At 35.9% G+C, this 278,149-nt stretch overlaps 9 protein-coding genes, 1 long non-coding RNA gene and 3 pseudogenes across 15 annotated transcripts; 4 read left to right on the top strand and 9 right to left on the bottom strand.

Moving 5' to 3' along the window:
* Positions 1 to 54,344: 54,344 nt before the first annotated feature.
* LOC124632108 lies at positions 54,345 to 56,851 on the bottom strand (annotated as a pseudogene).
* Positions 56,852 to 57,555: 704 nt separating this feature from the next.
* LOC124632150 lies at positions 57,556 to 62,282 on the top strand. Its single transcript, XM_047166837.1, has 2 exons — positions 57,556 to 58,232; positions 61,009 to 62,282. Exons 1-2 carry the CDS (start codon positions 58,173 to 58,175, stop codon positions 61,984 to 61,986), a joined length of 1,038 nt encoding a protein of 345 aa, XP_047022793.1. The 5' UTR covers positions 57,556 to 58,172; the 3' UTR covers positions 61,987 to 62,282.
* LOC124632149 (protein ALP1-like) lies at positions 60,077 to 64,472 on the bottom strand. Its single transcript, XM_047166836.1, has 3 exons — positions 64,319 to 64,472; positions 62,135 to 62,447; positions 60,077 to 60,952 (listed from the first exon to the last, which is right to left on the bottom strand). The coding sequence occupies exons 1-3, from the start codon at positions 64,465 to 64,467 to the stop codon at positions 60,158 to 60,160; spliced, it is 1,257 nt and encodes a 418-aa protein (XP_047022792.1). The 5' UTR covers positions 64,468 to 64,472; the 3' UTR covers positions 60,077 to 60,157.
* A 650-nt stretch (positions 64,473 to 65,122) lies between these two features.
* Positions 65,123 to 65,868, bottom strand: LOC124632180. The gene is made up of 4 exons (XM_047166895.1): positions 65,791 to 65,868; positions 65,622 to 65,711; positions 65,354 to 65,509; positions 65,123 to 65,170 (listed from the first exon to the last, which is right to left on the bottom strand). The coding sequence occupies exons 1-4, from the start codon at positions 65,866 to 65,868 to the stop codon at positions 65,123 to 65,125; spliced, it is 372 nt and encodes a 123-aa protein (XP_047022851.1).
* A 3,200-nt stretch (positions 65,869 to 69,068) lies between these two features.
* Positions 69,069 to 69,981, bottom strand: LOC124632043 (annotated as a pseudogene).
* Positions 69,982 to 78,732: 8,751 nt separating this feature from the next.
* Positions 78,733 to 83,709, top strand: LOC124632042. The gene is made up of 4 exons (XM_047166696.1): positions 78,733 to 78,918; positions 79,782 to 80,575; positions 80,647 to 80,823; positions 82,620 to 83,709. The coding sequence occupies exons 1-4, from the start codon at positions 78,783 to 78,785 to the stop codon at positions 83,634 to 83,636; spliced, it is 2,124 nt and encodes a 707-aa protein (XP_047022652.1). The 5' UTR covers positions 78,733 to 78,782; the 3' UTR covers positions 83,637 to 83,709.
* A 32,733-nt stretch (positions 83,710 to 116,442) lies between these two features.
* LOC124631943 lies at positions 116,443 to 117,637 on the bottom strand (annotated as a pseudogene).
* Positions 117,638 to 129,094: 11,457 nt separating this feature from the next.
* Positions 129,095 to 141,802, bottom strand: LOC124631774 (oxamate amidohydrolase proenzyme-like). Of its 2 annotated transcripts, none has more exons than XM_047166373.1 (3): positions 141,686 to 141,802; positions 130,587 to 132,247; positions 129,095 to 130,382 (listed from the first exon to the last, which is right to left on the bottom strand). In XM_047166373.1, the coding sequence occupies exon 2, from the start codon at positions 132,223 to 132,225 to the stop codon at positions 130,642 to 130,644; it is 1,584 nt and encodes a 527-aa protein (XP_047022329.1). In that variant the 5' UTR covers positions 132,226 to 132,247; positions 141,686 to 141,802; the 3' UTR covers positions 129,095 to 130,382; positions 130,587 to 130,641. The 2 variants fall into 2 exon arrangements, with proteins under 2 accessions (XP_047022329.1, XP_047022328.1); XM_047166372.1 differs by lacking the exon at positions 141,686 to 141,802 and adding an exon at positions 141,144 to 141,377.
* Positions 140,424 to 172,167, top strand: LOC124631773 (calcium-binding mitochondrial carrier protein Aralar1). 3 transcript variants are annotated; one of them, XM_047166370.1, is made up of 14 exons: positions 140,424 to 140,716; positions 141,294 to 141,363; positions 149,610 to 149,748; positions 151,746 to 151,922; positions 154,760 to 155,046; positions 155,498 to 155,736; positions 162,934 to 163,024; positions 165,377 to 165,452; positions 165,989 to 166,197; positions 166,451 to 166,531; positions 166,861 to 167,073; positions 167,491 to 167,613; positions 168,099 to 168,292; positions 168,861 to 172,167. In XM_047166370.1, exons 2-14 carry the CDS (start codon positions 141,349 to 141,351, stop codon positions 169,036 to 169,038), a joined length of 2,022 nt encoding a protein of 673 aa, XP_047022326.1. In that variant the 5' UTR covers positions 140,424 to 140,716; positions 141,294 to 141,348; the 3' UTR covers positions 169,039 to 172,167. The 3 variants fall into 3 exon arrangements, with proteins under 3 accessions (XP_047022326.1, XP_047022325.1, XP_047022327.1); XM_047166369.1 differs by lacking the exon at positions 141,294 to 141,363 and having other exon boundaries at positions 140,426 to 140,716; XM_047166371.1 differs by lacking the exon at positions 141,294 to 141,363 and having other exon boundaries at positions 140,426 to 140,720.
* LOC124631775 lies at positions 143,904 to 146,341 on the bottom strand. Its single transcript, XM_047166374.1, has 6 exons — positions 146,187 to 146,341; positions 145,998 to 146,037; positions 145,608 to 145,732; positions 145,349 to 145,438; positions 145,024 to 145,127; positions 143,904 to 144,661 (listed from the first exon to the last, which is right to left on the bottom strand). The coding sequence occupies exons 1-6, from the start codon at positions 146,211 to 146,213 to the stop codon at positions 144,463 to 144,465; spliced, it is 585 nt and encodes a 194-aa protein (XP_047022330.1). The 5' UTR covers positions 146,214 to 146,341; the 3' UTR covers positions 143,904 to 144,462.
* Positions 172,168 to 173,227: 1,060 nt separating the features above from the next.
* Positions 173,228 to 177,985, bottom strand: LOC124631867 (ubiquitin thioesterase OTU1). The gene is made up of 4 exons (XM_047166496.1): positions 177,443 to 177,985; positions 176,785 to 176,957; positions 175,438 to 175,596; positions 173,228 to 175,123 (listed from the first exon to the last, which is right to left on the bottom strand). The coding sequence occupies exons 1-4, from the start codon at positions 177,831 to 177,833 to the stop codon at positions 174,914 to 174,916; spliced, it is 933 nt and encodes a 310-aa protein (XP_047022452.1). The 5' UTR covers positions 177,834 to 177,985; the 3' UTR covers positions 173,228 to 174,913.
* A 504-nt stretch (positions 177,986 to 178,489) lies between these two features.
* On the bottom strand, positions 178,490 to 262,918 carry LOC124632055 (tolloid-like protein 1). Of its 3 annotated transcripts, XM_047166710.1 has the most exons (21): positions 262,837 to 262,912; positions 250,462 to 250,714; positions 216,694 to 216,941; positions 215,912 to 216,465; positions 213,741 to 214,047; positions 212,223 to 212,446; positions 205,057 to 205,235; positions 197,180 to 197,410; positions 196,579 to 196,719; positions 185,036 to 185,239; positions 184,746 to 184,858; positions 184,458 to 184,606; positions 184,009 to 184,214; positions 183,518 to 183,690; positions 182,962 to 183,090; positions 182,316 to 182,542; positions 181,565 to 181,679; positions 181,054 to 181,234; positions 180,483 to 180,733; positions 179,233 to 180,205; positions 178,490 to 179,002 (listed from the first exon to the last, which is right to left on the bottom strand). In XM_047166710.1, the coding sequence occupies exons 2-20, from the start codon at positions 250,664 to 250,666 to the stop codon at positions 179,966 to 179,968; spliced, it is 4,077 nt and encodes a 1,358-aa protein (XP_047022666.1). In that variant the 5' UTR covers positions 250,667 to 250,714; positions 262,837 to 262,912; the 3' UTR covers positions 178,490 to 179,002; positions 179,233 to 179,965. The 3 variants fall into 3 exon arrangements, with proteins under 3 accessions (XP_047022666.1, XP_047022664.1, XP_047022665.1); XM_047166708.1 differs by lacking the exon at positions 178,490 to 179,002 and having other exon boundaries at positions 179,235 to 180,205; positions 183,485 to 183,690; positions 262,837 to 262,918; XM_047166709.1 differs by lacking the exon at positions 178,490 to 179,002 and having other exon boundaries at positions 179,235 to 180,205; positions 183,485 to 183,690; positions 262,833 to 262,912.
* Positions 262,919 to 275,241: 12,323 nt separating this feature from the next.
* On the top strand, positions 275,242 to 275,717 carry LOC124632087. The gene is made up of 2 exons (XR_006984576.1): positions 275,242 to 275,273; positions 275,615 to 275,717. It is a non-coding gene; the product is annotated as an uncharacterized LOC124632087 (long non-coding RNA).
* The last annotated feature ends 2,432 nt before the right edge of the window (positions 275,718 to 278,149 follow it).

The following is a 278,149-nucleotide window of genomic DNA, read 5'->3' as shown; positions in this document are numbered from 1 at the left end:
TACCAAAAATCCTCGCCCTCGGTCTATTGTCGTCCAGCTTGCGTCGCCAAGAACGCGTGATTCTCTCCTAGCCGCTGTTATCGAGTACTATAAGAAACATTCGCTGAATAAACTGAACACTGCTAATTTTGGACTCGCAGGCAACAAAACACCGGTATACGTCGTCGAACATTTATCGCCTTCGAATAAAGCGCTCCACGCTGCCACCAGGCTTAAAGCGAAGGAGAAGGGGTACAAGTATGTTTGGGTGCGAGGTGGAAGGATCTTCGTCAAAAAAACGGATGATGCGGACCATGTACTTATAAAAAACCAGGACACTTTAAATAAGTTATTGTAGTTTTGTTTTTTCTCTTTTTTTTACTAATTATAGTGTTATCGTAGATTATATAATTTGGGATGTTATTCTCATTATTATTAATATAAAATTCAAAAGTTTACAAATATATTACCAAAACAGTCGCGGTCTTAGAACAAAAACTCACACAGTTTATCGTAATATTTCTTGTAACAATTATGATGTCATTATCTTAACCGAGACATGGCTTAATGATTCGGTACTGAGCGGCGAATTGTTCGATGATAGATATGTAGTTTATAGGAGGGATAGAAATACATCTACTTCACAAGCTAAAGATGGTGGCGGAGTTTTAATTGCGGTAAAGAATAGTATTAAATCTAAACGCATCAAAGAATGGGAAAGCGGTTGCGAAGACCTATGGGTAGCTTTAGACATATCAGGAATGCACACAGCGCGTCAATTGATTTTCTGCGCGGTATACCTACCTCCGCCTGTTCGCCGTCCCTCTTTAGAACTATATATCGATCATTGCAATGCAGTCTTTGAAAAAATCACAGACACTGAAGTTTGTATTATAGGTGACTTCAATTTAAGTAATATTGATTGGAAATTAATAAAAAATGTAACATGTCACAAAAAAACGTCATGCTCTGCTATATGTGATACTCTGCTAGATTTTACGTATGCAAATGGACTCGATCAGTTCAACTTTGTACCAAACTCTGCTGACCGAATATTGGATCTTGTATTTTCCACTCTGTCAACGTGCAGTGTTAATGAATGTTTAAACCCCATAAGCAATGTAGATCAACATCACCCACCCTTAGATATTGTTATCACTATTCCAAAAACAACCAATTTACCTTATAATATTGCAAATGTAAGACCAAATTTTCACAAAGGAGATTATGTATCAATTTGTAAATTCTTAAAAGAACAGGACTGGGACCAATTGTTTGAGGGACTTAGTGGTGTGAACGAAATGTTAGAGGTCTTCTATGAGGTTGTTAATTCTGCTATAAAAAAATTCATTCCATATCGCGTACCAAAAGGTAATAAATACCCTCCGTGGTTTAATAGCAGACTAATTAAAAAATTAAATGAAAAAAATAAGTTCAGAAAGCGTTTTAAAAAATATAATAACCCCTTAGACGCCATAGAATTAAAATATATAGGTAAAGATTGTGATCGTCTTGCCACTGAGTGTTACAATAGATATATTAACCTTCTGGAAGAGGAACTTGGCAAAAATCCTAAACTATTTTGGACGTATGTGAAAGCTAAAAGAGGAAGTTCAAGCACATACCCTAGGTCAATGACGAATGGGACAACTACTTCAACTGACGGTACAGAAATATCTGAGTTGTTCGCCAGTCAGTTTGTCTCCGCTTATAGCCTAAATCAAAATTTTGATAATAATTTTAACTCAGAATACTTACAATCTCTAGAAAGAAATAGCTTAAGCCTAAATAGTCCAATCATAGATCAAAATGTAGTATTAAAAAAATTAAAGAGTATAGACACCAGAAAGGGAGCCGGACCAGACGGAATACCACCCATCTTTATTTCGGCTTGTTCTTCTGGGTTGGCACGCCCTATTACGATCATTTACAATAAGTCTCTGTCTACTGGTGTATTTCCCACGCGATGGAAAGTGGCAAAAGTCGTTCCAATTCACAAATCAAATAACAACGAAAATGTTTCTAATTATAGGCCTATCTCGATATTGTCATCACTTGCCAAAATTTTCGAAGCAATAATCTGTCCTTACATTCAAAACCACCTGAGACTTTATTTAAGTGACCACCAGCATGGATTTGTTGGACTTAGATCTACAAGTACAAATCTAGTTCCCTTTACTGAATTATTGATAAAAACAATAGACTCAGGTCATCAAGCTGACGTCATATACACGGACTTCAGTAAAGCCTTTGACAAAGTGCCCCACAACATCTTAATTGCCAAATTACGAGCTTATGGTATTACTGGTTCTTTCCTCAACTGGTTGTCGTCGTACTTAAAAGATAGAAACTTTTTTGTTGTCTTAAATGGGTATCAGTCGTCTTTGTTTCATATTTATTCCGGCGTACCGCAAGGCTCACATCTAGGCCCCATCTTATTCAATTTCTTTATAAATGACATCCAGGACTGTTTTCAGTTCTCGGTAGTCTTTATATATGCAGATGATTTAAAATTCGTAAGAAAAATAGAATCAAAAAGTGATGCTATACTTCTACAGGAAGATCTTAACAGGCTTATCCTTTGGTGCAAAAACAATAAAATGTGTCTAAACTGTAATAAATGTTATTATATAAAATTTACGCGCAAATTTAATTGTATTAACTCTAATTACTATATAGAGAAAAACAAAATTAATGAAGTTGATACTATTAGGGACCTAGGAGTCTTATTTGATAAAAAATTGACGTTTGAACCTCATTTGGACAGCATAAGTAAAAAAGCCTCTAAAATGTTAGGCTTTGTTTTAAGAAATTGTAAAACTTTTCGTCACACCAAAACCAAAATTTTACTTTTCAATAGTTTAATTCGCAGCATATTAGAATATTGTAGCGTGGTATGGCGGCCGCATTATGCAGTTCACTCACTGCGCCTTGAGCGAATACAAAAACGATTCCTGTGGCATCTCGCATTTTCTAAAGGAATATCACACACTATTCGCTCCTACGAAGGTAGATTAAAACATTTTGGCATAAAATCACTGGCAAATCGTAGATGTTTGAATGATGCGATGTTTGCATATAAAATTCTAGAACATAAGATTGACTGTCCTCGGTTGCTCTCCCTTTTTAGGTTTCGCGTTCCTGCGAGACTTCCTCGTAGCTCAGTCACACCACTTTATCCACCTCTAAGAAGGACAGTACTGGGTGCCAATTCTCCCTATGCACGAATGAGTAAGGTAGTAAATAGCTTCAGTGATTTAATTGATTTACATTTTGATACAATCCCCAAAAAAAAGGCCCTATTAATCAGTTTACCGAATCTTGAGATGCACTGATAGGATAGTTGACTGATTTTCTATTTGTTTATTCAAAATTTTACAAAAAAATATAACCATCATTGAAAAATTTAAAAATATCAAGCAACCTTCAAGGTAATAATATTTACATATACATTTTTAATAGCAGTCAGCTACCCTATTCCATACGTAAATAGAACGTGTTTAATTTAATAAATAAAAGTGTTTAGTTAAGGTCGTAGTTAAACCCTGTTACTTAACATAAGCGGTGTTTACCTTTAAGTAATTGCTACATTGTTATTACTAATTATTTTCAGCATGTATTAATTATAAGTATTGATGTAAGCAATTGTAGGTGAACCTAAATATATAAAATAAAATAAAATAAATAATTCACGGAGTTTTGAGGAGGATATTTAAGTTGCTATAATTGTGTTTTCGTTTAAAAATTATGAAGTGAAGATGGTCTGGTAATGACATAATGCTATATTAACTAATTCTAGACGAGATAAGTAGTACTGCTAAAAAAAGTAAAAAAAGGATGCGATTAAAAAACGCAAAAAAACAGCTACGTACACTTAAAAACATGAAAGTCAGACACCTATTCCAGTCGGATTCACTTAAACACTAGGTACACTTGCGTTCAAAAAAATGTAGCAAGTTCTGAATACGATGACTCTCAAAGCCAAACGGCCGTAATTGGGGTCAACGGTGTTTTGAGAAATGAAAAATAATCGGGTGCACCGCAGCACCGGATTGCGCTAATTTAACTTTTTGGACCTTCATAACGCTTATAACGCCATAAATCTTCGATATAGCGCAGTTTATACAGTATGTTAAGCGGAATTAAAATTGTAAGGCATAGAAATGGAATTGGTTTCGTTTGAAATTGAAATAATATTTTATTAATATTCGAAACTGGTTTTAACAATGCAAAAATTGCTGTAAATATGTGAAACTGAATGTTCTTTTAATAAATGTTTTTTTTTTCACTCATGATTAGTTTTTTTTTTCATTAATCAGTTTTAACGACCCAATTTTTTTTCTGGTTGAAATGTAGTTTCTCTTTATCGCTAACGTTTAAGCCACTATGCAGTGTCAAAAATAAAATCTGGTACAAACCGAGATTTAGGTCCGGCCCTTATCACATGAGTCCTGAAACTGTCAGAAAACTATCCGATATACCCTTTTAGCAGTCATCTGGATGTGCAGAGATCGAAATCAGACAATCCTATCAAACATACATAATGATATACTTATCTATTATAAAACAAAAGAGTTCGAATTTTTGTGCGTCAGTATAAATCTCAAAAATCAAATCATCTTTATTATTATCAGGCATCAAAGGCCCATAGATAAATACCTTAAAACTAGCATACATATGTTATACAAAAATTGTTAGTAAATAAAAACTTAAAACTATGTTAGTAGCACTTCACTTAATGCACTATCTACTATCTGTGCGGTCCTGTGGCACATGTCCGCGGAAGCGACGGAACACCACGTCCTGTGGCCAGAAGTTCTCGTCCAACACGAGGTGCAGGAAGCACGTCGGCACTCGCACCACGAACGCCTTGAAATTGACGTTATGGCGCGACTCCAGCAGCTGCACTCTCGGGGCGTACTTCAGCTTCTGGCGCACGTACTCCACGATGTCCTCCATCTCATCAAAAACTACTAGTCCTGTTTACAAAATATTTCAGGGTTAGAAAGCCTTATCAAGGTAGACGTAATTTAGTCTGAAATGAACGAACTTCACATTTTGTAATCTTTGTCAAAGCTGAATACTAAACGAGTTAGGTATTTCCTTCTTTTTTGTTGTAATCCGATTAAATCCCAACATATCGGTTGCACTCAAAAATAATTTCAAAATGAATAACTGATCTTATTTCCTCAAATTACCCACGCCACATGAAGTACCTACCCACGTATCAGTATAAGCTATGTATCATACAATTCGATCCCGCCTACATAAGAGCTTTTGGAGTCTGCAGACTAATGTGTTGGCTGACAGTTGGTCCCATAACTTACTATAGGCTGACAGTTTATTTTAAAGATAATTGGAATCAAATAAAACGTTTAAGTCCGAATACCCATACAATTGAGCCATGGAACTGGCTGGCTGGAGAACAAAGTCTTAGTTCAGACGGTCTAATACCGAATACCCATATAATATGAGCCCGATATATGTAGAACGTAATGTAAACAGGTAACTGATCATTTTGATTATTCCTACCGTATATGTTTGACCGAGAAGAAGGCGCCTGACCTATGTGCCATATGGCATCTCCACTTAATTTTCCTCACTCTGTGGCTCGATCAAAGTATCGGCCGACTAAAAGTTTGCAGTGTGCACAGGCTACAAGGGGTATCATTACACTTGCATGCTTTGCTTGGCGTTAGCACATAGATATTTGATCAGGCATCCATTATGCAAGCTTGTTGCTCTATGTGGAACATATTACCTAAGTATTCTGTTCTGTTATTCTTGAGATGGGTATCTATTGATGACAGTTTTGGTAAGACATGGCAAGTTTTAAGTCTGGTCTTGCTTTTTAGAATAATCAGCAATACGAACTTCTTTGTTCGAGGTAGTTTTAGCATATTCTCAAAAACTTTGAAAATATCAGATGCTAGACGCATCTAGCTACAGATAGTCCAGAGTTGAGAACTATGCAAAAAAAATCCTTATGGTACATTTCTATATACCCACTGTTTACAAAAGTTGAAATCTCAATAAGATAAAGTAATAAGAAGGTAACAATTCCAATTACTTCTCCAACCGTTTTCACTGTAAAAACTTGACTGTGACCAGCTATAAATCGCGGTTGCGATTATAACGGGCGTCGATTTGTTACATTACGCAGCTCCAGTAATACTGTTATTATAACCGTTATTGTTACGTTATTTCTGCTAAATTAATCACCGAATGTGTGTGACAATAAAATATTGGTACGTTCTGTTTAAGAACGGTTACTGATTGTAATTTAACGGTTGCGTGGAAAGGAATGTCACGGCGATTGGATGGAGATGAAATGTGTAGTGAATTTATTTACTTGTTGCTGTGTTTTTATTAATTGTATTTAAGTGTTTCACGACAATTTTTTCAATATTGTAAATGTTTTTATAAGTGAAATAACTTCATATCATCAGATCATAACAAAACAATATTCTTCTTTTGCTGAAGACATTAAAAGGTTTCATTGGATATAAAAACTTCATCTTTCCATTTTTCAGATAAAATTAAATTAGGAATCACCATCATCTCAGTCGTAGAACGTCTACTGCTAAACTTAGGCGCCCTTTTTTTTTTTTTTTTTTTTTAGCGACGTAAAATCATCAAATGACCCCTCCCGCTGTGGGTTAGCAGCGGTGAGGGAGTGTCAGACTTTTACTGACTAAAATCGTCGTGTTCCGTCATAGGCCTTTTATGTACCAGGGCCGCGGTATCTCTTTCGAACAACCCGCAGCCCCGGCAGGCCTTGGCCCTGCTGGGCCCCGCTGGGGTTGCTGACATCTCTTTGAGGAGCGCGTGGAACAACGCGCGCCGTCGACACGGGTCTGTCTAGAAAGACAGAGGGACGATGAGCCACCCGAACTCACCGCCCACAGACCCACGCCTACGGTGGCCGGGAGTCATCTCGCGACACCCGGCGCCCATGGTGTCTACCTGGTCCAGCGCGGCGGCCGGGATGAGAGGTGCGAACTCTCTGGCGTTCCGCCTCCTCCTTCTCGAGCATGACCGCTTCGCAGAAGGAGGCGACGGCATCCCATTCCCTCTCGCCCCGGACCATGGCCTGAACCAGGGCCGGATGCGAGAGGTCGCCGCCGCCCAAAGCCTCGACGAGGACCCGGCGGTGCCCTTCCCATGCGGGGCACACCTGGACTGTGTGGTCCACCGTGTCCTCGGGGCTGTCCGCACAATGGTGACACCCGGGCGCCTCCTCACGACCGATGCGGTGCAGGTACCTCCCGAAACAACCGTGTCCGGTGAGGACCTGCGTCATGCGGTACGTGAGGGCGCCGTGACTCCTCCCGAGCCACTCCTCAAAGAGGGGACTTACCGCCACGATGGTGGCGTGCCCTGCACTGGGTTGCGACAGTCGCTCCCTCCAGGCCACCATGAGATCGCGCCGGAGCTCCGCCCGCTGCGCGACAACTTGCCGCGGCAACGGGGTTTCCCCCCGGCGCTGAGCCTCCTCGCGCCAGTCGTACAGGCGCAAGAAGACCCTCGCCTCCAGATCCCACGGTGGCAGTCCAGCAAGTAGGCCAGCTGCTTCGCGGGAGATCGTGCGGTACCCCCGGATTAGCCTAATGGCTATCACCCTTTGGGGCACGTTCAGGTAGTGTACAGCCCGCGGCCGTACCGAACGTGCCCATACCGGGGCCCCGTAAAGGGCCATGGACCGCATGACCCCCGCGTAGAGTTTACGGCAGGGGGCGTTTGGGCCTCCCAGGTTGGGCAGGAGCCGCTTGAATGCAGCACCTGCCTTCTCCAGTTTGGGGCCCAAACGTCGGAAATGCTCGACGAAGTTCCACCGGCCGTCGAGGACGAGTCCCAGGTATTTCATCGCCCTCTCGACGCCGATGCTAACCCCCCCCACCGTGACTTGGGAGCCTGAAGGTGGCGCGTTCCGAAGCCCATGAAAGCACATGGCCTCGGATTTGTGCAAGGCCACCTCCAGGCCCAGCAGCTGGATCCTCTCGATGACTGTCGCAACCCCGCGCGTCATTATGTCGGCCGCCTCCTGGTGCGACCTCCCTTGTAACTTAGGCGCCCTGCATTGAGCCTAAATGCGACCTCTGTGGTCGGTAGCTGTCCTAAGCCACATTTTCCACTTCATGATATGCACTCGAAAAATTTTCGTCCCCATCAGCCAAGTAAACCAAACCTCTGCTACACAAAATATCGAAGTTTTCTCAAATTAACAGAACTTTTAAATCCCGTTAACTATACTTAACATAATAAAAACACAAGGAAAATAGTTGGTCTAACCCCACAACAACTTAGCTGAACGTAGCGTTAATTAAGCGGTAACAATGTAATTTAAGTTTGTTCTACGTGTGCTCGTATAAGTTCCTTCAGTTTAAATAGCTGGGCGAATAAAAAATACAGAGTAAACATATCAAAATTACCAAGCTCTATGGTTTATTTTACTAAATATTGAATAGATAAGAAATTAGAAGCTTTGTGAGTATCATAGAATTTAACGCAAGAATGACAAAACTATCTAAAATTGAGTCGGAAATCTGAAAGGTTCACTAGATAGGTACAGGTGAATGACCCGATGGGCATTTACATCAGGAAGTCAACGATTATCAGCTCCACCCACATTCCGAGTAACTTGTATACTCGTATGTTATGGAAAGATGTACATAGTTCATCATCCTCCGAGCCTTTTTCCCAAACTATGTTGGGGTCGGCTTCCAGTCTAACCGGATTCAGCTGAGTACCAGTGCTTTACAAGAAGCGACTGCCTATCTGACGTCCTCAACCCAGTTACCCGGGCAACCCGATACCCCTTGGTTAGACTGGTGTCAGACTTACTGGCTTCTGACTACCCGTAACGACTGCCAAGGATGTTCAATGACAGCCGGGACCTACAGTTTAACGTGCCATCCGAAACACAGTCATTGGTGTCTAAGATATACTTAGAAAGTACATACAAACTTAGAAAAGTTGCATTGGTACTTGCCTGACCTGGAATCGAACCCGCGCCCTCATACTCGAGAGGTTGGTTCTTTGCCCACTAGGCCACCACACACACGAAAGATGTACATAGTTGCTTTCTCATTTATAACATTAGTAAAGATTGAGCTTTCCTGGCCTTAGAATATATAAACTGTGAATTGATAAATGCCACACACTTGGCTGCTACGGATAATCAAAAAACTTTAAGCTATAGTTGAGTAATCCTTTTGTGGTTTTAAAAGTCATTCGCTGTAAATTATTAGTATTAAGCCATATTTCATTAGACTCCAAGCCAATTCTCAATAATTGAGCATGTGCAAGGGGAAACGCAGATTTTGATTTCATCACTTACATTCAGAGAACTGAAAAAGGCTGAAAACGAGTTTTTGAAAAATCCTGCAGTTAGCAGAATAGTTTTGGCGCCGAAAATTTTATTAGTTTGGGAATTTCGTTCTCGCTACGTGTACGAATTGGAAATGATTGCTTGAGTTCAGACGGCCATTTTTGTGAAGTAAACCATTCAGTTTGACTAAAAAACACTAAACCAGCACTTGGGTTAGCTTCAGGTGGTTGATTTACAAAATATTCAGTCACTATATGCCCGAAATCGATGGACAAAAAATGCTGTTTGAAAAATATAAATAAATATGCATGTATAATTTGCAATCTAATTTATAATTCTTTAAGCAGGTTGCCTCCAACAGGTATCTGTGGAGATCTAAGGGGGAGGCCTATGTTCAGCAGTGGACGTCCTATGGCTGAGATGATAACTTTAAGATGTGTAGATATATGAGGTACGCCGAAAGTGTTATAAGAACATTGATCTTTCAATACCTTCATATACCAACCAACCAATTAGTCACATTTAATATAGACAAGGCATAATATTACTATACCAAAACAACCTCACGTATTTCACATCCATTGTTACGAAACAAGAGCTATATTTACCACTAAACATACACAAAACACAATCACAACAATATGTACAGTATACATTGTTACAGTAACTAAACAAAAGCCTATCACTCAATTATTAATAGCACCATTTATCACAAGTTAAAACTTTACGAACATAATACTACTAAATTAAAATGCCTCTAGCTATAAGCTCTAAATAATACTTGACTGTGACAACAGAACAGGGATGGTGAACCAATGGGGTGCGTGCCCGTAGTGGTGTGCTGCAAAATAACTTGCTCTGGCAATGAGTCGTTGGTTGCACAATATTTAATTTAGATAAATGGCTTTATGTAGATTTTATAAATACCTATAATTTTTGTCAATCTTTACGAGTCTGACATAACGCGTTCTAGCATCTTCCAGCAAAAAACTTGGCCACGCCATTATTTTGCATGTGAATTAATGCAATTGAAATTATTAAGATAGTAAGTTAGTATATCATATGTATTATAATGATCTATATTAATGAACTAATATTCTGAAAATAATAAAAAAAAAACTCTGTTATTCAAAAACCGGTGTAGTCTAATAGTTGAAAAAATAATGTTTTTAGCTGATGACTATTTCTTTGAAAGCACACACTATTTTTTTTTTTGCATATACATGAGTCAATAAACGTTTGCCATCCCTGCAATAGAACATAGGCTACTTTATTATTAGTCCGGATTATAATGTGCGGAGCAGTGTAATAGCATTTAGGGATGCGTGATGATATGAATAGTTGAGTGGTGGTTTAGGTTAATATTGCTAATGAAACGGTGACAAATATAGTTATAGTCATGTAGGGAGTTAGAAGACAATAGTGAGGAAGTGTTTATATTATGTAAATAGGTAAATTCTGGATTAAGTGACATTGGACAATAATAAGTACCTATTCATTACAAATTAAACCTATTTAGGTCGTTAAGAACCACTGTCATATACTACGAAGTACTCAAACGTTACTTGACTTTAAGTCGTACTTAGATAAAAAAAAGTTGTATTTAGTGTTGCAATTTACTTTAGTATGACAGAGTAGAATTATGTTCGAGGAGCCTTTAAAATGTTGTCATATTTGACTGTTTTTATTCTATAGTCAAGACAGTAATGTATTTTAGTTAAGAGCTTTTATAACTAAAAATAGCAACAGAAATGGACAGCTAAACATTTTCCCCCCCAAAACCACTGAACCACTTCCCAAAATAGCAACCAAAAACAATAAATAAATAATCAAAACATTGCTGAACATGACTTCGAGACAAAACTTGTCCAAGTCTCGCTCAGTACGGGAAGATTGACAGTTTAATACGCCAGAGAGCCTGAATTCCCTCTGGTAAATAATTAATTACGTTTCTACGTGTAATACCGCCGAGTAAATGTCGGGAAAGGTTTCGCGAAGAAATTATTTGTCAAATGTGGCAATGGTAAATGATTTACTGGGTTTTTGCGAAGTCTTGGAGTCGCGTTTTGGTTTAAAAGGCTTTTTTGAGGTGAGAATGATATATTAGATTTCCTTTTTATGTAATACTAGCTGTTATTCGCAGTAACCCTTGTTTCTAAGAAAATATGTGCCGCAACCAGATTAAAAGTATCCTATATATTATTTTGATGAACAAGCTATGACTCTGACAAGTTTCCGTAAGAACCATCGAATAGTTTTTGTGTAAGAGTTGCAAATGTCCAAACATACAGCTTTTATCTTTTACCTATATTTTACATACATGTTTATTTTGTATACCGTATAACATTCAAATAAATGAAATTGAAGACTCTTTTTTACGGTTTGTGATATTAAATATGTATTTTTTAAACGGTTTACTTCCTGGACTTATTTACACATACAAACTGCTTTTTCATTTTTATAAGACTCAACATAGCGACAAACAGCACACACTAATCCAGTTATGTCTCAGTGCCAATTCATAATCGCAAGCGCCTCCAATTACCTAAGTAATATTCAACGAGCCTACGGTCAACATCAAAACTGATTCTGAGAAATACCACGTAAATCCGATAGTAATTTACTGGGCTTCGAAATTCCTGAATTGGGCTCCTATCTATTCGGTGGTGAGAATAAGCTTCACATTGCTTTATATTGACAAAGTTTATCAATATGGAATTACATGCCTGGTAGGTTATAGAAATTTACAATTTCGAAGTGGCTCAATATATTCTGAAACAGTAACGCTTTTTAAGGTAGAACAAACAGCTTAATAAAAAACTACGATTTCAAAAACATAGTTATATTATAGATGTGTTTGACACTGTAAGAAAGAGTGGTATTGTATTTACGTATCGGCGTTTTTAAATGTCAATAACATTATAACCTTTGAAGCAATTTAGATTCGATTTAGTAATAGATCCCCTTTCCTTACCTTGACAACTAACGTACATAGTTGCATTGAAAAAAGAGGTAAAATCGCGGGAAATAAGTACTAAAGTCACATTTTAAGACAACCGAACGTGGCATGATTTTCAAACATTACGTAATAAAATTCAGTTGTAAATTATTCAGACGCTTCCGTGAAATCAAGCAGAGTTTCTGTTTTCATGGAATTCAAACTTCAGAACTGTCGCGTTCTAGATTCAAATTATATTTCGTTCCACAAGAGTCTATGGCTAGTGTCACAGTTTCCACAGAGATCTTATTTCTTGAGTGAAAACTTTTTGTATCAAATAGTCTTTGTATTTAGAGTCACCTGATCAAAAGTGACCTTCTCCATTTAATAGCTGATTTGGCAACCTCTTTTTATTATTCTGATGTTCAACTAATTGGATGTTAAAGTTAAGGAAATGTTTAATTGGACTGTATAGAGAAACTTTTGTGCAGTTGACAGCTGTCACTAATACTATTGCTTGTAATGACTGACACCAGCGGTCAACTGCGCTAAAAAAAAGCGGTCGGGGTAAAAGGTGCATATTTGATCAAATTCAATTATTAGGGCTAAAAAAGGCTTATGTTATGAAGTAACAAAATTATGCGGAATCCTGAAGGATCAGCATGAAAATCTTTGAAAAAGGTATTAGTATATAAAATCTTGAAGCGATGCTAATATTGTTGAGTAGGTTTCACCCTTAGGGCGTTAGGCGCACCCATAACTGCACCATAAGAATGTATGGTTATGATGGTGTTTGTAAGAGTAGCTATATTAATATTATAAACAGGTGAGCTGCAAGTACCTATACATATTTATTATGATACAGGTAATTTCTAGAACCACTTACTAAGTATTTCTAATAACTAATATTATAACTGTGAAAATTTATTAGGTATGTGTATTTATTCGTCACTCTATCACACTAAAACGACTGCATTAATTTGAAAGAAACTTACCAGTACATGTCAGAAAGATACAGACTTATCAATGTGCGGTAAATAGGGAGTATTTAGGGTTATTAAATACTTGCATGAATGAATCTTTATCTAGTTCACCGTAATAAAAAAACAGTAGGTAAAGTTTTTGTTCAGATTTTCTAGGAAACGTACCTATAAAGGTTTTACTTTTAATTATTAAAGTTTCAAACCAAATTATCTATTTCTTGGAAAGGGAAATGAAAATGTGTTTTCACATATATATTTCTAGTTACTAGGGTAAGGGCGGTGGACAATTGTCATCAGCGAAGCAGAACTTTTTATAAGGTTTCAATGTGTGAATACTCCTCAATTCCTTCACTCTCACAGGCCGATGGGAAGGCAATCCGACACGACCGGAGAGAGATCAGGCGCAGTACCAACATTTACGTGTTCTTCTATGCACGAGTTTATCAATCACCAACTCTACGGTTGTAAAACCTACAAAGCTATTTCGACCCAACTCGGGCATCGAAGACAAGTCCTCGTGACTACTAGACCAATGAGGCAGTCGTCATGTTCATCATCCTCCGAGCCTTTTTTCCCAACTATGTTGTCTAAGTCTAACCGGATGTAGCTGAGTACCAGTCCTTTACAAGGAGCGACTGCCCTATCTGACCCCCTCAACCCAGTTAACCGGGCAACCCAATACCCTTGGTTAGACTGGAAGTAGTAGTCATGTAATATTCAATTAAATAACGTAGTACTACAAAAAGTCATCAGTCTTTTGCCTAACACTGCTTACACCAAAACATTTAAACAACCCCACAGCGTAACAAAATATAGTACTACCACAACGATTATCCAACTGAACATTGAATGTATGAAGATATCATTTTTCAGTTCCCAGTGGGAGCTTTTCATCGGTTTTACAAGCCATGAATCCGATACGGTATCTCATTGGCAAATTTAGCGTAAACCATCAAACGATTTTGTTGGGTAGTCGGGTTAATGATTGTTTGTTTGATACTGTTTAGTTATTTTTTATGTGAAAGATTTTAAGAAATTGGCGCTCTAAAATTGTAATTTTTATGGAATTCAAATATTTAATTTATTGTAGATATTGTAATAGGTAACACAATAAAAGAAAAAAAACTGATAGATAAAGGCGGAGTTTAGCTATAATATAATGATTTAAAATTGTACGCCTCAATGCTTTGTCAGAATGTTCTGAAATGATTTTATGCAAAATTAATGAATTATGTATATGTTATACTGAATTTTAGTATCTAATGGGTCCCAGACGACCTATAATAATTTTAAGTATTATCAATAGCTTCGTATTATTTGAAGCAGCTTTAGTTGAGGTACTCATATTAATTTTCATTATTTATTTACAAAGTTGTAAAATTAAATAGTGATTCTGAAACATTGTGAATGTTTGGATATAAAGTTAACGTGTGTTATTTTATTATGAAAAATATAATGTAAACTTTGTTAATAATCACTGTTTGTATTTCAAAACAAACATTTGCAACATACAGTATTTAATTTATTCAGATCACGTTCTATTCATTTATATTGTGTGATATTTTTATATTATAAATTAATTTACAAACTTCTGCTTTCTCAGGTATGTAATACCGTATGTTGCTCTCACTATCATCGACTTTTTGCACTGGCTCAAAAAATATCTACATATAAATATTCCTTCTTTAGCTCAGAACTATAAATACCTACCTACAGTATCGAAACTCGCTGCCGTACCCAGAGTAACCCAAGCTTCCCCTAACGACGGGCTCCTAATGGCGAGATACCGAATAATCCGCCCCGATCATCGCTACATCTCATAAATTATTCGTTCTACAATTAATAACAGATCAGTACCAACCACAGCCGACAGGTGTGTCAAATAGATTGCATCACTGACAAAATTTAATGAATAAACTTTCTTAAGAACGCCTTTAAATGGACGTCTTTGTACGACACCGAATAGTCTCTGGATTTTTTGTGTGTAATCTTTGACTTTTATAGAAGCTGAATATTTGAACGTTCCTACATCTTACCTATATCGTATCCGAGACATAGCAAAAAGACTTGTCGATGCTCCACGAGACCAGAAGGCTGGCTTATTCTTCGGTCAAAGAATTAGTTTTGCCATACAACGTGGCAATGCACGACGAACACTGGCGTCTTCTGTTTCCGGAGGACAGTGATGCGGAGGAATATTTTGACGCCTAATTGTAGTTATTTTATGTACGTTTTTAAGTTTGTATTTGTTCCTTGTATATATAGTATTACACAGCTATTGAACTAAGTTTGTATAGAGCTCAAATGCTTGCGTCTTAAGGTATTACAAGCTGTTCATCGTTATCTCCAACTGAGTAACCAATCACAAAGACTGGCAGACTATCCCTCAAACATCGATCTAACCAGAACTAAGCTATAAGCCATGAATAAACACATTGAGAGTAGCATACTGCAGACTAAACAGTCGGCCGACAGTTGAACAACAGACATAATGCGACAGTTTTCAAAAAAAATCTTGATTCCAAACTTTTCAGCCGGTCTAATGCAGCTAAATCCTAATCTTTGTAATGTGTATACTACCAGAGGCCATCAAAATGACACTAGGGTTTGTTAGGTGATTAAACCTGCAGCGCACTCGATAAGAAGACTGCAATTCATCTTCATACTGATTTACGAGCGCAAACTATAGGCCGAACAAAAGTTTGCAGTGTGCTCATCCAAAACGGCACAAATCCTGTCATGCAAAACACATTACAAGCTAACAGTGATGCAACACCAAATGCTAGACGGTAACTTGGTGCAAATCACGGAGCCGCACGAACAATACGTGTAGGTACGTTGGTACACATAACTACAGATTTGAACTGCTAGGTCAACATGCTTCGTGTTCCGATACTGCGTAAATCTTCGATGTGGGGCTAGGAGGCGCGCGGGAATGTCAAGGGTTCAATTTGCTTTTAAAGGAAGAATTTAGGATTTGGTAAGTAAAATTAAAAGTATGATACAATTAATAAAACAGGCAAGAATTGAAATCTTGATAGGTAGGTGATCATGATATCGACGAGCTATTTGCAAGATGTCTGTATCCTTCGAAGCAAAATAGTCATATCTGCATAACAATATCGTCATCTGACTGACGTCGGCCTGTCGGCTTCCAGTCTACCCGAATGCAGCGAAGTTCAGGTATTTTCAAGGTGCGACTTGGACATGGTGTTTTATAAGAGAAGCTTGAGTAGTACTTTTTTATTGTATACACGATGGTAAGTAGGTAACGATTTGGATATTTGACTTGTAGTAACTTACACTCACTTCCAACCTTTTCAGTATTGAGTGAGACTTCACCTTACAAGAGACCCTTAATTACCAATTCCATCCCGCTGGTTTCCGTACCCCAATCGTTCGTCGCCAACAATAAATATGAACACAAACCGATCTGCGGCATCGCGTGCCGAGGCAACTTAATGGACTATTAGAGACGCCGCATGTATACAATATGTAAGCCTTGTATAGCACGGGTATGCAATGCGTGTTTGGCCGAAGAAAATTGTATGTTTGATTGAGAGTGGGCAAATTATTTTATCGTTTGGGTAGGTGCTTTTCTATGTTGCTTCAGTTGGTGTTAAATCGAATAATGATTATTTTCTAAAGTTTTGGTACTGGAAGGTAATAAAATAAGTTGGTCTGTATCTTAGACTTGGAATTCAAACAACCTAAAAGCAACTATGACAAACATTTCATTTAAACGTGTACCCAAGTATGTACAATTGAGGATATTGTCAGCTTCAATACGCAGATCCCTAAAACTTCAATCTCATTTGTTTATTATTTTGAAACTAGATTATTAACTATCTATAAATCACATTTATGTAGGTACATGGAATTGATAAAACAGCAATCAAACTACTCTTTCCAAATCACCTAAAAACACACACGGAATTTCATAATTAAATTAATTAAAAAACCTCACAAACCATGTAATGTTTAAACAACTTACACTCGTACCTCTCTCTGCGCACACGAGTGAGAGCCGGCATGTGAACAGATATCTCTAGCACTTTATCTGGCCTCATTAATCTGAACTCGCGGGCTTATAGCGCAGAAGAAATCTACATTATTTTACTATTAACATTGTGAAGTGTGGTTATTTGAGTGATTATGAGTTATTGGTTTTTATTTATTAAGGAGCCGAATTTGTCTATAAAGTCCCAATTTATATATAAAAAAAAAAACAAATTGATTGGGTACTTTAATTTCGATTGGATTTCATTTGATAGATTATTGCAAAAAAATAATAATGTAAAATACGCTGTAACTTGAAATACCACATGCAATTGATAATAGCAGAATTACAAAAACAGTATGTTTATTCTCACTTTTCTACTGAAAAACACAGGGAATTTCCTAATGAAATTAATAAAAAACCTCATAGAACATGTAAGGTTCAGCACCACCCTACCACAAGTCCGTACATTAACACTGCTTTCCAGGCAACATAGGTACTGTATCTGAGATAAGGTATGCATTAAATATTATCTCAACCACAATTTTCTCGAGCTCACTAAAATGAAAGTAAAACTCGCAACAAAACGACAGACATCAATTGTATCCAAAGAAACCTCGAAAAAATTAAATTTCTCGAACATAAATCCGCGTCGGCAGGTAATTGCTGTTTTCACAATATAAAACAAGAAATATTAACATAAAACTTTTCAACACAAAATAAAGTTTCGCAGTCTAAATCCCAGCTTGAGTGCGCCGGCGGCTTCTCTCATTAAATAAATTAGTACCATCTTGGAGCCAAGCGGAAACTAACTTTACTACCTATATTTTTCTAGGAAAGAAATTTTTAACATCAGCTCGTTCGCGAATTTTTTTTTATTCTCTCGATCTATTTCTGGGTATAATATCATTTTCGTGCTTCCTACTCAGTTTTTCATGGTGTAAAAAAGATCGAGGTGGGTGCTATTATTAGATTTCCTATACGTGGAAAATACCTTCATAAAACTTTTTATAATTTTTATTATATGCTTTTTTTGATTGTATGAGTTTACAATTAATAATTAACATCAACAATTTATCGCATTATCAGGACTGAAAAAAAAAAAAGGACAAACTCAAATACAAAATCACACTGCATTTTAAAGACTCCCACTGGTCCCATCATCCATTCTAATTCCAACTTTTAACAACCATCATTCAAGCTAACAATCAAGTTGATTAAGCATGGGACTCCATACCACCACCTCGTATGAAAAATCGTTGCTCACATACCGTCATTAATTATCCCCCCTACGTCATAATGTATGACAAATATATGACGGGAACTGTCAAACAATGGGGCAAACATTTGGTCCAACAAATCGGTGAACAAATCAAGGGACAGTGGCGCAGAAGCGCCCGTTCCTTCGCAGGGAACAATTAAAACTTGCGTCATTTATAACCAGAGATTTAGCTCGCCTCGGAGACACAGCTTGTTACATTATGTAGGTAGGTATGTGTATTATACGTCGTATTTAATATTAAGTATATAATATGTATGTGAAAGTTTGTGGATTCGGATGTTTGTTTCGGAAACACGCTTTAACAGTTAAAAGGATTAACCAGTGATAGGTTATACGTCATCAGAAATTCATATAGCCTTGCTTTTATCCTGATGCAAGAAATAATTATCTCGACATGCAGGTGAAACCGCGAGTAAAGACTAGTAGATTATAATACGTTTGAGTATAATAAAGGTGTGTTTGAGTATGTGGAGATGAATTGTGTACTTAATGAACTGCATTTTAAGCAAGATTTGCTAGTTTTCTCCTTACAAGTCTTGCGTTATTTCGCACGTGACTACGTAAAGGCGTTGAAGGAATAAAATTTCAGCGTTCTTTTGTTTTTAAGAAAGTATTTTATTTCTGTACAGATGTAACCAGAATAAAAAAGACATTGAACCGAAAGTCGTCTAACTAAAGCTAATTTGTTTATTAGGCTACTTTTTCCCACGAGGACGAATTTTGCCAACCAGGTGAAACCACGCAACAGTGATTAGGACAAACAAAGTATAAATTTTGTGTCTATCTGAATTCCATGTTATTGTAGGTATTATTCATACTAAAGTTGTGTTAAAATCTCGTCCAGTGCTGCTCAATCTGTTACTTTTTATTCGTCAAAAACGTATTGTACAAGTCAAAGTTTTAAATACTGTTTGTTAACTTTAATATAGGGGTTAGTTAGAAAAACTGTAGAGTGAAATAATAATTTATAGAAAAAAAAAACAAAGAAAATAATCCACAGATTGAGAAACAGTGATCCGTTAAAAACGACTCCTAAGTGCTTGTTCAGTGAAGTAAGGCACGCGAACAAAAACGCGCGGACTACGAGTAAATTGCTCTCTATAAACTAGCTCTAGTAAAAAGATAACCGACTGGCTATTTGTTTCAACAGATTAGCGCCTTTACATCATTTTAAGCGGGAGATTATGTGCTGGGAGTAATTACTAGATATTTCCCCAAGTTTTACTCGCGTGCCGAGTCTTTTCCCATGATCTAATACACAGCTAGTTAGGTAGAATTAGTTCAGTAATTTTGACGCAACAATCAGAGTTACTGTCACATTTCTGATATTAACAAAGATAACATAACTCTTATATAAACAACAATCACTTGCTTCATTCTAAATGTATATAAGTATTTTTGTTAAATGTATTTTTATTTCGATCAGTATTTTTTTGTAACTGTACCGCAGTTTAAATCTATTATTTCAGTTCATCTATCTAGAAACCAAATTTTATCATAAACTGTTGGTTATTTACTGTAACAGCTATTTAAACAAAATCAAATATCCGTCTCAAGGGTAGGTCAAAGCAGCCTTTTATTTTAATGACTTATATTATTTGTAAAATTATCATTATTCTTTCTCATTTTACTAACCTCTTAGTACTCACATTCAACATTATCATATTGCATATGGTCTCAGTTCAACTCCCAGCATTTTGATGATGCGTGATATAAATGAGAGTAATATATCGCGAGGGTAAATGAAAAGATGGGGCCGAGGAAGAATATCTATCAGGCTCAAATATGAACAAAGAAATATGCTTCGAAATTGGAGTCAGATTGAGAAAATAACAAGCAGAAAATTGGAAAATAACAAGCAGGAGAGAAATAAGCCTTCTTCGTGAATGAATAATACATTGCTTTGTAGATAAAGTAAAGGGGTAGTTAATCTTTATATAGGTACTTACATAAACAAGAACTTTTTAATAATATAAAAAAGGTTCTAAAATTAATTTGAACCCATAACTTCGAATATATTTCTATATTCTTCTTTCAATCTCCGTCTACAGTTTCTATATTCTTCTTTCAATCTACGGTACAGGCACTTAAAAATCTGCAAAAAAACCCCGAACCATTTACCACTAAAAATCCGATAAGTCAAAAATGGGCAAACCATTTTCTCGCGAACTCCACTTCCACCTAATCACCTACCCATTCTTTTCCATTTTTAAAAAACTTCAATAAAAATAAAACCATATGGGCCAGTTTGTTGGTGCATAAAACTACTGCAATTTTTACGAGCTGAAAGTTTCACGGCAAAGTTGAAAAGTATAACTAGAGTCGAAACGGGCATTGATTTGGAAAGTCAGAATTAACGGCTGAACGCAACTTAGTTCTAAATTAAATCGTTCTTTTTTATGGCACCTATAAACTGTTGCTTTGGGTTTGAGCAGGTTATTATGGGCCCTTTTATATTTTGGTAAAAATAGGTTTATAAGTATCTATAATTTTACGCGAAATTGAATCAGCTTGTAAGATATTTTGGACAAACGATGATGTAGAAGTAAATTAAATCAGACATGCATTACCAAATTACTTCTTGGAAGGTACTTAACGATACCATGCTAACCTGAACTAACTACTGGTTGGAAATAAGTAATATTTTCCAATTAATTAATACATATGTAAACGATATATTACATAGTCCTAACTCCTTAATAGGTATAACTTGTTTAATTGAAGTTCCAATTTTGCCCATATGCAATAGTAAAAACAAACTACCAAGAAAACTTAAGTGACCAACCGCTGGGAATTGTTCGTACCTATTAAATGGGGCTAAAATTCCCTCAAAGACATCGACAGTACGATTTAAAGGAACTAGGCGTGGAGACAAAAACTGTGCGAATCACAAACACATAATTTAGTGTAAGGAGGCTATCATTTCTATGGGATCACGACGGTATAACGCGCTGTTACGCACATTATACAGAAAATGGGACATAGGGAAGTAAAGTTTATGAAACGTTACATTTAATTGGTTTTTTTTTAATATAATATATAACGAAGACGTGAAATGAATATTCCGATTGAAAAAAAAAATGGTAACTTTTGATTCTTTTCACAGTTTTGCCAAACTTTCAAATTCTCATCAAATGAACAGTTCACACTTACTCAGCATATTACGGGTATCTACAGGTTTGTGCACGATTAAATCTATATAAATAAAAATGAATTGTTGTTCGTTAGTCTGATTAAAACTCGAGAACGGCTGGGCCGATTGAGCTGATTTTGGTTTTAAAATGTTTGTCGTAGTCCAGGGTAGGTCTAAACGGTGAGCAAATAAGGAAAAGGCGGTACGAAGTTCGCCGGGTCAGCTAGTTATTGAATAAAATTTGCTGAGTTTCTTGAATTTGATTTTAATGGTTGTTTACATTATGGTATTTTGCTGCTATATCACACATGACGACATCACGTGCATCAATTAGTCTACCATAGCTTTAGAAATTCAATTGCAGTAAATAATTAAGGAGAGTAACTTCAAGTTTAAAACTTGCATTTTCTTGTTTAAAAACAAGGTAAATACCGACGCTATTTATTTGTTGTTCAACCTTCTCAGCAGTATATCACGGCCATCGTCAGAACGTCTCACTGGCGGATGTTAATGTGAGCTATTCGAAGTCAGACGTTGACAAATACTGCGCTCGCTGGGAACCGGTTAGCGCCAGTTATCTGCCAGTTAGTTTCTGACTTGATGAGCATTGCGGATTGGAAATATGCTAAATGGTTCGAAGAATTAGATTAGGAATTAATGTTTAAGGTATTGTTAGACTTAAGATTCTTTTGTCTTATTTGGTCAGAAAAAAAGAAGTATAGGTAACAAAATGTATGTCGGTGAGTGTAACGGTGAGTTGTACCTACTATTTAACGATAGGCAAACCATTTTCAGTTGACGAAACGTTTGGCTATCGTTATAAAATAAATAAATAATGTCAGGACTCCTTTTTCACACACGGTCGTTTAACCCCATGCTAAGTTATTAATTAACTTGTGTTATGGGTGCTAACACAACTGATAAACTACATATGGCTACATATATACATATTTATAAATACATATTGTAACACCCAGGCCACGGCCAACAAGCATGCTCATCACACAAATGTCGACCGAACCGGGAATCGAACCCGGGACCTCAGGTTCGGCAGTCCGGCATGGTGACCATTGCGCCATCGAGGTCATCAAATATAGTTAAATAGTGCAACCAAAGGTACAACACGGTACAAAGTATAACGTAATTTATACTACAAGGTGCAAGTCAACCTTGGGTGAATTTTGACAACTGAAAACAATTCTGTTATAGTTAAATGGTTAATGACAACCTGGATTTGGATGAATAACAAAATATCAAAAACAATTTTTTAACTAATAAAATCATAACTAGCTATAGAATTCTCAGTACAAACACCACAAATTCTTGTACTACAGGTAACTCAGTAACTTTGCGCTGAAACTTCAGCGTCTGTTAAAATTTCACAGCTTGAAGATCAAAGAAAACTAATCATAAACCATCAAAGAAACCGTCGAGATTTGTTATTAGATTATTAACATTTGAACTATGAAATAAACAATTATTATCAAGGTAATATTGATAAAATGAATTGGAAATTACGGATCCCTACTAGCGTCGACCGAATTCAATTTCAATTTTTATGAAACATTCCTACATAGGTTTTTTATTATTTTTTTGTATGACAATATATGTAATTAATGTACGTATATTCGGAGCTCTATTCTCTTCTACACCGAATTCAATTTCAATTTTTCATTAAACATTCCTACATAGGTTATTATTTTTTGTATGAAAATAATTAATATATGTATCTTTTTTTTGTTTTTAATACAACGTTGATATCAAAATTTCAATAAATATTTATATGGATTGATTTACTTGTATCGGATTAGATATATTTTTTTTTATTAGGTGCGAGACAATAAATTGTTTTATAAAAACATAATTACAATCCATAATGCAATTGCTTTGCATAACACTATGTTATATTATAAATCAAAATACCTTGTCAAGAAGATAAAAAGTTGTACTAGAGTTAAAGTATCAGGTTTGTATTTATCAAGAATAATTCAAGTAAGTAAAAGGAAAAGTCAAGATATAATTGGGAAAAATAAGATTGGGAAAAAGGCTCGGAGGATGATGTTCTTAGTCAAGATATAAAATATTCTCTAAGACGAAGAAGCGTCTCATTTTACATTATGAAAATTCTAGACGAGAAGGTTCGTTTTATCCTCCTAGTAATCATTAAATGTAGCCTGTGCAATGGGTGGATTTATCCCTACTAATATTATAAATGCAAAAGTAGCTCTGTCGGTCTATTACGCTTTCACGTCTAAACCACTGAACTGATTTTAATAAAATTTGGTACAGAGATAGAGTTGACCTTGAGAAAGAACATAGGATAGATTTTATCCCGGACTTTTGAAGAGTTCTCTTGGAAATGGGATATAACCGAACACGACGCGGACGAAGCCACGGGCGGAAGCTAGTATTATTTTTTTTTCTAATTCTCTCATTTTCCGCACCACTGTTACTTCATAATATACTAGAACACGGTGTACGTAATACATAGGTAATGATGTTCTAGCCGATTGTCGGCCACAGTTGCTGTTCTCGTGCACAGAAGTCGCGTTTTGCTACAACTAAAGTAATAAGACAGTACTTACCCACTGTTTGAGACGAGCGGTATCCCATGTAAAAATCGGATAAAAATAAAAAATAAAACAAATTAAGTATCTTTTTGAGTCAACTGTATATATAGTATTGAAAATTAAAAAAAAACCCTGTATGAAATAAATGTGCACTGAATTTGTAGGTCACAAAAAATAAACTTTTTCGTGGAACTGGTTAATTTAAATCCGTATTTATTTGCTGTCGTTTTTCATGGAAACGTATTGGAAAAAAGGCGTAATGAATCATTTTCCATCTTCATTTTCCATTAATTCATCTGTTATGCGATCAAAGATTATTTTTTTCATTAAAAATATGATTCCTTTTTTGTGTAATATTAAAACTACTTCAATATATCTGGTTAAAAGTATACAATTATACACCTTTTCTGTAGAATTCATCCTACCATATCAGTTTCTTTCATCAAAATTCTAATACCTAGTTATCCAACTATACTTAATTTATTATATGTATCAAAAACTAAAATATTCCTAAAACTTTTCCCCTTCATTAACCCTTCCACGTTCGCTAGAAATTATATGAAAACTGTTTCCATTTAATGAAATCATTAAACACACTGCGCTCTGCAGATCAGATCTCACACAGTCTAGTCTAGCGAAGCTAATGAAGGTAAAGTCTTTAATATTCTACCGGGAACTATTGTGGAGTATTCTTTGTGGTATTACAAGGAAGGTTCACGTTTTTTAGCGAAATATATTTCACTTACCTGAATAAAAAGTAGCTCTACTTGTCTGTAGATTTTAAGCTATCTCTATTTTTATTTACACGTGAATTAATTCCGCCATTTTTCTTGAGACTGTAACAAAAAAAGGCCTGCGTATTAGTTTTTTTTTTTTTATTCTAAACATCATTGATAAGTACCATTATTAAAGTTATTTCGAAACAAACAGCTAACAAAGTAACCTTATTTATTTCGTATTTCAGAGTGACATATCGTCAATTACTTATCCGCACTGTGGTTAAACCGCCGCAAAACCCGTACAAAATTAATAGCATTATGTCATTGCACCGATAATTATATTTCAATAAAGCATTTCATCTTCATAAATAATTGAATCCTCATATTACAGTGAACGTGTTTTTTTAAATAATACCTCATTGCAAATTAATGCATTGGATTCATTAATTGAGATTGCGTTACAGACTGTTTTTACTAGTTAATTATTTCTGTAATTTTAAGTTATATTTCATTTACAAGGATTCTACTCGGTTGCTTGTGAATCTCATTATTTACCTACCTAAAGTAAAAATTCAGTCTCTTTCGTAAGAAGTCTAAAGAATAGTCGTACTGCTCAAAGCAAAATAGTTTCAACTAAAATTGAATTACATTTTATTATATCTTTATTTACTTACTTAATGCGAATAAATGTGTATGGTTATCAGTAGTACAATCTCTGCTTACTTTGGGGCTAGATGGGGTCACGTGACATGAAGAATATTATAATACCACCTTCTCTCTTCACCAAAATTCCCATGGTCACGTGGAAGCTATCCTCCTACTAAGATGTAACAAGGAACAGAGCGTAAGCCTGCCACAAATCGTCACAACTAATGTTTCCCTGCGGTTTGCATGCAGGCTACTTGGGACCGCATCACCACGTAGAATATAGCAGCACTCTTTAGTGAAACGTGCTTGCTAAACGTGCTCACATTTGGAGTACGTTTAATGGTGGATTTTGTAATGAGGATAGTATGGTCTAATTGGTTGGTCAAAGTAAATAAGATCGCCTGTTTAAAAAGTATTTTAAAAGTGTATACTTAGGTATAACTAATTCAAATCCCGCGTCAAGTCTTCCACGTAAAAAAATCTTTAAAGATCCCTAAAAAACAAGCAAATCCAGCTGTGTTAATATGTCTTACGCTTTATAGGGAGAAGTGCACTGAAGAACGCAACGTATACTTATATCGATGCGATTCCTGTAAGGGTTATTCCATAACACTCTAAGAGATTATCATATCAGAAACATACACCAAATAAATACCTCTATACTTCATGTACCTAGAAAATCTCATAAACAGCAACTTAGCCATATTATTCAGACTAGCCACGCTATGAAGTAACAAGTAAACATAATTTAGAACAATAACTATCCACATTACAGGTGTTGTAAAGCCTTTAGAAGTTGCCAAGTTGGGTTGTTGAGTTACCTAAGTGCGGTGCGCGCCAACTAAATCTTAAATACTTGGAATTGATGAGACCAACTTGCTAAGCTTGAAGAGATTTCAAATGACAACGTTCTGATGAAATACTTGGGAATATTTATTATTGAGGGCTAGTTTGATGTTTATTTGAATTGTTTTGTCATAGAAAAGTGGTTTATCTTAGTAGGTATACATTGTTCCCTAGCAACTTTAGAACAGTGATTTATCTAGATGTATTCCTCACTGACTCTTGTCCCACTCGGCAGGACATATTTTGATGTCACGTTGTTTTTGGTGTCATGAATTTTCAAAATGGCCAATACATTTTTGGACTCCAGTTTTCCTAACACTGACCTAATAATAGAAACTTTGATAAAATATTCTAAATATATTTTCATGATTACGTGCTAAACTGTTCCTCAATTTGCATCACCTTGTTCACGATTACGAACCCAAACCCTTGTATCCCTACTCACCTACAAGTCCTGAAGCTACTGTACTATAAACATCACGACCCACTAAGCCATTGTCGACAGCAGACAACGAATAATTTACCTACACGCAGGACTCGCGGACGGCGGTAAATAACACTTGATATTTTAATATCAAGTCGTTACATATTCATTTTGCAGGGTTGTCGCGAACGTGTTTGGGACATGAATAATTTGGTACAAAAATTAGCTCGGTTGGTACAATCGGATTATGTAATTACGAATCGGTTTGTGGGTTTTTTTTGGATTCTGGTCACGGGGTTGTTGAGTTTTGTAGGGTAGGCTATGCTTGTGGGGTGCGAAAAGCCTTTTATGTTTTTTTAAATACACTCTCAAAACTCTCAAAACGATAGATTTTGAGTATTACATAATATCCAAAACCTATACCTATAAAAAAATCGTAGAAAATTTCTAATCTCCAAAAAGATTGGATCTCTAATTAATCTGCCTTCATTTTATACATAATTTCTTGACACTCTAAAGATTGGCCACAGTATGCAGCAATGAGTACTTAGTATTGTATCAATTAATATAGCTTAAAAGAGAAGCAAAAATCACCCACACTACACAAAAACACACCTTATTAACCTCTCACATCGATGAAAAAAAAAAAACAACAAAGTTGAAAAAAACACAGAACAAAAAAGTGTAACGTAACGCTTCGCCAACCCTACAGAGACATGCAAATTAAGACCCCCAGTGTTTGCGTTTTAATACGGTCCCGTGATCAATAACCTTCAGTGTACTGAAAAAGTTGAAATTAAAAGCTTCCCTTAAAAAATCCACGTTTTCATTGTCCCAATGTAAATGATACAGAATCGCTCCGTATATTTATTTATTGAAAACGCTTGATTTAAAACTGTTTTATCGGAATGTTAATGAAGTCCTTTTTCGGAGTTTATTTTTGAGAATTATTTTGAGTATATATCTGTAAAGACTATTCAAAATTTTTAGCCGCTTTTAAATATAGTACTTATCTTTCTAGTTATAATAAACTTATAGCCTAATTAAGCCACCGGAAAATAGTGTACAGTAGAGAAAACTTCAAAACAGTCTAGTAAGGTCATAGGAAAATTGAATTAAAATTAAATTATACGTACTCAAAAAAAAATCCACATTATGATGCTTGCGTAGGTGGGTATCGAAAAAGTTCCTAACCACACAATTTAATACAGAAAACCCAATATGCAATTCCAATATGTTGAAAGTTCTAAAACTGCAGAATATAGTGAAGTTAGTTCTAGGTACAGTCAACAAGCAAACAACTACATACATTTAATACACCAATATTCGTATAGCACCAAACTTTTGGTTTGATCAACAAAATAAACTAGAAATTTTAATTAAAGTAAAACTTTCTGTATCTGTACAACATAGTATGAAAAATATTAAAAATAAAATTTCATACATAGTCACTTATAAATAGGTAAAGTTTAGTCAAGTTAATTGAGCAAGCGTGGTGATTAACGCTCAATCCTTCTCCGTGTGAGAGGAGGCCGCAGCCCAGCAGTGGGACGATAAAAAGGCTGTAACAGTAACAGTCAAGTTAAGTTTAGCTTTAAAGGCACTTTGACACCAGCGGATTTTCCGTTCACTATTTTTACGTTAAAAAAAATATGTCACGTCGTGGTTTCACGAGTCATCGTTTGCACTCACGAGTTCAAGTCTGTCCACTGCTGAAAGCAGGCCTGCCCCAATAAGCACCAACCATCCCGGTCTTGGGCAGTCCGCATCCATCCACTGCCCGTACAACATAATCTTTCGGGCCTTATCCCAATTTTATCTGGGGTCGGCGCAACAGATATTCGTCTTCCTTATACATTATAACAGTATGCACTAAATACCTACTAGAAACTTCCAGCTACGATGTGCTATGTAAGTACATACCTAAATAACAATCATAGATTTGATAATATTAGGATTATAAACCGAATACATTGCATTGCACTATAAACTCAGTCCGATTTAAATCTAAAACAATAAATACCATACGAATGTCAGATAAACAAATCAAAATAGCGACCGTACACCGCACGTTCCGCCTACCATTAGCACTACCCATAATCAGGGTTCGTTGGGCGTAAATAGAGAACCGCACAAAACCGTACAGAACGTACGGAACCCAATGCAAATGACGCGGTCGCCGGCCGCATGCCCGCAAATTTGAATTCGTTACTCATTTTCTGCTCATTGTAATATGCAGTAGTGGTGTTTCATAATTTAACGATTAATTTTGACATTAATATATTTGTAAGTGGTGGCCTTGAAATTGTTGATATTTATTAATTGTTTTTTGGTAAGTGAAGAGGAGTAATTTAAAAGAAACAGATGATCATAATGTGATCGTCTATTATTATGAAGTAATACAATACTTCATTAACAAGATAACAGAGTGAATTGAGCTAAAACTTGTTTTGTGACGTTACAGTGAAATTACAGTTTTTGTACACAGTTTATTTATATCATATGTGGAAAAATCTGATTAAAAACTGAAAAAAAAAAGATTTAACTTAAAAAAATGACCAATCAATACAACAAAAGTGACCACACTAGCAGCAAAAAACAAGTACCTCACATAGCGTGCAACAAAAGTGTTTTTCTTTAATAAGAAATTACTTACCTCAGCTTTTAGGGGTAGGCCCACAGGGATGGCCCTAGTTAAGTTCTCGTTAACCCCTAATGAGTCCAATAGATCTTGATTAGCCTGGCCTCTAGTCATTTTGGTTTTGCTCAGTAATGCTCGACTGTTTACTTAGTTGATATAATTTAGTTGGGGACTCGCTAAAATATGTATATTTTGGGATGCTTTTAAATTGTTTTAAGTGATGCCGAATCGTTCTAGATTGGCGGATCTAAAAGTTTGTTTGGTTTCGCTTTTCGTAGTATTTTGGTAACTGAGTATTTTGGCTCAATATAAGTTATAGGTGATTTGATTTATTAATACACAATACAAGGATTTTGATATTAAAACTTCACTCAATGTCGAAAAATCCAAATGGAAACTAAGAAAACATGCTATGATAGGTTACTTAATTTTTCCTACATACATAGTTGCGCAAACTTAAGGTCTTATTAATGACTAAAACTAGAAATACACCACATGAGCACTATGTTTAACATAAATCCATTTCACAATATTTTCATACATTCACAATAGTCTCTTTACAAAGTTGAAATAAATTATCTAATTTGCTAGAAGTTCCCGTTGTCTGTCAAATGAGGAAGGTCCCTGGGGCGTCGTGCGCAAATTTTTGATAACTCAATAAGGTTGGTAAATATGACGATTATACTTTACGACTTTTTAAAACAATTTTGTGTATTAGGTTATTCTTTGTGTCCGGAGATAGCAGAGGGGTCATTTTAATTCTGTTTTATTTCATGAAGCTGATTCGTTTCAAGTTTTTTTTTTTTGGTCGCAATAAATTGGGGTCTTGTCTTTTCAAGTAGATTTTTCAGTCATTACGAGTAGAAGCCAGAAAGTCTGACAACCAGTCTTACTCAAGGGGTATTATGTTGCCCTGTTGTGGCGGTCAGATAGACAGTGACTCCTTGTAAAACACTAGTACTCTGCTTTAGTCTAAACTGGAAATCGACACCAAAATAGTTGGGAAAAGGCTAGAGGCAGTTGATGATGATAATAAAAAATACCAAAGCATAAAACAAAATATTCTTATACCATCAAAAAAAACCCTTTCCGTGCTAGCCCTAGCTGTCAAGCAAAAGAGTGAATAATGTAAATGACAGGACATTATCTGTGTAGTGACGTCACTACATTAGATTACGGATGACTATGAGATGTAACATTCGTACGGTTGTCACGGAGCCGAGATAGCTTTGAGAACTTTCTTTGTTTTCGTAGAAGGGTTGGGATTTGCTATGGAACGTACAATGTTGTATTTTAATGTATTTTATTTTGTTTTATTTTTTTTTTCTGTACTTTAACTTGTATGCTAGTTTTTAGTTCTTCTTTATGAGTACTGTGCACAGTACACTAAAGTTTACCTATGTCTTTAGATTTTCAAACCATTTTTGGGTAGCATAGTATGGATGGAGTATGGATGGTAGGATATCGTCAGCTGAGCTTCCTATGAGATTCAGTGAAATTGTTCAGTTTTAATCTAGACACACGGCAGTGTGTCCGCCAAGTTCGAGCAAAAAAGCGACACACCGGCCGTGGGTTATATTACACGAACCATTTCGGGCCAAATTCGACCCCCCTGTAACTCAAAATCTATTTTATTTACGCATATCAAATTTCTAGTATCTGTTGAGACCCCCTCACTTATCTAAAATACAAAATTTCATTAATATACCTATTGTAGGTCTTGAGATATTGACGTCAGAAAATCGCTATTTTTACTATACACTTATTCACTTATTCACTGACTCACTCATCAAAAACCTAGACCACTTCCAATGGTCGTATTGACTTGAAATTTGGCATGGAGGTAGGTCTTTATGTCAAGTTAAAGGGAAAAATCTGAAAATGGCCAAGTGTGAGTCGGTTTCAAAATAATGAAGGTGTTTTATACCCGGTGTAAATTTATTCCCCTAAGGAACTAAAACGAACTAAATTTATCTATATTTATATAATATATCTTCGAATGGTACAAAGGTTTGTATTTAGTCAAAGTAAAGTAAAAATCTGAAAACGGCCAAGTGTGAATTACTTTCGAAAATAACGAATGTGTAACTTTGATCCACGAACATAATATATGATAACATGTCATGTCAGTCAGTTGGTAAATCTAGTCCATTTAGTTAATCTAGTTCATTTCTTTGTAAGAAACATAGTGCATATTAAAAAATCTAAAAAATAGTATAAATGAGACATTTCTTTAACTAACTTCATCATAAGAAAAAAATAAAATAAACAACCTTATAAAAATAAATGAAATCCCACCCAAAACAAAAATGTGAAAGACTGCCAAGTTCGATAATATGGGAATGCTTCGCCTATAAAAGAAGTGAGATCTGAATAAGTACCAAGTTCCATACACATACCTCAGTTAAAAATAGTTACTTTTTAATGATGATTACTTGGCAAGTTTTAATAGAAAATTAAATACTTGATTCATTGCGTTTAGTAGGTTTATAACAAGGTGTATGAAAACTTGCCAAGTAACATCATTAAAAAAGTAACTATTTTTAACTGAGGTATGTGTATGGAACTTGGTACTTATTCAGATCTCACTTCTTTTATAGGCGAAGCATTCCCATATTATCGAACTTGGCAGTCTTTCACATTTTTGTTTTGGGTGGGTTAGATTTTCTCTGGAATAATCAAAATATAGTAACAAGTTGGCTAAGTTCTGAAAGATTTTGTATTACAGTATGACCATTAGAAACTTAACAAAGACTTAAAGCAGCTAGCCACACGAAGCGTCACAACCACAAACATAACTTTCAAGTCAAATCCAATACAAAAAGTGATAAATATTCGAAATTTCTAGTTTCCCATTAGCAGTGTAAACACATAGGGGTACGTTAGTTCCCGGCCGCGCTTTGTTGGTATACTTTCACAATGACCCTACTGAACATAGTGTCGTTTTATCACAAGTGCACATAGCTCGTGGTGTAAATTACAAGAAATAGCGGGATAAATATGGTAGTTATGGTAGCTAGCCACTAAAGATAAAATAATAATAATAAAAACTACACGCCTAATAGACAGATCTAGAGCATGAAAAAGAAAAAGTTTTATACAGTCATCGACAGATTTTTTATTTTCCTACAGCATATTATAGCCATAGGCCATAGGCCTCCTCTCATACGAAGAAGGAATTGGCGATAATCACCACAATTGCTCAATATGGAAACATAGACAACGATTCGAGGAATTCATTGATTGATAATTAGAGCATTATACAATCTGCACTAGTGTTAATACCTTGTTATAGTTTATGCTGGATTATAGAATTCCAGTGATCGTTGCGTCTTGTTCAAAAATATACCTACATATAATTATTATGGTTATTTGTCGGCAATCAATAGAACTGGCATGATTCGGCTTAATCCGTCGAGTGGAATTATTTGCAGCCAAATTACCACCAATGGCTGATAAAAAGGTGAAGGAAAACATCTTGAGGAAACCTGGACTATAAAGTCTAAAATCACCAACCCGCATTGAGCAAGCGTGGTGATTAATGCTCAATCCTTCTCCGTGTGAGAGGAGGCCTGTGCCCAGCAGTGGGACGATAAAAAGGTTGTAACAGTAACAGTACCTACTGTCTCCTCCCACCTACCAAGCACTGCGTTGAGGTGGTCAGATAGGCAGTTGCCCCATATAAAAACACTGACTGCAACTGGTTACCTATAATGGAAGCCGACCTAAATATAGTAAACAAATGGCTAGGCAAATGATACAATAGTGTTGTATTTTATTGTATTTTTGGTTTGTCAATCGCAGTTATGATATTTCTGCCAATAAAATCTACTTGAACAAAATCGTCGCCTCCTAAGAACTTGTACCACACACAAAACACAGGCACTAACACGATATTGCTTTTTCCCATATAGGATCGTTCCTTTTTCATGTAAAACATGTCGGTGTCCCACCTAGAGTGGGCGTATGGAGATCGGACCCTATTTCAGCGTGATGTAGTCAATGTTAGAAGCCTTAGATGTCGAGTTATTGAGGATTCTGGAGGACGATGGCATTAAAGGGTTAAAGAGCAAAGAAATTTGGGGATAGATGCGTGAATTATGGCGGTTCATAGTAATGTTATTCAATAAAGAGTTTGTTTCGTTTATTTATTTGCTAAGACGTACTATTGTCAGGAGCTGGTCAGATAAGATAAATATTTCAGTGTTAAATAGCCTAATTACCGAGCAAGGTTATAGGCAAGGAAAGGGTTTTAAAAAAATGTTTTCGTATAAACAACAGAAAGTGCGGTCAAGAAACATTCTCTCTCATGTAATTTTCTTTAGGATGTGACAGAAGCTCAAGACTAGCTAAGAAATAAGCTCTTAAATAAATAATAAAAACAAACTTCTTCATAACATAGAAAAGACGATACTACGAGCATTAAAGCTGTCCATTATTGCAAGGAATATGAGACAAAAAAACAACGCTGTACATAATACTCAGCATAATCGAAAGAAGGAGAAAATTCCTTTTGTGCCGAAGTGTTTTGTAATAACGTTTTTTGTTACGCTCCCCTTCGCTGTAATAAAGTTATTTTAGCAAAAGTCAGTTTTAATTAAACTAAATTAATAAGGAACCCATCGTCTACGACATTGTTTTGATATTTTCGTTCTAAAAAGCAAAAATGGAAGGGGACGCCATTTCTCTTTATACTTGCGTATTCTTCAAGGACTCAAACCACGAGACATGAAATTGTAATCAGCAACTTCTGAGAAAGCAAAGTTACCTTACTTTATTTATAGCCCAGGATTTGCTTGCAGATCAATCCAATTCATTTCAATTTTTGTGGGAACTATATTCAGTTAAAGCAAAATGTGATATGGGCATTTCTGGCTGCATCAAAAGTTTTTTTTGCCAGCCAAAATATTCGAGCGAAATTTCAAAATACCTCACACGGGCCGCCCACACGCAAAAAAATGTGTTGTAATCAGCTGACTCGCCAAATATTTCCTTTACCGTATATTAAGTCGAGCCGACATCCAAACGAGACGAATATTACACTCGCGTTCAGAAAACTCATGTCACGCTGCCAATTTAAATACACCGAACCGTCACACGATCCCAATAACTTGTCACGCGTCATATAAAGAAAATGAAATTCCCCACGACAGACAGGCACAAATTAAATAAAGAAAAGCGATACTCGATATATTACGTAAGTCGGTACACGTAGAAAATGATAAATTCTTTCATTTGTACCGTTTTCATTTAATTTATACAAATTTCCTCCCAAGTGGTGCGCTTGTTAGGGCGTGGTCATACCGGGTGTTAATAACAATTGTGTTTCGTATTTAAGGATACAATTTATGACCACCTATTTTTAGAAAATTTGGTTTTATTTGAATAACTTGAAAACATTCCAAAATTCCAGGTCTCGTTCTCAAAACCAATATGTTGTAAAAATAGCTCTATATTATATAGAATTCATGTTTGTTTATAATATCTAAAGGATATTGGATATTATTTATCAGTGTCCCTCGGGATGCAGGTGGAACCACGACGAACAACTAGTTCAATATATTTAGGTCCTAAAATGTATTCCAAAACGTTTATCCCACCTGCTCAAATATAACAGGCTCTTTACAAACATCAAATAACAAATTTGAACGTGTCTTTGTCCCTATTGAGGAATATAATTCGGGAAGGCATAGGATAATAGCCCCCGATGGTGAGATAATGCGCCAGAAAATAGAATGCTGTTTTGTGATGGCCCGAATTTTGTGTTAGTGAGTTTAAAGGTGTTGATGTTAGGTGGGGTATCGATTTCTTTTGTTTTAGAAAAGGCTTTAGGTGTTTAAGCTTCTTTAGTGTAATTTATAATTTGGGTTAGTGTAGTTATAAGATCCTTAGATTCCTTAAGTAATTTCTAAAAAACCTTTACCTCATACCTTTCCAGTACATTGCGGACGACTGTGTTGGTAACAATGATGACAGGTATCACATTTCCGGGCGTTGACATGGAGGCTTTAATAGTTGCCGAGCCTCTAAGTAGAGACTGATACCGGAGCTCCATTACCCATGCTAACACAACACAACTATTCCTACGATACTTCGTAACAAATACCCGAAAAAGCAGAATAAAAACACCCAAATACCGAGCAGAGCGCCAAAACGTTCGCCACGTCAAAGACCACAAAATATTCATACATCATCATAATATCGCGGCAATACTTTTCGATTCCCTCGCCGCCATATTTCTAGAAGCTTCCATTATGCGCGCGCCCGAACACAAACAATAATAAAGAGAAGCTGTTAATCTTGCTTCGACTGTGACCACTTTATTAGACACAGACACCCGTGTATAGAGAAATATACGCCTTCGGGGAAAAGTTACGGCGGAGATCTGAGGTCACTAGATGTGGCAGTGAGCTTTATGGAATGGATTGAAGGTTACAATTGCGTTGTTTGTGTTTGAGGAATTCTTGTTGGAAAATGGATTGAAAAATGTGGAATATGAAGTTGACCGAAAGATAATTTATATTATGTTCTATTCAGAAATAATAATATGCGCTACCAAATAAGCAGGAAGCTTAAAAATTAAATGAATGCGAAATTTATGATAGCAGGAAAGTTTTTTCAACTGTGAATTTAAAAGTAAATGCTAGATAATATTCTGATATATCTTATTCATTTTATTTTGTTCTTATTTTCGCTCAGATTGGAACAGCATTTCTGCTTTCCTATTTGTTTTCACAAACATCATCAATCACCCCCTCTTTCTTATTTTATTTCACATATTCCATTATCTATTTTTAGTCTGTGTCTATTTCTTCACGTCACACGTTATTCAATATTTCATTCCATATTCTCTCATCGGAGCTTATACGTCCAACACAGTATAGTAAGTTCAACTCAGTCTTGCGCGCGGCCTTATGTGTGGGTAACCCTTGTACATATACAGTGACTTTGTGTGCGTGACAAAAGGTACAGTCGGGTACAAATACAGTTATTTAGGGGTTACGGCTGTTTAAAGAAAAACAGTTATTACGTAATTTAATGTTTATTTATTTATAATGATTCTGAATCGCTACTTGAAAAATCAAATGATGAATATCTAATCTAATACCCCGAGCTAGAAAATATGTAAGGAGTATTTAATTCATCTTATATATTTCACCTCATTTATTTCTTAGATACTGTCAATGTCAATTTGAAAAAAACGTAGAAAATAATGAAAAACTGTAAAATGTAATAATAAAAAGCTTTGAATGTTGTTTCATTTTTTGAAACGCTACCTGACTCCTTAAACATTTTCTCCGTGAAGAACTAGACATTTTTGTAAACGACTGTACCCATAACAAAAAGCGACACTGCCACACGAACGAAAGTTGTAACAAGAGTAGCCGTGGACACCCCCCCCCCCCCCGCCCTTTGAAGACGTTACCCGTGGGCGGGGCTATGTCACAGCAGTGTGGGGCGAATTATTGATTGCGGGGGTCTACTTTGCCCCCAGTCTCTCTCTCGCCGACCTCGAGGTGATTATGTTAGAGTTGGGCACGATTGTGAGCCGTAGCCATCCTCGCCCCGCTCTCGTTTTTGGGGACTTCAATGCAAAGTCTACCGCATGGGGCTCCCCGACTACTAATGTGCGGGGCGAGTTAGTGGAGGAGTGGGCGGTCGAACAAGGCCTACTACTCCTGAACCGGGGCTGCGTGCAGACGTGCGTGCGACAGTTAGGTGGGTCAATAGTGGACCTTACTTTCGCAAGTCCTGTGCTCGCATGCCGTGTCCAGGGCTGGCACGTATTGGAGGGGGTGGAGACGCTGTCGGACCATAGGTACATTCGTTTCAGTATGTCCACTCATACCTCGAACGGGCTGGTTCAAGCGGACCCGGTAGGCGTTGGAGAGGGCCCGCGCTGGGCGCTTAAACGTATGGACCGAGACGCTCTCGTGGAAGCCGCTATCGTACAGGCCTGGCTGGATCACCCGGACAGGCCTGCTAACATCGAAGAGGAAGCGGAGTGGCTTAAGGAGAGTATGTCGCAAATTTGCGATAGTGCCATGCCCCGAGTTCAGCCGATACCACCCAGACGCCAGGTGTACTGGTGGTCACAGGAGATCGCACAGCTGCGCATCACGTGCGTGGAAGTGAGACGCCAGTATGCCAGGTACCGAAGAAGACGCCGTCGCCCCTTTACAGCGACGGCCGAAGAGGCGGAACTCTACGAGGCCTACAGGGAGGCAAAGAGCGCTCTCCAGCTGGCCATCGGGAAGGCCAAAACAGAGGCCCAAAGGGAACTGCTGGCGACACTAGACCGCGACCCGTGGGGTCGCCCCTACCGTATGGTAAGGGGTAAGTTGCGCCAGTGGGCTCCCCCTCTGTCCCAGACTCTACAGCCACAACTTTTGGAGGAGGTGGTTGGCGCTCTTTTCCCCCTAAGGCCAGAGCACAACCCACCGGCTATGGTTCCGCCTTGGATTATGCGCAACGCAGAGATCGACGACGACAACGTCCCTGAGGTTACCCGGGTAGAGATGAGAGTGGCGGTCGCTCGCATCAAAAACACCGCCCCAGGGCCCGACGGCATTCCAGGCCGAGTATGGGCTCTGGCCATAAAGACTCTTGGGCCCCGACTTGCAGGACTCTTGAGCGCATGTCTGGAGCAGGGTCAATTTCCCCGCCTGTGGAAGATCGGAAAGCTGATCCTGCTCAAGAAGGAGGGACGCCCCGCAGACTCACCATCTGCCTACAGGCCCATTGTGTTGCTGAATGAGGTGGGCAAAATCTTTGAGCGAATCATCGCCGACCGCCTTATTCAGCACATGACCGGAGAGGGGCCGGATCTGGCGGAGAACCAGTATGGTTTCCGAAAGGGGCGTTCAACGGTTGACGCTATCATGCGCGTGAGGGTCCTGGCGGAGGAAGCAGTCGCCCGGGGCGAGGTGGTCTTGGCCGTGTCGCTCGACATCGCCAACGCGTTTAACACCCTGCCCTGGAATACCATCATAGAGGCGCTCCGGTATCATGGAGTGCCAGGGTACCTCCTTCGCATCATCGGGGCCTATTTATCGGATAGAGCTGTCATATACCCAGGTCGAGAAGGTTGGGGGCGGCGAGAGATGACGTGCGGTGTTCCTCAGGGGTCGGTTCTTGGCCCTCTCCTGTGGAACATTGGTTACGATTGGGTCCTGCGCGGTGCGCTTCTCCACGGCGTCAGCGTGACATGCTACGCTGACGACACGCTAGTTACAGCACGTGGGAAGACGTACCGACATCAGGCGGCCATTCGGGCCACAGCCAGTGTCGCGCAGGTCGTGGGTAGGATCCGGCGTCTTGGCCTCGAGGTGGCCTTGCACAAGTCTGAGGCCCTCTGCTTCCATGGGCCGAGGAAGAAGCCACCTCCGGGGTCCAACATCGTGGTAGGAGGGTTCACCATCACTGTAGAGTCGACGATGAAATACCTCGGACTCGTTCTCGACAGTCGATGGGACTTCGGGGCGCACTTCCAGCGGCTAGCTCCTCGGTTGTTGGCCGCGGCTTCGGCGCTCTCACGCTTGCTGCCCAACCTAAGGGGGCCCAACTCCTCCTGCCGGAGGCTCTATATGGGGGTCGTGCGGGCGATGGCGCTGTACGCCGCGCCAGTGTGGGCGAACACCCTGACGGCCCGCAACCTTGCAGTGCTAAGAAGACCTCAGCGAGCGATGGCCATCAGAGCCATAAGGGGATACCGCACGATCTCCTTTGAAGCGGCTTGCCTCCTAGCCGGATCCCCACCATGGGACCTGGACGGGAAAGCCCTCGCGTCACTCTATACATGGCGCGAGGAAGCGGTGGGGCGGGGTGAGCGCCTCGCGCCTCGGCAAGTTGAGGCGCGCAGGGCAGAGCTCCGGCAAGAGGTAATTGCGGAATGGGAGCAGCGACTTGCGCAACCCACGGCAGGGCACGCCACTATCGCAGCGGTAAGGCCCATCCTAAAGGAGTGGCTGGAGAGACGCCACGGCGCCCTCAGCTTCCGGCTGACGCAGGTTCTTACCGGACACGGGTGTTTCGGAAAGTTCCTGTGTCGCATAGGCCGGGAGCCTACGCCCGAATGCCACCACTGTGGCATCTGCAGCGAGGACTCCTCGCTGCACACGTTGGTGGAGTGCCCAGCATGGGCAACGCAGCGCCGTGACCTGGCAGCAGCAGTAGATGCTGCGGGTAGTCTTTCGCTGCCGGCTGTCGTGTCCTGCATGGTCGGCAGCGAAGAAGGGTGGAACGCCGTCGCCTCCTTTTGCGAGGATGTGATGGTCGCAAAGGAGACGGCGGAAAGGGAGAGGGAAACTAGTACCACTCTCCCCGCCCGCAGTAGACGTAGTGGGCGTCGCAGGGTGGCCGATCTCCGGCCACCATAGGGCGCGGCCTGCGGGCGACAGACTAGGGGCGTCTGTCGTCCGAACAGAAACAGGCCTCGAGACGGTGGCGTAGTGTTGCGCGCGCCTCTCCTAGTTGAGTTCACTGTGGCCGCTGGCTGATGGCCACTTACGGTGACGGGGCCCGCCTTCAAACATCTGGCGGGCCAATACCTGTCGGGGGTGCGGAAGAATGCTTAGGCGATACCCGTGCCCTCGACACAAGGTAATTGGTGGCAACACTGGGTGGGTTTTTAGCCGGTAAGAGTCCGGCACACCCCCTTCACCGACCCCAGGTGGAGGGTAGTCCATGAGGATTTTCCCCCTGTTAAAAAAAAAAAAAAAAAAAAAAAAAAAAAAAAAAAAAAAAGTTGTATATTTACAAGCCGACGCACACATAGGGCCGCGCGCAAATCTGAGTTATCGTCACAATACCAATATTTTCCAGTACCGACTAACGGGAAGGCCCCAGCTCAGAGCATAGGTAATTATCAGTTTACTCATACATACAAAAAGCACAACCCCAAGTTGAGAGGCTCCTCTTATTTCGTCTTCTGTAAAAGGTCACCAAGAAAAACACTCACCCAGAGCGCTGACATCGCTCGGACTCAGCTCCACAAATACCCCTTCCACAGAATCTAACTCCCGAATCCCGTTTAAACTTACACCGTCAGAATTTATAGGGGCCACTTTAGTTCCAGCATAGGTGGGTGACTGCAGAGTAAAGTGCTAGCGCCTTAGTTCACCATCTAAGTGTTTGCACCACTGTCTATTCCGTATATGCTAATTTCGCTCTAAAGTTTGGGCACCCGTTGGCGTACTTCAAACTTTGACTCAAAGAAATATGGTGTTGTGTTTGGTTCTAAGAGTTGTATAGGTATTGAATTTAATTAATCAGTTTCAGGAAGTTTTTCTAGGAAATAAATGCAATAGTATAGAAGTATCATTACATAGGAAATCGCCGCGACGGACGCAAACCTATTAAATGTCTATATGAATCTCGCCAGCATTTCTGAATATAGCCAGGACTTTTACAGAGAAATGACGCTGTTCCTACTTTTTTCAAAGTGGGTGAAATTTTCAAAGGGTTTAATCTGAAAACCATGATAATACATGTTCAGTGTTTCAACTATAGCATTTTTAGTTCCAAGCCTTTACGCTTATCTACAGACCAACAAATAATACCATTCAGTTAACAAAAGAGTTTCTAGCCGTCTCTTGCGTCATTAAAACCGACATTAATCCTGCTGACCTGTACAGCGAAATAGGACAACTGTCGAACGCAAATGGTCACGTGGCCTTGTTCCTAAACCGATACTAACTTAACTGGCTAGCTCTATAGACGACTGCGGTTCTGTTTATTGATTTCCAACTTTATTATAAGGGACAGAAAGAGGGCATTCCTTTGTAGTATTGCTTGAAGTTATTTTAGCACATCTAAGAAGTTACGGGTTGCTTAGTGAACTCTTCTATTTATATTAGCAAAAAATACGTCGTTATATAGCGTAACAACGTTTTTCAAAAGCAGGTCGCATTTTGTCTATCTTTTATTGGGACCCTACACCTTCGGATTTCAAAAACCTACCTCTTCCCTGTATGTGTTTCTACCTGAACGGGATTAACGTCAAATTCTGTCTCTAGTATCCAAATCAACAGATATGTATATCTATAAAACTTCGTATGTCTTCCTAAACGGTCGTCAATGAAGATTATGCTAATGCATATCACGTGACCGTTCATTTGGAATACAACCGACAGTCCATGACATCCGTTACCGGAGAGTCGTGGACAGGTAACAGACGTGTCACGAGGCTTGCTTCAAGACCAGACATCTGGTTACGTTGGTCTGGAATTGTCAGTTTCTGTGACGTCAGAATACCAAGGTCCTATTGGGGTCCTATTGTTTGAACATACAAAAAAAAAAATTACATGATAAATTGATGAGCTCCTTTTTTTGGGAAGTCAGTTAAAAATTATAATCCATCTTGTAAATATGTATTGTGTACTCTTTGCCTTGGTGGTCTCATAGTTACCAACTTGGATATTCTAAGCTATCCCAAGTGTGTCTAAACCACATTTATTTATCATCCTTGAGGTTGCCGGATAGTACAAAATATGAATTATATTATCACGCCTCCTTCACATGAGAGACTTTAAGCAATCCCTACAAGGCCTGGAATAATTAATCAAACCCTAACCAACATTAATTTCTTCACTTACCCTAAACCCGTATCGTAAACGGAATCTTAACCGACCCTCTATCAAGATTCATGAGATAATTGCAATAACATACTGTATACGCATAACAAAGCACCCTTTGTCCATGAATTAGTGTTCATCTCCATACAATTCATTATGTAGAACGTCACTTGTGACGTCATGCTACAAAATTAAATTATGGCCTCGTCGAACGTTGATGTAGTAGTCAAAATTTCAGCAACTGACGCTGTTTGTACGTAACTATAATGTATGGAGGTCCCTTAAGACCTTAGGTGGATGGTACAAGTTGAAATTCGTTGTAGCGGAATATTTATAGTTTCAGTAATTTTAGCTGGATTAATGAGGACACAAAAATCATAAATACTCTTTGTATGAGTATTTCTATTGCTAGGCTCTCTGATGTTATCACTCTTAAACTACCATCATTAATGGCACTAAATTGAATAACAGCCTCATTCAGTAACGATAGCTCCGCAGATATGGACTGATAAGGATGATAATTCTTGATACTTTCAGTTCATTATGCCCCAAAAGTGCTCTTATATTGTTGTAAGTAATTATCTATCAAAATAGTATGATATTCAAGAATGTATAAAACGCTTCCTCTAGTCCATTACACCGCCGCAGGGTTACCTCAAAACTTTCGGACTCACGCACAGCTTCGAGAAACGTCAATAAATCTCTTCAAACCAACTCGGATGATGTTTAGTAATGTGTAGCTGTTTGAGATTTCCACCGACACCTAACTTCAATTCATTTTGGTACATTAATTTTCCATGAATAAGCGATTTCGTGAGAAACTTAGGTCTGAGTAACTTCGCTAGGGTCGACCTAGTTTCGGTTACTTTTGAAGGAGGTATTATATTTTATTCGGGGTCATTAGTCTCTTGGGGCGGTGAAGCTAGGCGTGATGATCAATGCTCATAGTCTCTCAGTATGAAATGATGAGTTTATTTTTAAACTTTTATCACTGTTTACAAATAATCGATTGGTACTTAAACGCGATACGGCGCGGCGCCTCGGCCGAATGGCACCAACCGTGGTCACGGGTAGTATTTATAAATGTTTACAAATCGCGAGATTTTAAAAATTTTCGTGTCACTGTTGGTTCAAATTCACGAAGAAACATTGACAGGACAATAATTTTTTTTTTGTAATTAATTACTATCCATGTTTGTCGTCCATCTTTTGTAGATTGACAGTCACCTATCCAAATGTCAACCGCAGGCTTTAATTCTGATTGGTTGACCCGTACTTTATATAGGTATAGGTAGAACCATTTAGAATTACAGTAACTATACATATAGCAGTTTAATTTGATTATTTACCCGTCAATTACAGCGGTCAGTTTGTGGTAATTTAAATTCAATTAATTTGGATTAGATTTTAGGATTCAGCTACAGTAAATAGGTTTATTACGTCTACAACATTAAAAATGTATTTCATGAGAATTTGACAAAATTCTGACTAACAATGCTTTTAATTTTTTTCGTATAAAAACTTATATGAAAAAAATTAACGAGGAAGTACAGATCAAATAATTAAGTTCAAAAGCTTAAGAGATCATGTAAAACTACCCTTTAAAGCAGTTCAAACCGGTAAAAACAAGGGTTTTTATAGTTGCCTTCACAAAACAGACATTTCATCAGCGTAAAACAGACAAATTACTAAAAACTCAATTACGTTCTCTCAGTAACAGCTAAGCAGATGGTCAGAGAGATAATTTAATATGTTACGCTATACTTTAGTCATCATTTTGACGTAGGTACTCGTGTCTTTAATTATTACTTGTTTGTTAGTCTCGTTAAGGACTTGACATTCAAACCTTATAACAAAAAAAATTACATAAAAGGAAAACATTAATACTGTGTTTAGTAGCAAGATAGCAAGAAAAGAAACAGTTCAATCATTTGTTGGAACATAACCCTAAACATTTTGGGTAGATAGGGAATTGAGTATCAATGGCACAAATTGAAATCAGTCAGTCACTTTAATTAGTTCCCAGTAAGAGGTGGTGAACCGTTGACTGTTAACCGCATTGTCTCCAGATGATGGCTCTTTACTGAGAAATAACTTGCGTGTTACCGTTCGAATCAGTAATTAGGTTGTGTAGGTTTGCTTTTGTTACGAATATACAAGCGAGAACATAGGTAGGTGCGTTGTAGGCATTTTCTATGTTATCTATATGCACATGAAACTGAGTGCATAATTTGAAGGCTGTCTAATGGTGAACGCACATATGTCAGAATCGACCACGGCTAAAGAATCGAAAGGACTTTTGGAAATGCTTGTATGAAATCGTTTGCAACCTTGCACACATACGTGCTGCAAATCGTCAGAATTAAGAAGAATCACAGACATGACATTTGGCAGAACTCGATTCCTTTAACGCAGCGGTCATTTATTTACCATCATTAAAAAGTAGCGTATAACACGCCAACATCAATTCGAGTACCCCCACCAGTAATGTACGTAGGAGCTTACAACGCGGCCGCACAATTTAACTTGTGCCTGTGTCAGGCACCGTGACGTCACACCCCTTAGTGCCAGCCCATGTTACAAATTGACCGTAAACATAGTTCCGCTTGGAGTTGTAATGCTATACCTTGTTTGTGCTTAATATAACAGTGTGTTGTGTTGCATTACAGTTGAGTACGAAGTTTGGTTCAAGAGTTGGAAATAGCCAACTTGCTTTGTTAGGTCATCATGGAATAAAACATGTGAACCTTTTGTTGAAGACCATCAAATGCATAGTCTTTTTCCCTCTATGTTGGGGTCGGCTTCCAGTCTAATCGAATACGGCTGAGTGCCAGTGTTTTACAAGATGCGACTGCCTATCTGACCCAGCTACCAGGGAAAACCAGTACCTCTAGGCAAGACTGATTGTCAGACTTACTGGTTTCTGACTTCCAAAGATGTTTAAATGACAGCTTTGACCTACAGTTTATGCGTGCCCTCCGAAACTTTTGTTGAAGATAAGGATTTTAACAGAAAAGTTTATCGAATCTATTTTCCTCTAATTCGTGAATATTTTCATAGAGGTCACGGCTGAAAATCTGAAAATAATTTCTAAACAGTTTCAGACAAGTTGAAACAGAAATAGTTGGGTTTTGTTAACAAATAATTAATCGTTTTACAGACTCCAGACAGAAGCCTAAGAAACTAAATTATTAAACGTCTATGTTTAGTTTGTGAACTAGAAAATTAATAATCCCTGCTTACATAATATTGAATGTATTTTTGTTAGCTGGTCTAAAACTACTGAGTATTTCACATTAATTGGTGACTGAATTAAGAAATTTAAGTCTTATTTGATTTTAATTGAATGTCTTGTACATATTTGTATTTTATTTGCCAGCCTAAAAATATAAAACTGACTGCTACAAATGTTGAAAATATAAAATAGAAAGTTAACTTGTATTTTATAATATTTACATAATATTTACATTAATTTTAAAAATTAAAAATAAACTTATATATACAACTTAAAACTAATACATTGCATCAAAAAATTGCTCCTCATCGCTGTCACTGGGTAATGTACCCAGAAGGCTGGCAGCATTGCCACGTTGGATGGCAATGCTCAACCTCTGTGCGAAATAAAAGCCAGCCCTTGGGTCACGAGAAGTGTCAACAAGGCGCTTAGAAATTTCCTTCGCAAGCGCGTGAGCACTCGGACCCCACGGCCCGAGAGTTTCAACCCCAAACGGCTCAAACATGTAATTCCCGATAAGGCTACTATATTTGCGCCGTTTGAGGTCCTCTGCTTGTGAAGCGGCGGAGCCAACACAACACGCAGTTCTAGGAAGATCGGATGGCGCAAGAGTGTCGACGCAGGTCGCGTCCCACACTAAAGTCCTACCCATCTTCCACGGAAATAGCGACATGCCGTCTGGTCTCCTGCCATCGTCGCGTGCCAAACCATTTGGTTCAAGTACGGCTGGCACGCCGACGGCAACAAGAGCCCGACGGATCACGTCGTTGATATTCGCATGTCGTGGTATGCGGCCCGCACTCCGACTGCACGACAGGCCGTGGTGACCGAGGCTGTTGACAGCTTCCCCGCAGTGGCAGCGGTAAAATAGATAATTTTGGCGGTGTATGTATTTTGCCACATGCCTTTCGAGCGAATCCCTAAAAAATCATCCAAATTGGAAACCTCCATTTCAGGAAGTCGGTCAAAACCACAAAGTCTCTGCAACAAAGATATTATTCTCCTATATTTTCTCCAAAATAAACATAGCAAAATCTAGTTAGTTTAAATGCAAGCTGGAGCGAATCACACCGCCGCCAGAGGGCGGTACGACCGTCAACTATTTTCTTTGTACATTGTATGTACGGGAAGCTTTTGTAATGGACCGAGTTATCTCGTACGTTGCGGCTTGACAACGCGAAATTCACAGTCCTTTGATAAAACTGGTTCAGCTATGAGACTATATTGCGGAGTATTCATTTTAAATGATTTTCGGAGATGTTTGAAGATGGGTAGGTCAATTATATTTTATTCTGGATAATAATAGGTACAGTAAGAAGCTTTTTCTTCGAATATTCTTGTTTAATTCTGTCTACGGGATAAAATATTGATAGTGATTATCATAATATGACCTAGCTTTCAGATAAATATGGAAATAAACAACATAATAATCTGAATTTATATAGGGGCAGAGGTATGATGACTATGTATCCTGTGTTCATATTCTATACATTTTGCTTTCATCAGATGAACTTGGTTTAGAATCCGCACTTAATAGATTAAATAGTTGTACCACACTGGATACATACAAATTATATAACTGTAGCTTAATACTCTAAAATACACCCTCACATAATTCACCCCAACATGAGACATAATTAGGGCCAGCCCGAAAGTACAACAGCCATTAACGGTAAAACAACGTTCTTAATCAAAATATTTGCGTAAAAAGGTTGACGTGAAAAATAATGCTTTATGGCCATTAATCTCGTCAGAAAAAGGTTTTGGGACCAAGGTGGGACAAGTAATGGAGTTCTCCTGTATTAAGCACTGAAGAGTTTTGGTGTACCAACCCTTTGATGGCGTCACATAAAACATTTGGGACGGAAGGAGGGAACAAAAATAAATGTACCAATATTTTGGGTCATTTTTTGTCTGAATATGCTTTTGGAGGTCAAGTGCGAAGGTGATATGATGAAGGTGGAAGTGAATTATTTAGACATGAAAACTGAAAGGTATTTTATACTTTGAGGAGAAATAATTATTAAGAAGATAACCTACATAGCAGATACTTATTATTTTACAAGGTCAAATGCAAAAAAAGAGCTTACAGAAGCGTATCTCCAAAAAACATTTTCTGTAAAATCAATCCTCTCTCCCGAGCAACTATTCCAAAAGTTTCCAACTTGGAGGTTTTATGTAAAAAGCCGTAAAAACTTCGTTTGCGGAGACATTACCTCTTCAACGCATCACATGCTCCATTATTCCGAACTATAGTTTTATAGTTTCCGAGTTATTTTGCGTGGTATACATCATAATAATATGTAGGTATTTAGAATATGCTGTAATCCTCTTTCAAATGTATAGTGATATCATTCCCATAAGATACATTGAAGTCTATTCACTAAGCAAAAAATTACAATGTAAGTATAAACGACACAGAGCATTTTTTTAACGAGCATGGTTGAAGATTTGAAGAAAAGATTAGTTTTAGATAGATTTTACAAAATCAAGGCGTTTTTTACAAGACTAGATTCATAAGCCTACCATAAACATGAAAATAAAAACACTATCTTACAAACTAACCAAACGTTAAGTTCTAAAACAACTCAACTCCTTCATACTACTCTTACATCTCAGAAACTATCTAAAGAAAAAGGCATGAAACAACTTTCAACTTCGCTATAAAACTGTACCTTGGCGCAATCTCTTACTTTTATTTCGAGAAAATTTCGTCAAACAACTATAAAATGGAGGAATTACTTCAATACGTCCAAGAGACTCGCTCTATTAAAAACTAGTCGTTTTACCGCGGTTTCACCTGTGTTCCGTAAGAACTACTATTCGTACTGGGATAAAATATAGCCTATGTAACTCGAGAAGAGTTTAGCTTCTCAACAGTGAAAGAATTTTTCAAATCGGTTCAGTAGTTTTGGAGCCTTTTTGTCACAAACAAACAAACGAAAAAAAAAATCCTCTTTATTATACTAGTAAAAATATCGTCGCTGGCTATGAAATTGTAGTACAGTCGCCTGCAAGATGTTTGTGGTGAATCTTGCTCTATTCACGAGATTATATTCAAGACGGGTTCGCGGAATTTCCGGCGCACTAGGCGTTTTAACCCTTATGTGAGTGACGAATAAAACACCTTTATTAGAGTGACGAGGTACCCGGGTACCTTCATACAGTTTAGACGTAATGTAAACAATCAAGGTCTGTTTTAAAATTACCCTCACTTTGAATATTATTATTTTAGTTAAGCTAAACAGTTGACGATCGGACAAACACAAGAAACACTTGAATCCATTCAATACATCGTGTTAGATCTCTTGGCTAAATATAACAATTCAGGACTAAATGTAACTACGGATATTTTTTTTTATATCTCTTCAACTGCCTCATTCCTTGAATTCGTGGAACATGACACTAGTTAGAACTGTAAGAAAAACTGTAAGAAAAAAAACAAACGGTTTCTTCCTCCAAATATGCAAGCACACAAGGAGAGGGTGATTTAAGTATGCTTCTAACTTCGCCTTTAGAAAATAAGCAACTTTGTGCTCCTATGTATCCGAAATGAATAAAGCAGTAATAATGTTGTCATCAATGCACATGTCACCAGTTATTGAAAGTGATAAGGAAACTGCCAAGCCAGAAATAATTTTATAATATAACAAAACCAAAAGTGGAGGACAATATGGATAAGTTGTTAGCAGAATACACCGTGAAACACAGAACGAATTGGTGGCCTTTAGCACTTTTTTTTACAATATTATTGATATTGCAGCTTTGGAAAATGATATATGCTGCTGCAATAGCAATAACTGCAATAGCTTTGGCAGCATATATCATTTACACGGAACATAACACACAATTTGTCTCGAGTGACAGACGTAGAAAGTTTTTGAAATCATTGAGTCTACAACGGTGTGGTAAAAATATAGAAGAAAGATCAAAAAAATCCATTGTGACATCAAAATTACATGTAAGATCTGCAATGCAGGTGCTTGGCCAAGAACTTAGGCTTTCGATTCCTTCTGGATCTACAACTTCTGTAAGTCGGACCAGACGAGATTCTACAGAGCGTGTTGTAGTCGTAGGAAGTTGCTACATATGCAGCCTAGAGAACTCAAACACAAGCCAAAACAAAATTTCGAAAAGCTTGCACTAAATGTAAAAAACCAGTTTGTGATGAACATGCAGTAACTCGTCCAAGATGTACAAGTTCTGCATAAACAAAGAATTTGTAACTTTTATAGAAATAAAACATATATAATACCAAATTATAAGGAGGTACCCGGGTACCTTGTCACTCTGTTGTGAGTTTATATTATGTTTTGGTTTCCACAATACATTGTAAACAGTTGACTGGGTTAAAAGATTAAAAAATATATAATTTATAAATAGTTAAGAGCTCTCAGGAAATCACAGCCACCTACAGAGCGTAAAACATACTTTTCTTTAAATTTGAAAATGCAAAAGGTACCCGGGTACCTCGTCACTCACATAAGGGTTAAACGGCGCAGTTCTACAGTTTGACTTTTAGAAATTACGGCATTTATTTTGTTCTTAATTAAAACTATTTTGTGAGTTTTTTTTTATAAAGTCCTTCATCAAAGTCCTTAAGATCATCTTCGGATGCTGATATCATAGCATATTTAAATATTGCCGTTTTAACTGTGGAATGTTTAAACATAAATGTGGAATTATTAAAAGCATTTTGTGCCTTATTGAGTGGCATTATTAGGTATACTAATTGCATGTAATATTTAATAAAGTAACCCGTCTATCTGCCACACTCACTGCCACACTCAGAATGGATACTTAAATTAGTCCTAATGAGTCCTTAACTAATTATCATTAAATCTGTTAATGAACGATACATCCCAGAGACGAAATTTAAGGGTTCATTAGTTAATGACAGCTTTAAGTATCCGTAGGGCAGAGTATCGTCAAATTGTCTTTGATAATGCTTATCGATAAACGAAAGGTGTAGCCGCACCTTAAAATGTGAAATTATTAAGTAGCAAAAACTGTTATTTAAATACATTAAAACCTTGTATATCAACAATAGAAATAAGAATTTGTTAATTTCGGGATCGTTTTTACGTAAAAACACCTATTTTCATGTAAATGATATAAAGTACATGGAAACTTTTTTCTGGTATCACTGTCAATATTGTACTGTCAGTGTCAAGGTTACGTTTAAAATTCTTGTTCCGTTAACCGTCAGGAAAGAAAAGTGTGTGGAAAAGTGTGATAAGCTCTGAAATAAATAGCTTTATCTTAACATATTATCATGGTAAGTTTCGTTTCTATAGACATTAGTAGCTGCACATATGTATTTGAAGAATTTAACTTGTGCTTGTTTCATTTTAGGAGTCTTCAGGAACAAGAGCCCCACGCAAACGTGTGGCTAATTTCACGGCGGACGAAAAAGCTTTGTTAGCACAATTAGTTAAAAAGAGACCAATCGTGGAATCTTAAATAACAGATGGCAAGTCAGTCGCCAAGAAACAAGCAGCATGGGATAGTATAACACAGGAGTTCAATCAGGAATCAATCACCAACTTCCAGACTACGGGCTGCTTTGTGAAAGTTTAAGAAAACCCAAAAAGCTATTTCGGCCCGACCCGGGAATCGAACCCGAGACCTCGAGCACAGCAGCCGCGCTTGCGACCACTAGATCAACGAGGAAGTCAAATAAACTTTGTACTACATAATTGGCCTCTTGTTCAACAATTTAAAAAATATTCCTCTTATTTTATGGATTTTTATTTATTAAAAATTATATTATGAGAAAAATCTATCAACTATAGATTGTCGCACCAAAAATCCATTGCTGTTGGTTGTGCTTTCACGCCTTTCACTCAGGACAACATCATCATTCTCAATATGAGGAGATTCCCAGTTCTTTGGAAAAAAATCATCAACCTGTAAAGAAATATTATGCAGTGTAGCACAAGCACATATAACAGCCACAACTGTATCCATCTTAATGCCCATGCCAAGTTGGAGACAAGGAAATCTTCTTTTCCAAATGCCAAAGCATCTTTCCACAGTATTCCACATTATATTTTATTTGGCTTCTGTTGTAGTTTTCTTGTGCAGTTGAATTTGGTGATAAAAACGGTGTCATTAGCACATTGCTAACTGCATACCCGCTGTCCCCTAAAATTATCCCTTTTAACACACCAGTATTCAGTCTTTGTTTACTTGCACTGCTGTTATAAATAAAACTATCATGGGTACTGCCAGGCCACCGGGCTACTAGATCATAAAATTCCAAGTTTGTCCCAGTGACTGCTTGAACATTGATAGAAAAATACCCTTTTATATTCCTATAGACTTCTAAAGTTACTCCTCCTGGGCTTCTTATTTGGCCCCACTACTCTAAACCTTCTGGTATAGTCTACAAAATCAATAAAGTCAAGCAAATCACTCATCTTTACTTTATTGTTAAAACATTCCTATTCCTGAGACTTTTTAAAATATTTTATTTACTTTTATAACCTCAAACATAAATGTCAAAATCAATCATTAGCAAGTTAAGTAAAGGTTTTGCTTTACTTAACTTTAATTGTCATTAAGGGATGCTAACGGATCATTAATTGTCTCTGAGAGTGAGCTTTTTTAAATCTATACTAAGGAGCCACTTAAGTAACCATTAACTGACTCTGAGTGTGGCAGTCAGAGTCATTTAATGGTTACTTAAGTGGCTCCTTAGTATAGATTTAAAAAAGCTCACTCTCAGAGACACTTAATGATCCGTTACCATCCCTTAATGACAATTAAAGTTAAGTACAGCAAAACCTTTACTTAACTTTCTAATGATTGATTTTGACATTTATGTTTAAGGTTATAAAAGTAAATAAAATATTTTTAAAAGTCTCAGGAATAGAAGTGTTTTAACAATAAAGTAAAGATGAGTGATTTGCTTGACTTTATTGATTTTGTAGACTATATCAGAAGGTTTAGAGTAGTGGGGCCAAATAAGAAGCCCAGGAGGAGTAACATTAGAAGTCTATAGGAATATAAAAGGGTATTTATCACCAAATACAAATATAAATACACCGTTTTTATCACCCAATTCAACTGCACAAGAAAACTACAACAGAAGCCAAATAAAATATAATGTGGAATACTGTGGAAAGATGCTTTGGCATTTGGAAAAGAAGGTTTCCTTGTCTCCAACTTGGCATGGGCATTAAGATGGATACAGTTGTGGCTGTTTATGTGCTTGTGCGACACTGCATAATATTTCTATACAGGTTGATGATTTGGTTCCAAAGAACTGGGAATCTCCTCATATTGAGAAAGATGATGTTGTCCTGAGTGAAAGGCGTGAAAGCACAACCAACAGCAATGGATTTTTGGTGCGACAATCTATAGTTGATAGATTTTTCTCATAATATAATTTTTAATAAATAAAAATCCATAAAATAAGAGGAATACTTTTTTAATTGTTGAACAAGAGGCCAATTATGTAGTACAAAGTTTATTTGACTTCCTCGTTGATCTAGTGGTCGCAAGCGCGGCTGCTGTGCTCGAGGTCTCGGGTTCAATTCCCGGGTCGGGCCGAAATCGCTTTTTGGGTTTTCTTAAACTTTCACAAAGCAGCCCGTAGTCTGGAAGTTGGTGATTGATTCCTGATTGAACTCCTGTGTTATACTATCCCATGCTGCTTGTTTCTTGGCGACTGACTTGCCATCTGTTATTTAAGATTCCACGATTGGTCTCTTTTTAACTAATTCTGCTAACAAAGCTTTTTCGTCCGCCGTGAAATTAGCCACACGTTTGCGTGGGGCTCTCGTTCCTGAAGACTCCTAAAATGAAACAAGCACAAGTTAAATTCTTCAAATACATATGTGCAGCTACTCATGTACATAGAAACGAAACTTACCATGATAATATGTTAAGATAAAGCTATTTATTTCAGAGCTTATCACACTTTTCCACACACTTTTCTTTCCTGACGGTTAACGGAACAAGAATTTTAAACGTAACCTTGACACTGACAGTACAATATTCACAGTGATACCAGAAAAAAGTTTCCATGTACTTTATATCATTTACATGAAAATAGGTGTTTTTACGTAAAAACGATCCCGAAATTAACAAATTCTTATTTCTATTGTTGATATACAAGGTTTTAATGTATTTAAATAGCAGTTTTTGCTACTTAATAATTTCACATTTTAAGGTGCGGCTACACCTTTCGTTTATCGATAAGCATTATCAAAGACAATTTGACGATACTCTGCCCTACGGATACTTAAAGCTGTCATTAACTAATGAACCCTTAAATTTCGTCTCTGGGATGTATCGTTCATTAACAGATTTAATGATAATTAGTTAAGGACTCATTAGGACTAATTTAAGTATCCATTCTGAGTGTGGCAGTATAACCTATAAAATAATAACTATTAATTAATGATTAAACAAGTATTGATGATTGCATGAATTTCTTGACCTATTTTTAAAAAAGCTGCGCTGTGTAAACTACTGCAAAAACGCTAAAGTTTCCCACACCCAGTGCGTATAACCGAAATCTCCAAGTGACAAGCGTCAACATTTATCAGTGTCTCCCGACAAACGACAGCAATTAACATTCCGAGCCATTGTTAGCGAATGCGACTGGCTGCAACTATGAGCAGATAGCTGAGGTGTGAGGCGCGTGATGAATGGCCGGCTTTATCGTGCTCCTATTATTGTTTATGATCGTTACAGGTATAGGTGAAGTAAACATGATCTTAATATTATCTAAACTCATAACTAGCTGTTTTTATATTATATTCTACATAATTATTAATCAGAACCAAGGTATTGAGAATAAAAATCAAAGTTTTTATTATATATTAAGGTGTTTATTTTATTGATGTGCGTGCTTAAAAGTAATTAATTAAAGATTCTAAACAATATCCAAAATTACGTTTATCATGGATTTTTATTATTTTTATTTCTTTATTTTTTTGCTAAATAAGAATTCAATAAAATAGTTTGATTTGAAAGATACTTAAATGTTACAAAAAACATTAATTTAAATAATATGTGAATTTAACAATTAAGTTTGAGTTGACCTTAGTAGCGCGTAGACTTGATAGCTCGCTTTGAAATCTGAAAATATGTTATTATTGTTTTTAAGTAAAAACTTAATATAAAAAAACTTAGTTTAATTAAAATTCTTAATTAACGGGTAATTTCCAATTTAGTAATAAACTTGGTATAAGTATCGCACACTGCAGATTAAACTGTATTCTGTACGTCATGTAGGTGGCCCGAAGGTCGGCGAACAGATTATTCTGAAAGGTGATCGTGAATCCAATAGAACTTTTTAGTGCCGGCGAAATAGCTGGACCTTGTAATAAGCACTGTTGTTATTCATCGCTATACTGATTTAGGGTCCATCCACACTATTGGCCGACACAAAATTTGCAAAGTACAGGGTCTCTAGAGCTGAACTTACCGAAGTCATTGTGACTAGAGATAGATCATTCCCAAAAGCCGTTTTAATTCTTAATTCCTTTTTCATCTATCTGATGATAAAAAGGTAGTTCTTTTTATCTTTGATACGCATGTTTCTCCAGTCGAATTCTAGTAGAGCCGTGGTCAGCTCCGATCCCTTTGAAAAACATTAAACAATGCAAGTTTCGATCTGGATACTGATTCTTTCCATCTTAAATACTAATTATTCGATGTCGATTACCAGAAATTCTGGCTTCCGTACGGGCTGATGAAGGCTGAAGATGTCAAAATGACCGACGAGAACGACAATATAAAACGTGCCTTCCGAACCAAACAGAAACTTGTTATGACAAGAAGGTCACATATAAAGGGTTGCTTAACCTTACGAGACTGTACCCTTACTGACCGACACCTAAGTATAGCTACAAATAGACCTATAACTTCGCGGACGACCAAAACTAAAGCTTACTTTAACTCTCACTTGATCGCCGTACCTGTTGTATGCAAGCATTTGTAACATAGCCGGCATCGCGTTGGCCAGAAAACTCCATTGTATTTGCTGTAATAAAATAAAGTCTTCTGAAGTCATGCGATTCTCTTTTTCAAGACGCATGTCGACCAAAAAAACAAAACTCTTTTCTTGAATGAGAAATTAAGTATAGTTCATGATATAAAATACAAAAAACAATACCTCTGTAATCGACAGTAATATTAGGCACCATTTGATCAAAACCTCCACCAATGGAATGAAACTAGACCACTTGAACATGTTTTTTAAAGCTGCCAAATACCTGAAAACACAATATAATATGTATTTACACCAAGACAGAAGCTGCTATGAAAGTTCAGTAAAAAACATTTCAACAAGTTAAACAACCACTCGACAGGATTTCAATGATTAATTCGAAAATGACAAAATACTCACTCCATCAATTGCACATGATTATTATAAAAAGTCTTCAGCGTGTCGTTAAGTCGATACATATATTCCATTTCTGTTTGTACAGATCTGTCATAGTCTTGTTCAACCTTTAACATCGTCACTAAACTATCGCTAGTTGCACAGAAAAATAATATCAAGATGATGAACCAGAGATCTATTACAAAACATGTAAAAGCACATATCAAATATAATAATAATAATCTTCCACGCCGATTTCGGCAACGGCGACCACTTCGACCCTAATGGCGTGCGTGTGCTCTCATGTGGTTGGAGTGTCCAATTTTGTGCGTGAAAGTCCGCGCACACTGCGGACATGTCAGGGTACCAGCCACAAAGTTGTAGTTGATAGCTACAGGTGGTCGAGCTTTTAACTCATCTCGTTTGGCATCCAACTCAGAAAGCCGGCGTGCTTCAAAGTCAAAGACTTTGGCTTTAACGCAGCTTCTCCAGTCTCTGCGGTTGGATGCCAGATTCTCCCACTGAGACGGTTCAATGGAACAGCTTTTCATGTGGCGCTTCAGCACATCCTTGTATCGCAGCAGCTGTCCGCGTTTGTGTCTGATCAAATAATATATCAGGTGGAGCAACAAACCGATCTCGTAATATGGACTCGACATTGGCATTAATGTTGAAGTCGATTTTGATAAAGCCTTTCTATTACCCTGAACAGAATTCCATATTAGAGCTAACACGAGTCCTATTAAAGGAACCACTATAGCAGTAGTCAAAATCTTTACATAGAATTTGAGTTTTTTCAGCAGTTTGTTTGATTCCTGTATTGAATTCATTTTTATAATTTCAAACAAAGACATCTTAGCAAGCAAGTACAATTTTCGGAAATGTTCACTGTTGCTGATGAATATCACGTATTTTGCCACTAACAAAACTAGCATTGTGATGGCATAGTAAGTTTGGCTTATAAAATGGTCCGTCATATTCTTAAGATACTCCATCGTTCCTAAGATCACGTGGGCTAGCATTAAGATCATCAAAGTGTGATGGAAAATTTTGGTTTTCCAACTCCAATGCGGATCAAGTAAATTAAAACCAAGTACATCTTGGCAAAATATCAGCATTGTCAAAGCTTCGTCAACTTCATTTCTTTCTCCTACAGTTTTTGTATGGCGTTTGATAATGTCGTCGGAAAATGACTTCATTTTTGCGAGAATGCATTCATCGCGACAGTTAGGCTTTATATATGAATCAAAGTAATGTCGCGCTGGAATCGAACCCACACCCTCATACTGGAAAGGTTGGTTCTTTACCCACTAGGCCACCACGACTAGGTTCGATTCCAGGGCCAGGCAAGTACCAATGCAACTTTTCTAAGTTTGTATGTACTTTCTAAGTATACTTAGACACCAATGGCTGATAAAAAGGTGAAGGAAAACATCTTGAGGAAACCTGGACTATAAAGTCTGAAATCACCAACCCGCATTGAGCAAGCGTGGTGATTAATGCTCAATCCTTCTCCATGTGAGAGGAGGCCTGTGCCCAGCAGTGGGACGATAAAAAGGCTGTAACAGTAATGTCGCGCTGAAAAGTGTAATAGCATGGAATAGAATGTAGGTGCAGATCAGGACGTCAAAAATTTAGATCCTGATCAAGCTTTGATATGGTGGAACCTTCATGTCATATTTGTTACCCTGCTCTTGAATAGTTTCGGAAGTATAAAATTACCTTCTCATTAGAGTAACAGAATGAAGAATGCACCCTGTGTTTGCGCATATGCATATCCTGTTCATACAAAGAACATGTTATGGTACGTTCACACGCGCGCGTTCAAATCGACATTCAACGGGCACAGTCGCGTTCACGAGCGTGTAAACGGTACGCCCGAGCCCGTGAGCGCGCCCGTGCCCGTGAACGCCGCGAACCGGTCGAGTGTCGGTTTTTTGGCAAAGTTCAAAGGATGAATGTGCGGGCGCCCGGCGACTGTTTACACGCGCGCGGGCAATCAGTCTCTCCTGCGCTTTCGCGACGAGTGGACGAGTGGAGTAGATAATAAACATGGCTGAATGGTCAAACGAAACTATTTTGGCGTTCCTGGAACATTACCAGGAAGAAGAGATTTTATGGAACCCAGAACATAAACACCATAAAGATAAAAAAAAAATTCAAGATGCTTGGACGAGAATAGGGAGAATACTTAATTTATCAATAAAAGACTTAAAAACAAAAAAGGATACCCTAATGGGAACATTTCGGCGCCATCTCAAAAAAAAACAAGATTCAATGCGATCTGGTGCAGGTAGGTATTTATGTTTACTTTACGTACTGTTGTACATTTTCAAAAGCTAAAGATAAAAACATAATTAGTTAATTATTTATTTTACCTTGGCTTAGGCCAAGATTGTTTTGGTTTCAAATCCGAAGGACCCAAGTTGGATTCCCGTATGTGGTAGGTACCTACATCATTTTAGTGATTAATCATATTTTTCAGGGAGTGACGAGATATATGAACCCATTTGGTTTGCATACCAGATGATGGAGTCCTTTCTGCTGCCTGTTTATACCTGTAGGGCTACACTCAACACAGAAGAGGTAAATAAATTAGTTTCGTACCTATGTTTTAATCATCATCTATTCTAATATTATAAAGAGGAAAACTTTGTTTGTTTGGTTGTAATGGATAAACTCAAAAACTACTGGAACCGATTTTAAATATTCTTTCACCATTAGCAAGCTATATTACCTGCGAGTAACATAGGCTGTATTTTATCCCGGTGCGGGCAGTAGCTCCCACGGGACGCGGGTGAAACCGCGGGAAATCGGCTAGTATTTAACTGAAGGTACCTACTATTAGCGGGCGTCTGTCATTCGACGTACTTGCGCGCAATAAATGCCTACCGCTCGCTGGGCCGCCGGTGGCCCCACGCGGCTCCGTGCTACACGCGCCGCACGTGTTCCAATATTTATTATTTTTATTTCGTGACCAATTATGAGTTGTTTGAAACTGATGGACTATTTTGGTTTGTGTTGGTATGTGACTATTTAAAAAAAATATTTCCATCCTCCTCCGAGCCTTTTCCCAATCATGTTGGGGTCGGCTTCCAGTCTAACCGGATTCAGCTGAGTACCAGTGCTTTACAAGAAGCGACTGCCTATCTGACCTCCTCAACCCAGTTACCCGGGCAACCCGATACCCCTTGGTTAGACTGGTGTCAGACTTACTGGCTTCTGACTACCCGTAACGACTGCCAAGGATGTTCAATGGCAGCCGGGACCTACAGTTTAACGTGCCATCCGAAACACATTCAATGGTGTCTAAGATATACTTAGAAAGTACATACAAACTTAGAAAAGTTGCATTGGTACTTGCCTGACCTGGGATCGAACCCTCGCCCTCATACTTGAGAGGTTGGTCCTTTACCCACTAGGCCACCACGACTTTATTAGGTATATAGGTATTAGGTATATGAACTTATCTAGTAATTCATTTTTTTTATAAATTAAATCTTATCTACCTACTTTATGATTTTAACAACAGAGATCATTAGGTACTTACTTATTTTACTTTAGGATACTGGTACCTACTTAGTTTTACGAACACTGTATTGTGAGTTTTGTCGCTCAAAACACATCTCCAGTGTAAGTAGGTAGGTATCTATAGTACGCGTCTCGCCGTGCAGAAACCAATTTTAGGTAGGTATATACCTATATCAGCACTCGACGGAGTTGTACCAGGGGTATGGTAGGTACTTGTGCTCGAAAAATAGTTGGAAACCGCTTTTGATTTTGACGAAAGCTTTACTTAAGTACTTACCTATGCTTACGTATTACTTATTTTACTTTAGATAGATACTGGTACCTACTTAGTTTTACGAACACTGTACCTATTGTGAGTTTTGTCGCTCAAAACACATCTCCAGTGTAAGTAGGTATATATATATCAGCACTCGACGGAGTTGAACCAGGGGTATGGTACTTGTGCTCGAAAAATAGTTGGAAACCGCCTTTGATTTTGACGAAAGCTTTACTTAAGTACTTACCTATGCTTACGTATCTATACTAATATTATAAAGAGGAAAACTTTGTTTGTTTGTATGGTTGTAATGGATAAACTCATAAACAACTGGACCGATTTTAAATATTCTTTCACCATTAGAAAGCTATATTATCTGCGACTAACATAGGCTATATTTTATCCCGACGCGGGCAGTAGCTCCCACGGGAAGCGGGTGAAACCATGGAAAACGGCTAGTTAGTAATATGTACCTATACCTACTCCATTTGAGTAGGCACTTAACTAATTACTTTTTATTTACTTTTCATATTGTATATAGTTATATATATATATATTATGTTATATATATATACATATTACTTTTTATTTAAAAACTAAATTTAAAACAGTCTATCTTAAAATAAGCGTAACTTTGTTCGTGTGTAACAGTCATTTATTTTTCATTAAAACAAAAAAGTTATACATTTACTTATTGTAACATAATATGTAGGTAGGTACATTGTTAGTGGATAGCCCTATAAAAATATGAAGAAAATTCGTCCCTGACTTCTCTAGCGTTCAGAGGTGATCTTCGTGCTATCATTGGCAAATCTCTTATCGCGTTATATCCATCTGCGTTTGTTCGCCACGATCCAGGCCTTGTCAGATTGCCGTTATCATTGTATTCATCAAACGTTCCTGGAGGAGTATATCTTGCTGCGGAATTTTTACTGTTTCTGAGAAAGTTGTGTAGCAGTACACATGTCATTGTCAATTGTGATACCATATCTGGAGCCAGATCAATTGGTCGTCGAAATATTCTAAATACTGCACTTAAGATTCCAAATGTGTTTTCCACCACAACTCGGGATTTGGACAGACATTTATTAAATATCCTTTTTTGTGAATCCGAATCATGATTGCCAGGGTATGGTTTCATTACATGTGTACTGAGTGCAAAAGCACCATCGCCTATGAAGACATATGGCACATCAATATTTGATCCGGGAAGAGGACATGGTGTGGGTAGATCTAATTCGTTTCTACAGATTTTTTTCCATAACAATGAATTGTTGAATACACCACCATCACTTATTCTTCCTTGGCTTCCTATGTCGGCAAATATAAATTTATAATTGCTATCCACTAGTGCCATTAGAACAATGCTAAAAGTTTTCTTATAGTTATAAAACTCGGTTCCACTGTGATAAGGATTTTCCATTACGATATGCTTCCCGTCTATTGACCCGATACAGTGTGGAAATTTTCTTCTAAATCCTTGTTCGATATCTAACCAACCGTCCGCTGTTGTGGGCATCTGAAATAATAATAGCATATATTAGCATTCAATTAATTAAAATACCTTTTTTACAGACACCATCAACGTCATCACCATCAGAATCACATGATTCACAAATACCAAAGGGACCTTTTGAAAATGAAACAACACCGGAACTATACGAAACTATCGACAACGGAAGAACTTATAGCGAAGTGATGGAAACAATCCAATCGCCAAGGACTCCAACCTCACAGATGCAACTTACTCAAGCAAAAAATAGCCGTCGTCGTTCAGTACCTAATACAGCCGAGCAGCAAATGGCTACAGCATTCGGTCAATTGACTAATATTTTAGGACAACGTCAATCACATACTGCAATTAAAGAAGATGATGAATGCGATCTCTACGCCAAGCTTTTGGCTACAAAACTGCGAGAACTATCCAAAGACGAACGCAAATTAGTCATGTATGAAATAGATGGCATATTTGTTAATAGAATTCAGTGCAGGCTACCTAGACGTGAAACACCATCTCCACTGTATTCAAACCCATATTCTAGACCACCGTCAGTATCGACTTCATGCAGACCACAAGCGAAGCGAAGCCGACCTTCAAGTACTTTAAGCTCATATTCCGAACCAATTTCAACCATTCATGCATCAAATCAACCTGTTGAACTCTCAGATCAACGCATATCTATTCAATGTGCAAACGACCTTTTAATGCAAACCCCATCCTTTCAATCTGCAACTGCACACTCAATCCAACCCCCATCTTTTCAGTCCGCAAACACACATTCACTAGTCCAGTCAGACATTTATTCAGTTCAATCTCCATATCTTCTATCCACAAACACGTACTCAACCCAACCTGCACACACACAATCCGCAATCACGTATTCAATCCAACCTGCACACACACAATCCGCAAACACGTATTCAATCCAAACTGCACACACACAATCCGCAAATACGGACTCAATCCAGAGTAAACGTAACATTATACAAATTGCATTAGGAAATTCATTTGAAGATCCAAATGATCTAATGAAACAAGTGAACCATGAATGAACCTAATCATTAATTGTCATTGTTTGCCAAAAATTTTGTTGTCAGTGTCTGATTTTTGTCTTTGATATTATATTAGTTCAGTAATTTTAAGTAATTTGTGGTGATTTTTGTTTATTTTGTCAATAAAAAACCTTAAAAATATAACTACCTTTACTTCATCTTTTAGAACTTCATTGAGTGCTCTAGTGACTTCCCGTATAATTCCTGATATAGATGCTTTGGAGACTTTAAACAGATAGTGTAGACTTCTGTAGCTATCACCAGATGCTAAAAATCTTAGCGTCATGATAAGGCGAAATTTTGCTGGAATAGCTTCTCTGAAATCTGTGTCTTGCTTAGAAATTATCGGTGAAATTTTACTCAGCAGAATTTCAAAATCAGTAAAGGTCATTCGACAAAAATTATCGAACTCTCCAGACGGTTCACGCAAGAGCTCAACAAATTTTTCTTCTATGAACTTCCTGTAAACGAAAAACAAATTATGTATTTTAGAGCCCTGGAAGTGTGAAATACATCGTACCTACAACTAATATTGAAAATAGGTCTGCGTCAGGATCCCTGTCACAACTTTCCGATCATCTCGAAATACATATAAAGAGCTGCTACCTAAATGCTACCAGCTACCATTAGTTGCTACCCTCGTGGTTTTGAAGATATTCAGCATCTAAAGGTGACAGCCATTCTGATATCAGGATGGCTGCCACTTTTTCCAGTGTGAAGAAACGGCACAAAAATAATGAGTTTTTTTTTTCACCCAGAGTTGCTACCTAATTGCTTCCCTCCAGAATTACATTTTGGCCCATGTCGATTTCGTGGATAAAAAGATATAAAAAAAATGAGTTTTTGCGCCTAGCAAAAATAAATAAGCAAGTTGGCATACGTAATGCATCATCATCAATCATAACATAATACATCCACGAAATCGATGTGGTTCAAAATTTAATTCTGGAGGGTAGCAATTAGGTAGCAACTTTGGGTGAAAAAAACTCAATACTTTTATGCCGTTTCTTCACACTAGAAAAAGTGACAGACATCCTGATATCAGAATGGCTGTCACCTTTCGATGCTGAATATCTTCAAAACCACGAGGGTAGCAACTAGTGGTAGCAATTAGGTAGCAACTTTTTATATGTATTTCGAGAGGATCGAAGGGTTGTGACAGCGACCCTGACGCAGACGAAAATAGAGCAATTTACAATAACATCTGCATTCACAGATTTTTTTTTATTTTACGATTAATTAAATTTTTAGGTGTTCCGTACCCAAAGGGTAATACGGGACCCTATTGTTTTCGCTCCTCTGTCCGTCCGTCCGTCCGTTCGTCTGTCACTAGGCTGTATCTCATGAACTGTGAGTTAGAGAGCTGTCATTTTCACAGAAGATGTAAGTATTTTTGTTGCCGCTATAACAACAAATACTGAAAACTAGAATTGAATAAATATTTTGGGGGGCTCCCATACAACAAACGTGATTTTTTTGTGCGTTTTATAAATAACTAGCTTCTGTCCGCGGTTTCACCCGCGTCCCGGATGGTGACAAAAACTTTTCAGCAAAATTCTGTCCTTCTCCTGGCTCTAAACTACGTCCCTGCCAATTTTCAGCCGTTCTTGAGTTATAAGTGGAGTAACTAACACGACTTTCTTTTATGTACATACTAGCTTTTGCCCGCGACTTCGTTCGCGTGGAATAGAGGCATCCGGCAGATTTTTGGTTTGAACAATAGATGGCGCTGTATGTCCGGAATAAATTGTATTTTTTATTTTTATTTTTAGTAATAAAAACTATCCTATGTCCTTCTCCTGGCTCTAAACTACCTCCCTGCCAGTGTTCAGCTAAATCGGTTCAGCCGTTCTTGAGTTATAAGTGGAGTAACTAACACGACTTTCTTTTATATATTTATTATGTAGGTAGGTATATTATGTATGTACATATCTATACTAATATTATAAAGAGGAAAACTTTGTTTGTTTGGTTGTAATGAATAGGCTCAAAAACTACTGGACCGTTTATAACAAAATTTTCACCATTCGAAAGCTTACACACATTATCCACGAGTAACATAGGCTATATTTTATCCCGGTACGGGCAGTAGTTACTACGGGACGCGGGTGAAACCGCGGGAAAACGGCTAGTATATAATATATATATAAATATAGATGGTACGGAACCCTTCGTGCGCGACTCCGACTCGCACTTGGCCGTTTTTTTATTAAAATCTGTGAATGCAGTTTATATTGTTTTTAAAAACAAACTATAATCATTAAATGGGTCATTTTGTAAGCATTTTTACACCAATGAATCACGCTCGGAGAAAATATAGGTAGGTACTTACTTGGTACGATTTTTGTGAACTGTTATCATCCACCACCTTCTTTGCAGTCTTTTTCTTTTTCTCCGTTGTTCATTATTCTTTTTCCAATAAAAATAAGTTAAGCCAAAGGACATGGCAGCAACAACACCGAGATCCTCGCTGCTCGCCATTCTTGCACTGACTGACACGACGGCGCGCGTGTGAACAGCTTGAATGTCCGCCTGCCCGCGACGGGCTGCACGCCGCGCTGCCCGCCAGGCAGCCCGCCGGGCTGCGCGGCGCGCGTCTGAACGTAGCATTAAATGAGCGAAGTTAACAGAATTATTTTTATTTCACTTCTACAGTTAATTATATATTATTTTAAGTGATTCAATCATCCCATCTTAGAATAATAATGTTACTGGCAACATTGCATCTCATTGGACTATTGGAATCAGGGATTTTATAATGAAAAATGAACGAGTTGTATGAGTGAGTATTTATTTATAAAAATGTGCTTCAGAAGATTTACGAAGCAGAAGTTTAGTGTATACTGATAATGCTGAAAAAGTTAAATAAGATAGCTATAAAATACCTCTTATATTATATAATGCAATAGGTATAGCCTGAAAATCTCGTTACCGACACTCCTAAAGTCCATGTGGAGATCGGGACTTAGGCAACGGGGGTGACAGCTGACAAGACTGTGCGACTGAAGATTTGAATTCTTCGTTTCAGTTTTTTTTTAAACCAAACCAAATTAAATACAGTATAGGTGAGTATCTATATTCATTAGTATAGCTATTTTTGCAAAAATATATTTTACAAATACGCTTGATTTTATGTTTATGTTGACCTGAGTAGTGTGAAGACTTCGTAACTTGCTTTGAAGATCTGAAAAGCAGAAATGTTGTATTTATAATTCATGAAGTCTTATGGTAATATGTTCGAAACATTCCTTTTTCGAAATTTGCCTCAGGTTAAGACTTTTAAAAATGAAGTCACAATCGAAAGGCAGAACAACTGAGCACAAACAACAATCACACAGCAATTTGTTAAAGAAGAATTAACACTTACCGAAGTTATTGTTACTAAAGACAGATCATTGCCCAAAGCTGTTTTGATGCTAAATTGTTTTTCCATGTAGCAGATAATTATAAGGTAATTCTTTTTATCTTTGTTACGCATGCTTGTCCAATCGAATTCCAGCAAAGCGGTGGTTAGCTCCGAGCCCTGTGAAGCATTCAAACAATATTAATTACAGGCATTAACTTATAGGATTTATTAAGACCAGATACTGGCTGTCCCTTGATTTTGATAATCAGCTTATTACTTTTACTATTACCTTTAGTCTAACTTGTTCACCATACCAGTTGTATGCAAGAATTTGCAACATAGCAGGCATCGCGTTGGCCAAAAAACTCCATTGTATTTTCTGTAATTAAATAAAGTCTTCTGAAGTCATTGTAATTTCTTTTTTTTGCATAACGTATTAAAACAGCATAATTATAGACCTCTGTAATTGACAATAATATTAGACACCATTTGATCAGAACCCCCACCAGTGGAATTAAACCAGACCACTTAAACATAATTTTTAAAGCTTCCAAATACCTGAACAATACAATATAAAAATATATTTAATGCAATATATAAAAGGGGAATAAATCCTATCAAGGCTCAATAAAAATTTACAAATACAACCACTCGATATAATTTTAATGATAAAGTTTTAAATAACGAAATACTTACTCCATCAGATGCACATGATTCTTATAAAAAGTCTTCAGTGTCTCGTTGAGTCGATCCATATATTCCATTTCTGTTTCAACAGATCTATCTTGTTCAATCTTTAACATCGACACTAAACAATCACTGGTTTTACAGAAAAATAATATCAAGATGATGAACCAGAGATCTATTGCAAAACTTGTAAATACACATGTCAAGTAATATGTCACGTGGATCAACAAACCTATCTCGTAATATGGACTCGACATTGGCATTAATGTAGATGTCGACTTCGATAAAGTCTCTCTGTTATTGTAAGCATAATTCCATCCTACAGCTAATAGGTTTACTGACAAGGGAATTGTAATGGCGGCTATCAAAATATTTCCATATACTTTGACTTTTGTCAACAGTTTCTTAGATTCGGCTATTGAATACATCTTTGTAATTTCGAACAACGACGTCTTAGCAAGCAAGTACATTTTTTGGAAATTGTCTTTGTTACTGATGTATATCACGTATTTTATGGCTAATAAACATATCATTGCTATATTATAGTAACATTGACTCATAAAGCGGACCTCTGTCGTATTCTTGAGATTGTAATACTCAATTGTCCCTAAGATCACATGAACTAATACCAGGAAGAAAAAAGTTAGATGGACAATTTTGTTCTTCCAACTCCAATTTGGACCAAGTAGATTATGACCAAGTACGTCTTGGCAAAATATCAGCATTGTCAAAGCTTCGTCAACTTCATTTCTTTCTCCTACAGTTTTTGTATGGCGTTTGATAATATCGTCGGAAAATGACTTCATTTTTGCGAGAATGCATTCATCGCGACAGTTGGGTTTTATATATTAATCAAAGTAACGTCGCCCTGAAAAGTGTAATAGCATGGAATAGAATGTAGGTGCAAGTCAGATCAGGACGTCAAAAATGTAGATCCTGATCAAGCTTTGATATGGTGGAACCTACATGTCGTATTGTTATCCTGCTCTTGAATAGTTTCGGACTTATAGAATTGCCTTCTCATGAGAGTAATAGAATGGAGAGTGTACCTGTGTTTACACATTAGGCGTGTATGCTGATATTACATTAAAAATAAAATCCTGCTCATACAGCGAACATCATTTTTATTATTAAGTAAGCAGAATTATTTTTATTTCACTTCTGCAGTTAAGTATACAAGAAATAATAACTTACGTTATTACCCAGTCAACGTAATTAGTCTTTTGCCGCCTTTCTTATGTTATAAAAGTATTTCAAACAATTACAGGTAGGTACTGTGTGTACTTTCTCCTGTTTCCAAGTAGTTTAGGGGCAGCGTAATGTGTTTTCCAATTCAACATTGCATCTTATTGGACTAATGAAATCAGGGATTTTATAATGAAATAAGAACGAGTTGTATGAGTGACATGTTTATTTATTTATAAAAATGTGCTTCAGAAGATTTACGAAACAGAAGCATATTAGCGTATACTGATAATGCTGAAAAAGTTAAATAAGATAGTTATAAAATAAAACTCTTATATTGTAGTATAGCCTGACCAGCTCGTTAGCGATACTCCTAAGGTCCATGTGGAGACCGTGACTTAGGCAGCGGGGGTGACAGCTGACAAGACTGTGTGACTGAAGATTTGAACTCTTCGTTTAAGATTTTTTTTAAACCAAACCAAATTAGATACAGTATAGGTAAGTAAGACGCTGGATGCAGGTCGCCTCCAACAGGTATCTGTGAAGATCTAAGGGGGAGGCCTATGTTCAGCAGTGGACGTCCTATGGCTGAGATGATGATAGGTAAGTATATTCATTAGTATTGCTATTTTTGCAAAAATCTATTTTAGAAATGGCAATGCTTAATTTTTGACCAAAATAAAAACCAGCCTTTGGGTCACTTGAAGTGTCAGCAAGTCGCTTTGCCAGATCTTTAAAAAGCAGATGAGCACTTGGACCCCACGGCCCGAGGGTTTCCCCAAACCTGGGAGAGAACCCCAAACGGCTCAAAGGTATAGTTACCAACCAGGGTGCTATATTTGCGCCGTTTGAGGTTCTCTGCAGCCGCAGCAGCGGAACCAGCACATCGCGCCGAGCTAGGAAGGTGGGATGGTGCAAGAGTATCGACACAGGTCGCGTCCCATACTAAATACCTACCCATCTTCCACGGGAATAACGACATACCGTCTGGTCTCTTGCCATCGTCGCGTGCCAGACCACTGGGTTCTAATATGGCTGGAACGCCTACGGCAACAAGAGCGCGACGGATTATGTCATTGATATTCGCATGCCGTGCAAATCGTCCCGCGCTGCGGCTGCACGACAAGCCGTGGTGTCCAAGGCTGCTGACAGCTTCACCACAGTGGCAGCGGTGAGGAGAGCAGCACGGAGCACCCAAACGCAAGCAAACAGCAAGCCGGAAAGTGGTGTCGTCAAACAATGTGCCTATGTTTGACGACGGAAGTGCCAGAAGCCATAGACCCGACTCCCATTCGCCCACAGCCAGAAGGCGCGCCGTCTCTGCAGAAGAAATTGACGTATTTATCAGATTATTCCATATAACTCTGCAGAGCGGCTCATCCCACTGTCTCTGGGAGGACGGGTTGACGGGTGGAACAGTATTCGGGCAAGTGATTTTCCAAGCCTCTACAGCCTCAGCCAGACATGGAACCTCGCAATTGGCCAGTGTGATAGGAAGAATTTTCCTGGTCAATTCCTCAATACCATGGACGGAGAATATAAAGGCCGGTAGGCTAATACTTGAAATTTTGCCCTCCCATGCGAATGGGAAGAGTAGCCTGAATCCAGGCTCGGTCGTCCAAGGCCACATTTAAAATTGATGTTAATGTGTGTCTAATAATTTTGTCAAGTTTTTCCCATCCAACGTGGCAATGCTGCCAGCCTCTTGGGTACACTCCCGGTGGGCAGCTATGAGGAGTTTTTTGATGCCATTTTATAATTGTTTTTAGTTGTATATATGTATAAATAAGTTTATTTTTACGTCATGTAAATATGTACATAAAAAGGAATATTTGAGATTTAAATTAAATTGTCTGTAGTGTGTGTTAGTGGTGGATAATAAAATAAGAATATAAATATTAATTTTAGAAATACGCTTGATTTTATGTTTGAGTTGACCTGAGTAGTGTGAAGACTTCGTAACTAGCTTTGAAGATCTGAAAAGCAAAAATGTTATATTTATAATTCATGAAGTCTTATGGTAATATGTTCGAAACATTCCTTTTACGAAAGCTCAGGTTAGGACTTAAAAATAAAGTCACATTCGAAAAGCAGAACAACTGAGCACAAACAACAATCACACAGCGATTTGTTAGAGAAGAATTAGCACTTACCGAAGTCATTGTTACTAAAGACAGATCATTGCCCAAAGCTGTTTTGATGCTAAATTGTTTTTCCATGTAGCAGATAATTATTAGGTAGTTCTTTTTATCTTTGTTATTCCAGCAAAGCGGTGGTCAGCTTCGACCCCTAGGTAGCATCAAAACAATATTATTTACATTCATTAACTTATAGGATACATTATGATCAGATTCTTACTGTCCCTTGATTTCGATAATCAGTTTATTACTTTTATTATTATTTTACAGTAGAAAAATGAAAAGATTTACCTTTAGTCTAACTTGTTCGCCGTACCAGTTGTATGCAAGAATTTGCAACATAGCAGGCATCGCGTTGGCCAAAAAACCATTGTATTTTCTGTAATGAATTAAAAGTCTTTTGAAGTCTCTGTAATGAATTTTTTAAAGCTTCCAAAGACCTGAACAATACAGTATAAAAATATATTTAATGCAATATATATAAAAGGGCAATAAATCCTATCAAGGCTCAATAAAAATGTACAAATGCAACCACTCGACAGAATTTTAATGATAAATTTTGAAATAACGAAATACTTACTCCATCAGATGCACATGATTCTTATAAAAAGTCTTCAGTGTTTCGTTGAGTCGATCCATATATTCCATAACAGGGAAACCTCTTCAAGTAGGTAAGGTCGGTACTTAATCGTATTTGGAGTGGTTCATGTGAATAGTGCAATGGGTGGGGGTCAAACTCAAGACCTTTTAATTACCAGGCAAACTCTGTAACTATGGGGATATTACTATTCGCATGTATAATGTTAGTATACCTTGTTTTTTTATGGTCCTTTATGTAAATAATCTTTAAAATCAACATAAATTCAACATAACCTATTTTTGTGAAAATGTGATGTAGCTCCTATACCCCATGGATTTCAGGCTTGACATTTTGGCACCATCAAAGGTCTATCATAATGAACCCATTGGTAGGTACCCATTTCGTTGCTGTCGATTCTAGGTTTTTTTACTATTTGGGAATCTCCTTTCACACTTTACAAATGCATGCAATGCAAAGATTAAGTGAGCCAAAATTTGAAAAAAATATTTGATACCTTATTTTGACACCATAAGGTGCATTTTTGCATGTGTTTCTGAGTGATTACTTACTGTGAGTCGAAAGCCATATGTTTAATTGATTTGAGAATTTCACAGTTGTGCAAATGGTAGTTTTCTAGCTAGCTATATATTTAGCTGAAATAAATTAAATGATGTGAGAAAACAAAGTATGAATAAATAATATTTATTTTATTTTTCTCGTTGTTTGTTCTTCTTTCTTGTTTTTTTTTTTACTTTTCGAACACTCTTGTTCATCTCTGGGGCTTATAGTGTTAGATTTAGACTGAATTAAGGACTGAGCCCTATTGTGCGAAAATATACTGAATGTGACCATTATAATTATGTCTTCCCTGACGTTGGTTACAATTATTGTATTGTATTGACCGTTGCCCGATACTTTTGAATTCAATGACAATAATAAAATACTCTGCCTAGCTTTCACCAGTACAACGTTCGGCATTTGTGTTCCTGATTATGCATAACTTCGAACTAATATTGTTACTTTTTTATTATATATGCTATGTTGTGATATTATTATTTCATTGTATTTAGTATTACTTAACCTTACCTGGATTAATATGAAGCTACTATAATATATTTTTTTTTTCTTAATCAAACTACCAATGTAAATTTACGAAAGTGCCCGATTCAGAAGTTTACTATGGGATATTTGATCCTCGTTGTCAAACAAGGTACCAATGTAAATTAACGAAACTGCTCGATTCGTAAGTTTGTTGTGGATTACTTGAGTCTCTTAAAGAATATATTCTACCAAAGTGAAATTACGAATCTTACATATTTGTATGTTTGCTGTGAGTCGTTAGATCAATTCATTAATGTGTGCTATGATCTCAATTCACGAATATGACAGATTCGTAGGTTAAACGTGGTGCATTTTTTTGGACTTCACGCTTTAACTACGCCAAAACAACTGATATCAGTTTCGTAAGTTTAATATGGGTTTATCAACAAAAAAGTTAGATTCGCACTATAACATTTCTGTAACCGTTAGAGATAAAATTTTGAAAATTTTACACCATATGTAGGACAACATAATGGTGGTGTTTTTTATAGAAATATGAAATTTACGAAAACTGCAGATTCGTAAGTTTGTGTCCGAACCTATCTGAAAGCAAATACGCTAATATTATGTACGCCAGTTTCTTCTGTACTATCGTCGTCTAAAGCTAAATGTATAAGTCTTTTTTTTATTGTAATTTTCTATGCAGTGATCATTTTTTTTAATCATTTGAATTCTAGTTAAAAAAATCGTTTAAAAAGATAATTATGAAGATTTAAGAGTAAATTGAAAGTATTATATTATATTTATTTCTTCAGCGCTTCTGTTTCAACAGTGATCATTTCAGTTATAAACTACTTGTGTAAGAAACCGTACGCGAGACAATGACAGACGTCAGAAGGGTGTTATTGGTCAATTATTTTAATTTATCTTTTGCCGCCCTATTTGTGTAACGATACCATTTTATGCAATTAGATATAAATATTATATAAATATATTGATTTCTGACACTTACGCGAATATTAGACATTTAAATAAAACTACTTTTACGGATTTTATCGCGTTATATTAATATTATTACAACTGCTCGACCTAAGGATACAGTGAGCTCGTTTTGCGTGAATCGGATTGTCAATAATAATCAACAAAATGTAGGGTAGCTGTTTGTAACTAATATATCAAGACGACCAACACCTTAGTCTGCCCGTGACCATGGATGCTGTAAAGGATCCGAAACGTCGGGATTAAATAATATTAATATAACGCGATAAAATCCGTAAAAGTAGTTTTATTTAAATTATATAAATAAATAAATTATCTCTGTCATGTTAAAATTCCTTATATTATGCCAATATCAAACCAAATGAGAAGTGGGTTGGCTCTATAATTTTCTCTCGGTAATTTATAACCGTCTTAAATTACTAAAATCAACTAAAAAGTTTAGATGTATGTACTTGTGTAGTTATGCACTTCATATAGACTATTCTGGAGCACAAATTACAAATGTAGGTTGTGCACCTACCTAAGTTAATAAATTTTAGGTATACATGCTTAAGAATAATAAAGCTGATTTTTTTTTAATGAGTACTGGATCTATGTAACAAAAATGTTAGATAGACCATTTATAGAGGAACGTTAAAATATGTTCCTTTTTATTAACAAATATAACAGCATGTCTGCGTGCTTCTAATTTGTGTTAAATTTTTTGACCCTGTTCATTCTGTTCGATTAAATAGCACCACTTCTATCTATCTCATACAACCATCTCAAGTTCTCCTACCGTCGTTAATAGTTGACAGAATCTTTAAATTAATTTAGACGTTTCATTTCAACCGTCTGCATGATATGCCTGCATTACCTTTTAATAAGCAATGGTTTCCAAATCAATTTGAACATCTTTGGCAGACGTTACGTATACTAGTAACACTAGGTATTGTGTTGCTCGGTTTACTCGGTTGAGGAGGTCAGATAGGCAGTCGCTCTTTGTAAAACAACGAAAAAAGGCTTGGCAGATGATGATGGTTTCTAACTCAATTAGAGTGAATCAAAATCCATTTTATGTAATTAGGCTGAGAACTTCGCAATTGTGCAATTATAGTTTCCTTTGGCAATGAAATAGCTATTAGAAGTAAGATTTATTGATTAAGGAGTGGCACAGTATGCTTTTAAGTAATAATCAAGGTTAGCGATTGAATTGAAAGTACTGGTCTGTATTTGACGACCTCGATGGCGCAATGGTCACCATGCCGGACTGCCGGCATATATATGTAGCTATATATAGTTTATCAGTTGTGTTAGCACCCATAATACAAGTTAATTAATAACTTAGCATGGGGCTAACCGACCGTGTGTAAAAAGGTGTCCCGACATGATTATATTATATTTTTTGTTGTTGTTGATGGATAAGGAAAATATTGGATTTTATTGTTTGTACACTACTAACTACTAACTTATTTGAAAAGAACATTCTACACTATTGCGAAGCACTATTACCAAATGACATAGGCTATATTTTATCAATGTAAGTATGGGAAGAAGTTTTCACGGGACGTAGGTGAAACCGCGGACCAAATCCAGTTTCATCAAAATCTAACCAGTATGATTGAACATTTACAAAATTCTACAAAGTTTACATTAACAATATGTTTAGAGTATTCTACGAATTTGAACCTCACATTTAAACTCAGAACTTCAAGCTTTTAATAAGGCACTCATAGTTTATGAGTGGTCGAGCGAGTGCCACACAATTTCATTATAGGTCCCTTTATGGCGTCGTTACAGCATAATAAGGCAGTTCAAACATTACCGGTTAGTAAACTAACTATGCTGTTAGTAAAGTAAGTATGTAAGTATGCTACTCATACCTGGAGGCTAGAAGCCTTTGTGACGGTTAAGAGAAACCGTCAATCAACTAATTTGTTGTCCTACTAATTACCTTTTCTTACATTGAGTATTACTATGCAGATAACCGAATAATTTTTGACCAATGGTCGGTAATATCACGGCTGGTGAGGTTAAAACTCAGTAATTCACCCTGAATATCAGGTGCTTGGGTTGTCTTTTGAGGTTAGTAGGTATAGTACAAATTTTATATCTATATTGTGTATAGCTTCTGCAAGCGTATTCTAACTACTTCGCGCACCCAGGAAAGTAGCCTATAGTCTTCGATAAACGAGCTGCTTATCGAATACTAAAATACTTTTTCAAATCAGATCAGTGGTGACCGAGATAAGCGCGTTCAGGCAAACGAACGAACTTATGAGCTTTATAATATGGATCAGTTTAGGTACGAGATATTATAAACCCATTCTCGATTTGACGACCTCGATGGCGCAATGGTCATCATGCCGGACCGCCGAACCTGAGGTCCCGGGTTCGATTCCCGGTTCGGTCGACATTTGTGTGATGAGCATGCTTGTTGGCCGTGGTCTGGGTGTTATAATATGTATTTATAAATATGTATATATGTAGCTATATGTAGTTTATCAGTTGTGTTAGCACCCATAACACAAGTTAATAAATAACTTACCATGGGGCTAACCGACCGTGTGTGAAAAAAAGGTGTCCCGACATTATAGGTGTCCCGACATTATTCTACCAAGGTGAAGTAAAACTTTACCTGGTTAAAAATGTATCAAATGGCTAAGTATTTATAAATTATACTTTATCATACGATAATGAACCTTATTTCATATTTGAATATTGAAATAATACTTAGCCCCAAACTAATAAGATCGTATCGAGTCGGAAGGTCGGAAGTGAAAAATAGTAACAAACATTTAAAAAAGATGTAATACTAGCTGCGCTTCAAATATTTTTCTTTTCGGCAAAGGATAGTTTTAATTTCAGACACGCAGGTATATATTAAGATTTTAATTTTGCAGTTCCGACAGTTATAATAAATCTAGGTATCATATCGTTAGTAACTTTCCATACTTTTATTATTATCTAAAATTGCGCAGAATGGCAAGATAGCAGAAATAAGGCGGCAAACGATTAATTAGTCTGATTGGATAATTATATCAGTTATTATGCTAGTACAGTTAGTAACAGCAAATTGTAGTACCTAAGTATAAAGAAGAAAACCAGATGTGTCACATTAAGACGAATATTGGGGAATATTTTATTATTTTTGATTACTTGGAAATAGCTTAGATTTATGCCAAAAGCCTGCTACTGTCGAATATTTATAATTGAGCACTAATGATGGAAAAGTATAAGAATTGAATAAGTGTTAATGCAACGAATTCAGAAGATTTTCAATAATTTAGTGCCAACTTAAATCACAAAAGCTTTTCTATTTCAAAAAAGATTCATTTTGAATCACATAATCTAACATAATTCCCAACAGTACAGTAAAACTCTACAGGTGCAACTCTAAAGATTTCACTCTTTTCTGTCATGTATTTCATTTCACTTCACGCCACGACAGTACCTATTTACTTTTATTCCGACTTGAATCACAATTCTGAACCGCTCTGCACGTTGAATACGTTCTTGTGAAAATGAAGTTATTTTCCGACGAAACTATAAAACGCCATTCAAACACTATAGGAGAAAGAAATGAAGTTTACGAAGCTTTGGCATTATTCATATTTACCCAAGACATCATTGGTCATAATGTCTTAGACTCCGATTGGAGTTGGAAGCTTACAATGAGAAAACAAATTATGTTCGTCGTTTCAACTGTTTACGTGATAATAGGCATTGCCAACTATATCAAAGATGCGGAAGACATAGCATTAATTTCCGAAGCTGTATATGGAATGCTAGTAACATCCACAATACTAATAAAATATCTTCTTTTCATGAACAAATGTAAATCCCTTCAAAGATTGGAAATCATAAAGACTTCGGGCGACAAATCAAAGGAATGGTTATCAAAAATGAGAATGATTATCAAGATATATTTTGGTGCTATCGCAGTTTCTGTAACGACATACTTTTTGGCTGCTATATGGAATTATATTCGAGGCTTAAGGATAAATTATTCGAAGGGTTTTACTACATTGATGCCGTCTAGGAGTCCATACCACGAGATTGGGTTGATGTTACATAGCACGATTGCATCAGTATTAGGGTTCACTTACTATATCATGGATGTGTGGTTCTTCATTCTTATAAGTTGTTACTGTTTGACTAACGACAGTCTGGTAAACATATTGAAATTAAAACGTAATGAAGCTACAGAGATGGAATTCATGGATCAACTTCACGGTACGCTAAAGACTTACTATAAAAACCATGTGATGTTGATAGAGTAAGTTTGTTTTTATGCTAACAGCTGCTTTATTGTCATTTCTTCATTTTAGGAAAATATTATTATAATGAATTGCCAGTTTAAGTATGCCTACGTAAATTCCTGAAAACAATTATGGAAAAAAATCTAAATTACTTTTATTTGTTCCTAACGAAATAACTAATTCCTATTATTTTTGTAGATTTTTGAACACTTTGAGCGATATGTACAAGTGGTTAACTATAATACCACTAGTGAGTGTTATCATCACTTTTTGCCTCATGATGTTGTCGATGACAGTGTTAAGTAATTATTCTAAATCTTTTTGCCAAGTTTCATCGAAATCAATTCAATCATTTTACTTCAAAGAAGAGCAAATATCCAAACATTCTCATTTATATAGGGTGGCCCATCCATAGGCGTCCAAAAGAAAAATTTAGAAGCTCTATGACTGCGGTAAGTTCAATCAACTGTCATTTCAATCAAGTAGAATCATTTCATAGTATTCTTTTCAACAAACTTCAGCTTGTTAATCTTGCAAAGACATCCCGGGTGCACTCAATACAGACCGCTAGTATCATTAATAAAGGTGTTCCCATTTAGTGAAGCTACCCACTTTTTGGGATAGTCCTACATAATTTTGTACAATATTTTTCAGATATTGAAAGCGAACTACCAGGCATACACACTGCTGAGGACAACAGAGACTTAATTGTAAAAAAGTCATCATCTCACGAAGAATTTAATAAAGCACAAACTAAAATCCAAAATGTGAACATTTTTTTTCAAAAATACATCAAAGATGAGACAGCATTTACATGAATTTAGCACCGTATGACTGTTCAAATGTTTATTGCATCACATTTAGTAATAATAATTGGACATATCTGAAGTACCTAGAGAACCGTGACACTTTCTAGTCTATAGGTTTTTGCTTTTAATAAAAACTTAGCTTACGAAACTACAATGCACTATCGAAAACAATAAATATAAAATATACCGCCAATGTGTTTCATTTTCAAAATTAATAATTCAGTTTCCATAAAATTCACTAAAATCTAAATTGGCTACATAAAAACCATCGAAAAAGCAGTTAATTGAAGCATAGCCAAAATATGCCAAAACCAAACTGATTTTGAACGTGACTTCCCATTCAAAGTCCATTTTAATACTCGGCAGTTACCGAGAACCGCTTTGAACCGCTTTCATCTGGATTGAACCGATTCAGACCAGTTTGATCTGGATCAGTGTTCACTGTGCAATATCGTGAAAATGCTTTACGATCATTGCCACGAGCATTTATAGCCGAGTTAAAATTCTCACCGACTGTACTCCACCCTGGTTTACCATGAGATTTCGAAGTTATTTTTAAAACGTTTTGTGATAACACCGTCCAGACGAATTGAGGACCTTTTTTGGGAAGTTAGTTAAAATATGGAAGGTCAACAATCTTTTAGGTCCTTTTAAACATTTGAAAAATCATTTGGTTCGTTCCGAGTGGGTGATTAGCGAAAGCAGAGCTCCTTTTCGTATAGCGAATTCGTCCTGAATAAAATGTTCTATTTAAAGACTTAAATCTTCAATCGACAAAATTTTTAGAATTATTTCTAAAGCTTCCTAAGATGTTTTTGACCACAGTTTATGATTTGACTATCCAGAATACATAAGATAGCACATACATTGTGAATAAAAACCGCAGCCAATTCTCTGTAAAAACCTCATAGTAGTGGCTCATAGTAATCCCGCGAGGTAAGTGCGGTAATTCAAACTCTTTCCCCCCACCCCTCCCCCCTCGGAGACCATACATGTGATGATTGAACTCTGCGACGTGGTGCCGCTAGAAATAAAATAGCACGCCATTGTACGCCGTTATTTTAAAACCTTGAGAACTTTCGTAGAAGAAGTTTTCTTTGGGGAAGGGTTGGTATAAAGTTGCAGTTGTTTTGTATTGCATGTATTTGAAAATTGTATAGCGGAGTGGTATACTACAAATTACTTTTTTTTATACCACAAGTAAATTTTATTTATTATTTATTATTATCAACTTACGACTATTATTACAGGAACTTATCCTAATGCGATAGCGTAGACAAATTATAACTAACATTCTAAAAAACTAATCAAAATATAATCATACCTTAAAACTAATCATAATCACATAATACACATAAAGCCCTTGTGAATTCAGTCAGTGAGCAGGAAAATAGATCAATTTGTCCAGCTACCGTGTTGAGCGTGCGCAGCGCCCGCGTGAGTGAAATTCTTCGATTACGTATGGGTTCATACTTTGTATGCTACAGAGCATGTGACTCTCGATAAAATCTGTGATGTTCACTATTTATAATTATTACTTCAGGTACCACCGAAGACAACTACAAATTTACATGCAGCAGCTCATGAGATGGTGCCATCCTTATCACACTTTGAAAGCCTATATAAAACTAATAAAGAAAATTTATCGTCTGTCTCGCTCGCACCTCCTCCCGGGCGCGCGCGCCACCATGTTGGTCATTACGTGATTTTGTGTTGTCCGAGTCACACCGTTATTATTTAAATTATTTATCTTTCCTTTTCGTGGAAACTATGGGTAAAAGGAAACGTTCGAGATCGCGATCTAGAAGTGATATACGTAGGAAAGTGAAAAAATTGGAACGAAAACTGGAGAAATATAAAAAATGTGCACCAAGGTCATCATCGTCGGAAACATCGGATAATCCAGGTAACAATTCATTCATATGAGTACCTATAATCATTTTAAACGTTCTTAGATACTTGTAAGTCGAAACCATTGGTGCTTAATAATGTAACAAACAGTATTAACTAGAATTTAGATCTTTCTTTAACAATTTCTTTTTGTTAACTACCCTCATGCCTAAAATAAATAATATGTTAATATTATTATAGAAATATGGTAATAACGTATTTCGTACATGCAATATTTGTGTTGCCTATCATGTTAAAGAGTATTTATAAGACTAATATTAGGTAAATTAGATACCGTTTGGATCCACTTTCGTTTACTGTAAAAGCAATTTATGCTCACGCATATCGTATCAACACGTCTATCGTGCCAAGATATTTATTATCTCCACGTCCATAGTTTTGAGATGTTTATATTTTCACGTCTACCGTATTAAGACATTATTACCTCCACGTTTATCGTGTCGAGACGTTATTACCTCCACGTTTATCGTGTCGAGACGTTATTACCTCCACGTTTATCGTGTCGAGACGTTATTACCTCCACGTTTATCGCGTCGAGACGTTATTACCTCCACGTTTATCGTGTCGAGACGTTATTACCTCCACGTTTGTCGCGTCGAGACGTTATTACCTCCACGTTTATCGTATCGAGACGTTATTACCTCCACGTTTATCGTGTCGAGACGTTATTACCTCCACGTTTATCGTGTCGAGACGTTATTACCTCCACGTTTATCGTGTCGAGACGTTATTACCTCCACGTTTATCGTGTCGAGACGTTATTATCTCCACGTTTATTGTGTCGAGACATTTTTTACCTCCACGTTTATCGTACAGAGTGTAAATTTGTATTGAACAAGTACTTATGTACTCTTGCAGAAAGAGAATGGTCAGCGGCTGAATTCGAAAACACAGATAATTTCACAAATCCAGATGACGTTTTCACACTGGATGATGAGGAACCTCTGCCTGGCCCATCTAGATTGAGCGCCCCACCATTGCCTCCGTCAATGTCGCAAGCGACCACTACAACAAAAGATACCCTTACCATCAACAATGAAGAACTTATTAATGAAGGTCAGCCGGTGGACGAACCCTCTAGTTTGGATCCTGAAATCCTGCAGATTTTAGGTGAGGATCCTTCTAATCTCAAGGAGTATGGCGAACATCTTCATAAAGACTTAGCATCAAGATGGTCTCATATAGTAACGAATGGACTAAACAAAGAAATCAAACAGGAACTTTTAAAAAAGTACCTTACACCGGAAAATTGTAAAAACCTAAAAGCACCTAAACTTAACCTGGAAGTCAAAGCTGCACTAAATGACTTTAACATAAAGAAGGATTCCTACAATCAGATGAAGCAAAATCAGTTGTCAAGTGCACTTACCGCCATAGGATCAGCCTTGAATATGATACTTTCATCAAAAGATTCATCAAACCAGCAATTACAACAATTAATTCATCCTCTTAGTGATGCCGCTCGTTTAATCTGCGACTGTCATTACAAAGAATCTGTGTCAAGAAGATTCGATATCACTAAGATATTAAACAAAGAAACCAAAGATATGGTAAAAAACAGTAAAATTGATGAATACTTGTTTGGATCAGATCTAGCCGATCAGTTGAAGTCTCACAAAGCTATTGCCAAGTCGGGGTTGGAGATGAAAGCAGTGAGCACCGCACGCGTGGCATTTAGACAAACTCCGACAACCCAAACACAACGAGGAGCTTTAAACGCGAGGGGGACGACGCGGGCAACTGCCGGCGGGACGCGTCGAAATCCCACACCGCGGAGGCCGGCGCCGGCGCCCACGCGAGATCGGCAGTACACGCAGAACACATCCAACTCCGGAACGACGCCGCGGAACTACAGCTCACGCGCACGGACGACGACGCGGAGGCGCCACTAAATAACCAGGTACCTATAGCAGGGAGACTACAATACTTTATCGATGAATGGTCTAATATAACTGATGACCCCGTGATTCTATCATGGGTTAGAGGTTACATAATACCTTTTAAAAGCGAACCATTTCAAGGGCCGACTCAAAACATAAATCTACAATCAGATACAATATTGACTCAATGTGTTAATGAACTTCAAAAATCTAACTTCATATCGCCGTGTAATCCATGTAAAGAACAAATCATTTCACCAATATTTACAGTACCTAAACCTAATAATAAACACAGATTTATTCTTAATCTAAAACATTTGAACAAATTCATTCAATTAGACCATTTCAAAATGGAGGACTATAGAACTGTATTAAAATTATTAGATAAAGATTATTATATGGCAAGCTTAGATTTGAAAGACGCTTATTTTCTTATTTCCGTCGACAAGGAAAGTAGGAAAAAATTACGTTTCCAGTGGAAAAATATTCTCTATGAATTTAATGTTTTACCTTTTGGCCTCAGTACAGCCCCATTTGTGTTTACGAAACTTCTGAAACCTATTCTTCAGTACTTACGTAGTTCTGGTTTTCTTTCGGTTGCATATCTCGATGATATCTTGTGCATTGGGAAATCATACGAAGAATGCCTATTGAATATTAATACCACAAAAAATCTTTTAGAATCATTAGGTTTTGTGATTAATACAACCAAAAGCAACTTAGTACCTGGTAATATTTGCCAATATTTGGGTTTTGTGTTTAACTCAATAGATATGACAATTTCATTGCCAAATGAAAAGAGACAACGTATACTAGACCGAATCAACGCGTGTTTAAGAGTAAAAAAATGTACTATACGTTATTTCGCTGAATTTATTGGACTTTTGACTTCCGCATGCCCCGCAGTTCGTTATGGCTGGCTTTATACAAAGCTATTTGAACGAGAGAAACTTTTGGCATTAGATAACACAGATAATTATAATAAAAAGATATTACTACCTTCCAGCATTCACAGTGACCTCAATTGGTGGCAAAGAAACATAATGTCATCTTGTTCACCAATTACTACTAACAATTTTCACATTGAAATATTCAGTGACGCTTCTGAAACAGGCTGGGGAGTAGCATGCGCAAATCAAAGTTCTCATGGTAATTGGACACTATCTGATATATCATGTCATATAAATGCGTTAGAGTTGAAAGCTGCCTTTTACGGCTTACGAATATTTACATCCAATTTAAGTAACTGTGATATCTTACTTAGAATCGACAACACTACTGCCATATGTTACATTAACCGAATGGGTGGTGTGCAACACCCACACTTGAACCAATTGGCACGTGAGATATGGCAGTGGTGTGAAGAAAGAAATATTTATATATTTGCATCCTACATAAAATCAGAAGATAATATAGTGGCGGATAGGGAATCAAGGAAATTAAAAATTGATACGGAATGGGAATTGTCTAATAACATATTTTCGAAAATTATTAATACATTTGGTCTGCCTGAATTTGACCTATTCGCAAGCTCACGAAATTTCAAATGTCATAGATTCGCCTCATGGAAACTTGACCCGCTTTCAGAAGTTGTAGATGCTTTTACTTTCGAATGGAAAAATATTTACTTTTATGCCTTTCCCCCATTTAGCATTATTACAAAAGTTTTGCGAAAAATTAAGACCGATAAAGCAGAAGGCATATTAATAGTTCCTAACTGGCCATCACAGCCATGGTACCCACTTTGGTTGAGTTTGGTAGTGTCACAAAAGCTATACTTCGGACCCAATAAACATTTACTGTATTCACCTTTCAGACAGTGCCACCCTCTGCACGCAGACCTTATCCTGGTGGCAGCGAAATTATCAGGAAGGCGCTAGCCAACAGCGGTATGCCTTCCTCTTCCCTAAATATTTTTATGGCGTCATTCGCTCAAAATACTCTTAAACAGTATGATTCGTATTTGAGATCATGGTGGTCATTTTGTAATAATCACAATTATGACATTTACAGGGCCAATGTGGTTCAAGTGATTGAATTTTTAACCTCGAAATTTGAAGATGGTTGTGGTTATAGTACATTAAATTCAATAAGATCATCTCTAGTCATAATATTGAATAAACAAACTGTGGGTGACAGCCATATTAACAGATTTCTTAAGGGAGCCTATAAATTGAGGCCATGTGTCCCCAAATACGATGTAACGTGGGATACCAATATTGTACTTAATTACTTGGCTCAATTTTTTCCTCATCTTGATTTATCTTTGAAAGATTTAACTCTCAAAACAGTCACCTTATTATCGATTGCCTCTGCACAAAGAATGCAGACATTAAGTCTTATTAAACTGCAAAATATTTCTACTCAAAATGATGAGATCATGATTAGAGTTCCAGATTTTATAAAAACCTCCAGACCTGGAGCCTGTCAACCATTAATTCGTTTGCCTTTTGTTCATGAAAACCCTTCAATTTGCCCCGCATTGGCTATTCAAAATTATATTGAGAAAACTTCGGGTTTGAGAAATAATACGTCTGAAGACAATTTATTCATTAGTATCCGTAAGCCACATAAAAAAGTTGGGTCACAGACCTTGGCCCACTGGGTTAAGGATGTGCTAAAAAAGAGCGGTATAGATATCTCAATATTTGGAGCGCATAGTACTCGCCATGCCTCCACGTCAGCCGCGCACAATTCGGGAGTTAACTTAGAAACCGTTCGACAGGCTGCAGGATGGAGCAATACATCAAACGTTTTCCTTAAATACTATAATAAACATGTGATAAAAGATACAAATAATTCATTTGTTAATGCGATATTTCGTCAATCATAGAATCAGATACATTTATTGTATTAATTGTTTCATAAATTAAGAAGTAATAAATGTACCTTGATCTAAAAATTTGTGATTTATAAGCTTGAAAAAATATAAAAGATAATTTTTTGTTCTAAAAATATGTTGTCATTTCACTCTAAACATCTGCATGTAAATTTGTAGTTGTCTTCGGTGGTACCTGAAGTAATAATTAAGAATCAAACGAACTTACCTTGTGAAGTTTGATTCCAATTATACGAAGGTTCCACCGAAGACAACTACAAACCCACCCTGCCCCAAATACCCAAAAGACTCTAAAATAATGACCAACATGGTGGCGCGCGCGCCCGGGAGGAGGTGCGAGCGAGACAGACGATAAATTTTCTTTATTAGTTTTATATAGGCTTTCAAAGTGTGATAAGGATGGCACCATCTCATGAGCTGCTGCATGTAAATTTGTAGTTGTCTTCGGTGGAACCTTCGTATAATTGGAATCAAACTTCACAAGGTAAGTTCGTTTGATTCTTAAGTAACACCAACAGTAGTTTTAGAAGAATATGCATACCTGTGAAAGGCGCTTAAATTTTTTATTTAGGTAGATAACAGCAAATTTTTTAATAAAGAATTATAACGCTCAAAAGAATGCACGCTGTCACAAAACAAAGAAATATGAGCGTAATAATTTAATAAATGTTGAGCAAGAAAATTATGAAATATAAAATTTGAGTGTGCACAATGTATTAAAAAATAAAATAAAAGAAGAAAAGAGACATTTTTTATTTCACGACGATTACCTGCAGTTTGTTAGAAGCTGAAGATGTTGCAAATAAAAGTAATGAGGGTTCCGTAGTGATTTATTTTATTACTACTGCGAACATGAAGAAAACTTTATTGGCGGCCATGAAAATAATTTTAGATGATAATCAGATTTTATTCTGTGAATACACACAAAGAATTTTTCCTTGCGAATGTAGAGTTTTTTAATAAAGTGGTAAATATCAAAATAGTCACCACAGATATACTTTTGACAAGCTGTCCTACTTTCTCTCAAATTTTGTACCTATCAAACTTATGCAAGAAAAATATAAAAAAAACTTTTTACATAAAAATAAAACCGACTTCAATAATATAACTACCTACTTACCTAAAACCTCCCAAGTCTGAACATACTATGCTGAAAACCTACTACTAACCTACGTGAGATAATCGCACATCAAAATACTTAGATACAGGTCAAACTGAGAACCTCCTTTTTTCGCATTCAGTAAAAAATATTCTTAAAGAACCCTAAAAATACGAAGCAAGCACGAATTATATCCAACAAAAAGTGTTCGCTGCGTTAGCTAGCTAATGAAATTAACAGTCCCCGCTGAGTTTAGTTAATTTCAGTTTCACGGCAAGTCTTCCCAACTGCCATAACTCATTGTTGGCATAACACCTGCGCTTTCTGAGAAGGTACCGAGAAAAATTGTCCTGGAGAATTTTCTATAGATACTATATTCTGTAACATCTTTTTTACCTATTAAGTATGGTATTGTTTACATAAGAGAATTAATGGCAAATAAGCACGTAATCTTATCCAGCTATGTTTAGATCTGCTTTTATGCTGCCTAGATGTATCGGTGCTTAACATGGAGCGACTGCCTATCTGACTCCTTCAACCTGTTACTCAGTATAAGCGAAAATATAAGGCTGCTTATTTAGTTAGTTTTAATGCTTTTACCGGGAATAAAGGTTTCAATAAATCAAAGATAGTCATAAACATTTATCGACTTATGTTAAAATATAGATTGAAGAGTCTTAATCCTTCCAAATTGTAGATGCACACCAACATTGTGACCAAAACAGTTTACTTTAAACAGAGTACTTACTTGTAGACAGATACGCTTAGAAACAATAAAATTGCGATACATAGAAGTCTTTGTTTCTCTAGTGAAACTTAAATGACTAAAATAATTATATTATTGTAAAGTTATGACTTTAATTACTAACTCATCAGGTTGGAAGTTTGTATTTATTATAGTAAAGTCTAATTAAATCTTGACAATTTAGAACTTAGTACCAGAACTGTAATTTCTTGAAGCACCTATCGTTCAAAGCTCGAAACTTTGTGAAATTCGACGTTTTAGCTAATTGAGTAAGTTAAATGTGTTGGTTAAAATATGTACAAAAACGTATCTAGGAATGCTTGTTTTAAAAAATTAAGGAAGGTAAATTAATATTTTTATATTCATTACAAAAGTTAAAACGAACTATTCGTTTGTTTCAATCCAAATTTATTCAATACTCGTAGAAATTATGATTGGGATAGAGAGAAAAGGAAGCATAGTTTCCTCAAAATGCGAACGGAATCATATGGCAAAGCTAGTATACAATAAGTCCCAAAACGTTACTCAAAGATTGTGTTTTTCCACAATAGGAAATTTCCGCGAACTCCGGAATCTATAGAGTATTTAAGAAAAGCGTGGAAGCTAGGAGATCGGGAGTGACACGACGGGGTAACAAGATCTCATGACATGTACGGGTATTTAATATGTTTTTTCTAAGATCTTCGTGGAAGTAGATAAGTATTTATTATATATAACTTCTTCAACGTCAATAAATATGGAGATGCATGCAACGGCTAGTGTGTTCTACCACTGTGATGTAGGTAAGTCCTGTATAGTCATTGAAAAGGCAATATTATTGAAATTGGAAGTAAATAACTGTCCAACTAATAAAGAACCTCTCCCTCTTAGAATTACCGGATATGAGATTTTCCTTAACGTTTAACTTATTCAAAGAAAATTTTTATTCGAACAATATTATCACAAAGAATCTTGCTTCCAACCCGCAAAATCTCGCCCTCATAATTCGTTGAGAAATCTCGTGAAAAATCTAGCTAACTACAGTGTTAACTAGACTAGACTATTTTGCGTAGTTAATGGGTATTCTTAGAGCAGACGTTGACAAAGGTGGTAGAAGCGACAGATTAGTAGCACTGAGTTACTCCGGCGAGCTAACGACCTACTGACGAGAAGGTTTAGCAATAGAAAATGTTGCAGCTTAAACGTAATAAATGTTGAAGTAAAAATCTTTATGGTCTGCTAATAGGGATTAAAGTGAATATAATTTTGTGTATTTAATTTTACTTGTTTGTTTTCGAATGTATTGCATAAGAGTTTTTAGTTGTTAATGTAAAATTTAGCCCGAAATGGTTCGTGTAATATAACCCACGGCCGGTGTGTCGCTTTTTTTTGCTCGAACTTGGCGGACACACTGCCGTGTGTCTAGATACTGTTGTAAAGAATCACAATAAACTTCATATTGTATAATATACATTCATTAATATATGTATAATCCATGACTGTCAATACAGTCTTGCCATTATGCCAGCCTTATTCTTCAAGTACAGCAAAAAACACACGACCATGTTAGGATGTCACGCAAAACACGGAAGAACTCTTCATGACAAAACTATCATCCATCCACTGACTGATCCGTCACTTAGCTCTTCAATGCGAATACAAGTAGATTCCTCAAAATACCTCTAGTAACTATATTCATATTTACTAAAATCGTAGTAGTAAATATGCAATGTCCATGACGAGTCGTTAGTTGCTCATTCGTTACCTCACAACCCGTCAATGCTTTGCAAAGCCTGACAAATAGACGGCCTGGCTTGTCATAACAATTCCTAGGCTTTACCAAATTGCTAGGTAGACCGTAGGCACTTAATGAGGGAAAACGTACAGCTATGAATAGTCTAGTGAATGGATGCGGTATTTCTATGGAAGAACGCGAGGTTACGCCCGAGACTTATTCTACGTTGAGTTAGTATAACTATTTTAAGGCGACGAATTGGTCAACAATAATTCCATAACCGGCACGCGCACCTAAGGCGCCAAAAGGGGTCGGAGCGTCTGAGCGGGGCGAGGATAACAATACGCGCGCTAGTTTATAAGTAAAAGTCGTAAGCGACAAAATGGTTTTGTAATTTTATTATTTAGAAATGATAATTTGATAAAAAATCCTTCCACAATTTTAAAGAGTATGTATATACTCAACTACTAAAAAAGTTAAGAGGCTTAAATCGGTCCCGTTTGCCCATAATATGTGAATCTCTTTTTAAAAAGAGGTATGTTTGATATATTTTTCTCTGTTATAAAAGTTACCTAATCATGTTTCGAAGTCTAACAAAATAAAGTTTATATCATGAACTTTCAGGTAACCAAGTTGTATTTTGATCCGTTTTGTATTTACTGAGAAAAATTGAGATCCTTTGCGCCAAAAATTCCAATTCGTCCTCTTAACTTAAGTTTCTGGTATGTTCATATAACAGCTGTTTCCCGCGGTGTTACCCGTATTTCGGGGGAAGTATTTTATGTCATCTAATAATTATCTTTATACAAATCTAAAATTAAAATACTATATACAAAATATATATAAACATAAAACATACACAAAAGTAACCATCTAATATGGGTTTTTTTCAACTATTTTGGGGCCGGCTTCTAGTACAAGTGTTTTATATGTACATGCCTATTTGACCTCGTTAACCCAGTAACCAGGGCAATCACCACCACTAGCTGCATCCAATAGATATGATCGTAAGCCGACCCCGACTGTAGTTGGGAAAAAGTTACGGACATGTAGATACCTATTAAGTATTGTATGCCACATCCACAACCCAAACTAACAATATTATCCTTGTCTTGCACCAGCAGTGTCTAAGGCACAGCTTACGACGACGCGCCGCTGAAAATTCATTATTTTCTCATTAGACCCTAACTTTGCACGTTCCTCTATAAAATATGCAACAAAACCAACTAATATTGAAATATACCAGGTTTCAGGATAATTATAATAGCATTAAAACAGATTTCAAAGAAGAATACGTTTTCTTCATAATAATTGCTTTTAGTTATTTTAATTTGTTTATTCTTGAAAGTATTCGTTCATAGAAACTAGTTTTTCTTTCTTTCTAAGAAAATAGGTTCTATTTCAGCAGTTTAATATTCTAACAATTAATTTTTGTTGCATCTATTTTTTTTATGTGTTTGTTACCTATCATGAAGGCATATTTTATTTTGTTACGCGTCATGTTACTTGAATAAACAAACTTTCTATTCTGTAGAGAATGGAAAAGAGAAATTGAAATAAATATATCGAAATACTAACCTCACCATTATAATGTTATGAATATTATGAATTTTACATAAATTATAAAAAAAAAAAAAAAAAAAAAAAAAAAAAAAAAAAATTATTTAATGAAACATAGGTCACATGAATTTGTAATTTAAATGTCTCAGATGTTGAGGTAAAACAAACTGTCTTAATAATAACATTCGGATAAACTAAGTTAATCTAGGCTAATATCTACATACAGGCAATAATAAAATAAAAACAGTTCTAATTCTAAACATAGGGACCACCCGAACTAGGTTTATTTAAACCTGTGTTTCAGGCCATCAAGGCTCAGAAGTATTGTCGGATATAATTTTAACAACATAAACATATTACATAATTATTTAATTATTAGACTAAGCAGGGGCAAAGTTTCCTTAATTATAACATTCTAATTATACATAATTTACTAAGATCAGCAATTTATTTTAACACTTCTAGCAATTTTTCCGTGTCTGAGTAATTGAGGGACTGTAAATATTCTGTTAGTACTATATTACACTTATTTAAATTAACACTATAAACATTTAGCAATCTGTTAAGTTTGTTATACAAATAAGGCCCTAGAAATAAATAAAACCTGTTAGTGAAAGCATGTTTAGTCCGAGAGTTAGTGCAAACTAAATCCTTTCTTCTTTTGCCAGAAGGTACAGGCTTGAAACCAAGTTCTACATGCTGGAGTAGTACTATATTCAAAATAAATAGCTGGCGTACTGTTAGCACTTTGCATTCCCTGTAAAGCTGGTGGGTGGGGAATCTGAATGGACGAAAGCTTGCGACCTTCAGGATTGCTCTTTGGGCACGTTCCAAGGGCAAGAGGATAGTTTTAGGGGCGCCACCCCAGGAGCTGATACAGTAGGCAAGAATAGACTGACATAAGGCCATATACACCTGCCGAATTAAAGTGAAGTCTGCTATGTTACGCAAGTTTTTAAAAACGAATATCAATTTACGAACTCGAGTGCATAATGAGTCAATATGTTTCCGGAAGTTAAGCTGGGCGTCAATCGTGACACCTAGATATTTTATATGGTCAGTTTTTACTAATGTAGGGCAAGCGCATGCTGTGTCAGCGGATGTACTCATATGACAATTGTGTGCATAAATGTGTAGGTTAGTGTTTGAATTGTTATTATTTCTTATAGTAAATAAAATGTACTTGGTTTTATCTGAATTTAATGTCAGTAGGTTATTGTGAAGCCAATTTGACACTATATTAAAACCATTTTGGGCAAGTTCATAAACCTCATCCATAGATTTGCCTGAGAACACAAGAGCTGTGTCGTCAGCATATGACATAATGACACCATTTGCAAGTGACAAGCTGCTTAATTCATTTATGTAAATTAAGAAAAGGGTGGGGCCTAAAATACTGCCTTGAGGGATCCCGAAACCACTATTTTTTTGGTCAGAACTTTTGTACTGACCAATTTTTACACATTGGTGACGATCACTGAGATAGTCAGAAAATAATTTTAATTGTGCTCCTCTTACCCCCATTTTTTCCAGTTTGTGCAATAATAGGGAACAAGAAATGGTGTCAAACGCTTTGGCAAGGTCTAAGAAGATCCCAATAGTGATCATGCTATTATCTAGATTAGAACAGATGAGATTTGTTAATTTATGAACTGCTTGGTTAGTAGATCTTTTAGGCCTAAATCCAAATTGTTGTTCCGACAGTAAGTTGTTATTTTCAAGATACTTAATTAATCTACTGTTTATTATTTTTTCCAAAATCTTTGAAAGACCTGTTAATACTGCAATGGGGCGATAATTAGTGACATTGGCTTTGTCCCCAGCTTTAAAAACAGGGCTTACGACAGCTTTTTTAAGCAAATTCGGAAATGTTCCTTTACTTAGGCATAAGTTAAAAATGTGTGTTAGAGGCGGTGCAATAAGGTGTTTGAAACTTTTTAGCACATTGTTAGGGATGTTATCCCAACCCACAGCACAGACGTCTTTTAGACCATCAATTATACATAACACTTCCTGGACGTCTGTTTCTAACAATACGAAAGAGCCCAGAGAGTTATGTGTCTCAGGCAAACATTGATTGATTGCAGTTCTGGAAAAGGTTTTTTCAGCTAAGTTTTTGCCAACGTTAACAAAATAGTTGTTTACTTTATTTGTTGCTTCGGATGGGTTCAAGCAGGTTGATAAAAGATCAAGCTGAGTGTCTACTTTTGTTTGTCTGAAAGTGTTGCTTTTTATGAATTTCCAAATTAGCTTATTATTCTTTCCCGCTTTCTGAAGCTGTGCACGGTCATATTGTATTTTTTGTTTTTTCAACAGATTATTGCAAAAGTTTCTGTAACGTTTATATGTGACTGAAAGTATTGTATTGTTGGGTGTTTGCTTCCACTTTTGATGAAGTTTGTCTCTATGGCGTATACATCGGACAAGACCGGGAGTTATCCAAGGTTTGATGTTAGTATATCTTCTAGATATTATTTTGCTTGATGTGTTATTGCTGATGCGTGTTTGTAACGCCTCAATAAAATACTGCAACGAGGCATTCGGATCATTTGAATTAAAAACAGGGTCAAAATCGATGTCACGCATGTCGTTTTCAAGACTCTTCATATTTAATATTTCAATATTACGCAAGCAGCATTATAAAAGTTTTTTAAAACCTTCGTTAATTAGGTTTAAGGACTTATACGTCTCATAAGAGACTGCGTAATATATTACACCTAATTTAAATTCTCTCTATGAGAAGAGACCTGTGCTGTGAGACAAAAGACTGATGATGATTCTTAATTCAAATCTAATAGAAAGGCCATGCAGGTGTTACCTCAATGTTGGTACTCTTACCCAATCTCTCTTTACGAGTCCCGTGGGAGGACGCAACAATATCTCGATGGTGAAATATTAATTTAATAGCTTCTCATAAAATTATGCCCGCAAAATAATGCGGTTACTACTAAGTAAGTGTGAGTTTCCTTGAACAAATTTTTAATCAGGAAATGAGGTTTCTGAACGCTTAACTTCATTATAAAAATTGCAATGAGTTTATCATTCGTTAAGTAAGCAAGCTTGTAAATCACAAAAGAAAATCAACAATGAATAGTAGCCTCGCACCAGTAAGTTTGCTCACGCAAATAGTAACTGACGATTAACTCTTAAATGTAAGACCCCTTCGTAACTTGCTTATAGTAATTTTAACAACTCTCAATTTTTATGTAGGGTACCTACACAAGTTTGTTATCACACACAGGTCCACATTCTATTTCCTAACTCGCAAAATCCGCAGAAATGCCAATAAAACATCCAGATCGCAGAACTGAAAGTGCTCATATTACGCACTCGTAGGCTTTCTGAGGCCAGTTAGAATTTGGTGGCATATTTCCAACGTTCCATTTTCAAAAACCTGCTTTCATGTACTTAAGGCGCGTCTAGACGGGCTACATTTTTGTGCAATATGTGGTCTGCAACATACTGGTAGGCAACATTGCAAGCAATACCAGGAAGGCTAAGCAATTTTGTAGTAATGTACCACCAATATTTGGCAAACATGTGCGGTATAGCCATATATGGCCGATACTGTTCGACAGATCATCAGCATCAACAATCCTATTGCAACACATGATAATGACTAATGAAGCATAACATCCGTACCAATACGAAAATTTTACACTGGAAAAGTTTTTTTTTTTACATTTACATATAAGTACATATTGGCAGATGATTTCCGAAAATTGCGCGGATGTCAGTCTCCGTAAAAAAAATTAACGGCGAGCATACCAACATTGCAACAACAAATAGCACAAAAAAGTAGCCCGTTTAGACGCTCCTTAATTAAATGACATCAGTGTCTCAGTGTGTCGTCGTGCAGTACAAATGGCAACCTCGCCCCGGGCCGGGTCGCGGCCATGATAAACACGAGAGTCGTAACGATGCAACCGGGAGCAAAGTTTGTCGCTGCCAATTAATTAGTATTTACCACCGAGTCGCGTATTGTGTATTTTAAAGCAACCTACCTCACCTACGGTTGATTATATTTTAGTTTATTTTGAGGATGAATTTTCGGTGTTTTGGAAAGGTGCATCGTAGCGAAGAGCGGGCAATATGATGCATTCCGGACCTTGTTTCTGCCAAAGCGAACCGGTGGTGCGGTACAGAGAAGATTTTCAACAACCAACAGAATTTAATTCTTCAAACCTCTCGTCCACTCAGTAGTATTCCCACAAATTCTATTGTTTGACAAAGAACTTCTCCGCTTCGCTTCAGTGAGTCTGGGCCTTAGGAGACTTATTTCTGACAGTGATTTAATATCAAGTAGGCTGATGACAAATCTGGAATTATTTAGGCCAGAAACTACTGCATCATGTTGTGTCAAGTTTTCGTCGGGTCCGGAAAAAAGCATGATGGGTTGTCTGTCAGACTTGCTAAGATTGACAAGAAAACAAACAAATAAAAAATACAAACCCTATCCTCAAAATCAACTGAAGCGTTGTCACCCCAACTTAACGAAACATAAACATAGAAAGTAGCCACCGTCATTATTTATCGAGAGCCCATATCAATAAAATGGGCTACAATAATCGATCACGGCGAGTCAAATGTCTACGTGCAGCGGAAAACTTTATTCCAAATTGATTTATTTCGGATACAGATCATTTCGTTATGCGGAACGTGTGCTTGGGTCGACTGGAGGCAACTTTTCGGTATTTTTAAGAGAATTTAATATGGACATACGACGGGTATGTTTTTTTTTAAATTATGTATGAACGAGGAAATAATCAGTACAACATAGACTGAACAATTTTGAGTACTAACCATGAATATATTCTTCTTCCAATTTTAGTGATCACTTTCATCATTTCAAAGTATCATTAATGTAATTACATTATAGATGAATTTTCTACCCTTATTTACCCAATATTTATTTAAAAATAACTCTCAAACATTCGTACGTACCTTGGCCACAGGTAATGCATCGTATGGCTGCGATCTATCATTTATTTCAACGTCAGAAATCCATTACGGGGCGTCGTCTCGCTGACTGAGTCCCGCCACTATCTAAGCAAATACGGTAATGTAGACTTTGCCTCGCGGTGTAGACGGGAACTGACGGTAACATTTTTAAAGGTGGAAGAGTAATCGCATGTGAGATTTGAATGAATAAATGTGTTTTAGTTTGGGTTTGTTTCTTTATTTTATAGCTTCTAGCTCTCTCCAGCGATTTTACTTGCATTCTGTGGGTATTACTCCGTATAGCCGGGTAAAAAGGTACGAGTGATGCCACTATCTAACTAAGCAAATACGGTAATGTAGACGTAGCCTCGATGTGTAGACGGTAATATTTTTAAAGGTGGAAGAGTAATCGCATGAGAGTCGCGAGTCGGGTAAAATGAGACGAGTCCCACCTCTGTTTAAGCAAATACGGTAATGTAGACTTTGCCTCGCTGTGTAGACGGGAACTGACGGTGACATTTTTAAAGGTGGAAGAGTAATCGCATGTGAGATTTGAATGAATAAGTAAATGTTTTGGTTTTGGCTGTTTCTTTATTTTATAGATAGCACCTTTCGCCAGCAGTTGTGGCTGAGTCCCATGGGTAGTATTCCGCACAGCCGCGCTCAACATTTGCCCCACTAGACAAACTTGAAAAATATGCCGTTATATATTTTTTAATATTTATTATCGCGGACTAAGAAAGCGAATAGAAGTTCTACGCATTCTCTCCTCATTAATATTGCCCACTGTGACTAAACCTAAGTCAAAATTATTTCCCTTCATCTTATTAAATATTTCAAACCTCCAAACCTTCGTTGATCATTTATTTAATATTCTAAAAAAGTATGTTTACTCAAAATCACCACAGAGGAAGAACGTTTTTATTCTTCGGAACATTTCCTCGTTTCTCGGCTGGTTTTAATTAAATCTTTTGCCGAGTGAGTACAGGATTAAACAAGGATTCGTTAGATGGCGAATGTTTTTTTAAACTTCACTGTATTGCTAGATTTTCTAGCTCTGTGTTTGGTTTGTTCTGGCTGTTATTATTTTTAGTAGGTAGGTATATTTTTATCTTGGTACCAGAACTAGTTCCTTTGCTGAAATCACATAACACAGCTAGTATAATTAGAAGTTCGACAATGAGTCTCTCTATTTGTCATTTTTAGCCAGTTTAATGGTCAAACCAACTGAGATGAAATTTAATGTGGAGACAGATCAGGTGTATCCCTGGAAACCCTAATGAATTCAGCCTAATGATTCCCGAAGGATAAAGTTTTTTGGAATCCAGGAAACAATACCTCGTTTCCATTTTTAAGACTTAGTAATCATAATATGCAATCCAAATCGTTCAACATACTTTTCAAACTCATAAAGCAATGTGCTTTGTTGCTTTTCAAAATGAATGCTATTGTGGATACGGGATACACAATTAGCGCAAAAAGTGAAGAGTACGAGTGGAAACCTGAAGTGGACTGCTAGAGTACTGTAGCATTGTCATACTGCAAACCTGTAGTTTTCTTAAGATTCATTCTCTTTACGATGTGGAATGTAATTTTCAGGAATAATGCTAGATAAATTCTTGATGTTCTGAAAAAGTGTATTTTCTCATTTTTTTCTGAAAAATAAAGGTTTTTCATTTACATTTAGGTATAATATATCAAATGAATACCTATTTCTAAATAGTCTGGTAAACAACGTTGAACTATCATTACGGATGTACGTGTAAACGCACGTTTAAAAACCGATACATGGTATACGTGTGATAAAATTCACTAGAGTATGAAAGCGCTCTCACGCTGGAATTTTAGAACGACACTCAAGAAGTTAAAAATATAAGGCGGACCAAAGTCCATATTTTAAGTTCATTCAGTAGTACTAACATTTTGAAACTATTACTTCGAGTATTATAGCTATCGAGGCTGTGTCTTTGGATAATCAGCGTACACGTATAAAACGATTCCTCTACAGCCACAAAGACTACTATAGAAAGAAAAAGAAAGAAAGATAGAAAATCCATTTATTCAACACACAAATGACGCAAGAAACAACAAATGAATAAGTAAATAAGGGACAAAACAAACAATGAACATAAAAATAAAAAACGCTGCAGTTGCGTCACTCATGCGTGATAGCTATCGATAACTGCTTTAGTCTTTGGATAATCAGCCTACACGTAAACCGGTACCTAAGGTTTCCGTACACACACAAAACCAGTCAATTTCCTATGTTAACATACATAATTCACGTCAACACTTTGGAAATAGATATTAATCAATTATGATCTAAACTAGTCTAAACCGCAAGTTAGGCTTGAACCGTAGGCGTTTCATCTCGCCGCTAATCCGCGAATCGTGTTTAAACTTTACTTGTTGTAGTTTAAGGAATATTATCTTTCAGTTCAAAAGGTGAGCTGTTGTTAAAAACTTTTTGTTTGTAAACCAATTTTCGGTTTTATTGAAGTGTAGTTGTTTTTATTGGAAAGTCAATTGTTTGTTCTTGTTGCGATTGAAGAAAATGTATAATGATTTTCTATATGTTATGCTGTTTCCTTCTTCTGAGAGAATAATGTCTCGCACCAGGACTAAAATAGCTTATGTCCGTCAAGGTTCATACGTTTAGGTAGGTGGACATAGATGCTAATTTATGTCCGAGCTAAATATAATTATAATTTGTACAACCGTTGTGTGTAAAATTATCAAAAATAAATAAACATACCTTACCAACATAATAATAAGTAAGAAAGTAAAGATTTTGAAGGTAACTGGCAACCAAGAAGAATTTTTCGGAAAAACCAAGATGGTTCATAGCTCTAAGAATTCCCAGACTTATCGCAGCTTCCTCGTGGAACGGTCGGCCGATAAGCCGAAAAGTAACGGCCGCATAGGAACGGAAAGTGCAGGGGGATTGTCCAGTGCAGTGGACGTTCATGCACATATACATTGACCTAATATGATTTTGCGGTTTAACATAGGAATACGACCCCTGCTCGTATATGCTTCGGTAAGATTTCTATAGATTTAGTGGTTAAGTGAAACTGCTCAATATATTTCTTGGATTTTATTAAGGGTACAAGTCTTAAATTAGTAGCGAAAATTTTGGAAATTAGAAACAAACTAATTATACTTTTATTAAACTTATGTAAGCTGAGAAATCAGCAATTTTCAAAACTTCATAGACAAAGACAAGCCCCCAAAAGCCAACCCTTCACCACGTACTATATATTCTTTCTGGGAAGAAGAAGTGGTGCAACAAACTCCCTAGCAACACATGTATCTGTCTACCTTGAAGAACTTCTTTGTATGAGTGGAACGTTGTACATTGGGCACTTGGGCAGCATAACACATAATTTTATTTTCGTCATAATTAAGTAAATTTAATGTAACAACAATTTAAATCAAGACCACCGACTATCCAAACATGGCGAAGGGCCAATAAAACTCCTAAAAAAGTCTTCAAGACAAAAAAACTTTAGAAGCCTAAAAGTGAGCCATTACGAACTAAGGACTGTAACTAAACACGTTTGAATTATATACGAGTATGTTGTGCGGTAAATCGCTGTCGAATACAACGGGGCAAATCCTTTTTACGAGATTTACAACGGGATTCGGGAGGTCGTACCGAGCTACGCCTGCTTGGGTTTGGGGGGTGGTCCCAAGTAGAGAAGTGGCGGGTTTTGAGTCGTAATGACAGGTTTAGTTGTTGATAAAGTAAATAGTCAAAGTCCTTTGTCAAATAAAATTAAACCAATGAATCTTACAACGCTTTAACACTAGGGTACTTCGCACTTTTTTATGCGCGACACATTTCGGGCTGAAAAAAACCTCTCGCGTGGTTTAATATGCCTTCATCTCAACGAGAAGTTGCCAATCGTTTTCAGTCGTACGTTTATGTGACACCATCTGAGCGGTCGCTTTTTCTAAGCGAAAAAAATCACCAGTCTGAAAGCGTTGTTAACGCTAACAAACAGTCAATCAAAATCAAAATCAAAATCAAAAGTCATTTATTCAAAGTAGGCTGAAAATCAGCACTTTTCGAATGTCAATACAAAAGACAGCCCCCAAAACGCCCGCCCTTCACCACTTCCTATGTGTTTTTGCTGGGAAGAAGAAGTGGTGGAACAATGGTTTTGCATTATATTAAAAATTACGTGAATCGCGAACAAACAAACAGATAAACAGACAAACAGACAAAAATGATGGAAATGGGTTATGTTAATCATCCTTTAAAATGCTGTCAATTTCTTCAATGTACAAAAATTACTTTTCTACAGATTTATTATATGTATAGATAATCATTCAATCTTTTAGTTTTCTCTTAGTAATACTAATTTATTATTTCTATTATAGTTCAGTAAACAAATTGGCTGATGATGAAAAGCCATAAGTTTATGACTTAGACCACGGCATAAGTCAAAGGTCTTGGGTAGTGGAGTCAAAAGATCTGTTGGAGCAAAGGTAACACATTATCTTATTTTTACGCGTTATACTTACCTTTTTATAGACGAACAAGGGTGGACAAAATAGTACGTAAGTGGTAATCTTTTTTATTTTGTTTCTTTAGAAATTATTTGTACGAAATAAAAGAAAATTTTACAACGGAAACTGTTACTTATATATTATGCTGCAACTTTAAAAAAAACAGAAAGCTTCTAAGTATACTTAAAATTACAATATCGCAGTTTTCTTTGAAAATCGTCAGGATTTTCTCTCCGTGTATTTTCCGTAAAAAAGAAAAAAAAACCTAGGTAACTAAATGTTCAATATTTAGTTAATATCAAAAAATCTGGTTTTAAAAAAAAGCACTTAATACTAATTGAATATAAACAACTGAAGTAAGTTTTTAGATAAGAAAATGGTTTATCAAATAAAAAGAATTTTCTTATATCTCTCTTAATCTTCTTCTCTTATATCCTCGTACCTCGATTTAATCTCCTCTCCTTTATTAAGTTACTTTTGATACCAGATGCAGCACATTTTAATACTAAATACAGGTTAGTGATCCTCTTTAGTTACAATTTAGCACAGGTTGTGTAGGCATTCGAAAATGTCGGTGTAAAATTCGTGTATTCAAGCCTAATTCACGCTCTTTACATCTGTACTACTATAATAAAGAAGAAACCTTTTTTTGTTTGTTTATTTGTATTATAAAGGCTCCAATAGTACTGAATCGATTTGGAAAATTCTTGCACTGTTATAAAGCTACATTCTTCCCGAGTGACATCGGCTATATTTTATCTCGGTAGGGGCAGTAGTTTCCATAAACACTAGTGCTCAGCTGAATCCGGTTAGACTGAAAGTCGACCCCAACATAGTTGGGAAAAGGGTCTTGAGATGATGATAGTCAGTGGTTTGCATGGCATGAGTGAAACCGCGGGACAACAGCAAGTCTGATATATTAATTAAGATTCCTAACAAATCCGCCCACCTACCTTAGCACTAAAACGTGGTAACAGATCTGCGTACCTCAATAAATCTAATGGTAGCCAATTTGTCTGAACCCTTTAGGCAATAATCTGGTCCGAGCCGATTTATTTACGTGTTTTTAATTAGAAAGTTATCGACCTCCTCTTGTATTGACTCGAATTCCAACAATGTATCTATGCAGAAATGACTGAAGCTAATTAGGACTACTGACATGAGAGTGAAAGCATTTTTTTATTAATTACTGTGTAATTTGTGACGTTATATCACAAATGGGCCTTATTAGGTGATGTTGAAGGGGAGAAGACTGTTTGAGATCAATTGCACATACGTAAAAAAAGATTTTTATAGGCAGAGAAAATGTTCATGGTCTTGAACTTTAGAATCACTTTTACCTTAAAAGGTGGACCAATAACGAATACCTTTTCAAGTGGATAAAGTAAAGTAAATCTACCCAATCCAAATCAAATCGATAATAAACTAAAAAATAACGTGCCGAAGATTATATCATAATTCCTACAAAAATAATTAAACCGGATAAATAAAAACAGCACCTTACACGACTAATTTAATTAGGCAATTTTCCGAGTCTAGCGCCCAAAAAACGAGAACTAAGAGCTCGTCAGCTTACGTAGGTGTTGATTAAAGCTGCCTTTGAGCCTGTAGCTCATCATTATTTTTCTCATTAGTGCAGAACTGTCGACGACGATTAAAGATGACGAGGGAAAGCCGGGCTGAGGACAGAATGGATAAAGAATAAATGTTATTAGGAAATATTAATGATCAGCGCTTTTGCTTGTTAGGAACTTAAGTAGATAAAAAAAAACTTATTTTTTTGTTCTTTTTTTTCTAGTTTGGTCAATGGAAAATGGTCTTAAACAATTATTTGTGTAGTACATAGCAGTGTAGGTAAATGAGATTTTTTTAGATTAGAAAATATTATATAAAGAAAAAAATATGGTGACGTTACAAGGGATTGTAGAGCAAGTTTAGAAGGAATTAATTCATCATCATCCTCCTAGAAAAGGCTAGCCCAATCATGTTGGGGTCGGCTTTGCTTTGCAGTACCAGTGCTTTACAAGAAGCGACTGCCTATCTGACCTCCTCAACCCAGTTACCCGGGCAACCCGATACCCCTTGGTTAGGCTGGTATCAGACTTACTTGCTTCTGACTACCCGTAACGACTGCCAAGGATTCAATGACAGCCGGGACCTGCAGTTTAAAGTGCCATCTGAAACAAAGTCAATGGTGTCTAATACTTAGAAAGTACATACAAACTTAGAAAAGTTGCATTGGTACTTGCCTGACCTGGGATCGAACCCGCGCCCTCATACTTGAGAGGTTGGTCCTTTACCCACTAGGCCACCACGACCACCATTAATTCAGGCTAATGTAAAATGTTAAATACCTCAAATATACCTACAACTACGATTGTAAGCTGGTTCATTGTTAAAGTAAAAAGTGAACAGTTGTGGAAAATCACTTCGTTGTTCGTCTGTCTGTCTGTTTTGAAGCTCGCCCCCATAGATTTTAGTCCCAAGATACTAAATGTAGTTTTTCCAAAATGTTACTATTTTATATTTGTAACAGACAGACTTGTAAAAATAATTTACGATTAAAACCTATAAGCTATGCTGTTTACGACTGCGCCTGGTTGTCGCTCTTAAAAATTCAACAGACTGTGAAAAATATTTTTCATATTCACTTCGAAACATTCAAAAACAGTTTTACAGAAAACATTTACAATTTCGCTCCTAGAAGCATAATATACTTACACTGGGGGCTTTTATTCCACTTCTAGGAACGGACAAAAAGGAAAAAAAAAACTAGGAAGTAGTCTTACAATAAGCAAGCAAACAAGTAGGCCTATAGTGTGTTATGGAAAAAATATAAACGTATTCAACTGTAGGTACTTATAAAGTTCTTATAATATAACCTTTCTGACTGAAGGTAATCTTGTCAATGCTCGTAATAGAGAATAGACTATTCTTCTATTGCGAGACAGTTTCTCTCGTAGTTTGTCACTTATGAATAGTTTGATTTATTTATTTTGGACATGATTACTATACTTCTTAACGTATGCCGGTAATTATAATAAAATAGAAATCAATTGCTCGTCTGTCTCATGTATATCTTCATCTTCAATCCATCATACAAAGGGTTAACACAAAAAAGTTTTTATGTGCCTGTTCTAAATAAAATCAGAAGTTACAGCGATTTAAAAACATATGTATGTACTTATTTCCCTACGCATTCGTTTTTTAAAAACCATGTAACATTGACGCTTTTGCAGTTCATGCATCCTCCGCTTTAATACAGATTTTAACCTACTTCCAGGGCGTATCGTGTGCCTGCTGCCTAAACCTTGCCCTCGTTAAAGCTATCATCCAGGGATAAAGGTCTTATTTGTGAACTAATCTGCACCCTGTTAATAGTGATAAATGAGTTCTGAACATTTTTTTCTCTCATTTCTCGAGAGCTGTGGGAAAACTTTTGCGCGATAAGTAATAATGCAATTGGAGTTGAAACTTAAGGTTTTAACTTTATTTTTTAATGGTTTTTTGGCAGAGAAGATTCTATATTTGAACACAAAGGATTAAGAAGTCATTTGTAATATTAATGGTGCTTTTTTGACAAGCGGGCCCGTTACATAAGGAAGGTCAGGCAGGTAGGTAGTATTCTCTATCTAAAATCACTGTTACTAAGCTGAAACTACTTAAGTTGGGAAACCTAAGCACATGCTAATAGATTTTCAAAAAATATAATAACATAACCCACCAAAACCATATTTTCATAGCAGATAGGTAAAGTTCAATTTAATTCCCCAAATTAGTAAAAAAATATTATTACATTTTTTAGTTAAGTTTAAATAGATTTTCGTTAGTTTTAACATTAGTATTCTTCCACCGTCTCTCAAGGCTATAACCAGGTATTTCTACATAACCCGCAGTAATAAAACCCGTGCGTACGCTTAACAGTCGAAGGAAATTTGAGTGCCTTTGGATATTATATTTTTGTGGGAATATAAAGTAATAATGTAAGGGAATGTATGTCAGATATGCTTGTGTGGGTGACGGTGTAAGTAGGTTTATTGGTGTGTGGGTAATTGTTTGATAAAGAGGTAGATTAAAACGGCGCTTGAGACTGACTCTTGTCATGTAGGTGGCCTTTTTTAATTTCATTAATTATGGAGTAACCCTCAATTTCTGGCATCTTATGCTCGAGAACGTTTTCTTTGGAAACCATTATCTCACCAGTGAAATGAAAGTTCATTATTTTCTTTTCTTTAATTCATCAATGAATCATACTCCTGTATCAACTCCCATTTCAACTTTAATATCCCATTTTCCAACTATAACTTAGTATATTCCTGCAACGCAACACTGATGCTTTATACTAGAGTAACATACTGAACTTCAAAGCGTATAAAATTCTTTAACGTCCGTACACAGGCATGCAAACTTCCGTAGGTACTTACAAACATACAATAAAGGCTGGCACGCATGTGGTCGAACTGAATTTGAGTGCTACCTTCAAATATTCATTCGCTTTGACGCGAACAAAGGTCCATAGGATATAGCTTGCATTGTACAGGTCTGGATGTCGTGGTGAGCGGAGCGATTACATTATAAAGCGGTATTTTTGAACGTACCAAGATTTTTTGCAAGTAAGTTTATTAACGTGGCTTTAATGAAGTTGACTGATAGAAATTGTCTTTAAGTGTAACGTGGTTTTTGCTAATAGATACATAATGCTTTTTCTCTCTCTTTGTTTGTTTATAAGGAAAAGTATTGTTTGTTCACAAAATGGGTTGTATTATTTCAAAAAGAAACCCTGAAGTTTCTAGGAAACACTTAAGTAATTGTTAACCAAGAATTTTTTTTTCTCTGTCCTCTAAAATATTATGACATAATAACTCCCTCAAGTAATTATTATGTAGGTACTTACACAAACCTATATTTTTCAAAACAGAGAATGTTACATTCGGAAAACATGGTACCTATCCCAAAATAGTTTTGCGTTGCCAATTTTGGGATTGATCAGTTTCAAATCCGTACCGTGGCTGACGTTGGCACTAGGAAAAAAATCCGTTACAAAATGTTGCGTTAGCCCCGATAGCATTTCACAAAAAGCCGTGCTATGCTCACATGTCATGCAATAGATATCTTTCCGATGCGTTTTTGACACCCACTCGTAACTGAACCGCGCTTTTTCTGTCAGAGGGATACTGGATACTGGAATTTTCCATTATTTTGTTAAGTACATAGTTGTCTTTTGTCACTAAATATATCACAGTGGTAAGCGGCAAATAGGTCTATAAAAGCTCTTTCGAAACGTCAGGCTAGTTGCGTGATTCCAAAGATTAGGTCTCATGTTGAAGAACGGGCAAGAAACTCCATAGACACTCTTCTCTTTCGGGAATGATCTGTAAGTGTCAGTTGCTTCCAAAATTTGCTTCACTATTGAGTACTCTTTACAGTACATAAAACCAGGACTGTTGAATTTTAAGGCTCCTGAATACGGTAGTAACACTATAAATTATCCGATCAATATGCACTGAACAATATATTAAAAGCCGCTTATCCAATCTTAGTGCCTCCAAAATATTTCCATTGTTCATTTCCTAGCTTCATCGCCAGTCTTTGTTCGGAACATGCTAACAATTTCATTATGTGTTGCGATACAGAATTTCGTCTTGTAGCAGACATTCTGAAACGTGGACCTTGTATCAACATAGCAGTTCTCTTCCTTATATGCTTCAAAAAACTTAATAAAATTATATAAGCGTTAGGGGAGACGGATTTATGAGATTTACAACCCCCTCTGCGAGATTTTTCTTTCCTTAATGGTATAAAAAGTTACTGAAATCCTTTCTGTGTGTTGAAGCTTTTTGCAAGTCACATTTCATCGGAATTGATCCAGTGTTCTCACCCAGCACAGACGGTTAAAAGGTGTATGATGAAATATCAAGCAAGATATAATATCATTCATTTACATGATAACATAGTTCGACCATATCACACAATCGAAATTAAGTACGATCACAGCTAAAACTACTAAACTTCTCGAGCTAAACTAAACTTAAACTAAAAAAAACAAACTTCATTGGAAATTGGGCCATTCGGATGGCCAATACAAGTCAATCAAGCTCAGATTATTTAGCTCAACTACATTTTCGAAGTTTGAGCTCCGAAGACCACCTGCCGAAACGCGATAAGGGGCTCAAAGCTATCATCATTTTCACACATCACGAAAAATACGCAACACTCCATTATAAGTGTTATCTTTTAATCTCAAGCAATAAAGGAAAAGATTAGTCAAGCAATTCACACCTCTCCACGTTCAGTAATAGGCAATGTTATCTTGGGTCTCGAACTAATGAGAAAAATAATGGGTCGGTCTTATCTTGCCTGGGAGGCGCTTAAGACCCGTTTTATCTAGCTGGGCTGTGGGCTTAGACCGTTTAACGAACCGGATACGCCACTGAACCTTCTGATAAGGTACGAAAACGCTTTGTAGGTGTCATCTGTGTGGTCTTTATTTTTGTTTTTGTCAATTTTTTCGTGTGCGTGAATAACGATGTAATCAAAAACGGATCGCTATTTTTCGACTTTTTCGCGTAGATATTGGTGCTCATGGCGGCTTTGGTTAGTTCAATGCTCCTAGGTTGTGGGCGTTAATTGAGCGAAAACTGTATGTTTTTATTGTTTGAGTAAGAAATATGAGGTGAAATGTTTCGTGGATTACGTTACGCGAAAGAGTAATTCTTTTTACTTTCGCTATTTATCTCTATATACGCTCTAAGCTTTGCCTGTGTTTTCTATCCGTAGCATACCTAGTAATGTAGAAATGTAGCTACTGCTTCTATTCATAGAAATATATTTACAGATGTTCTCTAAAATTCCATCTGGTCTATAATAAGAATTCAAGGGAAGATTAATCTTACGTATCACATAAATTAATGCAATTTTCAAACACTTTTTCATATTATTTTTACACGCCCACAAGCTTAACGCGTGTATTTTAATAAACTGTTCAAATATTTTAATAAAGTCTCTTAGTAATATTTTCACGTAAGCTTCCACGTAATGTGAGAACGAGGGTTAGCAATATATAAAAGTATATCAACATCAGTTAGGTACATACATTTAAAAACTTTGCTATTTACGAATAGTATATACGATATAGAATAGTTAGCCGGTATCAGACCGACTAAAAACTTAGATTGAAAACAAGATTTTTTGTTTAATTGCCAGCCTTTGGGTCAACTGTCAGCTGACTGTTTAGTCTGCAGGGAGTGACTCTAAATAAAACATTATTTAGTTCAGACTCAATGAATACCATCTAAAACAATATTAATTTATGAACTTGTATAGTATTCTGATGAATAGTTCAAAATAACAAAGGAGTTTTTTTAATAATACATTATTTTATGATTCATCATGTTGCATCTTGAAAAATGGTATGATTTGCATTCTTCTCTATTCAAAATGGAATAATTATGTTTATTTTTTTTCCATTCAAAGCCTTTTGTTAAGTGGAAAAAATTGGATATTAAACGCAGTTCAATGTTATTTATAAACTAGCCGTTTTCCCGCGGTTCCACCCTTGTCCCGTGAGAACCTCTAACGAGATAAAATATATCATATGTTACTGCGGAAGAATGTAGCCTTGTAAAAGTGTTCTTTTTTTTTAATCGCACTTTTTTTTAATTTATGCTTTAGCATAGATCTTCTTTATTACAGAAGAAAATTCCATCGTTCAAAATGAAACTCATGAAAATATTCGCAAGCAATCAAAACTCAGTTAATTGTGACGCGAACGCAAGTGAACCTTGGGACTATGCATTGTACAGCCCCTTCACGGTCAATTGATATTCATTAAAACACCCCCCAATTAACAGCTGGGAGCGACGCTCGATTGAATTGTAAAACATTTTCAGGAGACAAACGGGTATGTTGAGGAACGATAAATTAAGCGATAAGTTCTTGGGTACAACGTTTTGGTAACGTTGGTTCGATTTTCCGAGTCCGCATATAGATTCATCTGTTTATCACTTCTCAACGAGTAGCTGCTTGCCTTTATAATAATAATAATCAATTTTTATTCAGATAATACAATTTATTATTGTTAGTAAAGACATTTATGAAGTTCATCAAAGGATTTAATGGACTTTCTATAATACTTAATAAATAATTCTTCTGGGTATGCTCGTAATTTAGCTGTTTTAACATAGAATTGACTTTCGGATAATCTTTGAGCATTCGACGGGTGTACCCAGTAACGTCGTTTCCTCTTTTTCTTGTTTAGCGCCAGTAAAAGTGCAACAGCAATCAATTCGTCATAGTCCATGATGTCGTGCCTTCAATATGGTTCCTCTTTACGTTCTGGCCATGTCAATTCCGAATGAAAAAAACCGAATGTGTGCGCTAGTGACACGGAATCCCGAATCTGAATTCCTGATCAGGAAACCGTATCCGGAAACCGGATGTCTGCGGCCGGGCTAAGCTGAAGAGTTTGTTTGCATGTACCTACACCTGTTTTTTTTTTTTTGATTGCTTGAATATATTTCCGGGATTACTGGTTCGATTTAACGCCTGTTTTTTTTTTTTTTGATTGCTTGAATATATTTCCGGGATTACTGGTTCGATTTAAAAAAATCTTTCAGTGTTAGATAGTCCATTTATCTGGGAAGGATATTTTTTTGATTTATCCAGGTGCGTGAAAAGCTAAATTTCTTTTGAGTTTGTTGTCCAAATGTGTGAAGTAGTTCCTCAGTAATATCGTAATATTATCGTTTTCGTCCCAAAGTCCACCCATTCCGTTTGTTTTCGCGTTGTCGCGTACAATTAGCAATACGTGAATTTTATTATCGGTCCCTACTCGCGCCGGCGACATCAAATTGATTTTAATGTTCCAATGGAGTTAAAGCTTGGACTAATTAGTCTTTTGTGGAGTCTGTAGAGTATTTAATGTGATTATTAAGACTTTCTGTACCTTCATAGAACTGAAGAGAAATAAAAATTGGCTTCTTGAGTGACTATGGGTACCTTTTAGCATGACATCCATTTGCGGCCTCACCACTTATGTATTTGAAAACTACATAACTTAAAGTAAGAATTTTAGTTGTTGATGTGAGTACCACCATGCTTATATCCTGACATCATAAAATGAGCTAAAAAGAATTGTTATCCACCCATCTACCTAGACTAAAAAGAAATCGTGTCAAAATACGCGTAAAACCGTCAGTAACACACATTATTTAATGTTAATCCATTTTGAAATTCTGTAATCCATGTTAATGTCTGGATCGTAAACCGACCCAATATTAATTAAATATGTTAATAATTATAATGCACGATTGTTGTATTAACGATGTTTTAACAATTAATGTGAAATCCTTCAGAGAGTTCAGTGAATTGGAGCTTTTGATGTATCAATTATTGAAACAGACTCGATGAAACCAGAACTGAATAAAATTGAGTTATAGTAAATGCACTCGATCGAATAAATGTTACAGTCGTCTCTGGGTAGAATTTATTATATCACTTGCTGTTCTTCGCGTCCCGAGGGCAGTATTCTCCACACCTGGATAAAAACTAGTTTACGTCCTTTTTCAGGCTCGAGTAAACCTGCATATGTAGTTTCATATAAATCGTTTCAGTACTTTTGGCGTGAAAGCGCGATAGACATACAGACTTGCTTGAGATAGACTTATGAGACTAAATTCTAGTTCATTTTCCTCATCACACGTAGTAATAAGACAAATATTTTCATTTTCCAATATGTATAAAGTTCACGCTATGCTCGGCATTTCTCTGAGGGATCGCATCAGAAATGAGGTAATCCGTCAGAGAACCAAGGTAATCGACATAGCAAACCGAATCAGCAAGCTGAAGTGGCAGTGGGCTGGCTATATTAGCCGAAGAACAGATAACCATTGGGGTAAACGAGTTCTAGAGTGGAGACCACGCCTCGGCAAACGTAGTGTAGGACGTCCTCAGGCACGGTGGAGTAATGACTTGCGCAAGACGGCTGGCAGGAGCTAGATGCGAGCAGCCGAAAACGATCTCAGTGGCGTGCACTTGGAGAGGCCTATGTCCAGCAGTGGACTGCGATAGGCTGATGATGATGATGATAAAGTTCACAAATTGAATTCAGTCTTTACTGTTCTCAAATTAAAAATGAGCTCAAATTAAACAACATAATATTTTACTCTAATTTTTAAACAACATTATAAAGCAGTATAGCATATAATGTGCTAAGCGGCAACAGTAAAAAGTAACCCGTTGTGCCTTCAAACGAGTTTCCCTGCGTTATTCATGAGCGCTGATGCACGCCAGCGAAGTTGCAGATAAGTGAACTCCTCTGTAGCTGCGACACTGATTCATCTAGCTAATGTTTAAATTTATTTTAACTTCAGGTGTCTCTCAGAGAGTGATTTTAGGGTATTGTTTGGGGTAGTGATATATTTTTATATGAATGAGTAACTACTTAACAGCAAACTATGTCTTTGTATGGTGCACCTATAGGTGCTTGCCGTATGAACACAAAATCTTTAGATATTTTCGTTTCGATTCAGTATTCGTTCACATTTCTTTTTTTAGTAACCCTACATTTTTACTAAGTTTTTTTTTTTTAATTTTATTATATTTTGTTCTAGAGCCTATGTCATTCTTATGTATAAGGTAAGTCATAGGCAAGTTTAAGAAGTTTATTTAAAGATGTTTACAAGAGTAGTAAAATCCCAACTTTCGCTTTTAAAATATTGCCGTTATATTTTTTTTCAAATACAGACATTGTAGCCATTATATACTTAACATTAAACTTTTAAACGCTTATAATACGAGTACCTAACAGGCAGGTATATGATGATCTGATAATGTGACGACACCTGAACAGTTTCACAGCGGCTTGCGGTTGAGCTGAAAATGGGTGATTAACCATCGAATTTCAGTTTTACGAGTCGCTTTGATGGAAAGATATTAAATTTTAGGATTTGGGAAATTTGGCCAGGTGATGATGAAAATGAGGAAAGAAATATAAACTATTTTGATTACGATTTTGAGACCTTTTTCCTATATATCCCGATTTATCTTTTTTCAAATTCATTTATTGTTGTGATTTTTGTTACATTACTTAATTAAAAATACTACCAGAAACAGAAAAGGTTGACTACCTCTTCTATAAAGAATGGAAGCTCAACGTACATGTCAGAGTCGTGTAAATAACGCCACACTTCTGATTTCAGTCATAAATTATAACATAAGTATCCCGAAATATTAATTTATATTTACTTACACAGAAAATACCAACAAAATTCGCAGAAAGACGCCATTTTACTTGCAACGACGTCGATTCATTCTCGTCAGTACCAAAGAGTATAAAATACAGTCCAGAACAAAAAGGTTGACTACCTCTGCCATAAAGAATGGAAGCTCACCGTACATGTCAGAGTCGTGTAAATAATGCCATTTCGATGTGCAACACGGCAACGTGAAAAACAAATATTTTTTACGTCGTTTTATTTATATTGAAGTGGCTGTGTTACTGAATATTAATGTAGTGTTTGCGATCTCTGGCGTGGCTGCGAAATGTGTACTAATTATATGCTGAAATGATTTTAATTTGTTACTTTTTTGTGTTGTTATAGTGTTTAATGAGCTGCTTGTCACTTTTAATCCGCTTTTGTCGCTATTTGATATTCAAATCATAGCAGATCTTTTTAGTATACATTCATACAGCGGGATCATTCATGACTATGAATGTGTGATTGCGCAATAAAAGTCATACATATTTTAATCTAAGTATGAATTTAGTTATTTCTATAAATATGTACAGTCGGAAAATACATGTAAAGCTATAAGCTATAACCCTTCAATAGACTAACAAGAAACACATTACCCTCCTTTGCGTGATCCAGTCGGGTAAAAAATATTGTAAACAGAATAAAATATTTAATACTGGTTTTTCTCGCTTTCATAACATTCAGTTTTTAATGCCTATATTTTCAATTGTTATGAAAATATTGCCTTTGTTTTATTTTCAATTTAGTTATTTTAAAAGCTGACAAGATACATCGCATACGTAGGTAATTATCACGAAAATGGATAGGGAGTAAGTAGGTAAACTTGCACAAAAAATACACGAGTATAAATACGAAACTCCCACAAAATATCATTACTAAAAAGCGCTATTCCAAAACAAAAACAATCCTGAATTCAGCGTACAAAACAAATAACTATCACAGAGCCGACTCACCCGTATCTTATTGGGCCAGCAAAATCAAAATGTGTAGATTGCAACGCATAAGCGCATGCAGTAAATATACATAGACTATGGAAACAATTCTAATAACAGTTATAGTGGCCAATGCTACTCGTAAAAACGTATTGCCTGCTCCATATCAAACAATGACCACAGTCTAACGAACCTCCATACAACAGTCTTGCCCAACTGAAAATTTTCCGAACTTTTTGTAGCGGCATTTCGGCGTATATGGTCTTAAAAGAGACCATGCTATCGATCCCCTGACCACAGTAATGCCCTATTAAACGGACTGTTTTGATGTTATTTGCTAATGTACACGCGAATGGGTTAGTTGCATATAAATGGGGATTTTTAGAAATGCTAGTTTTATTTTTCTGAAGTTTTATCGCCAGTGTGAGGTATTAGAGGCTTTATTAGAAGCTGTTCGATAATTATGTTGTTTTTTTTTTAACATTGCTACCGTTGTTTTACGAATTGATATGCCTTAGTATCCCTACCATTAAATATATACTTAAATTATAATAGGTATAATGTTAAAATAAACATGTGATTTTTCACACGATTGGCCACCCCAACTACAACATAACATTTTACTCATTCTATACAGTTCTATACAGTATAATCATGCATTATGTACCACCAAGTACATACCTAAAAGTTCAATATAAAAACACACACACACACACAAACAAAGAGACAGCTTCAAAAACCCCAAAGGACAATAACACTTTCTTTGCGGTTCATTTGGGTAACATAATCGCCTCATTCGATGCACTGAACGCATCACTGGCTCATTCAAAGCTTGCAGAGCGCATAGAATGCACTTAAACCGGTGCAGTGCTAATACTATAGTTACGTAGTTTGCGTTAAGTTAGCTAACTATTGAGTTAAGTGTAACTAGTTTGAGGCTACTTAGGTTTAGTTAGGTCAATGAGTAGGTAAATTAGGGGTGTAATAATAAATATCGGCCGGTTAACAGCTTACTAGGTGTAGTTTTCATCATAGCGACTACAACTAGGTGCAGCCGCCAAAGAAAAGCAGAATTGTATCTCTTTATTTTGCTTGATCACGTTTTTAGGGTTCCGTATCCAAAGGGTAAAACGGGACCGTATTGTTTTCGCTCCTCTGTCCGTCCGTCCGTCTATCACCAGGCTGTATCTCATGAACCGTGATAGTTAGAGAGCGGAAATTTTCACAGACGACGTATTTTTGCTGCCGCTATAATAATTAAATAAATATTTTGGGGGCTCCCATACCACAAACGTGTTTTTTTTTTCGTTTTATAAATAATGGTACAGAACCCTTCGTATGCGTGTCCGACTCGCACTTGGCCGGTTTTTTAATACTTTGCAATACACAAGCATTTTCTCCTGAGTAAGTAGGTACTGGGTGAGTTTACGAATGCTCAGTATTGAACGATTTTAGATGTATCCTATCGAAACCGCGACAATACAAATACAATGGTCACAGGACTAGAGAACAACAAGGCAATCTCGACTTTGTATGCCCACTTCAGACACACAGATCAATACAAACCTACATCCTTGAATACAAAGACACATTTATAACAATTATAATTCAAAACTTCTGAACAAACTTCTGTAAAACAAACATAGGCTCAGTCTGAACATTGTAATCTATCCCTGACAAATTTACACCAACCGCGAGCAGAAACACCTGTTTTTGTGGTTTCACAGACCGAAGTTTGCTTATTTGATACCTTGAAACGCCAATTTAACTCTTCAACTCCTTCCTCCCTATTCTTTAAGACATAGAGCTGATTTTCGCTTGTTTGAGTTTGACAATTAAGTTGGTTAACGACAATAGGTAAGTTTCTTGCGACGCCGAAGTGAACTAATCTGCTAATGGCAAAGAAAGTTGGTGCCGTTTCGTGCAACGAATAAGGCAGTGATTATCGTTTGTTGGCTTGTAATAGATTCCATGTAACTTCACACTCGTAAACAGGAATGAGGATAGTCTGCGAAGCTTTTGTTCTTCTAGTTTGGCACGTTTATTGCTGGATTCGGCTTTGTCTGTACTCATTGGTTGTAATACTGCAGGGTGTTAAATTTTGCACTAGAAGTTTCTAGCAGTGATTCAAATGTTTTAACAGTAACTATACCTACCTAGGTATGTCCTACCGGTCAGTGGGTCGTCTTAGGGGCGGAGTTGTAGGAGTTGGAGTATACGCAGGGGCACTATGAGCAGCAAAGAAAACAAAAAAAAGACGAAAAAAAAATTTTTTGGGACTTTTTCGTTTTTAATCCTTTAAAAAGCAGTGACGGCTAGAAAGATCAAATCAAAATGTAAGAATTACGCGTTATTGAACTCTGTTCAATAAAATATTTATAAGAGTATTTTATTTCAATTATTAATGAGTAGAAAACAGCATTTGAAACATAAATACAGTCGACTCTCGTTAATTCGAAACTCGAGGGACTTTTAAAATATTACGAATTATCGAGTTTTTGAAATATGAAATGGTTCGAAATTTTTATTTATTTATTTATTTATTTTATTTAAAATACTTTATGCACATTGTACAACGGCGGACTTAACGCCTTAGGCGTTCTCTGCCAGTCTACCTTAGGGTGGTGGTGAAACAGAAGTGGTAGGTGCAACACAGTTTGAGCATAAGTGCAAGAAAATAAAAATAAATATATTTATGTATATATAAATATAATAAAAATATATATATATATTACTGAATCCAAGAGAAGAAAGTGAAGAAAATGAACTAGTGTAATGATTCCGCCAACTTGCCATGGATGTGATTACGCAGTTTAATTTTAAACGTGTGTCGACTATTTACCATCCTGACCTCCAAGGGTAGCTCATTCCAGAGAAGGATAGATTTAACAAAGAAGGAAGAGTGAATAATATCTGAACGGTGAGCAGGGCAATGAAGAAGACGATTATTAGAGGAGCGGAGATTTTTGTTGTGCTGTGAACACACATACTGAAAGTGAGAGGTTAAGTATGAAGGTGAAGACGGGGTATATAGTATAGAAAAAAGAGTAGTTAATGCCCTCATCACACGTCGTTGTCTTATCGGTAGCCATTTAAGTTGCGCTCGATACGCTGACACATGATCGTACTTGCGAAGATTAAAGACGAATCGAATGCAATTATTGAGAAGCCGGTCTAGTTTATTGAGCAGATCTGCATACAGGTCATAGTAGCAAACATCACCATAGTCGATTATAGGAAAGATTAAGGTTTGCATAAGCATTGCCTTTACATGGACAGGTAGCAAGTTTTTAAAGCGATAGAGAAACCGCAGCGTATTCGTGATTTTTTGACTGACAGCTGCAACTTGTGCTTGCCAATTGAGTGAGGAGTCAAGTTGTAGGCCCAAATTCTTCACAGAGCAGCTGTACGGTATAGCTATCCCGTCAAATACCAAAGTTGGCAACCCAAGGGCGTCTACTTTTCCTAAAACTCTTGAGCTACCAATGATAATGGCTTGGCATTTGACAGGATTAACTGCCACTCCGAACCTGTCAGACCAACTCTTGACTACCTCCAAGTCCTTGTTCATTTTAACAAGCGTAGCTGCCAACTCATTCACTTTTGTGTGACGATACAACTGCAAGTCATCGGCATAGAGATGATACGAACACTGAAGTTCAGGAGTAAGGAAATTTATAAATATAGAGAATAACAGAGGTGAGAGTATGCCGCCTTGAGGAACGCCAGCATTCAAAGTACACCAGGTAGATGAATCCTCATCCACCCGAACCGACTGCTGGCGATCATGAAGATAAGAAGAAAACCAGTCTAACGCCTTAGAAGAGACCATAAGATTGGATAGAATAGATAAAAGGATATCATGACTGACGGTATTGAACGCATTTGAAAAATCCACGAGTACCAACACTGTGAGATTAGCGTCTTCCATAGCAAATCTAATATCGCCAGTCACTTTGAGGAGGGCAGAAGAAGTGCTGTGGCCCGGCCTAAATCCGGATTGGAAAGGGCTCAGTAGCTTATTGCCGTAGATGAAACGAGCAAATTGCTTATGAGCACAAGCCTCAAGCACTTTGGATAAGAAAGGTAGGATGGAAATTGGACGAAAGTGACTGGGGAGGGTGGGACTGGAAATTTTAGGAAGAGGACGCACGTAAGCTTTCCGCCAAAGTGAGGGAAAAACTCCAGAGTAGAGAGAAAAGTTTATGATATGAGTGATAACAGGAAGGATTGGGACTAGGATAGGGACAATCATCTGACGGCTGATGTTATCACACCCCACCGCCTTAGATTTGATGGACAGGATAATCTTTTTGACCTCTTCCTCGTCGACTGGCACAAAACCAAAAGATTCGATATCGGGACGCGTTAGACCATGTATATAATTGAGAGTATCTTGCTTCATTAAATAGTCCAAACGAGAGGAAGAAGAAGTGCAGAAATGACTATTTAAAGCATCAAAACTAATTGTGTTAGGCAGGTCCAAATGTCGCGATTTGCCAATACCCAGAGTTCCAAGAAACTTCCAGATGTCAGCAGAAGACGAGGATGATATATTATTCAATATATGGCGGCGTTTAGCATTACGTATCATCGTATTACACCGATTCCTCGCAGTTTTAAACTGAGCCCAGTTTTCATCAGTACGGTCTTTTTTAAATTTACGGAATGCACGGTCCCGCCTACGCATTGCTATACGTATGAGTTCAGTCATCCACGGTGCTGGCGGCCGTTTCACTCTGACTTTTTTAACTGGTGCATGGCGATCATATAATATGTTCACCATGTTATTAAAAATCAAAATTTTATGATCTACATCATCAGAAGTCATTAATGGTGTCCAATCAACGTCTAGCGCATCCTTGACCAACCGCTCAGCATCCATCCTTGCAAAACAACGCCTATGCAAAATCTTGGGCTTGGGCTTAGGAGGTTTGAGGATATAGGAGAGGAAAATGAGTTCGTGGTGAGAAAAACCAGGCGCAGTATATTGACCGTGACAGGAAATAAGGGAGAGGTTAGACGTCAGAATTAGGTCCAGCCAGGAATCATCACCAATCTTAGATCGGTGAGTAGCCTGAAGAGGTAAAATATGCAAGCTGGATGATTCCAGAACGTGCAAAAGTTTACGGGTTCGAGGAGAGTTGGGAGCAAGGAGATTTGTATTAAAATCACCCATGATGATGTAATGAGCATACTCAGAACCTAACGATTCTAAAACCGATTCCAAATCAGTGAAGTAGTCGACAGAGGGGGGGCAGTAAATCACACCAACGACGGCTTTGGCTCCTTTGACTGAAACCTCCAAAAAGAGAAATTCAGCACTAGGCAGAGGACTAGAAGAAGTAGCCAAGATCTTATAAGGAAAGTCCGATCGAAGGTATATTGCCACGCCACCCCCTCTTCTCCCAAGCCGATCATTCCGAATAAGAACGAAGCCAGGAAGAGGGTACGAGGTGGATAAGAGATTTGGTTTGAGCCAGCTCTCGGAAACCAGGACGGCATGCACATTGCTGTTGAAAAAAGTCTCATATAGTTCACTATAGTGACTAGGAACACTTTGAGCGTTAATATGACACACATTTAACACCTTATCTGTTTGCTTGAATTGATTTCTCAATCTATCACCAAGTGTATCAGTCAGAGAACAGAAACTAACATCACTATTGCTCACATCCAAAGACTCATTGGCAGAATGAAAACAGTCGTCATCAGAATTCATAAATCCTAAATATATCAACTAAAAAAAATAATAATATACAAATAATTAATGATTTTAAAACACAAACAGAATTAACCTCCACCCGCCAGCTAACACCAATAAAAAAATTGAAATAACAACACAAAACAAAACACAACGGACATAAATAAGAAATGAAAACTTTAAGAACAGAAAAAAAAAAAGAATGAGACTATTTCTGAACGAATTTGATCCGTGCAATGACTGACATTATATTAGTGTGACAGCTGACAATGTCATTTCAAGAAAAAGTACCTGCGATTGTGGAAAGTAAACAAATCTAAAATCTAATCGTTAAATTATTCTTATCCTTTTAGCGGGTAACTAACAAATTGAAATACAAATTACAAAGGTACTATAAATTTAACAAAATTTGGTAAGAATAAAAGATTACAAGGAGAGGAAAAAAAAATATAAAGACAATAGATATAAACATTGAGTAAGTACAGTTATAAATATAATTATGGTTTGTTTCTAATACTAAAAATGTCAGTCACATACCAATAATAGATTTATTTCCAGGGTATCTCAAGACGTTATGCAGCATTCGATTTCGAAGGGTACTTCTCCAGGAGAGGCTTTAGCTCGTCCATCGACACAATCCTGTGGCGACTGCCATCCGATGCCTTAATGACGATCACGCCATCCTGCGTCCAACACGCACGCATACCGAAGTGCAGTCGTGCCTTCGCGAAGATGGACTGCCTGGTTTTCGTCAGGAACTCCTTGACTGAGATTTTGGTGCCTCTCAACCTAGTCTTAGTCTTCCAAACAGTCGACTTGACATCTGAAGAAGAAAACCTCACCAGAATGGGCCGTACATGATCCTTACTAGGACTGCCAAGACGGTGGGCAACTTTTATACTGGCCGCTGTTATGTCCTTCAGACCCAATTTGCTGCTGAGGACACCAAGGACCATGGAAGAGCAGTCCTCTTTCTCTTCTTCAGGAAGCCCTTGGAAAATCAATGCCTTTCGCCGGTGCCTCATCTCCAACCCATCAATATGCAGCACACACTCGGCGATCTGCTTTCTGAGCAAACCCAACACGTTGAAGATAAGCTCCCTGAAGGTCCGGAACTCTTCAGCAATTTTAGCTACAGTTTCCTTGGCAGGTCCTGCAGCCTGAATTTGTGCTCCGAGTTGGTCCATCTTCTGATTGAAACTCCTCAAGACTTCTCTGTATGGACAGTATTTCTGATAACTGTGACATTCTTCCTTATATTATGTATTGTGACTTTTATTAATATGTAAAAATTCTTCTGAGTGCAAGTGTTGATGGTGATGTGACAGGTGGTGTTTTAGTACTTAATCAGGTTACATTTAAGTGTCCTAATGTAAGTACCTAATAATTAAGTTATATACTTAAACTTTAACTAAAAATAATTAAAAAAAAATTATTTAATATATTTTTAAAAGGCTCAGAGAATCTGAGATACGTGTTCACTTTTTCTAAACCTACCCCAAAAAAAAAAAAATTTGTGAGAGAAAATAAATAAAATTTCGAATTATTAAGTGTTGATCAATTATTATTTGTTAACTGCTATTTTCTAACATGTACATACATGTATTCATAATGTGAATTAATTAATCTTTCGAAACAGCTCCATCATACTGCTTCAAAACAGATTGCTGCTACTCAGACTGCTCTCTGACTCTGACTTACAATCTTTCCGCCTCTTTCTCTCTGCAACTTTGAATTCTCGAGTGTTGGACGACTAAGAATTCGAATTAACGCGTCGTTTCGTTATATAGCAAAGCTTTTTTCGTTCGAATTATCAAGTGCATAAAAATGTATTGATTTAGTTCGAAATATAAAGAGATTTTGTAGGGAACTCGTGATAACTTTGAATTAACGAGAGGTTCGAAATATCACAGGTTTGAATTAACAAGAGTCGACTGTAGTACCTAATTTGATATCTAAAGGGTTTAGGTTGGCAGCAATGATCCTAGTGACATAATAAACTATTTCTTTGCTTTTTCTCATGATGTGAAGGTATGAGTATGGACCTTATTTCTATACGAATATGTTGCATTTTGCCTTGTCAAATATGCTTTCTTCTTTAAGTTAAAGGTTTTGCTAGAACGGCAAACTTTATTTTGATAGCTAGCCGGGGTCATTGACACTTAATCTCTGCTTGAAAACGAAAAATTATTCCTGTGGCTAAACCACTGAATGGATTTTTTTTTTTATTTATTTATTTATAGTATACCTTACCTACCTTCTCCGTGTGAGAGGAGAGGAGAGCAGAGGCCTGTGCCCAGCACTGGGACAGTAAAAAAGGGTGTAACAGTATAGTATACCTTATCGTATATGATGATTTAATATGATTAGGTACGACACACCCGATATAAAGAACTTCCATCCATCTTCCGAACCTTTTCCCAATCATGTTGGGGTCGGCTTCCAGTCTAACCGGATTCAGCTGAGTACCAGTGCTTTACAAGAAGCGACTGCCTATCTGACCTCCTCAACCCAGTTACCCAGGCAACCCGATACCCCTTGGTTAGACTGATGTCAGACACACTGGCTTCTGACTACCCGTAACGACTGCCAAGGATGTTCAATGACAGCCGATATAAAGAACTTAAATGTATAATAATGAAGATAAACATATCAAAATTCAGAAACAGGATTCAATTCACAAAATTCCCTCCTATCTTCTTTGAACTAAATTTCATAATATCCTTCTAGGAAATGCCCAAAGGAGTTCTTAAGAAAACTCCTTCAAGAGGAATATCTTTAACAGACGTAAAAGCTAACAATAGATTACAAAAAATATTATTTAAACATTTTCGCGGAATAAAATACACGAGTCGAAATGAGACGTGGGAATATGGACCCTGTACGATACGTCACCGAACTATCGACTCTAGGACGTAAACAATACGGTTTGCTTAGGAAAATAAAGGTATTTTTACAAGCTTTTATTTACAAGCTTTTTTTACAAGCTTTTATTTAACTTGCAATGTATGTATGTATGTATGTATGTATGTATGTAACTATGTGTGTTCGGGTGGAATTTTACAATTCAATTTTAAGGCACTTGCCCTCAACCGATTGAGCTGCAATTTTGCATACATATTTAGTTTGGATGACAATGCATGTCAAGCTATGTGACGTCATCCTAAATCCAACATGGCTAAATATACAAGATGGCGGACTAGTTATTTTTAAAGTACCTATATAATATGGGTATCAAATGAAAGGGATTGACTAGTAGAACACATTGCACTTTACGAAATAAAAATCCAAGATGGCCGCCGCTACAAAATGGTGAATAACCTATTTTTTTCAATCCCATCCATATGGGTATACAATGACAGGCAAGTAAAATAAAGTGCACTTTACCAAATCAAAACTAAAAAGTATAAAATAAATTGAGGTAAAAAAATCTTTAAAAACAAGCTTTTATTTAAATGCGCTAAAAATAAAAAAATAATCTTTTACTGTAACTTTACTGATTTATGTTTTAAAAGCTTGTCGCGATTTTACTAAGAAAATAAATACGAGTACTTAAATGTCGCGACAAGCTTTTAAAACATAAATCAGTAAAGTTACAGTAAAAGATTATTTTTTTATTTTTAGCGCATTTAAATAAAAGCTTGTTTTTAAAGATTTTTTTACCTCAATTTATTGTATTTAAAACTAAGTATCCAAAGTTACCCTTCGAAGGGTGAAAATACCTTTCATGGGTTATTTCACATTTAGTTTTCGTTTTTTCGCCAGTATAGTCATATAGTGACAAAATTATATTAATTAGTAAGGGAGTCAAGACAATCCAGACTTTTTCGAATTCCCTTGTAGAACAGATATTTTAAAGGAAAATTCAGATGAAGATTATTTACATCTCCGTGAAATTCGAAAGTGGTGGTAGTAGGCTGAAATTAACCTCCATCAAATTCGATATTATAGCAGATTGAAACAAAAATAACAATAAAAATCTACTGCTAATTCCAAGTTTAGTCAAATATTTCGACCTTGGAACAAATCAAACAGGAACGAATCGCACCAGGTTACGTGTTATAACAAAATGTTCTCGCTTGCTCGGCGTGAACTCCAGTCTCTCAGGACAGACTTGAACGCTCCCGTTACAACGACTCACTACTTATTGATTCTATCATATTTAACATAATAAACACATTTATTTACCTGTTATAGGTTTTATTAAAGTTGTCGTTTAGTAGAGTTCGAGTTTCATAGTCCCAAAGGAGGCGTATTTTGTGACAGACTTTTTATTGGCCCTGGGGCCCGATTCTCCTAAGTTAATAATGTCAAAATCGAATAGAAAACGAATCGCAATATGATCGCAATAGCAGTTTTAACCATATCGGGCATTCTGCTACTAATAAAAGACAAATCGTATTCGATTGACATTTGATTGGTGTGCGATTGGTCTGCTATTTTGGTGATTTTGGTCTATACGGTAGTTTGCTGTACAATCATTTTGCAATCGTAAATCATTTGCAAACAAAACGATTCATTATTGAATGACAGAAAAGGATGAAAACGTTTATTTCAAAGAAAAAATAGCGGAATGCCACATACGCTTCAATCGTAATCGAGTCGGGATTGGATCTCAGTCGAATCGAGTCGAACGTGAATCGTATGGCGCTTAAGTAAAATTAGGAGAATCGGGCCCCTGATAAGTTCCTATCAAGTGTCAATCGCCGTCTATTTACCGAAAAACGTGTGCCATACGAAAACTTTTAAGGTAAGGTAAGATATACCTAACTCATTATTGTGGTGTTAATAGATCAATTTCAAAATAGGACCTTTCATGGAGATTACAATGTCTTTGATAAACATTGAGAATTGTTTGCCCTTTAAAGAACATAGGACAGATATAGACGGTGGTTTGTTATGCTGGCAATGCACGATCCTTCAAGCGATGATTTAGTAGAAAGGTTCGGGCGTGTTGGCTCGAGTGTTACTGAGTTTGCTCGACCCCAAATCAATGGATTTCGGAAGGATTCAACCTGTGAACTCACACGATTCGGTCTTCAATACATCAGAGTATTGTAGCCAGATAGCTTCAACGCTCAGTATCAATATGGAAGTCTGGACCAATGTTTCGATTTATAGCTACTGGTTTTGTGATTCATTGGGTAAACAGTTAATGTTTTATGTCCCAAACTATGTTATGCAGATGGCGACACCAAAGAAATATGGGAACCATGATAAATAACGTCGAGTTACCTTAACTTTGTATACTTTCCTATTGTATTTATTTTAGTCGAAATCGTTAACGATTCGTCACCCTCAGTGTCATAAAACTATAGATGTGAATGAAACTCTACTTTGTAGCCAAGTCGATAAATCGACAGTCATGCTAATAAATCGAGGTTTAGCTACAATAGTTAAAAGACCGTGCACTACCAGCATGACACAAACTTAGTATACAGTAGACGGTTCAGTCAAGGGTTTCAATATAAGCCGAATACAGCTTAATACAGAACCTATCCTTTAACCATGTTATAATACCACAGTCGTCTTTGATGACCTGAATAGGATGGCTTATATAATCGATTCTGGAACATAGGAATCGAATACAAAGTTCCCAACTCGATGCTAATGCAAGTTATCGACGGAGCAACATATAGGAATAAGTTTGAGAGGGTGCCACTTAAGCTACTTGCAGAGGATGCACAGAGTAACCGCAGTTTAAGTTGTCTTTGGTACTTATTGACTGAATAAACTGGGTAGGCGTTTGATTTATTTTAATTAAGTAGGTATTTATCTGTAAGTGACTTTCAGGAATGTTTTCAATAAATTAGCGTTGCATAGTAAATTGCATTTTATTTCGATGATTATAATCAATCTTTTAAAATCAGGTCTTGGCACAGATAAAAGAATACACAAGTAAGTAACCACTTTACAAAGTCTCAAAGCGAAAATCAATAGCTTTATTAGCTCACTTCTAAAACTGTAAAACGTTTCTGAATTTGGAATGAAACCACATAATTTAAGCAAGAAATGAACGGTAGAGAAACCTAGTATTTTAAGTTAATGGAAAGCTAAAATAAACCTAGGTACCTTTTACAATAACTTTATCTGAATCTCATAATTTTAAGTTCTAAAACTAATTAATGGCTTTAATTCTAAAGATTGGGGGATAAAAGAAAAATGGTTTCACTTCAAAGATTCCTTTTAAAGTAATTGATCTTTTCGGTAAGTTTTTAATAGGTAAAGACAATTTTTATCAAAGAAATTTAAATCGTTAAGGTATTTATTACGACAAGCTATAGTTCGGCCATTCAGAGAATGCGTTCCTGACACGTCGCGATTGAACTGACGACGTAACTACATTCATTGATTATTGATATAATAATGTTGTTTTAATGCTCCTCAATTGTTAAAACGGTAAACAACCAGCAAAAATATTTTTATCGTAACTGCAACGCCATTGCAAAGTTACGTCGTCAGTTCAATCGCGACGTGTCAGGAACGCATTCTCTGAATGGCCGAACTATAGTATTAAATAAACACAAATTAACAATCGCTTTTGACATTTCCAAAATCCTTGCTTTTTTCAGAAGGGAAATCATCAGATGAATTCTCCCACCACTCTGTGGGTGCAGTGGCACTGTCACACTTCTGCTGACTAATATCCATATTTGTTCCTTCTGGAGTAACGGGGCATCGGCAGCTCTTACGATGGATCTCAAACTTGGGTTGACTAACGGCAAGACCACATTACGTGTTCTACGGGACAGGTGAAACCACGGGCTAAAACTTATCGTAACAAAACATTAGATAGAACCGAGATTTAAACTTGGCAACATTTTCCTAGACAACAGGGCGAATAAAAAGAAAGTTGGTACAAACAAAGGCTCCTTTAGTTCAATTATGTTAGTTACCCAACTTGTACGAGAGCTTAGCGAGGTAATGTTTTATAAAATAGTCTTCCAATTGAAGTTAGTCTTAGCATACGAGATGCTTTAATCTCAACTAATATAATAAAAAAGATTTTTTTTTTGTTTGTTGCTTTGTAACCTAAAGGCTCCGAAAGTACTCAACCGATTTAAAAAATTCTTTCACAGTTGGATAGCTACACTCTTCTCGAGTAACACGCTATATTTTATCCCGGTACGTATGGTAGTTCTCGCGAGATATGGGTAAAACCGCGGGAAAACAGCTAGTTAAACATGTATTAATAAATTAATCGAAATTATTTTTGAAAAGGTATAAGCGCTGTAATCGCAAAAACAAAAGACAACTTCATCTGCCCAAACAGTATATATGTTGTGTTGAGATAGTTTTAAGTTAATTTGCTGCACCCTAACAGAGTAATGTACACCTAGGATAAGGATGCATTTCTGTAACTGTATACATTTTTGCAATAAATAAATAAATAAATAAGCAAAAGGAATCTACCTAACGCATTATTTATGATAACAAAGTAGAAACGTGTTATTCATTAATATTCCTATAACGAAACAAACGATGATAAATTGACCCTATTTCTTTTTACTTAACATTTTTCTCACATGTGTTTTTTCTCTTCTTTATTTACCTTGAAAGGACCCAATGACAAATGAGTTGTATTTCCAAATTGTAAGGCAGTTTCGGGACAAATTTCAACTTCTAATTGGTAATAAGAAAATGAGAAATGGCCGTCTGTGAATTTCTGACAGATAGAAAATTTGCTTTTGTTTTTTTTTGTAAAGTTTCGTTCTGTTAATCATCTTGTTTGACGTCAAGGATCGCTATGCTAAGTGAATTAAAATTTCTGTTGTTATATTTTATTTTTTGCTGACTTTTTCTGTGAGTTGAAGTAATTTTTGAATCTACAAGGCCACGTTATGTTTCTAAGGTTTATGTGTATTTATTTAAATAACCCTTCTTGTCTGTTGGGTAATCGGGTTGCCCAATGTAACGGTTTTTTGGAGTTAAATAGGCAGTTGCTCTATGTAAACCACTGTTACTCAGATGCATTCAGTTAGACTGAAATGCGAGCCCAACACAGTTGGGAAAAGGCTCGGCAGGTGATTGTCAGTAGGGTAAAGTCACATAGGCTTGCCTATTTAACCCCTTCATAACCTACCTTATTTTCTGTTCCTTAATCGGACGTTTATCTAGTTGGCGATAGGTATGGTCCATACTCATCTCTTCTTCAATTTAAGAGCCCAGCTCTTGTCGGTGAAGCTCTTTCCATTTACGCCTATCTAGCGCCAACTCCTGAACTTCCTTATACGTAACAACATTCACCTTCTCTTTAATTTGCTTGATGTAGCTGTACCTTGGACGACCCCTTCCCCTCTTTCCTTCGACTTTCCATACTCATAAACATTTTGAAAATAACCTAATGATTAGCAAACAAATACAAAATTTACCACCTAATTTAATAAATATTCATGAAAAACAAACAGCAATAACAACTTTACATTTAAAATAAACAAGAGGAGCGAATGCTCAGTTATTCATAAGCGCGAACTCATTAACATTAGTTAAAGTGTGATACAACTTACCTGCAAGAAGCGCTAACTTGAGTTTTAAGTGCATGCCTTATAAACGGGAAATGCAGTTATGTAAGAAGTGTACGCGTGGATAGTTTTTAAGCTTGTTTGAAGATTCTGCCTTGTTAAGTTTATGATAAATAATCGCTGATTTGTTTTTACAACACAATACAGGTACAGATTACCATCTTGAACAAGTATCTAGAGATACCTATTAAATCTAAGTAGGTACCTACACAAGCTGCAGATCAAACATTGCGATATGGACCTCCGCACGTTGTCTTGTACCTAGGTATCATTAGGTACCTACTAGGTATCTAACCTTATAGAAAATTACCTACATTTGAAAAAGTAAGTATTTAATCCATTACCTATATATTGTAGTAAGAGAAGTATATTACCTATCCAGTTACAAAAAATATGATCTACTAAACAACTACAAAAAAACCGCCCATCCTACACAAAATTAACAAATATTTATTCAAAACATTTAAACACGTTTTTCTTCATCCGCTAACAAAGCTTACAGAGCAAAAAGAAAAAAGATAAAAAGATAGCATTAGGCGGGAAACGTTTTATAAGAACAAAATTGGCAAAGGCGTTATTTTTTTCTGCCTCCGACGTCATGCGAGCGTTTCGTTGCTGCAATTGACCTCGTTAGTCGATTCTTTGCGAAATCGACATCATTTTGGTGTTAAAAATCTCTCCTGAATTAATAGTGTTTTTCTAACAACCAACACATGATAAGCTCTGAAATGATGATGATGATGTGGAAAATATTTAGGTCTAATGTACCTAGCTATTTAAAAAAGGCAAATATTTAGGTACTTTTGCAATAAGCTTTTTGTTTAAGATTCATTTACTTAGTAAGTACCTATAAATTATCTTTATCAATTCCTAAACTTAAATTACATACCTACACACACCTACCAAGAGTTTATTTATCAATCTAATTAGCATCAATTATAATCCCCGATAATACAAGATCAGTCGACCGTCCAACACTTGTTCTTTAAAGCTTTGGTTTCCTAGTAAAGCGGTGCCGTCATATAGCGGCCGTAATACAGCGGTGAAAGACGTCACCAGAACGTTGTCTATGTAAACAAAATGGGGCGGTTTCCTAGAGAGCGGTAACTGACACCGTAACTTCAAAAAGCGGTGCCGCCATTTGCATGACGGCCGTCTTGACGGTGTCAGATAGTTTGGTGAACGTTTTATTGAAAGCGGTGAAGCTTTTTTAATACGTATTTGTGTTTTTTTTTTTTCGGAACAACGTCAAAAATTAGTTACAACTCTTAGAGCAGCGAGGACGACGTTTTAATAGATTTCGTTCGTAACCACGAAGCAATATATAATATAAAAAATAAAGATTATAGAAAAAGTCAACTAAAACAGAATTGGTGTCGTGAAATTTGAGAAATATTAAATAAAACAGGTTAGTAAGTATGATACAACTAACAAAAAGTTTATGACGGTGTGTTAAAACGGCCGTGGAAGTTTCCGCATGTCATCACCGTAAAGACGACCGTCTATTTGCGTCCGTAATATGACGGCCGCTATATGACGGCACCGCTTTCCTAGGAAACCCAAGCTTAAGAAAGGATAAGATAAAGTATAATTCCACATTGATCTCGACACTACTAACTTATTCAAACACCCGTGAGCAAACAAGTTACCTGAGGGAGAGACAGTTTACCAAAGAGTTTCCAAAACGACAAGCATTGCTTTCTGTAAGCCAGAAATCGGTGACATGTCTTTCTAAAATCAAACTATTAGGGTCGTTTCAGCAATTAACTTGTTCCATGTTTTTCATACAAATCTGAATGTCGATACCAACTAATATAATCGATTCTAGACTTAAATTAGGTAAGTGGACATTATTCCAAATACAAAAGCATAAATCAAATCTTGAATTTCTAACAACATTTTGACACTGACATTGACAATGTTCACCCTCACTCTGTAATTTAAAATAGCGCCAAAGAGGTCACCTATATTTTATATATGCCTAATGAAAATCCGAAAACGAGCTACTTTCCCCGTATACAAATAGGCAATGCTTCCTTATTTGTCACGGTTCGCACTAATTTGAACGAATGATCAAAACATTGCGAAATTAAACTTGTAGAATAATGAACTGACCGCATTCATCTTAATTTAACTGATACGGAACGCCTACTAAGAAATAACGAATGAGATTTTCAAGATATTGCTTTACATTGCGCAGTTTTAATGTTATTTATGAGTCGGGGCTGGTTCTAACGTAGTGTATTAGATGCTTGCAAGGCGTATGCGCCGACTGAAATTTAATATACACGTATTCTGAACGTGTATCTTACAGGGCATTTCTTCTTGTAATTAAAAAATGAAAGATAAAGCATAATATTTGGGTAATCTGTAGGTCAATATTTGACCTACTGAGAGGTCTCAAACGCAAATACCGCAATTTTACTAAGCGTAAACAAGATATACCTACACTTAACCTTCATCCTTATATCAGCACTAAATTAATCTTCCAAGTAACCACACCATAGAAACTGCCTTAACCAAGAAGAATCTTATTAAACTATAAAAATCGCTAGTCTTACGACCTTACCGTAGTAAGGGCCAAAGTTTATTAGAGTTGTATTAAGCTGTATCGCGAAACTTCCAGCCAGTCACAGTTCAGTTGGCCAATGAGGCTCTTTGACAGTTTTGGGCCAACACGTTGTATTAAGCTCAGTATTTATTAGGCTTGAAGTACTGGCATGTTACGAATATTATAGTTTTGGAGGATTTAGGGGCCATTATTGTTGTTGGGCAGAGCAATTTACATTTTAATATGATTTGTTATGACGCAAATATTAGCTACAATTTTATCAAGAAAAGCTTATAAGGAAAAAAACTGGAAGTAATATCTGTGTCCTCAACTCTGTATTTTACATCGTCTTTACTATTCCACTTCACCATTTTTAAGACAAGCAACGCATAATTATTTTACAAGCGACCGATACCGTACCTATATATAACCTTTTACCCATCAATGTCTGCTTAATTCAACCCCACGCATTGTTTCCAACAATCCGCCTGTTACAAATATAGGTACAGCCGGTACAGGTGATCCCAATTGTTCCAAAAATAGCATCATAAGTATACCTACGTAGCTATGTATGCAATCATGATCCTTTTGACTTGGCTGCAGATCAATAGTTAGTCGCTGAGATCACTTCAATGAGCTGAAACTATAGGGTCGACGGGCACACAATGAACAATGTAACTGATACGAATCGTGTTCAGATTTATTGTTCTTGTATGGGCATTGTACGTGTTACTTGTGCCATGGCTAATTCGAGATTCGATGGTTCAAGCCTCGTTGTTGAAAATTTTACTTCAAAGTTACCAGTATAAGCAGCGTGCTCTCGAAAAGTTATGTTTGTTTACCAGACTGGATTTTTGTGAATGGGTGTAGGTTTCTCTTCTCATTAGTATTGTTGTATGAATCTCGTATAGTTATTATTCCATTCGCCATCTTAAAAAAACAAATGACATTTCGTATCTTTGAAAATGGAATCCCCGAGCCTTTTTTTTCCGACGTCAAAAATCATCAAATGACCCCTCCCGTTGTGGGTTAGCAGCGGTGAGGGAGTGTCAGACTCCTACTGACTAAAAACCGTCGTGTTCCGTCGTGGGCCTTTTATGTACCAGGGCTGCGGTATCTTTTTCGAACAACCCGCAGCCCCGGCAAGGAATCCCCGAGCCTGACAACATTATATTTATATGACCTGTTGGGAACAATTTTTTTTTTAAATAGTGCAGTACAGGGAGTATCTACCTATCTGTTATTACAACAATCAATGCCTTGTTCCCTTGTGTTCTTGATAGCCATGAGTCAGTCTATAGTCTATAGCCATGAGTCGTCTTCAACATCATCCTCCGAGCCTTTTTTCCCAATCATGTTGGGGTCGGCTTCCAGTCTCACCGGATTCAGCTGAGTACCAGTGCTTTACAAGAAGCGACTGCCTATCTGACCTCCTCAACCCAGTAACCCGTGCAACTCGATACCCCTTGGTTAGACTGGTGTCAGACTTACTGGCTTCTGACTACCCGTAACGACTGCCAAGGATGTTCACTGACAGCCGGGACCTACAGTTTAACGTGCTATCCGAAACACAGTCAATGGTGTCTAAGATATACTTAGAAAGTACATACAAACTTAGAAAAGTTGCATTGGTACTTGCCTGACCTGGGATCGAACCCGCGCCCTCATACTTGAGAGGTTGGTCCTTTACCCACTAGGCCACCACGACTTTTTCATATTACATAATAACATATCCTGCATTAATCTCTAGCAAAATATACTTACGATCTTCAAAATGCTCCAAGCAAAAGTTTGATGCGTGAAGATGGGTTATGGCAAAAATCCAAAGTGGACCATGAGATTGATGATTATTGTATGAGCGAAAATATTTAGGTGAAAACTGAGTTTTCGTTCTTTTTACATTAAAACAAAGTATACGTATAAAATATTTATTTATTGTATGATAGTCTTAAGACAATCTATATTTCTTACCTAGCTACTACTTAATCTAATATGCTTACGTCGTCTTGCTTATGTCTTCATAAGTTTAAATGAAATTAGAATTATGTTGATGTATTCGATCTAATTAAGTTTTATCAGAAATAAGTATATTGATTCTTAAAGCTTACATTCTTACTATCCTATCTACAATTTAAATGTCTTTGAGCAGTTGGAACACACTGAGTTTCATCCATGAATTTTGCACAAGAATTTAAATAACTTTATTCCCACGCTAAATCATAAAAAATCTAACCTAAAATCTATGACATGAAGGTAAGGTTTGAAAAAAGAACAGTTCGGGCGACATTCAATTCATAACAGTCCCATTAATTTTTATTTATTGGTTCGTTTATCAAAAATTCGCAGTGCGTACCAACATCACGTCAAACCAAAATCCAGTATTATTTTAAAGCGTCATTTTTGATTTACATCCATTCTTTGTTCGTTCCCTTATCTTTCCAATAAATGTGAATTATCGTCGACCACTGTTCAGGAAACGGACCATATATTTCAAAGAGATTGTCTAATTTAAAACTGTTCCTAGACTGTTAATTTTAAGCTCCACTTTGAGTTCATTTTTTAAAAGACAAAAGAGTTCCAAGTTTTCCTGGAAAATAAGTCTTGCGAGTTTGCAAATTTTACTTTTGCTTCTGACAGTTCCAAAAATGTCTAAAGAAGTTTTGGGAGCGCTCGTGTCTTTGAGCGATGAATTAAAAAAAGTTTTAATAACAGAACTTATTAATTTTCATTGTATAACTAGAAGAGTTTTTCTTTCGCTTTTATCTTATGGTTCATTAAATATTAACTTAAAAAAATAATGGATTTTAAGTGGATATAATTATGAGAAAGCCTTAAATTTAAATAGAGCATCAAGTAAAGAGCAATGAATTTATCATAAGCTTAGTGGCTAACCCTTTTTACTGAAACAATTACTTGATACTTAACATCAATTAAGTAAGACATCATATATTATTCATCATATTTTATTATATTATATAGATAAATGCTTTTCTAAGTGCAATTTTAATTAAAATTCGATGCTGAAGAGACAAATTGGAACAAAATAATTATATATTTTGCAACGAAATATTAAAAAATTAAGAATTAATAAAAACTAAAAAACATATTCGAATCATCTGCGCATAACAATTAATTTAAAGCTACATTTTCTTTCAATTCACACAGATCTTTCCCACAAAATGTTAAAAATCAAAATAGACTATAGTTCGGCCATTCAGAGAATGCGTTCCTGACACGTCGCGATTGAACTGACGACGTAACTACATTCATTGATTATTGATATAATAATGTTGTTTTAATGCTCCTCAATTGTTAAAACGGTAAACAACCAGCAAAAATATTTTTATCGTAACTGCAACGCCATTGCAAAGTTACGTCGTCAGTTCAATCGCGACGTGTCAGGAACGATGGGTACCAATTACCTTAACTAAATACGTAATAATACGTATAAAACAATATGATCAAAAGCCAGCAGCACTTCCATTGCTTCTCGGATCAAATGCTCCTTCCACGTTTCCATCAAGATGCCTAACTAGGGCCCCAGCTTGTCCGGTATCCTCACTATAATCTGGCAACATAACAATGTCATGACCCTTCTCCTTTAAATAACTGACAGTCTCTGCTGAGAATCTGTTTTCTAGCTTCAAAGTTGTTTGCGGATCACCAGAAATTCTTCCATAAATCCATCTTGGATCTGACACTGAACTCTGCAAGTCCAGTCCTTGGACGACGTATCTGTGGAAGATAGCTGCTTGTGTCTGTGGCTGGCCATCGCCTCCTCTAGTTCCGTAGACGAGAACACGACCATCCCGAAGACGGGCTGCAGCAGGATTCAGTGTATGAAAAGGTTTCTTTCCAGGTTTAATACACAGCATGTGATCCCTTTCCAAATTAAACGCTATACCCCTATTGTGCCACACAATACCAGTTTGAGGAAGTACTACATTGCTCCCAAATTGATGGTAAATGCTCTGAATAAAGGAGACTGAAAAGCCTTTGTTATCCATTGCTCCCATCCAAATTGTGTCGCCGGCCGCTTTACATGATACTGCACCGTGTGCTTGATCGAAATTAATGCCTTTGGCCATTTCGAACAAATTCTGGCTTGTCAACAATGAATTGGGATCAGTTTTCATATACGCTTGATCAGTTATGTGTTGGTCCCGCATTTGAAAAGCTTTTTTAGTAGCTTCTACTGTAGCATGTATAAATTGTCCCTCATGTTGGCCATCGACACCTAACTTATCTAAGATACCCAGAATAGCCAGCGAAACTAAGCCCTGTGTCGGTGGGGGAACATTGAATATCTCTCCGTGACTATGCAGTAATCGTAGAGGAACTTTCCTAACTGGGGCGTAGTTCGCAAGATCTGATTCTGTGATAGGCATGCCTAATGATGTCATGTCTTCGGCAATTAGTGTTGCCAATTCGCCTTTATAGAAACTTTTTAAACCATTTTTAGCTAATTGCTGTAGTGTTTTCGCCAGGCGCTTTTGGCAGAATTTTTCTCCAACTTTTGGAATTTTTCCATTAGGTATGAAAACTTTTTCAAATTCCGTTGGTACATTACCTGAGGCTTGTATATTTTTTAAGCTTGTGTATTGAGATTTTGTAACAGGAAATCCATTTTCTGCGTACATAATAGCATCGGCTAGCAACTTTTTCAGCGACATTTTTTGGTAACCACATTCAGAGATATATTTTAAGGCTTCTTCCCATCCACCAATAGTTCCTGCAACTGTGTTAGCTGCTTTTGGACCTTTATATGGAATTGTCTTATAATCCTTGAAAAACTCTGGCGTGGCTAAAGAGCCAGCTGCTCCACAAGCTTCGATAACTATAGGATCACCGTTCGGAGGTACGATGAGCCAGAAGGAATCACCTCCAATGCTATTCATATGAGGATATACTACAGCTATAGTTGCAGCGGCTGATACCATTGCTTCGACCGCAGTTCCTCCTTCTCTGAGAATTGCTACGGCACTCTGTGTAGCCAAGTGGTGGGGAGTCACCACCATACAATTCGGCGCTATATTACTCTCCATATTGATTATTGCACACGATTAACTGAAACAAATAACAAAATTATACAACATGACGTCATGACTCCTATAAAAATAGAGGTATAAAAATTGATAATATAAAACAAGGCATCAAAAAGGCAACAAGGCCATCTCGAAAGATACGACGATCCCTTTATTTACATTGAACTACGAAAACACGTATATGATCTTAAAAGTGCTGTGAAAACAAAAAATCGGAGGCGTGGACGTCTATAATATAAATTTTAACGTCCAGATAGCTTCTAAGCCTGTCCCTCGTAAATAGCAACAGGGTTATGCCAAAATTACACCCTGAGGATACGAGATGCCGTAAAATGATGTCGATACCCTGATATAATACATTGTAATAAAGATTAGAATGACTGTAATAGATTGCTACGTGTGTATTAATATGCCTTTGGGGTGTAGTCATTTTTCGTGACGGGATCTAGTAGATGTTCCCGTGTTTTCTATGTTGTCCGTAATTAGAGTTTTTTGGTTCACTAGTTTACTTACTTAATAGTTTTTTGGAGATGTACTTGGATTTTAAGCCTATATATATATAACTAAGGAAGGTATTTACGAAATTGAGTACTGTCCCATCTAGTTCCATCTAGTTGACATTCTAAAACACTGTGAATCAGCCCGTTTAATAAAAAAAAAACAAATCCTCATTATAAAAAAACCGAAAAACAACTATCGTAAAAAACGTCCGAACTAGGTCATCCTCACATCAAAAGCGATAGTCAAGCTATAAACCATAGTAAACCCTTGACGATCTCGAAGCTGCGTAAAATATGTTTTAGAACCGCACCCGGCCGACATATTGCCGGCCAACGAACCGGCACGATATTGAAAAAGAAGTTTTTTGTATGCATTGGACGGTTTACGGCCGGTAGTGACGACAGAATAACGCGCCAGTGACGGTTTGCCTTCTACACTTATGTATGTTACTGCTGTTGTCGACTTTTGTTTCTTTTTGTTTACTCGTTTTGCGATTTGAAGTCTTGTTGTTCGAGGGTTGAGCACCTCTTAGCTGTTCCTCGATTTGTCTCAAACAATGTTATGTAGGTACTTGTCTCTTAAGTTCAAAGATCGTCAAAGTCAAAAAAGTAGGTATCGTACCTAAGTATTTTTTAACATCCAGCTAGAAAATTATTAAAATCTCTTGCCAAAAATAGGTTCCAAAAATGTAGGTATTTATTTAGCCAACATACAGAAGAAAAACTAGAAAATCATTTTAAAACAATTAACATTGCGAAAGACAAAACTTCTACCAGGTAAACATAAATCAAAGGAGAATGAATTCTCAACAACTAAAATTAAGTATGTAAAACGAATTTCCATTTAAATTGTACACAGCGTTTGGTACCAAGATCTGCACTCCCGGTACAGAATAATGGAAACTCAACAAACTTCATATCTTTGTGGAAAGAAACTTTCGGTTCGAGACGTCTAAATTTGATTTATTTGCTTTATGAACCCCCTAGACTTCTAGTGTCTCTTTAGAGCTGCTTTTGGTGTTTGTTGACTTTATGACTAAGGCAGCAGTAAGCAGTTGGTTTTTCTTACAACAATTGATTACTATAAATCATGTCACCAAAGAAGATCAGTCGATTAAACACGGTCCTACTGAGCCCACTGTGCAGGTGCCCAGAATAGGAATTTTTGTTTGGACACCCATTTGAGGCAGTGGGTCTAGGCACCTACTACTACAAGATGTGGGAAATTCAATCATCCAAATGAATATTTAAAAAAAATTTTGAACATGGTATTCCTGATCGTAAGGTTTGTCTGGAATACTTGAATTATCTATAATAAATAATACATTTAAAATAACATCCCAAAATAGTGTCCCTTCGTCCAGCATACTCACCATGGAATCCTGATATTTCATGAATGTCAAAAAACTGTTCTGAAATAGTGCTAAATAGTGCCCAAAGGAAAAAAATAGTGCTCTTGTACTTGCGAAGTTATAGCCATAGTTCGATGAGTATGCTGGACGAAGGTTTCGCCCAGCATACTCACCTCCGTCCGGAGAATCTGTATACGCTTCAAACATAATTCATACTTCAAAAAATAGTTCCCAAATAGTGCCAAACGGTGCCCAAAAAGAAAAAACAGTGCTCGAATAACTTCGGAGTTATAGGCTTCGTTCAGTGAGTATGCTGGGCGTAGGTTCTACGCCCAGCATACTCACCTCAGTGCGCGAATATCGAACGAGCTATAGGTACAATTTACGTCTCAAAAAATTGTGCTTGAAATAGTGCCCAATATCAGTCCAATTTTTGCTTGACTTTTGACCTAGAAAACCATTAAATTTGATTGTAAACTTCTACATACATTACATTGAGTACAGTCGAATACAATATTATTAACTTTCTTTCTAACAATTTTTGTCTTGTGTAAATTATTAATTGTCTATGTAAGGGAGTATTTACTTTAGAATCGCAATATTATTAATTACACATTATTTTAATAATACTTTATAATAATATGATTAAGCCTTCGCGCGTCGCATGGGACCCCGGTAGCTAGGAACAATGATTTTATATATTTTGTCTAGATCACGGCGCTTGAAGGATTAAGATATCAAATGAAGTAAATCATGCATGAAAAATAAAGTTGCTGTTATTAATGCTTACATTACAACTGACAAAATTATTCAAAATAATCATTTTCCGGATCAAGGACGGTACCACAACGTTTACGGAATTGACCTGTATTCCTCATGTGATAAAGTTCAATATAGTGTGGCAGTAATGGATGCACGTACGGTCAATAGGTATGGGGCTTACGACGCGCGGCGCCCGCGACGCAAATGAATATGTTTATGTTTAAATACTAGATGGCGCTGCCCTAACATCTTACGATTATTAGACAAGACTGATCTATATTTTGAAGGTGATAAGGGTCCATTTTGTGTCACAAAGCAATCGAAACGAACAAGCGCTTCTCAGTTTCTTTGTTTGTTTTTGACATGTGAGAAAATACCATAATTATTTCCAATAACATGAAGTCTACAATTAGAAAGTTTAATATTTTTGTCCAAAAACATGTGTCGACGACTGTACCCCATTTTACGTTAGTATGTAGAAGTTTACAATCAAATTTAATGGTTTTCTAGGTCAAAAGTCAAGCAAAAATTGGACTGATATTGGGCACTATTTCAAGCACAATTTTTTGAGACGTAAATTGTACCTATAGCTCGTTCGATATTCGCGCACTGAGGTGAGTATGCTGGGCGTAGAACCTACGCCCAGCATACTCACTGAACGAAGCCTATAACTCCGAAGTTATTCGAGCACTGTTTTTTCTTTTTGGGCACCGTTTGGCACTATTTGGGAACTATTTTTTGAAGTATGAATTATGTTTGAAGCGTATACAGATTCTCCGGACGGAGGTGAGTATGCTGGGCGAAACCTTCGTCCAGCATACTCATCGAACTATGGCTATAACTTCGCAAGTACAAGAGCACTATTTTTTTCCTTTGGGCACTATTTAGCACTATTTCAGAACAGTTTTTTGACATTCATGAAATATCAGGATTCCATGGTGAGTATGCTGGACGAAGGGACACCCAAAATATTGACCTCTTTCATCGACACCACACAAATCAACCCTCTATAAAGCCCAGTGCCCACTGTACCGAACTATCATAGAATTGGCAAAATTACGTCACGTGTGCTTGCATGAATAGATACCGAAACCCGTAAAAACGCACTTTATTTACAAACAATGTACGAGTGTGAGTGAAAGAGACGTGAAATGCTGTTTTATCACGGAGTAAGGAAAGAGCGGAGAAGCCATAATGCAGGTAGGTCAGGAGCCTTCACCAAGGTAAATACTTATGGTGGGCATGATGAAAACAATCAGTTACGAGTCAACAAAAAAGCGTTTGGGTTAAGACATCTCTCAACGATATTTGGTATAACAAAAAATAGTGTAAGTTAAGGTCATGGCACATTATAGCGGCACCGCAACAAAACGGCTGCAGCACGGCGTCGCCTCGAATTAAGACTACGGCTAGCTGCCAGCGCGCTAACTACGCGTTATCCGCAAGGAGCCAGCTCGCGCCGCCCGCCCGCGCGCCGGCCGCGAGGTGTAAGCTTGCTGTCACCGCAAACTCAATATTATTTTAAGACAGTTATGATTGAACACGACGTAATAACGTTGTTTCGCTGCCGACTCGGAGTCGGCGCGTAATGAGCATGCCGTCGGCGCGCTGTACGCATGAGGTCCGCTCGCTTGCAGCACGCGGGCTGCGAGGCGAGTTGTGTGGTAGCGGCAAGCGCGCTGACTGCTCGCCGTTGGCTTTTTCATATTGACATTACGAAATATAATATACACGATTTAATGCTCTAAATTGAATGACAACTTAAATGCTGGAGCTGTGGAGCCGTGCTGTTGCGGTGCCGCTATTCTGTGCCATGACCCTAAGAGTGAAGACAGTAAATGTTCCTCGTCCCCCGCACACTCGCATTTTGGCGCGCTTCTTTCTTATGAAATTTTACGTTATGGCACCTTCGCTAGTTATTTTGTTCTCCATGTGTTTTATATGCTGCGTCCTCCTCTAATCGGGCAGGAGCATACTGGTGTAAATATACAAGCGAATGATGTTATGCGTCAGTGGACACCAAGCTTGATTGTGTACGTTTTACGATCCACTAGTAGTAACCTACCTAGTTACCTTTTGTTTATTTCGATAGAATTTTTGTTTTGTTATTGTTGTTCCATTTCATATTTAAAAGTAATGAGAAGAGAGTTATAGAGAAGAAATGTATAGAAAATCATAAGCTTTTTCCAAAGGAGTAACAAAACGAAAAATTGGTTTAGCATTTTCTCAATAATCATTAAAAGGTACTTACATAAAGTTTGTGAGATTTCATACGAACTCATTTCATGATCGACAAAACCGATTTTGAAAATTATTTTAAAATAGAATGCGTTTCTTTCGTTTTCTAGGAAAGCAGATCAAACCCCGAAATACCTACAGCTTGTTAGAGTAAGATACTTATTTATGATACCTAATCAAAATCAATTTACACGAAGCACAAAGCTATCTATCTATTAATCAGTAACATAAAAGTTAACACAAAAACCTACGAAATAGTCAATGTCCAGATTATATCTCAATGAATGGCTTTAGTGCCTCGCAATTCTAACTGAGAGCAATCTGGGAGCCTCTAAAAGCAATCCAGTTTAAGTATAAATGGGACTGCTCCAACGAGGAACGTTCCTGACCGCCCTGTAGATTACTTTCCGAGATATCCTTATTTTCCGCACTGGGGATAGTGTTGAAATATTATGTTAACTGGCGACTACTTACTTTAAATTCGAATGTTAAACGCTGGGTTATTTAAAAAGAGATTCCAGTGCTTTATTTATTTTAATCGAGGTACATTTTTCTTTTAAACTTTAATCTATGGTATATGGTGTCAACGATTGAAGGCGATGCACAATATAATATATCATAGGCGTAACGGAGTCCATCAAGATCGGTAGGTACCTAAGTTACCTATATTGTAATGTTATAAAATTTTAATGCGGATATCGAAAACACTAAAATGCCTGAAAAAACATATTCTGACTGAGATACATATACTTAAAAAGAAGCAAGTAACCTACAGCTCTAAAAAAAGAACATAAACAACACTGACAGCGCCACTAACAATATGACCTCCTTTCCCTCCAAGGAGTCCGTATACCGAGCATAGACTATAGCAGTTATATCATAAAGGACTGAAAGCTTATTCGGAAAGTCCCCTTACAGCGTTTATTGAATATTATTATGGAAATTGAGTACAGGCAAGCCCATACTCATAGCGTTTGAGCCCCTACAGCTGAATGCACTTAGGCATCTATGCATCTATAAAATATTTAATGTCCTACACGCAGTACTTTCCCGTGTACGGTAATAGAATTTCTGAAGACTCCCACTGCATAAAAATCTTTGTAAAATTGTTTTGTACTTTGTATTTACTTGTTCGCAATGTATGGAGGCATGTAGATTTTGTTTGCTTGCAGTTCTTTGTTTCTGAGCAGAATTTTATTTTTAACTAGATTCAGTTGTAGCATAGGTACAATTTTTAAGTTGAATATTTTAGGCACTAACTAAGTACATATCAAGGACCAATGCTAGGTATTTTGTATTTTCAGAGTATCTACCTACTTAAATACTTGATAATTAAGCAACCTTTTCATTAACATTAATCTCTTATTACGCCTAATTTATTATTTTACAAACCCACTCAAAAGATTTTGGGACAGACTAGTTATTTCTGATTTGTTATGTCTAATACAGGATTTGATCTATTTTAAGCTGTTTTGTTTTTCTTAATTTATAGCGCAATAAATATGGCAATACTAGGACTAGGACCACGGTGACATTGTCATAAGCATCACCATTAGAATTAAAACGCGCATAGATAAGTAACTACTTACAAAGTTAAAGTTATCAAGTTTAAATAAATTGACGATGTTGCTGTAACAAGTTTCAGTGAGGTACTTTGTAAAGACGTTTCAAAACTAGGGACGTCTTTTTGACAAACAAAAACATATTTAAGACCTTACCACATAGGAAATGAGGTTTGAAATCGATTGCAAGAATATTTTGCGGACACGAAGCGCAAATTATAGTGACGAGCATTTGTTTGCAGTCGCCACCGCAACAGCGAATTCACTAACGAACTTATTATTCGCAATTCGAATTGTAATCCGCAGCACTAGAGGCGGGAACTACAATGTGGACTGGCAGGTAATGTTTCCGACGTTTGTTTAGCGGTCGTTTGGATAGACGGGCAATTTTTATGTAAGATCGCGGCTACAAAAGGTTGACCTGTTTGATTTTTGAAAGTGTGAAATAGGGGTATTGAATAAACTGAAAGATCAATTGGTCCTTGAGATGCACGAGAAAAAAAACACCAAAAACACCTCTATTACATAGATAAAGGCTTGCAGATTTTATAAATAGCTTGAACATAACAATAAAGTTTGCGTATCCTAATATAATATGAGTAGAACTAGATACCTATGTATACATACCTACCTAATATTTATTAAATCAAAAATATTTCTTCTCGATAATCCCAGGTCCAAAGAAGAACTCGAGAAAAAAAGTCCTGACAGACAGAAGAGCCACGATGTCACACGATAATAATATGATGATCGATCGCAAAATATAGGGTTCTTCTTTCATGTTAAACCTTGAGCCATAACAAAAGAATTATTGCAAAGTTGCCGGTCTACACCTGGCAACTAATGAGCAACAGTAAACATGCTGATAAGTAATACACGTGATTTTGTGCCCAATTTACGTCGGCCGGTTAGTAGGCATTCGGCTTGCGGCTTTTATTTAATTGCTAGTCTGTTTTACACTGACTGGTGCAGTCTAGTTTTGGTTATTAGTTCTCCAATAAGCTTGAGTGAATCTAGTTGCTATAGTTTCATTTCACATTATAGGTAGGTCACGTTTAGGAAATTTTTAATTGAAATTGACTGCTTTCATAATAGGTCTGTTATCTCAAGTGTTGATTTAAAAGATTAAGTATAGTTTATTCTATAGTACCTAGAATTTTAGTGCAAGGCAAAAACAAAAGATCTAAACACTTCATCGACAAACCGATGTTAACAATATTTTTTTACTAGCACTCGTAAAATTCAAAAAAATTAATGTTGCTAGCCAGTGGCCACGTAGCGACATCTATGTGTAAGAACTAGATCTAGCAACAGCAAGAGTTACTGCATCACCAAGCTATTCATAATAAGGCGCACAGGAACGTACGGTACCTACTTACTATTTCAAATATTTTTTAATTTCATGTACCTATTATTAATGAATTATAGGAACAATATAATACGTTATTTCTTTACGTAGGTGAGTACTTATGTGGGTACCAAATTAATGAAAACGGCAGATCAAACGGTACAGATGAATAAATACGAGATTTATCTATTTCGAAGCTATAAAGGAAGTGTTTTTTTTTTCCGTTCCTTAAATCCCGGCATTTATTAATATTTTACCGATCTACCTTTCTACCAATCACCTAGTTTCGTATTTAAACTTAACAAATTCCACGCTACTATACTATCGCTACTATTATTCCACTCATCACTACAAAAACATGATCGACTGGACATCACTATTACGTCAAAATTTGCAAAAAAAAAACTTGGAGCTGTGCGGCCAAGTTGAAGAGTGCAAAATTGTTTTAGGTTAGCGAATAAACAAAAGACCTTTTAAATATTTTTGCATTATCACACAATCATAGCCGGGCGGCTGAGACGATCATGAGCACAGTGCGTGTTTAACAAAAATAGATTTTTGTACATTTTTATGTATCGTGACGTGTTATCAGGGCTAACGTAGTTTAAACAATTGTTGCCGAATTAAGCATTACAGTATTCTTTCGAAAAAACTGTGTTGTGACAGAAAAACACTGTAATGTTTAAATCTTTGTTGAGCTCTGTAATCAGTCAGGCCAGCTGTCAAGAGGTGGGTAAGTTTTTGATTATTTAAAAAAAGGTTTAATTGAGTTAGTTAATTAGTGTATCGTTGTTGACAAGTGGGATGTTGTCAATGCGCTATATTTTTAAATGAATGCCCTTGATTTGTCCGCCCTTGAACTGCATTGGGACGTCACTATGCGTCTTTGCGACCTTCGCATGCTAAAAACACCTGATTAGTTTGTCTAAACAACGATCTAGATAACCATTTGGATTTACTTTCCATATTCAAATTGACAAACCACTTCCAAGTTCAATCATCATTAGATAACCAACCTAACCTCTTCGACCTTTTGTGAGGAAACAAAAAATAAATATGATATTACAACATTTCATGCTGATAAAAACACATGTAGCTAAGTAGAAAAATGAAGAAAAAATATGAACAATTGTTTGTATTGTCTAAACGCACTCACCTGTAATTCATTAGATTGTAAAACTTTCAGTTATATTTATTTGAAGTGAAAACATGTCAGTCTTGAATGAAGAAACTTGCCAGTGTAAGATAACAGCATGTAAAATATTCTATGTTACTTAAGTACACAAGATAATATTATTCTTATCAGTTACGTCAACTGGTGATGGCCAACCGTTCAGTTCAGTAGGATTCTTCACAACAAAATGTCAACTCGACGGGTAACTTATTTCTTTTAATTTATACTTGTGCACCCTCATTAAGGAATGAAACAGTAATTAAAAGCAGTTATCATATTAAATGTGTCTGTGAATAGTGATTTGTTAGTGATTACCACGTGTTTCTGTTGTTGAAAAATGTGTCTAATGTCATCGAAACATGGTTTGAAATAAGGTTTTTCATTATATTTTTCTTTTACACTTAATGGCCATTCATAAATTTTATGAGCAGTAATGAGAATATGCGGGATAATAAACAACCTCTTTGCAATCAACCGGCCATTGATTTCTTATTATCTATGAATATTAATTGATGCAAAATTACCTTATTGGTCCTGTGGATGTGTAAGTAGTCTATTTTAGTTTTGCTTGGTTTTTATCACTCACCAATGAGCTGGTGAAGCCTTGAAATATAAATACATCCTTCTATGTATTTATATTATGTAATAATGACAAAACCTGTGTTTTGTTAAGTTATCACCCAAAACCGGTATGTGTTAGATGTCTAATTAATGCCACATGACAATGTTGGTGTGGTTCAAAATAATTCTGACCTGTGTTTTATATCAAATATACCTCAAGGTGTAGACACACAGCTGTGCTAACTGACATATGTATCTCCTTTTGTTTTTTTTTCTTTCTAATGGTATCATGTGAATGAACCACAATTTCTTGTTCTTTAGTTCTATGGCAACCAAGTGATTTTTGGCCCTCATGCAGTATAGGTAGCTTATAACTTATGTTAAATTCAGTGTCAGCAAAGCGATTCAAGTATCTCCTTTAGCTGTATAATATTTTAAAAAATTGTTCTCCCTTGTGTTCATTCGCCAAATACAATATTAAGTCACCTTCCTTGACCTTACTGATTTCGTCAAAACCATCTATCATGGCTGAGCATTGTTTAAACAAAAATATATAAATTATCTACATAGTGTTCAGATATGTAATCATTGATGATATAATGTACTCCACTATCAAAATTTGTTACAATTTTTCCTTCATAGTATCAAATAGGTATATTATAATATTATCAGTCAATAGCATTTTATATCTTGAGTTTGATATTCTAAATAAAAATTAAAAATTGCAAAGATTCTTGCATCCAACCAGTTCAGAGAAAAAATATTAAAATACTAGACTAAAATGTTTTTATATTCTATTCAATCTTTAATATTATTTATGAGAAAAAAATACATTAATTTTGGGAATATTCAATGAAATACTTATTCATGTTATATTTGATTTTTCTTTGATAACCATAATGTAAAAGTTAATGATACCGTAAGATGTAGTGCAGTAATATTATGGCACAACTTTACTAATAACATTACGGCAAAGGCAATACTAGCAATTCTATCATAATAAGAAAATAAAAAAAAACACTATACCATCATCAAAATATTAAATTAAAATTAATTTAAAACCAGAAACCAATTGTGGCTTAGTAACAAAATCTCAACAGTCAATAATACCATGGCAACAATACAGCATATTACATGGTGCTGCCATGCAATCAGTTAATTTTTAATTGGGTTTCATATAAAGATAAGAAGTCATGATCTTCTATAATTGTTTACTCGAGTACTAGCGAGTTTCATGTAATTTTTACATAATATTTGTTGCATGTTCTGTAGTCTATAGGATGCATATTATTTTACCTTGGCCTTGCAAATGCAACCTTGCTGTCTATGATCATTGCCAATGGTAACAAGAAGGTTAGGGTAGTACTTACCTACTTTCATATTGATAGCACGCGATAAGAGATATGAAACCGGAACTTTTACTTAATTAATTGGTTCCAGTAATCAAAAATAGAAGTAGATATTTTGGTATTTTTAGACATGTTGCTAAGAATAGCAAAACGTATTTTATCTAACAATTTATGAGTCTTGTAAAAACCATGCAAGCGATCTAAGAAGCCTTGTCGAATATACCTACTTACACTATTTCTATACATAATAAATTAATACACGTGAACGAATAGCCGCTAAGACTAGAAGCTTGCCAATAAACAAGAAAATCTATAGTTTCATGTAAAGGGAAGCCAAGCAATACGCAAATAAAGTCGCTTAAACTAATCGTTGTTTTCCTTCAGTCGATGAAAATTCTGTCTTCTCCCCTTTTAATAAGGTCGAAAGTAGTTTAACTTGGCTTTATAACTGTGCTTCCTTATCAGATAACAACAAATTTTAGTAAGGGGCAATAAATATTGTTATTGAGACATAACGTTCAAAATCGCGTGGATACAATCAGTTTTTCATACGATCGTTGTCTATATGAATTGTGTGTATATTTTAATAGAAGTGCGTAACGGAATAATCATGTTGTTTTATAATAATGATAAAGGGATCTTTTATTGAATGGTGGAATGCGCAAAAAGGGAGTTTATTTGTTAGCCTTGAGAATGTTTTTAAGGCTTGTTTAGTCTATTTCCTGAATTCCAAATAAATTCGAAGAAAACAGTCCTCATTTAAGTAAACACACAAGAATAGCTAGTACTACGAAGAGGTAAATCAGCATTTCGGCCATTTCAGAAAAAAATGTTTTATAGTTTGAAATGATTTATTCATAATACCTACTAATTTATTCAAGCATTACTTAAAGTTTACCAATGGAAACTTCTATTAATAGCTTACATTAAAATAACAATTTAACTGTGTGGCTAGAAAAATAAAATAATCTAATATTAATATTGGTATAAAAATAATTATTTAAATCAGTCTTTGAAATGATATCGCACAATGATGCTACTTGAGCAACGCTATGTCTTCTGTGCTACAAATACATTTTACATTCGTTATTCTAAAAGCTACTTTAGAAAATCTTAAGAAAATTGCAGTAAAACTCGATTTCAATTAAAGTCTGCCACAAGGGAAAATAATAGGACCGATGCAAAAATTCTTAAACAAAATATCCTGTTTGATGACGTTGGAATAATCTGACAACCAGTCTAGGGGTACTGCCCAAATAACTGGGTTGAAGAGGTCAGATAAGCAGTCGCTGCTTGTAAAACACTGGTACTCATCTGCATCGGGTTAGACTGGTTAGAAGCCGAACCCAACCTTTGAGACAAGGCAAGGCAGGCAGATGACGGTGAAATACTTAAACTGTTTCGGATACAACACAAGAACAGCAGCATGGGACATCGAAAGGCTTCTTCTTGATTTGCCCAGTCTTATAGTCGTAAACCAGAAGACTGCGCTTGGATGTAGTGGTCTGGCACATAGATTTCATTTTGAAGGAACTCAGACCGATGTCTTGGAAGCATTCCTCACTCGATCCGGGCTTGATTTTTTCAGTCCTGCGGTATAAGAAATAAGTATACCTAAGTATGCGATATAAATACCTAATATTTGAGTTATATGTTCAGGATTGATTTTTCCGCAAAATTCACCCGCGTTCCGTGGGAGCTACGGCCCATACCGGGATAAAATATAGCCTAGTTATATAGGGTATGTAATATAAGCTATATTTTATCGCTATGTCGAGAAGAGTGTAGCTCTCCAACAGTGAAAGAACTTCCCAAATCAGCTCGGTAGTTTCGCAGTCATTAGGGTACAAAAAACACATAAATGTTTCCTTATGGTAGGTATATAGGTACATAAATGTGACTATGAATCTCATTCAAAAAAGGATGATTCAGAAAAAATCGTATCTACTTACGCGCAAGTAACAATTTCGATCGGCTGGGTAAGCAGTTTGTGCTGGATAATATAATCGAAGTCATTGGTCTCATTCGAGAGGCTGTACGTGTACATTGATTGGACCTGAAAAAAGACATTATCATTATTTTGATTTTGATAATAAAGCAGTTCAGTGACATAATATGTCGTTGTACTTTACAGGGCGTATGTTATTAAACGAAGTCCTTTATCAGTAGGTCATGTTTTTTATATCATTATTTCATTGTAGGCCATTTGTATTTAAATTCAATATTGTTATAAGAACAATGTACATAGTAGATATGTCATAATAAAATAAAACGTACCGTTTTTCTGTAAGGGCAGTTATGCCAGTCTTCTTCCGGTGACAATTCTTCCTTAGACACGGCAATGCCATTTCTATCTCCCATGCTCTGCTAAACATTGTAAAATCTAGTTAGGAACTCATAAATCGTAATACATATTTCGGTAATCTTCATCAGTCATCAAGAATTTTTCAAATACGTTCAGGAGTTTCGAAGCCTTCAGGCTACAAACAATCAAAAAAATGTGTCCACTTTATTTTAGATTAAATGTATAACTTACTGCAATAAACTTGTCGGTTAGGAGGTGGGTGATGAACTTCTCCATTGCATCGTATCCTTCAGGCTTGATGGGACAGAAGCCTTTGCCCTTACATTCATCAGGAATCTTCAGCGGGATTGGCTCATCTATAAAAGAAAAAAATATATATCAGGCACAAGTTTTTTCTCAAGACTTATCAGACCCAAAAATAATTTCGATTAGAGTTACTTGAAAACAATTTTTAATGGAGCGGGTTGTTAAATACTGTTTATTTAAATGTTTTATCCTTATCAGCCCTTTTAAAAGATGTATGAAAATATTAGAAGGAACAATTAATTCTTAATCGAATAATACTAATACTGGTCCACTTATTTCCTTATTTTCGTGTTGATCTAATCAAAATACACTTACGGTTTGGAGCAGCATAGCTGGACGCCACTACCACGGCTAACTGTAAGAGAAAATAAAACACAATTTAATAATCGCTTTCAATGGATTTTCAACATTTGTTTCGACAGAATTTTTGACAATCAAAATGTTAATATCCTGTAGATGGGCATAAATAAATTTAGATAGTATTAATTTAGCAAACATATTTACCGCAAAGAAGTATTTGGAAGTCGCCATTGTAATCAGAACAATTTATTTGCAACTCAAAACTTTTCTTTCACACCACGGGCCGCTAATAGCATATGGTACAATTATTAATTAAATTAATAAATGTAATTATTTTTATGACTGCCTTTGGCAGTTCTAAATAACGAATGACAGTTCATGAGCCTAAGCGGCTTATATATGAATATTCCAGCATCATGTTTTCCTGTTCACGGGGAAAATTAATTCAATATAATTCGCGTCCCTAGATGCGTAGCAGGATGAACGCATTATGCAAATACGTATCGAAATATTCCCTGTAACGTCATTATATTATGACGGTAACAGTTACATGTATTACATGTTTTTTTATTATGTATCGATGAGGTAATAGTTTCTCAATACCTCTATCATCTTGGTTTTGTTGGAACCCTGACCATCTCTATCGAAGTAGGTAGATACCTGAGTGAAAAATGTGTCGTTAGATCAATGTCTTTGGACACGTCCAAAAGCGTCTAAATTGCTAGGATAAAAATTCTAACTAACGATGTGCTGTTCATGATTCAACAAAGTGATTTCAATCTGTTTTCCATTATGGGTAGCTAACTACTAATCTCAAAAATTATAATTATCAAATGAAAAAAAAAACCTTTTTTCTAGGCGTAAAAGGAATAGATGTCCTAGTTTAAGTGATGTCATCTACCCCCTGTATGGTATAGACAGGCGTCATCATTCTTTCATCATTGTTTTTATTTCAACAAACAAACAAATCGACCAAAAAGGCTATCAGTCCAATTGAAAGCATCATAACCGTCATGAACTCATGACTCTTGCATCATTGTCAGTGCAAATTGCAATTATGTGCATCAGTCCTTTTATAAATATTGTATGACGCAGGTAAGTCTTAACCGCATGAGTGATTTCGCCGATTTCATAAATTCGCACAAAGCGCTACTGTTCGAAAAAAAAATGGCGCGCCGCTGGCAGACTAAACAGTCGGCCGTCATTTGGCGCAATGGTTGGAATTTTGTTTTTTTAAAGAAAATCGTTAATTTGATCAAAGGTCTGATACCGGTCAAATATCTGATCTTTGTAATGTGGGCACTTCCATAAATCTCAAACTTACTTATCAAGCGCCCAATCAAACTACAGGGAGACTTCTGCAGTTTTGGTACTCTGAACCTATCAGAATCGTATCGATTTAGATAAACATCGATAAATCAATCACAACACTTCGCTAGTTCTTAGAACTTGTTTCGAAAGCCGTACTTCCCAGTGAGATTGGGAAAATGTTGGCCTTTGACACGTACCATTTACCTACTGTAAACAAACGTACATTAACATCTTTAATCGATATTTTCTAATTGCGTCTTAAAGGCTATTTATATTTGATACATAATCGGAAAGTCTGAAATAAGATTTACACAATGGTATCGGATTACGCGATAGCTGTATCGTGTGGGTCAAACCATTGTTTCAAGTAGGTAAAATATTGGTATTCAGCTACAGCTCGTTATAGGGGAAGCAGATTCCTATATGTGCATATAGTAGAGGAATGTAGTGTATTGAAACCAAGCCACACTTCGTTAAAAAATCCTGCATAACATCTTGATCCAATCCTAGATGAAATTGGATTGCCATTTCGAAAACTGTTCTAATCTATTTGTCCATACTTAATCTGTCAGCGATCTTTAAAAAATACGAACTCCTAATTTAGAACGTCCTTCTCAGGAAGTCAGTTAAAAGATTTGCTTACGTAGATTCTTGTGTTCGGTACACTTATCTGGACGTTCGTAATTGGATATATCCGTCGAAGAGCAACTTCGTCATAATTTCTCGCAAATAAATTCCGGTTTATGCAATAAATTGCAATATAATTTAATACGTAATGTTGCATTATTGATGATGACTATACCTGTACACGACCAGTTTTTTTTTTTTTTTGTAATTCCGTGAGAATTGCGTCACTTGAGAAATGAGATGAAACATGATAAAATGACATAATTATACTGGTATTTTAAATAAATCAGACGTCATGTGATAATGAAATAGTCATTATTTATTACTATTTATTTATTTTACTTAAAATAAAATACATATAGGTACCTAATTTATGTTACTCGGGAAGAGTTGTAGCTTTTCAACTGTGAAAGTGAAATTTTTCAAATCTGTTCATTAGTTTCGAAGCCTTTAAGGTACAAACAGAAAAATGTTTCCTCTTAATTATAATATAATTAGTATAGACAGATATCTAAGGTTTTTCAATGCTTCCTTAGCTTAATATTGTAGGTACACATTTGTTTTTAACGTTAAATAAAGGAAAAAAAAGAACAACACTTTTCCTACCAGTCTTCGGTAATTGACCCACATTTGGCCATAATGTATTTTATTGTTCTCGTATCAATTGTTTACAACAATAAGGGACTAATTAAAAAAAATATAAATTAATTGCATAAAAATATAGGTATTTATCTTTTTTCTTTTAGCCTTTATTTAAGTTTTATCCGCTGGTTTTTTGCGTGACATGTTTACATTTGTAATTTCTATACACATATGTAGGTACTATGTACGTACTAGCGTTGTTAGAAGTTAGGTACTTTCACAATATTAACCACAATTGTATTAATTTCCCTAATGAATATATCCTAATTCATTAATTCAGCGCCAATACATTTTTATTGTTTATTAATATTAATTAAAAAAAGCATGATCTTCGATCATTGTATAAAATGTAATGTGTCTCTTATTTTCACTATCGGAAAGCTACGACAAACAAGTCATATCAAAGTAAAGTAGGTCAAGTGCGTTTTCACAATTTGCAATTATTGTCAACCGATTGTGTTACACCGTACGCGCGTCATTTCATATCTTCAGTCGTTCACGCGTTTCCATTTTTCATCAAAAAGAAACTCTTTAAATTGTAGCTGCTCCCAAAGATTTCCAAACTAGAAATTATTTAAACGTTAAAAAAACTGTTACTAACATCAATTATGGACACACTATCTCAGTTTCTTTGGCATAAGTCTGTATTGAATTTAGACACCAACTAACTGTTAAGTAGGAATTTCCTGGTGGGGAAATCCCACCAGCAAGTCTTTCCTAAGGAATAATTTCAGAACATACGTATTCTAGCCAATTTTAGATAAAAGTCTTCAGTGAACGAGATGATTGATGATTGTATTTTTTTAAATGTCCTTTTCTCGACCTAACAAAATATAAGCTGATGAGGCATACTTCTCAATGTCAATATTCCACCAAAATGTGTACCAACTCGGCGCGAGACCAAACGTTGCAATTATTCGGGGATTTTAGAAATGTTACATATGAATATATGTTGCTGTTTGCGAGTAGACCAGAAGAAATATTCGCGTGCGTCATAGTGCCATAGCAATTTCGCCTTACCTTTTCTAATGCAATTTTTGTTCACAGGGGGCTGGTTATCTTAAACGGGCGGACACAGATCGCCTCCATGAGATATTCCTGAAATACGCCACCGTCGAGAAAAACGGTGAAAGGCACATCACCAGTGAAGACTTTGTACGGAAGTTTTTAGGACTATTCGAAGAAGGTTAGTATGTTTACTCTAGTAATTTTGGACTGATGATAGGCTTTCGTAGGGATCCTGCAGAATGGGGCGTCACACTTTACTGGCTCACTAAAACTTAAATAAGTATCTTTCCCTTTTTTCCGAACTCTTGCGAAAAATATTTACTGCGGTTTCGGCAAGCTTTGGACTTCCTCTTCTTGCATAAGCGTTGTTTATAAGACATCACTAGTTTGAAGTGAAATGGGGTCTTCAGAAATATGAGCACTGTCATTATCCTCAGTGGAATCACATAGTAGAAAACAAAGTCGCTTTTTCTGTACCTATATCCCTTTGTACGCTTAAATCTTCAAAACTACGCAACGGATTTTGATGCGGTTTTTTTCAATAGATAGAGTGATTAAAGAGGAAGGTTTATATGTATAATAACATACATTAAATACTGGGGAAATATTGTTACCCCGTGCGAAGCCGGACCGGGTCGCTAGTCTAGAATATAATAAACACAATTTCTTAACTTAAGGACAAAAGACTGAATTATTTATCGGAGTTCTTTTTTATTGCGAGAACTTAGAAAAAGTCCCCTGTACGCAAGATTAGAAATACTAGGGTATATGATAGGGATTTCCAAGTACTGGGAACTCGGGAAAAACATTGTGGCAGTCATTGATCCTGCTCAGCCCTTATTTGGATGAAACCAGAAGATTGAAGACAGTGGCATGCGAAATATTCACTTTATTAATTTAAAAGATACTTATTGATTTTAAGACTGCTATTTTTATTTTTAACCAATAAACTTTGAGAATGACAAACCATCGCGTCTTAAAGAATTAAGATAAACCCTAATATTGGTAATATAACACTAGTAAGATTAACTTTGTATTACCAAAATACATCATACGATAATTTATCTTTAATTCATTCGATAAGTATATCATCATTGGCCACAGAGCATCTCGGACAGATGATTGTGGCAGTGCTTGTCTATGCGGTTATTAGTGCCGCAAGCATTTTCTTTTATGACTAAATAAGCCAATAGCTGCACGACACTTCTTGCCGCATTTGTCGCAGGTGAAGCGCGGGTCGACCACGGATGCAGCGTTCTTAATGCGAAGCCTTTTCTGCTTAATGTTGTCGAGCCAGTTTTCGTCATATATTGCAGTTCCGGTGCGCAGGTCGCGTCTCCATAAGAGCCTCTCATTGGCGCGTGCTTCCCAAGAATAATCAAATAATGTTTTTTGTTCTTACCAGGTGCTTAATATACTCATCCTATTTCAAAACATGTAGTATGCTTGCTGCTTCACACACCCATAGAAGCGTAGAATGAGGGATAAGTATACCATTCGAAGATATATATTATGATTATGCTTGAAATATCTTCAAGTCGTGGTAAAAAATTACTTCGAATAAAACTTTTGTTCTAAAAATTACTTCGTATAATCATAAATAGTAAGAATAATAATATGATTGCTTTATCGACCACGATATCTGAATTATGACGTCACTTCGTGCGTGGACGCATCGTGTACAATGAATGATTAATGTGATTTAAATTAGCTACTATTATTTAATATTAATCTCATTATATCCAAATTAAGGCTTATCTGGCAGATTATTGTTTAAGTTACCTTTTTTTGATATATCTTTTTGAATCACTCATTTCAATTGCATAATTAAAATGATAACTGTAACTGGGCCATATTTGGGATCTGCCCTTTCCAATAAAAAAAAAACACTGCATCCTGTTATACTGGAAGTCGACCCCAACTTAGTTGGTAGATGATGACATGAAGAAGATCATGACATGGTAGAACAAAAATGATCCTGGGATCTTTATTGGGACAGAAAATAGTAGCTTTTTAATTTTAATAAAATTGATTTTTGTTTTCCTTTTTTATTTATTTTGCCACTTATTTTTCCTAGCGTGGCCTGTCCCACTGGTTAGGCAAAGGCCTCTCCATCGCTTGGACCTTTGGTGACTTAATTCATTCAAAATCTGATGCTACCGTTTTCAATTCCAGATGACTACAATGCGGAATCAGTCAAGCTCATCGCGGGCATCGTGGACATGGACAAAGACGGGTACATCTCGTTCTCGGAGTTCCAGGCGTTTGAGGGGCTGCTGTGCGTTCCCGATGCGCTGTACAAGACCGCCTTCCAGCTGTTCGATACTAACGGCAATGGACTTGTTGCTTTTGGTGAGAGGAATTTGCATTTTTGGATTCGATATAGAGGTTACGTTTCAGATGAGACGGATAAAGTAAATATCTGCTCCGCAAGGCGTTCAAATTTAACGGTGAAAAATATTCGATGTAACAAAATCTCGACCTTAAAATAATGGGGAACGCATTTTACGTTCCCAGTTGAAGTAACCGAAACAGAAGCAAATAAAGACATCAGAGTATAATTGACCATTTTTTTCACTTATTTGTTTAGGATTTTATGATTTTTAACCAACTCCAGACTTTACTCTAACTTGTATCGAAAAAGAGAGATCTAGTTTAAATATACACTTTTCTGATATTTTTTAGGGTATTTTTAAAATCAATTTCTGTCTTAGATCTAGCTTGCAGTCTAATAGGGTATTTTAGTCTAGATGAGAAAAAAATTAAAAGTGAATTACAATGATTGTTTAGAGGAAAAGCAATCGGGAAATGTTAGTTTCACTTCGTAAGGTACATAAATATATTTTTTATTGCAGTTTTAAGTTTTTAGGTTTTTTTATCTGTCTTTGAACACTACGAAATGTCGCCGCCATGCTAATGACGTCATTACGGTAGTGTCAGTTAAAATTTTCAATACATAGGGTCATTTCGCCTGTTCGCGTCCATAGCCCAGTTCGCGTCCATTTTGCCGATCTCCTTTTAAAAATCCTCGAAAACAAGTCAATTAACACACTAATCAAACGAAAAGTCATTACCGCTAATACGTTAATGTATAAGAGGCACGCACAGATAGACAAACGTTCTGTGCGTCCAACCAATCCTTTTAGAAAAAATAATTAGTCTAGGCTCTTCAACAAGAAAGCGAAAACACGCAGAATTTTAGATAAAAATTAGTGTGCAGCGGCGTGTTTGATGGTAAGTTTTATATTGTTTTATGTGAATTTTAGGATAGATAGCTATTTCTACAGTTTAATGATGAATAAAAGTATAATGTTTATTATGAATTTGGTAATGTTTTTTTTTATATTTAACGAGTAAAATAAGGTGGACGCGAATTACTACATCGAATTTTACGAAACTTCCACTTTGCGTCCACAATGGACGCGAACTAAAACTATCCTCTATAATAATAAACCAAATTGCGTCCACTGTTTTCGTTAAATACTTGCTTATAAAAAATAATTAAAACATACTGTTTAATATTAATATATTAAACAGTACATTTTTTTATTAAGATATATACGTGGTTATAATTAAATTATCAACTGATATAAGTAATTTCATTTAAGATAAGTTCTTCCGATACAGGAAAAAAGAAGGAAAAGACAACATTCACAGAAGAAGATTTAAATAAAGCGTTAAATGTTATTCGAGAGAAGAATAAATCGATAAAAAATATGCAAAGAATATGCTACCTTGTCTGATAATTTATTGACATATTGACTCAACAATTCTTTTAGTTGTATGTTTACACAAAATTATTAAATTGTTTTGTTAATTTAATATGAAAGGAAATCGATCTACGGATCGAAAACGCCTGGAAGAGCTACTGGTCCATGAAGGGAGAACTCCCTTTATGTCTGAAGCGGAAACTAGTCATGTGTATTCTGCCCATCCTAACCTACGGCGCTCAGACTTGGTCTTTGACAGAATCTCAAAAGTCCAGGCTAAAAGTATGCCAAAGGAGCATGGAGCGTAGCCTGCTCAGCATACGGCTTAGTGACCGGATACCTACGCAACACCATTATCCGGTCCAAGATCCGGGCATAGTAGATTTAGGCAATAAGTCTGCAAAGTTGAAGTCGAATGCACCCGGACAAGTGGGCCAACATCACCACACACTGGATCCCTGAGGATGGAAGGTGACCGAGAGGGAGACTAAGAAAACGCTGGAGAGAAGACTTGGACAGCTTCCTCTCGGACTGGCCACAAATAGCGATGGACAGAGAAAAATGGAAGGCTATGGGGGAGGCCTTTGCCCAGCAGTGGGACAGCATAGGCTAATAAAAAAAAATAATATGGCCAAAAACTTAGTATAATCAAGGCGGATCTTAAGCATTCCCTGTGATTTAGAGTAAAATTAACAGAATTGATTACTGTTTATTCTTCAAGTTTCAAAATTAATTGCCTAATTTTAAGTTACTTAAACCAATGTTGAGAAGAATTATTTTTATTTTGTAAAGTGAATTTTAAATGATGATAATGTTGATTTTTAATAATTAAGTGTATTGTTAAATAAAGAAATTGTTCAAATACAATCTTTCTTTATTAATTCTTAACAATTTCACCCCTATATTCCTTTTCAAAGCCGCTGGACGAGCACTGGACCATGGGTGGACGCGAATTGGATTTTGTGGACGCAAACTGGGTAAAACGCCTAATTCTGAGGTTTATCGATTTAAATAGAAAACGTAAGATATTTCTTATACAACTGAAAGTTAATCTTAAAATAGAGTATATAAGGAATACATTACACAAATTTGACATGGAAATGAGTGCTGGAGCATTTTAATTATCGCCGTCAAACTTGCCAACTGCACTAAATGGTCGCCAACAGGCGAAATGACCCTATCAAAATATGTATTACTGACAGCTGTAGTAGCGTAATGACGTCATGACCAAAAAACAATCATGGCGTCCGTTGTGTGCCGCGTTTTCGCGAAATACGCGCGAAATTTGAAATTATGATAAAACAATTAATTTATATTCGTACATAACGTGAGAAAAAAAAATATTTTTAATTTTTTAGAGATATATCAAGACTAAAGAATTTATTTAAGATATATTTCAAAAATGCATGTAATACCCTATTGTTCGGAACAAACTATTACTTAGTCATAACTAATTCCCACCAATAACTAAAATTCCAGACGAATTCGCGGAAGTCATGCGCAAAACGGCCCTCCACCAGAAACTGCCTTTCAACATGGAAAGCACGTTCGTCCGTCTATACTTCGGCAAGGACAAGAAGCGGCTGGTAACCTACCCGGAGTTCAGCCAGTTTCTCCATGACTTCCACGAGGAGTATGGAGTGGAGGCCTTCAAGAAATGCGACAAAGATGGCTCAGGGTTCATCAGCGCGGGAGATTTTAGGGACATCATGCTGAGTGTGAAGAAACATTTGCTGACTAAGGATTTGAGTACTAAAGTTATTAATGTGAGTAGGGTTTTTCTTTTGTTTTTTTTAAATGTAGTATCTTAATAACGTCTTCATAAATGTGATGGTTTAAAATTGTGACTGTTGAATATTTGGGCTTGGGTTCGAATCCCATGAAAAGAGAATTCGTTCATAGTTGGTTGTGTAATTTTTCAGTACACATAATTTCTTTGAAGAAATCTGACAAAGTTTTGGATTTGTTGTGTGGTTCATAAATACATGATTAAATAAATATCTACTATACTAACTGGCAAGGTTATCTGGCAATTACTCCAAACGAAACTAAAAATGAACAAGAAAAACTCACACCTTATCAAACATTTAGAGTCAACCAAAGTCAAGCAACAAGCCAAAGCAATAAAATCTCGTTATAATAAATATGTACTTAGAACAGTTTAAAAAAAGAATATAGTAAAAATCTGAATTTAACAAATATCTACCACAATTTCAGGCCTCCGGCTTCCCTCAAGGCGAGAGAAAAATCAGTTTCCCCTATTACATGGCATTCAATTCTCTTCTAAACAACATGGAACTGATCAAACGTGTCTACTTAAACGCGACAAACGGCACTCGAACCCAGGAAGTGACGAAGGAAGAGTTCTTACATTCTGCGCAGATGATGTCTCAGATCACGCCTTTGGAAGTCGATATCTTGTTCACGCTTTGTGATATGATACATCATACTAATGGGTAAGTTGGAATTAATATTTTTTTGGTTGTTGATGAAACAGGGGTGCGAAAAATAAAGTTTGGGAGTTTGGTAGTCTTCTATCGACTAAAAATGTCAGGGCTGATTTTATTTGATAATAAGGACGGGTAATTGCTTGATTTATCGATAGATTTCTAGAGTGTAGCCGTTGTACATTAAGGTCTCTAGACGGAACAGCGGGGCCCAGTAGGGCCAAAGCCTGCCGGGGCTGCGGGTTGTTCGAAAGAGTTACCGCGGCCCTGGTACATAAAAGGCCTACGACGGAACACGACGGTTTTTAGTCAGTAAGAATCTGACACTCCCTCGCCGCTGCTAACCCACAGCGGGAGGGGTCATTTGATGATTTTTGACATCGTTAAAAAAAAGGTGTAGAAAATAGGCATAGGGTAGGAAATAGTTTTCTATCGACTACAAATCTCAGGGCCGAACTTTATTTGCCTGCGTAACTTATCGATAGATTTCCAGAGAGTAGCACTTGTACATTAAGAGCTCCAGAGGGAACATGGATGCTTTTTAGTCAGCATAGTTCTGATATCGTTTAAAGACGATATTTCCAAATAATATTATTTGTGCAAAAAAATTGCTCACAAGCTTTCATTGCTTTGTCTAGCAGAAAGTAATATATGGACATCTATAAAATGTATCGATAAATCGGATGGGTATCGATATTAGTCGGTATAGATATATTTTATCGATACCTCAATTATTTTGGCACGTGAAGTAGTTTTTTTATAACTTACGAAACAGTCAACCTATGTGGTTTAACTAAACGATTAGGTAACGATAGAACTCGCTACGCAAATAAAAGTGACTGTTTAATTTCCATACTTTTCCGCAAACCACAAATTGTACATATTTGGTAAGAGTAACATTTAACGTAGTAACCGCAATATACTTATACTCCATTTAAAATAACATTAGAAATTTAATTAAACCTTTTTTACTGTTTGTTCAACCGATTTTGACTTCGGAATTCCCCGACGATTCATTCTCCGACTTTGAAATTCGGTTTCCGGTCTTCGTAACGTAAACATCAAAGTGTCAACGCTCCACAAAGTTTTAAATATTAAAATAATTTAGCCACAGTTTCATCATAAAAATAACACTCAGTGAAGGAATAAGTGAAATTACAAAGTTATCAATAATAAGCATCGAATTTTGTTCGACTACAAGAAGATTTCCGAAGAAACAAAGTCAACAAAACTTTGAGGTTAGAATTATTAGCAATTGACAATATAGAAAAAAGCTATTGTGCCAACACATAGAAATTAACAGTCTTTCTTATATGACATCTGTCATTATATGACATCTGACGTCTGTCATTGTCATATGACACTGACACCTGCCATTGTCATCTGTCATTGTCATCCGTCACCTCAGTGTTACCAACAAACAAATTTGTTATAAAAACGCTCCTTTACACGAACAAAAAGGAATATGGAAGAACAATTTCAGTTACTATTTGACAAAATGAAAATTGAAATGGAGAGGCAAACGACGAAGTTGAGTAACACAATAATGGAAAAAATGGAGGATAAATTAAAACCGTTAGTAGAAGAAAATAAAAACTTAAAAATTAAAATTGAAAATTTAGAGAAAAAAGTGGAGTACTTAGACAGAGAGAAGAGAAGCAAAAATATCATAATACACGGGCTATTAGAAGAAGAAAAATCTACAGAGGAGTTACTTGAAAAACTAAAAGAAACGTTTCAAGAGGAATTAGGTACACCAATAGAAGGATATGACATTGATAAGATATACCGCATTGGAAAGCCAAATACAAGTGAGAAACCAAGACCTACACTCCTCGGATTTGTTAGTGCATGGAAAAAGAATGAAGTAATGAAAAACAAGAAAAAACTAAAAAATATTCATATAACAGAAGACTATCCAAAAGAAGTTCTGGCAAAAAGAAGGGCGTTAAAGGCGGAATTGATTGAAGAACGGAATAAGGGGAAAATAGCGTTTTTGAAATATGATAAGCTGATAGTGAAAGAAAATGAGAAAAGAAAACGTGAAACTTCTTCTTCACCGTATTCTCCAGATCAACCTAAAAAACAGCAAGCCACCGCACTCTTTAAGGCAAATAGAACCAACGCATATGACGTGATGAGAAGATCTAACTCTCTTACTAACGTCCCTACAAACAAGAAGCAGTAGCAACTAACGCTCGGCAACCGGAAAATACAACAAAATAATAAAACAAAAATACACTCAACAGGAGAATTACAACCTCCCCCAAGCCGACTGGTCATCGTGGGGGAAAATGACCATCACCCTCTAAGGATAGACAAACAACAAAAAAGTATTAATACCTGCGACATACATATAGCGACGCTTAATACACGATCATTAAAATCCCCAGAGAAACTCGTAGAACTTGAAACAGCAATCGCCGAAATTAATTGGGATATAATTGGAATAAGCGAAATGAGGAGACTAGGAGAAGGAATAGAAGACCACGGGGAGTATATACTGCACTACAAAGGAGAGACACCTGGGCAATACGGTGTAGGTTTTATGATAAAAAGGAAATTTACCGACCGAATCGAGGAATTGAAAGGCATATCAGAAAGAATAGCATTACTCAACATAAAACTGCCCGTACAAAATAGCAGAGACGAATTATGGTCAATTATCCAGGTTTACTCGCCAACTGAAGCATTCAATAAACAAGATACTAACAAAATAGAAGAATTTTACAAAACTTTACAAAATACTGTGGACACTGCTCACAAAAATATAATAATAATGGGCGATTTCAATGGACAAATTGGGGAATGTCAAAGTGGCGAAGAGTACACGGTGGGAAGACACGGTTATGGCTGCAGGAGCAAAAATGGAGCAAGATTGGTTAACTTCGGTCTGGAAAACAAACTAAGTATCCTAAATAGTTTCTTCAAAAAGAAAAAGAACAAGAAATGGACATGGATTTCCCCAAATGGACTCTTTAAAAATGAAATCGATTATATTATGACCAATAAACCAAATTTTTTTAAAGATCTGTCAATTATACATAGTTTAAACTTTAACTCGGACCATAAAATGATTCGTGCTACGTTACGAGGGACAAACACAAAGAAAAGTCGAAGACTGCACGCTGTTTCGGTTCCTTATGTAGATAATAAAAATAAAGCAGAGATAATGAACAGATTAAAAGAAACTTTGGAGAAAAACGAAGAAAAAGAATACAACAAACCAATTGAGGCATCATACTGTAATTTTATAAATACTCTCAAAACCGAAGCACGAAAAGTATCCATAAATAATAAAGCCACACTATCTACTGCAACAAATCAATTACTTCAACAAAGAAAATTGCTTCTAAAAGGCAAGAAAAACAAAGAAACACGAAAGGAGATCGCCGAAATAAGTAAAAACATCAACAAAAGTATAAGGAAGGACCGAAAGGAAAAAAGGGCAAACACTTTGCAATATCATATAAAGAAAACAGGAGGAGTAAAGAAAGCGTTCAAAGAACTAGAAACAACGAAGAACTGGATGCCAAATATGAAGGATAAACAAGGGAAGAGTAGTGCAAAAAGATTGGATATATTAAATATTGCTACGGTATATTATAAGGATCTATACAAAAGTAAAAATAATGAACCGGCTACGACTATGATAGACGATAGACAAGATACTGAATCTATACCACCTATTCTAAAAGAAGAAACAGAAAGAGCTATTAATACGCAAAAGTTAGGCAAAGCACCCGGCCCCGATCAGATCACCAATGAACTCCTTAGAATGTCTATGCCAGTGATTGTCCCTAAATTAACCGATTTGTTTAACAAAATAATATCAGAGGAAGTTATCCCAGATGATTGGACGAAATCAATGATAGTCTTGTTGCACAAAAAAGGAGATAAAGGAGATATTAACAATTACAGGCCAATAAGCTTAATGTCCAATATATACAAGGTTTTTTCTAAAATAATTCTGTTACGAATGACTAACACTCTTGACGAAAACCAGCCGAGGGAGCAAGCCGGATTTAGGAGCAACTTCTCAACCGTTGACCACATACACGTCCTACGCCAGATTCTCCAGAAATATAGAGATTATAACAAAATATATTTTTTGGGTTTCGTAGACTTCAACAAGGCGTTTGATTCACTGGAACACCATTACATATGGGAATCATTAGAACAACAAGGGGTCCATAAAAAGTACATCCGAATACTAAAAATCATTTATGGAAAAAGCACAGCTCAAATAAAACTGGAAAAGGCAGGGGAAGAGTTCCCTATAGAAAGAGGTGTGCGTCAGGGTGATCCTATTTCGCCCAAGATATTTTCAGCTGTGTTGGAGTTGATCTTCAGGAGACTGGGTTGGGATAGTTTCGGACTCAATGTAAACGGAGAGAAACTAAGACATCTGAGATTCGCTGATGATCTAATACTTTTCTCTGAATGCCCGATGACCTTAGTAAAAATGCTACAGCAATTATCAGACGAAAGTGCAAAGGCAGGACTTACAATGAATTTATCAAAAACGAAGGTAATGAGCAATTCTCCACAAAAAAATGCTATCACAGTCAATGATCATCAGTTAGAATACGTAAACGAGTACATTTATTTGGGGCAGTTGGTGTCACCGATACAGAGCATGCAGAAAGAAATAGAAAGGAGAATAGCAAACACTTGGAGAAGATTCTGGTCGTTGAGCGAAATAATGAAAAATAAAGAAATGCCTATGTCAGAGAAACGAAAGGTCTTCAATGCTTGCATACTGCCTTGCCTCACATATGGATGCCAAACTTGGGCCTTAACCGAACAACAACAAAATAAATTAAATATATGTCAGAATGGGATAGAGAGAAACGTATTGGGAGTAAGAAGAAGGGATAAAATACAATTAAAAAATATCAAAGGAAGGACTAAGTTCGGAAAAGTTCAAACAGTCTGCAGAAAATTAAAATGGCGCTGGGCAGGACATATGCTGAGAGAAAGGAGAGAGAAATGGACCAGATTAATAACGGAATGGTATCCTAGAGAAAGCAGTAGAAGTAGAGGAAGACAACCCAAGCGATGGGAAGACGATTTGAAGCAAGTGGCTGGACCAGAATGGTTACGTACAGCAAAGGATAGAAGCAAGTGGAAATCCTTAGAGGAGGCCTTTGTCGAAAGACAAGCTGTTAAGAGGAGAGACAAACCGAATGCCGAGAGTATATCTTAGTTAAAATGTTTTATTGTTAGGTACCTTTATCTTTTAATGCAATGTATAGTTATATAAGTTAGTAGTTGTTTAAGTTAAACTCTAGCAGCAATAAAGGCTTATTTTATTTTATTTTTATTTTTATTTTTTATCTACGTCACCATAGTCTATTAATTACGTAACTAAACAGATATTCAACATCATAATAAAACGCAAACCAGTACATTAATTTAATTTCCTTTTAATTAATTATATATGACGACAATTCGTTTACCTATATGTGTCTAATAGCTTCGGGGAACTACATACTTATGTCAATATTAATTTAATTTTGCACTAATTTTCCCTTAGCGCCAGAAACAATAAGTTCTGAAATTATTACAATTTTCGACTTTATGTCCAAAGTATTAGGGCTGAAGTTAGATGCTCATTTAACATATTGGCTATAATTTACCTTTAATTGTGCGTAATTTATTGATAGTAATTCTAGTTATTTTGCAAGTTTGCTCACTTATTAATTTCCCTGTGTATTTTTGGTAATAATACATGCTTATAATTCTATGAACACAATCAGGGTTAATTTTACACATTATTAATTGGACTTTGAAATGGGATTACCAACATATATATGGACTTTTATAAAAGGAGACTGAAATCCCGGGTCAATAAGCCATGGTTAAACCTGGATTTTAGTTACACAAATTTTTGTAATAAGATGTACAGTCTCAGTCAGATACCTGCCTATTAAATTGAAAGATTGTTTATTTTACCTATAACCGAGGCATTTGTAAAAAAAAATACCCTTCATCCCATCCGAAGTCATTTCTTTAATCTTTCTAAATTCTATGTCAAGTTTTCCACTAATTTTCCCTTACTCGAAAATGTGTCTTCTGCTGTCTAAAAGCGTCCATTGGCCGATTGAACTTGAAAACATTCATAGAAATAAACAAAGTTCTAAAAATAAAATTACTTCTCTCAAAAAATCTTCGACCTTTCTAATAATAATTTGTCATTGTACACATTCCCACGTGTTGTTTCGACCTCCAAAAAATTCAATGTCAGTTGTACCTACGTAATGTGGGCTGAACGAATCTTATCTACGTACTTACTATTTACTACTAGATAAAATAACTTTTTATCTTGACTTCATAAACCAATTTAGTTCCTCGTCACCAAGCCTTATGCAATTGGTAATAAATGCAGTTAATCTAATTACGTTTAGTCATCATTATTATTTTGTATTTTTAACTAACAGCGTCACGCAAAGGGTGATTAGTTGACTATTTAAATCAAATGCGTGGCCGATATTAATAAACAAATTTTAGAAAAAAGCCCCGACTGCGTCAAAAGAGAGAAAAGATAAGAGAGAGATTTTTTTAGAAACTATCTCTCTTTTTGCCACATTACATATGTCTTTAATTTTTAGTTGATGTGAAACCGGTTTATCAACATGTCTTTTGATTAGTAAAAAATATATGACCCGTCTAAAAACTAACCCTGGTAATCGAAACACGGGTCCCTCAAAAACTATCCTACAGAAAAAATAAAAACCTCTTTTTATATTCTAATGATTATAGTTTATTTACATTGCCGTCGTCAGTGTGCAAGAGAAAGATGGCGCGTGGGTCGCCAGTCCGAGTTCCGTGTCTCGAGGGTTGGTTAAATATGGTTTGAGGAAAATGCTTGAGTTTGAAAAGGATATATAAAAGTTTTTAAAATCACAACCCTATATAAAATAGGTTTACTGCAACATACAAGAATTCACTGATTTGAATGAGGCTGGAAACTGCACAGATTTTGACTGTACTCAATTAATAGAAAATAATTTATTTTGTACTTATTATGTCTTAATTTTTTTCTGGCAATTTTCTATAAGCTTTCTAACTGTTCGAAAATCCTGTTTGAATGATGTGTTTGAAAGTGAAAGTATCTTTTCAAAATTAATCTCCTAAAATGGCAACACTGACCACAAGTGTGACCAGACTAAAATTCTTATAATTTTCTTTTTCTCTTTACAGCCGAATCGTATACAATGATCTCAACTCTATAACTCCTGAGCAATATTTCAAGCAAGTGACCCGCCGAGTAGCCGAAATCAAAGCCGTCTCCGTAAGTATTGCCGTCGCTCTCACACTCGTACTAATGCCATAATGCTGTCTCGCTCCTACAGATGCAGCCCTCGTATTGAAATGTATGTTTAGTGTTATTTAGAGTTAATGTATATAGTGTGCAGACCTACCGAGATAACTGTGCAGATGGCCAAAATAGGAACATACCGTCTTACCACAAAAACTTTTTAACGTCAGTTTAAGCCTTGTCTAAAAAAATGTCAAATTATGACGTTGACATAAGGTTCATTTTGGAGCCACATTTTTTTTAGACAAGTGTAAAACAGTGGTTAAAGTTTTTGTAGTAAGGCCATAAATGTTTGAGAACCATTTAGGTCAATACTACTAGATTTGGGAAATTGCAATCACATACAAAAAAGGGTTTTATTAAATCTACGTTATTGTGTTGTTCAACACCGAAGGTGTGCCACAAAAAGTAACATCTCTGATGAAACATTATGTAGTTTGAGAGGTATATAATATCGATAGGAAAGTTGAAAGGCAGGCAGTTCCTTAGTAACTCCCGTTTTTCTTGGTAAATATTTAAAAATGTAATCATCAAATCAATGTTTCTAGAAGTTTGTTGAGCCACTTCTTCCTGCCAAAAACAGCGCACCAGTATCAAGTGGTCAACGTGATCGTTTGGTGGCTGTCTTTTGTAAATTTTGACGTTCAAAAGTGCGTTTAGAAACCAAGTTTGATTAAGAGTTTGAGTTCAAAATGCTGATCTGAACAGAACTCGGTGGGTCTATAAGAGTTGTGTTTTGGAAACATCACTAACTGACAGGTTTATTATTCTCTTTCTTTCAACGCTTAATAAGGAGGAGGTAACTATGTTAGAGCCTTGTCGATTTGTGTACTGTTTGGAACGCATTCTGGTAAGTAAGGTCGTTATGATGTTTCTGTCTTTTACTTCTTGGTGCAGTGGGTTTTTGGTAGTTGTGATGTCAGCTTGCGTTAATATTGCTGTCTATTAAAGTTACAGACACTAAAAAATATATTTACACTAGCTTCTGCCAGCGGTTTCACCCGCATCCCGTGGGAACTACTTCCCGTATCGGGATAAAAAGAAGCCTATAGCCTTCCTCGATAAATGGGCTATCTAACACTGAAATACATTTTCAAATCGGACCAGTAGTTCCTGAGAATAGCGCGTTCAAACAAACAAACAAACTCTTCAGCTTTATAATATTAGTATAGATAACAAAGTAAAGATTGTCATTCTGTCTGAATCAGGGACCTGTTAAAATATTTTTGAATAGGTATGCTATACAGTCAATGTATTGTGACATCATGCGCTAGATTGGCTCATATTTTCTAAAAAGGAATTGAAAGTCGATTGGCGCAGAAGCTACATTTTTTTAAGCCCGAGGTCACCGACAGCTTTCTTAAAACAACTTTACCTATCCACTATGAATTGTCAGGCTTAAGTTTCAACAGTTGTTTTAATGGAAACGGCCATTTAATATGCCGGTGAACTTGGGTCTAAATATATTTGTGTGCGCGCAAAACGTGTTTGTGGACGCACCAATTTCAAGCATTCTTGTCAAGTGTAAATACACTTAGCACATTGCTCACAATTTATGTATGCTAAATTATAGCTACCAAAAATTCACTGTCGCTTATCTAAACACTTAATTCTTTATAGTTTTAGTTCTTTATAAAACTCTTACCTCATAAAACTTAAGAACATAATTTACCAAAATAGGTATTGGAATGAAAATTGTAATATTCTGGGATCTAAAAAAAAACACAAAAATAAACATTTATTTTTTAATCTTTATTCATAAAACTTTTAAAACAGCATGTTCAATTTATTAACATTGTAAATATGAACATTGTCACCCCATTTTCATGTATAACTGCTACATACATTGCTAGGCCACTTTACAATAAATAAATACTTACCATTTATAATACTGAGCAAGGTTTGACATGGTATCAATATTAAAAAAAACAACAATCAATTTCCAACCTTATGAATGTTATTGGTATAAGGTCTAAAAGTGATAGCAAACAAAAAGAGTGTTAAGCCAAGTTAGTACTCAAGTCCTGGCTGGATTGCACACCGACCCACTAAATATGCTATTCCGCTAAATGGCTATTATCGGTATTTAGAACGTACTTACCGAGTTTCTGTGCGTATATCAATGTTTATAGGTTTTAAATATATTTTAGTCAAAGTAAAAATTCGCTCTACTAACCAAGGTCTCCAGAAAAAATCTTTATACTTTCTCAATTTCTCGAATCAGTATTGTAAAACATTACCATTAAACGACTCTTTTTCTTATAGCTGCTACTCGGCCACTAATGTTCTAGGGTATAGGTAAATACGAGTGTATGTTTGTTACAGAGTCCAGAGGAGCGAGGCGTTCTCATACAGATCCTGGAAAGCACTTACAGATTCACGCTAGGTTCCATTGCTGGTGGTAAGTAATCGTCACTTTTGCTTCTAGTGCTGTAAATTATGGGATATTAAGATCTATAACTACATATTTAAATCCGTACAGTGTCTTCTTAAGCGTATAAGAGCACATTAGGCCAGCCTTCATGTATAATGTAAAGTTTAATTTTTTATTCATTTTAAATTATTTTGACTTTCGATTAATTTCAAACATATTTATGTTACTATTTTTTTAATGATTAAGCAAAATTCCAACATTGATGATATTTTCCCTAATTACTCACTTAATACACGCTTTTTTTTCTTAGCCTTTATTGTCCCACTGTTGGGCAAAGGCCTCGGATCTCGTCTCCACACCTTTCGATCCTTAGAGTGCTCCCACTAGTCAGGGTTGTAGGCGTCCAGATCGTCACGCCACATTATATCAAAAACACTATCCTATTTAATCATTTGAAATTACTGCCAAAAAGTGATTGAAATTAATGGTTGTCCAATAGCCCTTACTATCCAAAAAATATCAACCAAAAACTTACCATTCCTTACTTCTTATTTTTTTCACAGCCGTGGGAGCATCAGCAGTATACCCCATAGATTTAGTAAAAACCCGCATGCAGAACCAACGCACCGGCTCCTTCATCGGCGAGGTGGCCTACAGGAACTCCTGGGATTGCTTCAAGAAGGTCATCCGCCATGAAGGAGTGTTCGGCCTGTATAGAGGACTGGTGCCGCAGCTCATTGGAGTGGCTCCGGAGAAGGCTATTAAATTGACTGTGAGTTTTATGACGTATTTTAGTTACTTAAGGAATAAATACTGTATTAAGCCCGAACATTCTTGATCAAATTTACATGATCAAACTAAAAATATCAATGTTTTAAAATATTATACAAAAAAAAAAATAAAATGATTTGCCTTTTTGTCCATTTTAAATGACTAAAATGAAAAAAATTAATTCTCTAAAACACCTAGGTCGAATTTTTACATGATTACAAATTAATTTATTTGTTTGTTGGCTCATGTTTTAGGTAAACGACTTCGTTCGTGACAAATTCACAGACAAAAAGGGCAATATATCGATGTATGCTGAAATTCTCGCTGGAGGTTGTGTAAGTATATATTTTGAAAGTTGGAACAACAAAAGATTTTTTTGATAGTTGAAAAATATTTCTTTTCAATTTTGTCTTAAAACCAATTTATGACAGATTAACTTCTACTCATTTAATTCATTATGTTTAATATCTAATCATTTAATTAAGATCTTAATAATAATTTACTACTAAGTTAGAATCTTAATCTTAAAAGTTGTTATTCCCTTGCAAACCACAATAGAGAAACATATACAATACCAATTTCCTTATTGCCAACTCTTTACCTCAAAAAAACCACAACTTTGCCAGCAGTGAAATATTTATTTACCATATTTTATTTTCTCCAGGCCGGTGGTTCTCAAGTAGTATTCACAAACCCATTAGAAATAGTGAAGATTCGCCTACAAGTAGCGGGCGAGATTGCGGGCGGGACTAAAGTCCGGGCCTGGTCCGTGGTGAAGGACCTAGGCCTGTTTGGCCTGTACAAGGGGGCGAAGGCCTGCCTGTTGAGAGATGTGCCTTTCAGCGCTATTTATTTCCCTGCTTATGCTCATGTTAAGGTAAGTACTTTTTATTTCCCGATTTGTTGTTGGTTAGTTTTTATTGAGACTAGCTTTCCGCGGTGCTTTACCCACGCACGTCCCAGATAAAAAGTAGTATATTATTGAATTTGAACTAGTAAACATGTACCTATTAGAGGAGCTTTTGGCTAAATAAAAGCCGCATGGATCAAATCGCTCCTTGGATATAAATATCATGACGAATTTCTCGGTGTTTCGGAAGGCACTTTAAATTGGAAGCCCCCGACTGTCTTTCAGCAGTCGCTAAAAGTTAGAAGCCAGAAAACCTTACAACCAGTCATATACTGGTTCTCAGCAGCATCCGTTTACACTGTAAGACGACCCCAACTCATTCGGGAAAAGGCGATGCAGATGAAATATATTTATTCAAAATACTAACCAAAACAACGTCTCCAGGCTAAGTTCGCGGACGAGAACGGCTACAACCATCCTCTAACGCTGCTAGCTGCGGGTGCTATAGCTGGTATCCCCGCCGCCTCGCTCGTCACACCCGCCGATGTTATTAAGACGCGGTTACAGGTAACATGTCATATCAGCTTTGATTTTTAAATATTAAGAAAATTATAGAATATATCAATTGACAAAAAAATATATAATAAAGAATTACTATTTTTGGGTTAATTATGAAAGGCATCATCATCAGGAGTCAACTAATCTAGGCGTCTCATTTCTAACCTCGTACATTTAGTTATTATTTTAGATACTGTTCTAAGTATATCAGGTGGCCGTGCAAGAAAATTAATAGTGCACAAGCATTTGCTCAGACCCAGGTGCACTCCCTATTATTATTTCTCTCTGCGCCCGATGGGACGGCAATCCGACATCACCGGAGAGAGATCGCAACATGCTTCTCGATGCACAATCACCAACTTCTAGACTTCAGACTGCTTTGTGAAAGTTTCTTGAAACCCATAAATCAAATGCGAGAATATAACCCAAGACCCCGTGAACAGTAGCGTCGTGTTCAGAGAAGTTGAATGTTAACAAACCATTATTCCTCCCAGGTGGTAGCCCGCTCAGGTCAGACCACCTACAACGGTGTACTAGACGCGGCTCGTAAGATCTACGCGGAGGAGGGCGCCCGCGCGTTCTGGAAGGGCGCCGTCGCGCGCGTGTTCCGCTCGTCGCCGCAGTTCGGCGTCACGCTCGTCACGTACGAGATACTGCAGAGACTGTTCTACGTCGACTTTGGAGGATCGTGAGTATTTATTTATTTAACAGTTTATGTACGCAATAAAACACAAACAAGAATATATAACAGAACAGAAGTATAACAGAATAGAAGTAGGTATAACAAAATATATAACAGAAGTATCATCATCATCATTATTTAACCAGTAACTTCTGCCAGCAGTTTTACCCGCTTCCGGCTGGAAGTTCTTCCTGCACCCCGATAAAAAGAAGACTATGTATATATTTTAATGATATACTTACCTAAATGTAAGCTACAGTACTGCCAAGTTTCATCACAATCCATCGAGCATCCTTTGCGTGAAAGAAAAACTAATTTCCATAGATCTGTCTATCCATACTTAAAAATAAACTTTGACGTTTGTAATATAAGTAAGACAGGTTATTCCACTGTATGTGTTTATTTATTTATTCTTAGGAATAAATGTTAGCGAACTGTGACAAACTTAGCAGGTAGACAAACTTGTTTTTGTCAATGAGGTAGCATATTTTATTTTAGACTCAAACACAAACAATATTTCAGTTATAAAACGATACATTTTCCACAATAATTAACTCCACCCATTTCTCCGCAGTCGACCATCCGGCTCAGAGCTCCACGTGGCCACTCCAATCGAAGAAACAGTGAAGAAGCCACAACACATCGGCGGCTACCAGGTGGCGCTGCCGGTGCTGACGGGGCTGGAGACCAAGTTCGGCATCTCCCTGCCGCGCTGGTCGGCCGCCAAGCCGCCGCCTGCACCCGCTCAGTAGGGAGATAGGAGCAAGTTAATAAAGGTGCCAGATTTTGTCAACTGTGGGAATTTCAGGGAGATGTGAGATTTTTTCGTAAAAATGTCGATTTCATTACGTAGTATAAAACAAAGTCCTTTAACATACAGTAAATAGTGGCGAAACACTGTTACCTAAATATGTGTGGCAGAAAAGCGGCGTGAAAATTGGTTATATTGGTAATAATTACAATTGGTTTGAACACTCATACGCAAATATACGTAATAATCATTGCATTTCGAATGTAATTTACTCATCCCCTTAAATCCCACAGTTGATTAAATCAGCATCCTGTAATGGCGAGTAAGATACATAATTTTGTATTTTGATGACAAAAAAATTCAGCAGTAAATATATTATACGAACAGTTTTGACTAAAAGCTGAAATACATAAGATATGATGAGATTACCATTAATCTTAGGCTGGAGAATTAGTTACTTAAAAAATATGTATATTTACTGCTGTTTTTCTGTCTACAGCACGGTGTCTACTAAGGGAAGTAAGCTTGTAACGATATTTGAAATTAAGACATTACAAGTGAGATTAAGGAATATTTAAATAAATAAATACACTAAATTTTATAACACACTAAAATGTATCAGTTTACTTTAGTGTCATTTTTTCTGAAACTATTGGGCCACTTTATTGTTATATTGAAGCGAACCCAGGAAGCGTGAGTTTTTACGCAATTGACAGTACATTTTTAAATAAAAATAATTTAATTTGTACTGCTAAATAACAACACAGTTGGTGCGCTGTATATCTTTCTAGGTGAAAATAAATAACCTTAATTAATGATAACCAAAGATATATTTTTTCAGAGCAAATGCTAAAAAAAATCAGGAGCAGGAGGTAAGCAAATGCAGATTCGTTCGAGATAGGGGTAAAAACTCATGTTTCCTGGTATTCCAATTCTCAACATTTAATAAAGGAAAAGTATTCTTTTAAAAAGAATGAGCTTACAATGGGTTGTGTTGGTGTGCTAAGGAGCCCTGATACACGTCACGATTTAGATAATTATGAAAATTGCTAATATTCTGCCTACTTTTCAATATCCAAGCAAGTTCCTTAATTAAACGGTTTGCTTGCTATTATAACTGCAGTACTTGCAAATTAACACTGTATGAAAAACCTTATTAACTGATAGTAATATTTTTTTAAGGGTACCCCCCAAAAGCTAGAGATTGTTGAAATAATTGAACTATTAAGTTTTTATAATTCATTTAAGAGATTATTTTGATTCAATTTTAGCCCCCCAAAGAGGGGTGCACACTGTTGCATTTTTTACCCTTAATATTTTATTGGGAAGAGACAACAAACAGTTACATTGTAAATAGTGAACACAGGCATTATAAACTAAAATAGATGTAACAATGCAACCCACAACGTTATCTAATAGGTAGAGCAATTGGTATAAGGCTTTTCATACAATGTTTTTGTAGTATATAATTTTGTAGGCCATTGATATACATAAAGACATTATGTCTTCTCGCACCTAATAGCATTTTAAATAAATAACGCCTCACAAAAACAGGCATTTTTTATATATTTGTTTTCTAGCATTCGATATGTTACAGATAGCAAATATTAGATTTATTCGTATTTAAGAATCAAGATTTCATATATTTTTTTTAGACTTTTGCTTTTAGTGACTAATGTCTAATTTATTTATTTTCCAAATACTTGTGCATTTTATTTTTTATTTTGTACACTGCCATGTTATAATGCTTCGTATTAAGCAGTAAGCACTATATTTTATGAATACCTATTCAATATTTGCATTTAGAATAAAAAATAAATATTTTTGAACAGATCTTGTAATATTTAGCATTTTTGTATTTATTTACATTTAACTACTAACATTTATAAACTTGATAATTGTAACATATCAGAATGCCATTAGTTTTAAGCGAAAATCGAAATCAAAGCGAAGTTTTTATTGTTATTTTATATTTGTTTTAAACAAATTGTCAATCAATTTCATTTGATTTATTGCTAAGATTGTGTTTTAGAGATTTTATGGCGTAACCCAACTTTATATTGTAAATCATTTTTAATTTTGAATCGGCTTAGACTTTACGAATTGTCCATATCTCATAGAGCTTTTAAATATGTAAACACATGCCTTTAAAATATATATTTTTTATAAATAAGTTATTTAGAAGCCTTCCTTACACTCGATTATTTTTACAGCTGTTTAAATATTTAAAAGCGTAACTACTTATAGGATAAAAAACTCTAGATAGGATGTCCCCAAGAGACGTGTTAACAGTTCAAATACATGATTAAAAGTAATATCAACGAGTAATTTAAAATGTACAGAGATGCATAAAGGACAAATCGTTAAAACTTATCAATTTTAATACTGAGATTATTTAGAATAGAAAACTGGCTTGTTCGGACAAAACTTGGAAAAATAAGTTTTGCATGAACAAGTCGAATAATTGAGATATTCTAAATTATATTCTCGATAGCTTGGGCACGTCTTCTCATGTCTTCACCTAGCAATAAAGCTGTGTATACGCTTAACATAAGTTAGTGATGCCGTTTGGTTCCTAAAACTATATCGAAATGTTTAATTTTAAGCAAGAAATACGAAGATCACAATTTTTTCAATAATATTGGGTGAAAATTGTCATTTTTGATTCGACTTTATGCCAAATGCAGGCTTGCACAACAAATGCAATTAGTTAAAACAAAATTGTATAATTCATATTAAAGGGCCCACCTCGACGATCAATTGAGTATATTGCTTCAATTTTGCGCAATTCTTAATACATTATAATATTGCGCAAGTTAATTGATCGACTTTGTGGTCCCTAAGACATGTTTCAGTCTCATTTGACATTTTAACGCTACTTGAGACAGAACTGCGTTTAGTAAAGAGCAGTCGATAAGTATTTCTTGCTTTAAAATTGAATAAAGTATCGGGCGGCCCAATTTCTGATGCACAATTTTGTTAATTTGAGCGTAACGTATCGATAAGTTAATGTTGTATGACAACATTGTATAAAGTGAATCATAGTGTAACGACAGGTGATAGAAAGCCGATGTGACTATATTTATTGATATTGTACATTTGTGTTAAAAATAAATCGAATAAAACCTGATTTGGTGTTTTGTTTTTAAACTACCTTATAAATACCTGTTAAGTAGGAATCGGGACTGGCTTTTTCAAAATATTAGGTCTTTACCTATGAAATTGCCGTTCTGCGGTAATGGCCATTTCAAATCATAATATTTTTTGTTTGGCTAAGAATTGTATTTCAAATTAATTTTATAAATAAAAAAACATGGAATTCATTTTCCAAAAGTAGTCATTAGTTTATTGATTAGTGCTACATTGTCATCGCATTTCAATCTTCTTTTCATCGTGGATACGTTAAAAAATCAAGTTATTATGGAATTACCGTGGTGCAGCAACGCGGCACAAGCGGCACGTAACATCAACGACGTTTACGGAGCTAACATTGCTAACTAACGCACCACCTGTTATTGGTGTGCTCGCTTCCGTTTTGGAAATTTCGACCTGAAAGTTGAACTGAAGACTTTGGTCGACAACGATGAATTAAAGGCGATTGTGGAAGCTGATGATACACAATCTACGGCTAAAGCTTTCGACGTTAGCGTCAAAACAATATTGATCCATTTGCGTCAAATTGGCAAAGTAAAAAAGCTTAACAAATGGGTGTCCCACGAACTCAATGAACGCTAGCGCGAGGTACGCGTCGAGACGTGCCTTGCACTGCTCAACAGATACACAAATGTATGATTTTTTTAGGCGTCCGCCAGTCACCAGACCTTGCGCCCACACACTACAACTTTTTCCAGAATTTGGATAAGTTTTTGTCGGGTAAAAAATTCAGTACCCGAGAGGCAGTAAAAAATGCCTTTGAACAAATGGTTGCCTCCCGTCAAATATCAAAATTTCTTTAAGAAGGGCATCAAATCACTGCCACTGCGTTGGCAAAGAAGCATTGATTGCATGGGTAATTACTTTGATAAATACAAATAAAAAATACATGAAAAAAAAAACGTTTAAATTATTTCATACAAAACGGCAATTTCATAGGTAGACTTATTAGTAAACACTGAAATGGAAAATTACATGCCAGCAATTTGTCCACAAGGGATTCAGTAGAAGGTACAAATCAAATAAAACAAAATAAGTAGGTATTTCATTTATCAAATTTTATTTACGCCATTTTGAGCCTTATCTTACAATTTACAAGTCATGTCTTACACCGGCGACCCAACAACGTCACAAAAATAAATAGCTTGTCGCTTCTGCGTTTTTAAGTCGCCGATGAGCCTTATTACAAAATAACGCTTCTTTTTCCAATACATAAAATCTTAGTGGGCTTCGAGGAAAAACGATGGCAAGTGGACATGGTTCTGACTAAAATTTTCATTTTAATCTTTGACAGTACATTTACACAATACATTTTTGATGATGTACTTAAACTTTATAAATATGCACTTGAATTAACAATGAAATAGATTTATGTTAAAACACTTCAGAAATTTCTCCTGAAACGTGGGAGCTTAAAAACACAAATTTCACATACACAACATTCAGAGAAGAGCCAATTATTATAATTCATTCAAATAATTGATAGTTTTCACTCGAGACACTAACCGAATTGCTTACAATCTATAATAGCAACTGAGTCTTTTCAATTTGAGATAAAACTTTCAGCTTAAGTAATGGAACGATAAAACCTGCAATTCATGTTATAAGTTAAAAGAACTCAATTTTAAAATAGCGTCTACATATCTCTTGGCATTCAAATCAAACGTAGAATTAATAAATAGCTTCGTAGTAAAGCGAATTATACCAAAAAGTACGATAAGCTTCAGTAAATACAACATTCAAGTTTATTGTCTAGTTTGCGTGCATCGCTGCCTCGATCGATATCAAATTCATTGCATTTGTACACGACCACTGTCTTGTCACGTTTTTCAAAGACAATGAACAATAATGAAAAAGTTCGATAAATAGCCTTTTAGCAGATGATGTGACATTTTTAATTTAATCTTCGTGAATAAGATAGGAAAACTTATCTGTCTGAATTCACATTTTCTTCATAAAATTCTTGTCTCCACGATAAGATCTGTCTAGCTGATACTAATAATTGACTACATATAGGTTTTTGTGCTGAAATCTGGAATATACTTTGGTGAAAATAACATTGAGCGTCTAACAAATACACAACATAAAAATAAATAATCATCTTTATAAAAAGATTTGCCGTTCTCGACCTCAATAGACTCGAACGGCCTTGTGATCATGTAAAAATAATCGTTTTCTTTCGCCCAAGACCTCACTCGAATAATGCCTATTTCGTACAAAATTGATGTTACATGTTAATAGATATGTGCTTTATCTCATCTCTTTATAAATAAATCTCGCTTTAACAATTAATATCTGAGATTATAAATAACATTTGCATCGAATTGAACTACTAGTCCATAAGTCAATTAGGATAAAGGTCTTCGGGAATTGGAAAAAAACTATTAAAAATCCTAACAAAATTAAGCTAATTCATGTGATTGTGTCCGCTTGGAATTTCTATTATAATAGGAATATTTTCATCTAGTATAAGTGCACTTGATACTATGTAAAAATGAGGTTTATTGTGTTATGAGGAAGAGAAAAATGGAAGTTTGATTTGAACAGCAATATTGAATTGTAAGACGGTGAAATGGGAAGACATGCTATGTAATTCTCGGATCAGTCAATAAAACTCAACGAAAGAACTCAGATACATAACACGATGTAATTAATAAAAGCTTTAATTATGTTCAACATGCACCAAGCAGACACAATCATCGCTACACCTTATTAAATGTTCGCTAAACTTCGCCAAAATTCGTATGTGTGGTTTCTTTGGCGTGTTTCTGCGCTTCGACGTAGCCGGTGATGAGTTTGTCGCACACGTTACATCGGAGAGTGAACTTGTTGACGTCGGTGAACTGTCTCGAGGACTTGGCCTCGTGTGCCAACTGCTCAGCCTCTCTGTATATCTCCATGTCTTCTGCTGGGAATATCGTTTGGATACCACCCTGAGGAAGAAAAGTTGGAATGGAAATCATTGCTAGAAATATGTTGTTGCTCTGATAGATAGGAAGGAAAGTTTATATTACAAAAAAAGTAAGTATTTCATAAATGCCCAGTTGAGCTTTTTATATGCGTTCAAAATGCTGTACCGATTAAGATGGTTTAGTATGCTCAATTAATAGCAGAAATCAATGTCGGCTACTTTTGTGTTGAATAATTATAAAAATGAGTGAAGAAAACTCACGATGAGGGAGAAACAAGAATCTAGATGCAGATATTTCTTAAATAGGAGAAAATAAATAATGAAAATAGAACTCACATCGACCTGTTCCAAATACAAAGGATCGTAGTGCACGCCGTCGAACAGTAAGAAAACTCTCTGGCCATAATTCTTGTCTTCTCCGAACCTATTTATAATTGCATTCAGCGTATCCACAACTGCCATCTCAAGCCCATAGAAACGAGATAGGATTGCTACCTGAAATTATTAAAAAAAGATATACATAAATTAATGTTATGCTTTCTCAATTTTTTTAACAATGTGATAAATATGTTTTTGGGCATAAATCTGGTTCTTCAAACTTGGTAGACTGTGTTGCTGGGGAGTTTGTTGCGCCACTTCTTCTGCCCGGCAAAAACATCTAGGAAATGGTGAAGGGTGGGCGTTTTGGGAGCTGTCCTTTGTTTTCGACATTCGAAAAGTGCTGATTTACAAACGTTTGAATTTGGGATTCGCAGTCTAGAAATACTTTCCTACATAAAAGTATAATTTCGACCTACGCGTCTGTTGAATGCCGTCGAGGACCGGCGCCCCGCGTGGGTCGGGATTACACCTTTAGTGATTCTATTTTCCATGAATCTTATTAATAGTATGTACTTTTATTGATTATAAATATTTTATATTTAGAGTTGATTGGGTAGACATACCCCCGCACTCAGAGACATTTAATGATTACTTAAGGCAATCCTTAGTGACAGATTCTCATAGAAATTCTGCACTAGGGAACGGCTTAAGTAACCATTAAATGTCTCTGAGTGTGTCCAATAGCTACTTAAATACTGGATGGCTGAAACTAACCAAATAAAATTTATTGGTAATAATATTACATTATAATATGTTCAATGTTGTGTTTAATGTTGAGTTCTAAGCTAAACATGAGAAATTAATTTATAAACTTGTAAATCATAATGATTTTGCATTGTTGCTTATTTGTTTGTGAAGCAACTGATATAAGAGTTAATTTATGCTTTCGAAATAAGGTTGCAGGGTCAATAAATTAAGTTATTATGGTCTGTGCAATATTTTTTATCAGAAGCTAAAGAATATAAATATTGATGTTTCAATCAAATCGACTTGTAAATATTGTCAATGCAAAGATTGTATCCAATCTTTATCTTTTTCATGATCTTTTTCATAAAGATGGATTGGTATGGTATGTTCACAAAATGTACTACTTATCAACTTTTGCCTGTCTTTTGGTTAAATAAGACCCTTACACTTTACACTATAACGTTTGAACGCCTTGTAAGGTTGGATTAAAGTTTATTTAAAAAAGATAAAAAAAAAAATTTTGTTAACATGATTTTTAGTACAAAAATTTTTGAATGAGTAAAAAAAGGGAGTGACAGTGTCTTTCTTAATTAATGATTAATGAGCCCTTTTTACCTCTATAGCACCACCCCATGAGCTTGGCTGTTGGATCCACAAGCAGTATTCAGCATTTGGTTTACCGAGTACAGCCTCATTGTATGTATCTACGTCACTAGCTACCTCCATTGCTATAATCTCACGCATCAGAGTATGTACTGTGGTGTCTACATTTCCATTTAATACAAAACCTGAAATAAATAAGTAATAATATATTTTTCATCCACTGTACATGGAACTTCGGGAACAAAGACTTAAAAAGTTTTATACAAAAAAAAAAATCTTAAGTCTCAGACCATAAACAACATAAAAAAGGTTTTCTATTCAAATACTTTTTTAAAAGAAAAAGGAACTATTATGAAACCATCAGTGCAGTTAAACAATTTCCGCACTGAGGTTGATAACAAAACTTTATGATCTATTGTTACACCACTTGACATTCAATAAAGTGCTAAAAGTACAGCGAGTGAACATCATATAACAACTGTTAATTGATACACTCTACTATATTTAGACATCTGCTGTGGTTTACTAAATGACCTCAAAATGTCCCATTTCTACATTATTATCAATTACACCACAACAGCATGTATGTAACATACAAAGCAGTGGCTAAAACAAAGCAAATAAGTTGGAAAAATTAAATGCGTCATTCAGAAATCGTAGAGAAACTTACCTATACTAGTAAATAAACAAGAATTATCAGATGGGACCACCTTCTTCATTAAGATTCCTGGTCTTATTGGTACTAGAGTTTCGTGTGACGCAATACCGTTCTCTACTGGCTTAGCCTCAGGGGACTTGCTAGGACCGGTCGCAGACGCTGGCTTCTCCTCAACTATGAGGGTCTCACCAGTTTTTAAACCAATGTCACTAAGTTTCTTACTGTCATTACTTATGTCCAATGGCTTCGGTGGATACCCACACAACACACTAACTCTCTCGGCACTAACGTCGGATATACTCGACAAAAACATCTTCAATTCGCCCACGGTACTATCAGAGGTCAAATCTTTAAGTATTTGTTGACCATTTTTACTTTTAACTTTAAACGCTAACGCAGTCATTTTAACAAAATATACGATCCGTAAGTAATCTAATACGTGTTCAGTTAAGTTTGTCGTAATTAGGTCAAAAAGACGCTACTAAAGATGAAATAAATAAATTACTAGATTTGACTTTTTCTTTTTAAAATGACAAAACAACACGATGACATTTCTAAAAATGTTTCCAAAGCAAAAATAAAACTCAGTTACAGATTAAAATAGAAAAACTCAAGAACCGTACTTTACCGGTTTTCATTCATTCTCAACAAAACTTTTTTGTACAGTAGGTTTTTAAAAGACCACTTGTATTCTCTGATTAGAAAAAAAACCTTATGGTTCTGTAGGTTTATTCTTTGGATGTTTCGTGTTGAAGCGGCTTTCCGAGCGGGTACGCCGCACAGTTGCACCGTCACTACACATCCAATTTAAAAGAACCCCCAATGCCCTGGATGATTATTTTGATTTTAATTAAAATTGTGATATTAAGTTAGGTTTATCACAATTATTAACTTATCCTAATGATAAGTTAGCCTCAAAAGATTTACGAGGAAGGTAAATTTTTGTGCAATAACCTTTACTTTTTAAGTATAAAGCAGAACGTGATCAAAATATTGATTCTGGATGAGTCTATTAAAATTATTTTGAGGTATGGTAATAGGGAAATAATCAAACAAACATACATTTCAATACGTTTTAATAAAAATAACATTCCTACGTATAAATATTCATAGTTAAGTTACAAAACACTAGCCTATGTTACTCTATGGCATTAACAGTAACTAAGTATCCCATAATTGGCACAATGATAACTTGTAAACATTGTAAACGACATTTATTATGTACCTACATTTATAATCATCCATTTCCTTGGTATTTAATAAAAAAATAACGTAAAGTGAGACTATTTTTGTTCGTAACTGTGTGTTATTAAGTACAAAAATATTGGGAGAAACGAGTAACTCTACTTTTTAGATTTAAGGGCAAATAATGGTACTTCAAATGAAAGGCTTTAATAAATTGAACTAAAATGATCTTTGGTAAATATTATTATGGCAGCTCAATTTCAATCAAAGAAAAAGAAAATTAAAGATTTATTTGATAGAGAAAAGAGATCCTGGTAAATGACTGCCAAAGTAGACAAAATGCCTACCTACGTAAGTTACGTAACATCAGTAAAATGCTTATCTACTATAAGTTCGGCCATTCAGAGAATGCGTTCCTGACACGTCGCGATTGAACTGACGACGTAACTACATTCATTGATTATTGATATAATAATGTTGTTTTAATGCTCCTCAATTGTTAAAACGGTAAACAACCAGCAAAAATATTTTTATCGTAACTGCAACGCCATTGCAAAGTTACGTCGTCAGTTCAATCGCGACGTGTCAGGAACGCATTCTCTGAATGGCCGAACTATAGTATACAATATACAGTAAATGTATTCAAATATTGATATGAATTGAACACCTATTATAAAATAACTTTTTACATCTTAAATTAGCACTTAAAATTATATATTGTCTCAAATTCTATAACTAATCTATGTATATGGTAAAATACATAAATGCATGTAAATGGCAAAATGATACTATTTGTGCTCGTCTAACATAATATTTAGCTGATATAATAACTTGAAAATACGTGGTAAGAAAAGTCTTCATATTTCGACTAATGAGAGCTATGAACATTCTTTGGTAAAAGGCTTGAATAATTATTATGATTAATAAGTAACATCACTTATTTGTTTAACAATTACGCTATTCATACGTCCATTGTACGAATATTATAATGGTAACCGCTATTTTAAGTAATATACCTAAATTAGACTAGGAATATTAATTTATTTACATTTTTTATTCAGTCGTAAAAAATAACATTTCAAATAGTGTCTTTTTCGATTTAAGATCAACTGACCGCATTCACCGGTTTACAAAAGACATAGTGATTCGTTACAAAAGAAAATACAAACTATTTTACTGTACTGATTAAAAATTGTACTCAAATTATGGCAACTACAATTCCTGAACGTCAACGATGGCATCGGCAACACCAGTGTTGCCAAATTGCAAAAACTGAAAACCGTAAACGGATTAAATCCGGTTATTGCGATGCGGTCGGCGATGTCTCGGGTGTCGGGGGAGCGGCCAGCGTCACGTGGGACGACGAACGAACCGTGGCATGGAGGCCCGAAGTCCCCTCCTACCGACTACTAAAGGGGGCATTCTCTCATCTTCTTCTTCATCATACTCTGCAGCTTCGGAACTGTCTTCTTCGCTCCACACTGGTTTCACCATCTGATATGATGCGGAGAAACCTTTGAACACTAGGGAGTCGTCTGTGCGGAATCTAATGAGAAGGGCTTCGGTTGTTGACACTATTTCTGGCGGCATCTGATGAACGAAAAACATTTTGTTAAAATATTCATAATATTTACATATTGTTTTGCATTTAGTCACTAAGAGGTTACTGTGGGTATGCCTATGACCCTAACTTGTGAAGTCACACTTACTTTTATGTACTCGACTACATACTTCCCTATATTGTATTGCCCCTACATACTTTATGTACTCTCCCTATATACTAATTTGTATTTTCTATTTCAGCTAATTAACCGTACCCTACTACCTATATTATCAAAAATTAAATTTCGCTAACACTAAAACTTACCTTAGTCCCACAGAAAGTGCCATAATTGCCCCCACTGCCATCCAACCCTCCGAACACTTGTACGTAATCATAATGGCAGTTAGTTTCAGGTTCCAGTTCAAAAGTGAGGAAGGTTAGTTTGACGAAGTGGTTGCGAGGTGCCTCGATGTTCCAGTCACAGTTAGCACGGGACTCGTAGGGATTGTCGCCGTAACGTGCATGGGAATACAGGTGTTGGACGGCTTCAGTTGCTGCTAGGTAACCACCACAGGCTGGGGAATGGAAAATAAAAGTTTTTAAATTTTTGATTGAATGGGTTATGCTGTGTAAATAGATCCAAGGAGTAATTTCTTTAGATCAGCGCTGCTAACTTTGATTTAATGTTGTCATTTAAAGACATTGGCCAAAAAATCGGGAGCTAAAAATCAAGAGACTGCCTTTCAAATGGATTCAATATTCTTCAAATTACATATAATGGTGCAACTACCAGATATCCTGCTTTTTGAGTTTAAAATTCTTGAAACGCTGCACTGCATCGTGTGGGCCAATCACTATTTCAAAATATACCCAATTTTGAATTATAAACACTCACCAGTGGAATGATTAGCGAGGAACCCGCTCCTCTGCACGGAGCCATCAGACTTGAACACCACATACATTTGGTTCTGCGACGCTACAATGGGATGGGGTAGCCGATTGCCGCAGAAGAGGCCTAACGTCTTCTCGTCTGCTGAAGCACCGTCGTATATTGTCACGTAGTCGTATGCGCATTCCTGATGAGGTTTGGATTTGTAAGATTTGAATAAAATCTTAAAGCAATTGTTATATTTGAAACCTGTTTCCGAAGATAAATTAGATGCCAAAAAAATGATTGGCAGTATGAGGAACTGCGAAATTTATTTTGTGGTTGTAGGTATGGTTTCAGAATGAATCTTATATCATCAGCCTAGTTTTTGACTATTTTGGGGTCAGATTCCAGTCCAACTGAATGCAGCTGAGTAACGGTCTATCTGACTCGATCAACCCAATTTCCCGGACATAGCAACGTAAATTATACAATCATACTTTAATCTTATGTAGTAGGCTAAAGCGTGGATACTTACAGGATGTGGTTCCAATTCGAACTTTTGGAAGATCAGCTTGATTCGGTGTCCGGGTGTGGTGGAAAACTGCCAAACACAGTCTTTTCGTGGTGGGTACATTGAAGGGTAGTTCGGGCTGTAAAGAGCAGGACCTTGTTAGATAACAGTTTTTTTTTTTTGAAAACTGAGCCACGATTGAGGATAAAAATGTGAAGGTTTGGTTGGCAACCCTGCTCAAAGTTCCGTACGAATCTGCTTCTTTTACATATTTATGGATACGGGCTTATAGCATTCTCTCCAAGTTGTATGGCTTACCTGAAGATGGTGCCATGTGGTTGAGTGACGTCATGCTTGCACCTCCCCCCTCCTTGCAGTCATTCAGGTTGGGATGCAGCGTGAAGCCGCTGTAGCAGGCGCAGTCGCAGCCGCTGAGGGTGTTGGCAGACCCTTACCTCATGAAGGAGTAGACTTACCTGAAGATGGTGCCATGTGGTTGGGTGACGTCATGCTTACACCCTTGCAATCATGTAAGTTAGGATGTAAGGTGAAGCCACTATAGCAGGCGCAATCGTAGCCGCCTAGGGTGTTGGCAGACCCTATCTTATAGTAGACTCACCTGAAGATGGTGCCATGTGGTTGAGTGACATCATGCTTACACCCCCTCACCTCCTCCTCCTTGCAGTCATGTAAGTTAGGATGTAAGGCAAAGCCGCTATAACAAGCGCCGTCGTAGCCACTGAGCATGTTATTATATATGCTATAGTAGACTTACCTGAAGATGGTGCCATGTGGTTGAGTGACGTCATGCTTACACCCGCCCTCCTTGCAGTCATGCAGGTTAGGATGTAAGGTAAAGCCACTGTAGCAGGCGCAGTCGTATCCGCCGAGTGTGTTGCGGCACTCGTGCTGGCAGCCGCCGTTGTTGTCGGCGCATTCGTCGACGTCGATGTAGTAGGCGGCCGCGAAGCCCGAGCGGTGGACCGAGCCGTCTGATGTGAACTGTGTTATGAACATTAGGGTATTTTTAGAGTCAAATAATATTGGGGAAATTCTTAAATAGCTTCTAAAGGTACCGTAATGTATCGTTAGTTCTAGTAACTGATCACGACTTGTTGTGTTGTTGCTTGACCTACAAGAAGGCCCGCGACCTAGAGCATTTATGACATCACCGCTATCTCTTCTTCCTCCATGTTCCTAGCGCATTATTGTCTTGTATCATATGAGGTTAATAAATTCAAGCACTACTTAATAGTAAAAGTTTGTCAGCGTGTGCTTATCATCTTTTCATGGTCAAACGGCTGGATCAATGTTGATGAACTGACTGATGACTTTTTATTCTATTATGGGAAGAAGTTCCTTCAGAAAGAGGAACTGCCGTCAGACGTTAGTTTGGCATATTCGTTCACGGGCTTACTTACTTGAACCCTCAGTACTGATCCATCAGACGTGACCGGCGGCGGTAGAGCTGGGCCGCAGAACACTCCATGTCTTCTCAACACATCAGCTCCCAACTTCGAGTGTACCGTCACACTATCGTACTCACATTCCTGGCAATCATCATACATTCATTATGATTTGTTACAGTTTGGGAGACGTTGATAAAGCTTATGTATGAGGAAAGTAAAGAGAAGATGGAAGCAGAAAAGAATGTCTTTGTAAACAAGAAAATTGCATGCACAGTTTGAGATATCTTTTAAATAACAAATTCAAGATTAAGGAAGACTGATCATGGGTCTGCACTTCTGCACTACTGTATACCTCCTTGGAAAGAAAAGCTACCTTGGCCAACTCGATCGAAATATTATTATTATTTTTTATGACACTAAGGGAAATTCCTATTCCGATTATGACCAAAGAAATAGGGATGTGTTTTCACTTCTGAGGTACTTTAGCATAGTTGATGACACATGCATTAAAAAAGAAAATAAAATATGAAACTACCGAATTAAGCAGACTGTTTGAGGGTTTCGTCACCTGTTGATACATATTGTTGCCTTCGAGATCGAAGTGGGTGAAGTTGAGCGTGATCCTGTGTTGAGGGGGGGCGACTATCTCCCAGAGGCAGTTCTTGGATGGAGGATACAGGTCGGGGAATGATGGCGATGTTATTGTACCGTTGGGGGCGTATAAAGAACCACCGCAGGCATCTGGTGACAAATATAAAGCTATTGGTCATATGTCCTTGGTTGATTAAGAACTTCTTGAATATCATTAAACAAAATTAACTGTTTCTGAAATTATTGTTATTGTTTCTTAACAAGTAAATTTGGGTTCAATCATTGCTTAAGTCAGAACAATAGCAATGTGGCAATTTGTATTTTTTTAATTGCATTTTTGTTAAACATGATTAATAAAACTTAGCTTAAACTAAATACAATACAGTTAGTGATCATATCAAAAATTACCATTTTTTGCCGATTTGTCACTACACCCTTGTTACTTATTGATTCCAAAGGTACACTTACTCTCACACTTCTTCCCATCAGAATGCAGTTCGTATCCGATGTCACAAGCACACTCATACCCGCCGAGAGTGTTGACGCACGAGTGACTGCAGCCGTGCTCTATTGACGCGCACTCGTCGAACTCCTTCATGAAGGTAGCTGAGAAGCCTGCCTTCTGCACTGTGCTGTCTGATTCGAAGATTACTAGCAATTTGTTGGAGGTTGACCTGGAATTTTGAAGTATAAAATTTTTCGACTCTTTGTTATAATATGGATATCGACATTCAACTTTCAACATTCGGCATTCAACGATTTTTGTATAATACCAACTGCTTTTTTTTAAAGACGTCAAAAATCATCAATAATGATCCCGCTGTTAAATAGAAAACTACAGATAGCTTCGAACATTATGCATAGCTTAAAATCTGTACTTAAGTTGTCCTTCTTAATACATGAAAAGTGGTACGTACCTGATATCAGGAGGTATTTTGTGTCCACAGAACATGCCAATGAGAGGGCTGTCCATAGAGTCACCGTCTCGAACTTTCACTTTATCATATGAACATGTGTCATGATTCTCCACCTCGAACGAGTGGAATCGAAGGGCTACTTGATAATCCTTAAAAAAATAATTATGAGTTAGTTGTTTGATTAGAAACTTTAAATTTTTTGAACTTCTGGCGAAAGAGTCCATCATCATATGTCACTTTGCTACGTTCCTTGAGAATAACTTAAGATATGTGAAAGCAAAATGTTACCTGTGGTACTGAAAGTCTCCAAACACAAAGCTTATTGGGTTGATAATCATCAGGATAGTTGGGTGATTCAAGATGTCCTGTGCTGTCAACTTCTATATCTCCGCCACAAACAGCTGCAAAAAATAACACAATGATTCACATTACCTTTTCTAAAAAGCTATTTTCGCAAATATTTTTATTTATACTACGTATCTGATAAAGCCAATTATAATGCGAAAAAGTACAAGAGGTAAGTCAGGTCTGCAATTCAAAAATGTAATTTTAGGTTCTTAGAAAATTTGATGACTGACCTTCATAAAACGCCCTGAATCCTCTATGAGGTTTTGGTCTCGGTCCCGGCTGGTACACAACAGTAAGTCTGGATCCAGTAGACCTCATCATGGGACCTTTCCCGGAGCCGCAGATCCTACTGAGGACTGGAGCGTCTGGCATGTAGCCGTCTCTCACTTCCACCCATTCGGAACGGCAGTCTTCCGATTTGTGAATGTCGATTTCTGTAAGAGAATATTTGTGTTGCTTACTAGTTGGTAAGAGAAGCATTGGAAAAACATAAGTGGAGCTAACAATATAGTGCCTAAAGTATTGGCTCCACTTTATTGAAAGATATGGTCGATATGGATACAATGAATGTTTGTTTTACAATGAGTGCTGTTCCACGTGTTAAAGACAGACTTTAGAATTTTATCTAGAAAAAAAAGAAATCGTACGGAAGGAGAAATATAAAAACCCGCAACGTATTTTTATGAATAAAACCTACATTGGGGTTTATAATTCTCGGCTCATTTGCCTAAAGAACAGACTTTAATACCTATGTGCTACTGTGGATATTTCCAAATGGATTTCTCTTCCAAACTTTGCCGAAATCGATCGTAATTATTACACGTGTGACACCCACACAACAAGAAGCTTCCCTAAGTAGACTTATGAGCATATGCAAACTACTCAGTCACGAAGTTTAAATGAAGTTATGTACTACAACCGACTACCAAATAGAAATTCAATTTCCCCATCACAATAAAAATAATTCGATACAAAATACACAACGTTACTGCGTGCCAAATTCTAAATTGGACCGTGTTTGGGGACACTCAACATTGAAACAATAGTCAGCAAATTCGGCTCACTGATCCAATTAAAATTGTATTCGTAGCTTATTTAATTTTATATTCGAGCGTGTAAATTAATAGAGTTTAGCGGCACAACCGCAATCGTAAAGCTGGTAGCGACCAACGGGAATTTACGATCTCCTATCGCTAACTGGCCAGTTTACTTTAACCCCTCTTTTTCTTTTTTTGTTGAGGAATTTCGAGAAGGTTGTGAAACAAAGAGGTCGGGTTACGTTGGAACGTTTGCGTTGAAGAGGATTCCAGCACTGGCCACTAAGCGTGGCGAATTGAAGTGGAAACTTATTGCTTTCGATGGCCTTATTCTGGGGCTTTGCGAGTTTGGAGTACTTTATAAATGTTTAAGGTTGGTTTGGGTGTAAATTGTTGTAATTATGTTAATTTTTAATTGGTTAGAAATTATGAGAATTGTAACACGCATAATCTTTAACATCTTTCTAGTCTTCTGTCTGTCATAAAAGCCGTTTAATTAAACAAATCTAAGTTAAGTGTTGCTTTAAATTGGAAATAAATCAAATCAATCTTTTCAATAAAAAAATGTGAGAGCTTGTAAAGGTATTTTTATACTTACAAAATGCCTATAAACAAAATCAACCTATTTCCAATCGCGTTTATCGATACAAACAACTTCAAAGTTATTCGTTATACGTTCGCTTAGCTTTATATAGAACGAGCGGGTTCCTATAAAAAGGCTCTTTTTACGTGTATGTAAGTGTTTGATGTTTCAATGTTTGGCGACCGAGCGAATATTAACGTTGCACGATATTAAGCCCCATGTGCGAACGAATGACTCGACTCTCTGTATTGAAAAGACTTTCCAAAACAGTTTTTTAAGATTAATTTTCAGTCGCGTCTGGCAAAGTTTGTTTTTGATTATGTGACATATTTTTTTGGATATTTTCTTTAAAACTGGGGCGTGATTTAATGGTTTGTAAAGCATGTTTATATTTTATTTTTTAAGCGAAATGCATCAATCATTTATGTATTTTGTAAGAAAGTGACAGTTGAAGAGATAATTCAAGAGAAGATGTTAGCTTATGATGAAGAATGATAAATATATTTTCATATCAAATTGAATTAGATCACAAATATGCTTAAATGAAAACTACCTAAAAATAAAAGCTACCAATTCAGGTATAGAACTTTTAAACACTCGTTTCTAACGTAAGACAAATCAGTAAAGTATAAAAGTACATGATTATTTTCATAACTATCTTAGAATCCCGTTGGAAATGTAAAAAGCTGCGCCAATTTTCATTTGGAGAGTCTAGCTGATGAAGTGAGCGATCAATCAACTAGCTAGTACATCAGTTAATTGCTGGTAAAACAGCCGAAACGAGGAGTGAAAATGTGGTTTAAAACCTATGTATTTAGTAGAAAATCGCCTTTAAACCTGTGCATATTTTTACGCCAAGTTAAGTAGTTATTATAAAATCGAGAGAGATTTAAATAAGTTAATGAGCCATTATGACAGGGAATATCCTTTGAAGTCCACTGAAATTTTCCAAGAACTATTTACCTAATTGATTCAGTTACGTGACATCGTCTTAGCGTGAAAATCTCGGGAAAGCTTTTTTGCCATTTTAATTGCGTTTATATGAAGAAAATGTCAAAGCACTTCTGCATCTGAAAAGTTAAATATTTTACACGAGATGTTCCAAGGCGTTGATGATCATTTCATTAATCAGTTATTTCAAAACTAAATACTAAACCCAAATTAAAAAGAATCTTAACAAACAATTAATGATTTGTTTCCCAAGACATCAAAGGCACAAAAAAACCTTCCAGTATTTTATGGGTACAATCAAGACTACTCACTCTAGCCATATATCGGGACCTACAGTCCTGGCTGGTAGCTCCCCAACCAATTCCGAAGCACAATAAATCTCAACTGGCCTTTGTTTTTCTGTATTTGTCACTCTACACTTTAATGGATGATGTTTTTTTGAGTCTGCGACGTACCTTTTCTTTAAAAAGGGTTTGAGTATTTCGCTGGAAGCTTTCAAAGCTTTTAATTGGGGATTAGGTACCTTTTGAAGTAAGGTGCTTAAAAGTACTCAGCTGGTAAATTTTGAGTGTCCTATCTAAGAACACAAAGTTTGCGGAGGAAAGTAGTGACATTTATGATAATCATTTGATATTTTATAAACTGATATTTTCAACAAATGGGCATCCCTGCTAATATTTAGGTATAAGTTAGCTATAACACCAAACCTCTATCGAGCCGACTTATATATCATTTTTTATACATAGTCTAGAGCCTGAGAATATAACAGGTCGCTTTTTATCCAGATGCGGAAATTAGTTCCCTCGGGACGTGGGTGAAATTGTGGGAACCAAAAGTGGGAAAAATCGTGTAAATGTTTGTAAGTGCTAAGGTAGATACGTTCAACACTGCCTCACCCTTTTAGGAAAACTGCCGTGAACGAAGTTAATTTATAGAAACAATTTCTTTCTGACCTTTTCTGCAAATGTGTTAGGATCTAGTTCAAACATACACATGTGTCTGAATAAATCTGAATCTCGGGTGTCGGACTGCCGGAAGATAAAGTACGCAGCCTTGGGTAGGGCGATGTTGAACATTTTTGGGATTCTTACTCACGGCCTCGGCTGTTGTAACTTAAAGGTTGTTTTTAGACGTAGATATAATTTTATATTTCTTTTAGATGAAATAAGATTAAATTGGGTTGATGTATCGAAGAATTGTGTCTTTAAAACCTAAGTATCTAGTGCTAAACTTTTAACTATTATGTATGTAAGCAGACAGGTATTACAAATGATACTAAACTTGAAATACAACGCTTATTAACCTTTTGATCAACATTTCAACTCAAAGTATAAATTGTGTTAATTAATACATACATACGTTAATTATTTACCGTGTACTATGGAATAGTTAATTAAATATTATTATCACCATCGGCATTAATGATTTCGAATATGGTTTCAAACAATACAACTCCTGCGGTTGATTTTAATTAAGTTTTGCACTATTGATATTATTAACCGTGACGGATTCACTGCATCCTAATTATTATTTACCGGGGAAAGACCGCGGGATTTTCAATCTATTTCATAATATTAAATGTATAAACTCTTCATTGTTCATTATTTTGACTGAAGCTAGAAGGCTCAACTTAATTTTTAGCTTTGTAGCATCTAAGCGAGATGCTCATAAGCATGCTACGCAGGATTCTAACTAAATAAAAATGCTTCATCAAGATTTGTAAAAGTATTGTAATCTGTCTGCTTATTTTTTTGAAGGAGAAAAATTAATAAAATATAAAACAAAACACACACACAAAAAGTTCCGACTGTACAGGTTTTAGTCCGCCACAGGAGTATAAATGATGCCTGAAAACTCCTGAAAAACCTCTTATATGTTGGAATACTGGTATTTAGTGTAACATAGATAAAACTATTTTGAAAAGGTTATTCCTAAATACAAAGAAATAAACCTTACGTCTACAATTTCTATAACAATCGGATCTTCCTCATTTTTTGTTTGCACGTATATTTTTTATACTCACATGTGATATTTGATAAAAAGTCCCTTTTTAACCCTTACTAGTGTAAGTAAAGCATATTTGAACGAGACATATCACAAAAATATGTTTTCTTAGGACCTTAAGATCCGAAAATACTTACATCTTTTTTCGTGTCTACTATTTGTAGATACACGAAAAAGAACAAAGATTATTTTTATTAGTCGTTATATTGGATTTTAAGCACCTTTGTGTCAGATTTTTTCATGAAAGACGTGACGAAAGATACACAAAAATTTTTCAATTCAATTATTTCAAGCTTTAGTATTTTTCATTCAAGGTATTTAGACTATACCTACAACCTTTATTTAGGTGAACCAATCGCAAAATACCTAATCTAGTATCCCACGAGAACCGGTGGTATCCACCACAAAGATTTATCGTCGCGAGTGACCGACCGTAGACCACTTAAAATAAAAGCTGGTAATAAATTCATTAATTCACCAGAATCCATTTATATTCGCTACGGACAAACGAAATGGTAGATTTATTTGCATGTATTGAACCTATACACACAGACACACACACATACATATATAGGTAGTCATGTAATCATTCGTTGTGCCTGTGTGCGAAAAGGATCCTATTTCACGGTACTTGATAAAGGACGCTTAAAAGATGTTTAAAAAGGAATATTTTTTTCTATATCGTTAATTTGGTATTTAGGACCAAATACCCGTGACGAATCCCTTAAGTTTTTGGTTCAGAGCACCCAGAAAGTAGGTTTTTGTCGCTATTTTATACGAGTACCTACTTGTAAGGGTTTTAAGGTTTTAAGGTTCCTTGTGTAGAAAATTATATGTGGTGTGTAGTATCTTGGTGAAGAAAAGTTTAGACTTAGGGAACATAGAACCAATTTTTTTATGACTTTTTGAGATAAGTGCTCACCTACGTTTTCTATAAGTACCACCTTTTTGTGTAACAAAGCTAACTTTTATCACCAGCAAATTCTGACTACTGCACAAAAAATAAAAAAGATATAATTTACGTGGCCATAATTCGTAATTAAGTTGTCCCAATGATCTTAAGCAAATTAATTTTAATTACGGTCATTAGCGAGCCCAGTTTAAAGGAACGAGTGTCAGGTAAAAAGGTAATTTATGGTAAAAGTATCTTTATTGAGATACTTTCTTTGAAGTGATTCATCAATTTATTTATGCGGGATTTATGCGGCATGTTTTGCTTGCGTATACTGATTTAGTGCCAAAGTTATTTTTGAAGATGTATGTAGTAGCATATTAAAAAAATAAAAAATACTTTTTGAAAAACTAACGGTAAAAAATGCAGTGTTCTGTGATGAAATATATAGACTAATACCATCCTTCAGTACATGGGTAAAATATCAAGAAGGAGAAGCGAAACCCAAATCACAAACAATTTTATAACAGTCTATTTGAGATTCTTAGTAGCTGAACTTCTACTTGCCCATAACTTTGCGTCTAGCAGCCGAAGAGCCAGCTTCTTCAGTCACTTAAATAACTTCTCGTACATACTTAGCCTTCTTCACCCTCAGTCTAACCACAGCCTTATCCCACAAATCCGACCACCAGTTCTCCACAAAAAACTTCTTTTGACAGCGGCTTACTAACAATATAAACTGGATTATGACCGCTTGTCCAAACGCCCATTTGTCTGCTAGATAAGGCTTAACGAGATGGCCGTCAAAGTATTCTACTATGAAGGATTATTGCGGAGACAATTTGCCGATACAAATGAGGGTTTGTAAGGTCCGAGCTTACGAGTTGTATTGGTTTGATTTAGTTGGTGTTGTGACAAGGTATACGAACGTTATGGACGAAAAGTAACAGTTCGAAGAGGAAACCTTAAATTCTTGGTACAAGATTCATTTTTGGAAGGAACTGGACTGCATACTCACGATGATTTGATTTTTGTGTTCACGCACATTTGTTCGCGAACAAAAAAGTGTACGAGGCAACGCGAGTCCACTGCCAGCATATGTTCGCAAACAAAGTTTGCAATTTCGCGGATACATTAAAAATGTTCTAGCGCAAGCCCAGAGGAAATATATTTGTGTGCCTCTACAGAGGAATCCCGTCTTCACATGTTTGCTAATCTTATATTAACGGCACCTATTACAGGCTACCACCATTAAACTCTCTAACACGATGACGTAACAGCCATTTGCGTGCATTTACAAAAATTAACGATTCGCCAACAGCGGAGGGTTGTCTCAAGTGCGCTCTCGTACAAAATTGGGCTGGAAAGGTTCTCCGCAAACACTTGACGATGTTCCTGAAAGAGCTCTTTTGTACGTACTGACGAGTAAGCACTGCTGTATGGATTTAGGATACATTATGAGACAATGGGACGTTAGTGTGTTGAGGTAAAAATAGAATTTCTTTCTAAAATCAAATCATTTTTGTCCATCCGCCTTCATAAAGATTTTATTTTATTACATAAATCAGTATGTTGTATTTATGTGCTTCAGGAAGACTCAGGAATACAAGTCGTTTTCAAACAGTCTTATTATTCCACACTTAACACTTTTGTAATACCCAATAACGACAGTCATGATAGCTATTAACTTTGATTAAACGTAAATTCTTTAATTTTATCCTATAAAATTGAAAATTAACTCGGTAAAATGTGTCCGACAAAACAATTTAACTAAATATGCTTCAAACAATAATGTCTTTAGCAGTCTGTCTGGACATTAGTATTCCATCCGTTTGTTTGCTTGACAGACGAGTAAATTCATTTTTGTAGCTCTCGAGAAATGGTTCTGATTTCTGTTGTTTTTGGATAATTTAATTTATAAACAAATAAATTATATTTTAAGAATTCTGTAACTATTAAAATTAACATATAAATTGAAAAGTTCTGTTGGTACGTTCTATTTTATTTCATTTTGGTGTTTCAACAGTACCTATAGGTTCTTTACCCTTCAAAAAACAATTACATAAATGAATGGTCAAATGAAGAAAACGCGTAAAAAAGTCAATAAGGTAAACGTACCAATACTCGTCGGATTTCGGAAATCACTGACTTTGAAGCTCTACTGTGTGTTAAATATTCAATAGAAAATGAAAATTTTTGCATGACATGATAGAGTATTTATTCGTTATTCTAAGTAACGAATGTTTTTTTAATCATTTTGATGGGTTTATGTACTTATTAAGGCAAAAGTAAAAAAAGGGCGATTTGTACCAATAGTCGTCTGATTTGTACGGATACTCGTCAAATATTCCCAGTACCTACTCGTCAACTTTTAATGCTAATGTAAATTCTCTGCTCTTGAACATAAAGTTCAAGTTATGTAATTTTTTTTGTAGTTGAATTTGTTAAGCATACTTGTGCCTTTGAAACATTAGGTAGATAGAAAATCAAATCCCTATTTAGAATAGCAGGTCATAATCTGTTAGAAGAGCAGGTATTCAATACAACAGATACATAGTTGCATTTTAATTTATATTCCTAACTATCAAACGCTTGGAATCACAAAATCAGTCTATAAAATATGTATTATATGTTATATTTCTTATTCATAATAGCCATGCAGTCATGTGCACATGTAGCACGAGTAAAATTATTACTATTAAAATATTTAAATTGTACAATAAAATAATTAGTTTTTACAAAAAATAAAAGCCACATTCATTTATCATCATCTCAGCCATAGGACGTCCACTATTGAACATAGGCCTTCCCCGTGGATCTCCGGCGACCTTTATAAGTCGTCTGTCCACCTCCCGAACGCTGCCCAGCCGAGTTGGATTCGGCGGTTGACCTCTTTTTACAAGCTTTTTATTTAACTTGCAATGTATGTATGTATGTATGTATGTATGTATGTAACTATGTGTGTTCGGGTGGAATTTTACAACTCAATTTTAAGGCACTTGCCCTCAACCGATTGAGCTGCAATTTTGCATACATGTTTAGTTTGGATGACAATGCATGTTAAGCTATGTGACGTCATCCTAAATCCGACATGGCTAAATATACAAGATGGGGGACTAGTTATTTTTAAAGTACCTATACAATATGGGTATCAAATGAAAGTGATTGACTAGTAGAACACATTGCACTTTACGAAATAAAAATCCAAGATGGCCGCCGCTACAAAATGGTGAATAACCTATTTTTTTCAATCCCATCCATATAGGTATCCAATGACAGGCAAGTAAAATAAAGTGCACTTTACCAAATCAAAACTAAAAAGTATATAATAAATTGAGGTAAAAAAATCTTTAAAAACAAGCTTTTATTTAAATGCGCTAAAAATAAAAAAATAAACTTTTACTGTAACTTTACTGATTTATGTTTTAAAAGCTTGTCGCGATTTTACTAAGAAAGTAAATACGAGTACTTAAATGTCGCGACAAGCTTTTGAAACATAAATCAGTAAAGTTACAGTAAAAGTTTATTTTTTTATTTTTAGCGCATTTAAATAAAAGCTTGTTTTTAAAGATTTTTTTACCTCAATTTTTTGAAGTTGGACCTACGTAATTGGACTACTTGTCCTAGGCAGATATATGAGGCAACAACTTCGAGTACCGAGCTTCCAACCGAGAAGGGGTGGGCTCAACATGGACATTTGACATAATTTTCGTCTTGTCCATGTTCATTTTCAAGCCCACCCGTTTTGAAACTCGGTCGAGGCCATCGAGCATCATACTGAGTTCCTCCATCGACTTTGCCATGACTACGTTGTCATCGGCAAACCGAAGGTGGGTGATGTATTCGCCGTGGATGTTTATGCCAAGTCCTTCCCATTCCAGGAGCTTGAAGGCGTCGAGCCTTGGTTTCGCTTTTCTTTCCCAACTTATGAACTATGTATGGCTCTACTTACGTCCTCATACATAGTCTCCACATCATCATCGGAGTGTGACGAGGTCGGTGCGTACACCTGAATGCCCTTCAGCGAATATCTTTCGGATATTCTGAGTATTAGGTTCGACATACTGTCGATGGTTGTTATGTTGGGATTGTTGGTCGCCCTCCCGGTAGTAGAGCAAGTTACCAGACTTCAGGGTTACGGTGTCCTCTCCCTCTCTACGGACTTCGCATAACCCTATAATGTCCCAATGTAACTTGCTCAACTCCTCTTCCAGCTCGCAGATCTTTTCGTCAGTCCTCAATGTGCGTATGTTGTGTGTTACCAGGGCCAGTCGTCGTGGGGGTGGGTAGCCGGAACTCTTCCGGAGATTCTTAGCACCCTGCTCCGCCGTTACCTTGACCGCTACTCGCGCCAGGGATAGCGGAGCTGCCGGGGACTGGGGGCCTGGTTTCTGTGCCTATCATAATCATAAGTTGCCGTTAATCGCCACGCTTGGCAGGCGGGTTGGCAATCGCAGTGAGGGTGTGCGGTACACGGAGGGCGCTGCTGCCCGACCTCCGGTTTGCCCCTTAGTCGCCTCTTACGACACCCACGGGATGATTTGGGGGAACGCAATTCTAAGCCGGCGTTCCACGGCGATTTAGAATTTCATTATTCTATTCTAAACAACTTCTGTGACTTTTAAAAGGCCCTCTTGCTTGTAGTTTCTTACAGTCATGATCTGCTGTTAAAATTACGATCATGCAATCACTAGGTACATACGATTTCTTTATCCATCAATATCGAATACGACAAGCAAAGAAGTGACAGCGATGGAAGCTATGTCATCTTAGTTTTAAAACTTATTTTAATATTTTTTGCGTCAAAACAGTTAGTTAGTTGAATAACATAATTTTTATAAAGGCACGTGAGGGAGACGCGGTACAATACGCGTGATGACATGCAGTTATTTCGAACAAAAAGCTGTCAAGTCAAACACAGTTTTATCAACAAATGTAGTCTAAACCTTAAATATGTTTGTTCTAGACAGTTAACAATTTTGTAAAAGTCCCGATATTAGCTATTTATTCGCATTTTGTACTGTAAAACACAAAATATCCTCATTATGACGAGTTTAGGTGCAACTTTTGAGCATGTCCCAGTAGTCGTCATAATAATTCTAAAATTGACGAGTTTTGGGTCAAATGGAAGTTTTAAAGTACCAATAGATGTCACGTTAAATAAATATATCTTCTATGTTAAAAGTATTCCAAATTGCATATTACATCGTTAGCAAATAAACTTAACTATCCAATTAAACAAAGAAACATACCACAGACCCCACTGGAGTTATGTAAATCAAAACACAAAACCACGTGCTGAGTTTCACTTTTGACAGCTGAACTTCACGAAAAAACGATTTTGTTAGGGCACACACGTTTCGACTAACATATCTCCGATGCCATGACTGTTAAAACCCCATATTGTCATTTCAATTGTGCAATATGTTATCAACAATATGTTGACATATAAACCGGCCCATTTTAAGTTCAGTAGAAAAAATAAATAAAAGTTTTTGGATCAATTGACGGGCATGACGACTTCACCCGCGTTTACTTTAGTTAAAATAAGCAATTACGTTAAGGCAATGAATTGAATCAATTAAAATACATATATCGAATGCCCCAGATGGAATAGAAAGATTTACGTAACTCGATGAAGACTTGACATTTAAACCTAAAGAGACTGAAACTCAATGTATTACAGTTACACAATATAGGTATTGGCCCACTTTCAGTATTTGAGTTTAATAAAATGTCGGATACAGTTACCTACTTATCAGTGCCTGGGGGCAATTCGACGGTATTACTGCATGAAAATATGTATGTCAAAGGGCCTGGACTGACTATTCATTTCATCACATTTCATTTTTACTATAAAACAAAAGTCAATAGTATCGTGTTTATTTGTTTATTCGCGACTAGCTTCCGCCCGCGCGCGCGGCTTGGCCCGCGTGGTGTGTTGATAAAAAGTATCCTACGTTCAGTCTAGTACAACCAATAATATACAAGTAGTTTTTCAAACGGACTTTCGCATTTATAATATTAGTAGGATAAGCTCAATACTTGTTTCACTACTTCTTCGGATTTACGTAAAAAATATTATATATCTGGCCGACGTTGTGACGGCATTTCTTAGTCTTAGTAAATATTAAGTACCTACATGGATTAAATCCAGCAGTTTTAACATCACCTTATTATGCGTACGAGTATTTTAGTCTGTAAAATCGTAGCTACATACTTTCTTTCAGGGCTTTCTTGAATACATTAAAAATAAAGTTTTAGAAGTTGTTAAGATAAGTTACTCTAATGCAGGTAGGTACTCACCAGTGATGTTGAGGACTACTCTTTCTCCATGCGTAGCCACGATCCTCCACTCGCAGCGTTCAGGAGTAGTCGGGGGAGTCTCACTACCCCATCCGGGGGAGTTGAACCACCCCGAATTGCCCAACAAAGTCCTTCCGCATTCTGTTTACAATATTAAATCATTATTATTACCTATAAACGAGATATGAGATGATTTGTTACGGTCACTGTCTTTTAACGTTCATGTTAATCTTTATACTCATGTTCACATACAATATTTAGTATCAAAAGTAAGTTATATTATTAAGAACTTATGTATTTTCATCGTTATTAAGCAGTAATGGTGAATTTTGTAATGTCAATAACGTTATTGATTTAATTTATTTGTCTTTCTGAATCCTGAATCGCAGTTCTAATGTTACGTAAACTTTACATTTTATTGTGGGTAAGTAGGTACATGATACATGATTTATGCTCAAGTAGTTTAAGATTACTTTTCATTAAAATGACTTTGCTATAGTAGGTATTTCCTCTACACTTAACAAAAAAAGGCAACATCAACTTACCTTGTCTCCACACAAACAACAAACAATTAAAAAAGAATATACAAATTAGATCTTACTGGCACACTTATACAGCAAGTTAGTCTGGGCGATATCACTGGCGCTCAATCTCACTCTCTGTCCGATCTCCGGCCGTTTCTTCCCGTGGACTTCTAGAGGGAGTATGGTGTCCAGATACGTCCCTTTACTGAAGGTGTTTCTAGCGTAGTGCATGATTGAGTCATAGTCGTATGTTTGCCCTAAGGAGTTCACTTCTTCTTCGGTTAACTTGTTGAAATTGTATTCTTGGCCTGTGGAAGAAGGGTTTGAGGTTATAGTATATAAATTAATGATTTGTTTGGTTGTCCTGAAAAATAATAGACTAATGCCCGTTTTCACCAACAATCTCTTAACGTTTCCCTAACTGTTACTTAGAAATTAGAATAAGGGCTCCCCCAATAATAAAGGTTATAAGGTACACTTAAACTTTGGTGTTCCCTTAATTTAGGTATTTGTTGGCGAAAATGGGCATAAATAGACTATGTGGTAAGTAAAGGAAAAACCAGACAAACATAAACCTAGATACTTTCAGAGCAAGGTGTGGGAGTTTAGTACACTTGCCTAGACTTATTCTAGACGTTGCAAAAAGTAAAGCAACAATCACAGATCTAATATGAAAATCTAATATGAAACTCGGATTAGAGTACCATCTTAACATACATAGAGAGCCACATTATATTGAACGTCTTGTCACAAAAAGGCAGTACCCGTTCTATGACAAATTTGTTCCGCGAAATAATAATAAAGATCAAAAGTTTGTAGCAACAATAGCAATCAACATGTTCGCACAACATCCTGTATTCAAAGGAATAAGTCTTAAAAGTCATAAGAACTTTAGCATAAAGGATTATTATACTTACACGAAGGTATGTGTATCTAATATAAGTCTCCGAAATCAAATTGAACTTCGCAAAGGAAATTGGAATTTTTGACGAATGTTCGGATAACTTTTGCTATGTCGGTATGTAATTATTGAAGTTTTTCGCTTGAGATCATTTAATGTTATTTACACGTTAATAAAAAGGTTTGAAGGTAGGTAGGAAAAAAATCGGTTAAAGTTTTTCCATTTGTTTCATTTAAATATATTTTTTATCCTAAAATGAGAAGAGATGATTTAGGTATACAATTTTCCAAGGAAAATATATTTTCGGTAGCAATCATTCAAGTTTCAATTTGTGTCAAGATTCGTAATAACGGTAAACGGTCCAATACCGTTTTTAGGTACCGAAAATCAATGTTCGAAGGGCCATTTATTTGTCAGAGTATCATTTTCTAAGAAATAACGTGTAAAATAGAAGAGGAAAGGTCATCATGATTGACAGTTGCTAGAACATCCACTTAAGGTGTATTTTTCTTTGAATGACTTTTAGTGGGTGGTAGTACAGAGATGTAAAGCGGAGGCGGGAGCGGATTTTTATATTACCACTAATGGAAAAAGTCTACATACATAATGAAAGTATGTATTGATTGTAAAGAAAGCCTTATTACCAAGTTAAATGGTACCTACCTAACTGGAGGTTTACGTTTAAATAAAAATATGCTCAGAAATCGTGTGGTGAAAACCTAATACCTATTAACTATTGTTTAAACTATATTGAAAAGTATTTTATGATAAGTACAATGTGTATCGGATTTTCAGACCTACAAGATTTATACTATGGTTCCTATCCTAATTCTGCATGAATTAAATTCTGTACCTACGTGAAATTGCGTGAAACATTTATCAAGATAATTAACAAAACGTATAAATTTGTGTCTGGGAATAAAATGAATGGCTAAAATATTCTAACCAGCATGGCACGTGGTAGATTTAATTCAAAAACTAACGAAACAAATGAATGAATAAAACTAATCTATGCAGATTTTTTGGTGTACGTGTCTAGGTTTTAACAATGGAAAAATGATATTTTTTATTTAAAATAAAAATTGTGTATTTCTATTTTATTAATAGAATATTCTACTTAATATACCTTTTCAGTCTGGCTAGCAATAAGGCATGATTATTCAGGAATAATTTACTTTACTATATTTTATTTCGTATTTAAATTTATCAAAAATATATCATGTTTGGTATTTCGCTGCCACTATGTCCACACCTTTGCATTATGTGTGTGTTTATAGTAAATTAATGGTTGACATTGATACATGTATGTTATATATTATACCTAGGTCAGTCTAGAATCTATTATTGTATGTACTTAATTAAATATCAATAGTTTCGATACTAATTAAGTAATTAGTCTTTGAAACAAATGATTGTCTTGTTTGTTTGGGTTTGCGTAAATAAGGAAATGTATAGGTAAAACAATTGTGTTGAAATATTAAGTTAACTATATCTAAAATTATGGCCAGGAAAAACACAAGAAACATCTCAGTTACCTATATCTGAATAATTTATCGTAGTTATTTCATTCTTATCACGTTTTTCAAACAGATTAGTTAATTTATAAAAAATAACCAAATAAAATAAGGTCTCGTCTAATCGCAAATTTACGTATAACTCAATCTTGTCTGGGTTTCAATGAGAGCTGTAAAGCTAATAATTGGATTCGATATCACCAATTTCTCAGCTTAATATTATTAGAATATGCAAGGGGCCTTTAGCTTTCTATCCCTAATTTAATCTCTTAGCCCATAGTCACTTGCTCGCTCGGGAAAAGGGACATAATTGGTCAGCTGCATTAGCTGCATACTGTAATTTTCAAGGGTAATCATAGCATAAATTGTAGCAAAGCTTTCGTGAGTTTTCATAAAAAGATGGAATGGTATATATTTTTGAGACAGTTTTTTTCCCGTTGCGAAATTGCTACCTCAAACTTGAATTAAAAAAAAAAAACAAAAATTGCTACCTAAAACTTGAATTAAAAAAAAAAACCTAAAAATTGCTCATAGAGATACGAGGAATGAGGAAGCAGTTTTAAACTGTTTTCAGAAAAAAGTCCTGGCTTCATAGAATTCACTTTGTATTGTCAATATTCTAGTTGATCAAACTTAGCCTGCTACGAGGACAACATTTTTGAGACAACATTGTTAGAGGAATCCATTGAAGTAGCTATCGCAAAGCACGCCAGCGATTCACTTCGAATTTAAGACAGGACAACTTTAACTATTTGGGCAGCCTTAAACAGGAACATCTTCATTAAAAATTAGACTTTATCGCTCCATCTTGACGGTGCAATTTGGTCTAACTCCAACTTGTTTAGCAATTTAATGAAATTCAAACTATACGCGTTCGTTGGAAAGTTCAATTTTGATTGTCGCAAGTTATTAATTTTGGGGCAGAATGTTTGAGATTTTGGCACGCTCTCTTGGTATTTTAGTTGTCTACGCTTTAGTTCTCTTTTGGTATAAGGACCTAATTTATCAGCCGCTAACGTTTCTTTAACATTTGAAGTCTAGTATTATGTGGGAACTTAAACTATTAATAGTCACTATCTGAAACAAGTTAAAGAGATTAGATAGACTGGCTCTATTCAATCAATTTTAAAGGATGTTATCTTTGAAGTAACAAAATAGAGATCAAAAGAAATATTTTTCCAGTCTCAATTTAAATCCTACTAATATTATAAACGCGAAAGTTTGTAGGTATGTATGGATGTATGGATGTTTGTTACTCTTTCACGCAAAAACTACTGAATGGATTTTAATGAAACTTTACAATAATATAGCTTATACATCAGAATAACACATAGGCTACAATTTGTAAACATATTGTTCGAAATACTAAACCTGCGCAGACGAAGTCGCGGGCACCAGCTAGTATTGAATAAATCTCTTGACGACACTAGATAATAACGAGTCTTTGGCTTCGCAAATAAATGAATTATATCTAATTTGAGCACATACACTCAAAAATTAAGTAGAAGTCGTCTAGTAAAAATTGAATAATATCGCTTGATTGTAAGCAACAACTTTGGACCATACGTTCACATGTTTGCACTTAGGACCTCGGGTTATCACGTTCTAGTCTAAATATAGCTCACAATAATGTCAGACAAACACAAAGCTACGAACAAACAACTAAAACAAACTATTTACAATAATATTATACAATCCAGGAACGCTTAAAGTGATATTAAAGTAGTAGCAAGTTACCTTGTAATTGGAACACCGGGGAATCGTACCATAATGCTGGATATTCACAAAGTAGGGCGCATGGCTTAGATTATATAATTGTGTAATGACCTTAATACCCGGTCGGGTTATACCATGATAGTCCAGTTGATAACGCGATTACCGCGCTATTTCGAATTGTGAAATTGGACAAACGACCCATTAGTAAACTGTCTTAATAGTTTAAACGATTATGGGCCTTATTTTCCTGAGGAAATAATGAAGTGGGTTATAAACGTTGCCAGTAACTATTTTCAAACACAAGTCCAACCAAAGGAATCTTAAGATTTCAAAAAAAAATCTGTAAGTTTTTCAGAATTTATGCATTCATAATACAATCCCGCACAACTTTTGTACCTGCAAAAGTGTAGCTAATTACTTAAAATATTTTAGATAGGTATTTGATTCAACTATCATTAGTTTCACTCTTGCCTGCATATCCTTCCTAAATCCGTTCCTGTTTTATCTGAGACTTTCTTTCAAAATAAAGGGACTCCTAGCTGCGATTCAAACCAAAAGTTCCCCGCATACATTGACCTGAATGCTAAGGAGTCAATCAATTCGTATAGTAAGTGCTGATAATAATAAACAGGAAGGGGATCATGTTTTGGTTCCGGACTGATTATGCGTCAGATGACACTGTGACGTGACGGGCTCAATGTGGGACGAGTGTCAGTGTCAGGCTGTGTGTTACACCGAAGCGTAACCGTGTTAGTGATGACGAGTTACAGCTTAATTATTTGTGATTGTTTGGTATGAACGGAAGTCGTTTTGGTTTATACAAAATAATGATCGCTTAGTATGGTGTCATGATTAGGTTAAACTAATGAAAAATATATTGAAGGTTGTTTTACTGTGGTGACAATATGTTGCAAAAATGTCGTACCATTTCATTAAGATCTCTTTAGTTATGAGAAGAAAATATAACTCTATAATAGTGAGAGTTGTCTAAAATGTGGCATTTTATCGGTCATCACGTAATTTAGATTTTGAATAGTGGGAATTTCAAATGCCAAAATAAATATTGCGTTCTGAAGATCTACGAATTTATTTACCAATGGCAGCTCAAATTATCTTTTCTTCGCTATAAATCGTCTATTACACGTCAATAAATTCTTTTAGCTGCTTATTCGGACATCAAAGTGACTTTGGTAACTTCTGAAATATTAGTTTTCACAGCCAAACAAGTTGAAAATTGTTTATGAAAATCCAATCACATGAAAAAGTATTTTGCATTGAAATTGAATTGAAATTAAATAAATTTGATGTAACTCATTTTTATCTAATTTATTGTTTGTGCAGGTACCTAAGTGTGAATATTTTAAAATGTATTTTGGTTATCAATATCAAGGCTTTAGTTTGTAAGCAGAAAAAGCCTGCTGTTTTAAAACCGTGAGCGTGCATAATAATATCGGTTCGTTGTCGAATTAAAAACACAATTTTAATTAAGTTTATGATGGAAATTGTGAAATAATGTTACCTGTATTATGTTGTGAGCACAAACCACGGATTTAATGTTCAGTGTGTTAATGTTAACTTCTCTATAATAAGACTATTTTTCTTCTCAAGAAAATACAGAATGTGGTAGGGATGCAAGCATTTTTCCAGTGTTGGTAATTATTTTCTAACACAAATTATGGGTCTAACTGACTTCCCAAAAAAGAGCAGGCTCTCAACTCGTCCATATTTTTTTTGTCAATTACACAAGTACGGTGTAATACGCGCCCCTCGTAAAGATTCGCGTAAGACGTTCGCAATGTATTCGGGTCAAGTATGCGTACGTTGCGTACAGTAAGTGCTGAGCGCGTACTTTGGCGTATTGTTCGCCGTTACGTGCTCACAGAGTGACTCAGAGAGGATTATAATCACTATGTGAGAGTTGAAAGGGGACTGTTAATTAATTTTAGTTTTGTTGTGACGAAATGTTTGGATTAATATAATGCTTTGGTCTCGTATTATGTTTGGAATAATGTAATTTTCATCTAGGAATGTAATTATGATAAGGTAAAGTGTACATAAGAGTTTTTTTATATGTAGTTCTTACCTAGCTACCTATAACATCTTCAGGTGTCTGTGTTGTATTACGCGAGGTATGATGATGTAACGTAACCAACCTTATTCGGTTACAAAAACAAATGAAACCAGCTTATTGCCATTTAAACTTGCTAGCGAACTAGATCGTATCTATCTCTATTACTAACAGACCGTCTTTCTGAGAAGTAAAATAACTAATCTAAGAACGATATTAACTTTGTTGCTTGTCGGTATCAGTGTTATAAGAGTCACTTACCTACTAGTACTATAAAGTATATTCTATATACAACTATCTGTTGTTACAGATAGATAGAATATTGGGAAAGGCCATTACCTTTACCTACCACACTTAGGTATAGCCTCTTTGTGGCTCATTTGAAGCCTTATTTATGGTAAAACGGCCGGAAAAGTTGATCTTGAAACCCGAAGATTTCAGGGTACTTTTCACTCGTGAATAAGTATGAAGTTGTTTAGTTCAGGATACAGGACAGTTTAAGAATAAGTGTAGATGCTTTATTTCACGAAAATGGATGAGCTTGTGTGTGTAAATATACATAGACATTGTTTTTGTATGTGTTAGTTCTGGAGCGCTCGTGTGTGTAAATATAGATACATGCACACTGTCTTTGTATGCGTAAGCCCTGGAGCCCTCAGTAATGCCTGAGTCTTCGAGACATACAAAGAAATAGTGCATATACATTTACACACACAACTATAGGTCACCCACATACGTGAAATAAAACCACTATATCTACGTGTATATCGGGTGTGTCGTTCACAATCACATTAAATGAAATGCGTTAATATACTGGTTAATATATGTCGATTAACACAAAGAAAAAAGAAAAATACGTAAAAATAAAAAAATGCATTTTTCAAAAAAAGTAAATAGAATAAAAATGTGCGAAAATTAGAACACCGTATAAAAGTCAGTCATTACAAACAACTGATATTCTCCCTTGAAAACTGACAGCTGTCAACTGATCAAAACATTCAATACTCTTAACTTTATCTCTGCTTTACACATGATGTTGTAAATTATAAAAACGAAAAATGACTCCTGTGGTTAAACCACTGAATGGATTAGGTTATTTTTTTTACAATTCGCCATAGAATATCATAAAGTATATGCGATAGGATTTAATGTGATTGTGAACGACACACCCTGTATACTATTCTCTGCTATTAAAACACAGGCTAATAGTTAGCAGCGACAATGGAGGTCGGGTGCAGTTAAACAAGCAACCGTGACATTGTCCTGTGAGTAACGATGACCCTGTTTCGGTCTGTTAATCTGGTCGTGTGGTTAGTACACTGTCCTGTCATCGTCTATCCTAGTACACTAGTCGAAATTACTGTTACGATAATGTTAGAAAACAGGTTATTCATATAATTTTGATGTAGTATTGCAAGCTGTTTAGTAACGTTTGCCAATGAAGAAATAAATCATAAAAAAATAAATTCATCTTTAGAAATAATCTTTAGAAATAGACAAAGCACAATTAATATTCGGTCTTTTAGAAAAAACTTATCTTTCCCAACTATATTGACGTAGATTTTCAGTCTAACCGCTTTTTCACACCAGCGGATTTTCCGTTCGGTTCGTACAGGCTTAGGCAGTGATGACGTTTAAAACCGAGCGACCATGTCGCGCGGTTTTGTTACGCACGACAAAAATCCGCTGGCGTGAAAGAGCTGTAATCTTTTTTTTTGCATTTAAGTATATAAATTATTTCTAATAAGTACTTACCAAGCATAATATTATCCCTGATGATCTGCACGTGTCTATCACGATCGGGTCTTGTATGCTCGTGCCAGAAGCCGACCACGTGGCCTAACTCGTGCACCACTATGCCGAATTTATCACAATTCTTGCCGATGGAGATCGCTTGAGCACCACTGCCACGCTTGCCGACGAATGAGCAGCATCTATGGAAGGTGGGAGAAAGTTATCATATAATTATGATAAAAACGTAGTTGGGAAAAGGTTCTAAATGTAGAAATTTATTAAATGAGAGTATAAAAGTTAAAAAAAAAAGGATTGATAAAAATATAGATAGATACTTCAGTTAAATTATCAGAATTTAAGTATTAATTAAGTTAAATGTTAGTTACCTATTTATGTTATCTTTATAAAAACAAATTGTCATGTACTATGATTTGTTTAGAAATAACAGTAAGCATATCTTCAGAAACATTTGAAAAACTCGAAGTTGGATTCCTTGGGATTCACATGTAAGTCCTAAAATAGATCTAGTGGATCACCATTCTTTAATAATACTTCATCCCTATTCAGTTCTGACATCATGATACTATGATATCACAGTGCTATTAATCTAGTCAATATCTCCTGCTGCCTCTCTAATATTTAACTGCCTCGTTGGTCTAGTTGTCGCAAGTGTGGCTGCTGAGCACGAGGTCTCGGGTTCGATTCCCGAGTCGGGCCGAAATCGCTTCGTGGGTTTTAGAAGACTTTCACAAAGCAGCCCGAAGCCTGGAAGTTGGTGATTGATTCACCCGTGCATCGGAGAGCACGTAAATGTCGGTCCTGCACCTGATCTCTTTCCGGTCGTGTCGGATTGCCGTCCCATCGGGCTATGAGAGTGAAGGAATAGGGAGTGCACCTGTGTCTGCGCAAATGCTTGTGCACTATAATATGTCCTGCGCAGTTGGCTAATCTCCTTACATGAGAACAGCTGCCGTAGCCGATAATCGGCTAGGAGGACATCATTTCCTGCTGGTATCCTGTTTCGCAATATGGATTGTAAGGGTGATGACAACACAGGAACTTAATACTGAAGGTGGTAAATTGTTCAAGTACGTCATGAACACAAATATTGCTCTATGCTGTCATGCTTATTTTGTCGAAGACATTAATAACAGTTATTGAAGATAAAAGAAATAGTCTACAACCTACATGTTTTCCTAAGAATTCTGATAAATTAACTTTAGGTAGGTACTGTTCTAAAACAAATATTTAGTTTTTTCATCAAACTAGTTCTCAAGTTTTGATGAAATAAATAACTATGTTTACTCGATTTATCGTTCCCTAGCGTTTTATATTTGATGTCTAGTTTGCCGAAAAATAAAGAACCTATAAATATATTTTTGTTAGGTAATAAAATAACGCAAAAATGTGTAATATAGAACATCGATATGGAAACGTAAAATACATTTCAATTTTGAAATCCTTTAACTGATATTTTTGTTTTAGTGTCAGCTTATTTATATCCCTATTCCAAATAACGTAAAACAGGCTAACAGACTTTTAAATTACCCGATATCTAATTTACCGTTGATAGTTAAAAATTAATTCAATCATTTCAAAAATAGCAGCGTTTTACCTGAAATAAAACGCATATTAAATACTTACCTTATTTGAAGCTTACTAGTTTGAGATAGGCACCTACGTGTTTTCCGCTTTTATCTCTGTCCTTTTCTACCCCATATCTTGCATCTCTCTCGCACACCGACCAGTTTCACTCCCCACCAGGCAGGAGGCGACGAGTGTTCTCGGCGGCCACAGTTTGTCATTGAGTCGAAAACACCAGGCAGAAATTAAAATGTAAGCTTCAAATAAGGTAAGTATTTAATATGCGTTTTATTTCAGGTAAAACGCTGCTATTAAATTCTTGACCGTTATTTGAAGCTTACTAGTTTGAGACGTGTTTGTTATCGCCTGGTGGAAGTGGACGCCAATGTGAGCAAAAGCACATGCAATGAAAGCAATGAAATTGTGTATGTAAATAGGTACTTAGGTACACGAGTAATCACATGTAAGTATGTGTATTGCGTCCTGGAATACTAATGTAATCAAAGTTAACTGGTACTGGTACTCAGCTACATCCTGTTAGACTGGAAGCCGACCCCAACATAGTTGGGAAAGGGGCTCGAAGGATGAGTAATAAAAATTAAAAGAGAGATGCAAGAACAAAAGCAAAAATTGATTTCATTTTCTAATAGTAATTAACAAAAACATTGCGATACTTCTTAATAACAATAGTAACAAAAAAAAAATATAGACATTAATCAGCTGGATTAATTAAATAATCGAGATAACTTGCTACTTCTATTTAGTGGGTATCTTTCCCTTCTGTAAAAATGGGCAAATGTATTGCCTGATCGCCAATTACCCTTTGCTAATATATCGTCCAAAGGTATATTGTCAACACAGATTTTGACGCTACCGCCGAGTGGAAGCTTCCTGGGGTTGTAGTTCTTCCTGCCTCTTTTAACAATGTCTTAATCCACCCGCATCATCGTTCGGGTGCCTGCCTTTGGTTGGCCTCTAACGGATATAAATAAATTTAAGGAATTAGCCGATGTCCGTCTATCTTCTAACAAGGCTTTAGTCTTTCTGACCCAATACACTGGACTTAGATTTATATTTTCCTGATTATCCATCAAACAACAACCCGACTGCCTATGACTAGAACTGTCGGTCTTAGAGCCAAAGACTGGCCATAAGATTAAATTATCTTTGTTGTTTTTGAAATGTTCTGGGTCTATTGCAAGCAAGGAAAGATCATGGACTCGCCTTTCCGAAACAAGCTAGCAAAAGAAAGAGCAGCAGTGTGCCTGGAAGTTGCAAATGGATTATTCTCGTCTACGTTTACTGCACTTAAGTAGGTTACCAATTGGTCAATATTCCAGATGGACGGCTTCCCGGGGAACAGGTTTGCTCAGCGCTATTGATTTTAAAATGTGTCCGACTAGAACGTGTGAGCCTAGCTCTAGAGTGGTTTCTGCATTGCATAGTGTAGCTATAACTGACTTGTGTAATAAAATAGTATTGTATGCTAGTTTATTTACTATGTGTAAGTCCGCTAAAAATTGGGTAAGTATAGGTCCAAATAGGGATTCAAGGATTCATAGGATCCAATTTCATACTTTTCGCCCCAATTTAACCATCGACTCCAAGCTGATTGATAAGTGTTGCGTGTGGATTGAAGAAGACTTCAGTCGGAGAGACTCCTTGTCCCTCCCCCCCCCCCATTTCCTTGACCTTGGCAGGGGGTATCCCCGTTGCTGTGTCTATCGGTTTCTGCTCGAGGTTCATCAGTGTGTAGGGTACTGCTAATGATCGGGACTTCAAATCTGCTCGCCAAAATACCTGGTGCCACCGAAGGAACTACTATGAGATTAACTCCCGTTCCTGAATTGAGATGACTGAGGACCTACGGTATAAGGTAAGGTGGCGGTAATACCCATGCTAGCGGGTAAGTCAAAACTTGAGAAAAATGCATCGTGGAACCCCGCTTTCGGGTCCTTCAGATCTAGGGGCACGTAGTACACAACTATGTGTCCCTGGGCTCGCTTCGAGGCAAATAGGTCCACTGCTGATACAAGATGCCACTCCGGTGGAGGTTTGTGTCGGGAGAGATGGTCTGCCTGACTGTTGAATAGGGCTGGTATATGATTCACGACGTGATAGATTTGATACAGCTCAAGATAACTGAATACTCTGTACGTCAAGTTCGGTAAGCTCCTTGATCGGGTGCCACCTTGATTTCTTAGATATGACACCACAGTCCCATTTCTGCATTGAAAAATGGCTGTTGATCTCTTTAGCAACTTGCCGTGATTTTCCAGTTAACACTGCAAGCATCTCTTTCAGATCGCAGTGAAAGCCTTTTTCTCTCTCGTTCCATGAACCCATTACGGGAGTTCCGTTCAGTTGTGCCCCCATCCTACATCGGAGGCGTCAAATCAAATCAAATCAAATCAAAACGTTTATTCGCGTTCGTGACGCACACACAAAAACGAATACATATAAAAGCTCACAAAAATAAAACAAAACAGGAATGAAAACGAAAAAAAAAAAAAAAAGAGAATGGGAAAAGGAAAATATGCGTCACGATCACGCGAAATGGCCCTCGCTCAGCATATGCAGCGACCCTATGCGAGACAGCGTCCGTGGTTATAAGGTGACAGGGAAGTGGCGAATGAATATCCAAGGTTTGGTGGCAGCTGACCAGCCACCACTTTAGATCTGCTAAGGTATCTGCTGGTAGGTTCAACATTGCTATACTCCATTCACCGAGCCGTGAGCCCACAATGTAACCAAAGAATGACACTTTTTCAAAATGGTGGGTATAACATGACCGATGACAAAAACGTCACATTTTTATGTAAAATGTTCTTAGTATCTGTGGTCTTCAATTAAGTAGGGTTCTATGTATGACAGTCAAGACTTCTAGGTTCATTTTACATGTAAACGATTTACTACATATTTCATTAAAATTAAGAAAATAATTTACGGCATTTATCATACATATTTGATTTCAATTAAGTTTGAAAAGATTGCATAAGTTCCACAGACATCGTTCTAAAATATCATTTCTAATGTTGTCAGTATATTACTTTCGTAGTTATTTTTATAAAATATGATCATTACTTCAATCGTGACTTATAAGAACCCTTTTTATGGTTTGTTCACCGTTTGGCTCACGGTTCCATGAATAGGGTAGGTATAGATTGCTGTTCAACACTGCATTGAGGAAAGTGAGGAGAGCCCGGTAATGCAGTCTGCCGTATGGAACAACGAAAACTTGCGAAGTTTAAAAGTCCTATCAAGCTATGCAGGTCTTCTAAGTTTGTCGTGCTGTTTGTCACGTAGTGCGTTTTGTCATTATCTTGTTGATAATGCTTGCGATTTATTCACTTGCCATCCAAAACATGGTGCAAATGATCCCAAAGTAGGCAAATATATCTTGGTGAGCCACCAGAAAATCGAGATACACAATTATAAGTAACCCTTGAGTTTTCAAAGTTTGAGCCACCCAAATTGGTCACTGTGGCGAAGGTCTTGGGTGCCGTGCTTAAGCCAAATGGTAGGCACGTAATCTGAAGCAGTCTTCTTCTGTATACTAGTCGAAGAACATATCTGTGACCTTCGGCTACCGGAAGGTAGAAGTAAGCCTGGGCGAGATCCACTTGCACAGCCATTCGTCTTTCTGAAGAAACTCTAGCACCCGAAAAACATTTATTAAACTGAAGGGTTCCGTAATTATGAACTTGTTGAGAACCTTGAGATTGAGTATTGGACGGTTCTTTCCGTCGCCTTTTGGGCACAAGAAACATATTGGAAAGAAAGCTGGCAGAATTTGCAGCTATCAATAGAACTTTTTGTTTTATCATTTGGGATATGACGACATCCATTTCTTTGGACTCTCTGGTCAAATCTGGCATTATCTATCAAAGGTGGCTTTTGGCCAATGGTATGCGATACCCAGTTATTATTTTTAACAAGAAAGGCGGAGCTCCCATTTCTTTCCATTGGTCTTGATATAATGTTAGGCAACCCGCCTGGAAAGTCATAACTTACGTGCCTTGTTGGACGCATCAAAGTCCGCCTGCGGTCCTGGACGCTTTCTGTTTCCTCTGTTGGACATGGTTCCTATTGTAATTTACTCGTGATATCCCAAGGGAGCTTTTAGAGTTTTGCGTCACACGCCATTCAGCGTGAGTGTGATTACCATTTCCCTTCGAGGGAAGGTTATAATGGCGACTCTTCGAAAGTCGATCCAAAAAGCCACCCTGCGAGGGTAGATTGCAATGATGGTACGACCCGCAACATGCATGATTGGTACCCTGCGAGGGTCCGTGATAATGAGCCGACCCCTGCGGGGGATGGCTAGTATACTTACTGGTCCCTGCTTTGTAATGATGCTGCTACTCGCAACATGCAAGATTGGTACCCTGCGCGGGTCCGTGATAATGAACCGACCCCTGCGGGGGGTGGCTAGTATACTTACTGGTCCCTGCTTTGTAATGATGCTGCGACTCGCAAAATGCAAGATTGGTACCCTGCGCGGGTCCGTGATAATGAACCGACCCCTGCGGGGGGTGGCTAGTATACTTACTGGCAGTCCTAGGCGGAGCGTACCAAGTCTTTCAAGGCCGAAAACCATCACACGCCGTGATAATGAGCCGACCCCTACGGGGGGTGGCTAACAGACTTACTGGCAGTCCGAGGGGAGCGTACCAAGTCTTTCAAGGCCGAAAACCATCACACGCCGTGATAATGAGCCGACCCCCATGGGGGGTGGCTAACAGACTTACTGGCAGTCCGAGGGGAGCGTACCAAGTCTTTCAAGGCCGAAAAGCTTTCTTGACACCACCAGCCCTCTTCAAGTGCGCTAGTGACCAGTCCGAACTAAGGAGATGCTGGTTGGACCGCACCTCACACCATTCTTTTTTGTCAAAAAGTTGAACGCCTTGCAGGATTGAACTAGGGCCACAGGTGCCTTAGGAACTTCGGGCTTGCTTTCTTTTCCATAGTCACGTGCACGGGCTGTGGTAGCTTTATTATTTACCGCATCCATATTTGCTTTATAAGTCACTCATTCTGAAAACAAATTACTGAAAAAAAAAAAGTACACGGAAAAAACTCGTGACAAAAAAGGGGTAGATGTACAAAATATTAACACTTGATTTCGCAAAATCGAATATCGAACGGTAAAACCGTTAACAAATTGTATAAAATATTATAAACTCACCTGTGTTCTGCGAGAGCACTGAGTTTATTTTTCAACGAAATACTACAGCGGTTGGTTAGACCAACCTTCTCGGGCGGAAAACAAGACGCCAATGACAAACTGTGGCCGCCGAGAACACTCGTCGCCTCCTGCCTGGTGGGGAGTGAAACTGGTCGGTGTGCGAGAGAGATGCAAGATATGGGGTAGAAAAGGACAGAGATAAAAGCGGAAAACACGTAGGTGCCTATCTCAAACTAGTAAGCTTCAAATAACGGTCAAGAATTTAATAAAAGAGTTTGTTTGAATTATGTAATCTGTGGAACCGAAAAAATATTTAATTGTTAGATAACCCCCTTTCTCGATGAACACATATATTATGGTACCTTTTATCCAGGTGCGCGAAACAGTTCTACCTAGTTTTCAAAATTAAACTTACCCACAAGGGCGTTCCGTGAAGACAATATAGTCCTTATGCAAATCACCATCTCTCTCTACAAATTTCACACAGGTGAAATTCTCCCAATGTCTCATGGCTTGCTTGAACAAAGACTTGTGTGCCCCGCTGAAGTTACCGTCGATTTCATAGGGAATGACACCGTTCTCCCATATTCTTTCTTTCCTGTTTGTTGCAGCCCGAATAGTGCGATGACGGCTTCTGACCTGGGAAGGAGATTTAAGGCTAAATACTATTGCACAGATTAAGATTTAATTGCTCTATGATTAGTATAGGTATTTGCTTTGATCCAGAAAATAAATAAAATTCTATATATTTTTTATATAGTCCAAAAAGGTATTACGCGGAGCTGTTTCAAATAAAAATGATAATTCGTAATTTTCAGTAGTGATATCCCATTGAAATAACATTAGTATCAAATTGATGAGAATAGGATACCTAAAGAAATTAAAGCAGGACTCGAGATATCAACAAATTCCAGAGATCACGTACAAAAATTGCAGATTTGTATATAAAATTGCAGAACACAGCTAAATGTGAAATAAAAAATCTGTTGAATTCAGTAGGTTCCTATACCTACACTTGACTTTAATTTTAGTTCAATAACAAGATTATAAACCAATTTATAATGACATCGACAAGTCTATTCACTAAAACTCCAAAGTCAATTAGTGTGATTTCTCGAATAGTTTTAATTAGAATCTGTCAATATACTTACCTTAACTTGCGATGTGGGCGACGATTACTTACGACAATCTAAATATAGCTCGTTAAGCCTAAATATCACTTTCAAAGTAATCTATTTTTGATGACCTTCTTATGCCTAATCAGATTAAGTTTTAAGTCTGAAATTCTTTAAAGAAAACTGGATGGGTACTTCATTTTTTCGCTCTTTACAGTCAAGAATTCGTTCTTTGTCAAAGCTATATAAATCAAAAATATCATCGACTTTATTCACATGATATCTTTTGCATAAACTGGTCTTTAACTTCACCCAATAACAATCACATATACACAATAATAATCAAATAATAACCATCTCATAGCTCGAAAACCCGCCAACATTGGCCAAAAACCACTAATTTCGGTAATTGTATAATCCGTTATTATGCAGATGGTTTCAATGAGAATGCCTCTAAGCTAGCTTCAATTACGGGATTAACATAATGGCTGGTAATTGATTTAATCGCTGACAACTCGGTTACAGAGCCCAAATTGGAATATCTTTGTCTAACATGCAGTTTAATTATTGGGGGACAAATGATGGGGATTGCCTCGACTGTGATTAGATTCGATTTCTGTAAAGGAATGGGAAATGCTAATGGGTTCTGACTTTTTTTTATGGTAAGAGATAATTTAATTTGAAGGTGTTTGTCAAGATTTGGGTGAGACTTTCTTTTGTATGAACGTTTTCTTTTGAGAGGATTCGGCATCGAACTAATAGACAAAGGAAAGTATGTAATAGCCTTGTTTCTTACTAAGAGAAGCAGTATTACTAACCTCTGTATTATTATGAGCATTAGTTTCAGCAGCTTCTAAATCTTCCATGTCGTCACGAAAAAACCAGTTGTCAAAATTTTGACCCTCAGTCGCGTTCAAAATTTTCTTAGGCGGTGGTTTCACTTCAAATCTCTCTTCGAACTCATGTTCAGGTATTTCGAACTTCTTCTCCGTTCTCTGTTCTCCACTGTTATGCTTTTTGTGGTGACGAAAAAACTTTTTTCTGACAAATTGGGAAACTGTTTTGTTTTCTGATGAACTTAGGGTGTTTTGGCCAATTCTCTCGTTTGAGTGGATGTTTCTTAGCCTGAAATCAAATTCTTATTTGACTATTGCTTTTCATGGAAGACTGAAAAGATTATGAAGAAAGAAAAGTATATAATTAGAAATGCGCATAATGAAGATAATGATATAAAAAAATATAAAACGGCACGACAAGCTCATTAAAGTTCATTAGGTAAAGAAAAATAGTTAAGCCCTTCGTAACCCTGGTCTCGTCTCGTTTAAACACAGTTAATGAATAGCCACAATTATTAAAGCTATGTAGATTGCAAATCTAAATGCGCTGCATTTCAAATTGTGCAAACTGTAGCTATTCTTAAATTCTCTTACTAAGGAAATCTTCAGAATTTATTTATTGTACCTTTTGAATGTGATTAATATAGGCAAAGAATTTCTCCCACGGAGATTCGAGAAAAACTATTCAAATACATAGAATACCAATCAGAGTTTTTAAACATCTATCATGTCATTAAATGATTAGAGCATTATAAATAAGGACATGACAAAAAATAATATAAAAGATGAAGACAAGCTAAACTGTAGGACAAAAACAAAAAAGTGAATAGTATCCAAATGCAAGCAAAACTTGATTCCTAGACAGAATTCATAGTAAGAGAATCTCAGCCAACGAAACTACGGCACGGAGCTTATTCACAGGATTCAATAGAGTCGATCCTTTGGCCGCTGAAGTAAAAAGTGCGCATTCAAGAGGCACTAATGAGCCTTTATTAGAACAGTGGTATTGCCTTCCAGAGTTGAAGATGAAGAATGTTCCAAAGTTTTATCGGTTAGGTTTGTGAAGCGAGCCTTTTAGTGGTTAGGCTACTGTAGATTGTTTTAATTAAATGTAGCGGTGGATTTGATAGTTTTAAAGTACATAATGGTACATTATAAAATAACACTTCTGTAAAACAAAAACAAAATAGGAAACCTATGTATTTTACACATATGATATCTCATTATTTTGTTTAAAATGTGAATAAAATAGACGGGAAACAGCAGAGTATAAAACGTGGCGGAAAATATTGTCACCGTATTGACATCTGACACGTTTATTGATGGAAATTCAGTAAATTGTTTGTGACATCGAGAACAAGGAAAATTAGGTAATATTATACCGTTTATAATATCATGACTTCCTTGATTTTGGAGAAAGTATTTATCATTATAGGATCACGAAAACCCCTTGAAAAATATAAAGATCATTCCATTTCAAGTAAAGAAAGATTTTCACGAAACAGCTTTTAAGGAAAATTAAGCCAGTTTTAATGTTTTCAAAACAAGGGATAATAAAATGAAATTGCATTATGAGCAGCATCCTCAAAGACTAGACAGCCAGTAAACAGAACAAAGAGTCAAAGTGCATATTAAAAATAATATAAACAATAAAGTAAATAAATAATTTTAATTTTCTCTTGTACTCGAGTACGTCACTGATGTTAAGCAATAAAACCGTCGTGTCGACAAGAACTTTGTCGGACTGAATTTAATCATAGACCGTTTTATAAAGAAGAATTTTATATTCTATCTCATAATTTTTCATTTGGCTGCGCTAAATACGAATTAACGCTAACTAGATTATGGTTGAAAATTTATCTGTTTTTCATTAAATAAAGCTTATTGGAATTTTTATCGTGAATGCTTTGAAAGAAAATTTTAACTCTTTAATTTTTAAGTATTTTTAAATATTCAATTTTAAATTTTAAGCCGTCTTGCTATAGTAGAATCCGTCTGTAACCTAGTTATGACTTTGACAATTGTTCATTTCACAATAAATTGTTCGCAAACTTGCCTGGAATTTATTTTAGAACTCGATTTATGACCTCTCTGAGGGTAAATGAAGCAACTATCTAAGGAAGAGTCTAGAAGAATGGAAGTTAAAGCCATACCGTCTTCCATTACCGTGTCTCCGTCTCCGTCTCCTGTTCCTTCGGCCGCCATTCTCATCCATCAGGTTCTGCAGACTCTCTGTAGGCCTCAGTAAGTTAGGTTCCAACTTCCCCTCCACATCCAAATCAGTTTTATTTATCACTTTATCTTCTTCTTGCTCATTTGATAAAACTCCGTTAGTGGGAGCAGGTGCTACAGTTATATTCTCAGGAATACCCTTAAATTTCAAGTTATTCTTAGAGTCCCCAGTAATCTCTCTGCTATTACTCTGAATCTTGTTAGTGATCTCATCCATTTTATTAGATGCATTAGTGATTTGTATATTAGGATAGAACTCTTCTAAATTAAGTATGTGGTTAGTTGAAACGTTGACTACTAGAACTCCGTCTTGTTCTAAGCTCTCTGATTCGGTCAGGTTATCCTGTACCGTTGTTTGGTTTAAGTGGTCCGATTTACTTTGATTGAACGCAATAGTGTAATTGTCTAACATTTCTTCTGGAGGTAATTTGCCGTTTTTTAATAGTAGCGATTTGTCTAAACCCGAAGGAAGTACCTGAAATGGAATGTCTTGTTAAACAAATTGGCTTAGTTAAAGTTTTAGCTGTAATTGATCCACTTGCCTGAAACAACTAATGACAACAGACGGTAAGTATAAGTTTAATCCAATGACACAGATTATTGCAAGTGTCCTCACAAAAACTGAAATTAAGTGAGTTTAGTATTTTATAACTTTGGTTCACAGTCCAGTTTTGGTTAACAGTACCATTACTATCCATCATACCTTTGACATAAGTACAGCGTCATTGTATTTCTTAGGCTTCTCCTGTGACAATGGCAGTGGTTGCTTCGTCCTCTTCCTCAGTATATCTGGCAGGCCCTCCTCTTCTACTTGCAGTCCTTCTAATAGCACCTCTTTCTTCAGCCTTTCTACTTCTTCTTGAAGGGATTTGTTGATTTTGTTGACTGGCGCGCTCGTTGGTGGCTTGAAGTAGTCCACACTGGGTATCGCGATGTCACCTTGGAAGTTATCTGTAACAATAATTTTTCATAATGAATTACTGAGAATTAACGGTAAAGGTCATATGACTCAATATAAGTACGGTGGTCTCTGTCTGTATCTTACGGTATTGTCAATAAAATATTTTATAACGTAGAATGCAACTAATATCCTGCCCTAATACTATAAATGCAAAAGTAACTTCGTTATCTTTCTGTAAAGTCACGTCGAAATTACTGAACGGATTTAAGACACACAAATAGTGAAAAGCCGGAGAAAAGAACAGGAAATTTTGTATCTGGGTACGGGAAGAATTTTCCAATCGCCGCATTTAAAAAACCTTGGGGAACAACTAGTTCTACATAATCGCAAAATCACGCTACGCTATCTAGTAATCAAAACAATGCTGTAATTTCATCATCATCGATCACTTATTCACTTATACCTAGTGTCAATAATATCACGGATTGTACCTAATTGGGGTTACGTCGTAATAATATTCTTTTTCATAAAACGTAAACAAGTGAAATGACTCAACTTCGTCTACGTCAGAAAAAAACAAGTATTAAGTCCAAGGTTATGAAATATTAATCAAATTGTAAATAAAAAACAAAAGCTAGTCAAGGTATTTTTCTCGATTTGTAACAAAAATATTAAACACAAAATCGCTGAATATAATTTCGTTTTATTTTTGTGTTTAGTGAATTAGATACAATATAATATATAGAGAACAAATACCTAATCGATTGATATATTATCTATTTAAATGCCTGCTCAAAATGCTGTATAGTACTTTTCCCTTTTTCCCAGCTACTTTTCAAATAAACTAACCAACACCACAGCCTAATATAACACCCTCAATAAACTGCACACATATTCAACTGCATACGTCAACTACATCCCTATTAACACGCAATAAGCATGCAGATCCCATCAATAACGTTCAATATAATCTAAATGATGTGTGACAGCTATTAAGTTAGGCCATTGCTTGCACCGCACTGCGCCGCTGTCATCCAATTACTGAATCCCCAACTGTGAATTGATCTACATAATTTTAGCAGTTCAAGTTTTTTACCGTTTGTCTTCATATTTCTAGCAGTTCGTACACTTTTTACTTTATAATATGCAAATAAATTGATTTGTAATTACGATTCTGTACTATATAATTAAGACAAAAACATTTTTTCTCATCTCCCGCTAAAACAAATGAAATGTCAATATAAAACCACAGAGTATAAAAGCTATAAAATAGTTCCAAATTACAATGAAGACTCATTTCACGTAAAAGCAACATCAAATCGCGCTGCATTCGAATTCGGAACGTCATTCCAAATTCGAATTTAGCGAAACGCGTCACTGATTGCATGCGGCCATTAACAACAGTGTACATCTGCTGCGATCATAAAATTTAATCGCCGACCCGTGTCTATGTCCCATATGCTGCCTAACGCTGGCTGGCAATTAATTAATTGCGTATGTATGCTTACACGGCGTGTATTGGACATGACGGTTTACGATAGTACCGCCGCATGAATATTCATGGTGCGGCCGTGTTTGAGGATTGAATTTGATTATGGCGCCCGACTTAGGTTTCGAAGTTGTTCAAATCAGCTGTTAATTTAATTAACGTTTGGCACGGATTTAATGTTGTTTTAATTGTATTTCTTGGCCTTTGTGGATTGTTGTTTAATTTATTTAGGAAGTAATATTTGATTGTTAGTGAATAGCCGTGTTGATTTATGTTATAGCGAAAACGTCAATACTAGATTCATTGGCTATATGGAATACTTAATATATTTTGCCCAATGCAAGTAAAACCAATCTATGTAACTTTGATACGAATGTACCACTCTAAATGTGGACCAAACAAACCAATAGGCTGGGTTTCACGCTACATCATAAAACCATGCTACAATAATTCGCTACGAAACTGCTACGAACTACGAAAACCGCTACGCAAACAATTCGTAGTACACACGAGTAACATAATGGTTTGTGTAAGGTGTAATGTTACATTCTGAGTTATTGTAAGTTATATAGGGAAATAAACTGAGTTAGTATACTATAAAGAGTGACCATTAAAGAGGTATGTTTCTTAATGTTATTGATAATTATTTTGGTGTTTTTTTACTTATTAATCCTGTAATTAAATTGCAAAGGTACACAAGGTATAGGTAAGTAAGTTTCTTAACACGTTATCCTGGCTGAATTGTTATTTCGAATAGGGTGAAATTATATTTGAGACATAAATATTTAATTTCTACATATAGTTGTTTAATATTAAATACATAATATTTAGTTGCCCATCTTTATGCTTAAGTAAGTATATAATATAAAAACCCTACAAATCATAGATAACAATGAACAATACTAGCTAAGCATTCATACGGCAGCCTAAAGTATCGCAATTGAAAGCCACTGCATTGTATTATGCATTTTCCATCCAACTGCTCAACTGAGGTTTAATTCAGTTCGTTTACATTCACCGACTAATGTAGGTATTTTATCCTTATTTTTATGAATGACTCCTTATTCTCTATCAGAATATTTTTTATATACTTAGCGGTGCTTCAGTATACTTATGGAGAAAATTAACAAAAATGTGAACACCATGCGATGTGGTCAATAAGTCACAAAGTTCGAATCAATTAATATAATAGTCTACGAACTGGTGAAAAATAAGTTTTTAACTTATAATCGGTAACATAATTATTAAATGAAGCCCTATTCCGAGGTAACTATTTATATTTTTTTAACAGTACTAAACAACATATTTATGTGTTGGTTTTACAGGACACATTTCACATATAAAAAATACGTCTTTATAAACGACACTTTTTAAATATAGTTTTACGTTCACAGTATCGTCGTCGTATCGGCTCGTCTAACGTGGTGCGCGCGGTAACGCATTGTATAATTCAATCGGGACGGCGCATTGCATGCGATCCGAACGCAATCGATTGCGTTCGCTGCACATTGTTGCCTTGGGACATTGAAAGAAATTGTATGAGTCTGATTGTTAACGTAAAATACGTTATATTCTTCGATTGGATGAAGGAAGACAAAAAGAGACGATCCAATAAAAAACAAACTGTTTTATTAATATTTTGTATAGTTTTTAAGTTTGTACATATCTGTAAATATATTTTTAGTTTTAGTAACATATTTATGTTATGGAATAAAATAAACAGTATTAGTTAAGTTATTTTGTATTATAGGGTAAACAACAATGGGTACATAAACTATATTTGATTGATATGGAAAGAACTTTAAAATAGAAATAGAAAAATAAATTAATTTACCAATCGAGAAAACAACTGTTAATCCACCTATGGTATAATAACAATATGCGAAACATGCGGTTATTTATTACAAAAAACTACAAACAAGTCAAAAAGTAATCAATAAAATGAAGTCTTTTATCGATACTCTTTTCAATATTTCCCAGTAGAATACACCCTGTATAAAATACAGGAAGCTGCAATATAAGCCGCCACTATATTTTCCTTATTCCAATTTTAAAATATTTCAATATGACGGATATTTATTCCAAATAGCCCAGGGATCGGTGTGCGATCCTTGGCGGTTTCAGGGTTAACACACCACGACTTTTGTTAGATATTAAAAAAAGATTTACCAAGTTCATATAATTTGAATACAAACCCTCAGAAACATAAACTTATTTATGGTTTTCGACAAGAGGTAGCATACTACCTCTAAGTTGTAGCGTTCGATAAATGACTATAAGGTGTAAAAAATAACAAAGTGCAGAAGAAAAATATAATCTCCAGATAAAAAAAAACACTATTACGATTACTTTTAAAAATCGTTAGGCAGTAAAGAACCAAATAATATTTTATACTAGCTTCTGCCAGCGGTTTCACCCGCATCCCGTGGGAACTACTTCCCGTACCGGGATAAAAAGTAGCCTATAGCCTTCCTCGATAAATGGGCTATCTAACACTGAAAGAATTTTTCAAATCTGAGATTAGCGCGTTCAAACAAACAAACAACCTCTTCAGCTTTATAATATTAGTATAGATTTTCCGTGCCAGCCCTTAAAAAAATATCACCATTCATAGAGGCAGCAAGCAAACCGATCCCCGACACGCGACGGTTCGCGACCTCACAGGTGATATATCGCATATCGAAGAAACGACACCAATTTATAAACGTACACATCCACGGAAGAAAGAAACATAGTGGAGATGCCATAATTCAGGTAAGTCAGGCGCCTTTTTGTAGATCAACTAACGTGCGGTAAGCGTGACCAAAACAATCACATACCTACTGTTAAAACGAGGCGTCGGGTTCTTTGATACATCTGTCAAAGATTGGTCTAACCTAGCAGGATTAGTGATGGAGTTTAAGAAAAATGGGAGTTCCAAAGAAGACGTATAAAGGTGGAGCTAGTAATGTTCTTCGTCCCCGAATACAAGCATTTTGGCGTGCTACTTTCTTAGGAGATTTTGCGTTATGACATCTCCGCTAGTCGTTTTGTTCTCCACGTATACACGGCACAACTTATTTATTTCACACATCCTGAATAAGACATATTTGATGTGAAAATCTGAATGAAAATAAGGTGTTTGGAAGATGATAATAGAGTTATAAGGAATTTAGACGTCTATTCTATGGTTGATTGACTTTTCATGATGACTTCTACTACCTAATTATAAAACGTGTTCTTAAAAAAGGCTTCATCGGCTTCACTGCTAACTTTAAATCATCAAGTAAATACTGTTTAGTACCATGTTTTAAATAGCAATGGGATGGACAGGCAAACTAATTAGACAAAATTGTGTTTCTTGCCAGATTACTACACAGCAAGTAAGTACAAAGAAAACTTAGATTACTAGCCCAAAAGTTAATGTGTAAAGGGACATTGGGACACAACATACGTACATACATTACCGAACACCTTCTAAACTTAGGTTACCTACTTCCACAAAAGTAGGCACAGGACCTACATATTTTAGGCCGTCCGACCATATTGTTTTCTGTTCAAAGTTATAAGTAACTTTAGTTAGAAGCTTTCATGAATTCGTGACCACTCTATTAGAAATAGCCATCATATAATACGATGTCTTTTTATATTTGAGACTATCATATTGAATTACATAAAAGCTAAAATAATATATTAAGTGAGTTCAAAATCAGGCTTGGCATAAGTAGACAAGTTTCACATCAGGCCCGCCGCTAGCTGTTTGTTCGCCCGCGTGCAAAACTGATTATGCCGCCCTACGACTACATACGTTTTGTCAAAAAATATGGCGGATACAGGGGGTCCGGACCTCCCCCCCCCTCCGCCCATTCATATCCATGTTACAGTCCAACAGAAAAAAATATGTACATGCACCGCTCTGATTGCAGAAAACCCACCTACTTTTGGATAAATAACTATTGCAATACATAACATACATTACACATAACTTTTTATTTAAGTACTTGAAATGTTCAGAGTAGGTAACCTAAGCAGTCCTGGGTTAGCCCACAAGCAAACTAAGCAATTGCTTAGGGCATCAATGCAGTGCAATCATTACCCAAGTGGCCTCTATGTATTGAAAGATTGTGATTAACTTAAACTAACGCACTTAAATATCTATAACAATGTTTAAATTCAGTAAAATATGCTATTTGGTGGGTTTCCCGTTGAAAAGTCAACTTATAAGACACATGCCATTATGTAAGGAAGCGCGAGCGGAGCGAGCGCGAAAATTTTTTAGTCTAAGGACACAAAACAAATAAAAACCACTGTAAATTAACAAAGCAAAGTCAAAAAGTAAGACATGCACAGAAGTGAAGTGCAAAAGCCGCGAGCGAAGCGAGCGCGATTTTTTCCTTAGAGTTTTCTTGAAGTAAACATATCATAAAAAGCCATAACGGACGTGCGCGAAAAATATTTTTTCGGAATTGAATGCCTCAACAATTAAACTAAGATAAAATGCGAAATCTGACATGGAGCCGCGAGCGCAGCGAGCGCGAATTTTTTTGGGGATGCAAAGGGTGAAACAGTCAAAATTGATAGGAGACGACCAAAGCTAGGGCGGCTTTTTCCGAAATTTTATTGGTTTAATTTTGCCGCCCCTAAATAGCATTTGCCGCGCACTACGCCACTGGTTAAGAATCTTTTATTTTGAAAATGTCCTTTTAACAGATGTACCTAACTGAAACTGGCAGTGTAAGTAAGTTCTTAGCGCTATTGCTGTGTTCGGAAATATTGAAATCAAATCATAAGTAAAAAGATATTGTATTTTTTTAATATTACGTGATAACTCGCTAGATTTGCCGCCCCCTAGGACGTGCCGCCCGCGTGCTGTGCACGCGCTGCACGCCCGCTTACGGCGGGCCTGTTTCACATTATTCAAATCTCGTTAACAACGAACTGCCTGCACCAGTTCAAGCTGGCTTAATCCGGTATTATCCGCTTATAACTGGTAATGTGCATCTAAGTGGCGACCGACTTTTGTGTAAGGATTCTCCCTTTATAGAATTTTTGGGGCCTTTATTAAATAAGATACTTTTATGACAGTTAATAAATTGTAGATGATTTCAGTAGTTTACCACAGGTTTCTGACTAGGTACTGATACTAAAAGTAATATTAAATCTGAATATATTTTTGGCTTTAAGAAAATTAATGTCATTTTTGTACTCAGTAAAAATATATTTTCCAAATTAAAATAAACAAGATTAGGACACACAGACTCTGAAAAGAGTCTGTTAAAATATGTATTAAAAAATCTACACACCATACTAAAACACGAACTCTTTCCTCCCACCTACCCTAACCACAGCACACAGACATAGAAAACACTAGAAGGAACAGGCAAAGCTAAGTGCAGCTACCAGCATTCATCTAGCAACGCAACAGCTTTGTTGCAACGGAACTGCGCCCACAAAGAGGAGGGACGCGTCTTTTGAACGTGAGATACGACTGAAAATGAGCGCCACACGTGAATGAGTATTGAGGTTGCGTGCACGTTTTTTATGCTGAAGCTGTAAGATGGTTTGTAAGAATTTTGTGTGGTTAAGTAAGGGTAATTTTGGAAACTATCCTTTGTTTAAAAATGCTACTTTGGAAAGATCAAATTCATTGTTTTACTTTTATCTATGCCTAAGCTATGTACTAAATATTATTAGGAATATTACTTCAAGAGAGGACTTTGAAGTAATTACGAAAAAATCCCTAGCCACATACCAGCATGATACCAGCTACCTAAATCATTATGTTCTATCAACCTTTTAACTAACTTCCCAAAAAGGGAAAGTTCTCAATTTTACCGCGTATTTATTTTTTGCATCAACTTTCAGTACAAAAACATTTCATGCCATATAGTTTATTTCATAAATTGTAAGGCCAAATTTCTCCTGCACAAACTTTCTTCAGCAATGTTCCGAATCAACAAGATAATAAACAGACAAATAGTCTAACAGAACTACCGAGCAATTTCTCGTAAAACTTCAACTATAACAAGTTGTCGAGTGCATTACTCACGGGGCATGGAAGTTGGCAGCCCAATGAATTCTTGCGCACTTTCACAATAGTTTAAACGCTTTTGTTGAGACGGATAATGCGTCAGCCTCTTTTATATGTACAAATTTCGTATTCAGAATAGAATCGTAGGAAATAAACCATCTAAAACCTATAAATTCTATACGATTTTCGCGAGTGAAGGTAAACAAATGACAGTGTTTTGTTTCTGCTTATTCTTGTGAAAAAATTGGCGTGATCTTTCCAGAATTACACGTATGTCATGTCAAACAAAAGAAGTATATAAAAATACGTTCAATAAACAAGAGATCAAAACAAAATTGCTCTATAACACTTTTGTGTTCGACTTTATGCGGCTAAACCTTTTTGTGACATTTTTCCTACACCTTTCTCTATTTTCTTAACAAATATTTAGAGAATACTTTCGTATCGAAAATATCTGTCGCGAAATAAACGGCTCCAGTGTAAGATGAGCTGCCTATCTCCTCGGGATCATTTTGGTTGTTTCAATAGGGAGTTAACTTAGTTGTATGGCATAGGTCTAGGAAAAATGGTCGTTATTTTCGTCACAAAGATGTTTATGATTGAGGATTCTTTTGTGACTCTGTGTGTATTTGTGTTGACACAGAATATCCTAGACAGCATACAATATAAATGTTGTTATATTCACTTGCCTGTCTATGTGTTACTTACTTCTGTCTACATTGAAGTATTTCAGTAAGTATCAAAGTTTACTTAAGTTTGAATGACAGGTTGTAACATTGATGGTCCTCAGTTGACATATTTCAATGGTTTAACAAGTATATAATATTGCAGAAGTTATTTTGTTGAAGAATTTCTGCACATAAAAAGCTCGACAGTATAAGACATTTTAAGATCCGAAAAATATCCTGCATACACTTCCCTACAGGTTGTTCCATTTTTTCATGGGCATCAAAGTAAATAACGCGTACAACAGAAATTAATTTAATACAAAGATTAAATTATATTAGGAGTTCATTTGTTTTTTTTTATTATTATTAATTATTAAACGGTTTTTATTAAACGGTTTTATATTTAGCTCACCCCGTTTGTTTTATTTATTATTTATTCATTCTTGGGTCAAATTTAGAAATTAAAATTTCAGTGCCTTCCTGTTGTCAGATTGATCTGAAATTTGGTACACACCTTTAATTCCGATGACAATACAATATAGTAATATCAATAACATTGTAAATCCAAGATGGCCGCCGGTACAAAATGGCGGATTACATATTTTTCCACAACCCCCTCAATATGGGTATCAAATGAAAGGGCTACTCAAGTAGAATACTGTCAGCAACCCCAACGGGGCCCAACAGGGCCAAGGCCTGCCTGGGCTGCGGGATTGTCCTAAAGAGTTACCGTGGTCGTGGTACATAAAAGGCCTACGACGAAAAACAACGGTTTTTAGTCAGTAAGAGTCTAGCACTCCCTCACCGCTGCTGACCCATGTATAGAATGAAGAATATTCGGTAGGCATTTTCATTAAATACTAAAAACTAGATAATAAAAAATCGGTAAAAAAACTTTTAAGTTAAACGGTTTTATATCTTATGTGCACTGAAAAATAAAAAATAAAAAAACAGTTACTTACCTATAAACCTCCGTAGGTGGTCCCGGTCATATAAGACTAAAATAAAAACGTGGGGCCCTCTGAAATCCTACTTATGGCAAAGCATATCTTTATACTTTGGTAGATCGTGAGCTCGGCGTTCGCTGATGAAGCCGCTACGGCTGATAATTGATTGTCAAAATCTCCAGTTATGATTATAGTAAGTCGATGCAATCCACACCTATTATACCTCTAGCTAGAAGAAAGTATTACAACAATAGTTACGGAATGGGCCCCACGTTTTTTTTTGAGTCTAATATGACCGGGACCACCTACGTAGGTTTATAGGTAAGTAACTGTTTTTTTTATTTTTTATTTTTCAGTGCACATAAGATATAAAACCGTTTAACTTAAAAGATTTTTTACCGATTTTTTCTCTGTTGCCTTTGTTCAGCACAATATTTTCATTGTTATAGGAAATAATAAACAGAGGCGTATTAATGCACGCTCGATATTAATAATAAAATTATTATTTTAAACGAGAAGGCCGTTGACTTGGTGAATAATTGAAATTAATTTTACCTTTTATAATGAACTGTGCATATGGATATCGAATTAATTAATTATTGAATGAACATAAATATATTGTGGCGGCAATTTTTGTGGTTGCGGTTTGTAGTGTTGTAAAACCACTGAAACTTTGTAACCGTACTGATATCAACAATAAACCATTATCCTCAGTTTATATTTTCGGATTTCCTATGTTTTTCGTGGAATATTTAAGGTACATACAAGGTAATTAGAAATATCTATTTCAATAATTTGTAGGAATACAACCGCAAACCTGACTGTCAGAACCCCGAGTCACTTTTTTTCGTCATTGTGATTTTTCATCGAGGTACATACGACGTACATTCCTTCCGTAGTATAGCAAATTATTTTTATACCATGACTAAAATAGTACCTACAACCATTATAATCTTACTAGTAAGTCGTCAAAGAGAAATGTAACCTATAAGTGACAACCGTCTCTACCGTACTTGAGCAGGTAGTAGATACATACTCTAACAACATCGACAAATCAATTGCACCCTCTGATCCTAGCCCACCATAACGCGTGCACCAACAAATACGTAATATCTTAGTAGTATAAACACAGTCTACAGCCAGGTCTATTATACGCGCATACAAAGGAGCATACGGCTGCCGACTGCAAATCCTTTGTTCACGTATACTTCAATGTTCATTCATTACTATTCTATACGACTTTACTATTCTACTAAGTATATAGGTAGTATATTGTTTACTATGTGTTTGTTAGTGTTATCGAAATAGTTGCTGAAAGTTTATCTAACTATTGTTATAAAGCTGAAGAGTTGTTTGCTTGAATACGCTAAGCTCAGGAAATACCTGCCCGATCGATTTGAAAAGATATTTCAGTGTTAAATAGCCCACTTATAAAGGAAGACTACTTTTTAGATCCGGATGCGATAATTTAAGCTACTTTTAGTTGGTTAAAATAATAGTTTTTGTGAAAGTTTCTGGTGTCAAAGAGGAACAAATGACTATTATCCGGTTGAAAGATAAATAACCTATCTGCAAGTCTAAAAATCTAAACTGAAAATACACAAGCGCGAACATCGTATATCAACATTTTGGTGCATATATCTCTGTATGTTTTTTTAGGAGTTCGTTAGTGGTCTGTGAGTTTTGGCTCAGGGTACGATAGTTTGTTTTTATTTATGCCAAAAAATCTAAATTTTTGCAGGTCAACATTTTTCGCAGTATCACTCGGGCTTTACGCATTTTTTATTTTTATCAAAAGTACATTGTTCTTATTAATGAAATGCTTCTATTTTTAACCATAAGAAACGCCTTCCCTTTTGAAGTTATTAAGAGTATTGCTCAAGTAAGGTAAGTCCTTAAAAAGGATGCTTTGCATCTATACGTATGTGGAGAGCTGAATTTCAGGAACGCATACCTTGGTAATAATTTAAAGGAATATTTCATACATTTTTATTCAGAGAAATAAAGTATTTTAATAAATAAAAAAGGCTGATTCTTTATATAAAAAAAAGGATTATAAAAATAAAAAGTCAACATTTTATAAATAAAAATGTTACAAACATGTTAACTAAAATAAAAGACGTAAAATATTTTATTTAATAGCAAAAGCTATACAAAACTACTTGAAATCTTACAGAATGACTGCATATCGAAACACTCTATTCTCACTAAAAGGAACATTATCTCAGGAAAAGCGAACACATTCGATATTCCCGTAGACTGTGACATGTGTAATGTCCTGTAACGACGATAGACCACTGTCCTGTTCGACATAAACTACCGATATGCTGGTAGAGTGACCACAGTGGAAGTCTATTTCTCTAGGTATGTTATAGGAATGTTTAGTTTGTTTTGCACTTTAATTTTGGTATTTTTTTTAGTGACAGAATTAAGTAATGATGAAGTTCTGGCTGTAGTTGAGGTTTTATTCTTTGGAACTTGCAATCCCAAAATTTTCATAGTCGCTATTTTTCTACGTTACATCGCATTAATTTATGATTATGTTTTAAGGCTTAACCGACGACGCCTTTACAATATCCAATAAATAAAAAAGTCTTATGATCGTATTATAATAAATCTGCATAATATTCAGCCAGCACCATTATTTCCTTTCTTCCGAGCCCCTACTCGTCACTGACGCTAATTGACGTAAAATGGACGCCGATCGAGAAGTTAATCCGGTTTCATCCGGATCAAATAATAATTGATATCAATTTGTCAAACGTTATCAATAAATAGCGCTTTTGATCAAAATATTTGGGCATCCGGCGATCCGGCAGCAAAACTTTTCAATGGAGGATTTGAAAATGATCAATTTCGGGTATTAATTATTTTGAGTTGAAATGTTTGGAAAACGGGATTTAAATGTAAATGTTATATTTGATAAACAATTTTAGGAAAATAAATGGGCATCCAAATATTATATTATTATATAAACATTTTATGGCACCTACATATTTCAACAATCAATTAAAATTTTATGCTCCGAAAAATAACCAAAAAAAAGCTATAAATCATATTTCCAAGAGGAAAAATCGGGTTCACAACAACAAAAAAACTAAATCTAACCCTTTTTTGGGTAGTCGGAGATTTTCATAGCATTGTTAAGGGAATGTTACATTACCAACCACTGGAGTATAAAAGTTACCGGTCGGTCCCATTAAAGTCATAATGGAAGTAGTAGGAGGTACTTGACAATGGAGTACGTCGACCTCGGACAACGGTTTCAATCAGACCCTGAATAAAATCGTTCGATACAGGTAACTTGTACACTCAACTACATAAGTAGCAAATACATAGTAATAACAATATTTTTTATTCACGTTTTAAAAATCTCTTGTGCATTTTTGTAAAATGTGGTTGGTAGTCAGAAAATCTGTCTCATATGTTACAAGATAATATTATTACACTGGTTATTAAATAGGTTGTGTAGGTTGTCATTTCAGTTAGAAGGCGTCCACTGCAGGACAAAGGCCCCCAAGGTTCGCCACTTTGCTCGATCTTCAGCAAACCACATTCACTGCTTCCTGGTTAAGTATGTTAAGCAGTCACTACATGTAAATTGTAATGTACAGGTCTATCTTACTTACTAGCTACCAGAAACAGAATACGGAAGAAAAATAGTTACGTTGTTGTAATATTGGTTTGCAAGCTGTACGCGAGTGTACAACCGCAGTGCATCAACACTATACTGATGAATGGAGTCGCACCTTCGATTGATTGTAAGTACTGGCGCGTACTATCGTGCTATAATTTTTAGCATACTTACTAATAAATTAAAACCTCCATTTATATTACATAGTCTTTTCTATATAAAGAGGAAACATTTTTACAAGAAGGAAGTATACGGTACGGGAAGAGGTTGCCCCAGGATACAGGTGAAACCGCGGATATACATAAGGTAAGTAATAGTCAGTCAATAGTAGCTTACACAAATGGTAACTTTTGAAGACAATTTGTATTACCCCCTCATGTTCAAAGACTAAATAAAGCATTATCATACCAATTATGTCTCCAACTAAAACTAGATAGAACCAGTATGTCAGCACTGAACAGATTAACGTATGTAAATGTTACCCCCAATATCTCTCGCGCAAACAGGGCCTGTCTACTTGCCATTGAAATTCCAAAATTCCTGAATTGTTTTGCAATCCCGGCTGAGGCGTGCCTGACTAATGACGGTAACTACCAGCGAAATTACTGCTGGTTACTGTTCAGTATTGCTACTGATTGATTATTGCCTTTTCATAGTATGTCTGTGTTTTACCGCCTTTAAAAAAGGGAGGTTTTTCAATTCGCATGTGTGTTTGTTCAGTATTTTCAGAGAGATGGAAATTGTTTTGGTATTTGCTATTTTTTTTTAAGTTATATTTTTTTAATGTGTTAATAATGCATAGGTAATATTAGTTGGCAAGGTCGTAAGGGCTCAGTACAATTAATAACCGAAGCCATTCGAACACTGGAAACACAATAAGATTTGTACTTAGGATTTGATTACTTCTACGTGGTAGTTTACCAACACCATTAACTACATCAATTTTCAAGCAACTGATATTTACAACAAACTACCCAAACACTAGGTACCCAATCTAAAATTAGAATTACTTCAAAGAGAACTTTGCCAATTTAACATGAACTAACATCAAGAAATTCAAACATCAAGTGTACAGTCGGCCACAGCAGTGTTAACCACAGACATGACGTCACAATGACGTACACACTGACGTCACAGTGACTTGTAATGGCTAGACAGGACAAAAGCGTGTGCCTAGTGCGAGCGGCTTACCTCATACGTCTGGAAATACGAAGCTAGGCATACGTTAGACAGAAGGGAGAGCTACCGTGAAATAGCTGTAGTTACATAAAGACGGCGGGACTAACTGTGTGACTATATGTACATAAATAGTAGTTAAATGCGTATAGGAGTACATAGAGAAATTTAATATGTTGTCCACATTATATATATATTCCGAACTTGATGATCTTTTAGGTAATTAAAAAAAAAATCCTTAACTTAAACTTTGGCGTTATGGTTAATTGAATTTGAATATGCAATTAATACATATTCTAACAATTGCATACTGAATACAACAAAGGTATCTATAGGTAGTATTACAAAAGAAGCCGTTCTCAATATTACTATAATCCCGACAAATTCGACCATTCATTGGAAAACATTTCAATGCACGACTGTCCCACTAGACGTAAGCAAATTATCAGAATAGGTATGTGTGTATGTGCAAGGTTATTTGAGTAATTCGATCACACAAAAGAAGTTGCACGCGACTGTACTTGCCATACATTTCGATACGTGAAGACAAACTGGTGTGTTCCCACCAGACTGGAGGGACAGTCGCGTACATTAGCGGACAGTTGCACAGATCGTAAAATGCCGCGCGCTTCCGGCTTCTAAAGTAGTGCTGTAGGTCTTAAGTATCGATAGTATTTTTGTGAAGGATTTTATTTTACTTATGTGGTTTTAGATTTTTTTTTTTTTTGTTGAAATATTTTGAGGTATGAATTCTATTCAATGAGCAAGTCGTAAGAGTTAAATGAAATCCACTTGGATTTAAGATAATCCTTTATCACAGAGCTTCAGATTTAAATTTATTCTTAGTTGAAATTTTTTTATGATTAGGTATGTAAGTAGGATTTTGTTTTATCTGACATTTAGAACATTTATTCCTATTATAATGATTAATTCTAATTTAAGCTTAAAAAAATGTAGATAGAGATAATTTTATCGATTCATTTCCCAACCCTACTTTGCTTCCTAGCACATTGAGCGACATGATCGCCCATCCCAAGGTAGATACAATATCGATAAATGAGGTACAGCTTTGCGTGGCCATGTCCACATTTGATGCTATTGTGTCTCTATACAACTCTTACAATGCACTCAATGCGGTTCCTATTGCAACGCAATAAAGTTCAATATCAGTTGCATCGGTTACCTTCAGTTCTGGTTTGTCAGACTGTAGAATACTTTTTTACTTTGCGGATGGATTAGTCCTTATGACGAATGAGTAAGGTTGATTTTTGTTTGTTAAAAGTGCATGTAGTATCTATGATAGCTCCGCTCGGCTTCTGCGTTTCGTTTCGAGTGTGTCAACAGACTTCTGGTGGGGAGTACTTCAGGATCTTTGTTCAAGTATCCGTTTCTGATGTATTACAGAATAGCTCTATTCTCTATCTACGTATGTCATACATTTGAGAACTTTCTAGTTCGTTGTGTTGAACATACGTACTTACATAAAATGTTATGTCGTCAAAGAACAAAAGTGTTTACTACAAAGGGGTAATTTTCATTGAAAATCCCACTAAAAAGGATATTTGAAGATTCTTCGATACATAATTAACTTCGGTAAATACCTAATTAGCCTATCATGTTACCATTGTTGTAATTTAGGGTACATCTCTTTGAAAACGAGCTGTAGGTACACCACAGCAAGGGAGGAACGAAGAATATTTAAGTACTATGTACTTGTAGCCACCATTTTAGACCATCGAGCTTAGAATTATAAGGAGACGCCGTTTTGATATTGACGTATCTATAGTTATATAAATATGAAACAAACTATGCAACATAGTTCTGTCTCACTCTTTCTAAGCAGATAAGTGTATTTGAAAACAGGGACAACAATATTTTTGTGATTGCGTAAAATGGTGACATTTACTTTTGAAATCCTTCTGCGTGCCATATCTGGCCATATATGTCATGGTAGTTGTGCTGTCAAATAGGTGCTCTTCGTGACTTATTTTTGCTATTTTATAGAATATCACTCGTGTTTACTTTTAAGACTTTACTATTTCAATAGTGAAATAATCAACGAATATGCCTATGTGTTGTATTGTGAAGTGTGGTGCTAGGAAGCACCAAAATCAAGCTGGATTGTCTTTACACAGGTTAGGAACCTATTTTTGCTAGAAACTACATAAAATAATTCACATTTTATAAAAAATATGTTACGGGAACATGAATTGATGGTGAAAGTACTTATATTTTGGTTTATTTCTGTATAAAAACCTATATTTAGAAATAAATGTTGTTTACAATAACATGTTATATTGGCATAGTGCTGTGCAGTTGTCATAATAGTATCGATATAATATCCACTTAATAAGTCTGCTTTTACAAATTTTAACATCAGAACTTACTGTCCCTAAGACACTGAGCCCTCAGAGTTGTGTATTATTTTCAACAAAACATCAGTTAAAAACATTTTGATTAAAAAGGCGTATTATAAAATTCAGGATTTTAAAGACATATTTTATTGAAAATAATATGTTTTGCCTTTTTATTTTCACATGATGCTTCTACGGCGACCACGGGCACGGCAGTGCTTCCGCACAGACGAGCAAATCGGAATGCAAGTTGCAATGTTTGCTTGAGAACTTAGTTACCGAGTATAGATTTCGAATTGTATAAATATTTTTTTCTTAGCACTAAAATTGTTTTGTACAATCGATTAATACATAATTAGCTCCATTTGCATTATATAACTTTCTTACGAATAGCTTGAAAACGATTTTAAATTATTGTTTTTTTTTTAAGAGAGTATCCTTATGGCGTTTCTTGCGGATTCTTCTTCATAGGACCGAATCTTTGGCACCCTGCAACTAGTCTGACGTGAAAGAACTTTCATAGGGCTATTTGAAATAATAAATAATTACTTTGCCTGTTTATTTTTTTTTTTCAAAGGTATCACCCTACTGAAATGACTCCTCCCATTTGGTTGATGTTGTTGAGGTTATTAGTATCAGTGAAGTTAATGTGATAGTTAGTTCTATGACGAAGAGATTATTTATACTCGGTTATTTTTATGCACCCAGTAAGACTCGTACATACTTCTAACTAGAATACAATATCGATATTTGTTGAATCCGGTAGCGGTACAACCCTAGTAATGGCAGCCATTTTAGTTACGACTGCAGACTGACAGTAGGTGTGCACGTTTTTTTCGTGACATTTCCTGTCCCTTTATTTATATGTCAATGTTTTAGACTGACACTGGGCTACAGCCAAATGTCAAATGTCCTTTGTACTTTTAAGCATTATAAGAACCTTTGACATTTAATATGAGACCTCCGTGGTCAGTTTGATGAAAAATACTCTCGTTTGGTAATTCTTTGTGATGTAACATGTTATAAATTGGTACCTAGTGTGACAAAAAAAGAGGTGCGGTTTTCATGCTGTATTTTTTTAACTGTGGTGGTTTTCAGCAAAAATATTTGTGTAATTTGGTTTTTGACACGGATTATGCGTGTAATCCTCAAGGGGTTTAACAGTGTTGTACAAAATTTGTGCTTTTTACATAAAATATAAAAAAAAAACAGTGTTGATGCTTTCGTGTGACGTCCATCGCGTTGCATTATTTTTTTTTTGAGTACTGAATTTTTGCATTTTTATTTCGATATTATACGAAAAAGTATTGATGATTGCTACAGCGAATTCAGTGGATTAAGTAAATATTGACTGTTTTTTTTTAAATATTAAATACACAATGCAGGATTTTAAAATAAATTAGATAAAAAATATTATTTTCAGTTTTATTTCCTTGCATTCTCATTGCTTCTACTATAGTATATAAATCTATGTAACTGTGAATACATTATTTTGATTTTAACTATAATTTTGTAAATCATTTTGTCTGTCGCGATTTCGCGTCAAAACTACTCAACCTATTCAAATTAAATTTGGATTTTGATTAAAGGAGATGGCCAAAAAAACACCCAGAGTCGACAGAAACTTCATATGTACGATTGGATTCAGTATAATGTAAGGATTAAAAAAAGTATTTCATATCATCTAAAAACCATGGGGTTCTCTTTTTATAACGTTTTTTCGATCATGATTTTAGTTCACAGAAAAGTTTACTTTTACTGTTTCATGTTCATTAGAAGTTGAATGCAGACTCATGATTGGACCGTTTTGCATCGCTAAGTCATTTGTTACATTTGACAATGTCACATGGCACGATTTTCAAAGACAATTTTTAAAAAGACGTTTTATAGCCAGTTGTGAAGTTTGCATATAACTGCGAAACCTCTCCAAGTATGTAAGGTCGGTGCTTTCGTGTTTGGAGTGGTTAAATATAATACCTTTTAATCACCAGGCAATCTCAGTAACTATGGGGATATTACTGTTGGCTAGTATAATCTTAGTGTACATAGATTTTTTTTTATGTTCCTTGATGTAAATGATCTTTAAAATCAATATAAATTCAACGACCTATTTTTGTGAAAATATGATATAGCTCCTATACCCCATGGATTTCAGGCTGGAGTTTTTGGCACCATCAAAGGTCTATCATAATGAACCTATTGGTAAGCATTTCATTGCTGTCGATTCTGGGTTTTTTTACTATGAAAATTTGGCCATCTCCTTTGCTATTTTCTAATGGAAGCAATCCACAGACTATATTTAATTTTTGACAGATTTTATTCAGCTGAAAATGATTTAGGTCTCTCCTAGGTAAAAAACTAATTTATTGTATTTAGCATTCAAACCGACTTATTTTAACATTTATTTTGAATCAACTTTCATTAAATATTGAAAATGACGCAAACATTTTATGCAAACAAAATAAAACAAACAAATAGTTGATTCCAATGATATTTATTCCCACAATGATAGTCAGGCAAAATATTTTGCCGAGCAATTAAAGAGCCAGTTGTGATCGACATCAAATAAAGTGAAATTATTTATTTAACGAATTCTATGGCAGTCATTATCGGGCGTAAATATTTGTTATTCATAATTATCTTGATGGGAGAGCATAACGATGAGCCCTGACAAATGAATGTTTGACGTGATTTTGTTAAGGGTGAGTGTACATTGCGGTTTTTCAACGTTCTATTTTGCGGGCTTATAAAAATTGCTGTTTGTGGAAGTCGTGGTGGCCTAGTGGGCAAAGAACCAACCTCTCGAGTATGAGGGCGCGGGTTCGATTCCAGGTCAGGCAAGTACCAATGCAACTTTTCTAAGTTTGTATGTACTTTCTAAGTATATCTTAGACACCAATGACTGTGTTTCGGATGCCACGTTAAACTATAGGTCCCGGCTGTCATTGAACATCCTTGACAGTCGTTACGGGTAGTCAGAAGCCAGTAAGTCTGACACCAGTCTAACTAAGGGGTATCGGGTTGCCCGGGTAACTGGGTTGAGGAGGTCAGATAGGCAGTCGCTTCTTGTAAAGCACTGGTACTCAGCTGAATCCGGTTAGACTGGAAGCCGACCCCAACATAGTTGGGAAAAGGCTCGGAGGATGATGATGATAAAAATTGCTGTTTTTATGTATGTAGAAATTCTAGCATCATATTTGATCGTAGGTATACATACAATTTAAGGATTTGCGTTTATAACAATGTTAGGTAATACTAATCGCACTTATTGTGGCATGTATGTAAATATATTCAGTTTAAACGTAATTGCCCATAAGGAAATTTTTAAATAAAGTTTATATGTAGAATATATTTCCTCTTACATATTTTAATGTGAGCTTTTAATACTCTAAAACGTCCTGTAGCAGCCGCGTCCGCAACCTGGCTTACTTTACACAAACAACTTCACCATCTTAATCATACCTTAATAGGGTCTTATTACAACTCTACTTTAGACGGCCATTAACATAAAATATTAAAAGAGATATAATAACATAATCTTTTGCACGGCCAATCGCCAAACGCGTTCAGTGAAAACCAGCCTTTACATTAACTTACATAACCCTACCCTTATCAAATGTCACACAGATTAAATAGCACACAGAAATAAATCGCAATAAATAAAAACAGAACACACTCAAACAACGCTATGTAATTTTAATAAAAGGGTTTTTCTCTTGAATTTCGTTCATAATTTTTCGGCGCCAACAATGAGGTTAGGTCGTTTTTTTTGCACTGGTAATGATATATGGGTGTTGCAATGTTTTCGCTTCGTCCTAATTGGTTGGCGGTGCAGTAATGAATGGCTGGCGTGCGTTTGAAGCTGACCCGTTTATGCCGTGTATGCTTAGATCATTTAACCAGCTGGAGACGCTTTGAGCACAGATGTATATGTATATGTGAAAGAGTCTTCCCATTTACTAGGAGAACGCGAGGCAAATCTCTATTCTATTCTATTTTTGTATATGGCAATCCGTGTCGATGTCAATTCTACGATTCTGCCAATGACAAGTGGGATGAGAAGCAAGTAGTGCTTTAATCTCATTTGAGCATACGATAAAATTGACACATACTAGCTTGCCACCATTGCATTGCATCTGCATGTAAGCGTACCCACACTGCTAGCTCAAAAATCGGTCGATAGTGGACCCAACAATTGGGATTTTTTAAAAGAAAATCTTTATACTAAACAAAAAAACTGTCGGCCGACTTAAGTTGACAGTGGTGGGTACTCTAAGAGTCGCAATCTATTACTTTTGGCAGAGGTTTTGACACACTAATGGCGATTCCAGTTGGTTTAATGCTCGAAGTGTAAATGTAGCCTATGCTTTACCATGACGGTGTACTCATGGCGTTTGAATGGCGGTTCTGACGTGCATTTCCATGCTTTGCTGGTAAAGGCTTCGTTATGGCAACATGTTGCTTTAGTTCCTGACTTTCCAGGAAAACTGCTAGTTAAGGGTTGGTTGCGAGGCTTTCTGCAGGATTATATAACTGGCACAGTTAATATTTCTAATGGATTTCTAGATTGAATATATCTGTTTATAGCTCGGTATATGACTTGTTACCTCAAAAGATATATATATAGGTACATATAATAGGGAAGTAGCAATAGAGTATTAAAAACAAACACTCGATGCAAACCGTTTGGAACCATAACACAGTTAGCTAAAGTCTATTTTTGTAAAAAAAAACTCAACAATATAAAGAGAATCTTCGACATAATATTGATGCAACTATAGTTCGGCCATTCAGAGAATGCGTTCCTGACACGTCGCGATTGAACTGACGACGTAACTTTGCAATGGCGTTGCAGTTACGATAAAAATATTTTTGCTGGTTGTTTACCGTTTTAACAATTGAGGAGCATTAAAACAACATTATTATATCAATAATCAATGAATGTTATAATTTTGTGCCAAACTGAGTGTCAAATAACTTGGTAAACAATATTTTTCTAAATCTATACTGCGCTATTACAAGGTTATGTCAGCGGTTTATATTTTGTAGTGCTGTGCTAAAAATAACAGGCAAGTATCGTAATCTGTTCTTATACAGTTATAATATAAAATAATACGTTTTGATTTTCTTTTTAAGAATTGGAAAATAATGGACTATAAGACTTAATTATAACGTTTATGAAATATAAAAATAAAACTATGACCAAACCGCATTTTTATACTTAGATTAAAAATGGTAACCCCAAATGGCGTTATGGGCCGCCATTTTGTGACGCTAAAACAGTCGTCCGTTGTCGTTTCGTGCGCATAGACCACGTTTTTCAAGTGTTTTCGATCTGTTTTTATTTGATTACCCGGCTTTTGTTAGACCGAGATATCAGGATTGATTCTGTTATTGATAATAATATAATTATACATGTAGGCGAAGATGATGATGAAGACACCACCTCCTCAAGCAAATCGGAGTCTGATTAATATTCTGTTCGCACATTCAATTCAATGTACTTGTAACAAAGAATAAATAAAACAATTTTATTATATGAATATTACCTTTTTTTGGTTTCCACTTAAATAACTAAAATATAAAACAAATGATTCCGCCAATTTAAAACGAAAATAATCTTAAAATAATGCGGCGGTTCATTTTGAAGGAACGGTAACGAACTCAGTGTTATGTTGTGCCCATCACTAGTCGTGACTAACTGATAGGTGTCAGGAACGCATTCTCTGAACGGCCGAAGTATAACTACAATTTATATAAACTAACTTATCACGCGACACAAACAAGCTAATTAACAATAACTGAACGATAGCAGTACATAAATATCTACAATTCTGTATAAATTGTTTTACAGTAAAAATGGAGTTATGAGATATGAACAAACAATCACAAGGCATAACATCCAAGTAATTGTTACTTGCATAACTAAATACCGATTTACGGCAGTTGTTTTGCATACTAGATATAGGAAATGTTAATATGAAATTCTATCTCTAGTAAGCATATTAACAGATACATAGAATATTAGGAATAACCGTTAGTAACAGAAATTATGCAGATTTTACCTAATTAAAGTATTGCTTTACTTAAACCGTTCAAAATTACTGCAGAGCGCTGTCAATTAAAATATTAGGCCGTCACCAGACAAACGGTAGTTAAAATTAAATGGAGTGTTAAGTTCGGCCGTTTATCATGCACTCCGGCCGAGGTCAGACGGTGGAAGGGTTAACAAATGAACCGCACCAATCAGGCTTAAGAGAACCCGGCTTTTAACCCTAGATATGGGGTATGAAACGAATTTTAAAAAGCAATTTTCGGCAGTCATTTGAAAGGTGCGTTCTCATTTTGTGTAATATATTCACGCTCATACTCAAAGGTTATAAGCAGTAAATCTTGCCATACAATCTTACACATCGGCGCGGCGGGTAGGTGTGAGTGAAATACACGTGCGTGCAAAATGCCTACCCGCCTACTTGTGCCTGTCAACATGTCTGTTTAAGATTTTTCCTCTGAAATGTGTGGGAAGACATACGGGTGGATAGAATGAGGAGCAAGATATATAATATTATAGTAACGTGGGTGATTTGACGTGAGGTGAGGATTTTGATGAACCCTTTCAGTAACATAGCTTATAAAGCAAAATAAAATGTAGTCTATTTTTTTTTTTCGATACTAGAAGTAGTACCTTAATTGACGAAAATACCTGAAAATGCTATTTATAGAAAAGTTAGTTTAAAAATTATGTAGGTTTGTTTTTGAAAGTGCCATGGCATTCAATGAAACAAGAATGGTTTAAAAATAATTTAGAGAAATATCATCTCAAACCAATTAAGGAAGTTTGAATGCCAAGATGAAATCAATTTAGATTCGATTGGCACTTGAAACTTTGAAGTGGGTTAATCTAAAATTAAAATTAGAGCAACCATTGGAAGAAATTATATCGTACATATTATTATATGCAGTGTTTATTTCCAATTCAACTTCCTATATTCTGCGGTTTACTTCGAACTCTCGGATAGAGAGTAATCGTGAAAATTCAATAAAGCAACTCACTCGAACACATTTTGTTAACTACCCATTAAAAATTATTTAAATACCTACAATAAAACTATTAATGCTGATGTTAAGTAAAGGATGATCTAATCTATGTGAAATAAAAAAGTTCCTCACTTCATAGGTCTCATCATCTTTTAAAAATGCGACTGTACCAAAAGTAAAGGTCTCACTCCACCACGACAGTCCTACGGCACAGTGTGTCTCCAATTAATTTGATTATACTCCGCAGACTGCGCGTCGCCGAGACGCACGACCTCGCATATCAAATTACTTTCCGTTTACGCTTCTTCATATACAAGTTTACTATACAATTTTCTGCAGTCTAGTAAAAGTAAATATATGTATTGAATCAAAGTTAATTTTCAGGAAAAGATTCCATATTGAAATATACTTAGATATTGGAATTCATATTTTCATAATAACAAACTTTCAAATACTTTTCCTACAGTTACGTAAATATGATATGGGTCCTAAACATATAATTGTTCCTAAGCTACACACATCTTTGCTCATATTATGATGCGAAAATAACTCTGTCTGTGTTTTCACGCCAAAACTACTGAACAGGACAGAAAAGAAAGTCTAGGGCCTATAAAAAAGGACACCTACAGGCAACTTTTAACACGGGTGCGGGAAGTTATAGTCCTCTCAGTTACACGACAGTAGTCTAGTAACTAATAGTAGTCATTGCAATTTCTTCCCGAATCATTGTAAAGTACATTAGATAACTTCTCTTGTTACATAATTCTCAACCTGTAACCGAACACGATACCAAAGTTTATAGATCTAAAACCTAATTCGAGCACATGATTGGTTTGTGAAGCACGTTGTCTGTTTGTATCAATCTGTATTCAGTGGAGATCGGTCGCTAATGCTATGCATAGGTTAAGTTTAGACTTCAACTGATCCAGCCTTTGTACTGAATTATCGACTTGGTATTGCTTTTGGATGTCCCCGTAAATGTGCACGACAGTGTATTTACATTGAAGTTAGGCAGAATATAACATTATGTAGCCGTGTACCATATGCCATATGACGTACCTATACCATATTTTGGCCACTTTTAAACGACCACTGATTGTAAAGACAATAGAACGTACCTATCACTTGGATTGGATTAGAAAGAGAGAGAAGAGAGAAAGAAATTCTTAAGGAAAACTTAGAATTAATTGAAAAGGAGAATTTAATAAAGTATAATTGCAGCAGTGTCATTCTACATTGGATCTAAAAGAGAAATCTGGTTGCCACACACAACCATTAAAATTGTTATTATGTCCATTCATTCAGATGATCAGGTTTATCATTTGTTTTGGTTTACTAAACTAAATTATTTCCTCTTTAATTATTTTTCATTATTTACTCGCCAATATTCCGCGCAGTGTGTCAGATATTTATCTGACAGGAAGAGCTCATATCCTGGGCGCTGCGTGTCATTCGCACTCAAATGACACGGTGATAAGAGGTGTTATTACTTTTAAACGCTGCCCTTATGACTATTCGACGGATTGGGGGACAGGATAAAAACCTGTTTTCCACTGGGGGACAGGATAAAAAGGTGTGTTCCCTGTCTATGCAAATATAAATGGGAATGTTTGCGACTGCTGCAGAAGAAAGGTAATATATCCATGTAAGTTTGGCTGCTTGAGTTAGCGACTTGGTTTATGGAATGTTTTTGCTAGGCTGGATGCTGTTGAAACAGGGATAAGTCAAGCTTTCGTACCGACATGGGCATCTGCTGCGTGCTTCAGAAATGTTACTCATAAGTTCCAAAACTTAAACTATTGACGCATTGGCTGAGTGCGGCTATCTTTGTCGGAAGGGAAGCTTTAGCAGTTACTTACGTTATGGATGAACGTATATTTTCTATTGAGACATAATCAATAAGGATACCATTAAAAACTCATTAAGCACTTAACAAATGTGTCGTTCTTTGTATTAGTAGTAACTAAAACTACGTTATTACGAAGCTGCCATATTTAAATATTGTTCCTTGTTCCAATGTTTTAAAGTGTTTAAAACTTATCAATTTGCAAACAAACTGTTACAAACTTGAAAGTGTGAGGAAAGTCGTTTGGAAGTTTTCATAATAAAAGTTGTGCGTTCACGCGAACGATGGTACCATGCCATCCATCAACCTTTAGGATACAATCTTAGATGATGGAAATTACACTATGTTTTATTGCAAAGTATGAAATATTATTAGCTGTTAGTTCTGCGGAGAAGCCAAATATAGTTGTATATTCATTTTAATCATATTTACATTTTAATTAAAAACTACCATAAACATCCTCCGAGCCTTTTTCCCAAATATGTTGGGGTCGGCTTCCAGTCTAACCGGATTCAGCTGAGTACCAGTGCTTTACAAGAAGCGACTGCCTATCTGACCTCCTCAACCCAGTTGCCAGACAAAAACTACCATAACCATTTTATTGAAAAAAACCTAAACTAAAAAAATTAATCTAAAAGGCATCAAAAAATTCGTCCCCAGCTTCTACCTCTATATAAATATAGCATAGCAATTACTTATGCTAGAGATGCGTCGTGAATGTAACAAGTAACATATTTTGGCTTGAGTTTAATCACATGTCACATTATTTCGTTTCATGCATTTGCTTTGGGAAGCCTTACAGAAATAAATAAGTTAGAAAATACCAATGTAAAGTGGATGCAGTAATTAAGTACGAACCTTCAATAAAGAATATAAATTAAGAGTGAGAAGACGAAACTTTAGTGCTGCTAGTTACAAACACAAAAAGATAAACAGGCAAGCGTTATACAACTTTTACAAGGCAAGTCAACAAAACTTTCAAGAACACAAAAAATAGTATTTCCTATAAACTCAATTTTCCTACAAACTTATAAGTACTAGTAGTTCGGACTACATGGAAACTATTAAACGAAGTTAGCATATTTGTGCACGATAATCTTCGCAACTACTGGCCCGATTTTAATTAAAGTTCTGACAAGTTTATAATTGTTCAGTTTCATGTAGCTAACTATGTGTAGATTGGAAGTTTTCGCTGTGAGGAAATTATTATGTGGTATTTGTATATATGTATATAAGGTAAATGTTGTTTTAGGATATGAATGTAAACGAAAGTAAACTGTGATTATAATCATAGAGCGATGCTGTAAAACTAACAATAATAACATCTGGTAAATCCTAAAAAAGTCTAGGCTAGGCTTCAATACGAAAAACAGAATCGTTAGCTTTAATAATAACGTTCATTGAAAATACTTGCTACTAATCTTTCTTTACATGCCTACAATTTTATATAATCTAATGTTATTATAATAATATACTTGAAAAAAATCCCTACACCTCACACACTTTCTACTATTCTTATTTTAATATAAATGTGGCAGTTAAACTTTTCTAGGGTCGAAATCTTTGCCCTTTTATATATATTTTACTCAATTGTTTCCCGCCTAAGGTCAACAACTAAGTAAATTCCTGTATTAAAGGTACATCAGAACACTCCAAAACTTAAAGGTTCGAGATAAAAGATAGAACATGCCTCTATATTGCGAAATACCGATAAACTTCTAAATGTTGACACTTTGAATATTAAGCGGAGTCCCCATGAATGGAAATTTTAGGCCAAGTTTAGATAATGGCAGGTTTGCTCAAGTTTTTTTTTCAGTATTATAAGCGTACAAAAGGTGTTCTTGCTTTTATAAATATTGCTCATATTCTTAAGTGGATTGTTGTTGAATATTCTTTTAGAATAAAGTCTGTTTTAGTTTAACTTGTATCCGCTTGTGCGTATTCGTAAATATTTTCATGTTTGCAATCATATTATAAACTCTCTAGTCACTTTGCGAGATATAGTGAAAAGTGTGTGTTTAAATGTGGTAAAAATAACTGTAAATAATCGAATTATTTTAGTGAGGTTATCTAAAGAATGTTCTTTGTCTGTTAACATTAAAAAAATTATTGAGAAAGAACGCTCAAGTTCTAGCTCTAATTATCTATACTTCAATATTATAAAGCTGAAAAGTTTGTTTGTTTGTTTGTTTGAACGCGCTAATCTCAGGAACTACTGGTCCGATTTGAAAATTTCTTTCAGTGTTAGATAGCCCATTTATCGAGAAAGGCTATAGGCTACTTTAGGCTTTTTTATCCCGGTACGGGAAGTAGTTCCCACGGGATGCGGGTGAAACCGCTGGCAGAAGCTAGTTTCTTATAAAAATGATCAAAAACATGTTTAAGTGTTGTTATTCTGAATCCACGTGTCCTTAAGCTAGATAAAATTGTTATAACTAATTATTCGATTCGAGCAATCTATCACCACGCTAAGTAAACAAATCGTTCACGTGTTATGCACCACGCTGATAAAACGTGACTATGACTTCAAACATTGCATGACTTTTCATAAAAGAACAAGCTGAAGACAATTTCAGAAAATACTGAACCACACGATAAAACACGCCTTCAAAAACCAGGCCGCAAATTGTGTATTCCATAATTACAGATTTGCTTACAACAAAAACTCAAATTATCACAATGACCACTCGCAATGCAAATAAATATTACTCATATCACAGCCAAAGAAACATTCCTGCCAGCCAAAAAGGCTACAATAATACATATTCGTAAACCGAGCAATTTTTCCAGCCAGGACAAATTCTTACCCCTAAATATTTTATACGGTTATACCCACGAAGTAAGGAAAGATAGCGGAGATGCCTAAAGGAAGGTAGGTCAGGCGCCTTCTTGTACGTTAAGCAACTTGTGTTAGACTTGATCAGTTACTAGAATTAACGAGACGTTCAGGTTCCTCGTCAAATCGAAACCAATCTGAAAAAGATTGGTCTTGCTAACTCTAGTAATGTTTTTCGGCCTTATAACAGCTGCATTTTAATTTTATGTTATGACATCTCCGCTAGCCATTTTATACTTCATGGTTGTACTTCAGACATAAAAACCTAGTCGTAAAAGACAAGGATTAATTTGTTCTCATATATTATGCTGGAACTGTGTTCAGGTTATTTTTATTATTAGCAATAATGCCTTTGGCTTTTAAGAGAACTATTTTTCTCTTTTGTTTTTTGCGTGGGTTATTTTGATACCTATTTTATCACGTAGTTAAGTAAATAGACTGAATTCATCTATCTGTCTATGGTCTACGTCTCTTCCACCGGTTCAAATATTGATAAATACCATGGTTTAGAAGTAAGTAAACTACTCCAACAACCCAAAGAAATGAACCCAAAAGGAAATAAAAAAAAACGTATTTACCTAAATATACCAATATCAGAGCTCTCTCTCAAATTGGTCCTAATTACATTTCTCTACAACACAATTCATTTACAACCTTTAAAAAAAAAAACCTGACCTACACGACACTACCATCACACCTTTCCCTTCATAAACACCTACATTTCATACACTTCGCACAAACAAACATACACTACATAAGCACAGCATTTGTATGAGTGTTGACAAATATCACTCACTCTGTATGAAAGTCACATCGCTCCGCAAATGTAACGAGCGCCACCGCCACGCTTTTTTACTCCGCAACGCCACGCCACGCAAATTACAATACGACAGAGATTGTGATTTACAAATTGCACGAATGATATGAAAATAAATTGTTTGTGAAAAGTAAATGTAATGGGCTTAGCGTTTTGTTGAGTGTGTACTTAAGGATAGGTATTAGCGAAATATGTAATACCTGTAAGTCTCTTTTTGTGAATATGGAATCATAACATGGTCCTGTATATTCTTCTTAATAATACTTTACACTACACAGGAATCGAACCTAGAGTTTCGACTACTCCAGGATTTCCGTATGATAGTGTAGAGAATATTTCCACAGAATTAATATTACGATTTAAACAGATCATAGAAAACCTCAATTTTTGTTTAGTTAAAGTAGGTACTGCTTATTTAAAATATTCTTGACCATTAAGGTACAACTTTCCGTAACTTCATAAAACTAAGTTCTTGAAAACTTCCCTTCGATTGTTCGCAAACTAAAATAATACGAAACTTAAGAGGTAAATCTCAGCAGCTATTAATTGTCCCGGGGTCTGCTCGCGAACGATACCATTTCTTAGTGTAGTGAATGGGTTTGTGACACTCCCACAAATTCACAAAGAATTTAAGTAAATACTCATATGTAAACGAAGAACTGAATTACGTTTTATTTACATAAATCATTGATAAAAGACCTGCCAGCTAACCATTTACCTAGAAATTGAGTGAACTGTAAAAGGTTCTAAAGTTCTTATTCAACATTGTCTTGTAAAAGATGTTTCCGAAAGATATCAGTCAAATCACAAATTCAGAAAGTTTGCGCTACGCAGCGCTACGACGTGCTACGAAACTCAATCGCGTAGTAGTTACTCGAGCGTAGCGTAGTCTCGTAGTCTGTCGAATGGAGAAAAATCAGACTTCATACAGTTTGCTTTTGAGTATAAAATAAATATGATGGGATGGATGTATTTTTAATTAGATTATTTCACGGAAAGCCGTTAATGCATTCCATTATGTATGTATTTTTTATTTTTCTTATGTATTTTCAGTCCAATATTTCACGGTTATGTTTTCGACATAAAATATTGAAAGGTAAATATTTTCCATATCCTACGGCAGCACTGCACTCGACATTCAAAAATCGAAATAGTAAAAAAAACAATTTGACCGTCGCTCGTGGTGACGGGTGTAAAAACCGGCATTCCACCGATTTTTACGGTTCACTTGATGAGGGACGACTTTATTGACATTAAAGGTTTATAGAGTGCCAGATTCCAATTTAGTGGCGCGCGACCGTTTCGTGTCGATAAACTTTGACGGTTTTTCCATCATCCGTCGGCTTGCGATGCGTTAATTGTTTATTTTATTTTAAAGCGACAACAGGCAACCCTATTTATTTCCGCGCCAGATGGAGTGGCTTTCGATTTTAAAAATGTTTACTTTGGCTGAAACGAGTCGGTAAAAAATCTCGGTTGGTTTTGCGGGATTTCGTTCCGTTAAAGTTGGAGCTGTTTTCTACGTTTGTTTGGTTCAAAAGGCTTTTTGCTGAGGAATCGCGGTGTTTCACGAGTATAAACAAAACGTGAAAACGTGGATAGTATACATTCCGTGTCGGCATTGTAGCGAGGCGGTATGTGAGGCCTCACGGCCGGGGATGCGGGTTACATTCCCGCATCGCTATATTCATCACTGATGCATCAGTTAGTGTTACTTACTTGTTGTAAGTTGTGAGTTCAACCTGTTATGATGCTTCAACAAGCACAATGATAGGAAGTGTGTTATTGTCCTTGGAAACAATATTTCAAAACTTTTGGTAAGCATTATGTTTGTGGAGATTAAACTCATCCGCGAATTATCTACACAGTTTTAATAACGTAGAAACACAAAAATAATTTCGTATAATTAACCCCAAAAATAACAACGTTTCATTAATCAACTTAGTTGAAATTAATCTACCTAACTTTCGAAAATATTAAATGAATTTATAAATAAGTTAAGGGAAATAAAATGCTTATGTAGATATTATTTCAAAACTCTGCCAACCCAGTTTTATTTTTAGTTCAATTTTAAATCTGATTTAAGCGCCATTTTCAGACACACAAAAGGGAAAATTTTAAACTTTTCACTGTTTCAAAAAGTCTGTTGGAACTATTCCCACTGCAGACAGATAATGTAGGGTATTTAAATCTCGGCCAGAGAGGTACCATTAAAAAGTGCTAAAACAGAAATCAACGGTGAGCGATAAAAACAGACCCCACCGCTCGCTTTTAAAAAAGTTGGCAAGTAACAAGATGCAGCGTCTCTGCTACAATATTTGCGTTTCCGTATATTACTGCTAGGTATATTACTACGCTGCGGGTTGTTCGAAAGAGATACCGCGGCCCTGGTACATAAAAGGCCTACGACGGAACACGACGGTTTTTAGTCAGTAAGAGTCTGACACTCCCTCACCGCTGCTAACCCACAGCGGGAGGAATCATTTGATGATTTTTAAAGTCACTAAAAAAAAAAAGTTATATTACTACGAGTATTATTATAGAGCTGAAGAGCTTGAAGTTTGCTTGAACGCGCTCATCTCAGGAATTTTTAGACCTGTTTAAAAAGTTATTTCTATGTTAGATAGACCATTTATGGAGGAACGCTACTTTTTACCCGGGTACGTGAAAAAGTTCCCACGGGGCGCTCTAGTGAAAACGCAACAAAAATTATACTTTTAATCGTATGGGGCTTATATTAGCCTCGCAATCGCTTATGTTTCACACCAGACCCCATTAGGAATTGTGTCAAATTCCGTGCGGGGGTCATCAACGGAAATTATAAGCTGTCCACGACGTAAATCCAACCTATCTGCACGGTGGCCTTTCACGGTTTGCCTACCAATTGCCACGGCGATGGCAACATTGCCACGACAATGACAATATTGCCACGAAAATGACAATATTGCCGGGAAGCCGGGGTTGTGGCTGTCCGTCTAAAGGTAGTCATTGTACTTTGTACGAATAAAGATATGGTAAATGTTTTTGTGTGTGAAGCATTGTAGGTTTCTTTTGCATTTGTTTCCGTGGCTGTCATTGTATTCAATTTTTACCAATGATTTTTACACATTGTTAAGGTGGATTTTAATCCACTAATAGTGTGAAACATTAATAACAAAGAATTCTATCGAGCAATAAAAAAAAGCTTACGAAACTGTTTTGATTTGTTTGGGAAATCATCCGACTTTTATAATGGCGATTATGCTGTTATAAGCTTTATTCAAAATAATGATAAACTAAACTACCAAGAAAATCTAGTCTCAAAATAATGTATTTAAATAGGATAACTACGATCACAATGTGCTTTTATTTATTTTGTTTCTAATCCAGTAAGGTCCAGTAAAAGCTTTTAATGTTGATGTAAAAAGTTTACTGATTAAGTAGTTTTTCTTCTTATTTTTGTTCAAAAAAGTTTCGGACTTTTAACTTTTTCATTAATCCTAACTTAAATTGCAAAGTTAATCTTTTGTTGTAGACTTTTTAGAATAGAATAAGTACACTAAAGCTAAAGTGCATCTGTAGGACTTTTTTATCATTGAATTAGGAATTGGTAAATAGATCTATATATCTATATATCGATTCTTATTCGTCGAAGATCGTTACAACATATCACACAATATACACTATGTTGTTACAGCCTTTATATCGTCCCACTGCAGGGCACCGGCCTCCTCTCACACGAGAAGGATTGAGCATTAATCACCACGCTTGCTCAATGCGGGTTGGTGATTTCAGACTATATAGTCCAGGTTTCCTCAAGATGTTTTACTTCACCTTTTTATCAGCCATTGGTGTCCAAGATATACTTAGAAAGTACATACAAGCTTAGAAAAGATGCATTGGTACTTGCCTGAACAGGAATCGAACCCACACCCTCATACTCGAGAGGTTGGTTCTTTACCCACTAGGCCACCACGACATTTACACTATATAAATCTATATATATAAAAATGAAACCCTTTCAATTGAGCTTTCCGTTGTCACATGAAAACGGCTTGACCGATTTGGCTGAAAATTAGAAGGGAGGTAACTTAGACCCTTAGGCCCTTAGACCGAGGTTTTAGGATAGTTTTTGTCACCATCCGGCTACGGGACGCGGGTGAAACCGCGGGCGAAAGCTAGTATTATATATTTTTGTAAATGTGTAAATATCTATATAACTACAGTTCGAAACCTTATAATCACATATACTGTTGTAACTATGGTATATACCAATTTTTTTCCCGGCACCAAAATCAAAACGATAGGCGAGTAGAAAAGCCAGAGCTCTGCCCTGACCTGCTGGTATTCAATTACGCAAATTCCCCACTTTTCCTCACCTTTTTTCCTCATAAAACGTCAACGAGGAATGTGTCTACATTTGGTAACTGTCTCCTTCCCATATTACGGATTTATATGAGCGACAAAGAAAAAATGAGGGTCTCAAACTGTAATTTTATGAGAACAGACATAAAAAGTTCAACACCTACTGAGTTTTATTGCAAAAGAGATCTTTGTCAGTCGTCAAAACGGACGAAGAACCTTCCGCGAGTTTATCTCTTTGTGATAACGGAGGTAAAGGTTTTTTTAGCGGGAGTTAATATTTGTTTGGTGGTCTTGTACGCCAGGATTTTGTTCCTAAGTAGTTTGTAGCTACTAACATTTTCGTGACGTAATTTTTTACACTCAAAGATTAGGCAATAATATGGTAAAACAAAAAGTTTAATCTACACTTACCAGCTTTACAAGGATCCATCCCAAGGTCTCCAGAGTCTTTGTGTTCATAATTTGTTGACAGTAATTCTTCTATCGTGAACTTATGCGGCTCCTCCCTCCCCTCCACCGAACTTACTTCGAAGGTCGCACACACTAACATCGTCAGTACTGCACTGACCGCCGCAGCGGACGCACGTTTATGCCGAAAAGTCATCACGCTAACCATATTTATTTACACTGAGTTTGCATATTATTATGAACTAATGGAAATTATCTGAAACAAAGAAAATATTATATGTTAAATTACATAAACATTCAAAATAGGGAGTTTATTAAACTAGCGGCATGCGCGGTTCATGTAAATCTCTGTTCCAGAAGCAATTAATTCAAGGAGTAAATAAATTAATTAGGTTCCTTTCAATGGATAAAATTACACTTCAGTTCACTTTAATTAATACGACTGTATATGAAGTGCTATTCAAAGGTTGTACAAATACCTACAATCTACATGAAACGTTCCCAATTCATAAAACATTGAAATTGGAGCAAACATGATCTAAAGATTGGGATGAAAACGTTAATGGTATCAAGCGAGGACAAATTAATCAATTTATTGCTTAAACATGAAATCTTTGGAGTCAAAGACTTGATTGATGAAAGGAACTGATTTATAACTAGGTTATGTACAAAATATCAGTGCCATATTATGAGAATTAAAGCCAATGTATTTTGATTTTCAATTAATCATTTTTTTTATAAATTTTTGTTCTGTACACGTATACCTACATATATACGAACTTATTTGAAACAAGAATCAAACCATAAAACCTCCACGAATTCAGATTAACAACACATAAAACCCACTGAACAGAATACCCTTCCAGTAAACGTTCGCACATTTAAAGCGTAAACAAATAAAGTAGCGAACCACAAGACATCGTCCACCATTAGCAGGACTAACCACAAATACTGTGGAGCTACGGGAACTAGTGAAGTAGTAGCTAGTACTAATATTTGTTTTTCTAGTTCAGTGTTTAGAAGTAGTGCCTCTTAAGCTTTGTTTAGTAGTTCAATTGTGCTGTTTAATGCTAAACGCTCATTCGAGTTCCGATGTATTTATTCGACTACCTAGAGAATTGCTAAAAACTGTCTTACTTGGTAATTATATTTTGCAGATTTAAGGATTATAATATGTAACAGTAGGTAACTTAAAGGTGACCAGATGCTTCAATACTTGTCCATACTTGAAGACAAATTATTTTGTAATCTACCGAGAATTACGGCCGAAAATATGAACCCGGATTTCAAAATATTTACGAAATATTACGAGTGAAGCTATTTATAGAAGCGTGTTCAATAGTGGTCGGTCATAATATTGAAAAAATATTTACATCATAAAGACATAAGTCGTGCTTACAACAGTAACTAAGATAAGAAGTTATAAGTAGTCCTGGTAACACGATGATGTACATATAGTTATTTTTATATCGGTTGACATTTCAAGCTGGTTCAATGGCGGTTCAATCACCCACACGTGTAAATAAACCGCCAACAGGAATTTAATTTGTTTGTAGCTGTTTAAATGCCGCTGTTGCGTAAATTACATTAGAATATTGTGCAATTACAGTGTTAAGCGGATGTTTAGTATAGGTGTGAACGTATTTCAAATGAAAAGGTCTATGTTTATTATTAAACAGAAATATATTTGAATAAGGTGGATTAAAAAGGTAGCTATTTATTACCTTTACAAAGTAGAAATTATCTTCCATCTTTTTTATACTATACCAAAACCTAGAGTATATTATCTAAAAAGTAACACGAACAATAACAAAATCCGTTTATAGTTTTACGATACATTTGTAGTCTTTTAAGTGTGGCCTGGGCAGGCTTTTCGGAATTTGTCATGTGGAATTTCTTGGTGGGAGAGCTTTGCTATTGCTAGTGAGCTAGTGACCATTAATTTTGTTCCTATTTCTTGGCAGTAGAAAGCGACCTTCTCAGAAAGTAGAAGTAAAACAAAAATAACAAAATTGAAGTACATAAGCTGTGCATCGTTTACCAAGAAAAAAATGTCATCTCATGTCATGTTAATGACCTCATTATCGATATCGGTAAAACAACGAACAGCTCGTATTTTTTAAGCGAAATTAATCTTATCTCATAACAAAGAGAACATTAGTAGTATTATTATATTAGTCATCCGTTCCAAAGACCAGTAAGTTATCGAAGATAAGTTAGCCTTAGAACAAATTAGACAAAGGTCGTGCTTTAAGTAGCACACACAATCTGCTGTCTATTTGTTAAAAACAATCCATTTCGTACACAATGGTCAGTATAAGTACATTTAGTATATTATAACAAAGAATATAAATATTTCCTAAAGGGAGACAAAAAAATAATATCTATGGTTACAAAATGTTTTTTCGGGCATAGATTAGCCCAGTCAACCCGGCTCTATATATCTATCTATTTTTACTTTATCATAATAAGTTATTCCTGTAAAGGTCATTCTTAATTTACTCCATAATTACCATCTGGTCAAAATGCCATGAAGCCATAGCATATACAAGGAATAGTAGATTACCTACACGCTTTGAAAGGCCATGCTTCCATCTTGACCCCCATAAGAGGGATCAGACTTTAATAAATAACATCGACGTCTACTCAAGACGTTTGCACATACCTAAGACTACTCCATACACACATACATACACACATACAAACACGTATATAAATCTATGATGATGCTTTTATCTGAGAGGTCAAGGGGCCGACGTCAAAGCCGAGCCTCTAACCTATTCGCCGGTTCAAGTGGCCCTACGTACTTATCGCCACATGGAAGATGGTTATTTTTATATTTTATTATGGGGAACGGTGGTTCTTTGGTGGGTTAAGTAGTTCTCGTTTTGTCTTTGGATGCTATTTTTATGCTAGTACTCGTGTTTGTAGGACAAACTGAATCAGGATGACCAATGACTAAATAGACACTATAAATTGTGTTAAAAAATCCGATGTAATGCCATAATGAGATGTTTATTTTGGAAAAGATAAACGAAAGAATATTATCCACATTAATTTGACTAAAAAAATATTTTTTTGTGTATATGTACTTTAATTGAAAATGTTAATATATCGCTGTTTTTTCGAATCTTTGTAAACATCAAAGTATTTGTAAAAGCTTGCTCTTTTTAGGGCGTATATCGGAAATAATCTTGCTAGCCTCATTTAGGGCAGTGGCACACTTACAAAAAGCACTATGACCACTACATTGATTGACATCGGACCTAAATTGATAAGGCTAGGCTAGCCTTAGGTTTTGCTACACGTCTCTCTTATCAGACTTGATTGATTGAAAGGGTTGAACTAACAATGGAATTGATAAGCTATATTTAGGAAAACTTGAGATTTATTGCTTGTGCCACTATTAACAATAAATGCGAAAGTTTGTTAACACTTTTTTAGTGAATTGCTATAATTATTTATGTAGAGTTAAGTTGCTTTTGTTTTATTATTCCATGAATAGCTGTTAATTAATATTACAACTCTGGACCTAATTTATGTATACCTACCATTCCTAATTACTCCTTCCACTTATGTACAACTGTTAATAAGAAGCTAGGGTATGGTAAACATTAAATCTAACATTATAAAACTGAAGAGTTTGTTTGTTTGTTTGCTTGCCTGTCTAGCTTTTTATGCGGGTGCACCAAGTAGCTTACAGGGGACACGGGAGAAACCGTTACGGAAGTAAAATCAATGTCGTTTTTAATTCGCTTTTTTGTGAAAAAAGACATTTATTGAGAATCTCAAGTACCTACTAAATCTTTTGAAACTAAGAACTTCCTTATGAACATAATCATTGACGTTTATTGTTCTAGTAGGTACCTATTATTACCCACTAGTATTTGTTATTATGAGCATTGATCACCACTTATCAAAATGTAATCAGTTTTAGAAAAACACTGGTTTATCCCAACTACAAAACTTGGGAAATAGATAACAAACTCGAATATTGTACAAAATGTTGTTTACGCACACAATTATAAAAACAATAGCATATATACTAAAGAGCTAATTAGTCAGACACACAGTGCAGTTTAAGGAAAACATATTAATTACAAACCAGAAATCCCAGTAAATATCAGTGCCATTTAATTTTAAGAAACCAAAACAATCCATGCATAAAAAATACATTAAATTCTTTTTTGCCGGACCGCCGAACCTGAGGTCCCGGGTTCGATTCCCGGCTCGGTCGACATTTGTGTGATGAGCATGCTTGTTGGCCGTGGTCTGGGTGTTACAATATGTATATATGTAGCTATATGTAGTTTATCAGTTGTGTTAGCACCCATAACACAAGTTAATTAATAACTTACCATGGGGCTAACCGACCGTATGTGAAAAGGTGACCCGACATTATTTATTTATTTATTTATTATTAATCTAGGAACCAAAATGCTTGCAGCAGAAAGCAAATTCATTTTTCACCGCCACCATTTTGCTAATGTAAGTGCAATCACATTAAAAGTGGCCAAATTTCATAGTTCCGTGCCAAGATGCAGGGAGAATTGGGGGAATCATACACGGAATAAGGAAACATGAGCGGAGATGCTATAACGCAGGTAGGTAACCGCCTTATTGCAAGTCAAATTCGTACAGTGAGCATGACCAAAACGTTTAGTTACCAGTGAACTAACGAGGCGTTTAGAGACTTTGAGACATCTGTTAATGATTATTGATATTATGGCAAATGGGCGGGTTCCAAAGAAAGCCGTCTCCCGCCCACCCGAATTTTGGTGCCTTACTTTCTTAGGAGATTTTGCGTTATGGCATCTCCGCTTGTCATTTTGTTCTCCGTGAAATCACCCTTCTGTAATGTAGTGCCCGTAAATAAGGAGAATTGGAAGGTACTGAACGAATGGCTGGATGTCAAAGGTTGCTAAGGCTCTGCGAAAGTGTTGTTGGTAGATTTCCTTTCTAATTTATTGAGTCATTTATCTGGTTCTTGTTTGTTTTTTGTGTGAACGTATGTATTTTTTGTTTACTTTTTTACTTTATGTTTGTAATATTTTTTATATGCACATGTGAATCACAGTGTTCAAGAAAAAAATTGCAAAAAGACATCGTTGAAAGGAATCATCATCATCATCCTGCCCCTTAACCTTATTCGACGTCGCCGTCGTGGGTCGGCGCACCATGTTTTCTCATTCCATATAATGTTGAAAGGAATAATTGAATCATGAGAACAAGATATTTATTTACTTATTTAGTTAATTTAATTAAGAAAACCTTAAATCACGCTCTACTTTATTACAATCCAACCCAAAGTATGCCTTTGTAAATAAATGATTAGCGGTTACAAATTACTGCTAGTTGCAAAGTTAGCAAGTTTGTGGAGTTCTGCTTAAGATAGTTTATACTGAACTGCTTTGTGGAAGTTGCCAATGTTTTTTAATAGGGAAACAATAGCCAGCGATTACGAAGGGTTGCAAGTTTCCCTACGTATTGTTTATAACGGTGTTTATTGTTTTACTTGGCGGAGTTAAGACTGGGTACTGGGGTATATTATGTAATACGGATAGTCGTATTCTGTTTTGCTGTATTTTGTAGCATAATTTAGTTTATATTCCCAAGGATAGTGATCTACTCCTACTGAATTAAGCTGAAGAATTTGTTTATTTGGTAAACTCCCCGGTCTGATATGAAAAAATAATTCACTGCCAAATAGTATATTTAGTGGATAATAAATAAATGTATACCTACACAACTTCTATCTTTTACATTTCTTCAATCCGTGTCTGTGGAAGCTTCACATAAAAACAAGAGATATTGTAGTTTCTTCTATAAAACAGTTTTATTTAAGTTGTCATAAGCAGTCATATGTTATTTAATGTTACTGCATGTTTTCAAGGCCCAATTTCCATCCGTCTATAAATAAAAACATCTGAACGTCACCCCTTACAACTGAAAGGAAATGAACCAGTCGATCTAACAGCAGTAAGATGCAGGGTCAGCATACCTATATAAAAGTTTTCGTTACAAAAACTGTTCGTTTTCGATACAACATAGAATGTTAGGAACTTATGAACTTCGACGATAAGTTGGGTTAGGGGCGGAAGCTGTCTGACTGGGCTCTTTAATTTATGTTTTTTGATCTAAAATTTTATTTGGAATTTGTTAAGTTTACAGTTTCCCGATGAAAAAAAATACTGTGTATTAGGTATACTGAAATAAATGAAAAAAACATCACACAGCTACAGCTATTTTGCTTTAAAAGACCAACAGACAAATGTTTGTATTAAGTATAAGTATTATTGAAGGCAAAGCAAAAATTTCAGTCACAAATCACGCTTTAAATAGATCCCACCCAAAACAAAAATGTGAAAGGCTGCCAAGTTCGATAATATGGGAATGCTTCGCCTATAAAAGAAGTGGGATCTGAATAAGTACCAAGTTCCATACACATACCTCAGTTAAAAATAGTTACTTTTTAATGATGGTTCTTGGCAAGTTTTCACATAACTTGTTATAAACCTACTAAACGCAATGAATCAAGTATTTAATTTTCTATTAAAACTTGCCAAGTAACATCATTAAAAAGTAACTATTTTTAACTGAGGTATGTGTATGGAACTTGGTACTTATTCAGATCCCACTTCTTTTATAGGCGAAGCATTCCCATATTATCGAACTTGGCAGCCTTTCACATTTTTGTTTTGGGTGGGATTTCATTTATTTTTGTAAGGTTGTTTATTTTATTTTTTTCTTATGATTAAGTTAGTTAAGGAAATGAGTCATTTATACTATCTTTCAGATTTTTGATTAGCACTATGCTTCTTACAAAGAAATGAACTAGATTAACTAAATGGACTAGATTTACCAACTGACTAACATGACATGTTATCATATATTATGTTCGTGGATCAAAGTTACACATTCGTAATTTTTCGTAAGAAAAAAACAGGAATTTGGCCTTTTTAGAATGTTTGCCTGCCGATTGATTTAAAAAAAGACTGTGCAAACCTTTGCAGTTCACGCAGAACCAGCTTATGTATTTGATGAAAGTCTTTCAGTATTTACAATCAATTGAGGTTAAAAATTCAGGAGACGATGTTTACATAGTCCATATTACGACTCAATCTTGCTCCTCAAGAGGTGCTGAGATAATGGTGAATTTCTTCTTAAAAAAAGATGAATAGAAATGTTTTGAACTTTTGTCAAATCAGATGACGATTGTGTTTCCGTAGTATGACTCCATAGACTATTACAACCTTTAGATTATAATAGAGTGTATCAATCAATGTAAGATGTCTGTTAACTGAGTTTAAAATTATTACACTGACGGCATAAATGCCTCTTAATGAATTTGCATATATGGATGACATATTTGTTTCTACGTCGATTCAATTTTTATCGTTCTTGGATCGGACAGCTAATTGAGGCAAGCTCCATAGTTTTTATTATTCTTCACGTAAATACCTTTCTAATGATATATAATACGTTGCTGTTGGAGCGGGTACCAAATCCCATACAAAGTGCCCATTGTCCTTTACACCGGGTATAAATGTACACCTTCATTATTTTGAAACTGACTCACACTTGGCCATTTTCAGATTTTTCCCTTTACCTTGACATAAAGACCTACCTCCATGCCAAATTTCAAGTCAATACGACCATTGGAAGTGGTCTAGGTTTTTGATGAGTGAGTCAGTCAGTGAGTGTATAGTAAAAATAGCGATTTTCTGACGTCAATATCTCAAGACCTACAATAGGTATGATAATGAAATTTTGTATTTTAGATAAGTGAGAGGGTCTCAACAGATAATAGAAATTTGATATGCGTAAATAAAATAGATTTTGAGTTATAGGGGGGTCGAATTTGGCCCGAAATGGTTCGTGTAATATAACCCACGGCCGGTGTGTCGCTTTTTTTTGCTCGAACTTGGCGGACACACTGCCGTGTGTCTAGATACATTGGCACAGTGAATATTATAAGGAAAGTTCATTATGATCATTTTCTTAAACAACAATAAGTTTAAGAAAACGTACAAAGAGCATAATACACGTGATTCCAACCTCATTATCTGACTGACACAAACTACCCCAAAAGTATTGAAACAGTCTCTCGTAAATACAACATTATCGGAGCAGCACGTTTCAACTAACTACTGACAATCGGCATGCCTAATCAGCCACTGTTCTTTGACCTCTAAGCTGGAATTCATTCAAATATCTCCACTACACACCACACTGAATTACAAACCTTATGTAGTTCACATAGAGTTGGATTTTTCCTGTCTGTCCGTGGTGTTTACGACGTTGTGACTCGTAAAGTATTGTGGAGCATTGGTCACCGCTATCTGAGAGTGATAAGAGTGATACATTCCAATAATAAAGTGGATGCTTTCTTTGTATTCTGGTGGTTTGTGAGATTGGAAATTATTTTGTGGTGTTATTTAGAGGGAAATGTATTGAAATTTATAGAGAAACAGTTTTTTTTCTTACTGTTATAAAGCTAAAGTGTTTGTTATCTCACGAATAATTGCTTTGAAGTTAAAATAACATGGCACAATATTCTTATAACATTGCAATTTGATGATCATTAAATGTAACCGAGATTGTTACATCGACATTTGGAATAAAAACAGAGGTCATGTTGGGGTTTTTCAAAAAAAAAAAACAAGGAAAAATTACATTGTTTATGTAGAAACCCACATTTCATAAGAATTTTCGGCACTAAAGTTTCAATAACATAGGTATCTATTTAATAGATATCTAATTATATGGCCGACAGTTGTAATTTATTATTGCGAAACGATTACACTAGCTTTCAAAAAAACGCATTGCAATCACTATTTATCTACTTACCACGAAGCTTGCTAAATAATCCAATACTCTTTCTAATTTATCTAGTACTAAAATCTAATAACAACAACAAATTCATTAAACATTTGCTCATACCATCAAAACATGTCCCTATGTACACTCAAAGCCATTTAAGTCATGGTTTGTGACGTCATCAAGCCGCAGATATTTGTATTAATTTTGACTAAACGTAAATTAAACTGTCAAGTTACGAGCTTAAGCGTAATTTGTGCGTGACTGTACATCAATTTGATGCTGTAAGGAGTGTGAAATGCTTGTCAAGTGTTAGTGTAAGCAATTGGAGAAATTGCTTCTTAGGGGGAAATATTCTTATGAATATTGTGATTATTTTATTGCATAACGGTGAATATATTATATTATCATCAAATTATAGTAAAAAATCTATAGATAAACTTTAAGACGTAGTCCTATTATTCCTATCAATATACATTTCTTTCGTTGTTTTTCGTTGTTTATTCCGGCTAATTTCTAAACCTTTCCAACCGATTTTCACGGAACTTACACTTCTTTTTTCACGCCAGATACTGATGAAAAAAGGAGTGACTTAGGCTACTTTTTATTTGGGTGCGAAAAGTATAGTTCACGTTGAATGCCGTTGAAACCAAAAGAGTGACGACCTCTGTGGCGCAAAGGTCACCAAGCCGGACTGCCGAATCTGAGGTCCCGGGTTCGATTCCCGGTTCGATCGACATTTGTGTGATGAGCATGCTTGTTGGTCGTGGTCTGGATGTTACAATATGTATTTATAAATATGTATACAGGGTTACTGGTAAGTAGACCGCATCCTTTCAGGAGGTGATAGTATAGGTCAATACGGACAAATTTGACCCTGGGATACACTGGGCAAAAGTTAACCCGTTTCAAGATAATCGAATTTCAAGATCGGTCGTCTAGGTACACGTATAAATTTTCATTATTAGTCAAAAGTCTCGTTTTTGTGGACTTTTGTGTGTTTTTGGATAGAAGATGAATCATTTCATAATAACAAACCATAAAACTGTACAAATCACAGAGGAAATTATAGCGAACAGCAATTACTTTTTTAGTAGATATTTTCTCAAAAATATTACTCTTCATTTTTTTGTGCAGAATACTTAAAAAACATCTACATTTGTCTAGCTATCCAAAAAGCCACAAAATACACAAAAACTCGCAAAAACGAGACTTTTAACTAGTAATAAAAATGTATACGTGTACCTAGACGACTTGTAAAGAATCGATCTTAAAATTCGATTATCTTGAAACGGGTTAACTTTTGCCCAGTATATCCCAGGGTCAAATTTGTCCGTATTGACCAGTACTATCACCTCCTGAAAGGATGCGGTCTACTTACCAGTAACCCTGTATATGTAGCTATATGTAGTTTATCAGTTGTGTTAGCACCCATAACACAAGTTAATTAATAACTTACCATGGGGCTAACCAACCGTGTGTGAAAAGGTGTCCCGACATATGTCCCGACATATGTAGTTATTTTTTAAAGAAAAAAAAAGTAAATGAGAACAGCAACATGGAAGTAAAGTTTACCTTCAAAATATTTCAGGTGTGTGCACCTAACATTCTGATTTCATATTCTAAGTAATATTTGCTCGCTTCCAGTTACTCTAGGTACACCGCAAAATACAAGTTTTAGAATCAGCTGGAATTTCATTTAAAATGTTTAGACCTAACTTCTTAATAAAATATACTTGCTCCATAAAGGAAATAAAACATTGAAATAGCATTCAGTTTTTCAACTTCGTCAATAACTTTAAAGACACGTTAGTACTATTTGCGACATAACTATTCTTGAAAATCCACTATAAAAATATGCCAAGCAAATATCTATTCTATTGCAAAGGAAATAAGGTTACAATTAGTCGAGCAGGTCACCAGGGCCAAAAGTGCAAGGTAAAATGTCTGGAAGTGACACAGCGTGATAGGCAGAGGATTAAAATTATTTCACTGCTCTCGTTTGAGACTATAAGCCGCTTAATTTTAATATACTATGACTGACGTAGTATATCTACTTCTTATATTTTAATTATGGTACTCTGTGACGGGGTGATATTTAGATAAAGCCGAGAGAATTGTGCTGTTTTGAAAAGGCTAGGTGAGACATTGAAATTGGTTTATGTCTTAACCTGGACTGTAAATGTAAGAGTAACTGTTTTCGATTATCAATACGATAGCTTTTATGGCTGAACCCAATCGGATGAAAGTTACAGAGATATATTGAGACGTAATACAAGCAGGTAAGAATGACTTGGTGGTATAGATGACAATTTAAATGAAACAGGAAGTATAAAGGCACATAATGCAATTAACTGAGAGTGCAATTAACACTGTAAAACACAGCTGCTTTTATGAAATCTTGACGGACTTTTGCTTCATCAAATTAACACGAAAATTCACATTATCCTATTAGCAAAACGCCCGAGTTACCCAAACAAACAAGAAGATTCTCTTTATAATTAGATTTCACATAATATAATACATGCTTTGACACCTGAGCCAGACAATTAATTACCGCAGTCATTTGTTTCCCCTGTCAAGTCAGTTGAACTATTATGAAGCTTTTGTGTCTAATAATAGGGTACGGAACCGCGTACCCGGTAAGGAAGCTGGACAAAACCCTACCTTGGGATCCCTATTTACGGTCAAGCGCATATCAATGGTTGAAAGACCATTGTAAGATGGACTCTCTTTGTATTAAAGTTTTATAGAAATTGGATCGTTTTATACTGGTCGGTGAATGTACAGTCAAATAGAAAAGTATGAATCACCTATACTAAGATTATATATAGGTATATGAAAAGTAGAACAGATGGTCTTAAAGAAGAAGACATAAAGCACTATTGCAAAGAATGGAAATCAAACGGAGAACCCTGCATGATCGTTTCCTACTGATTCATAAAACACGAATTTACGAACGGGAGCTATTGTCATCCTGTCATTCATCTCGCTATGAATGAACAAATTAATGTTCCTTCACAAAACGTGTGGTAACATTACACTGGCGTGCAGGTAGGTCATTGTAGTAGAACACTGTTGTAACCTACTTGCACTGGCCAGTTTAGTTTGCAAGCCAGTGTAAACAGCTGGAGGTCTGTTTGACTTTGAAATGCGAATGTATTTTGTTATGTAATTGATTAACATTAAAAGTAGTGGATATGATAATTTGGAATCTAATTCAGGAGAAAAGTTTTATTTCAGCTATTAAACTGTAATAAATTAACTATCAACTTCCAGGGAGTAACTTAAATAGGTAGACATTAGACAAGTAACCCTTTAGGTAGAAATGAGCATCATCCCATCATTTGAAAAACGAATTCATTAAATTTTTCCAAAACCCCGAAGTTCCATGCAAGTATCGAACCCGGAATCGAACTTAGAATCGCTCGGGGCCATTAAACCAGCGTCTATATACTTTATCCATTCCATGAGTAAAATAGGTAAAAATTACACAAGGAGCGTCAAAACGTTCTATTTTTGAAAAATAAAATATAAGAAAAAAATCTCCGTACCAACCGTATTATAAAACACAGCACTAAACACGTCCGTATCATTAGCACTTATCACTACAGACACACGGTCACGGCGGGCTCCCGAGGGCGACTGAGCGCGTCACGCTCGGGAGATCGTACTGTCATCAGCAGTGGTATAAGATTTTTGAAAATGGAATTCTGATGTTCTGGATTTGAAATTAGTTTTTTTTTATGTGGCCAGTCTCTTTAGGTAGCTTCCATTTGTGTTGGCCTATGACTGAATAATATTTAGGTAAAGCTAAATATAGTTCTGATACACTTCTTTCATGTGTGTAATTTTCCTAGAATAGCAAAGTCAAAGTGTATCTCTGTTGTTCTTGAAAAAAAATGCGAGTGAATGCGAAAAAAATGTCAGTGAATTTTGTAGAGGTGACTTCTAAAATCTTGAGAGAGTGAATCACGCAAATTAAAATTCCATAATGCAGGTTTGTGATACCTATTTCCCAATAACAGCTTAGTAGTCATAAACTTGCAATTACTTTAATCTTAAACCACACTTCACAAAAACACACTCTATAATTATTTTAAATGAGCAAACAATTTAACTGAATTAAACAATTACAATAAATCCACAGCAACTAAAGTCAGCAACTGTACTCGACTTGTGTCGGCGACAGTACATTTGTGGTCCTTTATTTAACTATGTGTCAAAAGCGTTCACAACAGACGATTCACGCTTATGTTAAAGTTTATCTCGTATTGTAAACATCGTTTTCATTTAGCTACTAGTTAGTCAAGTAATTATTGTAATAAATTCATTAGATGTGCCGACAAAGCATTGACTTTTACTTAATTAGACTTAATGATGGGATTTATCGAGTTCTGATTACTATTGTGAGGTTTTGAAAGGTGTGATGTGTATGGTGGTCACAAAAGTACAATATTTTTGGTTTTGTATTAAAATAAAAATAATAAATGTAGAATAAGCTTTATTAATATTACCTACTACGTAGAGTCGGCGATTTTCTTTAGTGTGTTTTTACTGTATAATGATGAATTTTAAACTACATGTCTATGATTTCTGTTATCCAGACTTTCTCTGTCGTATCTTTGTAATTTCAAAGTGAAACGGCAAAATATCCTACAATTTCCAAAAGGATACAATATACCTAATAGACTACATTTTCAAAACAAAACAATATCCTAACGCATCTCTCAAATGTTCAGCTTTTACTTATTACAAAAAACACTTCTTACACAAAAAGTAGCACATAAAATCTTAGACATTTTCGTCGAGTGAATTCAGTCACAATTCAACGGGATTTATTTCCCTGTCGACTCAACGCCGAATAAATTCTGCTTGACGGACAGACGACGCATTTCATCCATTGTTTTTTCACTTAAATATTTATTTTATTGAAAAGAAAAAGAAATACACGCCTTTCAAAGTGCTATTAAAATAAAATTGGAGGGATTTGCCTTTCATTCTATATAATTTTATTATATTGATTCTATGTTTACGCCATACTTAAGTAAATACCTAGCAAAACTTATTTTATTAATAGTTGATCATTTTAAAAATACTCTGAATAATAGAATCGGGTGGAACTTTCTTTCGTAATTACTGTAACAAACATACAATCATGGATCGATTTTATAATTATAGTACTCATTCCTTTTCCCTTCCCAACATTAGAGCCTTTATCAACAAGAAGCCTAGACAACTTTGAAAGTCCCAACATCTTTACACGAACCCGCAAATTGTCGTCCATTAAAACAAAATTATATCTAAACGGCAACGTTTCTCGATAGGTCGGAGATTTATTTCTATATAAATACTGAATAATAGTCGACCCTCGTCATATGGCCAACATGACGAGTCGAAATTCGGAAGTAATGCGAATTTTCTACCTTTTATATTGAACTTCGGAATTTTGCAGTTCGCGGGACGACCGATTAAGGTTTGATGGTATTTTCGACAGATGAATTTATTGGTTTTTCTTTGATGACGGATATAAATGTTTTGGTATTAAAGTAATCTGTCCCTTCCTGTCTTCTAACTGATGACCTAAGCCTTTCTTTCAGTCGTCAAAAGATGCTTTCAGTGGCCCGTGGTTTAGTTTAAAAGTTTTGATTCTAACTTTCAAAGAAAATAGAGGGAAGTCTGGTTAAGGGGCCAACGACTTCTTAATACAATCTCTAATAATATTATAGGATTTTTCTAATTTAAACTAGATGACAGAAAATAAAAATGGAATACCTAGTTAAGTCTTTTGTAGAAATTAATTGGACCATCAGGAAGGATGATGATGATGATGGTTTATGATGATGATGGTTTATGTGATTAATTTCTTCATCATGATGATGATGATGAAATTAATTGGACCATGCCGACATTAAACTCAAAGCATTTAAAATTTATTACAGCTGCACTTAATGAATAAAAAAATTGAATTAAATGAACGAAATAATTATTTGAAGAGGTCGTATTTCAGTGGCTGAATCTCGTCATTTCGGGAGCGTCATAAAACTGACAGGCCATCACAGAGTCATTCGCACGAGTATTTTTAATAGGCATGATGCCAAATTTTTAAATTCCTTTGTATGATGTAGGTATACGTCTATTTTATATGAAAAATTATTAATTTTAAGAAAATGCGAAGATTTTTTATCAAATAATTGCATTTTTCTCTGTCCACTTTGAATCCGGCGCGAAAACGCTTGTCAGTGTCATGTCGTCACTTGTGACGTCACGACTGAAATTACAAGACGCAAGTAAACAACGCTCGTGCAATAATTAAGTTTTTTGTGTTATTAAATATGAATTCGAAAGGGCATAGGTGTTGTGGGGTCACTGGGGGACCAAGTAAGAACACATCCAAAACAACTCCTGATAAGTTATTTGTGTACGTTCCTCACAATAAAAAAATACGAAACAAGTGGCTTAAACTTGCAAGGCGAGATTCAAAAGCAATATTGCCCAGGGTACAACTTTATTTTTGTGAAGATCACTTTGATGTAAGTTATTACGTAGTTCTCTAGATTCTAGCATAGTTTATAATGTAAATAACTATTTCGAGGTTAGGTTTCATCTCTCATTGTTTTTTAATTAAACTAGTATACTTACATGGAAGTTTTAACATTTCTAAATTCAGCTGAACAAAAATCTTTATTTGATGCCAAAAACTTTCCCAGCATTATGATATCAATTCTAGGCAAATTAGCGCTGTTTGCCTTGATAAATCCGGGCTCCATAACTCGTGTTATAAACAATTAATTAATTAAAAACAAAGATCGCAGTGGAAGTTCACAATAACGAAATGTGACGTTCGCGCGCTTTCGCGCGAGTTGTTTTGAGAAATGACGTCACGAGCTCTGATTGGTGTTCAAGATATCATGGCGGATTGCCTTATTTCGTAATTTTATTTTATAAAAATACATATTAATCACATTATTAATAAAGAAAACAATGCGCGTTTTATATTCCAAGCTTCAAGTTTAATTTAATAAATATATTATTTTAATGATTTTTGATTACTGTCATCATGCCTATTAAGCCCATTACTTAAATCTTCTCGGTCCAAAAATAGTCGTTAAAGTGAATAGTGTGTTGAGGACGCTACTACACTTAAACCTAAGATAGGCTATGAATAAATTTTACTTTAAATTAAAGAATTTAGGCTGAGTATATTATAAAGTTTAAGGTCAAATGATCCTGTATTTCTCTCTAATCCACAAAATAAATCTGTTTATTCTATTCATCAATCAAACAGCGAATAATTTGAAATATTCGCCGATAGCTCAGACCGATAATTGTATTTGAGTGAACTTTATGAACCGTGCCTTCGAGTCAATCAATACAAATCAAATTGTTATCAAAACTCACTGCCTCAATCGCGTTATGAAAGCGAATCAAAACCGAGTTAAAACCGATAGCAATCTGTTCAATAGAAACTAAGTAAAAGCCCAGTCCACGGAATGTAGTTTGACGAATGTATGTATCAGATTTAGAACAACGATTTTAAAGTTTCTTCGCAAGGTGTGCGCAAATGTCCTATATTTGAGGATAGCGTGAAGACTCCATAAACGTTATGGCTATGGCTGTAATTATTTTGTGAACGGTCCTATTTCAAAAAACTTCAACAGTGAAGAACTTAACTTTTAAAAACGAAGAAATTGGATGTGCTTTGCGACGTCTCCTTCCAAGAAATGCAATAAAAAATTGTGAAAACGTTGCATGTCGGAGATTTTCTATCTAAGAAACTATTTATAAGATAAATAGGTACTAACGTAGATAGAGATTGCGGTTTGTGTCCATTCGCCTATTAAAAATAGAAAAAAAGGCAAGAACAAGAAACTGGGACCATATCTTTCAATAACAAGACATGGAAATACCGTCTAACGATGACTATAAAACCGAGACGGGTGGGAACGTAAAATGAATAGCAGAAATATCTCAACTTACACTGGATTGGTGCCTTAAATGGACTGAAAATAAAGAGTGAGATTATACCACGGAGAACAACATTACTTGCGGAGGTGCCATAACGGAAAATCTCCTAAGAAAGTAGTACGCTAAAATACAGCTGTGCGGGAAAAGAGGAAAGTAACTGTCTCCCCTTTTTTACGCCTTTTAAAAATCGTTGACAGATTATCCAAAGAACCGGAACACCTCGTTAGTTCGTTTTGGTCATGCCCACCGTACGTATATGACCTAGAAAAAGGCGCCTGACCTACCTGCATTATTTAAGCCATCTCTGCTCATCTTTCCTTACTCCATGAATTATACCATTTCATGATAATATAAGAGTTGTTGAGTTTCAGCAATATACGCCTTTGTGATTGCTCAAATGAACGTGAACGAAGTAATTGGTGATAGCGGTGTTTCATTGTTTTAAATAGTTTTAATGTTTAAAACGATTTGGTAGATAATTTAGGTTTTAATGCGGATTTTAAGTAGGTGCGATTTTGAAGTCACAGTCATAATAAGAGATTTTGTAAACTAAGAAGGTCGAGGATTTTCTGTAAATTCATTTATTCTGGAGACAAGGCTTTGTAACAAAACAGGACTTAAAAAAATTATGTTTTCCTACAAAACGGATAGTTGAAAAGTTGTCAGTTTCCATGGCCTAGAGGCTGGCGTTTACTTTTGGTCAAAGGATAGGCTTTACTTTCTATCCGGTCAACGCTGCCACTCTTTTGGGTAAACTACCGGTGAACAATCCAATTTTCTTTTTTTATTCCCTTTGTTAAACTACCATGTTTCGGGGATTAAATCTGTTTATTACCTGTTATATTCTAAAAGAAATGTTTATTCAAATTATGAGATATTCAGGTTTAGGTATAAGTCTCAAAAATCTATTATCATTTTCGATTTCCATGCTCCACATTTAATAACTCTTAAAAGGATACTTTAATTTCGAGGTACAGTAATTTTCATGTCTCATGTATGGAAATTATTCCATACAAAAATTGACAAGCATGAATACAAAAGTTATATAAACAGGCCTGTTTACCAATAATGGACGAATATACGTTAATAAAGTTGGTGTATCTGTGGCATCGCTCATCCATCAAAAACTGTATAATATTAAAGTTGATCATAATATTGACAACAACTGGCGTGTTTTCAAATGACTTACTTAATTATTTAATGATGTGAAGACCTTGGAAAGTTAATTTATGGCAAATAAATTCATAACTTAAAAATGTATTTAAGCTAGTTTTACGCCGATGCTAGAGTTACCGTTTTGCTTAAGTTTCCTCAGCTTTTAAAAACAATTTTGTTGTAGGCTTTCGACATTGTAATAGTGAAAGTAGTAAAGGCACATGCCTTAAAATATACAGTAGCTAAAATATTTCACACTTTTAAATTGTTAGTCACTCTCATCCGTTGACATTCTAATGACAAGAAAAACTTAACCACTTCGCTACCCACAATGCAGACACAATAGTTTAACAATCGTTGTGTATCACCTATCATCACCTATGGCTCATGGGACAGAAAAGTTATTAAATACAACATGTAACGTAATTAACGCACACCCTCAAACACCTAAGTAGAATATTATGTTATAATCATAATACATACACTGAATTTTTAATTTAACATGTATATGCATTGTTATTTACTAAATTAGTTATACCAATTCTTGGAGAACTTTTTGGTCATACTACTACGCACGCAAATATCGCGCCGCGCGCCGCTCGACTCGACACAACATTCCGAAACTACGGAAAAAGCCAACAATACACGAAGTCTTATTACTTTGAGTTACGGTCTATTTGAATTTGTTTTGACTGTACAGGGTTAATATGACAATAATTTCCGTAGTTTTAATTATTTTTGGGATAAAAAATTACCTATATTAATAATGATATAAATCGATTCAGTAAACGATTCTGAACAAACTAATTTCAGGATGTATGTTAATTAAGTTACATGTTGTATATATAATAAACTTTCTGATGTCATAAAATACTTAAAAACATAAAACCACCAATTAGTACTGTTGAATGATGCATTTGTTCGTATAAATTAATAAATATCTATAAACAGGCAAACAAAACCATTGAGCCACACAATTACTTCGGTCCATTAAAGCAGACGCAACAAATTGCAAGGCAGCCATTTAAATGCAAGCGATTGTTATCAGTTTTAAACGATTATCTTCGCTTAACTGCAATATGCAATGTACCTCGTGTAGAAGAATTACTCTCATTTGCAATATAAATTCGTTTTGGAATTGCTATTTTTTAAATATTGATTAATTATAAAGCGTTCTATTTTATAACGCCATTTACTTTGTACACGCATTTGCAAAATATATCTTTATCTATAAGAAGAATAATTTATACATATAAGTGACGTGAATTGCATGACGCATTATTCTTATACAAAGAAAGTATGCGTCACGTCAGAAGTTAGAAACAACAAGATTTGACGTGCTTAAGACAATATAAAGCACGTTTCAAGTTTCATCAAACTTCATAGCGAGCAAGAGTGAAGTTAAATAGGTTAGGAATCAAATCTACCAATTCCTCACATACAAGGAGAACAGATTTTTATTTATATGTAGATATTTCAGGAGTTCCCGCTAGTTATACATTCATATCTAGTATTAGCACTGTGATCAGATCAATGTAATTTAATATAGTAAAGCTTTTATGTATCCTAAATATCGTATTGCAGTACCTAATTATCAGCAAATTCAAACTGTTCACCCCCTTGCTACAGTGCCTGTAGTGTAAAGTGAAAGATAAGCCTTAAGGGCGTCGCAAACCAACGCCAACGGACCTTAAAGCAAACATTTTTTCAACCAGAATTTTGTTACGAAGGCGTATCTTAATAAAAATGTAAATCTAGTCGCGACGAGCGTGTTTAGACGTCTGCCGCTTTCATCCCCGAATAATGAGTCACCCCCCCCCCCTCCTACCTTTTTATTTCCGGACGATTTGCGAAGTGATTTCATTTCTTGTTAAAAGTTTAATCCCGTTTTTGGAGCGACGGGGGATTCCGCTGACTTATACTTGTTAGTTTCCTGTCGATTCGTTTATAAGTCTGGAGGTCGTTTTTTTTCGTGTTATTTGAGATATTTTCGTGTTCTGAGAATAAGGTACAGGCTATTAAAATATTTCTGTTCTTGTTATATTGGCTCTATTTTTATAGAGCTCGTAACCCTACAAAATATTTTGATTAATTTTCATCCTTTAATTTGAAGATTTTTTTTAATCCTTTCCATTATGGAAATTGTATAAAATTTTAAAGCGGAGTACACATAATACCGTTCTATCTCCAACACTTTATCTTGGCATTTGTCAGGCGCTTCCCAAGTTCTTTTAAGCTTTGGCTATATTGTTCTTTTTTAGCACACGAATTTAATTATTCGAAGTAATCGTAGGATCACTAAGGCTTTCGTGCTAAATTATGGTGCTGACCTACTTTTGCTTTTTTTTAGAATTAATGTAAACAGAAATAAAATCCGCGTGCTTTTCTGTTTAATGGGGATACAAAAGCCATTTTGCGTGTTATTTTTATTTTTGACAAATTATACCTAGGTGTTTTCATTATTTCATAAAATTATTCACCATTGTGAGCTAGACAGATAGATATACTTATTAGGTACGCCAATCAAAGTAGGTGACATAGTGGGTGGTCTTATCGGCAAGAGCTATCTTTTTCAACCTGTGGGGCTATATTTGCTTAGCTCTCTCATACGTATTACATACGTTTAGACTCACGAAACAGTGACAAATGTGCCGAAATGCAGTACAAAGCAGTACGTGTCATATCCGTGTCGAGATAGATAGCCATCTCTTTGATCCGGACGGTGATGCCCATTAAGGGTCAATTCCCACTGAGAGAGCAGCGGCCGGCAGCGGCCGTAAGAGCACGGACAATGTACGAGAGCGGCGCGGCGCGGCCCAGCGCGGAGCCGCGCGCCCCGCCGCGCTCGCGCTCAATCCCTTGCATTTACGGCCGCTGCCGGCCGCTGCCGGCCGCTGCTCTTTCAGTGGGGATTGACCCTAATTGGACACTGATGGTGATAGGCGAGCTGGTTCGTTTGCTTTGCCTTTTAAAATTAGTACGCTTATTGGCTTCATCATGCTAAAATGTTGAGTGGTGTGAAATGCTTGAGGATAGAAAGACGAAAAATTTTATTGAAGGTTTTAAGTTTATGGGTGTCAAAAATATATTTTGCCTTTTATATCAGACTAGCTTCTGCCAGCGGTTCCACCCGCATCCCGTGGGAACTACTTCCCGTACCCGGATAAAAAGTAGCCTTCCTCGATAAATGGGCTATCTAACACTGAAAGAAATTTTCAAATCGGACCAGTAGTTCCTGAGATTAGCGCGTTCAAACAAACAAACAAACTCTTCAGCTTTATAATATTAGTATAGATAATGTTATTAGCAAAGAAGGGATATTTGAGCTTCTTATCTGGGTGCGGAAGAAGTTGTAGGTATCGGAGCTTGGGTGTTACACCCAAAATTACGCTCAAAAAACTATTCACCAATCATGGTAACTAATTATACAGGCATACTTAGGAATAGTTGAAAAAAAATGGTCAACCAACTCGGACTTTTTTAACAAAGCATCAATCAACAATACAGCCACAAAATAACCCTTCAATTAAAAACAAAAAAAAACATACGAACGAAACAGTTCCGTATATAAATTCTAAATTTAAATTAATTTGTCACTGTCTCTCGTTCCTTTTCACTACTTAAAAAAAGCGCAAAGGGTGTCACCAGACTACCGGCTTTGTCGCCTCGCTCATTTATTTGTTTTAAACCATCAGGTGCACTTGAAGGTAAAGCAAGAACCCTGATGGACACATGGCAAGTGAAAAAAGTGTTGGCTTCTGGTAGGTACTATGGATCGAGGGAAATATTCTGAGATTAGCTGATAATCGATCTCAAGATAATTATATCCTAAATTCAACTTAAAAAGCAAAAAGACAATCTTATTTAAAATAGAGAGAGTGACTCATTATAAAAAAATATATATTTACTGTTTTATTTGTGTTCTAATTTTAAAAATATTTAAAAATACAACCACTGTCTTTATTTCCAGCTTGTAACAAACCATACCAAACAACGACATGCAACCACGAGTTTGTATATTCAAAGGAGACACAATTAATTCTTTCACCGTTCCCGCGCCATCTCCTAAGATTATTACAATTAATTACTCAACTTCCTGACGCGTCAGCCTGATATAATTACCGTAATAACCCTTCAGAGGTTGAGCCCAAAATAAAGCACAAAATAAATCAGTAATTTAATAAACAGCCATCTCAGAGCAACGGTTAAGTTTGCTTAGCGCATATCAAATAAGTTTTATTGGAGAATTTCCACAGTTTCTCGTTATAAGTTTCTTTGCAAATTCCAGTTAAATACCATTTACTGCGTTTGTTTCTTTTTAATTATATTTACTTATACACAGTTTCTACCTAATAGCTTATGGCCTTACTACAAAAACTTTAGCAACTGTTTTACACTTGTCTAAAAAAAATGTGGCTCAAAAATGAACCATATGTCAACGTCATAATCTGACATTTTTTTAGACAAGTCTTAAACTGACGTTAAAATGTTTTTGTGGTAAGAAGATTAGTGTTTAATACCAGGTATAATCATTTAAATAATGTCAATTTCACTATATTCTCACAACGACATAATTTTACAAAAAAATATTTCGCTAAACCGTATCGCTTAGTGACCCGAAAACACTAACTTACTTCTATATCATTTCTAACTCAAAGGCAAGCTAACGAAACAAAACAAACACGCAATATTAAACCTGACCTTACATTTTATACTCTGGCAACATTATCGGGCAATCGAGGTCTAACGTACCGTCTAAACAGTTAAACGGCAAAATATCAACCTGCCACAGACATTCGCAGGTTGAGCGTTCCAAAAATCGATATAACATCGATATATCGGTATATAATCGATATAAATTAATGGTCTGTCAGCGGCAGCCGGGTTGGGGGTACACATTCAGTCGGTCGCGATATTTCAAGCTTTCTCTGGTTACGCACAAGGTTAACCCTGTTTTGCGGGTGATGAGCTGTGTTACATTTTGTTTGGATGAGTGGAGGGTTTAATCTTCGAATAACTGATAAATGTAGGTGGTTTATAGGAGTGTAAGAGATAATATACAAGATTTCTGTGTACCGAATTTAATGTCATAATATTGTCGCTTAAAATAAACACAGGCAATGCCTGCAGACACCGACTTCCACAGTCATGTGAAAAGTTTTTTTCTCCGTTTCAGTGTTTTGTGAAGTTTGTTTCAATTTTTTTAACTATTTCATTTCTTGGGATTTTAGGCATTTTAATAATTAATTTAGATCGCACATGATATAATTAGTTGACCATGAACCTCAAACAAAAGAACAGCGTTTAACCAAAAATATTATTCTAAGCCGCTAAAAAAATATATCCTAAGTTGTTCCTAGGAAAATGTATTTTTTCTGTGGCACACTATAAACACAAGTGGTACGCAGAAGGAGCTCTCACGCACCGTGTGAACAGAGTGGAAATTTTTAATTAGCCCCTAGATTACAGGGTACTGACATCGTGTGTACGTGAAGTTGTGATTATACTCCAGATTTCAGTAGTTTGTTTCGAATGTAGTTGTTCCTCAGTTATTTTACTATTTTAGTTTTGTATCGTTCAGTTTATTCGGTAATGTATGTTATTTAATCGTATCGTTATAATCGTTCGGGTATCGTTCAACATACACATGATTTGTACACCATATTTTGAAGTTCTTAAATAATGTAATTTTCTTTACTTTTGAATGCAATAGGTACTGGTTCCCAGATTTACAACTTTACTGGTTGGCTTTACTTTACTGTATTTTATTATGTTTGATAAAAGTTTCACGGTAAGCAATACTTATTTTACATAAATGCTTTTATCCTTTCATTCTTTGTAGACTACATTTAACAGAGAAAAATAACTAACCCAAGGCAGTTCCAACATCATAATTAGCACAGAATACATAGCTTTGATACCTATTAATCAAAGGTATATGGAAACCATTGGCACTAAGCCTTCACTAAGGTCACTGCAATGCATCGGCGAAACTAAAGCGATTTCCCGCTAACCTGTACCTAAGGCCGCGCTGGTAATTACTTCGTTACATTGTTGCTGGTAAACTTAACTGGTATAGTATATACTAGGAAAATGTGGTGCGCTAATGCGGTTCATAGGTGCTAATCAGTCTTTCTATCCGTAGTGATATACTTATCAAGTTTTGTCTGTTTATCTAACTAAAACAGGAATTGTTCAATCGAAATTTACGAAATCTACTACCTATGTGAAATTCTCTATAATTTATGTAGACAAGAAAAAAGGCAGGTCTTTTATGTCTAGTAAAGACATTCTTAAAAAAAAAGGGTTACCTAGAAAAGAAAAACTAGATAAGTATTATAAAAACAACGCCGGTGACGCCGCAGGTTGAAGTAGTCGTATAAACGTAACTAATTCACCAATTATCCGAAAAATACCTGAGGGGATTAATTCCAGGAAGCCTGCGTTCGTTCATAATTTTTCCTCAACTACCAACTTGATTTTGGTAGTATTTTTGTATTATAAGCAGATTGGAGGAGCTCGTGGCTAAGTTATAGTCGTACCAGTCAATCTTTCAAAAGGTTAAGCAACGCTTGGGGCGCCTCACATAGGGGTATTTTGCATTTCTAGCCGGGCGAAACTAGAAAAACAAACTTCAACAGAAAAGAAAAATTTAATGCTTGTTAGAAAGCCAGGTAACTACTGAACAAAATCCGACCATTTTCAGGCTCCTACTCCCGCGCCATCCAGCCACAAACCTCTCGGAACTTGATCATTGTGACATGCACTCGCGTCAGTTTCTGGCTACATTAAAAACGTACCGTGTTTGAAACCTCAGAACTTTTTTATTGTGAGCTATTCAACCAAAACTACTATGGATTATCATAATACAGGTAAGAACAGTTTTATTTGTTAGGATTTAATAATGTTTACGTGTATTTTTTAAGGTTCAAAATCAATTCTTAAAGTTCAAAATGTTTGAACCGTTTTTTAATGAATATTGTACTTTCCACAGTGAATATAGTTATCTTCCGAGTGCTTCCGGCTAATGATTTCTGTTGTAACGTATTACAAACACTGTCAGATGATAGATATTACACACATTAGGTGCTTCTTTTTGCTACTTTTGACAGAACTTAGACGTTACTGCTGGTGTAAACTAAAAACAATTAACCATTATTTTCAAGCAAATTATTAAATGTTTTCTTTTTAACACACTTATTTATTGTTTTAGGCATACCAGGGAGCTCTAACTACAAACATTTAAGTAGAGAATACCTGTTCAATATGATTTTTATCTAATTAGTTAGTCAATAAAACCTTCTCCAAATCATGAATATTACTTTATTTTTTCATCGTATCAGCCCATAATACTCACTTTTGGATTAAGGCCTTTTCAATGGTTTTCTGTAAATATTAGTAAGTCCTATCTACTTTACAGCAGAAAAACCCGCACTAATAGTTTCGCCCGGCTAAAAATGCAAAATACCCCTATGTGCGCCTGTCCGTGGGTAGGTGACCATCTATGTCATAACAAGTTCCACCATGTTTCATTAAATTGGTGAGCCCCGGCTGTCATTTGAACATCTTTGGTCGTTACGAAACAAGCCAAAAAGTCAGAAAACTTTTACTAGGAGATACAATGCTATAATAGACTGGAAATAAGATAGGTTGCATCTCAATCGATTAACTTTTGAGGCACAAAAAGTAAGCTGCATCTTATAATTTTTGAGTTATGTATTTAGAACAAATTTAGTCGCATTGGGTAAGTACCTAATTAATTTCGACTCTTTATATTTTCACAAAATCTGTTGTGTATGTTCTTTAGACAAAACACCTACACAGGTATTTACACAAAATTAACATTTATTTACGATAGTTACCCAAATTAGTCCCAATAACTTTATTACACACCCACGTATAAAATATACTAACAAAATACAGTTCAATAACGATTTTTTGTAAAGAAACTTTACTGAAAACAGTTCTTTGTGAATTTTGTTAAACGGAACGTGGGGCGTCGTAATTGCTCTAATTTATTTACTTAGTTTTTTTGTTTGCGCAGTAGAAAGTGTAAGTAATTATAATTTTTTGGATCACGTGTAAAACACAGCTACGAGTCTACAAAAAAACTTCGAGGGCCTTACTTGTAGATTTTAAATGGGGTTATAGAATTGATTTAGATATCGGGATTTTGAAATAGGAAAAAATCAAAAAGTGCAGAAATAATAAACTGGTTGTAAATAAGATAAATGGTTTTATTTGTATTTTTTTTTTGTTATAACTACATAATCCAATTATTAAGATGATAAATTGGAGAAAGAGAAATATCCAAAAGGTAACGAAGATGGCCGTCGGTGAATTGATTCTATTACGAATGTCAATCAATTGTGATTTATCTAATTTTATACGAAGTACCTTCTTGTGTTCTGACACTTCTAACAATGCCACACTAATTAAATTATGTACCCATAATTTTTCGCACAAAAGTGTTTCTATGTTAAACAATCAAATATTTATAAGGCTATACCTATTAAGATTAGATAGTAATTATTTTATATTTACCAAATTACGTAGCTAGACCGTTATTCTGAAGTGAATTTATGACTTTATTACCGAGTGTTAACCGTCTGAACTTCATGACAGACGTTGAAGGTGAACGTCAGACCAACTTATGTAGAAAACTATTCGACGAGGTCAAGAATTTAATCTATTATGAATTATTTCCAGCCATTGTTTTCATGGACTATAGTTCGGCCATTCAGAGAATGCGTTCCTGACACGTCGCGATTGAACTGACGACGTAACTTTGCAATGGCGTTGCAGTTACGATAAAAATATTTTTGCTGGTTGTTTACCGTTTTAACAATTGAGGAGCATTAAAACAACATTATTATATCAATAATCAATGAATGTTATTACGTCGTCAGTTCAATCGCGACGTGTCAGGAACGCATTCTCTGAATGGCCGAACTATAGACTGACAACGAAATTACTTTTAGTTTATTTATTGTGGTTTTGAGAAATTGGATCAAGCAAAATAATAAATGTGTTTATAGGCTACTATGTTATTTATTTTCTCAGAAATATAAGCAAATGTAATATTTATTATTTTATTATACAGTTCACATGTGGATGATTCGTGTTTTTATAAAATTAATTCATGGACAAATCAGTATACCGATTCGTGTTTTCATTGGACAATAACAAACCTTCGTCCCTCCGTGGTATACTTATTTTTTCCACAATTTGATGAGACAAAACTTCTAAAGACATACCTACAATACATACAATGATTCGTCATGTTAATCCTAATTAAAATAATGATAATTAACTACAAAACGAGTTACCCCAAAATTTACCCACGCTCATAATGTAAGCAAGTATCCTTTTCTGAAGTAAACTAATATAAGGCATGGGTCAAACTATTAGCGGACACTAGTGGGCGTAATGTAAGGCTATTAGGCAGACCATTGATGGCCAAGTTAATACATGTTGCCATTACGTTTTAATGGATGACACGTGAGAATTTGTTGCGATTTTCAAACCCTCCAAATATGTTATTAAATATTTCTTCTGATATTTGATTGATTATGTTGATTTACAATGCAGTAGGCAGTCGTTCCATGTAACTAACTACATCAATGAATAATACAAAACTCCTTAATAAAGTAGATGTAGTATTTAACACATAGGTCAAGACATATAGGTCGGCTTCTAGGCTAGTCCACTCTACTACAGTTTAGCAAAACGTAAAGGATAAAATTAC

This window comes from Helicoverpa zea, chromosome 7 (assembly GCF_022581195.2).
Source record: "Helicoverpa zea isolate HzStark_Cry1AcR chromosome 7, ilHelZeax1.1, whole genome shotgun sequence".
Taxonomy (NCBI): domain Eukaryota; kingdom Metazoa; phylum Arthropoda; class Insecta; order Lepidoptera; family Noctuidae; genus Helicoverpa; species Helicoverpa zea.
The sequence above is the reverse complement of the archived record's forward strand: the minus strand, read 5'-3'. Positions and strand labels throughout refer to the sequence as shown.

What these genes read in the sequence shown, in the direction of transcription:
- LOC124631774 (XM_047166373.1), bottom strand. Translation starts at nt 132,225, where the DNA reads ATGGAGAGTAATATAGCGCCGAATTGTATGGTGGTGACTCCCCACCAC.
- LOC124631775 (XM_047166374.1), bottom strand. Translation starts at nt 146,213, where the DNA reads ATGGCGACTTCCAAATACTTCTTTGCG. An exon ending in CAGCTATGCTGCTCCAAACC is followed by an intron (nt 145,733 to 145,997) that starts GTAAGTGTATTT and finishes TTTCTTTTATAG; the next exon opens with ATGAGCCAATCCCGCTGAAG. An exon ending in ATCGAAATTGTTACTTGCGC is followed by an intron (nt 144,662 to 145,023) that starts GTAAGTAGATAC and finishes CTTATACCGCAG; the next exon opens with GACTGAAAAAATCAAGCCCG.
- LOC124632149 (XM_047166836.1), bottom strand. Translation starts at nt 64,467, where the DNA reads ATGGCGAGCAGCGAGGATCTCGGTGTTGTTGCTGCCATGTCCTTTGGC. An exon ending in GTTCACAAAAATCGTACCAA is followed by an intron (nt 62,448 to 64,318) that starts GTAAGTACCTAC and finishes TTTCGTTTACAG; the next exon opens with GAAGTTCATAGAAGAAAAAT. An exon ending in TTCTAAAAGATGAAGTAAAG is followed by an intron (nt 60,953 to 62,134) that starts GTAGTTATATTT and finishes TTATTATTTCAG; the next exon opens with ATGCCCACAACAGCGGACGG.
- LOC124632180 (XM_047166895.1), bottom strand. Translation starts at nt 65,868, where the DNA reads ATGTTTAAGTGGTCTGGTTTAATTCCACTGGTGGGGGTTCTGATCAAA. An exon ending in GTGAACAAGTTAGACTAAAG is followed by an intron (nt 65,510 to 65,621) that starts GTAATAGTAAAA and finishes AATGCTTCACAG; the next exon opens with GGCTCGGAGCTAACCACCGC. An exon ending in CTTTAGTAACAATAACTTCG is followed by an intron (nt 65,171 to 65,353) that starts GTAAGTGTTAAT and finishes TCTGCTTTTCAG; the next exon opens with ATCTTCAAAGCAAGTTACGA.
- LOC124631773 (XM_047166369.1), top strand. Translation starts at nt 140,666, where the DNA reads ATGTTTAAATCTTTGTTGAGCTCTGTAATCAGTCAGGCCAGCTGTCAA. An exon ending in TTTAGGACTATTCGAAGAAG is followed by an intron (nt 149,749 to 151,745) that starts GTTAGTATGTTT and finishes TTTCAATTCCAG; the next exon opens with ATGACTACAATGCGGAATCA. An exon ending in GCTAGGTTCCATTGCTGGTG is followed by an intron (nt 165,453 to 165,988) that starts GTAAGTAATCGT and finishes TTTTTTTCACAG; the next exon opens with CCGTGGGAGCATCAGCAGTA.
- LOC124632055 (XM_047166708.1), bottom strand. Translation starts at nt 250,666, where the DNA reads ATGGTTAGCGTGATGACTTTTCGGCATAAACGTGCGTCCGCTGCGGCG. An exon ending in ATTCAGGGCGTTTTATGAAG is followed by an intron (nt 184,859 to 185,035) that starts GTCAGTCATCAA and finishes TATTTTTTGCAG; the next exon opens with CTGTTTGTGGCGGAGATATA. An exon ending in TGATGGGAAGAAGTGTGAGA is followed by an intron (nt 183,691 to 184,008) that starts GTAAGTGTACCT and finishes ATTTGTCACCAG; the next exon opens with ATGCCTGCGGTGGTTCTTTA.
- LOC124631867 (XM_047166496.1), bottom strand. Translation starts at nt 177,833, where the DNA reads ATGACTGCGTTAGCGTTTAAAGTTAAAAGTAAAAATGGTCAACAAATA. An exon ending in TTGTTTATTTACTAGTATAG is followed by an intron (nt 176,958 to 177,442) that starts GTAAGTTTCTCT and finishes TATTTATTTCAG; the next exon opens with GTTTTGTATTAAATGGAAAT. An exon ending in CATGGGGTGGTGCTATAGAG is followed by an intron (nt 175,597 to 176,784) that starts GTAAAAAGGGCT and finishes TAATAATTTCAG; the next exon opens with GTAGCAATCCTATCTCGTTT.
- LOC124632042 (XM_047166696.1), top strand. Translation starts at nt 78,783, where the DNA reads ATGGGTAAAAGGAAACGTTCGAGATCGCGATCTAGAAGTGATATACGT. An exon ending in GGAAACATCGGATAATCCAG is followed by an intron (nt 78,919 to 79,781) that starts GTAACAATTCAT and finishes GTACTCTTGCAG; the next exon opens with AAAGAGAATGGTCAGCGGCT. An exon ending in AGGCGCCACTAAATAACCAG is followed by an intron (nt 80,824 to 82,619) that starts GTACCTATAGCA and finishes TTCACCTTTCAG; the next exon opens with ACAGTGCCACCCTCTGCACG.
- LOC124632150 (XM_047166837.1), top strand. Translation starts at nt 58,173, where the DNA reads ATGATGGAGTCCTTTCTGCTGCCTGTTTATACCTGTAGGGCTACACTC. An exon ending in CTACACTCAACACAGAAGAG is followed by an intron (nt 58,233 to 61,008) that starts GTAAATAAATTA and finishes CCTTTTTTACAG; the next exon opens with ACACCATCAACGTCATCACC.